The sequence below is a fragment of the Schistocerca americana genome, chromosome 4, assembly GCF_021461395.2.
Source record: "Schistocerca americana isolate TAMUIC-IGC-003095 chromosome 4, iqSchAmer2.1, whole genome shotgun sequence".
In the NCBI taxonomy this organism is placed as follows: domain Eukaryota; kingdom Metazoa; phylum Arthropoda; class Insecta; order Orthoptera; family Acrididae; genus Schistocerca; species Schistocerca americana.
In genome coordinates this window covers 71755484-72043841 of record NC_060122.1, presented here as the reverse complement: position 1 = coordinate 72043841, position 288358 = coordinate 71755484, and the positions used below count along the sequence as shown (strand labels likewise).

The following is a 288358-nucleotide window of genomic DNA, read 5'->3' as shown; positions in this document are numbered from 1 at the left end:
AGCCTCTTGAACAAGGCCGGCCACCAGAGGTTGTCGAAGGCACCTGAGATGTCTATCATAATTGCAAGTGTGTATTTGGAGGGTGTGTCGTGTACTATTTGGAGTGCTCTGTTAATTGCGTCGTCTATAGATTTCCCTTCCCTGAAGCCGTATTGGTGTGGTGTCAGTCCCCGTAGTGTTCGGTGTGCTTGTAGTCTTTTGCAGAGTAGTTTTTCTTGTACTTTACCGAGTGTATTGATAAGGCAAATTGGTCTGTATGACTTGGGGTCTGATGGGTCTTTGTCTGGAGCCTTTTTGATGATAACCGCCTTCGAGGTCTTCCACACTGCAGGCACACGGCCCAGCCTTAATGCATCGTTTAACAACGTTGTGAGAAACGGGGTGATCTGCGGTGCAATTTGTTTCAGTACCTCAGAGTGGATACCATCCGGTCCAGGCGCCTTTTTGTTTTTGAGTTCTGAGATCGCTGTCGCCACTTCTTCCTGCGCAAATGGACAGGTGACGGTTGGTGTGGTGTATACTGTGTCTACTTCGCGTCTCAGTGCTGCGTGTTGTGGTGTGTCTGTGTCTGCGATGTCGTCGGGCAGGAGTTTGCTCAGCAGGAACTCCGCTGTGCGTCTCCAGCCCTTAGTCATCTCACCATCCTCCTGTCGCAGCGTTCCCAGAACCAGTGGGCTCTTAATTTTCTCTGTCACGATTTTGTATGGTTCCCCCCAAATGTTTAGTTGTGTTTGTGCTGCTACATGGCTGTTCCAATGGTCTTTCCTGGTCTTATTCAGCTCAAGTTTATATTTATCCTTGGCAAGCCGGTAGTCGTGTAGTCGTAATTGTCTTTCTCTATCTGAAATTGCTCGTTGGTAAAGCTTACGTTTACGTTTTGAGTCTTGTTTGAGTCGTGTTAATTGTGTAGTCCAGGGAATATTTTGGTGTTTTGTCATTCTTTGCGTGGGTATGCAGGTGTTCTGTGTGTGTATAATGATATCTGTCAGCATGTGTGCTCTGTAATCAACACTGCCGGTGATGTCTTGCGGTATGTGCTCATGTATTTTTTGTCTGACCCTGTCCCAGTCTGTTTTGTCAAATAATAGTCTTTTTGGTAGTGTTTCTGTGTTGACGTTTGGTGTGCCACTTAAGGTTAGTGTGATGATGTTGTGGTCGCTAGCAGTGATCTGGTCATGTACGGTCCAGTCTCGTACGTGGTTGATGGCGGCATTATTAACGAGGGTGATGTCTATGTTTGATGAATGACCGTTGTGTCCGATGTGAGTCGGGTGATGTCCTTCCTTGTTGAGTACGTGTAGTCTGTTTTCTTGGATGATGTCATTTATTATTCTACCTCTGTCGTCAGTTCTGTCTGAATGCCACAGGGTTGATCTGGCATTTATGTCTGCACAGATGAGAAGTTTTTTGTTGCCAGCGTATTGCGCAACATCTCTGATGAGGTCTGCGTATGGTTTGATGCAATGACAGAATTGGGCGTACAGCGACGCGATGATCCAAGTATCCCCCTTGTGTGTGACTTCAACTGTAACTAGGTGCTCGGAACAGAGTTCTGTAATTTTGACTGGATGTATTTCTTTGTTTAGGATTATGACAGATGCCATGCAGCCTGTCCCCTCCGCAACTGTCACCGCACTTGGAGGAAAGTTGGGGATATGCCCTTGTCTAGTGTAGGGCTCCTGTATGCACAGAATGTCACTTTTTAGTTCACGTAGGACCCGTGGGAGCTCCGAATTTACAAGTATACTCCGCATAGCATTAAGCTGTGCTATTAGCAATTTGGGTGTTTAACTGTGGCGTAGACTGCGGTGGAGCTCCGTATGCCACGGCAAACTGGCTGACACTGACGGCGGCGGTGCACAAATGCTGCGCAGCTAGCGCCATTCGACGGCCAACACCGCGGTTCCTGGTGTGTCCGCTATGCCGTGCATGTGATCATTGCTTGTACAGCCCTCTCGCAGTGTCCGGAGCAAGTATGGTGGGTCTGACACACCGGTGTCAATGTGTTCTTTTTTCCATTTCCAGGAATGTACATTGCAGACACTTATTTCCGACGTCGTCCTTACTCTGACAGCCACAGCTTCAAGAGGGGTTTGAAGGCTCACATGTTCACTACAGACTAAGTTTAGGACATAAACGCAAACTCCACCTGACACTCGATTATAGTTGCTATGGTTCCTGTAACATTCCTTATAGACAAGGAGGGCAGGGGACTGCATTTCCCGGAAACAGGTTTCCTGGAGGGCTATGCAGATAGCATGTGTAAAGCTTAACAGTTGCCGTAGTTCAGCCAGGTGGTGGAAAAAACTGCAGCAATTCCACTGGGGACGCATAGAACATTCAATGAGGCAATTTACGCCTCAGGGTCACCTGCTGCCACCGAATTTTTGCCTAAGCAGCCTATATCCATTTTGTCTGAGGGTCTGGCGAGATCTAGGTCCTCAGCGAACGCCAGAATCTCCACCTCACCCACAGATGCAGAGCTTGGAAGCAGCGGTGTTGTCGGTGCAAACGCAGTTCTCTTGGCGGGAGACCTTCTGTTTGGATTTATCTCGCTGTTCCTTGGGTTTCTCTGGCTTGGAGGACTTTAATGATTGAGTCTCAAGGAATGAGGATGAGCATGAAGCCCTGCGACCAGCTGCTTTTGGGCTCTTCGCCGACTGGCGGGTGTCATCTTTCCCATTAGCAGAAAACTGCGAAGGGAGTGACCCAAGGGACCCCTTCCTAGTGAGAGAGCCGAAGAAATTGTATGCTTCTCTGGCTTAGAAGTGGGGACGGACGTCCCTAATGGTTGGGAGTGTGTTGCTCCTGAAGTAGGTTGTGCAGGAGCAATAGGGAGGGAAGTGCTCCCCACCATCAATGGGGCAGGTATAGTCTTCTGGCTCTGAGAGGTGACTGGGTTTGGCAGAGCTGATAGGGCTGGAACTGGTGTAGCAGTGGCGTAAGACGATGTCATGTGTACAGAATGAAAGTGATCAAATTTCCTCTCAGCCTCAGTGTACTCCATGATTTTCCTTTCTTTCTGTAGAATGCTGCAGTCTGGCAGAGGAGGGTGAATGGTGCTCTCCACAATTGACACAGATAGGAGGCGGGGCACATGGAGTATTGGGATGTGATGGGCGTCTGCAATCTCGACATGTGATGCTGGAAGTGCAGCAGGAAGACATATGACTGAACTTCCATCATTTAAGGCACCGCCTTGGCGGAGGGATATAGGGTTTTACATCACAGCAGTAGAGCATTACCTTGACCTTGTCGGGTAATGCATCACCGTCAAAGGCCAAGATGAAGGCACGAGTGGCAACCTGATTATCCCTCAGACCCTGGTGGGCACGCCAAACGAAATGTACACCTCGCCATTCTAAATTGGCACGCAGCTCATCAGTGGACTGCAAACGAAGGTCCCTGTGAAATATGATACCCTGAACCAAATTTAAACTCTTACGGGGCGTGATGGTTACAGAAACATCCCCCAACTTGTCTCTAGTGAGTGAAGCCCATGACTCGGCAGAGGATGCTGTTTTGACCAAGGCTGACCCAGATCACATTTTTGGCAAGCCCTCCACCTCCCCAAACTTGTCCTCTAAATGCTCAACAAAAAACTGAGGCTTCATCGTCATGAAAATTTCCCATCAGCTCTTGAACACACAAGTTACCAGGGCAAGTAATTGCCACTGCCATTCTTAGCCTGACGTTCCTTCCATGGTGTGGCCAGAGAGGGGAACGATTTGCATAGAATTGAGCCTGTGAACGCTTAGAGACTGTTGGTGTTTGACCACAAGCAAGAGATGATGTACTACCCTTCATGGCATGTCATCCACCCTGATTCCACCCACTCTGACCAGAGGCCCTCCCCACGGACGGCACCCAGCCGCAGCAAAGGCTAGCTGGCAGGATGGCCATTGCCGGGAGTCCCAATGCCCCAGGCGTACATGGGGAGTTAACGGCGCAGGTATCAGCGGAGCAATCCCTGTGTGGTCAGGGGGCTACAGCCAACAGGGTACATGGCGGCCGCACCACAAAGGACAGGCTACCGTACTGGATATGTGGTGCAAAGAAGTTCATGGTCATCGTCGATGCAGAACGCGACACAGCATAGAGCATGGTGGAAAACGCACCCAGGAAGGTGTCCTCGCCCAAGAGATGGATAATGAGCGGGACTGAAATGCGACGACGAGAAAGTGGGCTTAAGATCTCAATGCACGATGGACACGATGCACCATATAAGACGACCTTCCTGAATTGACTCGCTCTTAGGGAAAATTTTGAAGAATTGAAGTCAAACCCTACAGGGGACAACCACGTGAAGTGTGAAGCTCCTTTTAGTCCCCTCTTACGACAGGCAGGAATACATGGGGCCTCTTGTAATACCTGGAACCGCAGGGGGGGGGGGGGGGGGGGAGGGGGGCGTCAGTCACATGATTAATACAGTAGATGCGTATCCTATTCGTTGTTTCAGGCTTTATAAATACACTGCCGCGTCGTCTATGGCGCCTTTCCACGGTTCACGCTGCTTCCCCCGTCGGAGGTTCGAGTCCTTCCCCGGGCGTGCGTGTGAGTGTTGTCCTTTGCATAAGTTAGTTGAAGTTAGATTACATAGTGTGTAAGCTTAGGGACCGATGGCCTCAGCAATTTGGTCCCATAGCAACTTAACACAAATTAAAAAAAAAAATCACAAATACACTGGCGGAAGAGAAGTAGTAATTAATGAAACTTCGGGAACACAATTGTCTAAGCAACAGTGTGCTATATCGCAAAGAAATGTCCAATAACTCGTAGCCCTATCACACGACCTCGTTCAAATTCAGTGAGACGTTGATAATGACGTCTTTGTCGCCTCAAACACATTCTTGACTAGTTTCAACTCACCCCGTCCAATCTCAAAGGTAATTAACTGTCACGATCGTTACTGGTTGTATTTAATGCAAACATCGTTACTGGTTATCACTGTTAGCATTCAACCGCGATTCTTATACATATACTTTAACAAGGCGTTTCAAGAGACAATGCTCTCATCATCAGGTTGTAAAGGCTATGTCATGAAATTAAACGGACTAAAAAGACAAAATACCATCACAAATAGTTGGGAAGTCCATAGAGTAAAACAGAATTAAAAGTATATTGGACTGTGGGTCCTCGTCTTACATTGAAGTTGTTGACACAAGTCGATGGCCGTCCCACAGCTACCAAATATGCTGTCGCACTGTGCCGGCTCGGGAGCTGTTGTGGACTGACGTGCCGAGGTGTTGTGGCGTGGTTACAGCCGTGTGCTTGATGGTAACGCTAAGCTGTTGTGTGCCTTATTTCCTTTTTTAACCATATCTATTCTGTAACCGTTATTCATCGAATTCTATTAACGGTATTAATTTCATTCTCCCTATCTTACGGAATAGATATGGTTAAAAAACTGTTACGGAAAAGTAATAAGCGCAAAAAGAAAAAACCTGATGGAGAGAAAGTGAAAATTATCACGATGCCATACTACGGAACAGTCTCACAAAAAGATAGCAATTATTTTTAAGCCATACGACGTTAAAATAGCTTTTCAGACTAATAACCTAGTGAGGTATAGCCTTAAGCACTATATTGGCGAGAAGAGAAATAAGTTTGAAAGATCGGGAGCTTATAAGATTCAGTGCAGAACTTGTGATGCAAAATATATAGGGCAGACAGGGAGACCATTCGCGATCCGGTATAAAGAACATAAAGATGCGTTCAGGTTAGGAAATTATGACAAATCAGCTGTTGCGAACCATATACACTCCTGGAAATGGAAAAAAGAACACATTGACACCGGTGTGTCAGACCCACCATACTTGCTCCGGACACTGCGAGAGGGCTGTACAAGCAATGATCACACGCACGGCACAGCGGACACCCCAGGAACCGCGGTGTTGGCCGTCGAATGGCGCTAGCTGCGCAGCATTTGTGCACCGCCGCCGTCAGTGTCAGCCAGTTTGCCGTGGCATACGGAGCTCCATCGCAGTCTTTAACACTGGTAGCATGCCGCGACAGCGTGGACGTGAACCGTGTGTGCAGTTGACGGACTTTGAGCGAGGGCGTATAGTGGGCATGCGGGAGGCCGGGTGGACGTACCGCCGAATTGCTCAACACGTGGGGCGTGAGGTCTCCACAGTACATCGATGTTGTCGCCAGTGGTCGGCGGAAGGTGCACGTGCCCGTCGACCTGGGACCGGACCGCAGCGACGCACGGATGCACGCCAAGACCGTAGGATCCTACGCAGTGCCGTAGGGGACCGCACCGCCACTTCCCAGCAAATTAGGGACACTGTTGCTCCTGGGGTATCGGCGAGGACCATTCGCAACAGTCTCCATGAAGCTGGGCTACGGTCCCGCACACCGTTAGGCCGTCTTCCGCTCACGCCCCAACATCGTGCAGCCCGCCTCCAGTGGTGTCGCGACAGGTGTGAATGGAGGGACGAATGGAGACGTGTCGTCTTCAGCGATGAGAGTCGCTTCTGCCTTGGTGCCAATGATGGTCGTACGCGTGTTTGGCGCCGTGCAGGTGAGCGCCACAATCAGGACTGCAAACGACCGAGGCACACAGGGCCAACACCCGGCATCATGGTGTGGGGAGCGATCTCCTACACTGGCCGTACACCACTGGTGATCGTCGTGGGGACACTGAATAGTGCACGGTACATCCAAACCGTCATCGAACCGATCGTTCTACCATTCCTAGACCGGCAAGCGAACTTGCTGTTCCAACAGGTCAATGCACGTCCGCATGTATCCCGTGCCACCCAACATGCTCTAGAAGGTGTAAGTCAACTACCCTGGCCAGCAAGATCTCCCGATTTGTCCCCCATTGAGCATGTTTGGGACTGGATGAAGCGTCGTCTCACGCGGTCTGCACGTCCAGCACGAACGCTGGTCCAACTGAGGCGCCAGGTGGAAATGGCATGGCAAGCCGTTCCACAGGACTACATCCAGCATCTCTACGATCGTCTCCATGGGAGAATAGCAGCCTGCATTGCTGCGAAAGGTGGATATACACTGTACTAGTGCCGACATTGTGCATGCTCTGTTGCCTGTGTCTATGTGCCTGTGGTTCTGTCAGTGTGATCATGTGATGTATCTGACCCCAGGAATGTGTCAATAAAGTTTCCCCTTCCTGGGACAATGAATTCACGGTGTTCTTATTTCAATTTCCAGGAGTGTATATGTATATAAAATCAAAAAAATGGTTCAAATGGCTCTGAGCACTATGGGACTTAACTACTGAGGTCATCAGTCCCCTAGAACTTAGAACTACTTAAACCTAACTAACCTAAGGACATCACACACATCCATGCCCGAGGCAGGATTCGAACCTGCGACCGTGGCTGTCGCGCGGTTCCAGACTGTAGCGCCTAGAACCGCTCGGCCACCTCATCCGGCGAAATACTGAACACCTTTTTCCAAACCTGTTTCACAGAGGAAGACCGCACTGCAGTTCCTTCTCTAAATCCTCGCACGAACGAAAAAATGACTGACATCGAAATAAATGTACAAGGAATAGAAAGGCAACTGAAATCACTCAACAAAGGAAAGTCCACTGGACCTGGCGGGATACCAATTCGATTTTACACAGAGTACGCGAAAGAACTTGCCCCCCTTCTAACAGCCGTGTACCGCAAGTCTCTAGAGGAACGGAAGGTTGCAAATGATTGGAAAAAGAGCACAGGTAGTTCCAGTTTTCAAGAAGGGTCGTCGAGCAGATGTGCTAAACTATAGGCCTATATCTCTGACATCGATCTGTTGTAGAAATTTAGAACATGTTATCTGCTCGCGTATCATGTCATTTCTGGAAACCCAGAATCTGCTCTGTAGGAATCAACATGGATTCCGGAAACAGCGATCGTGTGGGACCCAACTCGCGTTATTTGTTCATGAGACCCATAAAATATTAGAAACAGGCTCCCAGGTGGATGCTATTTTCCTTGACTTTCGGAAGGCGTTCGATACAGTTTCGCACTGTCGCCTGATAAACAAAGTAAGAGCCTACGGAATATCAGACCAGCTGTGTGGCTGGACTGCAGAGTTTTTAGCAAACGGAAAACCGCATGTTGTTCTCAATGCAGAGACGTCTATAACCGTTAAGTAACCTCTGGCGTTTCACAAGGGAGAGCTATGGAACCATTGCTTTTCACAACATATATAAATGACCTAGTAGATAGTGTCGGAAGTTCCATGCGGCTTTTCGCGGATGATGCGGTAGCATACAGAGATGTTGCAGCATTTGAAAACTGCAGCGAAATGCAGGAAGATCTGTAGCGGATAGGCACTAGGTGCAGGGAGTGGCAACTGACCCTTAACATTACACGTAATGTATTGCGAATACATAGAAAGAAAGATCGTTAATTGTATGATTATATGATAGCAGAACAAACACTGGTAGCAGTTACTTCTGTAAAATATCTGGGAGTGTGCTTACGGAACGATTTGAAGTGGAATGATCATATAAAATTCATTGTTGGTAAGGCGGGTGCCAGGTTGTGTTTCATTGGGAGAGTCCTTAGAAAATGTAGTCCATCAACAAAGGAGGTGGCTTACAAAACACTCGTTCGACCTATACTTGAGTATTGCTCGTCAGTGTGGGATCCATACCAAGTCGGGTTGATAGAGGAGATAGAGAGGATCCAAAGAAGAGCGGCGCGTTTCGTCACAGGGTTATTTGGTAAGCGTGATAGCGTTGCGGAGATATTTAGCAAACTCAAGTGGCAGACTCTGCAAGAGAGGCGCTCTGCATCCGGTGTAGCTTGCTGCCCAGGTTTCGAGAGGGTGAATTTCTGGATGAGGTATCGAATATATTGCTTCCCCCTATTTATACCTCCCGAGCAGATCACGAATGTAAAATTACAGTGTTTCGAGCACGCACGTAGGCTTTCCGGCAGTCGTTCTTCCCGCGAACCATACGCGACTGGAACAGGAAAGGGAGGTAATGACAGTGGCACATAAACTGCCCTCCACTACACACCGTTGGGTGGCTTGTGGAGTAGAAATTTAGATATAGACGTAGATGAAGACTCGTAAGAATCTGAGGATTCGAATAGCGAGACGTAGCTCTTTCCGAATCATGTCTTATGTCTGTGATATGTGAGCGAATGCAACCTGAAGAGCGCTCGTGTTTCTGAAAAGCTGCAGTCTCCGAGGAGGATGAGGTCTTTGTATTCTAGAAATCTCGTAGTATGAACAAAGAAACAGCTATTTTATATAGACAATCGTCGGGAAACTATGTATAGTATTACAAGTCATTTCCAATTTTCACTGTATTTATGTAAGATGTATGGCTTCTGAATATGACCAGTACGTCATCGAAACCATTACAATTAGAACAGTGTTACTGCGATTGTGCCTAATAGAAAGAGAAATAATTGTATATTATCTTTTTTATTTACTTCACACGGGTTAATATTTTAGAAACTTTTGTGATCACCGAGAATTTACCAGAGACACGCTTCTCGCTCTTAAATTCGTACAGTAGGTTGAAATTACGAACTTTTTTAGAACCTATAATCATCTCCGTGACACAAGAAATGCATAGCAGCATTCGCAGATTGCCTCCGAAACTTGAAACGAATTAGTGCCCTATTGTAGACCTGAATAAATAAAAGGGCCCCTACAGTCGCAACGCCGCACCTTTCCTACTTTTGTCCTCATGTTTATTAATGGTTCCAGTTTGGAAGACTGCCACAGTTTAGGACCTTCATGATACGGTCACTTAGTGTGACATGGTCAGAATGACACGGCATTCTCTCCATCATTATTGGCTGACTTCTTGGATGATATGCCACTGAATATTCGTGACGGAATATGGTTTTAGCCCTTAGCGTAATGGCACCATATTGTGACGTTTACATCGTAAATGACGCTTTCTTTTCCGGTAACTTTTATTGAAAGTTATAACACCAGGTCCAGTCGTCTTCAGCGTAAGCTGGCGAGTCATTTAAAAGTCGCTCAAAGACGAGCAACCGTTACAAGTGTAGCGGTGGGTCCAGAAACAGGTCCCAGTGAGAATGCACGCTGAGAGAAGGAAGCGCTGATAGTAATGTATGCAGCTGCCTCGGCCTCCGAACTGCTAACGACATCATTGTGTCTTCAGCCCGTGGTCGTGCGGTAGCGTTCTCGCTTCCCACGCCCGGCTGGCTCAGGGATTTTCTCTGCCTCGTCATGACTGGGTGTTGTGTGATGTCCTTAGGTTAGTTAGGTTTAAGTAGTCCTAAGTTCTAGGGGACTGATGACCTGAGATGTTAAGTCCCATAGTGCTCAGAGCCATTTGACATCAGTGTAACCATATCTGAAAAACGTCCACAGTTTAGGAACACAAAATTCAGGGTAAGTCCCAGTGACCAACAGATGCCAGCCAGAGTGATACATAAATTTATAATAACTACAATTTAATTATTATAAATGGGGATTTTATTGGGATCGCGACCCCTCACGAGAGCTAACGAAGACACGCGAAGTTCAATCCGAAGTCGATGGAGCGGTGACCTCTAGAGCTGTCTGACCTAGAACGCTATATAGTGGAGTTGGGGCCTTCGCAAGTACCGAAAGTGTTCTGTATGATTCACCTTCAGAGAATTCGGTCTTTAACACACCTGCAAGCAAAGTAAACTAAAGCGCATTTTATGTTATTTTGGTGTTATAATGGTGCTAGTTGCGATTTTTTGCGGTTGTTCGTTGATAAATGATGATGATGTTTGGTCTGTGAGGCGTTCAACTACGCGGTCATCAGCGCCCATACGATGTCCCAAATTTTACACAGTCCTATTTTTTACACAATCCAATGGAGCCACTGTTAAGAATGAGGATGATGATGAAATGATGATGACAATACAAACTTCCAGTCCGCGGGCAGAGAAAATCCGCAACCCAGCTGGGAATCGAACCCGGAACCCCAGATCCAGAGGCAGCAACCCTAGCCATTAGACCACGGGCGCTAGACTGAATGCTAAATAAGTGATATATAAAACTGTGTTTTACAAAAAGGTGCACTGTTATACGTATAGCTTTTTGAACCAAAGTCATTCTGACACTTAATTTGGAAGTCGCGGGAGGTCACGGAACCAACAGACAGATGAAGCACTGCATGTGACATAGAACAGTTCAGTGATGGAGCTTCAGCGGAAAATGTCAACCGATAAGTGAAATAATAAAGACAGACCTATTGCTCCGTACGTCGGTCGGTGGAGAATAACTAAATTATTGTCATCGGTAGCACTGTATTAATGACTGATAGAAGCAGGGAGTCATCTTGTTAACTGCTACGAACTTTCGATATTGCATACTATTAATAGGAACAAAATAGTACCTCTAGTTTTACAACCGCAATGCTACTTTCGAGGAAAGAGGTATATCGGTGCAGATGCTTTAAGAACATGCCCATAGGCGTTGTCTCATTTAGTTGTTCTTATAGGTATGCTTGAGAAATGTCGTTCGCGAGATCACTGTGAAGGCTGAAGAAAGACGTATGTATAGGAGTCAGAACTGAATCACCACACTCCTGTTACTTATTGATCGCATTTATCAAAATTTATTGCGTAGATACAATTTGTGTAAAGAAAGTGGTCCCCCCGATAACAAGCCATTTTTGTAGCCAACTACATAATAGACATGAATACTTACAGTCGAATTAGATGAGTATATTTTATATTACTTGCAACACTGAATCAAACGTCTGTAAGTTAAAACCAGTCTGTCTCGTATACGTATTCTGATCAAGAGTGGTCTACACACCTATTACTGGACTATGATGAGAGGTGTATCCATAGTTCGCCTGTATGACGGCTTAAACGTTCATTGTGGCATGTTGATGTCTGTAGATGAACAGCAACCCAGTCTTCCTCAAGAACCGAAACTAGAGAAGGCAGTGATATTGGACGCTGAGGCCTGGAGCAAAGTCTGAATTCAAACTCATCCCGAAAGTATTCCATTGGGTTTAACTGGCAACCCTCAGCAGGCATGTCCATTTCCTGAATCTGATATAACTAAATTTTCCTCGAGACATTTGGGTCTCGTCTTTATCCATGGTAATAATGGAAGCTGAAGAAATGAATTAAAATATGTGTTGTGGCCAGGACTTGAACCCAGATCTCCTTGCTTAGCCATTACGCTACCACAGCATTATAGCCAACACAGCTGAATGGACTACCATAGTATAGTGCCCTGTCAATGGCTAGTATACGTTTCTAGTAAACAAGGAGACCTGGGTTCAATTCCTGGTCATAGCACAAATTTTAATTCATTTCTTCAGCTTCCATCATTTCATGAATGTTAATGTCAACAAATTATTTTCTTGTAGGTGCTGCTTTATGATAGGGTGCACTGTCATGGTGGTACAAACAATCATTGTGCACTGCATCTGCCATGTACACAGTACACAGTGCTCTAAAATATCTTCATATCCATCCCCACTTAACATTTCCTTAAGGGTAGGAAAGAGACCACATCCTAAGCACTAAAATAATTCTCGTAAAATAACACTACCCCTTCCATATTTCACTGTTTGCACTTTGTATGTTGTGAAACAACTTTTCCTAGGCATTTGCCAAACCCATAGTCTTCTGTCGGATTGCCGTACGGTATACTGCCTTTTGGTATAGCTTGATTTATTAATCCAGGTCACTCGTTTTCAGTCATCCACTGTCGAGTGGCGCACCTCTTTACAGCATAATTTCATTGAGTACGCAAGTTTGGATTATGAGAAACCACTGGGCATTTATATCCCACTCTATGGAAATCCTTACGGACAGTAATTGTACTAGCCGGATTGCTGTTAGCATTTTGGAACTCGCGAGAGATTCCTTCCGCTGATTACATGCTTTTCGGCAACCATCCTCCATAGTGCTTGACGGTCGGTGTCCGCCAGTACATGATATCTGCATGGGTTTGGTTATATGTTCCTTGTTCCTTCGCACTTTCACTTCACAATCACATAACAACTACTGATTTCGGAAACTGTTCAAGGGTTGTAATGCCCTTAACGGATTTGTTATTCAGGTGACATCCAATGACAAGTCCACATCCAAAGGTACTGAGCTCCGAGCCTGTTTTTTGTTACTGTCTCTCTATTCACAACACAATACACCTCGCCTTCAGTTATATTGGCAGGTCTGCCTCTTCTGACATCTAGTGGTCTCTTCTCCGCCCAGAAACTTTCCCCTTTCGCTTTCGCTGTACTTTGAGCTGTTACATAATTCGAGATTTTCTTAAGGAAGATATGTTTGCACTTTTCTTACGCTTATGTGCACCCACATCTGTACTGCAGGTTTCAAACAACTTCATATAAAAGTAATGTATACTGCCTAGATCCATTTGAGAGATCAAGGACCACATTCGTTAGTAGATTACCTGTAGATGGCATACAATACAGTATATTTTAATTTAATGAGTAACAGCGTATCAACAAGTATATACTCTTTCCACAGAGACATTTATGTGAGATAACTTCCAGATGTACTAGCTGGCGACTCAGTATTGCCATCATCATTAGCACATATGACCTCCTGCAGCCTCTCGTATCCAAGTTTGTCTGCTTTTTTATATCATCAGTCTGTGATTCAACATGGCCGTCTTCTGGAGCTTTTTTCAACACAGAACATCCCCCTTACATCGTCCACTATTTCGTATCTCTGTATGGCCAAACCGACAAATGGTGACGTCTGCCACCTTGTTAGCAGAGAGCATCAGTTAGCACGTTACTCCCCGCAATGAAGTTTATTCCAGACAGGCTCAAGCTGTTTGGACTGACCAGGCGCTGTCACTAACTTATGAATACTTCTTTTCCGACGGCTGCGTCAGAACCATCCAGCACTCAGCACTGTTTGCTGCTCTGAATACGTTCTGACGCAGACGACGGACAAGAAGTATTCATGAGCTGCTCAGTCAAAACAGTTACAGCCATTAACTTGTTTGAGCATTTGACTGAAACAAATTTTATTTGCCGCCTTGGTGAACTTTCTTTCGCAGTCATTAGGCCGCGGTACAAAGCGGTCTCAAATAGGAGCTCAGCAGTCTGAGCTGTCGGGTTGTGCCTGTCAGCTGCCATACAATGTGGTGAATACAGTTTTGCCCTGTAGGACACCCCTTAACTTTAAAAGTAGCCCAATGACAGCGAGACCTTGACCTTTATTAGAAATAGGGGATACTAAGCTCACGCAAAGGCAACAGAAAAGGGAGAAGGTTACTTGAAAATAACGCAGGTGAGTTTTGAATACATACACGAGCAAGTGATCAAATACTGACAACAACAAAATTTGTTTCTATCAAAAGTGAGTCCATCTCGCGGTTGGAGGAAGCTTGCGATTGACTGACTCCATGGGATGAATAAGTGACTTGCACCGAACGAGGTACAATCCGGCGATGCATGAAAGGCGCTTGTTCGGAACCGGCCGCTTTTCAACCGATAATAATTATATGAAGTTATCTTTGGGAAGACAGAAAGCAGGCCAAATTCCAATTTTGGAAGTAAAGGTACATTAAAAAAACGGTACGTAACCCTACGAAACAAACTATACACAAAGCTTACTCACGCAGATATCATCATAATAATTCCAATAACCATCGGAAGAAGAAAAAGAGGAACGATTAAGACATTGGTGCACTGCGTTGGAACGATATGACACCCACAGGAACGACCCTATTGTTCAAGAAGTGCTTGCAGAAGAAATGGCTACTCCAATAGGTAAAGAGAGCATTACGTCGTGTATGCTCTGGATCCTCTAGTGAAAAAGAACCAATGGAAAGGAAAGTTTCCCTCCCATTCATAAAAAAACGGTTGCAGATCGCATGAACAGAGTAACAAGAAGACACAGTATCAGCACAGTGTTTAAACAAGAAGGAAGGTGAGCGAACATCTGAACACTGCAAAGGACCTAAGCTCATCGCTTGCCACAGCTATAGCATATCTTGCACTAACACCTGGCTTAAGGAACGTAACTGGAATTTTCGTCCGGGAGACATGGATAATTCTTCAGTAGTAGTTCATTCACTATCAGCAGGAAACCACCAAGATATTTTCTCTGTTACTAAAATTTTATCAACATCCAGTCATCGCTATGCTAGAATTTATTGAGAGGCCATAGAAATTTAAAAGCACAAAAATAACTTTAACAGGGAAGAATGAAATTAGACAAGCATAGGCGCTACTACCAAGTAAAGCAAACAGCGCCAACTCTTCTCCATAATAAACTCCATTAACACACGCCTTTTATTTATTTCCAACATCACTTGCAAGCGCTATATATTTTGGCCCCCTTAAACGTTCCAGCGGAGGTATCTCTGGAACAAAAATAGACACTGGAAAACGACTTTCACTGGTACGACTGTAAGTCAGGGGATCACGAAACTATGTACTATGAGAGAGTCTACTTTTTTTTTGTTTTGGTCATCAGTCTACTGACTGGTTTGATGCGGCCCGCCACGAATTCCTTTCCTGTGCTAACCTCTTCATCTCAGAGTAGCACTTGCAACCTACGTCCTCAATTATTTGCTTGACGTATTCCAATCTCTGTCTTCCTCTACAGTTTTTGCCCTCTACAGCTCCCTCTAGTACCATGGAAGTCATTCCTTCATGTCTTAGCAGATGTCCCATCATCCTGTCCCTTCACCTTATTAGTGTTTTCCACATACTCCTTTCCTCTCCGATTCTGCGTAGAACCTCCTCACTCCTTACCTTATCAGTCCACCTAATTTTCAACATTCGTCTATAGCACCACATCTCAGATGCTTCAATTCTATTCTGTTCCGGTTTTCCCACAGTCCATGTTTCACTACCATACAATGCTGTACTCCAGACGTACATCATCGGAAATTTCTTCCTCAAATTAAGGCCGGTATTTGATATTAGTAGACTTCTCTTGGCCAGAAATGCCTTTTTTGCCATAGCGAGTCTGCTTTTGATGTCCTCCTTGCTCCGTCCGTCATTGGTTATTTTACTGAGTAGGTAGCAGAATTCCTTAACTTCACTGACTTCGTGACCATCAATCCTGATGTTAAGTTTCTCGCTGTTCTCATTTCTACTACTTCTCATTACCATCGTCTTTCTCCGATTTATTCTCAAACCATACTGTGTACTCATTAGACTGTTCATTCCGTTCAGCAGATCATTTAATTCTTCTTCACTTTCACTCAGGATAGCAATGTCATCAGCGAATCTTATCATTGATATACTTTCACCTTGTATTTTAATTCCACTCCTGAACCTTTCTTTTATTTCCATCATTGCTTCCTCGATGTACAAATTGAAGAGTAGGGGCCAAAGGCTACAGCCTTGTCTTACACCCTTCTTAATACGAGCACTTCGTTCTTGATCGTGCACTCTTATTATTCCCTCTTGGTTGTTGTACATATTGTATATGACCCGTCTCTCCCTATAGCTTACCCCAACCTTTTTCAGAATCTCGAACAGCTTGCACCATTTTATATTGTCGAACGCTTTTTCCAGGTCGACAAATCCTATGAAAGTGTCTTGATTTTTCTTTAGCCTTGCTTTCATTATTAGCCGTAATGTCAGAATTGCCTCTCTCGTCCCTTTACTTTTCCTAAAGCCAAACTGATAGTCACCTAGAGCATTCTCAATTTTCTTTTCCATTCTTCTGTCTACTATTGTTGTAAGCAGCTTCGATGCATGAGCTGTTAAGCTTGTAATCTCCCCACGGAAAATTACCCTCTACCACGCAATAATTAATAATGGTCAATCAAATCATCCACATTTATTCACTTTTGAAAAGTATCTGATCGGATTTTCTGGTAATATATGCGCCGACAGCTCGTCGACGCCAAGGTATTTTTCTAGTACGTTTATTCTTTGGAATAACAGAGATACATATATGTGTTCTCCATGGTTATTATAGACGGGTAAGAAGGACAGCTTCGGAAATATCTGTTGGAAGATTGACGGGCTTCTAAAAGAGACATATTTGCTTTTCTTCTCGCTAAAGCGAGCTATTAACGTTTGTGCCACTAGCGGGTTATTTGAAGAGAGAGAAAGACTGTAAACGCAAATTAAGTAAGACTTGGAATCAACAGAAAACGGAACATGTAATGGAGATGGATTGAATATACAATTTTCCTCAGAAATAAGGTTTGTGACCCTTTTATTCTAGGGTGAATGACGAATGAGTTCTTTGTCTGAATCATTGACGATCGCCTTGGCCCTGTAATTAGTGGGGAAGTTTCAGTTGTGACGAAGAGAGCCTGCAGTCACCGAGTTTTTATAAAATCGTCCAAAAAGGCTTCGTCCACATCTGAAATTCTAAATCTGTCGTAAAATGAACGAATTGTTCAAACGATCGATTTTCCCAACTGAATGCAGCGCTTAACAATAATAACAAATGTAAAGATCTTTTCCAGCAAACCAGACGCTGAATATTAAGACGAAGGGCTCCACCAGAGATTCTATTGGGCTGATTTCACGTAAATGAAATATTATATTTAAAACTGTACATAGATAAAGGACAGAGAGAGAGAGAGAGAGAGAGAGAGAGAGAGAGAGAGAGCGAATGAAATTCGAGAAAATACTCAGAATCCTCCATTAGTATAATTGTTTGCCTGTCTTATCACGGATCAGCCTAAAGATAAAACAGGAGGCCCTAACTTTATTGTACCGATTTATGTGTGAGAGTGAAGGGGTAATAAAGGCGACAGATACACCTCTGTACAGACAAAACATTACACCAAGTTGGCGGCAAGCTGCATTCACATATATTCATCAGTCAGTAATATAGATATAAAGATATTCTCCCAATAACATTATATAATTCATTACAATGGTTAATCCGTGACAGGACACGTTTTTGGACGTTGTTAAAATAATTTTGTTCTCTGTTTCATGTGAACTACGACGAGCCTACTTAACTGACGCTTGGAAAAGAGAGGAAATACTCGCAGTCAAATTAAGTGGATCTACAAATAAGAAAATAAGACAACACGCTGGGCGCAGAGAATAGGCCGAATCTATAATTTTATTATTAAAGCTAGCTAGTATAGATGAAGTATACACTTTTCTGTTTAGTATTATTGGATGTTAGTACATGGATTAATTGTGTTCATGCTAGATGTAGTTTGATTGACCTGCCCCAGTTGCATTTATCTGTATATGTACAGTAAGAAAGTAGCCACAGAAGTACTCTTGTGTGAAGGGAGATATACATATAGTGACAGTAGAACATCTATATGGTTTTAACTAGGGCAATGTTTAAGATGAGTCAAGCAGAGCAGAGCAGCACGCAACAGCCTTCAGCTGTTAGCACTGATAATAATGATGTAGTCAGAAGTGTTGTAGAACCGATCGCTACAGATTGCGCAATAGAACGCCCGGTAGACACGGCTGGAGATGTAACAGCAAGTACGCAACATGGATTAAATCCATTGGTAATTATCATGAGACAGATGCAGATGATAACCGAGAGCATGAATAATATGAAAACCGACATTAATGCGAAATTCGCCTCAGTTACTGAAGGGCAAAATGATTTGAATACGAAATTAGCCTCAGTTACTGAAGGGCAGGAAAATTTGAAAATCGACATTAACGCGAAGTTAGCCTCAGTTACGGAAGGGCAGGAAAATCTGAAAGCTGAGATTAAGCACCAGTTACAAGACAGTTTTTCCGAATTAGAGCAGCGGATAGAGACGAAGACCAAGGAACTCAAAGATCAGGCCGAAGAGACGGAATGAAAATTAACTGCACAAATAGAATTGGTGAAAGCTCAATGTGAGGAATCTACTCACCGCGTACGTGTAGAAATGAAGGAGTATGTGGCTATTAAGATAGATACCGTACGGGAACAGGTGGAAATGGTTCCGCAATTAGTACAAAAGCAAGATGCCATGTCATGTGCAATTGCGCAACTTCCTGAATTGGCACGTACGCAGACTAACCTAAAGGAAAGTGTTGAACATCTGACAGAACGTCAAGACGTTATAGACCACCAAATTAATGTATTAACGGGTAAATTATCCGAAATCACTTTAGAAAACAAAAGGCTAATGTGTGAAAACGTTCGGCAAAATGCTAAAGCAGCATTCCAGAGTTTATCTGGCAAACAGGAAGAGAGTTTGTTTGCGAAAGGACTTGAGGTAGTGCGACAGCAGTTAGGTGCTGATTTAGAGCATTGGAAACAAACGATAGAAGAGTCGATGCGCGTTTCACAACAAGGCTCAGAACAAATGAATACAGGCCAGCAGCAGAAGTTGGCAGCGACTATAGAGCCAGTTACTGCACATTCGCATACGATACCGACTCGTGTAAGTAACTCAAACATTAAATTGCCACGAGCTAGTTGTTCGCGTGAAGTCTTATCTAATGGAGATTACGAAAGCCTTTGCCATGCCGAAGAAAAAATGATAAAGCATCGGCAATTCCAGATTTTTAACACTGACAAAAGGGGGGTCCATCCAATTGTTATTATTCGAAGTTTCAGAGGAGTGCTACCCAGAAATTGGTCGGAGTGGCAGAAGATCAGTTTCGTTACAGGATATATACAAGGTTCGGGGGCGATCTGGGCCTCGGACATGACTTCTGTTTGCTCGACATATGACGATTTTGAGAAGGCGTTTTTAGCAAAGTTCTGGTCAGAAGGGGTACAGGAACGCCTAAGGCAGGAGGTGCTCTACCCAGAGCCTTTCTCCTTTTCAAAAGGAAGCCTTAGGAAGTATTTTGAAAAATATATAAATAAAACTAGATACTGGGACAGACCTATGCACTTGCCAGACATAATAAACATACTTAAGGCAAGACTACCAACTAGCATCCGGAATCAATTAATTTACGGCAACGATAAAGACTTAGAGTCGTTCCTCACGACGTTAGACCATATAGATATTATCGAAGATAACAACCAGAAAGCCCGTAATAACAGATTCCAATATAGGGAGATAGAACTTCCGCCAAATGGTAGGCAAGGGAATGCACAGAGATCGTTAAATAGTGGAGAAACCCCTCAAAATCTCAATAGTAATACCGGCAATAGTCTTGCGAGGGACTATCCAATATAGATATTATCGAAGAGAACAACCAGAAAGCCCGTAATTACAGATTCCAATATAGGGAGATAGAACCTCCGCCAAATGGTAGGCAAGGGAATGCACAGAGATCGTTAAATAGTGGAGAAACCCCTCAAAATCTCAATAGTAATACCGGCAATAGTCTTGCGAGGGGCTATCCAAGGAACAACAGGAATGGGAAAAGATACAATCCCGTGTAGGGGAACGAAAGGAATTTCAGACCTCAAGCCTGGAACAATAACAGTAATAGAAAGTGGAATCAACCGGGGGGAATGAACTCAAATAACCAACATCAGTGGGGATGGACATCTGCGAATCAACCGGTAATTACCGAAGTGACGGACGATGTCAACCACCAGGCGAATCAAAATCCAACAAACTTGTAAGGACCCACTCGTGCCCCGGAGGAGCGGTCAACAATTGGTTGAGGGGCAACAGGATATGTGTACCCATGCTAACGTATAATGATGGACGATTACTGGCAGATGAATTGACCGAGGACTTAGAACCCCAAGATGAGGATAAGGAATAGGTGGCAGTAGCCGAAGTGCAAGTCATTTTGGAGACTGTACCTATAGTGGCGGTTTTAGACACAGCTGCAACCACAAATGTTATTTCGGAGGCTCTATTCAACAAGATCAGAAATATAAGACGAGTACCAATTTTTCCAGTTCAAAATTGCAGAATAATAGGCGCCGTTGGGGCTAGATCGGCTAATGTAAAAGTGCAGTCACTACTTAGTGTAGAAGTCGAAAATGTAGCAATATTAAGCACATTCCTTGTTGTGAAAAATTTGGTGGTAGACTGCATTATCGGAGTCGACAGCCTACGTCAATACGGATGCAGAATAGATTTTAAAACAGGAAAAATTTGGTTAATTGTAAATAAACAAGAAATTGAGTTGGACTTGTTGAAAAAAGAAAGCCTTATCAGAAAATATAATAGTGGGATCAGTGTGCAAGTAATCAGGACGGCACAAAATTCTAAACAGCATGTAATTAATGAGTTCCAAGTCAAAGGAGATTTCGGTCAATTAGTGTATGAGAAGTTAAATGAATCCGACTGCATTACTGAAAATCAGAAGAAGCAGCTCAAAGAATTATTATTAGCGTATGAAAACGTGTTTGATGAAAGGCCAGGAGTTATTAAGGGATACATATGCCATCTCTACGTTAAGCCGCACGAAACGTATTGTAGAACTTTCTATCCTGTTCCCTGGAGGTTAAAGGCTCAAGTTCAAAAAGAAATAGATCGCATGTTGAAATGGGGTTTGATCGAACCCTCTACAAGCCCATACTGCTCCCCATTGTTGGTCGTGCCAAAAGCAAATGGGACTGTGAGACTGGTACTCGACGCCAGAGAAATAAATAAAATCATAATTCCAGTGAGAACACATCCGGAAAACATAGACGAACTTATACAACGGTTCCAGGATGTCCAATATTTGACGAGCATTGATTTGCGGAGTTCTTATTGGCAAGTCAAGCTGGATGAGTTATCAAGGAAATATACGGCTTTCATTTATTCCGGAAGAAGTTACCAATTTATAGCAGCTCTAGATTATGCACTAGGCCCAGAACTAAGAAGCAGGATAACAGTGTTTGTTGATGATTTGCTTATAGCATCGAAGACTTGGGAGGAGCATATTACCTTACTGAGTCGGGTGTTGGACGTGTTCAAAACCATAGGAATAACTGCTAACCTACAGAAATCCCATTTTGCACTAAACAGAATCAAGTTCCTGGGGCATATAATTGACGCAAAGGGAATTTTACCAACCAAGGAGAAGCTAATTGCGATTAGTAAGTTTCCAACACCCAGAAATAGGAGGCAATTAAAAGGGTTTATGGGTCTTGCCTCATTTTTTAGAAGATTTATAACAAATCAGGCCATGAACGCAGCAGCTCTAAATAGTTTGCTGAAGAAGGATGTGCCCTGGCTCTGGACATTAGAGTGTCAAGAAGCATTCGAAGAGATAAAGAAGCAATTAGTAAATGCACCGCTTTTGTACCATCCGGACATGCAAGAAGAATTTTACTTGTCAACAGATTCGTCGAATGTGGGTCTTGGAGCGTGCCTTTTCCAAGTACGCAAGATAAATGGACAACTTACCTTCTGTCCTATTGCGTTTGCTAGTCGTGTTTTGTCCAACTGTGAACGAACTTACACGACGACAGAATTAGAGGCTCTTGCGGTCGTCTGGGGATTTAAAAAATTTCATTATTATCTATATGGGTCAAAGACTATCGTATATTGCGATCATCAATCATTAACGCTTTTACAAACGTGTAAACTGTTACACCCCAGACTGGCAAGATGGACTCTCACTCTGCAACAATACCAATTTAAGATCGTACATGTCTCAGGGCAGCAAAACATTATTGCTGACGCTCTATCAAGGTCACCGCAGGGTTTAACCAAAGAGAATGAAGTAAATAATAACTCAGAATTCCCTGTATTGCTGCTGCAGGAAAATCCATTTAAGACGTACTACGTCAATTTGTGTGCGCATATGGCCCAGTTACAGAAAAGAGATGCTCAATGGGGAAGTGTCATTCAGAGGTTACAACAGCAACCTTCGGATCAGATGGCAAATTATTACAAGCTCGTAAATGGCGTATTATTTTTCCGCTGTGGAAGGCCAAACAAAGTCCGTTGGTGTGTTTGTATACCTGAGGCGCAAATAGAGAAACTTGTATGGTTCACTCATTTAACCTGGGGACATTTCGGTGCGACAAAATGTGCAGACAAGATAAGTGGCTACTGTTATTTTCCCAACATAAAGCGCAGAGTGCATGAGGTCTTAAAGAGATGCATAATCTGTCAAAAAACAAAGCCGGATTCAAAAGGGACTAAGCACCCATTATGCTCTATATTAGTCCAAGAACCAAAAGAATTAATTTCGTGCGATCTGTGTGGACCGTTACCCACTTCAAGAGGTGGTGTTAAATATGTGTTGGCATTTCTCGATGTGTGTACGAAATACGTAAAGCTATACCCGATAAAGGCGGCTACAGCCAAAGTAATTGTATTAAGATTGATAAGGGATTATCTTCCACATGTTGGTACACCTAAGGCGATCATAACAGACAATGCTAAAATATTCACGGGACTCCAATGGAAACAGACTTTGTCTCAAGTCGGTGTGAAACACATACTAACATCATGTTACCACCCACAAGGCAATTTGGTTGAGAGAATTTTTAGAGAATTCAATCGATTTTTGAGGACGTATTGCCATAATAAGCAGACTGCGTGGGCAAATTATGTGGTAGAGTTTGAGCAGATATACAATAACATGCCCCACTCCTCAACTGGATATACACCTCGTGAACTGATGTTCGAAGCAAAAGAGGAAAACTTCTGGACTGACCATATGCCCAAAACTCAGGAAACTGAGATGCCTTGGGAAGAAAAAATAATACAAGCCATCATAAATATGACGAAAAAGGCTGATCAGAGAAAACAACAATATGACAAATTAATCAAGAGGGTACAGACATACCATGTCGGAGAGAAGGTACTAGTCAAAAGACATACCAAATCATCCTTAATAAAGAAAAGTATAAAGAAATGAGAGTTACTATATACTGGCCCATACATTATCCTACAAATTCCGAATCCTGGGGCTTATCTGTTAGCATACCCGGGATCGAACAAAATAAAAGGGTTATTTTCCGATAACGACTTGAAAAAATTTAATGAAGATTAGAAGATAGGGAGGAATGGTGTTGCGAGTGACAGAGATGAACGCTCGTAAAAAACATAACAATAAACTGTGTGTGTAGTGTTAGAAAACTTTAAATTGAAATAGTTAATCAGTGACATAGATTATGGAAATAGTGACTAACTATTACAATCGAGTTTTGTAAAGAAGATAGTGGAGATAGGCTTCACCTGTGGTTTGGGTGAACATGAAACTTTAGCATTGCTAATGTCATCAAGATTTATAAAGGATCTAACTGAATGAAATGTTTCCCGCAAATGACGCTGAATAATCAAAAGAGGTTCCGAGTGAATGTTCATATATAATCTCAAGTGCACGCTTAGATGTGTAAACGTGTGAAGGGATGTGTTGTGGCAGTGAATCATGAGTGACGGTTAACGCCGCAAAGATAATTTCCCACGCAAAACAATTGACGTCGGCGCGAGCGTTAAAATCGATATAGACGACACAGATATGCTTTGTAAGAGACTCGCATCAAACGCGAGGGTAAACTGATTCATGTTGAACTTTAAAAAGAAAAGGTGTTATAATTAGAAGTTAAGAGTTTTTAATTTATTAATGAATGATTAAAGAAAGTAATATTCATAGAATTAGTAGTTATTTAATGGTTCGTGTTCGTTTGGGAATTTTGTTTGAAAAATCCATTTCCATATATGTGCATGTATGAACGCCGTATGAATCAGAGAATAAATGAAAGAAGTGAATCCGCATTCCTCAATGCTAATAACTTTTACATTACAGCAATCAAGCGGAGAAATATATGTATTTAGAATAAAAGTTTTTGAGTATAGATAAATTATATGACTTTTCAAGGAAATGATGGATTATGTCTTTGTATAAAATGAACTACACTTTCCATTATTCGATGATTTGAATCCAAAATCTATTGTAAGTTGCATGAATCCTTTAAATTACGAAGAACAAATCAGTGATAGAAAATGTGTCAGAACTTTTGGACTTATAAGCACAAGTGGGGATGCAAAGTCAAAAAGAGTATTCAAACGAGAGTAAATATGATGATGCTTTTGGCAACATCATTAGTTAATGGCTAAATTCCTTGAAGTACGTCGTAACAAAAAGGATGCATGAAGCCATAAGGATTTTGCTTTCAAAAAGGAGAATCTTGGACGGTGCAACCTAACCAGTTCTCTTACAGGAAGAGTTTCCCTTTTGGTCATTGCTATTCTTTTGGAATGAATGTTGCATGTGAATTCGAGTATCCCTGTCCCTTCTACTCTTCCCATTGCGGGCCGCGTAGAAGACCGACTACAAATGTGGACGTCGGGGACATGCAATACCCGAGGGAGTTTTAGCACCGCAAGATATTGTCCTAGGAACAAGATTGTAAAACGAAAATTCACGTTATTTATTGTAAAATGTTTTTTTTTTCCTAGAGGCACAAATCACTCTTCTCCAAATCGTGATATAAATTGATCCCTGTCTTTCCTTTAGAGATCTATTTTAAAATTATTATTTTTTCTTCTATAGGCTTTCCTATCTTCTGTGTACCGTAGGCTGGGGGTCTAGGCTTAAGAGGTTTTCCAAGGTTTCCCTGCTTAAGAAAGTTCCCGAATGGGTAGACCCTGATAACAGTTTCATGAAAGATCATCTTCCTTGGTTGTGCTCAGCAAACATAACACCTAGATGCACGTAAAAGCAATACAGCCGCGGTACCTGTCTCTTCATTTCTTCTGCTTTCAACATTTCTTTTCTTCGTCTGTCTTAAACATAATATTCTTTTTCAGTCGGAGGACTGACAATCATCACTTCCGGGTTATCCACACTAATAGATAGCTCGCGAAGTGTGTTCGGTAAATTAAAATTGAGCTCACAAACTTCGCTCGCTGCGAGGGGCATTGTAATCTCCCCACGGAAAATTACCCTCTACCACGCAATAATTAATAATGGTCAATCAAATCATCCACATTTATTCACTTCTGAAAAGTATCTGATCGGATTTTCTGGTAATATATGCGCCGACAGCTCGTCGACGCCAAGGTATTTTTCTAGTACGTTTATTCTTTGGAATAACAGAGATACATATATGTGTTCTCCATGGTTATTATAGACGGGTAAGAAGGACAGCTTCGGAAATATCTGTTGGAAGATTGACGGGCTTCTAAAAGAGACATATTTGCTTTTCTTCTCGCTAAAGCGAGCTATTAACGTTTGTGCCACTAGCGGGTTATTTGAAGAGAGAGAAAGACTGTAAATGCAAATCAAGTAAGACTTGGAATCAACAGAAAACGGAACATGTAATGGAGATGGATTGAATATACAATTTTCCTCAGAAATAAGGTTTGTGACCCTTTTATTCTCTAGTGAATGACGAATGAGTTCTTTGTCTGAATCATTGACGATCGCCTTGGCCCTGTAATTAGTGGGGAAGTTTCAGTTGTGACGAAGAGAGCCTGCAGTCACCGAGTTTTTATAAAATCGTCCAAAAAGGCTTCGTCCACATCTGAAATTCTAAATCTGTCGTAAAATGAACGAATTGTTCAAACGATCGATTTTCCCACCTGAATGCAGCGCTTAACAATAATAACAGATGTAAAGATCTTTTCCAGCAAACCAGACGCTGAATATTAAGACTAAGGGCTCCACCAGAGATCCTATTGGGCTGATTTCACGTAAATGAAATATTATATTTAAAACTGTACATAGATAAAGAACAGAGAGAGAGAGAGAGAGAGAGAGAGAGAGCGAGAGAGAGAGAGCGAATGAAATTCGAGAAAATACTCAGAATCCTCCATTAGTATAATTGTTTGCCTGTCTTATCACGGATCAGCCTAAAGATAAAACAGGAGGCCCTAACTTTATTGTACCGATTTATGTGTGAGAGTGAAGGGGTAATAAAGGCGACAGATACACCTCTGTACAGACAAAACATTACACCAAGTTAGCGGCAAGCTGCATTCACATATATTCATCAGTCAGTAATATAGATATAAAGGTATTCTCCCAATAACATTATATAATTCATTACAAGCTGATTGTGCGATAATTCTCGCACTTGTCAGCTCTTGCCGTCTTCGGAATTGCGTGGATGATGCTTTTCCGAAAGTCAGATATTATATCGCCAGACTCATACATTTTACACACCAACGTGAATAGTCGTTTTGTTGCCACTTCCCCAAATGATTTTAGAAATTCTGTTATCTATCCCTTCTGCCTTATTTGACGGTAAGTCCTCCAAAGCTCTTAAATTCCGATTCTAATACTGGATCCCCTATCTCTTCTAAATCGACTCCTTTTTCTTCTTCCATCACATCAGACAAATCTTCACCCTCATAGAGGCTTTCAATGTATTCTTTCCACCTATCTGCTCTCTCCTCTGCATTTAACAGTGGAATTCCCGTTGCACTCTTAATGTTACCACCGTTGCTTTTAATGTCACCAAAGGTTGTTTTGACTTTCCTGTATGCTGAGTCTGTCCTTCCGACAATCATATCTTTTTCGACGTCTTCACATTTTTCCTGCAGCCATTTCGTCTTAGCTTCCCTGCACTTCCTATTTACTTCATTCCTCAGCGACTTGTATTTCTGTATTCCTGATTTTTGCGGAACATGTTTGTACTTCCTCCTTTAATCAATCAACTGAAGTATTTCTTCTGTTACCCATGGTTTCTTCGCAGCTACCTTCTTTGTACCTATGTTTTCCTTCCCAACTTCTGTGATGGCCCTTTTTAGAGATGTCCATTCCTCTTCAACTGTACTGCCTACTGCGCTATTCCTTATTGCTGTATCTATAGCGTTCGAGAACTTCAAACGTATCTCGTCATTCCTTAGTACTTCCGTATCCCACTTCTTTGCGTATTGATACTTCCTGACTAATGTCTTGAACTTCAGCCTACTCTTCATCACTACTATATTGTGATCTGAGTCTATATCTGCTCCTGGGTACGCCTTACAATCCAGTATCTCATTTCGGAATCTCTGTCTGACCATGATGAAATCTAATTGAAATCTTCTCGTATCTCCCGGCCTTTTCCAAGTATACCTCCTCCTCTTGTGATTCTTGAACAGGGTATTCGCTATTACTAGCTGAAACTTGTTACAGAACTCAATTAGTCTTTCTCCTCTTTCATTCCTTGTCCCAAGCCCATATTCTCCTGTAACCCTTTCTTCTATTCCTTCCCCTACAACTGCATTCCAGTCGCCCATGACTATTAGATTTTCGTCCCCCTTTACATACTGCATTACCCTTTCAATATCCTCATACACTTTCTCTATCTGTTCATCTTCAGCTTGCGACGTCGCCCTGTATACCTGAACTATCGTTGTCGGTGTTGGTCTGCTGTCGATTCTGATTAGAACAACCCGGTCACTGAACTGTTCACAGTAACACACCCTCTGCCCTACCTTCCTATTCATAACGAATCCTACACCTGTTATACCATTTTCTGCTGCTGTTGATATTACCCGATACTCATCTGACCAGAAATCCTTGTCTTCCTTCCACTTCACTTCACTGACCCCTACTATATCTAGATTGAGCCTTTGCATTTCCCTTTTCAGATTTTCTAGTTTCCCTACCACGTTCAAGCTTCTGACATTCCACGCCCCAACTCGTAGAACGTTATCCTTTCGTTGATTATTCAATCTTTTTCTCATGGTAACCTCCCCCTTGGCAGTCCCCTCCCAGAGATCCGAATGGGGGACTATTCCGGAATCTTTTGCCAATGGAGAGATCATCATGACACTTGTTCAATTACAGGCCACATGTCCTGTGGATACACGTTACGTATCTTTAATGCAGTGGTTTCCATTGCCTTCTGCATCCTCATGTCGTTGATCATTGCTGATTCTTCCGCCTTTAGGGGCAATTTCCCACCCCTAGGACAAGAGAGTGCCCTGAAACTCTATCTGCTCCTCCGCCCTCTTTGACAAGGCCGTTGGCAGAATGAGACTGACTTCTTGTGCAGGAAGTCTTCGGCCGCCAATGCTGATTACTTATCAAAATTTAGGCAGTGGCGGGGATCGAACCCGGGACCGAAGACGTTTTGATTATGAATCAAAGACGCTACCACCTTTTTTTTTTTTTTAGACGCTACCCCTTTTTATTTTGTTCTGCTACAAAAAAATTAAAAATCTTGCATTCACCGAGTCTTCGTTTTTTTTTAATTTTTGCAGACGCTCTATCCATCTCTCTCTCTCTCTCTTTTTTTTTTTTTTTTTTTTTTTTTAGAGTATTCAGTTATGAGTAGGTGGAGACAAGGCGGGCAGGGGTCGAAACCCGAGGCCTGGCCGCGATGTCTCCCCCCTCCCATCCTTGAATCACTCCCTCAAAGTAGCTTTTTGATTTATTTTTGTTTTATTTTTATTTTTATTTTTTTTTTTACCAGGAAAAGGGTAAATGAAAAAAAGGCTCTTTATTGGTACAAACTTAAATACAACAGAAATGCCATCCTACCGGCGAAAATAACACAAGACAATATACTCGTACAAGGCGAGGAATTTTGTTTTTTTTTTATGAACAATGTATAGGGAAAAAAAGAATAATAATTCCGATGTAATCTAAGAGGTGTGAAGCAATATACAGTGGAGTGAGGGAAAGACCAGTGTTGTCTGGGGTAGTGCATTAAAGAAAGGAGGCGCGTGTCCATGCGCCTACTCCACTGTGGGTTACAATGTAGAAAGTAGCGCAGGGAGTTTCAGATGTCAGCAGGGGGGGCGGGAGTGCTGTCGGCGTGTGGCACCATCCAACTGAGCGGGGGTGAAGTAAAGATCGCATGTAGGTAATTGGCGAAGAAAGCGCGGTAGCGCGGTCGCTGTTCGACTTCACTGTGGGCGGTTTGTAAGTACTGCCAGAAATCAAGGCGTGATTTGTCGCCACCATTATACATGTAGTTGATCGTCCATCCCTTGACCCATACAATCGCATGATGTTTGGAGGTGGGGAAATAAGTATTCTCAGGATGGATAAAAGTCCGTGGGTCAATCGAGTCCGGCGGAACGCGGAGGTAACAGGCAACGAACTGTCGGGCAAGTTTCCAGACGTCACTGGTGGCAGTACAAGTCACTTGATGGACATCGTCATCCACGAGGTGGCAAATGGAACAAAGTGGAGAGTCCTGTAGTCCGATGGCGTGAAGGCGATGGTTTGTGGCGAATTTTTCATTTGCGACTTGGTACCATGTTGCCCGGACGTTGGAGGGAAGAAAAGGCTGGTGGATATGACGCCATACCGTGGGCCACAGCTTGGACGGATGTCTGAGTTCGATATTGTTGCTGGATATGGAACGAAGGAGTGGGGTGTAAAAATCTTTAGGTCGAGGAGAACGCGTGGTCGGTAAGTGTGTGTGAGCATAACTGAAGTCGACAATGAAATCAGAAATGTGCGTCAAATGATGCTTGATGTGTCCGACTGGTACTGGTGGTGTTATGGTCGCGGGCACAAGAATTTCGAGCAAGCTGCGCGTAAGGGAGGTGCCCCCGTGCCACTGCTTGTGCATGGTGGACATGTACAAGGACGCCGCTCGGAGTCGCACATTTACAAGGCCGAGGCCTCCTGCTCGCGGGGGAAGGGTGAGCGTGTCGCAGCGGACCTTAAAGATCGTACCGGTCGTAAGGAAGTATCCGAGGGCAGCCTGGAGGCTGCGTCCAATAGTTGATGGCAGCGGGAGGACCTGTGCGATGTGGACCATTCTGGCCGCCACATGTTGATTGAGGTATTGGACACGTTGTAAAGAATCGAGTCGTCGGAGAAGATTTTGTCGCACCGTCGTGCGGATAGTTTGGAGTGCACGCCGAAAATTGATGGCAGCGGAGCGGCGCACGGTGGAGGTGAAAATGATACCAAGATATCGTAGTTGTTGTACACACGGGAGAGGTGCTAGGTCTTCGTGTGAGAGGCCGCGTCCAATGGGCATCGCTGCGGATTTAGCCACATTCATGTTACTGCCCGCTGCAATGCCGTACGTTGATATCAAATCAAGTACCGTGTGTGTTTCACTCCGTGAGCGGATCAAGAGGAGGAGGTCGTCCGCATACGCACGACATCGAAAACTGTGCTGTCGCAAAGTGAGACCAGAAAGGTGGCTCGTCAGACTCCCGATGAGTGGCTCCAGGCTTATGGCATACAGTAGGGTCGAAAGTGGGCAGCCTTGCCGTACGGAACGCCGGATCGCCACTGGTCCCGCCACACGGCCGTTAACCTGAATCAGAGATTCGGCGGTGCCGTACAGGCGCCGGATCACGTCGATAAAGGCTGGTGGAAAACCCATGCGGTTCATCACTGAGAACAGAAAAAGATGCCGCAATTTGTCGAATGCGCTGTCAAAATCGATGGCAACCACTGCGGCGCGGAGTCTGCACGCCGCTGCCAGTGCAATTAAATCGCGACATTCTCCTGTGGCCGTTTGTATATTAACTGAGCCGCCCGGAGTTTTCTGTTCCGGGGATAGAATGCTAGGCAGGATCTTGCGGCATCGCGTTGCCAGTAGGCGTGTAAAAATTTTACAGTCTGCGTTAAGCAGAGTCAGGGGACGGTAATGTGCTGTCGTCACACCTGGTGTCGGTTTGCGGATGGGTATAATAATTCCCGTGACGAAGGACGGCGGTACGGCGTTCCCCATCGTCAGCAGTTCATTAAACATCGTTGTCCACCGTGACGCCATTAGTGTGAAGAAAGCGCGATAAAATTCTATCGGCAATCCGTCGACACCAGGTGACTTATTCAGAGCACCTTTTTTGATTGCATCGTGGGTTTCGTCACGCGTAATGGGCTCCATCAGCTCGTCCGCTTCGTCGCTGGTGAGGGTGCGAGTTACGTGTGGTAACACAGACTCCTCAGCGTGGTTGTTGGTAGTCTCCTCCTGGTACATTGTGCGGTAGTGGTCGACAAAGGCACTGACGATTTCGGCCTGGCAAGTGACGTGCTGGCCGCGACAGGTGGTGATCTCGGTGATGAGTTGTCGTCGTCGATGTTTCCTATCGGAGGCGATATAATGCATGGTCGGATGGTCTTGTTCCACCGAATCTTGACGTCGGGTTCGCACCATAGCCCCCTGCAGTCTACGGCGTGTCAAAGTTACAATTTGCGCCTTAATCCTGCTGCGTTCCCTCTGGGTGTCGGGGGTGGGCGGTTGGGCGTCCAGGTCGCGGAGAACGGCGTAGAAATAGTCGGTAGTGTGCCGGCGCCACATAGCAACTTCCTTTCCATACTGAATCAAAGTACGTCGAATGGCAGATTTGGCACAGTCTAGCCACCAGGTCAAGGTCGTGCAGTATTGAGGTAAGCGACGTTCACAGGTGGCCCATGTCTCGGTAACACGTTGAAGACATTCGGGATCATGAAGATGGGAGGTGTTTAGCTTCCAGGGCGCACGACTACGCCAGACCACTTGCTTGGGGAAGAGAATGTTGCAGATGTAGGCACAGTGGTCCGAAAAGGCCACGGGCCAAAGTTCTGCACCTTGGACTGCAGGTGTGAGTTCCCGAGAGACGTAAATTCTATCAAGGTGGCTCGCGGAGTGACTCGTCTGGTAAGTATGTCCAGGCGCGTCGCCGTGCCGAACTTCCCAAGTGTCGCGGAGCAACAGATCTCGGACGACAAGACTCAGTTCTTGACAGGTGTTGTAGTGGGGCACTTGATCTTTAGGGTGCAAGACACAATTAAAATCACCCCCAAGCAAGTAATGGTCGCAGCGTCCAAGAAACAAAGGAGCGATGTCTTCTGAATAGAAGAGTGCCCTGTCGCGTCTGCGGGTGGAGCCTGACGGAGCGTAAATGTTGACGATACGCGTCCCCACGACGGTGACGGCCATGCCTCTGGCAGATGGAAGGTATGTGATATCGGCCACTGGAATACCTTCTCTGGCGTAGATGGCTACGCCGCGTCCCAGGTGATCACCAGGAGAAGGATAAGTGTTATATCCCGCGACGTCTGGAAGTGTGGCCAGGTGTACTTCCTGTAGTAGTGCGATATCGACGTCTGACGCCCATATCATCTCTCGCAGCAGTTGAAGTTTCACGGGTGAGCTAATGGTGTTAGTGTTGATCGTCGCTATTCGGTAGGTTTGGAGCCGTACCCCGCCGTGGAGGGGAACTCCACCGGCGGAGGATGGAGAGGGACGAGGCAACGGTGAGTCGTGCCGTACGCCACCCGACGGCATTATCAGCGGCGTAACGATGCTTCCGTCTGGGGTAACTCTGTCCCCAGCGTGTGGTCCGGGTCCTCATCGACGTCCTCACTCCACACCATTGAAGGCGTTGTCGTTGTGATGGTCGTACGTTCCACTTCGGTCGTAGGGGCGGAGGACGTCTCGGCGGCAGTCGCATCTGTGGAGTCCATTGGTTCAGGAGCACCTGAGCGAGCCAGTAGAGTAGGCATCGACGTATTCACAGTCGGCGTCATGTTGTCGTCATTCGTATCGTCGTGCAGGTTCTCCGAGGCCTCGTCGTGTCGGACGGCCTCTGGAGCATCGGGGGGTGGTGATCCGTCTCGTTCCGAGACCGTACGGCGCCTCCTCTTGCGCCTCTTAGGTGAACGTTGTTTGCGGGTTCGTCCCTCCGTGTCGGAAGACGGGAGGGAGTCGCGTCGCTCTGAGAGGAAGGCCGTCGCGGGAACGTCCAATGAAGGGGCGTCCATATGTTCAGGCGGGGGGGTGCCGGAAGTCGTCGCTGTTGGTAGTGGCGCCGGAGTAGCGTCAGGCTTTGAGCGCGACGCGTCGGCCCCAGCGGTAGCCGTAGCAGCTGGAAGGGTCACCGGTGCATGGTCCGATGGGCGGCGGCCGGTGGGAGGAGAAGAGAGCGCCGATGCGTAGGTGATCGGTAAAACCGTCGTCGGTGCCGGAGGTGCCACGGTAGCGGCTGGCAGTTGGGTGATTCGTCTCTGAAGACACTCAGATCTGAGGTGGACTTCTTTGCCGCACCCGGAACAGGTCTTGGGTTGGCCGTCGTATATTACAACCGCGCGGCACCCGCTAATTTGCAGGTAAGATGGCACGTGACGATGGAGGTCGATGGTGATCTGCCGTACACCGTTAAGAACAGGGTACGTTTGGAATTGCGCCCAACGTTCGGCAGTGTGGCCATGTACAGTGCCATAGGGACGGAAAGCCGCGATAACGTCTTCCGCTGGGAGCTCGAACGGGAGTTCGAAAACTCGTATGGTGCACATTCCTAAGCCGGCATGGTCGACAGTGACCGCTCCGACATTGCCGTCGGCGTGGCAGAAGCGTAGTCCATGGTTGGTATCACGAAGTATTCTTTCACATACCGCGTCATTGACGACTTTGACGTACACAGTACTGCTTAATATGGACAAATGGATGCCCAAGATGTCAGAAGCTGGGATCTTAGCAACGTCGCGTAGGAAGCGTTCCACTTCCAAGGCCTTTGGTCGTGCGTAGTCGTTGCAGAAGTTGAAACGTAAAGTTGATTTTCGAAAACGGTTGGCCATGATTCTAGCGCACGTAAGCGACACGTAAGTGACGGCCGCTGAAATGTAAACAACAGCGAGCGCGCGCGCTCCGCAGGCGGAAATAACAACACGTCCGCACTGCACGGCGGCGAAAGCCGGACTGTCCCTAGGACAAGAGAGTGCCCTGAAACTCTATCTCCTCCTTCGCCCTCTTTGACAAGGCCGTTGGCAGAATGAGACTGACTTCTTGTGCAGGAAGTCTTCGGCCGCCAATGCTGATTACTTATCAAAATTTAGGCAGTGGCGGGGATCGAACCCGGGACCGAAGACGTTTTGATTATGAATCAAAGACGCTACCCCTAGACCACGGATTCCCCACTATGTAAGAAAAAACTAGTTTCCACACAAAATTCTGTTTTCTAAACGGAAACACCGTATCGTTTCTTAGCCCTCAATCAATCTGACAATGAAAAATCACATAATAATGGGGTAGGTTGCATCGCAATACGTCAATTATATCCAGAGAAATTGCAAAGCAAAATTGACGCTTGAAATAAACGGAACGCGCCGCTACTGCACAACTCGAGATGCAAGCATGAACTCCACCTCACTCATAATCGCGATGTGATTGACGTACGCAGTATGACTTTCACTTTTGTCAGCAGGGTCGATAGTAATAATAGGGTTTCCTGCCAAAAACCATGATATTTTGGGTTCACGCTTGTATCTCGGGATCTGCCATAGCGACGCGTTTCAAGTGTCAACATTCCTTTGGAATTTCTCGAAATGTAATTGACGTACTGCGATGCAACGAAGGCCTTTGTGTTTGTGATTTGACATGTTCTGATTGCATAAGAAAGAATACGGGATGTCCATCAAAAAAAATAAGAAACGCAAGTTTATGTTGAAACCAATATTTGACTACTTTTAGAATGTTTCAGAATACTTATTGTCATGAGCCGCTGTTTCACAGTCATACCAGGGTAAGTCATTTCGCGATATCTATTTTTATTTCAGAGATATTTGCGCTGAAAGGTTTGAGTTTAATTGTGAAAATATGGGTACTGAAATACGAACAGCTTGTCACAATCACACAACACACCTCACGACAGAAACCATAGCGAACCCAAACAGTATGTGCAGTAAATCCAGTTTCTGGACCAATGACTTCTAACGTATATTCTTCAACTCCACAAGAGACTAAAATAATAGTCTTATGTATCGTCAGTTCACTTATATCGAATATTGCAGTTTTCCTGATCGAAGTTCTTTGCTAACATTTCTTACAATATAACTGGAACGGGAAATCAACGTCGGTCGTTTTATTACTGACTTTCACATATGCCTCCCACGACAATCCGCGTAATTCGTAAAATCGCGAGTGGGGAATAAAAAGTACTCCTAACAAAAGTCTGAACTATTTTCCATAGTACACAGTCTCGGAATTAACTCCCGCCGGGTAAGAATAGTGCACAAACACTTTTTCTAGATGTTCTGTTCTCAACGCTGTGAAAAAAAGCAATAACTAATCGATATCTGCTGCCATGCCATTCGCGCGCTCGATATAAACTGAAGAGCCAAAGAAATTAGTGCACCTGCCTCATATCGTGTAGGGCCCCCCGAGAGCACTCAGAAGTGACGCTACACGACATGTTATAGACTCGACTAATGTCTGAAGCAGTGTTAGCAGTGTTTGTGCGACACCGTGAATCCTGCAGGGCTGTCCATATATCCGCAAGCGTACAAGGGGGGGGGGGGGGGGGTGGAGACAACATCTGAACAGAACAACGTTGTAAGGCAACCCAGATATGCTCAATAATGTTCACGTCTGGAGAGTTTAGTGGACAGCGAAAGTGTCCTGGAGGCACACTGTATCAATTCTGGGCATGTAGGATGTCACATTGCCATGCTGGAATTGCCGAAGTCCGTCGGAATGCTCAATGGAAATGTATGGATGCAGGTGATCAGACAGGATGCTTATGTACTTGTCACCTGTCAGAATCGTATCCAGAGGTATCAGGGATTTCATATCACTCCAACTACACATGCGCCACACCATTACAGAGCCTCCACCAGTTTGAATAGTCCCCTGCTGACATGCATGTTCCGTGGATTCATAAGGTAGTCTTCATACCTTTATATGTCGACCCGCTCGATACAATTTGAAACGTGATTCTTCCGACCAGACAACATGTTCCGAGTGATCAACAGTCCAATGTCGATGTTGATGAGCCCAGGCGAGGAGCAAATCTTTGTGTCGTGCAGTCATCAAGGGTGCACGTGTGGGTGTTGGGCTCCGAAAGCTCATATCGATTATGTTTCGCACGCTGTCACTTGTTGCTGGCCAAGCATTAAAATCTGCAGCAATTTTCGGATGGGTTGCACTTCTATCATGGTCAACAATTCTCCTCAGTCGTCGTTGGTTCCGTTCTGGCATGATATTTTTACGACAGCAGCGATGTCGGAGTTTTGATGTTTGATTCCTGATATTCACGGTACACCTGTAAGATGGTCGTACGGGAAAATCCCGACTTAATCGCTACTCCGGAGATGCTGTGTCCCATCGATCGTGCACCGGCTATAAGACCCGGTTTAACCTCACTTAAATCTTCAAAAGTTGGCATTCTAGGAGCAATAACCGATCTAACAACTGCACCAGGCACTTGTTATCTTGCAAGGGCGTTGCCGATCGAAGCGCCGTATTCTGTCGCTTTACATATCTCTGTGTTTGAATACACATGCCTATACCAATTTCTTTGGTGCATCAGCGTATATCGCTTGCAAGTAATCCTGGAAATTACCTCTTCTTTTTAAGCAAATTTTAATGCAATAGCACATATTGTCTAATTCTGAATATTCGATGCAACTAATTCTTTCTCGCCATCTACTTCAGTGAAGATGGTGTATCCGACCTATGTAAACCTGCTAAAAGAACAAAGTAGAGAAGATTAGAAACTGTATGTAGATGGCTGCTTGGGTAGAGACCTAAATGCCGATAAATAGATAAGAAAAATATATACAAATCGGCAAGAACCGAGATCTTAGGTGGCAGTCTCATGACGTCAAGACCCTGCTGTTGCGTGGATACTTACAGAAAGATAGTTTTGCTGAACTTATTTAAGTCTGAGACTTTATAGCAGCTCATGATGGCCTCATGACATTTCCAACATTAGGGGACGGAGCGTTGCGGACAAAAACATGCTCTGGTGCTCGTCACGCACGTCGCAAGTATCTTCGATGAGTGCTAGCAGTGTTCAGCGAATATTATTGTTCCTGTCCATTTCCATTCAGCTTCCACTTTTCGAATATAGCTATCAGAAACGTCCTTTGAAGCAAAAGTGTAACCGGAAAAACTATAATTTCACTATGTACAGGCAGTATCATGCATTTTCCGAAAAATGTAGTGAAAGGAAACGTTGGACACGTACGATTTATCCCGCTAGGCGGGAGAGAGCAGCCGGCGCTTTCAGAGTTTCAGCCGCGCGGCTGCTCTGCCGGTGAGGTCCGCTGGAAAAGCGAGAGCGGCGCTCAGTCAGCCAATCAGAGGGGGCGCCGCGTACCATTGAGCGCGCCCGAGGTGTCACACGAGAGTGGCGAGCCAGCTTTAATTATCGGCACACTCACTCGATTGCGTTCCAGTCGGCCGTGAAATTGTCCCTCTCGGCCGCGTGTGTGGTGTGGGCTCACGTGGCAGGCCGGCCCCGAAGCCACGTGACGCTGCCCGAGCGCGGCCGCCGGCGCTGGAGCGTCCAGGAGGCCGCTGCAGTCGTCCGCCCACTCGCAGCCTGCGTCACTCGTCACCGGCAGCAACGGTGTCTGGAGTACACCAACTGCCCCATCAGACTTCCAGAACTTCTGCAAGGACGTTTGCAGAGCGCTTTTAAACACACTGTCAAAAGTATCCAGAAACCTATAGCCGGACATCAGTAGGTTATCGGTGAACCGGGATTTATTTTCAAAAAATATTTGTAAGAATTTATTTTATTTACTAGCAATTCATCAAGAACATTAACACATTTAATCACACTATGTAAGCTTGGAAGTAGTTGCCAGGGAGTAACTGATGAAATCATAAGCAAATTCCTTTTAACAAATGGTAATTTATTCACTTTAATGGTGCCTAAAGCTTTTTTCAGAAAGAAACACATTTAAAATTATAATCAGAAAGCACCCTCTAAATATCAAGTTACTATTTATTCAGAGGAAGAAAGAAACAAATTTTTGACTGTATGAGCTTTCGGGCAGAGAACCTTGCAGCTCCCTTTTGACACGGCCGTAGTTACGACCGCTGACAACAACCTCTGAAAGACTACACTCGTGCAAATCTGCAACACACCAGATTACTTTAAACTAAAAGTTTGAACAATTCACACAAGCACACAAACTATGCACCCCGTTGTAGGGATTGAAATGGTACAAAACACTAAAATTAAGATATTAATTTTGCCACCGAAGGTGCAATTTGATTTTAACTTCTGAGAAAAGTCTTACGGTGAAAGGGTGGCAACTTTATATACTAAAATGACCATTTAAATAAAAGCCCATGAAATGCATTCTTATATAAAATTATACAACACTGGCCAAACAAGTTCAGATCCTCTACAGTACACAGTTACCGCCTCTCAAGATGATAGGCAAGATCAAAACATAATTCAGGAATTAGGCCGTTACGCTCCAAGAAATAAATTCGTTAACACCAAATCAGACAAACATGACAGAGGCAGCTACTAACGTACGGTATATTGATAGGGAGATTACCTTAGAAACCGAACCGCAGGTTGCTCTAACCCGCCCCTACTCCACAAAGGAAAAAACAGACCACCCAATTCATAAACAACCACCATCCCGTGGGTGAGCAAATGGAGAAGATTGGTGGGACGACCGCAAAACAAAACTTGGTGACCTCACCAAGGAAGCAAGTAGAATTTAACAATTAAATGAAACTGTGGTGTCACCGCCAGACACCACACTTGCTAGGTGGTAGCTTAAATCGGCCGCGGTCCATGTAGTACATGTCGGACCCGCGTGTCGCCACTGTGATCGCAGACCTAGCGCCACCACCAAGGCAGGTCTCGTGATACGAGAGAGGACTCGACCCCAGTTGTACGAGAACCAAGCTACCGCCCAGTTGTACGCGAACCTAGCTATCGCCCAGTTGTACGAAGCCTTCTCTCTCATTAGCCGAGAGACTTAATAGCCATCAGCTAAGTTAATGGCTACGAACTAGCAAGGAGCCATTTGTATCAGTGCCTATAGCTTACGAGTAATCAAGAGAGATGTATTCCAAGGAATTATTAAAAGTTAAGTAAAAAGCATCTACATACTTTTCTTCTTATTCATTCATAAGTTTTTATGTTCCAGACTTCACGCCCGTATGCTTATTGCTGTGCGTGCACTATCGGCTACAGCTTTAGTCTAGCATTCCTTTTCAGCAATCCACATCACGGTGTCGGTCCAGCTACCGACACTACAATTATTGGCGACGAGGGAAAAGTGACCTTTTTCTGGTTGCTTACATTTATTTCTGATTGCTTACATTTAATTGTGTCATGGCTTCGCCACATTCTCCAGATGTACTGTCCGAATTTTATCGCTTGCAGACTCAGCAGACGCAGGCGTTACTGGATGCCCTTGGACAGCTCGTCCAGGGTCAACGTACCATTCAAACCGATGCGGCCGCAGCCGCTTCACCGCTACCGCAGCCACAACCTGCCGTTGCACCGCCTTTTAGGCACTACGACCCGAACCACGAGACCTGGCAAGAGTGGTCTCGTCAGTTCGCCTTCCACCTTGCTGCCTACAGAATTCAAGGTAATGAGCGGCAGCCGTTTTTGCTTTCTTGTGTCGGTGTGTCCACATACCGTGTGATAGTGAAATTGTTTCCCCGCCGCGACGTAGCAACTTTGTCATACGAGGAAATTTTGTCTGCCTTAGATGCCTATTTCAAAGAAACAGTTAATGTGGTTGCAAACCGGTATACGTTCTTTCGTACAAAACGTACGGCCGGTCAAACTAATAGGGAGTGGGTAGCAACATTGCAAGGACTTACTAGGGACTGTGCCTTTGAATGTGACTGTGGTCTTTCTTATTCAGATACAATGGTGCGTGATGCAATTGCACAGAACGTTTCTGATGTTCGCATACGGGAGCAAATTTTGAAATTAGTTAATCCCTCCCTTCAACAAGTGATAGACATATTGGATAGACAGGACACACTGGACTGTGCTCAGGAATCTTTTGAAACTTCGCCAGCTGTGTGTAACATTAACCGGCCCGCCGGGCGCGCTCGCGCAACGCGGCCCGGTCAACTGCCCTCGCGGCCGTCCGCACAGCTGCCGCCGCGTGCTAAGCCAGGTGTGCCGCGCCAGCACACAAATGCAGTGAAATCATGCCCGCGGTGTGCTACTAGACATTCGCGTGAACATTGCCCGTCACGCCAAGCTATTTGCTTTTTCTGCAATAAGAAAGGACATGTTCAAAGTGTTTGCCAGAAAAAGCTCAGATCAGACAATCACAATCATTCCAGGCCCTTTGCTTCGCGCCGGAATCGAACCAAGGACACTCAGGCTCGTGGACCTTCGCCTATGGACATTCATGTCGTTAATTCCGCTTCGTCCAGTGACACTTTCTCTAACAGTGACTGTGATCGTCCCACAAAAACTGTGCGTCGACGTCGCCGGAAATCACGTCAATTAGCAAGTGATTCTGTACCAGTGTCTGTTCCAATTGCACAAAACAGTCGCTCTTGTCGTCAGCAGGACAATAAACTTTTTGTGGACTTAGACTTTGACGGCCATGTGATACCATTCCAGCTCGATACCGGAGCTGCAGTTTCATTGCTCAATCATGACACATACAAACAACTGGGCAAACCTCCGTTGCGTTCCGCAAATGTTAAGCTAACTACATATTCCGGACAGAAAATTCCTGTGTTAGGACAGTGCAGCCTTCTTGCAACATACAAGGGACAAACAAAACTTGTGTCATTTTACGTTCTTCGTTCTTCTTCTGCAGTGAACTTATTTGGTCTAGATTTATTTAAGTTGTTTAACATGTCTATTGTAAATCAGGTCCTATCTGTGAATCAGACTGTGCCTCCAGACAGTGTTTCCCGGCTGTGTGACGAATTTGCAGACATTTTTGCACCGGGCTTAGGTTGCGCTAAAAACTATGAAGCACATTTAGAACTGAAGGTAAACGCGCAACCGAAATTTTTCAGAGCGCGCAATGTTCCCCACGCATTGCGTGATGAGGTCGCAAGAACGTTACACGATCTCGAATCACAGGGTGTCATTGAACGTGTGCAAGCTTCTCTCTGGGCCTCACCCTTAGTAATTTTGCCAAAACCTTCCGGAAAATTGAGACTTTGCGTGGACTTCAAGGCCACAGTGAATCCACAGCTAGTGACTGCTACTTTTCCTTTGCCCCGCCCGGAAGATCTTTTTGCTAAACTGTGCCCGGGAAAATATTTTTCAAAGTTGGACCTAGCCGATGCGTACTTGCAAATACCGGTGGACGACGAATCCCAGCGCGTATTGGTGGTTAACACGCATCTTGGATTGTACCGCTTCAAAAGACTGCCATTCGGGTGTGCATCCGCCCCTGCCTTGTTTCAGCAATATTTACAAACTATTTGTGCGTCGGTCCCTACTGCAGCAAACTATCTGGACGATATAGTGATCTCCGGACAGACAGAAGAAGATCATCTTGCGAATTTACGAACATTATTTCAGGTCTTGCGGCAAAATGGTCTTCGCTTGAGGAAGGACAAATGTGTGTTTTTTGCTCGTGACTTACCATACCTGGGACATGTCATTAATGCCCAAGGCATACATCCAAGTCCAGAGCACCTCCGTGCCATACACGATTTGCCTTCCCCTCAAAATCTGAAACAGCTACAGAGTGTGTTGGGTAAAATTAATTATTACAATAAATATGTGCGCAATGCCTCTTCCATTTCAGCTCCGCTTCATCGCCTCCGCCGTAAAGGTGTTCCGTTCGTCTGGACGACGGAATGTGAACGCGCCTTTCGCCAGTTGAAATCGGCGTTGCTTTCTAATACGTGCCTTACGCCATTCGATCCCCAGAAACCCCTTTTGTTGATGGTAGATGCATCAGATTTCGGGATCGGTGCTGTGCTTGCGCACAAAGTTGGCTCCCATGATCGCCCTATTGCCTTTGCGTCCAAATTGCTCTCGTCTGCGCAAAGAAATTATTCACAGATAGAGAAAGAAGCTTTGGCTCTCGTGTTTGGTGTTACTAAGTTCCATGATTTCTTGTATGGTCGTCACTTTACCATCATCACAGACCACAAACCTTTGACATCGCTTTTTCATCCGACCAAGCCTGTACCTCCACGTACAGCGCAGAAATTCATTCGCTGGTCTATTTTCCTCTCGCAGTACCGCTACGATATCTTGTATCGGTCCACTGCTAAGCACGGAAACGCCGATGCGTTGTCCCGTTTGCCTGTTGCTGAGGATAAAGCATTCGATTCTTCCGAACTTGCTTGCATGTTCATTGATTCGGAAACCGATGAAGTGGTCGAATCGTTTCCGATTGATTTTCGTCGTGTCGCTACAGCCACAGCTGCTGACCCTGTCCTTGCTACTGTTTTACGTTTTGTTGCTACGCAATGGCCTTTGTCAAAGTCTCGGATCGAGGATCCGTTGGTTCGCCGATTTTTTGCTCACAAGGAGAGACTTTTTGTTCGACGTGGTGTTTTGTTGTTGCGTTCTGATAATGATCAGTCCCGAGTCGTGGTCCCACGTTCGTTACAGTCCTCTGTTTTACGGCTTCTTCATCAAGGACATTGGGGTATAGTGCGAACGAAACAACTTGCTCGTCAGCACTGTACTTGGTTCGGAATCGATGCTGCGATTACGAATATGTGTTCTTCGTGCCCGGCGTGTGCCGAACAACAGTCCGCACCGCCGCGGAAAGTCTTTGCGTGGCCAAAAGCCACTTCCCCTTGGCAACGCTTGCACATTGATTTTGCTGGTCCATTCTGGAATGCTCGATGGTTGGTTCTGGTCGACGCCTTCAGTAATTTTCCTTTTGTTGTTCGGATGTCTTCCACGACGTCCTCCGCCACCATCCAAGCGTTGTCTGCTATCTTTTGCATTGAAGGTCTTCCGCAGACTATTGTTTCCGACAATGGCCCACAATTCATGTCCGCAGAATTCCAGTCTTTCTGCCAGGCCAATGGTATTCAACATCTGACGTCCGCGCCGTTTTCGCCTCAGTCCAACGGTGCCGCTGAACGATTGGTCCGGACTTTCAAGTCACAGATGTTGAAATTGAAAGAGTCGCATTCTCGGGAGGACGCATTGTTGCTCTTTTTGTCTTCGTATCGCTCTCAGCCCCGAGATGGTCGCTCGCCGGCTGAGATGCTCCACGGTCGTCCTCATCGCACCTTGATGTCTTTGCTGCATCCGCCGCATCAGGTTCCTGCGCAGCGGCAGACTCCTGCTTTTGCTCCAGGCGACGTTGTATTTTATCGCAACTATCGAGGTTCACGGCGTTGGCTCGCAGGGCGCATTCTTCGCTGCCTCGGCCGCGCGATGTATTTGGTTTTGGGGGCCTCTGGTGAGGTGCGTCGGCATCTCAATCAGCTGCGCCTCTGTCGTCGCTCGGGTTCTGCCGCTCCCCGTCTGCTTTCAGCGACGGTGCCGTCCGGTCAGCGCCCTGGGGACCCATCTACTGGCTCGCCTCATCCCCAGGTGTTACCGACGATGCCTTCCATTTTGCCCCATGGCGACGCGCCGCCGCCGCAGCAGCAGCAGCCGCCGCCGCCGCTTGTTCTCCCGCCGGCGCCGCCCGCATTCGACGCTTCGCTGCAGCCGCCAAGCGCCTCCCAGGGTCACGCGCCGCCGATCGCTTCCCGTGACCAGCTGTCCTCCGCCATGGAACTCCCGCCCGCTCCGGACCACATGACGTCATCGCGCGTCGGCTACCCCGACGCAATGGAAATTGATCCTTCGCTCCCTCCTGTCTCTTTACGGGCGCATACACCGCATGTTGACGTGCACCCTGGACTAGTTTTGCAGGCGTTTCCTAGCTCCCCTCGGACCGAATGGCCGGGTGCGGGTGGCACAGCCTCGCCTGTTGTTAGGCTCCCCACCTCATCGCATACGTCAACATGTGGTCCTCCCCACGGCGGGCGGAAGCCTTATCTCACGACCGTTCGCCGATTTGCGGGGGAGGAATGTGGTGTCACCGCCAGACACCACACTTGCTAGGTGGTAGCTTAAATCGGCCGCGGTCCATGTAGTACATGTCGGACCCGCGTGTCGCCACTGTGATCGCAGACCTAGCGCCACCACCAAGGCAGGTCTCGTGATACGAGAGAGGACTCGACCCCAGTTGTACGAGAACCAAGCTACCGCCCAGTTGTACGCGAACCTAGCTATCGCCCAGTTGTACGAAGCCTTCTCTCTCATTAGCCGAGAGACTTAATAGCCATCAGCTAAGTTAATGGCTACGAACTAGCAAGGAGCCATTTGTATCAGTGCCTATAGCTTACGAGTAATCAAGAGAGATGTATTCCAAGGAATTATTAAAAGTTAAGTAAAAAGCATCTACATACTTTTCTTCTTATTCATTCATAAGTTTTTATGTTCCAGACTTCACGCCCGTATGCTTATTGCTGTGCGTGCACTATCGGCTACAGCTTTAGTCTAGCATTCCTTTTCAGCAATCCACATCACGGTGTCGGTCCAGCTACCGACACTACAGAAACAACATATCACCAATCACTTAACTTCTAATAAACTGCGATTTGTGGAGAAGGCCTGGCGCAGCACGCCCAAATCGCTCTCCCGAACCGTCCGCTGCCAGCCGCTTCAATGGACGCAGGAAGGCGCGCCGATCTCCCGTCTCACGGCGTCGCAGCTCGCACCGGCCAGACTGATGTCGTGGGTTTACTCCTGTTGCTCTCGTGTCGGCTGCGAAGTCACTACCCCTCGCTATACGCCGCGGCCCACTGGACTCACATGGCGACCTCACATGCGCCGACGTTCAAGACGGACAAGTCATCTTGTGTCTCAGTGCGCGACCGACCGACCGGTCGATCCAACCGCCAATGACCATTGCCTGAGCAAACGAGCAGACTGGCGGCCTAACGCGCAGAGTCAAATGCAGGAACTAAACCCCGACCGAGCGACCACTCGCTGAGTTCTCTTACTGGCGGAGTGGTAAGACTCTCATTTTGCCGGCCTTAAAGGTTGATCCGAACGAAAGACATACTAGCACTCCGGACGAAAGACAGACACTAGCTCCCTCACAACTGCTGACGAGAGACAGACTGGGAAGCTGGGGACGAGAGACTGACTCATACTGACCCCAGACTAACCCCTGCCCGAGCTCATAGCATGTGAAGAGGCAACCTTTCCCATTTCCCACCAGAGGGAGACACCAAAGCTGCGACTGCCACAGCGGCGCCACCGCCAGAAACGTAGGGCGACTGCTTCACACTACGCGCTGTGGAGCGCTCTTCAAAACAGCAATTTCCACCAAGGCTCAATCGAGTGTACCGACCCTTCGCCTTAATTGGAATCTACATCTTCTTCTGCACTGATACTCTGCACGTCACCGTACGGCACGTGGCGCTGGGTACGACTACTAATCATTTCCTCTCCTGCAAACAGAGCGAGGGAAAAACAACTGTATGTATGCCTCCGTATGAGCTCTAATTACTCGTATGTTACCCTTCGTGGTCCTTAACCGCGATGTATGTTAGCGGTTGTAGAATCGCTCGGCAGTCAGCTTCAAATGCCGGTTCTCTAAATTTTCTCAATAGTGTTCCTCAAAGATAACGTCGCCTTCCCTTCAGGGATTTCCATTTTAGTTCCTGAAGCATCTCCGTAACACTATGTGTTGTTCTGACCTGCCGGTAACAGGTCTAGCATCCAGCCTCTGAATTGCTTCGATGTCTTCCTTATATACGACCTGGTACGGATTCCGAACGATCGAGGAGAAGTGAAGAATAGGTTTCACCAGAGCCCTATATGCTGTCTCCTTTACAGGTGAACCACACTTTTCTAAAATTTTCCGAATGAACCGAACTCGACCATTCGCGTTCCCTGCCACAGTTTTCACATACTCGTTCCACCTCATATCGCTTTACAATGTTATGCCCAGATATTTAAACGACTTGACTGTGTCAAGCAGGACACAACTCATACTGTATCCGAACATTACAGATTTGATATTCATACTCATCCGCATTAACTTACATTTTTCTACATGTATGGCTAGCACACCAACTGGAAAATTTGTCTAAGTCGTTTTGTATCTTCCTAGGGTCATCAACTTCGATACTTTACCATACACCATGGCATCATCAACACGCAACCGCAGATTGTTGCCCACCCTGTCCGCCATATCATTTATGTATATGGAAACAGGTGTCGTATTACTCTTCCATGGTACAACTCCGGACGACACCCTTGTCTCTGGTGAACAAAATGGTTCTGAGCACTATGGGACTTAACATCTGAGGTCATCAGTCCCCTAGACTTAGAGCTACTTAAAACTAACTAACCTAAGGACATCACATACATCCATGCCCGAGGCAGGATTCTAACCTGCTCCTAGAACCGCTCGGCCACCCTGGCCGGCTCTGGTGAACACTTGCCATTGAGGACAACATACTGAGTTCTATTATTTAAGAAATCTTCGATCCACTCACCTATCTGTGAACTTGTTTCGTAAGCTTAATGACAAACTCTGCTGGGGACATTTTCAACGAGGTGTCTGAATATCTGTTGACAAATGGGAGCTCATCTTTCCACAAGAGATCAAACCGAAAAAGATAGTGATCTTGGATGCTAATCTTGGATGCTAGAGTATGGAGCGATTCGATGTTCTAGTCCAGAGCAAGGGTGCTACGTTATTTTCTGGTCGGGTCTCTGGGCAGGCCAATCTGTTTTACGGAAGTCTTTGTCCACAATCCATTGCCTTACAGATGATGCTTTAAACAGGGTGAATTCTGACGCAGTCACCTTCTCAGAACTCTTCCTCTACTCAGCAAAACACGCAGTGCTGTAAGATCTGTACATATCTCTCCGCCCTTTGCACTTTATCAACCTTAGTAAGGCGACAACTCATTAAACAAAGGAAACACCCCCATATCGTAACACTACTGCCTCCGTGACTCATCTTGCGCACTGCATTCGAGGGCAGGTAATTTTTTTCTGGTACCCACTGAACCAAATCCTTCTATAGGACTGGCGCAGGGTTAGCGTGATTCACCATTCCAAATCACTCGTTTCCACTCGTCCACTGTCCACTGGCGTTGCTTTTTACACGACATCATGCGTCACGTGGCACCGACCACAAAAATGTGTAGCTTATGAGGGGCTGTTCGAACTGTTTTTGCCTTACATATTAGTTACGGTGCTACTAGAACTTTCTAAGCCACGAGTGATTCCTGCCGCTGATTTCATACTGTTTTGTACAACCAACCTCCACAATTTATGGCCACTGCTGTCCGTTCGTACATGCGTTCTGCATTCGGGAGGATGACGGTTCAAATCCGCGTTCGGCCATCCTAATTTTGGATTCCCGTGATTTCCCTAAATCGCTTCAGGGAAATGCCTGGAACGTTCCTTTGAAAGGGTATGACCGACTTCCTTCCCCATCCTTCCCTAATCCAATAAAGTGTAGTTCTTCCGCAAATTGCTACAGACTTTAGTGAGGGGCCTTCAACAAGTGTCCGCGTGCGAATCATTCAACGAAACATAATCGATATCGGCTTTCGGAACCGAAGGCTCACCCATTTACCCTTGATGACTGCACGACACAAAGTTTTACGCCTCACCTGGTCCCGTCAACACCGATAATGGGCTGCTGATGACTGAAAACACGTTGCCTGGTCGGACGAGTCTCGTTTAAAATTGTATTGAGCGGATGGACGTTTACGGATACGGAGACAGCCTCATGAATCCATGGACCCTGTGTGTCAGCAGGAGACTGTTCAAGCTGGAGGAGGTTCTGCAGTGGTATGGGGCATGTGCAGTTGGAGTGATATGAGACCCCTGATACATATAACAACTCTGACAGGTGACACGTGCGTAAGCATCCTGTCTGATCACCTTCATCCATTCATGTCCATTGTGCATTCCGAACGACTTGCGACATCCCACGCGTCCAGAATTGCTAGAGAGTGGCTCCAGTAACACTCTTCTGAGTTTAAACAATCCGTGCTTGAGTAGCAGAACGTCTGAGGGTCTTAGTTGTAATTTACTACATCAGGAAAGGATATGAAATTATAACGGTTCCATCTCACTGGCCTCGTCATGCAGTGGCACTTTTTCCAAGCACCAGATCCGACACAAGAGTCCACTTGCTGCGCCGAGCTGATAGGGGCACAGGAAACGCCCGAGTACAAATTCTGTGTAGGGATCATAATTACTCGCGAAACAAACACAGCTGAAAGTTTAGGGTAATTGAAGCAGAAAAGTTCTAGTTAACGTCCATAAAAAAGACGTTGGCTCTGAGCACTATGCGACTGAACTTCTGAGGTCATCAGTCACCTAGAACTTAGAACTAATTAATCCTAACTAACCTAAGGACACCACACACATCCATGCCCGAGGCAGGATTCGAACCTGCGACAGTAGTGGTCGCTCGGTTCCAGACTGTAGTGCCTAGAACTGCACGGCCCCTCCGGCCGGCCCTTAACTTTCGCAAGTTTGCCAACGTAGTAGGCCTGTGTGCATAATGGGGCAGAGACATATTTTGCTCCTGACGCAAGACGATAACTAACGTGCCAAATGTTGCAATATGGATACGTCAGCGTAAAGCTGATGATACTGCTTGAATTTTTGTCCCAGTTTTTCAGTGCAAACTAAAATAATGCTTTAATTGTAGAATTGGCATTTTCCATTACTAAATGAGAATAATAACAGATAGTTTCCTTTTATTTCATTTTTTCCACTTAATTTAATACATAGTACATTTTAACTGGGACTTGAGCAGTACATTAGGTCTAGCATTTTCTGCTTTCAGAAAAATACTTTAAAGATATCAGGAATCACGTTAAATGTAGATGAATTGTTTCTTCTTTTATCATTTAGCACGGGAATAAGAACAAATAATTATTTATGTTACAGCTGAATATATATTTAGTAGCCAGATAAAAGAAGAAACAACCATTTCCCCGTTCACTAGCTTTAGTTTTAATTTTGAATGTCTCACGAAGACCCTAAGGATAAACAACCAATATCTGTGAGCGGGGGAGGAGCGGGTAGTGCTAAATAATATGTCACTTGTGTGGAAAAATGTTCTAGAAGCGGCCATGTCCATCACACAATTAGCATGTTGACCTTGAGTTAGTCACTTTGATGTAAGGCTTTATGGAATTACATGGAAGTGGCTAGGCTTTTTCTCATTAACAATGAAGTCGCTAGTTTATAGAGATTCCAGCTACTTCTCTTATAAACGTATGTTGCCAGAGAAGATAGGAAACTGACTTATGCTATCTTGCCTAATCCTGTATACACCTGTCATGTAAACACGATAATTGACCTATCAGTCTCATCAGTCGTAATTCAATCCTTCATCTCTTTCTAACTGAACAATACTTGTTATTAACATATCACAAGGTATATTTAGGCTTTCCTAAACTCTTAACTTAATATACTTTGTTGACAGACGACCGACCTCTTTTACTCACGCCCTAATGCAGTGCCATTATAATTATCATTGTGTGCTTGACGCGAACAACTTCGCTGGGAAGTTATTCCTTTACACTGATGATGACACAGGAAACGATTTGTGTCTCCTTAATGTATCAGTCGTGTATTACTGTAAAATGATGGTCTGTATACGTGATAGTAGTGCAGTACTGAGAGGGTCTCTCATGCTATTTTGGAGTATACCTGATGATAAATTTAGCTACTGTTAGTAAATGAATGTAAGCGGTTTGGCGCCCAGGCAAGAGATTAGCCCCCTCTAGCTTTCACTGGAGCGCCCAGTCAGGGTTCTAACATTTTCTTTTAGCTCAACTTTCCACGAGTGCCTCATCACGGTTGTAGCGTCTTCCTAGTTGCCTCATCACAGTTTGAGAGTCATAAATCAGCTGTTATTGCTGTTCTCAGCACAGTTGTAATCTGTAGAAAGTATAGTAATGCTTCTAAGAAAGGGCCCAGAAGTGCTACAGGTGCTATGCCAATGCCCAGAAGCCGTCAACGCTTTTTGTACACGAATACACACTGTCGACTCATATTAATGTGCCCATGTGTGAAAACCATTAATAACCTCGTTTTGCAGCGAGGAACACTGCGAGACGTGCAGGAAGAGAGTCAGTCACATTCTGAAAGGTGCCCACACAGGTGTGGAGCCACGCAGAGTCCAGGGTCATGGCCAACTGAGATAGGTTTCTCGGTTGAGGATCGTTGGCGCAGACAGCCCTATCGAGGAGATCCTACAGATACACGTTTGGGTTTAAATCCGGAGACTTTGCGGCCAGGGGAGTACGGTACACGCATTGTGGTGCTCTTCGTACACTGGGGGCTGTGTGTTACGTACCGACCCTGTATCAGGCAGCTGGGGCCAAAATTTCATAATTGCGAGACCTCGTTCACTTTGTATTCCTTGCGGGAGTGTCAACAACCGCGAAACGAAACGGCAGCGTTTCATCACGTTAACAGATCAGGCGGAAAGCAGGACATCAGCGCTTTGCGCCAACTGTGCACCTAGCATCAGCAGAAGCTTAGTGAAGCAATACGACTGAGAAGTATCAGGTCACCTTGTTACGTGATGTAAGAAGCAGCATCAAATGGTTCAAATGGCTCGGAGCACTATGCGACTTAACTTCTGAGGTCATTAGTCGCCTAGAACTTAGAACTAGTTAAACCTAACCAACCTAAGGACATCACACACATCCATGCCCGAGGCAGGATTCGAACCTGCGACCGTAGCGGTCGCTCAGTTCCAGACTGTAGCGCCTAAAACCGCACGGCCACTGCAGCAGGCGAAGCTGCATCGCTAGCGCAAGAAGGCGTACTGAATATTGTTACGGACCAGAATGTTGGTATAACAAATGTGTTAAGCAAATTGGGCGCCATATGAATCGCTGATACATTCGTATTCGGAAATCCTATGCTGTCATTACAAGTGACGCTGGGTCAACACCAGCCGATATTTCACGCTATAAATACTCCAGCATTTGAGTTCAGAAAGGATCGATGACGTACAGGACGCGCGCACTCGATTCCCTGACATGGTATTGACGCTGGGTATAAGTCTGTTGTAGAGTTCCTGCTCACACTCAACACCGCCAATAGCCGCCAGAGAGATGTCTTCCTGTTCGTAAGCACCATGAGCCGTCGTGGCTCGTGTTCGTGCCATTTCTTACTTTACAACTTGTTTTTACCGTACTGTCACCTTGTTATGTTAATTTTCAGTTACTGATGTCACTGAGTTGCTGCCTTGCCTGCCCGTGAGCGGCAGCAGCAGCGCTTATCGATACAGGCCCTGCCCTATTATCTTTGCTGGACTACTATTACTTCCCGGTCGCCGTGCGTTGTGAGTTAGTTCGGACCTGGCAGTGTTGGAGTTAGGTTTAAGTAGTTATACGTCTAGGGGACTCATGATCTCAGATGTTATGTCTCATATTGCTCAGAGCCACTTGAACCATTTCATTCGGTCGGTTGGTGTGGATCAGACAGGAAATCTCCGCGCGGCGCTGTGGCCCGGGCCCGCTGACGGTCTCTACGCAGTGTCGGAGTGTGTTGGAGCTGTTCCTATTGCTACGGGGTTCGTGGCTCACCGGCCCAGGACATGAAAGTTGAGTAGTGGTTTAATTACCGAAGCCAGTCTGTTCAGAGTGTGCCGTTGGTTTTCATGGAGTGCGCAGCGGAGTTTCCTGGCTTGTGGCCGTTAGCGTTCCGGTTACCACTCCTGGCCGCTGACATAAAATTCAGACAGTGTCCATTCCTCACCATGTTATCGCGGTCCAACTCGTGTGTGTAGTTTTGACAGCTTATGCATACTTGGTTGTGGGCGGCTACGCGTTTTAAGTTTTGGATTTGGAGTTCCTTATGTACTGGTCGGGTGGAAAGCAAGTCGTCCTGCCGGTGGGTCCGTTGACTGTCTCTTGGTTGGGTTGCCGGTGGATCAGATATAGGTGGGCCGACTACCTGTCTCCCCTAAGCGAACGTTAATACTTCAAGTGCAGTCCGACCCCCGGCAACTTCTGAGCGCCAATGGCTGTATTGCCTTTTCTTATTGGAGTTTGATTGTGTATTTTAATGGCTCATAGCCGGTGGTTTGAATTTGTGTGGTTTTAGTTGGGTTTCAAATAATGGGCCTCCAGCCGTTTTAAAACTGAAAGTTCCTTTCTTGTCAAGTCTTACATTGTTTGGGCCTTCAGCCTCATTTAAAATATTTTTCTTTGATAAAGCTTTGATCCTTCTGCCTTTTGAAAATTCATTGTAGTTGTGTTTTTCAATCTTGGGCCTTCAGCCATCTTAAAATTAAAATTCCTCGCTTCCTAAGTCTTAGATTGTTTGGGCCTTCAGCTTCATTTATCATTGGGCTTTCTGCCTTTTGAAAATTTATTGTGGTTGTATTTTTCAATCATGGGCCTTCACCCTCTTAAAATTAAAATTCCTTACTTGTTAAATGTTAGATTTTTTGGGCCTTCAGCCTCAAAAAAAATTATTGTAAGGATAAAGCCTTGGACTTTCTGCCTTGTAAAAATTTATTGTAGTTGTGTTCTGTATCATGGGCCTTCAGCTGATTTAAGGTAAAATTCCTTATTGTTAAGTCTTAGATTGTTTGGGTCTTCAGCCTCATCTGAAATATTATTTAAGTATAAAATCTTGCGCTTTCTGCCTTTTGAAAATTTATTGTAGTTGTGTTTTAAATCATGGACCTTCAGCAGGTTAAAAAATTAAAGAGGATGTGCCCTTAAGCCATAAGGTTGTGTGACATATTCAGTCGATAGTTAAGCTTGGAAATGTGCGCTGTAATGTCTGGGCAACTAAATAAAGTTATATGTGTTCGAGTGTAACTGACAGCCGTTCCTTTTTGGCCCCTTTCCACAATTCCAACTAGCTGTTCTGTCCTACGGCTTTTAGCAGGGCGTCTCACAGCAGTCGCGAGTTGTGCGCCGCTGACAGCTTCCAACGCAGATGCGAAGGACTGCGCGACTTGGGCCAGGACACCAGTGATCCTGACACCTCAGCGGAGCCACGGCGTCTAGCTGCACGGCAGTCCGGGGTCGGCGCACTTCTCGACCACACGATAACCGGCATCGCGGTTCAGAGGGCAGTTAAGGGAGGGGGTCGAGAACCTCCTAGGCCGACGTGTGTATGCCACATATGCATGCCCCACCTTCATCGAGTGCGGAGGGTGGAGACGCAGCATCCATTCCAGAGTAGCTGCCAGGCGCTCGCGGCGCACCCGGACAAGCAGCGGCAGAGGACCGCCTTACCATCACTAAGGGGTGATGTATTTGCAGAAATAAATGGTTAAAACTCACTCTTCTTTTACTGCGCCCACCGGCGTACACAGGTTACAAACACATCCTCTTCCCTGAGGAACCAGCAAGTGGCTAACTGGGAGAGTGCCTCCTGACACACCATCCTTAAGTCACGCTTCCCAATAGGCATGTGTGACAAGTTGCATTGTTCTGCTGGTAGACGCCATCGTGCCGAGGAAAAACAAACTGCATGTAGGGGTGGACATGGTTGCAGGGATGGATGCGTACTTGTGTTGATCCACTGTGTTCACTCAGAGAACGCCTCAGAAACATTCCCCAGACCATAACGCTCCCACATCCGGCCTGGGCCCTTCCGACGACTCTTGCAGGGTGATTGGTTTCAGACGATTTACGTTGCGCACGCCAACTGCCATCTGTCCGGTGGAGCATAAATGGTGGTTGCGACTCAGTGGACGTGCAGATGAAGTACTGTCGTGCAAATTCGTCGCAGATGGGCAGCAGTCAACACAGTTGCAAGAACCACGCGCCTGCTGCAGAGGACCATAGCATGCAACGTTCCCCAAACGATCGGTGAGGAGACTCGGTCGGTAGCCCTGTGGTTCATATCGTCGGTCAGTTACTCAACAGGTGCCCATCTGTTCGCCCCTAGACATCTCCGCAACCGTCGTTCACTTCTGTCAGTGCCATTTTGCCATGCATGATATACACTACCGCCCATTAAAATTGCTACACCAAACAGAAATGCAGATGATAAACGGGTATTCATTGGACAAATATATTATACTAGAACTGACATGTGATTACATTTTCACGCAGTTTGTGTGCATAGATCCTGAGAAATCAGTACGCAGAACAACCACCTCTGGCCGTAATAATGGCCTTGATACGCCTGGGCATTGAGTCAAACAGAGCTGGGATGACGTCTGAGGTACAGCTGCCCATGCAACTTCAACACGATACCACAGTTCATCAGGAGTAGTGACTGGAGTATTGTGACGAGCCAGTTGCTCGGCCACCATTGAGCAGACGTTTTCAATTGGTGAGAGATCTGGAGAATGTGCTGGCCAAGGCAGCAGTCGAACATTTTCTGTATGCCGAAAGGCCCGTACAGAACCTGCAACATGCGGTCGTGCCTTATACTGCTGAAATGTAGGGTTTCGCAGGGATCGAATGTAGGGTAGAGCCACGGGTCGTAACAACACTGTAATGTAACGTGCACTGTTCAAAGTGCCGTCAATGCGAACTAGAGGTGACCGAGACGTGTAACCAATGGCACCCCATACCATCACGCCGGGTAATACGCCAGTATGGAGATGACGAATACACGCTTTCAACGTTCGTTGACCCCGATGTCGCCAAACACGGATGCGACCATCACGATGCTGTAAACAGAACCTGGATTCATTCGAAAAAATGTTTTGCCATTCGTGCATCCGGGTTCGTCGTTGAGTACACCGTCGCAGGCGCTCCTGTCTGTGATGCAGCGTCAGGGTAACCGCAGCCATGGTCTCCTAGCTGATAGTCCAAGCTGCTGCAAACGTCGTCGAACTGTTCGTGCAGATGGTTGTCGTCTTGCAAACGTCCCCATCTGTTGACTCAGGGATCGAGACGTGTCTGCACGATCCGTTACAGCCATGTGGATGAGTTGCCTGTCATCTCGACTGCTAGTGATACGAGGCCGTTGGGATCCAGCAAGGCGTTCCGTATTACCCTCCTGAACCCACCGATTCCATATTCTGCTAACAGTCATTGGATACCGACCAACGCGAGCAGTAATGTCGCGATCCGATAAACCTCAATCACGATAGGCTACAATCCGACCTTTATCAAAGCTGGAAACGTGATGGTACGCATTTCTCCTCCTTACACGAGGCATCACAACAACGTTTCACCAGGCAACGCCGGTCAACTGCTGTTTCTGTATGAGAAATCGGTTGGTAACTTTGCTCTGAAAAGCTAATCATTTACATATCACAGCATCTTCTTCCGGTCGGTTAAATTTCGCGTCTGTAGCACGTCATCTTCGTGGTGTAGCAATTTTAAAGGCCAGTAGTTTATATCCACCACGAGGTACGTGTACAGTTCACAAAGTTAGCCATTTCGAAATGTTTCCTCTCGGGGACCAAAAACACAATGGACTTCAGACAAACAAATCGCCTCGTTTCCGCCTACACAACGACTGCGCTGTTGTCCGCCCCCCCCCCACCCCTTCTCCCATCCGACACGCTTTATACACCTTCCATCGCTACTGCTGCCAACGGCCGTCTGTGAGTAGTTTTTGCACGTTGAGTCATAGGCGGTAATCACGTTAATGTGACTGGATATTGTATAACATGCGTGTAGAGTAATAGGGACGATGTAAGGTTATGTTTCTTTGCTGCCTAGGTAACATCTAATGAACTATAGGAAGAAAAAAGGTTCACATGTGAAGTGGAAGTAAGTAAGGATTTTGAACTACCGACTGGCGTCATTCATGAAATGAACAAAACGAGAATTTAAAGACAATTAATGGTAAACAACACAAGCACAAGGCACTGTCGCCATACGTTCACTACATGTAATTGTGGGTAAGCGTTATTCTTGTTTAAAAGTGTTCCTCACATAATTTTTGCTGTGTCAAGGGAATCTGTGTCAATACGTTATAACAAGTTCGAAGCAGCCTCTTTTTTAACTTACTGAGAAAGCTCAATATATCTGTAAATTAAGTTATTAAATTATACTCCTCCCAAGCCTCTTAACGAAGTTTTAAAAAGAGAAAGCTTACAACACAGCGACGATTTGTGGGTTTCTGTACCTCGCAGTCGAAACACTGCTCCTTTGCGCCAGGATTTTCTGGCTTACAGCAGCCGATCCGCTCGTAATCGCATTAAACTTGGGCTGCTGCAATGAAACCTACCAGGCGAATAAGGCTTTTTAAACACTCGCTTAACTTGTCCTGGACTAGCTGCAAGCAGATGTGATCAATGGGGATGAAAGCTCTAACTTCATACGTCTTCCATGCCAGTAGCTGATCTGTTGCTCCTTACAGATAAGAAATTAATGCAATCAACTCCGTTTTACTGGAAGGCTGGTATGAAGCAAGAATCGAACAGAATGTAAAATTATTTTTTCCTGCGATAAAAACAAACGGAGTGCGTCTTTTGAATTCGTAAACTCTCTTAGAAATTTAAATGTAGGCCTACGTCTAATGTTATTCACAGACATCCATTCTCGAGGCAGGATTCGAACCTGCGTCCGTAGCGGTTCCAGACTGTAGCGCCTAGAACCGCTCGGCCACCCCGGCCGTGTGTTCCCTCTCTAATGATCTAGATGTCGACAGGACATTAAACACAATCGTCCTTCCTTTAAATTACATTTCACAGTCCCAAATGTACTGTCACCAAAACATGAAGTCAATGTTCTGTGCAAAGTCCACAAACGTGTGCCCTTCAAGGCCGTTTGTCAAAAAGCAGTTGGTCGCCAACAGTTCCTGCCCAGACACTGATGTCCATCCGTTGCTGCTGCCACGTGCCTATAGCGTGTACTGGTTTCGGTCTTAATTCCATGTAGAACCTGTTATTCCAGACATGTTGCAAGAACATCACGAGATCCCCAAACGCATTCATCGTTACGAAAAGATCCACGCTGATACAGACACCGAAAACTGGTTGCTAAGGTTTTTTGAGCTGGGTGGAGCCATCTATCAGACAGCGCCGTAAATCTGTGCGACATCCCGACCTTTTACAAGTGCCTGACCGTAGATGAAAATCATCTAGGCCTGCTCGTGGAGTGAGAAAATACCTTAGCGCTTAACTGAGCTGAAATCATGCGAACTTCAACAAAGAAAATTATAATGGAACTCATCAGTGTCATCTACGTTGATAGATATACAATAATTAGTTTGTAAATTAATTTAAACAAAAAATTTTAAATAATGAATTAATACCTTGGCTTTATTGCAGAGTCATCGTTCGTTTATGGGCACGTATTCATACACACCTTTTCGTCACCTCTTCAAGTAAGTCTTCCAAATGAATGTTTACCCTAGATAAGCTGCACAGCTTAAACAATTTCGTACTTCCCTTCCCTAATCACACTCATTGTATCAAGGACCATCATTTCGAAAATTATTCTTTTCTTCTTTTTTCCATCCGGATGAATGTTAATTCCATAAAGCTGTCACGAACTTCAGTACGAAATTTTTGTATAGTTTATTGGATGTCAAGCTACCTCATCGAACAACCTACATATGTCCTAGACTTGAAGGGAATATATTATGATGATACACTATAAAGTGTCTGTATGTGGAAGAGTGGTTGTAGTTCTCGTAATATTTACCACAGTTCTGAGCACATGGGTGGAGGAGTTCTCTTTGGGCTACCAGAGTTGATGTTGTTACGGGGAGATGACATCACGTTATTGAGTTGCTTGCTTCCGTTCCGAAAAGCGTTTTTGACGTCAGCTTCTGCTGTTCACAGTGATAGTATGGGGCTTACGTTCATGATACTGCTTCCTCTATCTCTGGTTATGCAGAATGAGCTAATGCATTCGCTAATGCTTGCAGTGCAAATAATAGAGCTGCATCCTTATGGAAGATATTTCATTTCGCAAGTTACAACGTAGAAATTCAATCTATGGCTAGGAAAACATTGTTTGGGCAGTTACTTTACGGTTACCATGCAAGAAGTTGTCCCTTCAGACTTCATCCATTTCAGTGTTCCTAATGTTGGAATAAGGTTTTAGAAAACGGTTTGCCGTGTTAATACCTTCCTTTTTCCTGCTTATGTTCATGTGATTTTTACAGACAACGTATAAAACTGGCTCGCAGCCTTCATTCAGAATGTATCTGAATGTGTATTTTCTGAGCTACAAAGTACTTTAGACTGAAATAGCATCTTTACCTTGAAATGTCACATTACCATTTGACAACTAAAAACCTAATAGGGATTGTCCTAACTGTGCTTTTGGCAAAACAATCGCGATTCTTTGCAGATCAAGGAGCTACAAAGAAGGGTATTGTGGCAAAGCAGAGCAGATATTCATTATCATTGTTGAACATGTACGAGGTGATAATAGGGCTAATGCGACAAAAACATCTTTGGCATGTTTTGGGAACAGTGAACATACATGCATTTCTATACTCATTCAGAGTATAACGTACCCTCTCTCTGTTATTGTTTTTGTTTTTTTGTTATTGTAGTTGTAGAGATATGAAATTATTGTAGCGGTTTGCTTAGTCAGCCGTACTTCGGAATTTTTTGACATTAAATGTAGCCTGAAACTTGCGTAATAAATACTTCGCGTGAAGTGCGATTTGCGGCATAAACAAAAATTAACTGCGGAGATACAATCCACAGAATATTAACAGAAAAGCTTTAGAACAATGCGCACGACTGACTAGACACATTCAGAGGGTACGTACATTCTCGTACGAGTGGTTGCAATCTGATGAGAAAGATCTATCTTAAATTTTTTAGTGTAAAATAATTACGTCGTAATACACTCGGAGATTTCGAACGTACAATCAGGGTAGAGGCACGTACTTTCTATCATTCCCCGTGGCCTGGGTAAAAGAATTGCAATTATTTAAATTTAAGAATATTTCTTTTTCAATCGGACTCCTATTTTTATACGAAAAGGAAGATTGCAGGTTCTGAATGTCTCGGCAAAAACACATCGAAATTAATCTTAGCGGCCACCAAAGGAAAGTAGTGAGCACAATCACGTACCTCTATTGTTGGGCAGCGCCGTCGTAAAGATCGTCGCCTCCATCTAAAATTCGCCTTCTCGAATTAACAGAATAATTTGTACTCCATTGGTATGGGATTTAGGCTTGATCTTGACAGAAATTATAAAACACGTTTTACATCATTTAACACACACATAGACGTGAAACTATACAGTACGTCTTTACGCCAGCACATCAAAACAAAAAGTTAGTTAATACTAGAAGTAATAAAAGAATATGGAAATTAGTTCTTTGTCTCTCAATGATAAAAAAGTGTTTTAGAGTATTCCTGTGGTATGACAGTCGAACAAATTTTCTTCTTGTGTCTTTGAGATTAAATTACAACATTTTTTAGTTCCTTTTCATCGCCCCCTTGGACGAATTGTCCGAAGAAATGTCAATTTTCTGGGCAATGAGCCCAAACACTTAACACTATTTGTTATACACACGTAATGGGACTGTATTGTCAGTGTCTTTCTTCCCATATCTTCATTCTACAAACATGGTTTTGATGCCAGTTCTGACACAAGGCAATTAGGACAAAACATATACATTAGGATATACAGAACACACGTAAAACACACAAACTTACATACTATACACACAAAATCTTTACATTGTCTTTACATCGTATTTCACATAACATCATCACATCTGGATAGTTATACACAGAATTGTTACATACTCCTTTTATCTTCTTTCTCTTCTTTTCTTTCTTTTTTTATGTCGTACAGTATACACAAAATTATTTTTATTATCTCTTTGTACATTGTATTATTCAAGTGTATTACATTGTTTTATACATAGTATATTCCCGTATAAACAGCCTTCTCGTTCGCATGTTGACAATAAAATTCATTTTTCATAAGTCTTTGTCTCTTTAGTAAAAAAAAACATTTACAGGAAAGTCACATATTTATTGGAGTGTACGGATCTAGGGTGTGGGGCTAGCAGAGGTGTCTGGGGCATCAAGAGGCGTTAGTTCTTTCTTACAGTTGCTTGTGCTTTCCACTGCTTAGTGACATCCTTTTCGCATTTTATTATTGTCTCGTTGTGGGTAATATAAACATGTAACAAATAAAAATTAACATGGATTAGTACATAATACTAATATATAATGCACTCCTGGAAATTGAAATAAGAACACCGTGAATTCATTGTCCCAGGAAGGGGAAACTTTATTGACACATTCCTGGGGTCAGATACATCACATGATCACACTGACAGAACCACAGGCACATAGACACAGGCAACAGAGCATGCACAATGTCGGCACTAGTACAGTGTATATCCACCTTTCGCAGCAATGCAGGCTGCTATTCTCCCATGGAGACGATCGTAGAGATGCTGGATGTAGTTCTGTGGAACGGCTTGCCATGCCATTTCCACCTGGCGCCTCAGTTGGACCAGCGTTCGTGCTGGACGTGCAGACCGCGTGAGACGACGCTTCATCCAGTCCCAAACATGCTCAATGGGGGACAGATCCGGAGATCTTGCTGGCCAGGGTAGTTGACTTACACCTTCTAGAGCACGTTGGGTGGCACGGGATACATGCGGACGTGCATTGTCCTGTTGGAACAGCAAGTTCCCTTGCCGGTCTAGGAATGGTAGAACGATGGGTTCGATGACGGTTTGGATGTACCGTGCACTATTCAGTGTCCCCTCGACGATCACCAGTGGTGTACGGCCAGTGTAGGAGATCGCTCCCCACACCATGATGCCGGGTGTTGGCCCTGTGTGCCTCGGTCGTATGCAGTCCTGATTGTGGCGCTCACCTGCACGACGCCAAACACGCATACGACCATCATTGGCACCAAGGCAGAAGCGACTCTCATCTCTGAAGACGACACGTCTTCATTCGTCCCTCCATTCACGCCTGTCGCGACACCACTGGAGGCCGGCTGCACGATGTTGGGGCGTGAGCAGAAGACGGCCTAACGGTGTGCGGGACCGTAGCCCAGCTTCATGGAGAGGGTTGCGAATGGTCCTCGCCGATACCCCAGGAGCAACAGTGTCCCTAATTTGCTGGGAAGTGGCGGTGCGGTCCCCTACGGCACTGCGTAGGATCCTACGGTCTTGGCGTGCATCCGTGCGTCGCTGCGGTCCGGTCCCAGGTCGACGGCCACGTGCACCTTCCGCCGGCCACTGGCGACAACATCGATGTACTGTGGAGACCTCACGCCCCACGTGTTGAGCAATTCGGCGGTACGTCCTCCCGGCCTCCCGCATGCCCACTATACTCCCTCGCACAAAGTCCGTCAACTGCACATACGGTTCACGTCCACGCTGTCGCGGCATGCTACCAGTGTTAAAGACTGCGATGGAGCTCCGTATGCCACGGCAAACTGGCTGACACTGACGGCGGCGGTGCACAAATGCTGCGCAGCTAGCGCCATTCGACGGCCAACACCGCGGTTCCTGGTGTGTCCGCTGTGCCGTGAGTGTGATCATTGCTTGTACAGCCCTCTCGCAGTGTCCGGAGCAAGTATGGTGGGTCTGACACACCGGTGTCAATGTGTCCTTTTTCCATTTCTAGGAGTGTATATACACTAAATAAAGTCTGACTGACTACCACAGCTCATGATGCACGCCCCACGTTACCTTTGAACAACGCCTATATATATATATACAACCTAACGTTACCGCTGGATATATTTCGTAAACCACATCAAATACTGACGAACCGATTCCACAGACCGAACGTGAGGAGAGGGGCTAGTGTAATTGTTTAATACAAACCATAAAAAAAATGCACGGAAGTGTTTTTTTAATACAAACCTACGTTTTTTTAAATGGAACCACGTTATTTTTGTTAGCATGTGGGCGTAATGTGCTGTTCCAGTCTCTTCTGTACCTAAGGTCCATCATCGTTCCCTTTGGATCCCTACATAATTCGGTGCTCTCTGATACACACGATCGAACAGCGGAGGAGTGGTACTCAAGCGTCAACTTTAGGTTACAATATCTCCGGATGTAATTAACATTTTACAATGCAGCAAACGGCACTGATTACGTATTTGTTTATATGTTCAGATGTGCCAACAAAAGTAACGGGGTTCCATTTAAAAAAAACGTAGGTTTGTGTAAAAAAACATACTTCCGTACATTTTTTATGGTTTGTATTAACCAATTACACTAGCCGCTCTCCTCACGTTCGGTCGGTGGAATCGATTCGTCAGTATTTGATGTGGTTTACGAAATATATCCGGCGGTAATGTTAGGTGACTGACCCTATATATATATATATATATATATATATATATATATATATATATATATATATATATATATATATATATAGGGTCAGTCACCTAACATTACCGCCGGATATATATATATATATATATATATATATATATAGGGTCAGTCACCTAACATTACCGCCGGATATATTTCGTAAACCACATCAAATACTGACGAATCGATTCCACCGACCGAACGTGAGGAGAGCGGCTAGTGTAATTGGTTAATACAAACCATAAAAAATGTACGGAAGTATGTTTTTTTACACAAACCTACGTTTTTTTAAATGGAACCCCGTTACTTTTGTTGGCACATCTGATCATATAAACAAATACGTAATCAGTGCCGTTTGTTGCATTGTAAAATGTTAATTACATCCGGAGATATTGTAACCTAAAGTTGACGCTTGAGTACCACTCCTCCTATATATATATATATATATAGGGGTTGTTCAAAGGTAACGTGGGGCGTGCATCATGAGCTGTGGTAGTCAGACTTTATTTAGTGTGTCAGAAAAATGGTTTTCTACATGCCTTGGCACTATGTTGGGTGTCCATTTAAACGTAGATGTTGCTTTGCATTTAAATTCTCCTCCTATGTTACGCCGTTAGCCATTATTGGCTATGCTAACTATCGTCTCGGCACATGAGAGCGTATTTGTCAGGGTTGCATCGCTAGCAAAGTCGGCTGTACAACTGGGGCGATTGCTAGTAAGTCTCTCTAGACCTGCCGTGTGGCGGCGCTCGGTCTGCAATCACTGGCAGTGGCGACACGCGGCCGTTAGCCAATAATGCGTCAGATGCGCATAACTGCAGACGCAACAGTCAGATTGATGCCGCGCTGAGCGCCGTTTGGAGCCCAGCAGTTGCGTGGGCCCACCGCCGTAAAGCGGTGCTGCGCGTCCCGGTCCATACTTTTCAGTGTCTCGTGCAGTGTTCGCAGGGTTTGCGAAAAAAAAACCGCACTTGTTTCAACTTGCCGTACACCTTGGCTGTGGGAAGGGACCACTGGGTGACTGGGTGCCTTCTAAGTTTACTGCACAAAAGGCAAGTACTGCACTTCACTATTTGGCTTGCAACGGCACACTGGCCTATATAGTGCACAAACACTCGTACCGTAACAGGCTTCCTCGATTCACCTCGAAGAAAAAAGGTTTGTGATATGAAACGTATTTTTACTTGTCTATTTGCGTATAGCTCACAAGTCACTGACACTAAATAACTCATTGTCACTGGGCAAATATACACTGTCCTGTTCATTATTGTCGTGTGCGTACTGTAAGACCTTCGGTACACACACCATCAGATTATTTGACTTGTCGCTCTAGTGAAGTAGGCGAGTGTCAGCAATATATTTCGTGGTCTTATCGTTCTGCCGTTGGGTCAGACGATACAAATGCCGCTTCCACGCTTAGAGTAGCAGATTGACGGTGACCAACTTTAAACAGAACTTGATTAATTTTCACACACATTTATTAAAATAATAACAAGCATAAAAATAACTTAACTTGGTTCTGGATGCTATTTACAATTGACAATCTGAAGTTCCTTTGGTCTTGGTACATTAATCTTATTCTCACATATATCTGATAGTTGACAAAGTGTCTATATATTTCTCTTCATGGCTAAGTACAGGAATATGATAATCTTATTAGGCGCAGACTGAAACTTGACTACAAACTAATGCAGACTGACTAATCGGAAGTCTGTACACTCGTTATAATACCTTGCGCGTTGAGGTATCACTGCGCAAGTGTGATCCGCGAGGAGAAAAGGTTCTACGGTAGCAGCAATCTCATTGGCTGCGTTACATATTAATACACGGATCTGCGGAAGCAGAATTTGGTCCGTCTCTAAGACAGCGCCATCTCGTAGTGTGGAAACGAACGAGCGCTGCACCTGTGCTGTTGTGCTTAGCGGGGCGCGCTCTAGTGGGAAATTTATGTACGCACTGACTATGCAGAACTGTGTACACAACAATTACCCAGTTCGTTCAGAAACAAAACTGTAGCTCATGATGTGGTGTCACCGCCAGACACCACACTTGCTAGGTGGTAGCCTTTAAATAGGCCGTGGTCCATTAGTATACGCCGGACCCGCGTGTCGCCACTGCCAGTGATTGCAGACCGAGCGCCGCCACACGGCAGGTCTAGAGAGACTTACTAGCAATCGCCCCAGTTGTACAGCCGACTTTGCTAGCGATGCAACCCTGACAAATACGCTCTCATGTGCCGAGACGATAGTTAGCATAGCCTTCAGCTACGTCATTTGCTACGACCTAGCAAGGCGCCATTGCATTTGATATTATTTTATATTGTGGCTATAACATGTACCGTCAAGAGAGATGTTCTACAATTGTGGATTAAAGTTATGTATTACATCAACTACGTACTTTATTTGCTACTATTAATTCCTTTAACTGTTCCAGACCTCACGCCAATCTGAGTGAGCTTCACTCGTGCCTTTCGGCTTCCTCTCATTGTGACTTGGCTGTCTTGCCAAGTCACAACACATGATACCACTAGCTTGTCTTTTATGATAAATGTCCACGTTCGTTATTTTTTCCTGTGCATATATACGGAACTATGTTGGCGAACTTTTTTGCTCACAACATTTTATTACATAAATTGGTAGGTGATTGTGTTCTCAGAGAGTACGTGCCTCTAATACTACATTTCGCGGTCGCGACACTGCCTGACATCTCATAGAGCATAGGAGAACACGCTTGAGAAAAACAGCGCTATCTAAGTTTATGTCGCACTACTGAAGCAGTTATGTATTGAAGTGACAACACTAGGACATGGACGCATATAAGTGTTTTTTAGAAGTTGTCTCCAAATGTGGCAAAATCTGTTCATTTTCTACCCACGAGTTACTATTTGTGGGGGAGGGGGGGGGGAGGAGGTTTTTTTTTCATCCTTTCGTCACCCAAGTTTGTAACAACGCATGGTACACACATCATAAATAAACAAATAATAAAAAAATAAGAAAATACATACATAAATAAATCATTACATTTAAATTGCTAGGTAGTACAAACAACAGATTAATAACTAAGCTTGGCTGCTGTGCGCTACTGCCTCTATCATTCATTTCCTTTAGGCCTTTGTCCCACATCAGCCTTGTTACAATACATTTGGCGATGTTGATGTCAGGGGGTGGCCGGATGCCCTTCTTGTCACAGCCCTTATCTCCTGGGATGGAACATCATTCATTTCCTTTAGGCCTTTGTCCCACTTCAGCGCGGTATCAGCCTTGTTACAATACATTTGGCGATGGTTCCTGTCACAGCCCTTATCTCCTAGGATGGAACATCATTCATTTCCTTTAGGCCTTTGTCCCACTTCAGCGCGGTGTCAGCTTTGTTACATTACATTTGGCGAAAAGTCTGTGCTTGTGTATATGGTGTTTCTTTGTGTTCATGTTTGTGTTACTTTTTCCTTCCATCAAATATCTTCTGCTCAGATTGGACAAAATATTATAAACATAGCAAAAAAAAATAAGTGTACTGCATCCCTCTAAAGTCAGCATACATCCTTAGTGTTTTCATACTGAAAAAATAGATTATTAAAATCCTCTGGCGTTACTTTGTGTCAAGTAGTGTATTTCTTAGTGATCTTAGTAATGATTTATTACGTCAATCATTAGTCATAGTGACATTAATGGAACTTAGTGGCTTTTCTCCGCCGACTGAAGTCTCGCAGTATCTCGCCGAGCGCCACCTGTAAATAATTGTTTGTTTCGGCGTTACCTCATTTTTTTTGGCTAGTTGGTTTACTGTAACTTACCTTGTACATATTCCTTTATTTTGTTATAAGAGACGGTACTATGTTTGCCTCAGTGAACATTCACTAATCGTATCTCAAAATCGTACTTGCATTCAAACATGTATATAAAGTTGAAAAAAAAATAAATCTGTATGACAGTAAGATCACACAAGTTGTTATTCATGAATCCTATCTTTAGGTGCACTTTCCTTAGATTATGTTACTGTGCGTATGATATATAGTACGCTAAACTTTCATTAACAGCTACAAATCATTTTTATCGTTGTAGCATCCAAAAATGCGATACATTTATAGATAAAACCTCGTGGTGTGGATACGTCAAAAACACACAATACTTTCTCAGCAACCTATAGTGTACTTGCGTCGCACATTTATCCTTTGTACCTTAGGGAGTCCAATATATTTCTGTAACTTACCCTGTACCTTATTGCTTTGATACACAAATGGCATAAAAAATAACTTACATCTATATTGTTCCGAGGTCTATGCTAATTGTTCGCTCCAGATACCTCCGTATATAAACTTAAAACTAAAACACCACTGTGACCAAACAAAAACATTCCGTCAAAACTTACAAGTACACTTCGTGTTAAACATCGCTAGTCACCAACTGACGCCTATGTCCTAGCTTACCTGTGTCTTGCGCCCACGTTCACTGACAAATGTAAACAATAATAGTGAAAAGTTCTTATTCACTTAGCTGAATAAGATGTGCTTTCTTTATCCTAATCGTGTTCGTTCTGTTTTTCACAGTAACTTATTTTATACGTGTGCATTAATAGGTATGGCGTGTGATACTTAATTATAGTAGAATTTTCTTAAGTCTCTGTGTGCGTACAGTCCTTTGATCTTACCATTGTGAGGCTATGCAGGTAAATAACACCCGCCGTGCGGAATATGTGCAATTAGGTACGGACCAGTATATTTTATTTGCCACTCAGCGATTTTCTTAGCTAACAAGGAAGATTTCAAATGAGTTTTGAGTAACACCTTTTCTCTGATTGTAAATCTGGTAACACCATGTAGCTGTTTATCATAATGCTTCTTTCGGCGTTGGGCTTGTTGTGTGATAGAGAATAATACTTGCCTTATTTTTTTCATTTAGGTCTACAGGTTGTCTAGGAACAGACGGGATAGTGTTTACCCTTTCATTATTCTCTTTCTTACTGCATATCAGATCAGACGGTGTAACTGCAGTATCGTGTACTGGGAGATTGTTTACCACCTGTTCAAAAACGTTTAAATATTCAATCCACTTAGATTGCTTGTTGGCTACAAATGTCCTCATAAACCTGTTCAATCACGGAATATTCTTTCGATTGGATTGGATTGCGGGCTATAGCTGGATATCAATATTTGTTTAATCTGTTGTTCTTTCAGAAATTGTTTCCAAGTATGGCATGTAAAATTGGTTGCGTTATCTGATAAGATCGCCTGTGGTTTCCCAACAGACGGAAAGTAGTCGTTTAGCAAACGTCTGATAATAGGCTTAGCTGCAATTGTTTTCGTGGCATGCAATTTCACATACTTTGAAAATACATCATATACTCCAATGACATATTTTACACCTCCCCTGGCAGAGGGTAAAGGACCCATAGCATCTATGCATACTAGCTCTAGCGGGTTTTTTGGTAAAATAGGATGCAACTCTGTCTCGCAGTTCAGATTGACAGGCTTAAACTTCTGACAAATAATACAAGTTTTTAATATTTGCGTCGAAGCATATTGGGAAAGTAGCAGTACATATATAATTTCTTACAGCGCTTGCGGGCGCCGTAGTGCCCCCAAGCGTAGTGAGTATGCCAAATTAAACTTTTCTCGAATGCTTCGGGTACACAAACGCACCATGTATCGCTGTCCATGTTTCTCCTGTAGAATAATACATCCTTATGTAACCTGTAATGCTGTTTTATAGGCAAAGGGGGGTTATTGCTTAACTGGGATCTGACTTTCCTCCAGCGGTCATCTTCTTCCTGTAATTTGGCCATATTATTGCGCATATCCAAAAAATATTTCCTAAATTTAGTGTCCTTGATGAGCATAACTTTAAATTCTGTGTTCTCTTCTACCAATTCTTCGAACTCAGGTAATCCTTATAGTAATCTTGACAGTGCGTCGGCGATTACCTTATCTTTGCCATTCACATATATAATTTCAAAATCATAAGACTGCAAAAATAACGTCCACCGCGCAAGGCGATTGTGTAGCAACCTACAAGTGAGCAAAAAGCTTAATGCCTGATGGTCACTGTAGACTCGTACATGCTTGCCAAACAGATAATAGTTGAACTTCTTAAAGGCCCACACAATAGAAAGGGCTTCCAATTCTGTTGTAGAATACCTGCGCTCGCATTCTGATAGAGTACGGCTAGCAAAACTAATTATCTTAAAATTGTCGGAGCTAGCGCCTTCGTCCAGCTGAAGTAGACAGGCTCCTAGTCCCGAAAATGAAGCATCCGCCGCTATACAAAAATCTTTGCTCATGTCAGGATGTTATAGGATGTTAGAATTAACCAAAGCGTGTTTTATTTTATCAAAATTGGCCTGGCATTGAGGCGTCCAGATCCACTGTTTTTCCTTCTTTAATAGGCCCCGTAATGCGTGGCTATTGAGCAACTGGTTCGGTACGAACCGGCGAAAGAAAGAGCACAAACCCACAAATGCCTTTAGCTGTCGTTTTGTGCATGGAGCGGGAAAGTTTTTTATGGTTAACAGTTTTTCTGGATCGGGTCTTATCCCTGCAGGTGAAATTATGTGACCGAGAAATTTTATGTTTTTGCTCACAGATTTGGATTTCTTAAGGTTAGCTGTGACACCAGCCGCTGAAAACCTCTGTAGCATACTTTCCAAACGCTCTATATGTTCATCCCACGTAGGTGTTGCTATTAATACGTCATCTATATAAACTGTGAGTTTGTCGAGCGCAGTTATGAAAACGCCGGCACTCACGTTCAATCCGAACGGCAGAACACAATACTGATGGGACCTACCTGCAAATATGAATGCTGTATACATCCTAATATCAGGTGATAGTGCGATTTGCCAGTACGAACTACGAAGGTCCACACTAGTTAAATACTGCACCCCATGAAAACGCTGCAGCTGTTCTTTCAGGTTTTCAGGTCGGGTGGTTACTGGAACTATAATCTTATTAATCTCCCTGGCGCTGGCGTCGAGAACGAGTCTCACCGAATTGTCGGCTTTCTTGACCGCTAGTAGCGGACTGCAATAAGGCGATAATGAAGTCTCTATGATATTCCACAAGAGCATTCTCTTCATTTCTTGATCCACGGCCTCTCTTTGTGACCAAGGTATAGAATAGGTGTTCTTACAGAATGTGTCGTGGGGCCGGACATCCAAGCTGTACTGATACGTCCTAATGACTTGGGGCCTTTTATCAAACACACGAGCATAGCGTAACAATACACTTCTAAGATCACCCTTCTGTTGTTGTAAGATTTCCGAGCATTTAGTTATTTTCTGTTCAATCTCATGCTGCTCTACCTGCTGACACCACAGTTCAATTGAGTCGCTACATCCTGAAGTATTGACCTTTAGGATTTGGATGTGTATAGTTCGACAAGATTTGTCGTTCCTACTCTTCACTTTTATTAAATCCACACAACAATTCTTCCCGTTAATATACAAATGACACTTTCCAGATTCCAAGTCAATTTTAGCACACTTTTCCCTTAAGAAATCCATGCCGCGAATGCACCGTTCTCTCAACCCTTCTACTACTTGAAAAATTGACTGAAAAACCATGTCTTCAATCTGCACTTCGACCATGGTTTGCATTTTAATTAGCTTGGATTTACCGCCTATGGCTCCTAATATCCTACAATTTTGTATTGGATAGGTTGGTAAAGTTGTGTGAATGTTAATCTCTTTAAATAGTGCCTTGGACATCACACGAATTTTCGCACCAGTATCCACAAGGATATGCGTAGGTACTTTTCCTACTACGGCCTATAAACTAGCTTGTACTATACCATCACCTTCACATGGCTGTGGTTCTTCCTCCTTGGTCAACAAATCACGCATGTCCGTTTCATCTTGGTACCTGAGCAATTTACTATCATGACAGTATCGATCGCCTCCATGACTATCTATGGCCAACATTGCGAAGCATAATGAAGCCATGCTTAGTTTAACGCTCCGCGGTTCACATCTGTTTGTGTTTCGTTTGCGACTTCAATTATATTTACCCCTAACGTGTTGTTCCTTAGATGAGTGGTCCTGTCGTGGTTGGCTGTTAACTGGACATTGCCACTGCCTACTTTGGTGATCCCCGTGTGGTTGCGGCTAAATTCAGGTTGGAAATTATTGTAACTGTCTCCCCACTGGTTCCTATTGCCATTTCTGTTCCAGTTACGTTTTCGGTCATCGGAATAACCAGAAAAATTCCTATCACCGTTTTTTCTATTGTACTGTGGATGGTAGGTCTGGTCGTAGCTGTTGCCGTAATTTCCTCCCGAACTCGGGCCTGGCGTCTGTGCTGTCGGGGCGCGAGCGACAAAAGCCAGTCGCTACTCACAAGGGGAAGGCCTCAGGCACGGCCAACCGATTCGACTCAAATTTGGCAGGTCGCTTGTGTACGACCTAAAACTAAGGTATCTAAGATATTTTGGGCCAACACCCCCGCGATTTTGAGAAAATCACCCCTACAGGTTATGACGAGCAATCGACTCAAAATTGTAGGGATCGATAGATAATTGTAAACAGAGCATTTTTCATCATCAGGTATGGGGTCCGCAAACGCAAACTTTTCCAGAAATCGGGAAAAGATACTTTTACAACTGCCCCTTCTGTAAGCAACATGGTAAATGCTTTTCGCCGACAGCGCCGGTTGTGCCGGCACGGTAGCTCAGAGTATTCTGTCAGAGGGCTGTGTGCTCTCTGTAATAAAAAAAAACTGAGTCAAAGAATCATTGATCAACTTGAACAGATGTCTTGTGACGTCCGCCCAGACCAAACGCAACGAACTATATCGAACAACAACAAAAAAGAAAAAAAATAGCGCAACGGCCAAGGTAACTGGCTGGGAATCGGAAAACCCGGGTTCGAATCTCCCAGAAACGTAGCAGATGTTACTCTTTTCTTTTGTATTTTTCCATATCTCAATTGATAGGGATAGGAGGATTAATAAGGTAGGTAAATCAATAAGGAACAACTCCGAGTAAGAGTGCTGCGAATTCCTCACGAGGGATCACAGATAGCCAACGACGCGACGCTTGTTTACAGTGAGCCACGGGACAGAATACACGTGGGGAGAGTTATGTTGTCCCGGTGGTCTCTTCGCCATATCATGGTTGTGAACCTGGAAGAGTGAAGGTGTCCAGCACGAGCCTTATAGAAGCCAATCGGAAAGAGTTGTTTTCCGTCATTAGGCTGCCGCGAACCTCGCGGATACATGTAGTGATTTTACCATCGTTAATGAGCTGAATGAAACACGTTTTGTGAATGAATACAGTGTTCTTCCGTAAGTAACATATGACGAGTACTGTATGTAGTTTACAGTAATTAGCTCGCCTTTTTATGCCGTAGTAACTAGTTATTGTTGTGTCATATCTCATTTGAATGATGGAGGATGTATACCCTTTGACTAGCGCTGTAATATATAGTTGGGATCCTGTTAGCGACGCTATGTTTCGGTTTGTAAAAGTGTTGCCAGACAGATGCATTATCAATGCACTATCGGAAGCAGGCAGTTCTGTTTCTCGGCGTTCCAGTTTGATAGGAGCGGCTATCGTCGAGCGATCTTTGGAGCTGACGAACGAAATGACTTTTGTTGATACTGAAGTACTGTACCATGAAGACGAAGCAGAAGGTGATTCAGTGGAAGATATCCCGACTAGTGAATCGTAAAATGGTCATAACACTTCGGAAATCTCCACGTCACTGGGAATATGTGTTTCATCTGTTCCCGATGAGTGTTACGAACCGGTTACTAAACTATTGAACTACGGCGATATTGCATTCATTAGACCTTCTTGGTGCCGTGAGTATATTTGTTTTGAACGTTTATATGACAAGTACCATCCATCTAGTTGTTCGAAGAAAAGTGAGGACACATAACAGTGACTGGAAGAGACAGTGTAGAGTGACATGGAGTAACATTTTAGTTATTTACTATCATAAGAGATTTGAGAAATTTATTTGCCTACCTTACTGTTATCATTGCTTATTGATTTACTTACGTTATTAACCCTCCTATCCCTCTCAATGGAGATATGGAAAAATACAAACAAAAAGAAAAATATCCGCTTGGTTTCTACGAGATTCGATCCCGGGTTTTCCGATTCCCATCTAGTAATCTTGGCCATTTTTTTTTAAAATCTCATTTTGTTCCATATTGTTCGTTGAATTTGTTCGGGGCGGACGTCCGATGGCAGCCGTTCAGGTTCTTTATTGATTTGTGCACTCAGTTTTTCTTTTTTTTTTTTATTACAGAGGGTAGCTAACGCTCTGACCGAGCACGCTGAGCTGTCGTGCCAGCATCCATCCACTAATCTTGGCCATTCCGTTATCGGTGCTGTCGGCGAAACGCGTTTACCATGTGGGTACAGAAACGGCAGTTGCAAAAGTTCCTTACGTGGATTTATGGAAAAGTATGCGTTTGCGGACCAATACCTGATGATGAAAAATGCTCTATTTACAATTATCTATAGATCCCGCCAATTTTGAGTCGATTGCTCGTCACAACCGTTAGGGGTGATTTTCTCAAAAACGCGGAGGTGTTGACCCAAAATATCTTAGATTCCTTTGTTTTAGGTTGTACACAAGCGACCGGCCAAATTTGAGCCGAATCGGTTGGCCGTGTCTGAGGCCTTCCCTTTGTCAGCCGCGCACGCTACATTGCTGACGCCGAAATGCGGCTGGCGCTGCGCAGGCTGGTTGCCACCGCTGCCACGGAAATTGTTTTGGTGGGCTTCATTTTGCCTGGCATCCTCATTAATTAAATCGATAGAATCTAATACAGATAGGAAATATTCGAGATTGCTCTCTGGTACTTGTACTAATTGTTCTCGGATACTGAACGGTAATTTTGCCTTCAGGATGCGCAGTACGTCTGCGTGTGTGACGGGCTCGTCCCAGAACCGCGTTTTATTTAAGTATTTTTCAAAATACTTCAGGAGTGATCCAAATTTTGGATTGTATTGCTCCGGGTTGAACAAAGCTTTCCTTAATCTCTCTTGCACACCTTGTGACCAATACTTAGATAAAAATGCACCTTCAAATTGTTCTAAAGTCTGACAGTTTACCGACATTTCCATTGCCCATAGGGAACCATCGCCTTGTATATATCCAGTTACATACTGTATTTTTTGCTTTTCAGACCAGGTCTTAGGCAACACATTCTTAAATGAGTTTATAAAAATTACTGTGTGGACGGATTTTTTTTCTGGGATAAACACTTGGAACTGCCTGAGTTTTATAAGGCTTTCCTCTAATGGAAAAGGCGACAAAGTTGGTTCGGTTGTCTGGTGTCTCTCTCGTTCGTCGCGGTAATGTCGGTTACCGTTACGACCTTGGTTAGGTGAAAACACGGGTACATCGGGATAAAGATAACTGTTTGCCGCATCGTCACTCTTACCTGTGCGTCTGTCATCAAATTTCTCTTCTGGCTGTTGTTCTCTCTCATTCTGTGTGGGGTGTTTACTCTTTAGTAGCTCGTCTACATGTTTTTTCCAGTCAGGTAAGTCCTGTGTCAGAGTCTTTTGTAACTGAGCTAGGTCAGTTTGTAGTTTAGTTACGGAGGTGTTCTGGGTAGTGTAAACCTGTTCTACAGGATGAGTTATTGCTTTTTTTAGTTCTGCCTCTAAAGTATGGTTGATATGTTTGTCTTTTTCCTCTAAAAATTCGTCAAACTGCGGTTTTTGTTGTTTCGTCATGTCATCAACTAGGTCTACAGCCTCCTGCATTTTGACACTAAGCTCGGTCTGTTGTAAACTCATAGCTTCAAAATTTTCGGTTAAGGTACGGATCTGTTCTGGCATATCCTTAACTGTGGACTTTAAGTTGTCAATGTCTTGGCTCATGTAATTTAAATGTTCGCGTACCACCTCTATCACTTGATCCGCTACCTCTTTTCTTAACTGGGTCAGTTGAGTCGTCAGGGCCGGCCGCTGGTGGCCGAGCGGTTCTAGACGCTTCAGTCTGGAATCGCGCGACCGCTACGGTCGCAGGTTCGAATCCTGCCTCGGGCATTGATGTGTGTGATGTCCTTAGGTTGGTTAGGTTTAAGTAGTCCTAGTTCTAGGGGACTGATGACCTCAGATGTTGAGTCCCATAGAGCTCAGAGCCATTTGAACCATTTTTTATTGGTGCTGCAACATTATCTATCTGCGTGGTGACATTTTCTGTGTGAGAGTGCATTTGTGCTTTAACATTTTCTACGTGAGCGTGCATTTGCGCTGTAACATTTTCTGTGTGAGAGTGCATTTGTGCTGCAACATTTTCTACACGTGTGTTAACAGTACCTATCTGAGCTGTGACGTGAGCTGCAAACTGTGACATTAAATTCGTCTGCATCTCTCTAAACATGCGCATGAGGTCTGGTTCTACTGGGTCTTGTTTATTGTCAGTATCCGTGTCTGTTTCTGCAGTCGACATGTTGTCGCCCGTCGCTTGCGACTGAGCACTGACGGTCGCTGCGACTGTGTTTTCAGTATTCGCAGTACTTTCTGCCTCAAGGTTAAGTAAAGGTTGGACTATGGTTTCCTCATCTGACGAACTATCCATGGTTTTGGTTTGAGATCTGAATTTCACCATGCCGATTCACAACTCAGAACAGCGTGCAGCAGAACTTCACTATCACTACAGCTCACACTACACGCAAATAAACCACAGATGGCTTGGCGCTCGTCCGTGGAAATTCACGTAGTAAAATATGTCTCTGGCAAAAACAGAAGACTGATAAATGACTCTTTTCTTTTTCGCGCGCAATTAGTAAATTTTGTCCGCCATCTTGTGATCCATTTACATATAATACCAAATGAACTATTGCAATTTTTTGCGTAAAAAAATGGACAAGAATTTGAAAAAAAGGAACTGATGCGTTCTACACAGTGGGTGTCGAAAAAATGAAAAAAAAAACAATCCCACATTTACTTTCAACTAAAGAGTAGTATTGCTGCTGCTCTTACCTTACGTGTTTTTTTTCGGACCATTTTGTAGTCAGAAGAATTAACATTAAATACTCCAACGCTTTTCTCTCAAAAATTGGTAATTTCTATGGGTTTTTTCTATTTTGGTACGCAGCCCGCGTAACATGCAACAGAAACAATGAGTTGTAATAGCAATAATGGATGGCAAAAATGGCTTAAATATTTCAACTAAAATTTCTACTGATTTTTACTGAAATAATCGTCGTCGCACTCGGTGGCCATTGTAACGTACACTCTCTCTGTTATTGTTTTTGTTTTTTGTTATTGTTTTTTGTTATTGTAGTTGTAGAGATATGAAATTATTGTAGCGGTTTGCTTAGTCAGCCGTACTTCGGATTTTTTTGACATTAAATGTAGCCTGAACCTCGCGTAATAAATACTTTGCGTTAAGTGCGATTTGCGGCATAAACAAAAATTAATTGCGGAGATGCAATCCACAGAATATTAACAGAAAAGCTTTAGAACAATGCGCACGACTGACTAAACACATTCAGAGGGTACGTACATTCGCGTACGAGTGATTGCAATCTGATGAGAAAGATCTATATTAATTTTTTTGTGTAAAATAATTACGTCGTAACACACTCGGAGATTGGGAACGTACAATCAGGGTAGAGGCACGTAGTTTCTATCATTCCCCGTGGCCTGTGTAAAAGAATTGCAATTATTTAAATTTAAGAATATTTCCTTTTCAATCGGACTCCTATTTTTATACGAAAAGGAAGATTGCAGGTTCTGAATGTCTCGGCAAAAACACATCGAAATTAATCTTAGCGGCCACCAAAGGAAAGTAGTGAGCACAATCACGTACCTCTATCGTTGAGCAGCGCCATCGTAAAGATCCTCGCCTCCATCTAAAATTCGCCTTCTCGAATTAACAGAATAATTTGTACTCCATTGGTATGCAATTTAGGCTTGATCTTGACAGAAATCATTTAACACACACATAGACATGAAACTATACAGTACGTCTTTATGCCAGCACATCAGAACAAAAAGGTAGTTAATACTAGAAGTAATAAAAGAATATCGAAATTAGTCCTTTGTCTCTCAATGATAAAAAAAGTTTTTAGAGTATCCCTGTGGTATGACAGTCGAACAAATTTTCTTCTTGTATCTTTGATGTTAAATTACAACATTTTTTAGTTTCTTTTCAAGAGCAATATCAGTAACTCACACTGGCTGGCATACAGAACACCAACTTGCAAAGACTTGATCGTTGAGAGGTTATCAGTGGTAGATGCTAAGTCAAACTTCCCATTATATTCAGTATATTATTATTATTAGAATATGCTTATGATTCGACATTTACAATGTTGAGAAAGCACATTCCATATTCAGAAATTATCGCAAGCGTTACACGGGGACATTAAACAATTACACACGAAATTTATACATTGAGAAGAACATGCACAGACGTTACGCCATTGGAAGTCCCAACATCAGGCTTACGCAGATATAGTAAGTTATTCACAATAGCTTACATACGATTAGAAGTACTAGCATAGGGTTACACATCAAACATAAAGGCTACACATTAACATTACGTATGTGTCATGGTATAAGAGCCATAGAGCTATCACCTTCAGAAGCATAAATTTCGAAAGTTACAACATAACAGGTAAATGGCAATGTAGAGACAGAGGAAGTGGGAGTGAAAGCGACGGGCTATAATAATTTATGCCAAAAAAATAAAAAATACAAAAGAATTGAATTATTTGAGTAATCCGACGTTGGTGCTGGTCGTATAAAAACAATATAATTTTCACAAAATTATTGCTGTGAAGTGTAACAAAAAAATAAATGAAAATTAGAATGCCTACCTCAATAGACCTTGGAAGAATTTTTAAAAGGTGTATTATGCACCCATTTATAATAATCATATAGTCTGCGTCAACAGACTGGAAACGAGAACATTTCAGAAACACTCATAAACCCCCAAAGCAGACAAGACTTACAAAATTAGAAATATCAGGCTAGTATCTTGCAATGATTACAATAAAACATTTCAAGATTCTAAATAAACATTTATAAATCCATAAATCCATAAAATTGGTAATATTAAATAACGTTATGGACATGGCAGCAATCATAAAAAGGCAAACTTTAAATTTTATTCCACAGAAGAGGTGCTATAATAATTAATACAGGCACCAAAAACCAACATCACAATGGTGCATAAGCTGGTGTCCACTTACACGTGTACATACACTTTTATATACAGAGACACTTCTACAACCTAGTTAGCCGCGCGGTCCGGGGAATCTTGCTACGGTTCGCGCAGCTCCCCCCCTCGAAGGTTCGAGTCCTCCCTCGGGAATGCGTCTGTGTGTGTGTGTGTGTGTGTGTGTGTGGTGTGTTGTGCATAGCGCAAGTTAGTTTAAGTTAGATTAAGTAGTGTGTAAGCTTAGCGACCGATGACCTCAGCAGTTAGACAATGACAGATTAATTTGTGCACACAGTCCTCTCAAAACGGGTCATGAATCAGCACATAAAATTATGAATTATTCTCTATCAGACAAATCTCAACAAGAGGCAGACAGCACTCCAACGACACTGTTTCTCACAGGATTCCACGATTCTCCCCTCGGTGTACAGCGAACGAAAGAGACAACTGCTTTATGCGCAGCTGCCACAGGTTTGCCACTAGCGCGGACCTTCAGACCGTAGCACGTTTAGACTGCCGTCTCCTCAGATGCAGTGTACCAAGTGCGTCTCCCCCAGAGGGCCAGAGGGTGAAAGTGTCAAGCTGACCTAAGGCCAACAAGGATATCGGATTTTACAGCCAGCACAAAGAAATCATGACTTAGTCTCTACCAGTCCGTCCTGATAGCTGAGTGGTCAGTGTGACGGATTGCCGTCCTACGGGCCCTGGTTCGATTCCCGGCTGGGTGGGGGATTTTCTCCGCTCAGGGACTGGGTGTTGTGCTGTCTTCACCATCATTTCATACCCATTCGAGGTGCAGGCCGCCCAATGTGGCGTCGAATGTAATAAGATCTGCACCAAGGCTGCCGGACCTGCCCCGCAAGGGGCCTCCTGGCCAATGACGCCAAACGCTCATTTCCATTTCCAGTCTCCACCACAGCCCTAGAATCACGGCGGCTAGTTAGGAGTAAGGTCACTCAGAGGGGAGCAGACACTGAGAGAGAGAGAGACTGTGCAGGCAACGCTCTTCAGTCAAGTAGTCGGGACGGTTCAAGCCACACAGTCTAGCGTGAAGCAAGAGCATTCATTGCTAGGTGACGACGTGGAAACAAACGACAGAGCGAAAACAGTTATCAATAGAACGTTCTATAGGTCATAAACGGCTCAGAAATACGTAATTACAGTAGCTTGTTAATTAGTATCGGAATGTAATTAATGAGTTATCAGTCAGATTAAAACGTAAGGATTATTGCTTTTTATTTCATGAATATCTCTTATATCGTACGTCTTTTGCATCTATTACAAAGTTATATAACGTCCTACATATTAAAAGTTAAAATTCTCTTGATAGTAACAGTATAAGATCTGACGATGGTAACTGGTGTTTCAGATGGCTAATATTGCTTTGAAATAAGTTCCTTGTAATAGTTCAGGCGTGCGCTACTAGCAGGAAGTGCTAACTATGGTAGCGGAAAACGTTGGCGTGCACTTGAGGGTTTTTCTAGGTAAGAGGACCCCGCCTTGGAATCAGACATGAACTGCCTGTTGAAATCGAAGCTACATGAACAACATTGCCTTGAAAGTGCGCTGATCCCTGCAGATCGGAAACAGAAAAGGTTTGTATGATATTAGTAAACTCCGGGAGCGATCGCGGTACGGTCCCAGATTTAATATCGCTTATTGATGTTTATAATACTCACACAATATTAGGATAGGAAGATTGGCTGAAATTGGAAGAAAATATCAACGACGTCTTAAAATTACGTTTTAACATTTATCGTAGGGATGGGTTAGTCGCTAGTGGTGGCTGCTTACTTATAGTCCACTCAAAGAAGGAAAATTAGCGGAAAAAGTTCGCAAATTTTTGTACAGTGGTTAGGCGAAGTTTCATGAACAACACACTAAAAATCTTTACCTGTAGAGTGTGAGCGTTGGGATGGGGCTCAAAGTTCACCTTTTCACGTTTTCCATAAATAACCTGAATACCCTAGCTTCTAGAGAAACTGTTTCCCAGTACAAAATTAAAGTACATTGAATTTCTTACAAACAATTTCCTGTTATTTTTTTATCTTGGTGTTGTGACTTGGAAAGACAGCCAAGTCACTATGAGGTGAAGCCGAAAGGCACGCGTTTAAGCTCACGCAGGCTGGCGTGAGGTCTGGAACAGATAAGGGAATTTATAGCAGCAAAGAACGTAAGTAACTACTGGAATACTTAACTTTAATTCATAATTGGTGAACATCGGTCTGACGGTACATGCATCACAAGATAAATATCAAATACTATGGCGCCCTGCTAGGTCGTAGCAAATGACGTAGCTGAAGGCTAACTATCGTCTCGGCAAATGAGAGCGCAATTTGTCAGTGAATCATCGCTAGCAAAGTCGGCTGTACAACTGGGGCGAGTGCTAGGACGTCTCTCTAGACCTGCCGTGTGGCGGCGCTCGGTCTGCAATCACTGACAGTGGCGACACGCGGGTCCGACGTATACTAACGGATCGCGGCCGATTTAAAGGCTACCACCTAGCAAGTGTGGTGTCTGGCGGTGACACCACACTTGGACTAATAGTTTCCGCGTCACAAGGGGTGTAAAAGCTACGATTTTTAAAGAAACAGTGTTTTAATGGTGTAAAACTAATGTTTTACGCCCAATGAGTTTGGAAATAACAAAAAATACAGTGGTTATTATAAAACAATATCTTATCTTCAACTTTAACATTTCAAGAATCAGCAACTGTATCACCATGATCTTCCAGATCTAGCAACGGTGCACCATTTGAACACATTCCCCATGTGCTGCAAACCGTTGAACATATAATTCCTGCTTCCCACCATCCACATGTTCCCCCGCATCGAGTAGAAAATCGGCAAAAAATGTTGTTCAGTATAGCTTCAGGTACAACAGGGGTCTTTGGTAGTCAATGCAAGGAGCGATCCGTCCTCCCCTCGCTTCCGTCCCCTTTCAATCGGCAGTAGGGGTTATTGAGCCACTGTGGCATCTGTAAGTAAGTAACCAAACATCAGTAAGTAACAAGAAATGGTATTATAAAAGTAATTACATAAAAACAGACAATTAATAACATTAATTTATCCGTAAATAAACTCTAGAAGGGTGCTGAAGTGCAGCTCCTATGGTTGGCGGTGCTGAGGCGAGGTCTGGTTTTGGCTTCGTTGATGCCTTTAAGAATGAATCATATCGGAGCTTCTTAAATCTTGCTATATTCATTCGCTTGATGCATTTCTAGAAACATCTTCTCAGCAGGATGTGCGACCTCCTCTGGTGGCGTCGAGGGGTTATTGAAGATGTCGGATATTGTCTTCGTTTCCCTCGGTATCTTACTGAACAGCTTAACCGTTCCTCCTTTGTTTTTGTCGTAAATTGCGGAGTTGTGTCACACCTGCTAAAGGCGTGGAACAGGGGGATGGTTTCAGCAAAAGGATGTTGCTGGAGTTTATTTGTTGAAAACAATTTGGATTCAGCCTTTCTCTTACCTGGCTCTGAAAAAGCAACGAGTCAAACAGTTGTCGACACCTCCCCTTATTATCGAGGCAGTTTGGTGCACGGCAGCTTTACCTAATGTACATCTCACTAATGTACCGTCAGCATTGCCTGTAGTAACTACTGTTTCTGTTCTCTTTGCTATCATCTTGTTACTAAGGAGTGCGATAAGCCTGGTTTTGTTCTTTTCGTTTGCGAGAAAATGCTCTTGTTGAACAGTGACAGTCGTTCTTTCGTTAAAGTTGATGTCAACTGAAGTATTTGGAAGACCCTTCTCTTCTGCTCTGCTCGTTTTGTACTACTGACATCACCATAACTGTTATATCCTAGCCAGTAATGCCACCCGAGCCCGCTGCCAAAAGGTTGGCAGCATCAAAGTCCGGACGCCGTCCGCATAAGCAGCGCCAGCGAGACAGGAAATCGCCGCAAGTCTGCGCGCGCCACCGCTGGCTTCTGGCTTCTTAAACGCTGGAGTCGCGAGCGCTAGGACAGTTCTGTATTCGCCGCTCAGTTGTATACTCGCCACCGAATTGTGTACTTGCTAGTCAGTTGTGTGTTCATCGCAGCAGAGTTGTTGTTTGTCGTCAGCCGACGCTGACCTAGCCGCTCCGACTCGAACTAGACAGATCTCTGTAGACACGGAGTTCACTACTGTTTCTGTATCTTCGTTAATAAAGATAAGTACCGACTTTTATTTAATCAGAGTGTTTGGGTTTTCATCTTTCTGTTCACTGTTCCAGCGGACCGGTCGGCCCGCTATTAAAAGTGTGGCGGTGACTTCGTAAGCCGTTTCTACAGCGAATTGCTTGTCGCTACGAACGCCGCCACAAAACTGGCGACGAGGACTTCCGAACTCGTGTGCAGGGCTGGTTCAACTTGTTTCTGGTTATACTAATTATAGCGATAAAATTTTGGGGGCTGATTTAATTTGTGTTCACTATGTCTGCCGACTTACAACAGTTGATCCTGTTACAGAGTCAGCAAATACAAAGTCTGGTGGAAGCAATCACCAAACAAGCGGCTAATCCTCCAACACAAAAGGAACAAGCACAGGCAGCACCACCTTTCCGTGCTTTTGATGCATCAAGAGAAGAATGGCGAGAATATTTCGCGCAGTTGCAGGCGCACATGACAGTCTACAAAATCACAGGTACTGAGCGGCAGCTTTATTTAATTTCCACTGCAGGCGTGGAAGTCTATCGACTACTTTGTAAGTTGTTCCCGGAATCCAAGCCAGAAGCTTTAGACTATGACGTTGTTGTTAACAAGCTTGCTGAGTATTTCGAGTCGCGAGTTCATGTGGCAGCAGCCGGATTCAAGTTCTTCAGATTAAAGAAACTGCCACATCAATCTAATAAACAGTGGTTAACAGATTTACGGGGCCTCACCCGTCAGTGCCGATTTAATTGTGTGTGTGGAGCTTCCTACAGTGATGTCATGTTACGAGACGCTATTACTCAAAACATTGCAGATTCTCGTATTCGTGCTGCTATCTTAAAGGTGCCTGACCCGTCATTAGAGACTGTGATGAACATCATTGAAGCCCAAGATACTTTTGACTATGCTGAGTGTGAGTTAGATCAGCCATGTATTTCTCAAATTGCCTGTGCTAAGCAAGTTATGTCACGCCCGCGGCCCCACCGGCAGAGTCAGACTGTAAACACTAGCCGGCCGCGTCATGTTAAACACATTCGTCAGCCGCGTGTGCAAAATGATAGAGTTAAGTCTTGCCCTAAGTGTGTTCTTGCTCATCCTCGTGTGAACGTTGCCCGTTAAGAAACGCGGTTTGTCACTTTTGTCAAAGGAAAGGACACATCCAGACTGTTTGTTTGCGTAAAGGCAAGATCAATTCTAGTGCTGCCCAGCCCATGGATATTCATGTTCTTCAAAGCCAGCCCGCCCAGAAGGTCGCATTTAAAGACTCTTCCACGGTTCGTGTGGGTAATAAACTTGTTCGCAATAAGCCACCCACCCAGCCCTCTGCTATGCGACCCAAGCGTAATTCAAACGCTGTAAAACGTAATGTACAGACTGCAAGTGAAGCGGGAGTTGTTGTTCCACCCGCCCAACCCACGAGTTGTAAGCAGCGAACACGCGCTAAACGCGCTGATTTTGTGTCTTCCGCCTCCACTGCACCGATCCAGAGACAGTGTAATAAACTATTTGTGAAGCTACGCATCCAGGATAAGACCTTCAATTTTCAATTAGACACTGGTGCGTCTGTGACTCTCATAAATAGTGCTACGTATGCGGCTATCGGCCGCCCTAAACTTTCAGCGGCAAAACATTCTTTGGCTACTTATAGTGGCGAACAAATTCCTGTGTTAGGTGTATGTAGCGTGCCAGCCACATTCCGTGGCAATACAAAAACAGTTTCATTCAAAGTGCTCCGCGCTACAGACAGTGTAAACATTTTCGGATTAGACTGTTTTGACTTGTTTGGCCTGTCTATCCAAGACAATGTGTTGCAAATTAATTCTGTTGTTGTTCCTCCAGACAGCATAACCGATTTGTGTAAACGATACAGTGACATCTTTAAAGACGAACTAGGTTGTGCTGCGAACTTTGCCGCTCATATTACGTTAAAAGATAATGCTAAGCCTCGATTTTGTCGTGCTCGTCCAGTGCCTCACGCCCTCCGGGCACCTGTAGAAAATGAACTTCGTCGTTGGCAAAACAACGGTGTTATTCAACCCGTTTCAGCGAGCCAGTGGGCTTCTCCCTTAGTTATTATAAAGAAACCGTCTGGCAAGTTACGTTTGTGTGCTGATTTTAAGTCGACAGTTAATCCTCAGACTGTCATTGATTCTTTTCCTTTGCCTAGACCGGACGAGCTGATGGATAAGTTAGGGGAAGCTCGTTTCTTTTCCAAAATTGATCTCCGTGAAGCATATTTCCAATTGCCCCTCGACGAGCAATCACAACAGTATTTTGTCATAAACACGTCGTAGGGGTTGTTCCGTTTTCTGCGTTTGCCTTTTGGTTGCGCGTCAGCTCCAGCTGTTTTTCAGCGTTTTTTGTCACAACTTCTGGCTAATGTGCCATCGTGTTGCAACTATTTAGACGATATTGTTGTGTCCGGTCGGACGCCTGCTGAACATTTCCGTAATTTGGAGTGTTTGTTTAAAGTGTTGTCTCAGGCAGGCCTACGTTGCAACATCGATAAATGTTCATTTTTCCTTACGGAGCTGGAGTATCTGGGACATGTTAGTAATGCTCAAGGCATTCATCCCTCCCAGTCACATTTAGCAGCTATTCGTGATTTGCCCGCCCCTCGCAATCTGCGTGAATTACAAGCAGTTCTTGGCAAATTGACGTATTATATTAGGTTTATACCTAATGCATCACAGATTGCTGCACCGTTGCATCGTCTCCGCCGTAAGAATGTTCCGTTTGTGTGGTCAGCTGATTGCCAATCAGCCTTTCAGCAGCTTAAAGAGGCTTTATTGAATGATCGTTGTCTGGTCCATTACGACCCTAACAAGCCTCTGGTGTTAGCTTGTGATGCCTCTTCTTTCGGCCTCGGTGCTGTTTTGTCTCACCGAGTCGGGAACACCGAACGTCCTATTGCGTTCGCATCTAAATTGCTAAACAAAGCTCAGTGTAATTATAGCCAATTGGACAAGGAAGCGTTGGCTATTGTGTTCGGTGTCACAAAATTCCATCACTACCTCTATGATAGACCATTCTATTTAGTAACAGATCACAAGCCCCTGACGTCACTGCTTCATCCGTCTAAACCAGTTCCTCAGCGGACAGCTCAGAGACTACAACGTTGGGCTCTTTTGTTATCACAATACCAGTATGAGATACTGTATCGCCCTACAGCTCAGCATGCAAACGCTGACGCGCTTTCTAGATTGCCGATTGCTGTGGATGATGTCTTCGATTCCTCTGACGACTCTTGCCATCAGATTGACGCCGATGAGCATCAATCCCTCCGGGATTTTCCGATTGATTATCGTCAGGTGGCACGTGAGACAGCTACGGATCCTCATCTGAGTTTACTATTACATTTTGTTCAACGTGGTTGGCCGTCCAAGGCAAAGGACATATCGGATCCTGTGGTTCGTCGCTATTATCCGCAACGTCATCTGTTGTCTGTTTCGCACGGAGTTTTGCTGTTACGCACCGAGAATGACCAGCTTCGTGTAGTGGTTCCCCAAGTGCTCCAATCCAAGGTCCTCGACTTGTTGCATCAAGGTCATTGGGGAGTGGTCCGCACCAAGCAGCTTGCCCGCCGTCATTGTACATGGATCGGCATTGATAAGCAGATTACGCAGATGTCTACAGATTGTTCGACGTGTGCCGAACACCAAGCTGCTCCGCCTCAACGCTATTTTGAGTGGGCACGCCCTGCCGGTCCCTGGCAGCGAGTACATATTGATTTCGCTGGTCCATATTGGAATTCTCGTTGGCTCATCGTGATAGATGCATTTAGTAATTTTCCGTTTGTTGTGCCCATGCAGTCTACAACGTCTGCACAAACTATACAGGCGTTGACTTCAATTTTTTGTATTGAGGGTCTTCCAGAAGTTTTAGTGTCTGACAATGGTCCACAATTTACCTCTGCTGAATTTGAAAGTTTTTGTTCTGCCAATGGCATTCGCCATGTTCTTACTCCGCCGTTCCACCCTCAATCGAATGGTGCAGCGGAACGTTTTGTACGCACATTCAAGGATCATATGGACCGCCTTCGTGCTACGCACTCTCGTCAGCAGGCCCTCATCACGTTCCTGTCGTCGTACCGGACCACGTCACGCAACGGCCTTTCGCCTGCGGAGCTTCTCCACGGCCGTCGTCATCGCACCCTACTACGGTTGTTGCACCCCCCGGATCGACCCGCCGCTTCTGAGCATCGCACGCGTTTTCAGCGCAACGACGCCGTTTTTTTCAGAGTTTATCACGGTCGCCGTCGTTGGGAACGTGGTACCGTGATAAGTGTCCAGGGTCGCGGTTTTTATACTGTTCAAGGTGCTACTGGGGTGCACAGGAGGCATCAGAACCAGTTGCGCCGCGCTGGCCGCCCGGATTCTGCCGCTCGTTCTTTGTCCACAGATTTGGTCCGCGGCGGGTTCCAGCCGCGCCTTCCGACTTCGCTGCCGCCCCCAGGGCAGCAGCAGCAGCCGTCGCCGCTACCACGCCGACAGCCCGTCCCGTTGATGCCTCCCGCGCAGCTTCATCCGGGAGCGCCCCAGGTGGTCGCTCCGGCGCCTGCGGTCCCTCTTCAGTCGCCACCACATTCGGAGCTGATGGACGTCGACCCCTCAGCCGGGCCGCCTTCCCAAGCGGTGGCTGTGCAGCCTGTCCTGCAGCCGCTTTCCTTGGGCTCCCCCAAGGAGTCTGACACCGCAGCGCCTTGTCCGGCGCCCACTCAGCAGCCATCGACGCAGCGTCAGGAGACGCTGCCTCTCTTCGTGGGTCCCAACGCCCCGTCGCGTCCAGTACCAGAAGCTGCGCCCGTGGTCACAGGCGTGCACCCTGACCTCGGTTTTCAGTCGGTGTTTCCCGAGGCCCCGCGCAGCCAATGCTGGGGTGCGGACCGGGGACTGCCACCGACAACAGTCTCCGCCCCGGTCTCTTCTGCTACGCCTGCGGCCAGACCCCTCCCCCGCCGTCGACGCTCGCCACGTCATTATTCAACGACGGTGCGGCGATTTGGGGGGGAGGAGTGTTATATCCTAGCCAGTAATGCCACCCGAGCCCACTGCCAAAAGGTTGACAGCATCAAAGTCCGGACGCCGTCCGCATAAGCAGCGCCAGCGAGACAGGAAATCGCCGCAAGTCTGCGCGCGCCACCGCTGGCTTCTGGCTTCTTAAACGCTGAAGTCGCGAGCGCTAGGACAGTTCTGTATTCGCCGCTCAGTTGTATACTCGCCACCGAATTGTGTACTTGCTAGTCAGTTGTGTGTTCATCGCAGCAGAGTTGTTGTTTGTCGTCAGCCGACGCTGACCTAGCCGCTCCGACTCGAACTAGACAGATCTCTGTAGACACGGAGTTCACTACTGTTTCTGTATCTTCGTTAATAAAGATAAGTACCGACTTTTATTTAATCAGAGTGTTTGGGTTTTCATCTTTCTGTTCACTGTTCCAGCGGACCGGTCGGCCCGCTATTAAAAGTGTGGCGGTGACTTCGTAAGCCGTTTCTACAGCGAATTGCTTGTCGCTACGAACGCCGCCACAAAAATAACCATCAAATACCACAGTACAGTTTCTTCCATAATGTTTGGGCACATAGGCTATGTTCTGATTGCAAAGTGCAGGAATATTGCTGCACACATTCCATTTCACACGGTGTAGAAGGAAGCCTCCATCTATTATTTGCAACATCCTCATCACTCTTCTTGGCAGTGACTGTTCTTTGGAAAATTGTCAGAGGGTCCACTGTCACTGTTTCACCGTGCACCTTTATGGTATGGTTCATGCTAGCCAAAAACATCACCACACACTTCTTAGATTGTTGTATGTCACCAAAATTACAACCAATGTAACTCTGCATGGTTCTGGTACCAATTTCTAGGGCTTTTTAACTATTTATTTTTGAGTTTCCGCTTCCCGTGTAGAGAGAGACATTAGTGAATTCATTTTTCGAAAAGGAGGATGGTCGCTGAACCGCACACATATATTTGCCTGGTTTTCTCCATGCCTAATTTGGTGCAACACCCAGAGGTCAACATGCTACCCCCACTTGAAATGTCACTCCAGTGAACTCCTCTAATGGTGACCAGATGGTGGTTGCTCCAGGAGATCCACCAACCCACTTTGCTAGAACAGAGAGAGTTATGCCTCTTCCGTTTAAAACCACCTGAGGTTTTAATGAGGTTCAAAATCTATGAACTTCTTCATTAACGAAACCATGTTAAAATTTATTTAAAATTGATGCCATCAATCATTTCCCTCAATTTTTTGGACAGTAAGATCTTTATTGCTGAAGATGCTCTTCTTTTCTTCTTCTGAGTCACTAGTGTCCTCTAGAATGATCCGAGCTGAAACAGCTTGAACAAGTCAGTGTTCTCTAACTGCTCTGCCGTAAGCATTTCCAGTTAACTTCTTTTCAACAGAATTTACGGCATAAACTATCCTTAACACTTCTTTCAGCCCAGATCCTGCCATTGTGTGACCGATGCACCCCTGAACGACATGAGTGTATGAAATCCTCCCAATCTTACGGAAATTATGCCAGACAGGATTTCTCGAGCCTTTATGTACAGTGGCTGGTCGAAAGTAAAGAAACAAATTACGGCACCTTGCTGCTGGCTATCGTTAGCAGCATATTGTAAAGCTACATACATTGTATTGTAGTCATTTGGTAGTGAATTAATGAATGGTAGGAAATTTGCTGTGCTTCTTCAACATTAATTGTGTTGCTGAGAGACTGCATAAATCCCTTCCACACAGGAACTGCTAATACTGGTGGAATGGTCTGCACAGAATGAATCCATTTAACACACATTCACAGCATATCTGGCGTGGTAGGTCTTAATACGTCAGATGGAATGGCGTTTAAATGTCTAAAGCTCCATGGCATCCAGTTTGCATAGTTCTGTTGCAGAGGGAGCCGATTTAACCTCCTGGACCTCTTCAGATGGTGGGACAGCTAAGGCTAGGATGATGATCAAAGTTTTGGATCCAAACGTCCTATGAATGAAGAGTGCCACAGCATGTAGTATAGGTGATATGAATGATCGAGGGCGAATAGCAGCTATGAGGGCATGGGATATAGATGTCAGCTGTTATTTAATTTTCTGTTTTACCCCATTTTTCGCCGATATGCAGTCCATGAAGACATGGGGTTTACGAGGGCCACTTCCTCAGCTTTACTACAGAATTTGTCACAGGATTGAAAAACAGAAAAATCATACCCCATGGACTGTACATCTTCTAAGGTTATAGTGGAAACTTCCCTTGCAATTCTTTCCCTTTCTGCCTGTTCATATTTGCAGTTTGAAGATTACCATGCATCATTTAAAACTTTTTCACCTGAACTGCGAAAGTACATGACAGTTTTTCTGGTGCGCATTGAGCTGATAACAATACCCTCCCCGTCCTTTTCTCTCAGTCTGTCCATGACTGCTTTCATATGAGGAAATCTTCTGGAAGCTTGCCCCAAGAACTCGTCTAAGGTGAACTGGCAGTCATCAATCTCCTCTGTGTAGTAGAATATTGACGCATTCATTTTTCACCCTCAGGGCGTCCACTCTGTCTACATTTAGACAATGAACCTATGAAGAACCTATTGTAGCAATCCTCGTAAAACCCTGCATCTGCAGCGTGTAGGTTGCTAACGGAATAGATACGTGTTCGATGGTATCACCCCAGTCATCCTTCCTTTCACGTGCGTGAACTAAAATTGTATTATGTAGCTGAAGGACCGAACACTGTAAACTTCTTTTAGGTTGTTTCTTCCGTTTATCAAAAAATTCATCACCATTTGCTTCTGCGCAAAACCGACAGTTTTAAAATAAAATTTCGCTTCAGCTGATCTCAATCGTTAACTCCAGCTGATGAATCCTCTATAAGAGAGTCTCTTAAGAGTCTTTTAACTGAATGACCTCCAGTGTACTCTTTCCTGCAAGAAGCGTGAACAACACCGCCTGTCTTGTTTCTGAACCCTTCAGTTTGCCCATCTTTTCTCAAATAACTGGCATTTAGCATTTCCCATCAATATTGCATAGGTCACTGACAACATCACACTAACAGATCAAACACTTCTCCACCATTGTTTATAGCAACATATTTCATGTACAAACTCTCTTAATCACTTCAAATAACTAATAACTTAATAAAATGAATTCCAAATATAAGACAGTGTCTGCTGCAATATTTAATAATCAATAAGGCGTTTCGTACTCCTCGCACACCAACATATAAACTGCATCAAGTCATGACGTAATTGTTACACGAATCTTTCGATTCGTGAACCTGTCTAAACCATTAAACGGCACAACAAAAAAAATTCGACGTACAAACATACCGTATAATGATAGAGGGAACCACTGAACTCACTCAACAATTTTGTCCTCTCACGTAACTCAACTGGACGGAATATGCTGTGTGTAAATTGAAGAGCGTGCAGTTCTCGTCGTGGAGAAAGGGGCCTTTCCCAGAAAAAAGCCGCAACAAACGTACATTGTGCCCAACAATTAGTTTCCCACCTACCGGTGCAGGTTGATGTGCAGAGATCCACCGTACGTGTAATTCTATTGGTAAGTAATATCTGTATTCCATTTAGTGTAAATGCATTTTTGGAAAATAAACACTTCTAACAGGTGTCCTCGTGTAACGCATTTTGTGAAATATCAAAAATCCCCAGCTGCGTCTGCTCACTGAATCACCAGTGATTTACAGGGTGCTCTGTGGAAGGGTCGGTATAACTTGGTGAAACATCCTGTAGTTGCTTCTTGCGACGTAATGGGGTAGGTGGAATGAGAACTCAGTAACTAGCTCTTCGTATTGTAGACGCACAAATAAGGGAAGTGCTTGACATCATTCCGCGTCATGCATTTCATCATCTTATACACTCCACCGCCCCCCCCCCCCCCCCCAGAAACCCTACCCTCACACACTGCCACCTGTCACATACTCAGAACAAAATTTATCCCTCAGTACTATGCTACTGTAAATACATGAGTTACAGCCATTTAATATTTGGTCTTAATGAACTTCATTTAACAATAAATATAAATTTTATACCATTAAAACATTGTTCTCATAAATTCGCTATTTTTCTATTCGTTGCAACGGTCCTTATTGTCCTAGAGAAAAAAGGAATAGGACGTTTTTTGTAGGAAATTCAGCGCATTTAATTTTGTGCTGGGAAACATTTTCACTGGAAACCACAGTTTTCGAGTTTTTCAAGAAAAATGTAAAAAGGTGATCCTTAAACGTCCCCCCCCCCCCCCAACCCCAAAGCTCCCATCCTACAAGTAAGGATTTTAGTACGTTGCTCCCCTACCATTATACAAAAATTAGGAACTTCACGAAATTTTCGCCCAATCGCCATTTTTTGGTCTTCGTTGACTGGGTTATTATTGCAGTAAGGAATTCAGTGGGTATCTAGTGAGGTTATCAAGGATTGTGAATCTGGATGAAGTTAAGCGTCAGAGGTCCGTCAAAAATGGCAACCGGATCTTTTATATACCACCTGCGTAACATACACAGTAAATTAACATACACAGTAAACCTGCAAACACTTCATGGTCAAATCTCTTTTTAAATGTGTGCTACTGAGTTCCTGGGTCAGTTGACACTTTTTGGTGGCATTTTCGGGGCGCCACACTACAAAGCAAATGTGAGGCCGTCGACCTGAAGCGCCGCGATGATCGTCGACTCTAGCGATTAGTTTTTGACGTGGGAAATGTGTATCATTGCATTATTCTCCATGGTGAATGATGGTCCAGTATGGTAAGACACATGGCGTCTGTTTCGAACAGCTCAAACGCATCTGCGAATATCTCGCAGTGACCATGTGTCTTTGGCAGTGTGGGGCTGGCAGCAAACATCATGCTGTCACTTATCCTCACATTATTGGTGTGTGTCGCGCCATGTCCTCTTTTATTTGGCATGGTCGCGCTAACGAAAGACGTTACCGTTGGTTGAACATCAGGAAAGCACCACAAAAGGAGGCCCCAGCTAATTGGGAGAAGCTGTGGTTGGGGGGCTAACGCAGCAAGAATCGCCGCCCAGACCCTACAGTAAGCAAAGTTACCAGTCGTCGAAGCCCCATCGCCTCTGTGAGGGTTGTATAGTAACACAGCCGATGTATGGAACCCAGGCTGTAGTAAAAACGACCAGAGTTACCACACATCTTGTGCTGGTACGGGATTCCTCTCTGTACTAAGCGACAAGCATTGCTGGCCTGGAAAACCACCGTATCAGCCACCGGCTGCAGCGAGATATGACAAGTATTCCACGCTAGTCACAATCCTGACAGGGTCATCTAGCATCAAAGACGCCACCTCTGTTACCTGCGGAACTGTGCGTTCGTGTTGCTGTAGAGAGCCGAAATGGTGCGTTCCAGCTGGAGGGGTCAGCTAGTGGCTGCTGGTTGATGCTGAGGTTGGTTCTGGTCCACATAAGATATCTTTAAGGTCCTACGCTGAATATAAGAGAGAACTTCATCGCCTGCTAGCAGCAGTGTATCGTGGGTCGCTGGGGCTACGAAGAGAACTCAGCGACTCGAAAAAACCACAATGTTTACATTTTCCAGAAGGGCCGTAAGATAGACGCACATAATTTAAGCCTATGTCGCTGACGTCAGTCTGTCATAGAATTACGGGGCAAGTTTTGCGATCTCGTTTTATGAGGTGTTTGTAGAAGAAAAATCTCGTCCATAGAAATCCACATGGATTCTGCAGACCAAGAACTTCGGAAATTCTGCACACTCTGTTCCTCCATGAGATCACAGGGGTGTAGACAACGGCGTCCAGGTTGATGCCGTGATCCTCGACTACATGAAGGCATTTTATACAGCCCGCATTGTTAATTTAGTGAGAAATGTACGAGTTTACGAAGTACCGAATCAGATTTGCGACTGGATTCAAGACTGTCTTGCAGGTACGACTCGACACGTCGCTCTTAACGCAACAAATTTGATGTATATGATCGTAATTTCAGGGGTACTCCTAGGAAGTGCGAGAGAACCATTACTGTTTACAATGTTTTAGTTCGAGGTAATGTCCCATCGTCCAGAAAAGACAGAGTCGAAAATTAGAAGTGAAAACCGTTATGATACCTTTGAGCGTGGCATACGTGTGCCGGAATCGTTGTTGTTAAGATTCTAGAGTAGGCAACTTTCAGAGTTGATAGTATGAAACAAAACAATAAAAACACGTCCAGTAAACAAAAATGGTTCAAATGGCTCTGAGCACTATGGGACTTAACATCTATGGTCATCAATCCCCTAGAACTTGGAACTGCTTAAACCTAACTAACCTAAGGACATCACACAACACCCAGTCATCACGAGGCAGAGAAAATCCCTGACCCCGCCGGGAATCGAACCCGGGAACCCGGGCGCTGGAAGCGAGAACGCTACCGCACGACCACGAGCTGCGGACGTCAAGTAAACAAGGACCGTAAGAGGCATACTAAAGATGAGCACTTGTTCATCTTCATACTGTGAAAAACATATCTTGTACTGCAAGCTCTTGGTTTCCATAATTTTCGAGGAGGTAGTATGGAGCGAAACAAGAATAATGTGCTTTAAATGTGTGCCCTGAAATGCATAGCTTAATAACTACAGACATTTGTTCAGTAAACAAAACGTGTTCCACAGTAGCGAAGATGATCAAATGCTGGTAACTCTTACGGTATGCATTTTTCTCTACACTTCCTCTTGTTTGAGTCATATTACTAGCTCAGAAAGTTGTCTACCCTGCAGTTTTAGCAACAACAGTTGCTGTCGAAGTATCAGAAAGATTTTCGGTTATGACTTACGATTCTGTCGTTTCCTAGCACGGAATCTTAGCTCAAATTGATACATTTAACCTGAAAGTTTGTAAAATCATCCAGTATAAATGATATGGTAGATAACATCGGAAGCTCCATGAAGCTTTCTGCAGATGACACGGTCGTCGGGTGGGTTGCACCGTCAGGAAGAGCTGCAGACAATTGTTGAATTTAGGAGGAACTCGCGGCTGAACCTGAACGTAAATAAATGTAATATACTGTGCATTAATAGGAGAAGAATTCGTCTACCACACAATTACACTATTACTAACAAAACTGATAGAAACAGTTACTACCGAATATATATAATTTAATTTCTATAATAATATTTTTACATAGAAGATAATCTTTGATCCCTATACATGCTTCTACTTGCTCATTAATTTTACGATGTTTTGTGGTCGTTAATGACAATGGCATTGTAGATGTAAAGTAGGATGTACCCATACCTCTGTTATATACCTCTCCAATCTGAAAGGTACGATAGGCAAGGATATCCATACAATTAAAACTCTCAAGTCCTGGAACTGTTTTAACTTCTTCACCATTATACCACACTAGTGCAATAGTTAACCAATCATTACCACACTGCGCAGCGTCAGCTTTGGTAAAGATGAAATTCAGTGCACACACACAAAATATATCGGGGTCCTGCAATGTCACTTGCGGGCAACACCACTAGCTGTAGTAATCTCCAAAAAGTCTATAGCCTTGCAAACGTCTTCCAAATCTCCGGTAACGGGGCATCTTCTGTGTGAGCGTTCCAGTGCTGTTGCACGAGCGGCTGTACGAAGACTGACGCGTTCTTAATAAAGCGTTCTTAATAAAGCGTACATCGAAAAGCAGGGGCTCAAGGAGGCAACATTTTTGCCTATATAAGTAATGTTGATGCGGCGCAGTGTGGTAATGGTTGGTTAATTACTGCACTATTGCGGCACAATGGCAAAAATGTTAAAACAGTTCCAGGACTTTAGACTTTTAACAGTAAGGATGTCATTGTCTATCGTACCTTTCAGACTGGAGAGGTATATAACAGATATATGGGTAAATCCTACTTTACATCTACAATGCCACAGGTACTAGTGACCAGAAATAATCGTAAAATTAATGGGCAATAAGGAGCATGTATATGATCATAGGTGAAATTGTATGTAAATATATTAAACTTGTTGGCGATGTAACACATTATTACAGAAAGTAAATAAAATTTCCCTATTCCCAAGAAGTAACAATCTCGCACGACCTCAAGTGGAATGACCAAATAAAATAATCGGTATGGAAAGCAGATGCCAGGCTAAAATTCGCCGGAAAGATCTTAAGGAAATGTACCTCATCCACTAAAGAAGTGGATTACTAAACACCTGCTCTACCAATTCTTCAATATTGCTCATCAGTCTGTGATCCTTAACAGGTGGAGTTCATAGAAGTCATAGAGAGGATGCAACGAACGACAACGCCTTTCGTCACGCGATCGTTTAGTCGGCGCGAAACCGTTACGGAGGTGCTCAACGAACTCCAGTGGCAGACGATCCAAGACAGGCGTTTTTCATCACGTATACGTTTACTGAAGACACTCCGAGGGAGTACGATCCAGGAAGAGTCGGAGAACGTTTATGTTCCCACCACATACATCTCGTGAAATGACCACAATGAGAAAATTCGAGAAATTAGAACTAATACGAGGTCTGCCGACAATGATTCTTTGAATGCGCCATTCGCGAATGAAACTGGAAAGCGTGGATCAGACAGTGGTACCAAAAGTACCCTCCACCACAGACAGTACGGCGGCTTGCACAGTAAAGAAGTTGATGTAGATAATTACAGACGATGAGGGAAAAGAATTTTGTACGACTGCGGTACCAGCCCGAAGGAAAGTAATTTCGATAATGGAAAGACACACAAGTGATTACTGACAACTGAGCACTGGTTTATTGGTGAACGATGATTTCTTTGCTATTAAGGGAACGCCTCCCATCCACGCATTGCAGTGCGTGAGGAGGGGCGGAGCCATCGAGGGGGGAGAGAGGGGCAGCACGTGGAGAGGCTGACAGGCGCCAGGAGATGCGACCAGATAAGCTTCCTGCCGGAAATTAAAAAAAGCCGCGGTATCTGCCGGTGGTGGGGGCGGCTGTGGGCTGTGGGTAGTGACAAGAGGGCGTGGCGGCCGCGATAAGCGGACAGCCAGTTTGGCGGCCGAGGGGAGGGCGCCGGGGCCAGTGAGTGTGGGTGTGTACTGCAGTGTTGTGTTGTGATGTGGAGTGCTGTGTGCTCACCTCTCTTGCGCGATAGCACGGCACGGTTATTAGAGCGGTGCCCGCTAATGACTAGGCAGGTGAGCTACCGGGAGGGGCTGTCTGTACACTATGCACGCGAGAAGCGGGACCGCAAAGAAGAGGCGAAGTAACAGGACAGGTTTGTGTGTGTCTAGCAGCCTGCTGTTAGCAATTAATGTCTACACAGCTTATAAAACAAGAAAAAAGCCATCAGAATATTTAACAGAAATTACTAAAATTCACGTAAAAGACAAAGACTATGTTTCATAGCAGCATAACTGCAAACCATTAGAGACGAATTATAGTGATTTGCTGTAAAAACTTTAGATGTTTTTTCTCTTATGCCAGAATTTCAGTGTGTGGTTCACTCATCGCTGGTAGATGATCAAGGTGATAGTCGGGTTCCGCCACGGTAAGGGTAGGTATTGGAGCGTCCACAATTCTCATTGCTTCACTGATTCGTGCACGAACGATGGTAATGGTACTGACTGGTGTTATGCACACTCGGTCCTTGACGTAACCCCAAGGAAGGAAGTTTAATGGAGGTACATTGGGACAGCCTGATAGGACCATCATGAAAAATCCACCTGTCAGGAAATGCGTCATTTAGAACATCTCTCAGGTTCAGACTCCAATGCGAGGGGCATCGACACGCTGGGAGATGATGGAAGGCTGCAGCTCTTCGATCTGTGGTAGCAAGACCAGTTAGAGCATGTGTAACGGAACGTCCCCCTCTAGTATTACGTTTCCTCAACGGTAGTTCTCGATACCACTATTATTATTCGAGATTTGGACAGGTCACTATTATCTCAGACGCTTTTCTGAAAACTTAAATATAATTTTATACACAGTATGTTATATGTCGAGGTAAATTTTATGAAAAGGAATTAATGTATAAAATATTTTAGTTTCGATGCTGTAATCGGTAAGTACTAGTTCTGAATGTACAGTTAAAATTATATTAGGCACATTTGAAATTACGAATTATTTGCACACTTAAAATTTCTATTATTAATTACACAATCCTGTACTGATTACTATGTTTATTTCTGGATTTATTTATGAAATTATAATCTAAATTAATAATGTAACCAAAACTAGTAGGTATTCATTTCTTAAGAAAAATTGTAAACCCATCGGAATACTGTAAGAGAGTCAAAATCCGGCCTCTCGTGTGGTCGGACGTATTTTCGTATAATAGGTGCGAACAGTGTGATTTCGCGTTTGTTAATGCGAAAAAAACAAAATACTCTATGATCTACTAAAATGTGAGGAAAACGGTGGAACATATATTTACGTAAAAAAATTCTGCAACAACCATCTTCCTATTTATTTTTGGTTTCCAGAAAGGTTTTCCAACAGAAAATGCCATATATGCTTTCACCAGTCAAGTTTTCAATGATCTGAATAACCGAACACCTCCCATTGGGATTTTTTGTGATCTCTGAAAGGCTTTTGATTGTGTAAATCATGAAATTCTGCTAGACAAGCTCAAGTATTGTGGCATGAGTGGGACAGTGCACAAATGGTTTAATTCGTACCTAACTGGAAGAGTGCAGAAAGTTGAAGTAAGTAGTTCTCGTAACATGCAAAGATCAGCACATTCCTCAAACTGGGGAACTATCAAGAATGGGGTTCCACAAGGGTCAGTCTTGGGTCCTTTGTTGTTCTTATTATATATTAATGACTTGCCATTCTATATTCATGAAGAGGCAAAGTTAGTTCTCTTTGCTGATGATACAAGTATAGTAATCACACCTGAGAAACAAGAATTAACTGATGAAATTGTCAATACTGTCTTTCAGAAAATTACTAAGTGGTTCCTTGTAAACGGACTCTCACTGAATTTTGATAAGACACAGTACATACAGTTCCATACAGTGAGTAGTATGACGCCATTAACAAATATAGACCTTAATCAGAAGCGTATAGCTAAGGTAGAATATTGCAAATTTTTAGGTATGTCCATTGATGAGAGATTAAATTGGAAGAAACACATTGATGATCTGCTGAAACGTTTGAGTTCAGCTACTTATGCAATAAGGGTCATTGCAAATTTTGGTGATAAACATCTTAGTAAATTAGCTTACTACGCCTATTTTCACTCATTGCTTTCATATGGCATCATATTTTGGGGTAATTCATCACTGAGGAATAAAGTATTTATTGCACAGAAGCGTGTAATCAGAATACTAGCTGGAGTCCACCCAAGATCATCCTGCAGACATTTATTTAAGGATCTAGGGATATTCACAGTAGCTTCTCAGTATATATACTCTCTTATGAAATTTGTTATTAACAACTAAACCCAGTTCAAAAGTAATAGCAGTGTGCATAACTACAATACTAGGAGAAAGGACGATCTTCACTATTCAAGATTAAATCTAACTTTGGCACAGAAAGGGGTGAATTATACTGGCACTAAAGTCTTTGGTCACTTACCAAATAGTATCAAAAGTCTGACAGATAACCAACAAGTATTTAAGAAGAAATTAAAAGAATTTCTGAATGACAACTCCTTCTACTCCATAGAGGAATTTTCAGATATAAATTAAGAAAAAAAATTATTAAAAAAATAAAAAAATAAAAATAAAAAACACAAAAAAATAAAGTAGTTATATTAACTTAAATATGTTGTTAAATTAACCTAATTATGTCATGTATTGGAAAATTCGACTCGTTCCACATCATTACGAAATATCGTATTCATGATCCATGGAACTAATATTAATCTAATCTAATCTAATCTAATCTCAAACCAACCGCGAGAATCTGATGTTAGATTTTCAGCTTCAAGAATCAGACCCCACGACAAGAAGAACTAGATCTATCGCAACATGACAAGCTAATTAAATGGTTCAAATGGCTCTGAGCACTATGGGACTCAACTGCTGTGGTTATAAGTCCCCTAGAACTTAGAACTACCTAAACCTAACTAACCTAAGGACAGCACACAACACCCAACCATCACGAGGCAGAGAAAATCCCTGACCCCGCCGGGAATCGAACCCGGGAACCCGGGCGTGGGAAGCGAGAACGCTACCGCACGACCACGAGATGCGGGCAAGCTAATTAAACTTGAAAGTTTATTGTAATCTTCGCTCCTCTCAAATCTACATAAAAGACTTTGCTCATTAATTACTTGGAATGGGCATTGTTTCATGCGGACAATAGATGGATGAAGGAAGTGAGGTGGAGATTACACATGCCAAAGAAAATATTTCCTGTTATAGTTTTCTCTTTGAAAGCTAATGAGCCTATCAAACTATGGCGCACTACGCCAAACCAAACATTAAGGTTCAGACTATCGCTGATATATTCACGTATTTTGTATGGATTTCCTAATGTTGTGTTAATTCACATGTCCAGAGCCATGGGATGTTACTTCATGTGAAAAGAGGCAGTGTTTGAGATGGTAATCGTACCCAGCATCTACGCATAACGCAGAGGAGTCCGTTTCGTATGGGGCTTGGAGCATTTGCACTGTGTACTCAGAAATGCAAAATAGTTTAAGTAACTTTTATGGAGTGTTGATCTTAATTTCCGCAATTTGTCTTACTTTTGGGCTTGCGTTGAAATGCGGCTTACACTTTGGCAACACGTGCTTGAGACATAGCGTGACGTCCTGTTTATTTTAAGCTCTTGAATCACCTCATTATGGTCGTGTTTGCCGGTGTTGCTCCCCCACACTGGTACTGCGAATCCCGCAAACACCGCCGCAACAGAAGTGGACTCATCAACCAGGTGACAGAACTCGCCTTCTCCTGGCCTGTCGCAACTGGGTGCACCACAAGTCAGATCTGCAACAAATGGCAAAATGAAACGGCGAGAGAGCTGCTAAACGTTTTAAAATAGACCAGTATTCTTTTTCTCTAACAAAGTTATAATTTTTTGAAGTGATAGCAGTTATTTATGGGCATCGTGTACCAGTACACTTTTGCTCTGGTTGGATAGTTACATGCACTTTGCACACTTTATTGTGATAACATCGAATGGGCCCATTTACAGAATTTTAAATTAGATGTTATTTAAATATGACTGTATGTTTATCATTCACAACAGAAAATAATATTTAATTTGATAGGACAAGTGAACACGGTCACCCCCATTAGAACGTTGTAGATAGAGTGCAACTGGCCCCAGGCTGTTATATGAAATCCGTTGGTGACGTAAGTCATGGCAGTGCAGTGGTGTCAATGTGGTAGTTGGTTGAATGGAGTCAGAACTGCGAGTTGGATCTAATTGGAGACGTGGCAGAATAGAAGAAATGAACTATCGCGTTCGGACGCGCCCATCATCACACCATCAACGAAGTTCTCCGATCTGTTATTGGACTGTCTATCCTGTCTGAAGGCAATGGTGCCTCACTCACAGCCACGTAACACGGCGTAACAACAATGGCAGTAAAAGAATCCTGACAGACAGGGAGCGGAGACTACACACCTTGTAATGGCAATCGATAATCGAGATTGAAATCCAGTGGCAATTGCTGCTATCAATGAATGCAGGTCCTTGTCAGCCAGTTTTCTAGCGAACAGTGCCAAGGGAACTGCACAGACATTTCGAGAGGGGGCACCCCACAAAGGCAATTGCTGACAGCGCCACGTGCAGCAGCTCGCCTTCAGCCGGCACAGAAAGCGGACACTAAGCTCATTTCGCGTAAATAGTGACGTCCAGCGAGCTGCACAGTTTTGTCTCTTTTTCAAATGATGCAAGACAAGGGGTGCACCGACGGCGCAATGAGGTGTTTCACTCGCAAGTGTGTGAAGGGTGTGGTAGACGTGGGTGTGTTTCTGTGATGTTTTGGGGGTGTTTGTCGTACTATGGATTCAGGTCGCCGTGAACATTTAGAAAAAGGGGTTATTTCAGCACCCTCTGTGAACATTCGTTGTCCTTTCCTCTGTATTTTCATCATGAATAAGCTGTGGACACTGTCGACATCATCCACTGTCGCAAGCTCACGCTTGTACGTTCTTGTTTTGACGAACACCGTCAACGTATGCATCTCGACTAGTCTGCGACATCACACGATCCTACTCAGACATAATATTTATTTATTTACCAGACCATTAGGCCCTCTTACAAACAAACAGGCTTTCTACATATTGTACATTGCGTATGTTACAGTATGCATGTCATACTAAATTTCGAGGGTTAAAAATTACTATAGTACAGATAAGAAAAATAAACATGCAATTTATATCAGAAAGTAACGCACCACATTTTGTTTTTTCTCAGCCGAAAACAAACCTACGTTGCGAAACGTTGCGTATGTATTGTTTGAAGTCTCCTGAGTGAACGCGGCAAGTTTCCGTCGCTTCCGACAGATAGCCTAGCTGCTGGACAGTTTTAAAATGGTTTCTGTAGGTGATGTACGCTACAAGCACTCATTGAATTTCTCCCTGCAGAGAAATAAACTGTAGGGAATATCCCCAATCGCTTGTGCAACGTCTATGGAGCATCTGCTGTTGACAAAAATACAGTTAGTCGCTGGGCAGAGTGGGTGATGTCATCAGAAGGCGGTTCGGCGGAGCTCCACGATTTGCAGCGTTCTGGGAGACCGTCCACGGCTGCCACACCTGACATGCTGCAGCGAGCTGATGTTGTCATTCGCGAGGACAGACGCATTACGACTCGGCAGTTGGTGCTGCATCTGTCAATCAGCAAAGAAGTATGGATGCAATTATTCGCACTCTTGTATATTCAAAAGTGCGTGCAAGATGGATCGCACACAGAAAACATTTGTCTTGATTTGTTGCAACTGATGGGGAGACCTTCTTGTACCGGATTGTGACAGGTAATGAATCCTGGATTCACCATTTTGAGCCCGAACCAAAACGGCAGTCAATGGAATGGCGCCTTTCCCACTTAGAAGAAAAAATTCAAAGCAACTGCTTCATCCGGTAAGGTCATGATCACTGTGTTCTGGTACTATGAAGGTGTGATTCTCATTGATGTGATGCCAAGAGTCGGTACCATTAATTCAGAAACAAATGTCATTAACAAAACTCAAGACGCATTTCCGGCGACTTCAGAGCCACAGCATCCTAGGAGACGTTTTGCTGCAACACGATAGTGCTCGGTCTCACACATGTCGGTGGACTGCTGAACACATCGCAAAACATGGTTGGACAGTGTTACCTCATCCACCCTACAGCCCTGACCTAGCTCCCTCGGACTTCCACTTATTTGGGCCATTAAGGGATGGCATCCGTAGAAGACATTTTGAGGACGATGACGAGGTGATTGAAGCACTGGCTCCGCCACCAAGGCAAGGATTGGTAACGACAGGGTATATACGCTCTTCTGTCGCTCTGGAGGAAAGCCTTAGAACGGGATGGAGATTACGTGAAAAAAACGGGGTGTGTAGATAAAGCACCATTCTTTCGTGTGTGTAATTCTCATTACGTTCAATTAAAATGGTTCAAATGGCTCTAAGCACTATGGGACTTAACATCTAAGGTCATCAGTCCCCTAGGCTTAGAACTACTTAAACCTAACTAACCTAAGGACATCACACACATCCATGCCCGAGGCGGGATTCGAACCTGCGACCGTAGCAACAGCGCGGTTCCGGACTGAGACGCCTAGAACCGCTCGGCCACAGCGGCCGGCTGAATTACATCACAATAGTGGATTCTGGGTAGAACGAATAATTTCACGAGTTGGCGTTTCACTTTCTGTGGAAATACGTTCCGAAACTTTTTGAGGGAAAACAGGCAAGCGGAAATTTTCCGTCATATGGAGACAGTACTCTTCGTTCAATTTAAATGCTCATCCAAAATTACACCCAAGTTCATCACTGTTTTTTGGTATGGTTTTGCGGTCCAGTCAAGTTAAATGGTAGACAGTTGATAGAGGAATTCTTAATTTAATAATTTGTGATGGTATATTAAGATTACTTGCGGCATTTTTGCATTTAGTTTAAGCCCCTGGTTTTCGCCATTGTTACCACTGAAGACAGGTCATTATTCATTTGTGCAGTTGCATTATTCATATCTTTAGCTCTGGCTTTTAAGTACAGATGGATGTGGTCGGTATATAAATAATAATTACAGGAAGACAGAAGCGATGAAACACTACTGACATACAACGAAGTGGGGCTAATACCGATCCTAGGAGCCGTGCGGTAATCCCGAAAGAACGCGTTTCCAGGACTCTTTTTCATTCCCACAGGCAAAACTTTGCTGTCTGTTTTTCAAGTAGCTGTCAAACCACTTCATGGCACTATCTGGGAAATTTAGCTGTCGCATTTTTCTGAAAAGTATGTCAGTTGCCAGTATTAAAAGATTTTCTGGAATCCGGTAGAGTCAATATTGTGGTCTCACGATTGTCAATGCCCTATTTAAGGTCATCTGCTACTTTGATAAGGGCAGTGTTTGTGCTATGGTGGCCGGCCGGTGTGGCCGAGCGGATATAGACGCTACAGTCTGGAACCGCGCGACCTCTACGGTCGCAGGTGCAAATCCTGCCTCGGGCATGGATGTGTGTAATGTCCTAAGGTTAGTTATGTTTAAGTAGTTCTAAGATCTAAGGGACTGATGACCTCAGAAGTTAAGTCCCATAGTGCTCAGAGCCATTTGAATCATTTTTTGTGCTATGGTGTTTACGACACCCAGACTGATATTTGACAAACATGTCAAATTGGCACAGGTATCCAGTAATTTGATTTTGAAAAATATATTCCATGGCTTTGATAAAAGCTGTTAATATGCTCATTAGTCGGTAATCATAAGGCGAGTGCGGGTTTTCGATCTTAGGAGTAGATCCAACTTACATTCACGAGAGAAAAATTAAATATTAAAACATGTATTAAGCTATCGGCTACGTTCTTTTTTCATTGTTATGCTAGTACCGTCGTTGTATGAAACATTATTGTGAAAGTGTAGGGGTTAGTTAGGTTGTTAGAATGTGGTCGGTAGTTCCTTTCGGCAAGGGAGGTGGTTGGTGCACAGAAAAATTCGTTTATTTCATCGACCGAGACCTGAAAAGCAGTTTCTGATTTTGTCTTTCCAACACCCAAGCTACGGATTCTCCCACAGGGTAGCTGGGATCGTATTTGTGCATACAAAGGAATAGGCGTGTCTGATTTTGGCGTTGTGAGCGCATTGCTTTACCTTGTTTCGTAGCTTCCTGCATTCTCCATAACGCACGGGTTTCGGATTTGCCTAGAAATGTCTATTAGCAGAATCCATATCGTTCATGATTTGTCGTAATTCTGTTGTCAGCCATGTAGCAGGGGGCTTTCTTAAACGGATTATGCATACAGGAGCTTGTTTGCCGTCTACAGCAGTGATATTTTTAGCAAGTTCATGGATTTTACCGTCAATTGTGGGCTCTCGTGTTATTAAATGCCGTGAGTTTTCTGAGCAGTCGGCTGTTAAAGCGTCAGGATCCATATGTTTCATGTTCGAGACGTTATATAATGGTATTTCTTAAGTTAACCGAGGAGGGAGTGTATCTCAGGAAGTCTATGTTCATGCCTCCAATTGTGATGATGTGTTCGTATTGACACAGTAGTAAATGTACTTCCGACTGGAAGGAAGTTAATGATCTGTTTTTTTGCTGCTCGTAGACAACACCAGTTAGGCACTTGTGTCTCTGTACATTCATTTCAATGAACATAAATTCAGCCTGTCTTTCTTCGGTTGGTTTCGATGTGCTTGAGACTCTGGGTTTGAGATCAATTCGTGCATTTGGCCCGAGACCCCGACCGCGTTCGCTTCATATGCCAGTCCTAAGAAATGTGGAAGCTGGGAGATGAACTGATGCAGAGGCTATGTGTGGCATCAGTGAGTCAAGCTTAGTATCGAAAATACCCGAAATTTGGTTGTTCTATCGTAAGCAATCTTCTGTCAGAGGCTTCAGCAGGATCTTGCTGACTCTCTTTTTCGCCTTACTGAGGCAGTGTAATACGGTATTAGGTATGCTTATGTATCAGTTTCACATTAAACTGAGAGGTAACTGCTAGATCCTCTCATATCTTTTTGCTTTTCTAAACAGTTTATTGGCTCTGCCACTTTCTAAATGTTTGCAAATACGAGATAGCTCCCAGAAAGAAGTGTGCCACATTATTCTTTCGTCAGGTTGATTGATAAATGATAATCTGTGTCCAACTCTTCTGACTCCTCTCCTAATTCAGGTAATATGAAATCAAATTCGACAAGGGATGACAAAGAGGTAAATTAATAACAGGAACGTATCGAGACGCTAGGTGTGTCTCCCTAGTTGAACTTTGAGAGAGACATCCAGTTGTTGTGGTTAAAAGTCGTTTTAACATTGGTTTCTACCGATGATTTCAGTGTGAGCAAAAGTAGAGTAGAACTAATTTGAATCACTCTGGTATTTAGCTCCTTTTAATGAAATGTAGGTAGGTAATTCGATACTTCTCTTAACAGGGCAAGGAATAAGGAAGTTAGCTTTTATGGAAATAACATTTATTCTGCCGTAGTGTTTTTACAGGAACTAATTATCACTTCACTGGAGTGCCTCTAAGGGAAGAGCAGCTTCTTGGGTCCCTCAGAAAATCGAGACCCGTACGTAATGTATACAGAAAACCCTGACGAGCGGAACTTACGAGTTCTTTTCAAATACGCCAGACCGCGATGATTCCAGTCGACCGAATGTGCTGTGGTGGGCAGCCTTCTGATTGGGAGTGGAGTCACGCCTTCTGCAAACGCGCTGGCACCAGCTGCGACGAGACAGCTAAGAAACTGGCGTCGGTAGGCCTACATGCCCACAACCGGCTTGCTGGCGCCTACCGAGAGTTGACAGTCTGTTCACTGACTAGGAAGTTACGCGCTCGCCAGACTTACTGATGCCAAAGCTTCTTACAAGAACCATGAGAACTCCTGTGGTTTAGTTAAAATGCTTCTGAAAATAGTCTGAATGGTGCGAGAGGATTCCAGCATTTGCTCACGTCTCATAGGCTAACGTCATTACCAGAGCTCCCCTTGGCAGCTAATGGGTCTGTTTAGTGCTATTAAGATGTGGGGAGGTAATTCGAGTGGTAAACAAAGAATCGCCAGCCCTGGCTTTTTTTTATTTGCAATGGTCAGGGATTGATGGAGAAAGCACTGATGCAGAGAGCATTTGGTCTCGGAGATCAGTGGGGAGAATATGATGTTTCTGAGAGCAGTGAAGGACACCAGCTCTCAGGCTCCGTGACAGATGGAGAGCACTTCGTGCTAGTTCGAAATCCGAGGCTGCGTCTGAGTGAAAAGTGTTCTTAGGATATTTCTGAGATTACCGTACGTGAAGTTTAGGAACCTTGCGATCAACTTAAAGTCGTGTTACAGCCGCAGTAAAGATTCTTAATTTTACCATTTCAATTCTCTCGAGATTTTGGAATCAACATTTATGGCAGTGAATCGTGTGTTACTATGACTTGCTCGTTAACTTGCTAAATGCACGTACTAAGTGTGGTACATGTCTAACCATCCCTTAAACCCATGTGTAAAGTAATTATTTCTGTCACATCATTTAAATTTGATTTAGCTGCAATCTCTGAAAGTAACGCCTATTTTATACAATGTTTCCCATTACCTTACGGACCCACCATATGTGTATTACTTATAAAGACATTTTAATACATGTGTTTGTTCTTAAAGTCATCAAGGGCGTCATCATGTTTAGTTTTACGCATACATGCAGATCCTTGTGAAATAAATGTGCAGTAATCGAATGCCTCCTGACATCATTCCAGTGACTAGTTAAACCGGTATCACTTGACCATAGATTAACCAAGGCAATCAGCAATAACCTTACGTAAGGGGTATTGTTTCTTATGGCAATTCCGCGGTGAAAATCTTTTTCTAAACAATACATAGCATCCTAAGAGCCTACAGGCCATAGCATATATTTCTTTGTTTTGAGTTAATCATTGATGCTCCAGATGCTAAGGTATCTGGCGACTGTTGCACTGAATGCTTAGTAAACTGAAACAGATCCTTACATTGTTTCTTCTTGTTACGTACCTTTAATTTGTCTCATCCTGCTAGGAGATTTATTCCGACAGCATTCGATTTAGTTAGGTCACCCTGTCAGGATAGTTAGTTCACCCAGGACCGATACGTTTAACAATAAGCTATAAATCTCTAAATGTAAATTCATCTACGGAATGGAAGGAATTCTCCTGAAGGGACTTTTTCGGTTTTGTTTTCCATTATACTTCCCTATTTGTCAGGTATTTGTGGCCGTAGTAGTCGTGGGCAGAGCACTACGTCCGTATTTGAACCCAAACTGGGGGTAGCAATTAATCCTAGAGCAAATCCCTCTGGGACGATCCCAGGTCCAATCAATTTGCTGTAAAAATGGAAGCCGTGTGTCTTTACTGGACGTAAAAGGCAGCCGGAGCGGAAATTCCCGTCACACGTCCCCAATGTCGCCTTGGATAATGTGTTGCACTCTACCTGCTGTCAGGCTGATACTTCGTTCACAGATCTGCGCCGGAGACATCACTTTTACCTATTATGTATCTAATATTATTTCATAAGTGAATGACGTTAACAGAAATATTGTTTACCTGTTTCTAAACTGAAGCCAATCTTAATTAATGAAGGGATTTCTTCTTCTGATATTTTAAATTTTCTTTCTGACCTCTAATGAATTATTCACAATAAACTTTATTAGATAAATTGCGTACCGTGATGTCGCAGTTAAAATACCTAAGTCTGCAAGTTGATCGAGGGTCGAGGATGAGCACTACAGCGTAGAGTTGTGGCATATGTCTGTGCTACGACGAACATCCTTCCCAAAGAAGCCATACGCCAACAAAATTATATATGACATTATTGAATGAAATTAAAGAAATTTTGGTAAGTTACTGATTTGTCTCTCTCCAAGCCTGGTAATAAAATGTAGTGCAAAAATGGTTAAAAATTTTTTTTGTTTTCACGTTATATTCTCTTTAGTATTTACAATCAAATGTTTTGCTTACTAATTCGTGCTTTACATGGCTTGTAATGTATCCTCTGATATACAGAATCAAACATTCAGATTGTTCTTAAATGTAAGAGAGATTATTTCCGGAAATCGAATTAAAATTTTTAAACACATTTACAATTTCCTCCGTTGGGTAAGTCAAGTTAGATATAAACTATAAAGAGGATTTCTTTTGCTAGTTGAGTATCAAATAGAAGATCAGTAGCATATATTGGAAGCAACAAGGGACCCAATTATAAATTTTGTAGTACAACATTAATAACTCCCCCCCCCCCCCCCCCCCCCCCGCCCTCATGCTCCCCAATCTAAAAAAGGATCATTGTTTGTAGATGTTGAATTATGAAGTACAACTTCCTGCAGTTTTTTAAATAAGAAATATGGCGTAAGCATTTTGTAAGCTAAACCTTGAATTCAATGACTCCTCCTTTTTGTAACAAAATGTTCAGATTTCCACAATCATTTGCTTTGGATATGTTACAGCAAGTACCCATTGTTGCTGGTATTGTAAATGCGAAAATAAAATGTCGCATCAGTTTTTTTTTACAGCAGAAGTGTATATGTTTCGCAGATCATTGAATTAACCAAGACACTGAGCGCATACGCTCAAGGCCTCACCACAGCATCTAAACAAGAGATGGAGAATTAAATACAATAAAGAAAAGCTTTCGGTAATAATAAACGTCGTTTATCGCAGTTTACCTCCCTACTAGAAATATTTTAGGTTTTTCGTATTAAACCGATTATCAGATACGATTTGTGTTTATTTTAGAACATGATATTCGTAATTAAATGTTGACAAATGGACCGTTTATACATATTATATATGAATTCTCCCAATAATTTTCAGTATATCACTGGATTCATACACAGAGCTAACACCTCATGTATGTTGCGATACGACAATCGTTCTCTTTCACTGCAGTAGATGTACTCTACTATCTGTCGAACATACATAAATATCGTCAAGAAAAATTGCGAATTACAGAACATCAACAAAAACATACAAAAATCAGAGATTAAGTTCCATAGTCTTATTTACCATTCCACAAAAAGAAAGATTTGTAAATCGAAATAACATTTTCTGCATAACAATACTAAATCGTACTGTTTTAAGAGATACTCCGTGCCCTGAAAAGCGCTCATAAGCAGTTGAATTGGAGAGAACTATCTAGCGACAAGTTGTATTGAGTTTCAAAATGATGATGCCGGCGATTTGTCGCAAAATGCTATCCACGACACAATAAGCGCAGAGGCGGGGGAATTACGGTAAAGCGCGCACTGCAATTACGGCTCATCGTAGAAGTTTTAGGCCATCAGTCTGCTGTTACAATAAGTGATATTCGAAGACATTCCCTCGCCCTATGACCCAAAGCACAAGACTCCGGCGTCGGTGATTCTTGAAGAAATGAGGAAATAACGACACACTTGTGACACGACCGGCCACAACCCCGACGTTCTCGGAGTTGAAGTGTCCCACGCGTCAGGCAACTGAGACATGATCGCAGTCAAGTGGTCTATTAAAGCATCTGTGGTTATTTCTGCAGCTACTGAATGTCTAAGCAGTAACTATCTCGTACATACTGAATTACGAAACGATAATAGCAAATATATTAAGGCTGTACTTTCAAACTAAAGGGTCACATTACCAATCCAAAGAAATGGGAATCGCTCCTTCAGCGGCCCTATGACTTTTTCCTGCTCGCTTTCTACGTCTATATCAGTAATTTGTTAATGTGAAAAATGATATCTTGGGGTAATGTTCCGTGTTAACCTTGTAGGTCCCAGGGTAATTAGCTGGTAAGTCTTTTCAAACGTAGTGCCATGTAAATCGTTAGTACTTAGACCGGCTACTAGACCAAGGACAGTTCTGCTTTCGCTTACACGCTAAATGAATTCTTCTGCTGACAGTAGATCAACAAAAGCGTCCTTACCTTCGGCAGCTTTGAGCAATCTGCCACAACAGAGGTTGCGAGCTTGAAGATAAAGGCTATTGTGAAACGTGCTGGAAAATGTCACTTCTTAGTTGGTTGGTTGGTTTTGCGGAAGGAGACCAGACAGCGTGGTCATCGGTCTCATCGGAATAGGGAAGGATGGGGAAGGAAGTCGGCCGTGCCCTTTCAGAGGAACCATCCCGGCATTTGCCTGGAGTGAAATCACGGAAAACCTAAATCAGGGTGGCCGGACGCGGGATTGAACCGTCGTCCTTCCGAATGCGAGTCCAGTGTCTAACCACTGCGCCACCTCGCTCGGTCACTTCTTAGTGAGTTATCGGTGTAGGATATTTATGTATGTTACGCTTCAGTCCCGGACACATCTGTTATCTGTAACCTGAGTTTGTGTGTAAGGAATCTCGAGGTGCTTTAATTCAGATTTTAGAAACATAATTAATAATTAATAAAACTAATTGATTATATATTTATCCTGGAGAAGAGTTTTACATTAAGAATTATAACAATAGTTTCCCACTAGATGAAAATATGAAGCCTTTTAACTATCTAAACACGTTCTGACCGGTCAATTTGGCATTCTGTGTGTTGACAGATTCACATCTGTTATACATTTCTCGTACCATTACATAGAAGCAATAAGAGAATGCAGTCTTGCTCCCTAAGACACAGGTCTTCATTGTGTAGTATATGATCTTAATTGTCATACCTCGATTTCGCTAGAAAGCACTCACTTAGAATTGTGGGATAATTCAACTACTCAGACAACAGTGACGTTATATAGTAGCTACTAGATAATCACAGTGTAAAGAGATATGTTAAAAATATAACCGATTCGATGATCAGCTATTTGCCAAGACGTATACCATTTTCTTAACGTTTCCAATGAATCGCTGTTCTCACTTGCCTGGCAGTGTGTGCACTAAAGTGTTGTGACGGTGAATTGATGTTGTAAGATAGCTGGCATAGCTGGCTCCTGCACTAGACGCACACAGTCACATTTTACACGGGTGTTCGTAGGAGATAACGCCTGAAAACATGGGAGGTGTGGTAAGCGAGAGGCGCTGATAAGGGACGCAATTTATTTCCCCATATATTTACCATGCAGCTTGAGACACATCGTCGGAGCAGCACCTGTTCGGGGAAAATAAATTGCCGCCATTGCGTGCTTATGAAGGCGATGACATTATAAACGATACCGTTAATAATGTCTTCTTTGGGTTAGAGACGAACAACAATGTTCGTGTTATAAAAAAAATTCTTCAAATGGCTCTGAGCACTATGGGACTTAACACTTTAGGTCATAAGTCCCTTAGAACTTAGAACTACTTAAACCTAACTGACCTAAGGACATCACACACATCCATGCCCGAGACAGGATTCGAACCTGCGACCGTAGCAGTCCCGCGGATCCGGACTGCAGCGCCTAGAACCGCACGGCCACCGCGGCCGGCGTTCGTGTTATACACTGCACTATAATAGCCAGGTAAACGCTACTGTTTCAGATACGAAGCATATTCAGAGATACTGTCATTATAATTTCCTACACGATGAAGCTCTTTCAACCTAATATACACTCTCTGATAGAAAACGTAAGGCACCCAGAAGGACAGGAGGAAATGATGTGAAACTTTACAGATTGAGAGGCTACGTGACGTTACTTCATCAGCTATAATATCGCGCACCTTATCAGTATGACCTTGCAACTCTTCCAGCATGGAAGCACGATCACTGATATTCTGGACGTTGGCACTGGGACCAAGTTGACGTCAGACCTCAACTTTTGGGGACAGATCGGGGGATCTTGCTGACCACGACAATAGCTCAGCGTAAACCCAGACACGTCATAGAGACACGCCCCTCTGTGGGCGAGCATTGTGCAGTTGAAAAGTGGCACTGTGGTGCTGCTGCATGACCCGACATGTGACGTATGAGGACACAGGATACCCGCGTCGTAGCGCTCTGCTGTCGAAGTTCCCTCAATCACTACCTGCCCTGACCTGAAGTCATATCCGATGGCTCTCCACACCATGACGCGAGTATTAACACCAGTGTGTCTACAGAACCGCGATCCATCGCTGAACACAATACAATGTCATTATTGAGCAGTCCCGTGCTCTTCGGTCACGCCAAGTGCAGCAGATGGTGTTGTAGTGTTAACAGGAGCCTAAGCATGGGACTGTAACTCCCTAGTCTAGCTGATACTAATCTCGAACCGATGGTGTGGGATGACAATCCTGCTGGGAGTTCGTTACTTGTTCTCGGCTGGCAGGTCTAGACGTGGATGGCTTACTGTGTGCTTGGTGCATAGTTCTGTCATCCGCGCTCACGTTGCCATGCCGTCGAACACTCGGCCTCTGTCACATTCAGCTGCCCCAGAAATCTATATATTGCACGATTCCATCAGCCGCGGACTTACTAGTTGTTTTGAATGTATTCCAGTGCTTTCCATAATTCCCGGATAGTGTCTGCTAATACTGTTCTTTTAAAAGTCAAGCGTTTTAGACTTTTTATTTATTTCGTATCTTTTACTAGCTACGTTCAACGAATGCCTGTAATGCTACTTTGTCTGCAGACACCTGGAAGTTATTTCCAGGGCTCGATGAAAGATACGCTTTCACCAATTGTTACTTTACTACAGTTAAAGGTTGTTGTAGTGCTTTTTAGTTTACTGTAATAGTAGCGTCATTTGTGTCGTAGGTTAAGTGCTGTGGTAGCAACGTGTCAGGACTGTGGGACAGTGTTTCACTGGGAAGAATGCCGCGAGGAAGCCAAGAATGTGTGAAATGAGGCTCTTTCATCGACTTTTAGGTGATATTTTTGAGAATAGGAAGAAAGATTTCTGCCCTCCGGGCACAATTGTAAATGGTATACTTTCAATAAAATTTTCTCGGTTTTCAGGCCGCGTCAGTTCGAATAAAATTCTCGAGCTTTCCGTGGCTATCGCGACGACGCGTTTCGGCCTTCTCTGATTGAAGCCAGAGGCAGGAATAGTGGCTATATAAACGAAAAACCGTGCCAGTCCCAGCTATCAGTGGTCTTACTCCTACGACGGTGGTGGAGGTGGCCACAGAAAGCTCGATAATTTTATTCGAATTGACGTGGCCAGAAAACCGAGAAGATTCTATTTTTATTTTCATTCACTTATGTCGTATGGTATTATATTTTGGGGTAACTCTTCCCAATTTCAAAGGATACTTTATCTCAGAAATGGGCAGTTGGGGCAATAAGCTGGCGAACCTCTTGTCGACCACTGTTCACTGGTCTGGGTATTCTGACATTGTGTATCTAATATATATATATTCTTTACTGTCGTTTCTTGTTAACAGTATCAGCTTATTCCCAAGAATTAGCAGCTTTCACTCAGTTAATACTAGGCAGATATCCAATTTGCATTCATATAGCACTTCCTCAACTCTTCTGCAGAAAGGTCTGCAGTATATTGCTGCATCCATTATCAATATACTGCCATAATAATTCAAAAATATTAGGAGTAATCTACGCGCTTTCAAATCGAAAGTGAAGAGTTAGCTCATTGGTCACTCCTTGTATTCTGTCGAGGAGTATCCTGAAAAATTAAGCTGATTCCCATGTTACGGCATATTGTTGATTGTGTTTACTTCAACTTATGGCTTGTCATTTTATGGTTTCATAAACATTTTATTTTATCTGTTATTACTTGTTTGTCGTAATTTCATGTACTGATGTGTTCAGTTACCTTGGAGGTTGGCTCCTCAATTTGGCCCTTTCAGACAGAGTTGAGGTCCGAGCTGCTGCCATTCATGTTTAATAGGAGACAGATCTGGCGATCTCACTGACCATGGGAGTGCCTCACGTAGACAGTTCCTAGACGTGCCATATGGGGGTGAGCATTGTCCTGTTGAAAACAAAACCACCCTGCCATTGCATGAGAGGTATCACAAGAGGAATCTGGACGTCCATGACATACAGCTGCACCGTCGTTCCCTCAGTCACTAGCAGCCGTGACCTAAAGTCATACTTGATGGCTCCCCGTACCACAACGCCAGGAGTAACACCGCTGTGGGTCTCCAAAACAATGGAAGAAGACACCACTCCGTACGTCCACGTCATATTCGGCGACGAATGTGATCCTAGGTAGTTCAGTACGACGACTGATTACGGAACGCAGTACCACGACAGTTATTAACAGCCCGTGCTTCCCAGTTGTAACACCACTCCAAACGCAGCAGTTTGTGTTGTGTTAATGTCAGCTTAAGCATGAGATGGTAATTCCCAAGTCTGTCTTCTGCCAGTTTCCGACCACTGGTGCAGGATGGCACAGGACATTGCAGGGAGTCCGTTACTATTGAGGGAGAGCAAGTGTTTGACCAAGCGAAACTACCTTATTCTGGCAACAACTGTGGGTTATTTGACTGCTCAGCGAGTTGGGACATAAAACTAGAAGACATGAAATATTAGTTCACATTATTACATAAATGAATAAAAGATTTACTTATCTTTGACAGACCCTTTTGGCGCAGGAGTAATGGATATATTACAACTGCCATGTACTAGCAAAGCATCACCTGAACCACTAATTAACACACTGTTCTGTTGAGGTACAGTAGTCAACAATAATAATACCACAAATTCAACTCGCTGCGGTCGCGGGTTCGAATCCTACATCGGGCATTGGTGTGTGTGATCTCCTTAGGTTAGTTAGGTTTAATTAGTTCTAAGTTCTAGGCGACTGATGACCTCAGAAGTTAAGTCGCATAGTGCTCAGAGCCATCTGAACAAGTTCAACTGGTCCTTTAACAACTCGTTGGTTCTGTACTATGAGACTGAATGCTGTAGCTGAGATCTCTAACAGGGCAGAGCAATTCCTGGCTCGACACTATACTGGCCTCTGTGTAAGGTGTTGCGATGCTGAGGGGGGAAGGTGTAGTCTCCAGGAGGGCCTCTCATACGTCGTTGCAAATTGCAGTGGGCTCTCGCTTACGTCTGTGGTATCGATTTCCATTGTTATGTATGGTGTGGCAACACGATGTCTGTACCATACCACAGAATCTATTACAATATGAGCTGCTCAGTCGCCGTCGACCGGAACCTGCCGCTTCCAAACTCTGCAAGGTGTTGATAAAGCTGTCTCTCACGTGCAAATGTCATGTCTGAGTCAGTCACAATGATCAATCAATTTATGATGCTGTTGATTACTCTTATATACCTACAAGGCTTGGTAAAAGCCTAAACACAAGGAACATTAATGCACTATGTGTGCTGCTCAGGTTGTAGTGGAGAATAGCATCTGTTCATGAGGCCCAGAAAATATCAGATACAGGATCCCAGGTAGATGCCATTTTCCTTGACTTCCGGAAGGCGTTCGATATAGTTCCGCACTGTCGCCTGATAAACAAAGTAAGAGCCTACGCAATATCAGAAGAGCTGTGTGGCTGGATTGAAGAGTTTTTAACAAACAGAACACAGCATGTTGTTCTCAATGGAGAGACGTCTACAGACATTAAAATAACCTCTGGCGTGCCACAGGGGAGTGTTATGGGACCACTGCTTTTCACAATATATATAAATGACCTAATAGATAGTGTCGGAAGTTCTATGCGGCTTTTCACGGATGATGCTGTAGTATAAAGAGAAGTTGCAGCATTTGAAAATTGCAGCGAAATGCAGGAAGATCTGCAGCGGATAGGCACTAGGTGCAGGGAGTGGAAACTGACTCTTAACATAGATAAATGTAATGTATTACGAATACGTAGGAAGAAGGATCCTTTATTGTATGATTGGATGATAGCGGCACAAACACTGATAGCAGTTACTTCTGTAAAATATCTGGGAGTATGCGTACGGAACGATCTGAAGTGGAATGACCATATAAAATTAATTGTTGGTAAGGCGGGTGCCAGGTTGAGATTCACTGGGAGAGTCCTTAGAAAATGTAGTACATCAACAAAGGAGGTGGCTTACAAAACACTCGTTCGACCTATACTTGAGTGTGTTCATCAGTGTGGGATCCGTACCAGGTCGGGATGACAGAGGAGATAGAGAAGATCCAAAGAAGAGCGGCGCGTTTCGTCACAGGGTTATTTGGTAACCGTGATAGCGTTACTGAGATGTTTAGCAAACTCAAGTGGCAGACTCTGCAAGAGAGGCGCTCTGCATCGCGGTGTAGCTTGCTGTCCAGGATTGGAGACGGCACATTTCTGGATGAGGTATCGAATATATTGCTTCCCCCTACTTATACCTCCAGAGGAGATCACGAATGTAAGATTAGAGAGATTCGAGCGCACACGGAGGCTTTCCGGCAGTCGTTCTTTCCGCGAACCATACGCGACTGGAACAGGAAAGGGAGGTAATGATGTTGTTGTTGTTGTGGCCTTCAGTCCTGAGACTGGTTTGATGCAGCTCTCCATGCTACTCTATCCTGTGCAAGCTTCTTCATCTCCCAGTACCTACTGCAGCCTAAATCCCTCTGAATCTGCTTAGCGTATTCATCTCTTGGTCTCCCTCTACGACTTTTACCTTCCACGCTGCCTCCAATTCTAAATTGGTGATCCCTCGATGTCTCAGAACATGTCCTACCAACCGATCCATTCTTCTAGTCAAGTTGCGCCACAAGCTCCTCTTCTCCCCAATTCTATTCAATACCTCCTCATTAGTTATGTTATCTACCCATCTAATCTTCAGCATTCTTCTGTAGCACCACATTTCAAAAGCTTCTATTCTCTTTTTGTCTAAACTATTTATCGTCCACGTTTCACTTCCATACAAATACTTTCAGAAACGACTTCCTGACGTGTAAATCTATACTAGATGTTAACAAATTTTTCTTCTTCAGAAACGCTTTCCTTGCCATTGCCGGTCTACATTTTATATCCTCTCTACTTCGACCATCATCATTTATTTTGCTCTCTAAATAGCAAAACTCCTTTACTACTTTAAGTGTCTCATTTCCTAATCTAATTGCCTCAGCATCCCCCGACTTAATTCGACTACATTACATTATCCTCGTTTTGCTTTTGTTGATGTTCATCTTATATCCTCCCTTCAGGTAATGATAGTGGCACGTAAAGTGCCCTCCGCCACACAGCGTTGAGTGACTTGCGGAGTATAAATGTAGATGTAGATGTAGAAATAATTTACGTACGCGCCGATGTTGTGTACATGTACAAAGTTATTTTCACATCCGGTCATGAGTTCGGGATGCGTCCCTATTATTCTAAAGCAGTGCACACCCATGTTCAGAATAAAAGGAACACGTAGAACCAGCAGAGACAGGACGTTCATATTAACAGATCTTGCACATTAGTATGTTCTGCAGAAATGATTAGAATTTCAGTCACCTCGGTTCTGCATGTGTCCAGATGCCTGGTAGGCATAGGGTCCACCATGGGCATGACAACATTGACACGTATCATGTGCGAATGGCGTCCTGTGGCACAGTCATCCGTGCTGCATTCACTTGGTTCCAAAGTTCATCTGTGGTGATTGGCACTAGGTCACCTGTCGTTTCACTATATCCCACACATTTTCGTTTAGCGGCTAGTCTGGTGATCTGGTGGGCCAAAGCAAGAGGCTGACATCCTGTGACACAAAGAAGTCACGTGTCCGTGCAGCAGCATGTGTTCGTGCAATGTCTTGCCGAAAAATGACGTTAGAGGTGTTGTGCGGAAAGGGTATGGCTACAGATCACAGGACGTCATTGACGTAGGTCACACTGGTTACCCTGCCCTGGACACGCACCAGCTGTGATTTGTGGTTGTACCCAATAGCACGCCCCACCATAAGGCCTTGAGATGGTGATGTATGTCTCGTTCGAATGCAGTCACTGTGATGCTGGTTCCTGTCTGCGGCGAACCAATATGCGGCCATAATTTTCAAACAAACAGAACATGGATTCATCCGAAAACACTATCTGATGCCATTGATGCCATTCCCGTCGCCAGTGACGGCGTTCTATACACGATTGCCGTCTAGCACGTATCTGCACGTTCGTCAATGGCTGGCAGAAAAGTAGACGACAAGCATGTAACACATGTCGTAATAAATGGGGATGGGCTGTCACCCCTGATAGTGCACGATGTGTTCCGCTGTTGCGTCAGGGCCGTGAAGGACCCAGATCTGTCCTGCAGTGCCATTAGGATGAGGCGTCGATTTTCTGTGAACCATTCTGCGCGCACCCGTCGTACTGCCAAAACACTTCGTCTCCCATGAGCAGCTATTTCCTTCATGGATGCATCACGTCCTGTCATGCCAGTAACGAAGCCTCTTTCGAACTTGACGGTACTGTTCGCGCATATGTCTGCGAGGCATCCTGCACGTCCGCTCATATGACACTGATCTATTACCTTCGGTTTGTAGCCGCAGGCGTATGTTACCCGTAGGTGGTGGTGCACCGCGATGTCTATGTTAACGATGGATCCGTTGACCGACGTGGTTCAAATGTGAATCATTTCTGAAGAACATTCTAATGTACATGTCGTGTGAATAAGTCCCAACACTAGTCGTTCAAGGTGTTCTGTTTTTTTCTTTCCTCTTTTTTTTCTAAAGAGGAGTGTAGTTACACAGACAATACTGAATACCACAATGGAAACCCTTCGGAAAGTTCGTTTTTCCCACTGATACATTGTGGATGAGGCGAGAGGTGAATAAGAAAGAATCGCCTCTGAGAACCTCAGCACCTGCTCGAGATGGTGCAGATCGCGCGGACGCCGTGTGCGAGACAAGCAGGAAGCGAGGCAGTGTCCAGCCAGCAGTCATTTGTCACGGCCGCAGGAAGACCGGGGACAGCTCCTGGCGTCGGGACAAGATTAACACCGGGCCGCCGCCGGGCTGAGCTGGGCTGGGCCGGCTCGCCCTGCTGATGGATGGACGGACGGCCGGCAGCCAGCGCCGAGGAATCCGGGCGGGAGCTCATCAGCGGCGCTGCATCCTCCCCTCCACTACCCCTCCCACGTGTGCGGGTGAGCTGCTGAATGGACCAGTTCACGTTCACGGTTTAGAAGAAATCAGAAACGTTCTCTTCCTTCCAACTTCCGTTGCGATTCTCGAAGTCACTCTCGGGCCCCCGTCCAGAATCCACTTATTCTTAAGCCGCCCTCTTACGTGACGTGAAAAGGCAGGTATTTGAGGATGTGGTGACATCATAACGCGGAATTCCGCGTTCCGCTATACTGCGGATGATCTTTGCCACTTGGAGAGGAACGTGGCCACTGAAATGCGACATTGTTCTACGTTACACGCAGAAGACGGGAGCAGCAAACTGTATAGCGTTAAACATCGTATTTGGTGTGTTTTATTTGTCCTAAAGTACTTGGTATGAGTGTAAGATGTTTCATAGCATCAGAAAATTGGGGCTCACTCGAAAACGCGTCGTTTTAGCAATGATTTTTATGATAAAACAGCGGGAAACTACATGTCGTTAGGTAAAGACTTCCTGCAGTTAATGTCTTTACTGTTATAACTTGTGTGCCACAGAAGTACACCGTTTCAGTGCTACAGTACAATGATGATCTATCAAAAGCGCGTCTTTCTGGAAAAACTTACATATTAAATGTTAAACAATGACTTTAGTAGATGTGCTGGCATAAGCTGTCGCCAGCACTCTGGTCGTCAAATTTATAGCGTGAAGATCAATAGCTGGCACTCTGTGAAGTGCCCCTATCACGAGAGAGGCCAGAGACACACCGACAAGCAACACGCTGCCAACGCCCTCTCAACAGCAGGTATTTAGGCTGTAATAACATCTTTTCCTCTGCTTTTTACGGTACAGGACTCTACAGTGGCAACAAGGGTACTACAATAGATACAGTCTCTGTTACCATAAAAGTAGATGCGATTATTATGTCGAAGTATTATCGCAGTGGGTAGCGTCGTCGGCTGTGATTTGAGGAAAGCAATTTAGAAAGTTGACGTCCACCCTCTTACAATTCTTTCCACCATTTCTTTTCTAAGAAATTTGTCTTTCTTATTCTTTTAATGCAAGTATTATGTCAAAAAGCGATGTTTGATTGCCAGTCTAAGTCTGAAAGTAAACGCAAACTACAAACCGGCAGTTTTTGCCTTTATGAAACTTCCCATTAAGCATATGTACTTGCAGTGAAGCGCCAAAGAAACTGGTACATGCATCCGTATTCAAACACAGAGACATATAAACATGCGGAATAAGGCGTTGCGGTCGGCAAAGCCTATACAACTGTCCGACGCAGTTGATAGATAGGCTACTGCTGCTGCAGGTTATCAAGATTTAAGTGTGTCTGAACATGGTGTTACAGTCAGCGCACGAACGATGGGACGCAGCATCTCTGAGGGAGCGATGAAGTGGCGATTCTCCCATATGACCATTTTTTTTTTTTTTACTTTATTGTTATTTTGAAACCTGTACAACAGGCAGGCTGTCAGCAGCATTCTACGTTGCTCTTCAGCCATAGAATACACAATGAGAGAAAAACAGTAAGAATACACATAAGTTCCAGAATGGTGGGCAATAAAACAGTAGACACATAAAGACAAACACGGAGCCATTCACACTCGACGATAATCCACACGGCAAACTTTTGAAACGACGCACAAACACTGAAGATGGCGATGGCACAGGTGAACGATGGAGTGCTACGGTGAACACTGAACACTAAACACGACGGCACACACGAGACACTGATGACGATGATCTCCGGCGCGCGAAAGCCCACGTAGCGTGTGCAAGTCCGGGGACCTGCCAAGAAAGGAGGAGGGGGGGTGGGAGAGAAGAGGGGAGAGCAGAGATGCCATGGGCAGAGGAGAGAAGAGGAAAGTAGGAAGGGGGAGGGGAAGCCCGGGGGAAGAAGGATGGAGGAAGAGGGATGGGGGGAAAAGGAGAGAGGAGGGAGGGAGGGTGCCTAAAGGAAAGGACACAGGAATTGGGAGGGGGGGGGCAGGATCAAAGTTGATAGGAGGGGTAGATGGAGGGAAGGATTACATCATCAGGGAGGGGGAGCTGGCGGAAGCCACCTTGGGAGAGGGTAAGGAGAGATGGAGGCCGGGTGGGACGTGGGAATACAGGCGCGGCAGCGGGTGGGGGTGGGAGAGGATGGGCGAGACAAGCAGGTGAGGGGGATCGAGTTTGTGGGAGGTGTACAGGATCTGTATCCTTTCAAGGAAAAGGAGGAGGTGGGGGAACGGAATGAGATCGTACAGGATCCGCGTGGGGGAGGGGAGACGGATGCGATAGGCGAGGCGGAGAGCATGGCATTCAAGGATTTGAAGGGATATATAAAAGGTAGGGGGGGCGGAGATCCAGGCCGGATTGGCATAACAAAGGATAGGGAGGATGAGGGATTTATAGGTGCGAAGGATGGTGGAGGGGTCCAGACCCCACGTATGGCAGGAAAAGAGCTTGAGGAGACGGAGTCGGGAGCGTGCCTTGGCTTGGATTGTCCGGAGATGGGGAGTCCAGGAGAGGCGACGGTAGAGGGTGACGCCAAAGTACTTAAGGGTGGGAGTGAGGGCGATAGTAAGGCCATATATGGTGAGATAGAAATCAAGGAGGCGGAAGGAAGGGGTGGTTTTGCCTACAATGATCTCCTGGGTTTTGGAGGGATTGACCTTGAGCAACCCTTGGTTGCACCAAGCGGTGAACTGGTCAGGATGTGATTAGAGAAGGTGTTGGGAGCGCTGCAGGGTGGGGGCAATGGCAAGGGAGGCGGTGTCATCGGCAAACTTGAGAAGGTGGACGGGGGGAGACGGCGGCGGCACGTCCGCCGTATACAAAGGGTACAGAAGGGGGGAGAGGACGGAGCCTTGGGGCACACCGGCGGAGGGGAAAAAGGTGTAGGAATCCGTGTTATGGATGGTGACGTAGGATATGACCATTTCACGGTTGTACCGTGAATATCAGGAATCTGCTAAAACATTAAATCTTCGGCATCGCTGCGGCCGAAGAAAGATCCTGCGACAATTGGACTAAGGACGACTGAAGAGAACTGTTCATCGTGACAGAAGTGCGACCCTTTAACAGATTGCTGCAGATTTCAGTTCTGGGTTGTCACCAAGTGTCAGTGTACCAACCATATGTTGTGTGCATAGTTCCGCGTAGTCAACGCATACACAACTTTCCCACTAGAGCGCGCCACTAAGCACAACAGCGCAGGCGCAGCGCTCGTCCGTCTCCACACTACGATATGGCGCTGTCTTAGACACGGACCAAATTCTGCTTCCGCCGATCCGCGTATTAATATGTAACGCTGCCAATGAGATTGCTGCTAATGTAGAACCTTTTCTCCTCGCGGATCACACTCGCGCAGAGATACCTGAACGCGCGAGGTATTATAACGAGTGTACTGACCACCGATTAGTCAGTCTGCATTTGTCTGCACCAGTCTGTATCAGTCCGCATTAGTCTGTACCAGTCTACAGTCAAGTTTCAGTCTGCACCTAATAAGATTACCATATTTCTGTACATAGGCATGAACATAAATGTATAGACACTTTGTCCAGTATCAGAGATATGTGAGAATAATATTAACGTGCCAAGACCAAAGGAACTTCAGATTGTCAATTGTAAACAGCATCTAGAATCAAGTTACGTAATGTCTATTCTTTTTATTATTTTAATACATGTGTGTGAAAATTAATCAATTTCTGTTTAAAGTTGGTCACCGTCAATCTGCTACTCTAAGCGTGCAAGTGGCATTTCTATCGTCTGACCTAACACGCCACGATCAGACCACGAGACATATAGCTGACACTCGCCTACTTCGTTAGTCAAATAATGTGATGGTGTGTGTACCGAAGGTCTTACAGTATACGCACCACACCATGAAACGAAACATCATCTATATGGGCTTTCGGAGCCGAAGGTCCACTCGTATACCTTTGATTATTGCCCGTCAGCGCCGAGATTGGACTGTTGATGACGGGAAACAAGTATCCTGATCGGATGAGTATGGTTTCAAATTGTATCGAGTATATGGACGTGTATGGGTATGGAGACAACTTCATGAGTCCACGCCTTTGGACGGGAACGCAATTGAACATTCTTGAGGCTTTCTGCACCGAACAGGAAAAATAGTAATCAAGGACACGAAGGGTCACTAACTATGGACAACCACAGTGTTAAACACTTTTAATCATCTCCTCTGCCCTAAAGGACAAGCCCCTTGATTCTTTCTTTCTTTTTTTTTTTTTTTTTTTTTTTTTTTTTTTTTTTTTTTTTTTTTGGTCATCAGTCTACTGACTGGTTTGATGCAGCCCGCAACAAATTCCTTTCCTGTGCTAACCTCTTCATCTCTGAGTAGCACTTGCAACCTACGTCCTCAATTATTTGCTTGACGTATTCCAATCTCTGTCTTTCTCTACAGTTTTTGCGCTCTACAGCTCCCTCTAGCACCATGGAAGTCATTCCATCATGTCTTAGCAGATGTCCTATCATCCTGTCCATTCTCCTTATCAGTGTTTTCCACATACTCCTTTCCTCTCCGATTCTGCGTAGAACCTCCTCATTCCTTACCTTATCAGTCCACCTAATTTTCAACATTCGTCTATAGCGCCACATTTCAAATGCTTCGATTCTCTTCTGTTCCGGTTTTCCCACAGTCCATGTTTCACTACCATACAATGCTGTACTCCAGACGTACATCCTCAGAAATTTCTTCCTCAAATTAAGGCCGGTATTTGATATTAGTAGACTTCTCTTGGCCAGAAATGCCTTTTTTGCCATAGCGAGTCTGCTTTTGATGTCCTCCTTGCTCCGTCCGTCATTGGTTATTTTACTGCCTAGGTAGCAGAATTCCTTAACTTTATTGACTTCGTGACCATCAATCCTGATGTTAAGTTTCTCGCTGTTCTCATTTCTACTACTTCTCATTACCTTCGTCTTTCTCCGATTTACTCTCAAACCATACTGCGTACTCATTAGACTGTTCATTCCGTTCAGCAGATCATTTAATTCTTCTTCACTTTCACTCAGGATAGCAATGTCATCAGCGAAGCGTATCATTGATGTGGTGTCACCGCCAGACACCACACCTGCTAGGTCCGCTAGTATACGTCGGACCCGCGTGTCGCCACTATCAGTGATTGCAGACCGAGCGCCGCCACACGGCAGATCTAGAGAGACTCCTAGAACTCGCCCCAGTTGTACTGCCGACTTTGCTAGCGATGGGTCACTGACAAATTACGCTCTCATTTGCCGAGACGATAGTTAGCATAGCCTTCAGCTACGTCATTTGCTAGGACCTAGCAAGGCGCCATTATCAATTGCTATTTATCTTGTGATGCATGTACCGTCAAAACGATGATCACCAATTATGGATTAAAGTTAAGTATTCCAGTAGTTACTTACGTTCTTTGCTACTATAAATTCCCTTAACTGTTCCAGACCTCACGCCAGCCTGCGTGAGCTTAAACGCGTGCCTTTCGGCTACCCGTCCTTGTGGATTGGTTGTCTTGCCAGTCCCCAACAATTAACATCCTTTCACCTTGTATTTTAATTCCACTCCTGAACCTTTCTTTGATTTCCATCATTGCTTCCTCGATGTACAGATTGAAGAGTAGGGGCGAAAGGCTACAGCCTTGTCTTACACCCTTCTTAATACGAGCACTTCGTTCTTGATCGTCCACTCTTATTATTCCCTCTTGGTTGTTGTACATATTGTACATGACCCGTCTCTCCCTATAGCTTACCTCTACTTTTTTCAAAATCTCGAACAGCTTGCACCATTTTATATTGTCGAACGCTTTTTCCAGGTCGACAAATTCTATGAAAATGTCTTGATTTTTCTTTAGCCTTGCTTCCATTATTAGCCGTCAGAATTGCCTCTCTTGTCCCTTTACTTTTTCTAAAGCCAAACTGATCTTCACCTAGCGCATTCTCAATTTTCTTTTCCATTCTTCTGTATATTATTCTCGTAAGCACCTTCGATGCATAAGCTGTTAAGCTGATTGTGCGATAATTATCGCACTTGTCAGCTCTTGCCGTCTTCGGAATTGTGTGGATGATGCTTTTCCGAAAGTCAGATGGTATATCGCCAGACTCATATATTCTACACACCAACGTGAATAGTCGTTTTGTTGCCACTTCCCCCAATGATTTTAGAAATTCTGATAGAATGTTATCTATCCCTTCTGCCTTATTTGACCGTAAGTCCTCCAAAGCTCTTTTAAATTCCTATTCTAATACTGGATCCCCTATCTCTTATAAATTGACACCTGTTTCTTCTTCTATCACATCAGACAAATCTTCACCCTCATAGAGGATTTCTATGTATTCTTTCCACCTATCTGCTCTCTCCTCTGCATTTAACAGTGGAATTCCCGTTGCACTCTTAATGTTACCACCGTTGCCTTTAAAAATGGTTCAAATGGCTCTGAGCACTATGGGACTCAACATCTTAGGTCATAAGTCCCCTAGAACTTAGAACTACTTAAACCTAACTAACCTAAGGATATCACACACACCCATGCCCGAGGCAGGATTCGAAACGGCGACCGTAGCAGTCCCCCGGTTCCGGACCGCAGCGCCAGAACCGCACGGCCACAGCGGCCGGCGTTGCTTTTAATGTCACCAAAGGTTGCTTTGACTTTCCTGTATGCTGAGTCTGTCCTTCCGACAATCATATTCCTGATTTTCTCCGAACATGTTTTTACTTCCTCCTTTCATCAATCAACTGAAGTATTTCTTCTGTTACCCATGGTTTCATCGCAGCTACCTTCTTTGTACCTATGTTTTCCTTCCCAACTTCTGTGATGGCCCTTTTTAGAGATGTCCATTCCTCTTCAACTGTACTGCCTACTGCGCTATTCCATATTGCTGTATCCATAGCGTTAGAGAACTTCAAATGTATCTCGTCATTCCTTAGTACTTCCGCATCCCACTTCTTTGCGTATTGATTCTTCCTGACTAGTGTCTTGAACTTCAGCCTACTCTTCATCACTACTATATTGTGATCTGAGTCTATATCTGCTCCTGGGTATGCCTTACAGTCCAGTATGTGATTTCGGAATCTCTGTCTGACCATGATGTAATCTAATTGAAACCTTCCCGTATCTCCCGGCCTTTTCCAAGTATACCTCCTCCTCTTGTGGTTCTTGAACAGAGTATTCGCTATTACTACCTGAAACTTGTTACAGAACTCAATTAGTCTTTCTCCTCTTTCATTCTTTGTCCCAAGCCCATATTCTCCTGTAACCTTTTCTTCTACTCCTTCCCCTGGATTCCAGTCGCCCATGACTATTACATTTTCGTCCCCCTTTACATACTGCATTACCCTTTCAATATCCTCATACACTTTCTCTGTCTGTTCATCTTCAGCTTGCGACGTCGGCATGTATACGTGAACTATCGTTGTCGGTGTTGGTCTGCTGTCGATTCTGATTAGAACAACCCGGTCACTGAACTGTTCACAGTAACACACCCTCTGCCCTACCTTCCTATTCATAACGAATCCTACACCTGTTATACGATTTTCTGCTGCAGTTGGTATTACCCGATACTCATCTGACCAGAATTCCTTGTCATTCTTCCACTTCACTTCACTGACCCCTACTATATCTAGATTGAGCCTTTGCATTTCCGTTTTCAGATTTTCTAGTTTCCCTACCACGTTCAAGCTTCTGACATTCCACGCCCCGACTTGTAGAACGTTATCCTTTAGTAGATTATTCAATCTTTTTCTCATGGTAACCTCCCCCTTGGCAATCCCTTCCCGGAGATCCGAATGGGGGACTATTCCGGAATCTTTTGCCAATGGAGAGATCATCATGACACTTCTTCAATTACAGGCCACATGTCCTGTGGATACACGTTACGTGTCATTAATGCAGTTGTTTCCATTGCCTTCTGCATCCTCATGTTGTTGATCATTGCTGATTCTTCCGCGTTTAGGGGCAATTTCCCACCCCTAGGACAAGAGAGTGCCCTGAACCTCTATCTGCTCCTCCGCCCTCTTTGACATGGCTGTTGGCAGAATGAGGCTGACTTCTTATGCCAGAAGTCTTCGGCCGCCAATGCTGATTATTTATCAAAATGTAGGCAGTGGCGGGGATCGAACCCTGGACCGAAGACGTTTTGATTATGAATCAAAGACGCTACCCCTAGAAAATGATTCATCTACAGCCGTCCTTATGGCGTTATTTATTTTGTGGCTACGAATTTCGATGCTTCAGTGCACCTTTTTCGGGCTTTAGCTGATACTAAAGGGGTTAAATCTCGTGCAGTCATCTGAATATACGAATTCGCGAGCTTGAGGAATAATGCTTCAATGCGAAAAACAGTGCAACATGTTCAGTCGTGGACAAACATCTGCGATGAGTCTCTCGCCAAGTATGTGGATCTGGGCAGAGATTTCGCCTGAAGCTATGCAACCCACGTTACATGAGTGTCATTCGTTTCTATCTTCAAGACAATTTTCAGCCGCAATCTGCAGGGGCAATGAAGACGTTCCTGCAGCGTTTTCGATTGGAAGTGTTTGATCACTCACAATACAGCTCTTAATGGACTCCCTCCGTTGTTTATCTTTGCTCACATGAACCGCTGGCTACAAATATAAGATTTTGGCACAGGCAACGAAAGGCGGACCAGCGTAGAGAATTGGCGGAAAGCACAGGCGGCTGCTTTCTGTGATGAGGGCACTGGAATGTTCGTACAACGCAACAACAAATGTCTAAGTCGGGGCGACGACTATTTAGAGAGGTACCTGGAAGGTGTGGATAATTAATGCGAATAAAAAATTTTTGATTGTCACTGTTGTTCTCATTTCGCGACCGATCGGACCTCACTTCCCGAACAGGTCGCTTATTTGTATATTTTATATGTTTTCCTGTTATTTGAAGTTAAATTTTAAACATTTGTTATAGCGCGGCACAATCTTTCCTATGCCTTCAGCATAGTCAGTCGTATCTAAGTTGCTGAATCGGACACTGACGTCCTATTTCAGTTCATTGTCATCTCATTAGTGCTTTCAGCCCAAAAAAATCCTCCATTATGCGAAAAAGACTCGGCACCAAGTTCTATCTATACGCCGGATGTCCAAAAGCTTTCCACAGTAACTTCCAAAGTATAACCTACGCCAACGTAGCAAAATACGAGGGTCCACTATGGTGAAGAAGCTTGCCATCCCAAAACACTGTGCCCATAACCGATTTGGTTCTCAGAACTTGCTTGGCTTCATGATTTTGATGTGGGCCGTGAAAGGCCATTCCATTGAATGACATTTTTTTCTGGGCTTTCGTGTTGACATTAATAAAAATGTTGTTCAGAAACCCCCTGGCCACCTTCGCCGTACCGGGTGAGAAAAGTCAACGCAGCAACTATTCGATGTTTGTTGTGTTCATCAGTCTGAAATCGAGGAGTCCATCTGACACGCAATTTCTAGAGGCCATATCACAGCAACGAATTACCACTAACAATCTGATAAAGAACTGGTGGCGAAATTTCAAGAAAGCACAAGCTCCGTCCGACAGCAATGAACTGTGGTTCGATCATTTTTACTATGTCACTTCGGTGAGCACCAGAGAATTCAACGCCAAATTTCAAATTTTTTCCTGTTTATGTTTCTCCGTATTTGAATACGCATGCATACAGCAGTTTCTTTGCTGCATCAGTGTATAATGGTCACATGTCTCCTTGCATGACTTCATGTCACATTTATATTATTGCAATAAGTCTTGGAAGCCCTGGGTTCGATATCTTGCCAGTATCACTATCGACAACAGGGAAAAATGGCCGAGATTGTCGATTCCCGCAATGGTTGAACTGTCTATATACGTAAATAAGTTTGTACGGAACCTTCAGTGTGCGAGAGCTGGTCGCACATGGCCAGTTTTTTTTTTTTTTTAGTAACTCGAAAACTGCGTATCGATTTAAATACATTCAAATCTTACAAAAAAACGGTTCTGTTAATTTTACTATAGCATTAATAGTCTTCGTGTAGCGAGCGGAAGAAGATGAATCTCGCACATGGTTTTTACAGGCAAGATAAAAATTTGGGGTTGCATAAAACGACATCAACAGAGGCAGATTAATTACCCAATACAATTTTTCTTCCATTATCTTGAATAAAAATGAGAACGAAATGTTCTTTAGTCGTAGGGGGGCCTTCGTACTAGATAAAAAGACCGAGCTACAGCATCTCCAAGTCAGTCACCAGGAAACGGAGTGGTGGTGTGGTAGCTGCGTACGTCTTAACGGCAGACGCCGTTCAGGAACTGAATGGCGCCACAGAGCCGTCGCTGGAGCTGGAGCTGACGCGCGGGCCGTGGCCCGGCGCTGGCCGCGCTAATGATGAGAGATGAGCGCCAGCCACGGTGTCTGGAGTCTGCTGGCTGGCTGGCCGGATGGCTGGATGGCTGGCGTCGCCTCGCGCCTCCAGGACGGCCTTCGTTAGTTCCGCGCTATTACGCGCCGCCGCGCCACTTATGACGACCTATTTGCGGCCTTCGAACGTAAATATAGACCCGGGCGGCCGGACGGGGCGTCGCGCACGGTTGGCCCCTGATCAGCTCGGACATCGCCTCCAGAAAGTAATTTTAGCCGTGTCTCCGCATGCGTGAAAGCGAGGAAAGTAGGACTCTGAGAATCTTTGTTACCTCTGATATGGCCATCTGAGATTAAACAGATATCATACAGCAGCCGGCCGCAGTGGCGGAGCGGTTGTAGGCACTTCAGTCTGGAGCCGCGCTACTGCTACGGTCGCAGGTTCGACTGCTGCCTCGGGCATGGATGTAGGTGATGTTCCTAGGTTTGTTAGGTTTAAGTAGTTCTAAGTTCTAGGGGACTGATGACCTCAGATGTTAAGTCCCGTGGTGCTCAGAGACATTTGAACCAATTTTTCATACAGAAATCCTGTCGTCTCCCTCTAATTTTGAAGGAATCTAAGTGCACTGCGAAACCATGGGCAGGACAATTTTTCTTTCTTGTTGTTTAAGAATTTTGTTGTTATTCATTTGTTTCTTATTTTTATCTGTAAGACGCAGTCCCCTGTCAAGAATTGCCTGTTGTTGCTTTCTTTTTGGACGTGATTTCGAAGCGCCCGTGAGACACGCTAGCCCACTTTGGATCATGGGCCTATTTCTTTCAGGGCTCCCACTACATTAGTTTTTATGGAAATATGGGAGAGTTTATCAAGACGCTATCCACTGTGCATCATCTAGACGTGTGTGAAACACTCGTTGAAAACATACTCCGGGTGGCCGGGACGTAGATTGAATTACACTTCGGCTCACTTTTGTGGCATCATTACAATTTAATGTGTAAGCTTATTATATTGCATGTTGCTGATTCCCGAAAAATGATACCTGCAACAAGCCTTTGTTCATTATTTTCCTTTCTGTTTCACTGCATCATCTCGCTATATACATCGCTACGCTCATCGATTCGTTTCTAACTATTTCTCCGGTTATCCTGTCACTGAATCTCAAATACACGGTTAGTGTACGAGAAGGTATCGTTAGTGTACATATTCTGAACGAAAAGCTGTATCATTAGGATCTTTCTTCACATGCTTGCACCAGGATGACACTCGTTTTGACAAGAATTAAAATATTTTAAAGGAGTGATCATTTTTCTTACATAATTCTAGAAATTTATCCGGCCTTTGATAAGTGCATATCGTGATATTCGGAATATCGGAGATTTCATTCTGCGTGGATCTCCTCAAACGCGTCTCACAACTACAATTTGGGTAAGTTCATAATGGTAGTAAAATGATTTTTTTCATTTTTGGACAAGAATTTTATTGAGTAGTGAAACGCCCTGCTAAAGCCGCAGGACAGGACAGGTAGTTGGAATTGTGGAAAGGGGCCAAAATGAGCGGCTGTCAGTTACACTCGAACACATATAACTTTATTTATTTGACCAAGCATTACAGTACAAGTTCTGGAACATAGTTATCTGCTGAATACGCCATACTATCTTACGCCACTTTAATTTAAAAAAACGGCTGAAAGCCATTAACTCAAAATTCAGAGGCCAAAAAGAATATTTAGAAGGCAGAAGACCTCACGTTAAGTAAGTTCTATAATTTGGCTGAATGCTCAAAAATCTAACACTTGAAAAGCAACATCCTTAACTTAAAGACGGCTGAAGGCCGACGATTTTAAGACTCAAGGTAAAATAAATTTAAACAACAAAGCCTTATCTTAAATTGGGTTGAATGCCCCAAACAAACTAACACTTGACAAGCAAGGAACTTTAATTTTAAAACGGCTGAAGGCCCACGACTTAAAACGCAACTAAAATCATTTTTATGAGGCAGAAGGCCAAAGGCGTTATCTTTAAACAATATGTTAATCAGGTTGAAGGCCCAAACAATCTAACACTTAAAAAGCAAGGAACTTCAATTGTTAAGCGGCTGAACGCCCATGACTTAAAACACCACTAAAAATAATTCAACTTTTATTCAAAACCATCGGCTATGAAACATACAAATACACACAACAGAAAATAAGAAAAGGCAGTGCAGCTAACGGCGTTCAGAAGTTTCTGGGGTCGGCCAGCACTTGAAATATTAACGATCACTTAGGTGAGACAGGCAGTCGGCCCAGCCATTCTCGATCCGACGACAACCCAACCAACAGACAGTCAACGGACCCACCGACAAGTTAACTTGCGCTCCACTCGACAAGCACACAACTAGGAGTTCAATGCAAAACGTAAGAGGCATGGACGCCCACAGCCAAGCATACATTAAGATGTCAAACTACACACCGTGCTGGACAGCGACAACACGGTGAGGAAAGGACACTGCCTGAATTTACGTCAACTGCCAGGGCAGGTAACCGGAACGTTAACGTCCACAAGGCAGAAAATTCTGCTGGTGCAGTTCAACTGCAAATAACCAAATACAGTTAGACTCCACCGGACAGTGGCTAAGCCTTCGCCAACTCGAACACACACGTTCTTGCTCATGGGAATGTCCCAACAGCCAACAACGAGAACCAGACGGCACAATGTGAACAATCTTGACTTGCTGATAAATAAAATCCAAACTCAACTCTCATGTCCAGGATCGATAAACCACGGACCTCGTAGCTATGGGAACAGCCCCACACACTTCCGACACTGCACAGGGAACGCCAGCGGGCCCGGCCAAACAACGCCCTGCGGAGATATCCTCGCTGCTCCACACCAACCGACGGACTGCTCGCACACAGCACAGCCGGAAACTATAAGCACCAGACCAAAGATAGTACGAGGTGTGAATATCGATACACACCGCTGCTGCCTCTCACGGAGAGAGCTAACAACAGCATAATCGCAATAACCACGGTAAACCAAACACAGAAGAGGAACCACGGTTCAAGCCAACGCATAACATGAGCCCAACACGGCTCAAATAGTCCCGTATAGGTTCCCATTTTCCAAACTGTTATCTCCAAGACGTTTTTATGAATCGATTCACCACGACATCTAAAATTTACCATTTTATCTACTGTTTGATATTTTGTAGTTATGTGGAAAATTTTTCAAAGCTTATCTACAAATTTGTTCATTGGACTACTTACCTCATTATAATGATTTGTCATACTTTAGTTTCAAAATAGTCTGTCATAGTGATCTGTAAATACTAAGTAGTCTATTTTCACTAACAGAAACCGCGTTGAATATCGCTTTGGACTTTGCAGTAAGAAGAGTTTTTTTGTTAATACTATCGAAATTATGAAGTGTGTTTAAACAAAACTATTGTTCGCATAAAGCGATTTGTGCAATCTATGAGTTAGGAACATCGATTGAAACGCATAAAGATGAATGTAGACCAGTTTCTTTTCGATCTTAAGTTCGTATCATGCCTTCCGAAATTTATAAAATACTGACTAATATTCACGCCAAAAGTGTCTTTTGTTAGTCACTTTGGCTTTCGTAAGGATGATATTGACAATGGTAGCTCAGTGGACCGAACTCAAACCACGGAATTATTATGAGGAATGTTACATAGGCCAGACAGTTCGTTCGTGCAGGAAAGATGTGTGTGTGTGTGTGTGTGTGCGTGTGTGTGTGTGTATGAAATATTATAGCCACACAAGGTTAAAACAAGCTAAAATTTCACAGTGGTGTATCTTTACTTAACTGAGGAATGTGGAACGAAATGTGTGACGAGACACAGGGAGGCGCTGCCGATGCTAGTAATCTTACTGTCTATAACGAGACTATCGCAATTAGCAATGGACTTGGAAGAGCAGTTGAACGGAATGGACAGTGTCTTGGTAGGAGGATATAAGATGAACATCAACAAAAGCAAAACGAGGATAATGGAATGTAGTCGAATTAAATCGGGTGATGCTGAGGGAATTAGATTAGGAAATGAGACGCTTAATGTAGTACATAAGTTTTGCTATTTGGGGAGCAAAATAAGTGATGATGGTCGAAGTAGAGAGGATATAAAATGTAGACTGACAATGGCAAGGAAAGCGTTTCTGAAGAGGAGAAATTTGGTAACATCGAGTATAGATTTAAGTGTCAGGAAGTCGTTTTTGAAAGTATTTGTATGGAGTGTAGCCATGTATGGAAGTGAAACATGGACAATAAATAGTTCGGACAAGAAGAGAACAGAAGCTTTTCAGATGTGGTGCTACAGAAGAATGCTGAAGATTAGATGGGTATATCACGTAACTAATGAGGAGGTATTGAATAGAATTGGGGAGAAGAGGAGTTTGTGGCACAACTTGACAAGAAGAAGGGACCGGTTGGTAGGACATGTTCTGAGGCATCATGGGATCACAAATTTAGCATTGGAGGGAAGCGTGGAGGGTAAAAATCATAGAGGCAGACCAAGAGATGAATACACTAAGCAGATTCAGAAGGATGTAGGTTGCAGTAAGTACTGGGAGATGAAGAAGCTTGCAGAGGATAGAGTAGGACTGAAGACAACAACAACAACAACATACATTATGCGATCAACACCTGGCTGAAAATGACAAGTTCGTGGCGCCCTCCATCGGTAACGCTGAAATTAAGTATGGTGTTGGCGCACCCTTACCCTTGATGATTGCTTCCACTCTCGCAGGCATACGTTCAATCAGGTGCTGGAAGGTTTCTTGGGCCATGGCAGCCCATTCTTCACGGAGTGCTGCACTGAGGAGAGGTATCGATGTCGATCGTTGAGGCCTGGCGCGAAGTCGGCGTTCCAGAACAAAGGTGTGCTGTGGGATTCAGGTCAAGATTCTGTGCAGGCCAGTCCATTAGAGGGATGTTATTGTCGTGTAACCACTCTGCCACAGACTGCATTATGAACAGGTGCTCGATCATGTTGAAAGTTGCAGTCATGATTTCCGAAATTCACTTAAACAATGGGAAGCAAGAAGGTTCTTAAAACATCAATATCGGCCAGTGGTATGATTTTTTTTTGGTCATCAGTCTGCTGACTGGTTTGATGCGGCCCGCCACGAATTCCTTTCCTGTGCTAACCTCTTCATCTCAGAGTTGCACTTGCAACCTACGTCCTCAATTATTTGCTTGACGTATTCCAATCTCTGTCATCCTCTACAATTTTTGCCCTCTACAGCTCCCTCTAGTACCATAGAAGTCATTCCCTCATGTCTTAGCAGATGTCCTATCATCCTGTCCCTTCTCCTTATCAGTGTTTTCCACATATTCCTTTCCTCTCCGATTCTGCATAGAACCTCCTCATTCCTTACCTTATCAGTCCACCTAATTTTCAACATTCGTCTATAGCACCACATCTCAAATGCTTCGATTCTCTTCTGTTCCGGTTTTCCCACAATCCATGTTTCACTACCATACAATGCTGTACTCCAGACGTACATCCTCAGAAATTTCTTCCTCAAATTAAGGCCGGTATTTGATATTAGTATATTTCTCTTGGCCAGAAATGCCTTCTTTGCCATAGCGAGACTGCTTTTGATGTCCTCCTTGCTCCGTCCGTCATTGGTTATTTTACTGCCTAGGAAGCAGAATTCCTTAACTTCATTGACTTCGTGACCATCAATCCTGATGTTAAGTTTCTCGCTGTTCTCATTTCTACTACTTCTCATTACCTTCGTCTTTCTCCGATTTACTCTCAAACCATACTGTGTACTCATAAGACTGTTAATTCCGTTCATCAGATATATTAATTCTTCTTCACTTTCACTCAGGATAGCAATGTCATCAGCGAATCGTATCATTGATATCCTTTCACCTTGTATTTTAATTCCACTCCTGAACCTTTCTTTTATTTCCATCATTGCTTCCTCGATGTACAGATTGAAAAGTAGGGACGAAAGGCTACAGCCTTGTCTTACATCCTTCTTAATACGAGCACTTCGTTCTTGACCGTCCACTCTTATTAATCCCTCTTGGTTGTTGTACATATGTATATGACCGGTCTCTCCCTATAGCTTACCCCTACTTTTTTCAGAATCTCGAGCAGCTTGCACCATTTTATATTGTCGAACGCTTTTTCCACGTCGACAAATCCTATGAAAGTGAAAGTGTCTTGATTTTTCTTTAGCCCTGCTTCCATTATTAGCAGTAACGTCAGAATTGCCTCTCTCGTCCCTTTACTTTTCCTAAAGCCAAACTGATCTTCACCTAGCGAATTCTCAATTTTCTTTTCCATTCTTCTGTATATTGTTCTTGTAAGCAGCTTCGATGCATGAGCTGTTAAGCTGATTGTGCGATAATTCTCGCACTTGTCAGCTCTTGCCGTCTTCGGAATTGTGTGGATGATGCTTTTCCGAAAGTCAGATGGTACGTCGCCAGACTCATATATTCTACACACCAACGTGAATAGTCGTTTTGTTGCCACTTCCCCCAATGATTTTAGAAATTCTCATCGAATCTTATCTGTCCCTTCTGTCTTATTTGACCGTAAGTCCTCCAAAGCTCTTTTAATTTCCGATTCTAATACTGGATCCCCTATCTCTTCTAAATCGACTCCTGTTTCTTCTTCTATCACATCAGACAAATCTTCACCCTCATAGAGGCTTTCAATGTATTGTTTCCACCTATCTGCTCTCTCCTCTGCATTTAACAGTGGAATTCCGGTTGCACTCTTAATGTTACCACCGTTGCTTTTAATGTCACCAAAGGTTGTTTTGACTTTCCTGTATGCTGAGTCTGTCCTTCCGACAATCATATCCTTTTCGATGTCTTCACATTTTTCCTGCAGCCATTTCGTCTTAGTTTCCCTGCACTTCCGATTTATTTCATTCCTCAGCGACACATTGACACCGGTGTGTCAGACCCACCATACTTGCTCCGGACACTGCGAGAGGGCTGTACAAGCAATGATCACACGCACGGCACAGCGGACACACCAGGAACCGCGGTGTTGGCCGTCGAATGGCGCTAGCTGCGCAGCATTTGTGCACCGCCGCCGTCAGTGTCAGCCAGTTTGCCGTGGCATACGGAGCTCCATCGCAGTCTTTAACACTGGTAGCATGCCGCGACAGCGTGGACGTGAACCGTATGTGCAGTTGACGGACTTTGAGCGAGGGCGTATAGTGGGCATGCGGGAGGCCGGGTGGACGTACCGCCGAATTGCTCAACACGTGGGGCGTGAGGTCTCCACAGTACATCGATGTTGTCGCCAGTGGTCGGCGGAAGGTGCACGTGCCCGTCGACCTGGGACCGGACCGCAGCGACGCACGGATGCACGCCAAGACTGTAGGATCCTACGCAGTGCCGTAGGGGACCGCACCGCCACTTCCCAGCAAATTAGGGACACTGTTGCTCCTGGGGTATCGGCGAGGACCATTCGCAACCGTCTCCATGAAGCTGGGCTACGGTCCCGCACACCGTTAGGCCGTCTTCCGCTCACGCCCAAACTTCGTGCAGCCCGCCTCCAGTGGTGTCGCGACAGGCGTGAATGGAATGACGAATGGAGACGTGTCGTCTTCAGTGATGAGAGTCGCTTCTGCCTTGGTGCCATTGATGGTCGTATGCGTGTTTGGCGCCGTGCAGGTGAGCGCCACAATCAGGACTGCATACGACCGAGGCACACAGGGCCAACACCCGGCATCATGGTGTGGGGAGCGATCTCCTACACTGGCCGTACACCACTGGTGATCGTCGAGGGGACACTGAATAGTGCACGGTACATCCAAACCGTCATCGAACACATCGTTCTACCATTCCTAGACCGGCAATGGAACTTGCTGTTCCAACAGGACAATGTACGTCCGCATGTATCCCGTGCCACCCAACGTGCTCTAGAAGGTGTAAGTCAACTACCCTGGCCAGCAAGATCTCCGGATCTGTCCCCCATTGAGCATGTTTGGGACTGGATGAAGCGTCGTCTCACGCGGTCTGCACGTCCAGCACGAACGCTGGTCCAACTGAGGCGCCAGGTGGAAATGGCATAGCAAGCCGTTCCACAGGACTGCATCCAGCATCTCTACGATCGTCTCCATGGGAGAATAGCAGCCTGCATTGCTGCGAAAGGTGGATATACACTGTACTAGTGCCGACATTGTGCATGCTCTGTTGCCTGTGTCTATGTGCCTGTGGTTCTGTCAGTGTGATCATGTAATGTATCTGACCCCAGGAATGTGTCAATAAAGTTTCCCCTTCCTGGGACAATGAATTCACGGTGTTCTTATTTCAATTTCCAGGAGTGTATTTCTGTATTCCTGATTTTCCCGGAACATGTTTGTACTTCCTCCTTTCATCAGTCAACTGAAGTATTTCTTCTGTTACCCATGGTTTCTTCGCAGCTACCTTCTTTGTACCTATGTTTTCCTTCCCAACTTCTGTGATGGCCCTTTTTAGAGATGTCCATTCCTCTTCAACTGTACTGCCTACTGCGCTATTCCTTATTGCTGTATCTATAGCGTTAGAGAACTTCAAACGTATCTCGTCATTCCTTAGTACTTCCGTATCCCACTTCTTTGCGTATTGATTCTTCCTGACTAATGTCTTGAACTTCAGCCTACTCTTCATCACTACTATATTGTGATCTGAGTCTATGTCTGCTCCTGGGTACGCCTTACAGTCCAGTATCTTATTTCAGAATCTCTGTCTGACCACGATGTAATCTAATTGAAATCTTCCCGTATCTCCCGGCCTTTTCCAAGTATACCTCCTCCTCTTGTGATTCTCGAACAGGGTATTCGCTATTACTAGCTGAAACTTGTTACAGAATTCGATTAGTCTTTCTCCTCTTTCATTGCTTGTCCCAAGCCCATATTCTCCTGTAACCTTTTCTTCTACTCCCTCCCCCAGAACTGCATTCCAGTCGCCCATGACTATTAGATTTTCGTCCCCCTTTACATACTGCATTACCCTTTCAATATCCTCATACACTTTCTCTATCTGTTCATCTTCAGCTTGCGACGTCGGCATGTATACCTGAACTATCGTTGTCGGTGTTGGTCTGCTGTCGATTCTGATTAGAACAACCCGGTCACTGAACTGTTCACAGTAACACACCCTCTGCCCCAGCTTCCTATTCATAACGAATTCTACACCTGTTATACCATTTTCTGCTGCTGTTGATATTAGCCGATACTCATCTGACCAGAAATCCTTGTCTTCCTTCCGCTTCACTTCACTGACCCCTACTATATCTAGATTGAGCCTTCGCATTTCCATTTTCAGATTTTCTGGTTTCCCTACCACGTTCAAGCTTCTGACATTCCACGCCCCGACTCGTAGAACGTTATCCTTTCGTTGATTATTCAATCTTTTTCTCATGGTAACCTCCCCCTTGGCAGTCCCCTCCCGGAGATCCGAATGGGGGACCATTCCGGAATCTTTTGCCAATGGAGAGATCATCGTGACACTTCTTCATTTACAGGCCACATGTCCTGTGGATACACGTTACGTGTCTTTAATGCAGTGGTTTCCATTGCCTTCTGCATCCTCATGTCGTTGATCATTGCTGATTCTTCCGCCTTTAGGGGCAATTTCCCACCCCTAGGACAAGAGAGTGCCCTGAACCTCTATCCGCTCCTCCGCCCTCTTTGACAAGGCCATTGGCAGAATGAGGCTGACTTCTTATGCCGGAAGTCTTCGGCCGCCAATGCTGATTATTTATAAAAATGTAGGCACTGGCGGGGATCGAACCCGGGACCGAAGACGTTTTGATTATGAATCAATGACGCTACCCCTAGACCACGGATGTGAGAGCGCCTCAGAAAACAACAACGGTACAGGCCCTCCATGAAAAACACGACCACACCGTAACACCACCGCCTCCGACGTTTACTGCTGGCACTACACTCGCTGGCAGATGACGTTCACCGGGCATTCGCTATACCCACACCCTGCCATAGGGTCGTCACATTGTGTATGGTGATTCGTCACTCCACACTAAGTTTTCCACTGTTCAATCGTCAAATGATTACGCTCCTTACGCCAAGCGAAGCGTTGTTTGGCATTTACCGGCGTGATGTGTGGCTTATGAGTAGCCGCTCGACCGTGAAATCCAAGTTTCTCACCTCCCGCCTAACTGTCATAGTACTTGCAGTGGAACCTCATGCAGTTTGCATTTCCTCTGTGAAGGTCCGGAAAGATGTTTGCCTATTACACATTACGACCCTCTTCACAGTCGGCGGTCTCTGTCAGTCAACGGACAAGATCGGCCTTTACGCTTTTGTGCTGCACGTGTCCATTCACGTTTTCACTTCACTATCACATCGGAAACAGTGGACCTAGGGATATTTAGCAATGTGGAAATTTCGCGTACAGACCTATTACACAAGTGATACTAAAATGTAGACTTTCAAGGCCGGAAATATCATGTCCATTATAATTATCCGGGCTGTTATGCCGTGGTCGGTTGATGAATTCTGTGTCAATTCCCAACGTTTCGTCTCCGACTGCGAGAGACATCTTCAAGGGGGTCCGTAGCTCGATGGAAGGTCCAACTCACCCACTGGCTCGCTACTGACTGTCAATGGGTGTGTTAGACCTTCCATCGACCAAACGTTGGGAATTGACACAGAATTCATCAACCGACCACGGCATAACATCCCGGATAATTATAATGGACATTATACAAGTGACACCCAATCACGTGACCACGTTCAAAGATGGTGAGTTCCGCGGAGCGCCCCATTCTGCTCTCTCACGATGTCTAATGACTACTGAGGTCGCTGATATGGAGTACCTGTCAGCAGGTGGCAGCACAATGCACCTAATATGAAAACGTGTATTTTTGGGGTCCGGCTACTTTTGATCACACAGTGTATTACATATAGGAGCGGGCAGGGGTGGCCGAGCGGTTCTAGGCGCTACAGTCTGCAACCGCGTGACTGCTACGGTCGAATGTTCGAATCGTGCCTCGGGTACGGATGTGTGTGTTGTCCTTAGGTCACTACAAGGACCCTTTCTTCCAGGAGTGCTAGTTTTGCTGGGTTCTCAGGAGAGCTTCTGTGAGGTTTGGAAGGTAGGAGACGAGGTACTGGCGGAATTAAAGCTGTGAGGACGAGGCGTGAGTCTTGCTTGTGTAGCTCAGTCGGTACAGCACTTGCCCGCGAAAGGCAAAGGTCCCGTGCTCGAGTCTCGGTCCGGCACAGAGTTTTAATCTGCCAGGAAGGTCCTTAGGTTAGTTAGGTTTGAGTAGTTCTGAGTCTAGGGGACTGATGACCTCAGAACGTAAGTCCAATAGTGCCCAGAGCCATTTGAACCATTTTTGAACATATAGGAGTGTGCGACTTGTAGAGTGGCAAGTGAATCTGACCGTGTATGTCAGGGCGTGTCTGCACAGGAGTGGTGGCAGATATTATACAGTGACCTGCCGTGAAGACATTTCCAGCTGGTAATGTTATCCCTTCCTTGGCAATTGCAGAGGTGGGGTCGGAGCTGTAGAATTGTTCATTGGCCTTTGTGTTGGAGGCAGCCGCGGTTGGCGATGCGTGCAGGCGTCAGTAACAGTTCGTCTGGAGGACGGGGTGTGGCGTGCGCCCGTGGGCGAGGGTGGCTGAGAGCTCGTGCTGCAGTCAGCTGCAGTCAGCAGCGCTGACGCGAGGAGGAGGCGGCTGCCAGCGGTGTGCGGCGGAGAGCGGCCGTGGCTGTTGGCACACGAGGGCAAGCGGGAGCAGACCGTGGCCTCTGGCATGTGTGATGACGAACAATGTGCGCCCGCACTGGGCGATGGGCGGCAACATTGATACTGACTGCACAGTCTCAATGGCAGCTTTCTGGTTCACAACAGACTTTGAGTGGATGTGGCGTTCTTCTCGTGGTTAGCGGCTCACTCGAATGCGTAACTGATAATACTGTGCACAAATGAGCACGACTGGAAGTCTAGTTGACGTTGTATAGTGGGCATATGTTTCAATTTGAGGCAACTAAAAATGTCGAAAATGACTCATCGCAAGAAAAAAATATTCTAGGGTGAAAAGATAACACTAGTAAAGGGGTATATCTTTCCGGACTGGGAGGTAGCGCTTCGTTCCCGGCATGAATCCGCCCGAGTTCCGGTGAGCCGGTCAGCCTGTGAAAGGCTTTTAGGCGGTTTTCCATCTGCCTCGGCGAATGCGGGCCTCAGGTACACTATGTCGGCGATTGCTGTGCAAACAGAGGGTTACACACTCGTTTGGTGTGAAACGTTCTCTGAGGAGGGGGGTTCCACTGGGGGCCGAACTGCACAGTAACCCTGAAAGAGTGGTTCGATATGGGGCGGCGGTGGGGTGAAGTGGACCGCGGTAGTCGTCGTGGGGTTGTGGACCACTGCAGCTGTGGCGGGGACGGAGCCTCTCCGTCGTTTCTAGGCCCCCGGTTAACACACAATACGAAAGGGTATTTCTGCCTCACCTCCTAACCACTGCTCCTGCGTGGGCGGAGTCAACTTTGAATTTTCAAACAGAAACCCCTCATTTTTACGGCACATTCAGATTCTACACTGGAAATATTATTGTTTCCCATTCGTGGTACATGACGCTGCAATCGACCAATATCAAGTGAGTCTGTTTTTTAAAAAAATAAAGAATCGACACATTTGTTTCTACATTTCATTTACAGAGTACGGCTGATACTGATGTTCAGACATTACTTGAGGGCTGCAGATTTGATTGAATAGCACAAATAATATGGCTACTCATCGACATATCTGGCAAATAAGCTTCTTGTATGGTAAGATAGTTTTCTCTTCCCTACGGAGTTGATTGTAGTGAGTCCCAAGACCGTCAGAATGCTTGAATTCGGAGGCCGCCCTCGAACCCCCAATCACTGTGACTGATTTTGGTGTGTGATCCATGCAACGGTCGTAAATTTCGCGCCGGCAGAATACAAACCACAACCGTTGTAATTAGGTGAAACGCCCATTAAGTGATGATGACAAGCGCACTCGCCATGGATACTCACTCAAATCCAACGTTCCAATGGTGAGAGGCAAGGGGCTCACCGAAAGTAAATTTCGAACGTAAATATAAACCGTTAGAAAACAAAGATTTATATTTACATCGTACATGAAATGTAGAAGCAAATGCGTCAGTTCTCGATTGCCAAAACAGACATACATTATACTTGTCAATCACAACACCATCTACCATGAATGTAAAAAACAATGGTTACAGTAGGCCATGCGTTTTGTTTGGTATAGAATCCGAATATGAAATGAAAATGTGGTGTTCCCATTTGAAAGTATAAAATAGACCCGAACACACAGAAGGGGTTGTCAGGAGGTGGCCAGCTGTAGCGCAGACAGATGTGCCCTTTACTAATAATATCTTTTCGCCTGGAACATTTTTTTTCGTGCTTTGTGTCGTTTTCGAGATATTTAGCTACCTCAAGTTAAAACAACTACGATGTATAATGTGGCCGGGCTGGCTAGTCTTACCAAACGGTAACACAGCTGACTTCTAAGTCATAACAGGCTGGAGCTCCTGGGAGTGGCTTCTGGTAAACCATGACATCATTTGCTTTGGCTTTCCTCTCCTGTCAGCTTCTAGAGAAGACCTGTCAGTTCTGAGTTTCAGAAGTTCTTCGTGGTATCTCCTGCAATGTCAGCAAACTGAATGCGTCTTGTAGCACACGGGATATGTGTTCTTGTGCAACAGCATCTAGCTGCCAAGTTGGCTTGCGATATCCTCTTTAGTACGTCGTTGTGTTCAATAATTGCTCAAAGCATGCACTTTTTCAGGCGAAAGTGTGACGCGACAGTATCATATGGCTAACGCAATCAACAACTAATCTCCACAAAGGACGTAGAGCCTAGGCTGAACATACATCAGCACACAACGTTCTTTGATTCAGTCGGAAGAACTATTTATGTGGAATCTTTCAGCAGTTTTTAGTGATCAATAAACTACTAATACTTATGTTGAATTTCTACAACTCTGTAGCTGTTCTGGAGGTACTGACTGCTATCATTTCTGGTTATTGTTGGCAAAAACAGGAAATAGTGTCAACTGACTTACATGTCATGTGAATATCAGAGGCATGTGTTTTCTTTGATGGAGCTGTAAAGTCGTGAAGCATATTTGAAATCCTCAGCGCGAACGTCTGTTCTTTATTGCAGATTACGATTCTACGGCAAAATCTATATACCGTTTTGTCTGAAAAATTTTCTTCGTATATTCACAGATGGCGCTGTAATCAGAAGAATAGAGATGATTACACAATCGTAATCTACGACACGCTACTCAATAGGTCTTGAATATCCAATGGCACGTGCGACACCCACATCTATGCTGCGAGGGTAGGACAGGCCGGTATTTCATGATTTATTACTGGAAACCCTATTGACAACGTTGTACTCCTGCGACATATCGAAATGGGGACTAGTCGACGCGCCAGTGTGGCCATAGCTCGAGACCAACTCTACTCTTTTGTTTCAGTTAAAGTAAGTTTTCAAACGTAGCACCGTCAACTTCAGTATAATTACAGATCTGCTTATCAAATGACAGAATTATTTCGGCCGGAATGTCAGCACCATTTCTTCACAACCTGTTGGCACATGCTGGTACACATTACCTTTTAAATATCCCCACAGAAAGAAATCCAGCGACGTCAAATCCGGCGACCTAGTGGTCCAATTTATAAAGCCACCTCTGCCAACCCATCGACCACTATAAACACGGTCTAACACCTTCCGTGCTTCACTTGCGTAATGCGCTGGGCATGCTGTTGTCAAACGTCCAGAGCAACATCCAGCAGTAGTAACGTTAGCTCCATTTTCTAAAACGGTTGACATTTGCGTTCATTCAACGATTTGTCAAAAAAATAGGGCCAATGAATTTGTTCCCCTTGTTGCCACACCATAAATTAGCCGACCAAGAACGTTGATTGTAAACTTGCCGTAACTAGTGGAGACTGTTTACACTCCAGTAATGAGTGATATGCCGGTTAACACTACAATGGTTTGTGAATGTAGACTCATCGGAAAATAGTACCTCGGGAAAGAAAGTAGGGGTCGTCTGGATTTGTTGACGTGGCCATTCACAAAACACTACCCCGCTATGGAAATCGGCGCAATGAAGTTATTTATGCAGTGAACGTGATATGAAAGTTACTTATGACGTTGCAGTACTGGGACAATACTACCTACGGACATTCCGGAATGGTGGTGTAATTGCCGGACGTTTATCCGTGGGTTGTGGTGCACTGCCGTTAGTACAGCTACTTCATTAGCTTCCCCGTAACACATTTTCTTTCATTTCCTTTGCCTGTACGCTGTTTTTCTTTCCATTGATTGAATTTCGATCCCCCCGAAGGGAGCGTGCTTAAATTGTAAAACGGTGAAAAACTGAGGGAAGTTAAAGCACAAAACAAAGGGTTGGCGATGCTAATAAAATACACAGGAAGCAGTCAGGTAAAATAGTAGACAGACAATTAAAAATCACGGCGAGAGTCTGGTTTCTGTTCGCAAGAAATATAAAAATCACACCCAGCGAGTATGATTTCCGTTCGCAACACTTCGGAAAACATGCACAACACTGAACACCCACTGGAAACACAGCACTAAAAACCAGCACGAAGACGACACACCACAGCCAAGGGCAGATTGAGGGGGGGGGGGGGGAGAACCTGGGTCTTGGAAGAATTGATTTTCAGAAGCCACTGATTCTGGGGAAGGCGTTGGGACTGTTGGAGAGTATGAGCGAGGGCAAGGAACGCTTTGTCATTGGCATACTGCAGGAGGTGTACTGGAGGGGAGGGAGGGGGTTGGTGCATATCTGCCACGTACAGAAGGTAGAGGAGTGGACAGAGCCCTGGAACACACCTGCAGAGGGGTAGAAGGTGCAGGAATCGGCGTTATGTATGGTAACATAGGAGGGGTGGCGGCAGAGGAAGGAGACAATCAGATAGACGTAGTTGACAGGTAGGTGTAGGTCTGGAGTTTAAACAGGAGACTTGAATTCCAGATACGGTTGTAGGCCTTTTTGAGGTCGAGGGAGACTGGAGTTATGCGTGAAGGAGAGGAGATGCGTGAGGCGTAGGAGTTGGTCAACGGCAGAGAGGGAAGGTAGAAAGCCACATTAGGTGTTGGGGAGGAGGTGGTGTCGGTGAAGGTGCTGATGGATGCGCCTGGTAAGGATGGATTCCAAGAGCTTGCTGAACACCAAGGTGAGACATATAGGGCAATAGGAAGAGGCATCAGGTGGAGGCTCTGTACGCTGCCATCAGACTTAAAGGCATTCACGACCTTGTGAAAGAACGAACGAGAGCGAGGTTTCTCTCGAAAACTCTCGGTCTACAAGGCAACAGCAGCCTCAACTTTCCCCTACATTCTTCCTAAATCAGGATCATTTCGATTTTTTCTTCTGTGGTTGCAATATTCATCGTACACTTGCACTCCTGTTTTCCATATGATAGGTAAGTCTGCAGGCAATAAATACTGTGAAAGTATTGTAACGCTTAGGGCGCTACCTGTTTTACGTCTATATGATACATGAGTTCCGGTCACTGTGTACCGTTATGATACGTTGTAGTTCGCTACATGGCCACGGTGGTGCGCCGAGTAGTACCCTGTTCGACATGTCGTAGGAAAACAACGTTACGAATGGGGTTTTCAATGTGAAGTTATAAAACATTGGACTGTGCCGCCCTCGTAGCATAGATGTGGGGTCCCACGTGCCACTGGATATTCAAGGGCAATTGAGTAGCATGTTCTAAATTGTGTACCCATTTCTATTCCTCCTATTACAGCACCGTTTATAGTGAAACGAAGAAAATGTTTCGACAAGACGTATGTAGATTTTGTCGTAAAATGGGAATCTGCAATCAAGAAGAACAGGGGTTGCTATTGAAGATTTTAAAGTCTCTCTCTCTCTCTCTTTCTCTGTCTCTCTCTCCTCTCTCTCTCTCTCTCTCTCTCTCTTCCCCCCCCCCCCCCCCCCCACCCACGAACCAAGTCGGGTGGTGGAGTGTCGAATACGGTCCCTTCGAGACGAACAAATTGGAGTTATAAGTTTTTTTGATCCGATGTACAGTTTTCGAGACATTCGAATCTCTTTAGTTAAAATGGACACTCCGTTCTGTTTCCTGCTACTGAGCCTGGAATAGAAAAGTTGTGACCTCTTAGTGGTATTGGAAGTACCCTTCCCCACCCACCATCAGTTGTTTTGGAAAGTGTAGATGTAGATGTTGTTCATACACATATTTACTACATGGAGAATGGCCATTTATGAACAGTTTGCCTTGAGATAATTTTTCGTCATTGCATCTTCGCTGATTTCATCTCCGTCAGTTCGATGCACTGCGTTTAATTAATTTCGGATGCATCCCGTGTGGCGGAGTAAAAAGTGGCTGTGAGCACTATGGGACTTAATATCTGAGGTCATCAGTCCCCTAGAACTTAGAATTACTTAAATATAACTAACCTAAGGACATCACACACATCCATGCCCGAGGCAGGAATCGAATCTGCGACCGTTGCGGGCTCGCCGTTCCAAACTGAAGCGCCTAGAATCGCTCGGCCACATCATCCGGCGGCGGAGTAAAATTCAGTCCTCCACGGTTCCCTAGCATGGCAGAACTTGTAGCATTAGTTTTCGGAAGACTTAGGTGGCAACATCAGTGACAACGAACGAAATCGGCTTTGGCGGGAGGTGGAGGTTAAGAAGGAGAGAGGATAATGCGATTGCTCGCGAACATGAAATACAGGTATGAGCCCCAGTTTAACTAATTTTTCAAAGGTCACCACACATTCACTATCTTTCACTGTTTTGAGCACATTGATGTCCCAGATTAACTATCGATACTTTCTTACATTTCTGAAGGTATAATGTGGCTATGTTTAGAATTCTTGATTTCTGAACGTTGTGGCTTGACTTCGGTTATATGTAAACGAGTTATTCACTCGGTTAAAGTTTTACTTTTTGTTTTTCAGTAACTTCTCAGGTGCATCCACTTAGTTTACCTTGCGGCGGATACACACGTTTATTAACCTATACCAAATTACCTGTCGTCCCATTGACCTGCCTCTTGCGTTCGAAGCAAGTACAGTGTTCCCATCAGTGGCTTATCTTCTCGCCGCACGCCCGGACACGTGCAGTCGCCGCCGTTTTCTGATTCATAACTGCGATAAGATGCGCGGTGCGCTGCAGTTAGCGTAAATGTTGCCAAACGCAATTTGATTTCACGTTAAACGCAAAACTCATCTGCAGTAAATTGGTGGCTATTAGCCGTAAGGACTGCGCGCCCTCTTCGCGGCCTATTAAGCCGAGGAGAGGAAAGGCGGCGCAGCCCGTGCACCGGCATAATGAGGCCTGTCCTCCTTCCCCCTGCACCCTCCTCACCGCTCCACGGCTCCATCCTCACCTACGCCCACTGGCGGGGCACAACACTGCTCGGCACAGCTCACCGCTTCTGCGACCTGGCACAGTCTTAGCAAGCGCTTCAGAAAGGAAACGCAGACTCCACCACTTTCGCTGCTCTGTGCAACGTGCTCAGTTTTCAAAAATTTCTCGAACAGCATGGAGAAGTCCATGTCTTACAATCACTAAATCTAAGCTATCCTTACCGGAAGAGATGTACTCAACAAAATTTTCCGGGCTACCCTGCTGCGGGTGAATGGATATTGTACAGTGTAGGAAAAATGAAATTGGCTCGGAAAGTATTTCATGTACCTTAAGATAGGCAGACCTTTTTACATCACCCACACAAGAGGCCGCTGACCTCACTTGGCTGCCTGCCGAAAAATACAGGAAATATTAGCGGAGACAGTTCATTTTAAACGAAGAAGGGAAAACCGAAAGGTGGAAGGAGTATATAGCGCGTCTATACAAAGGTGATGTATTTGAGGGCGATATTACGAAAATGGAAGAGGACTTAGATGAACGTGAGATGGGAGATACAATACTGCGTGAAGAATTTGACAGAGCACTGAAAGATCTAAGTCGAAACAAGACCCCAGAAGTAGACAACATTCCGTTAGAACTACTGATAGCCTTGGGAGAGCCAGCCATGACCCAGCTCTTCCATGAGGTGGGCAAATGTATGAGAAAGGTGAAATACCCTCAGACTTCAAGTAGAATATAATAAAGCCAGCAAGTACTGGCAGGTGTGAGACTCACGGAACTATCAGTTTAATAAGTCACGGTCGCACAATACTAACACGAATTGTTTACAGACGAATTGGAAAACTGGTAGTGGCCGACCTAGGGAGAAATCAGTTTGGATTCCGTAGAAATGTAGGAACACGCGAGGCAATACTGACCCTACGACTTATCTTAGAAGCTAGGTTAAGGAAAGGCAAACCTACGTTTCTATCATTTGTAGACTTATAGATAGATTTTGACAATGTTGACTGGAATACTCTCTTTAAATTCTGAAGGTGGCAGTGGTCAAATACAGGGAGTGGAAGTCTGTTTACAGTTCGTACAGAAACCAGATGGCAGTTATAAGATTCGAGGGGCATGAAAGGAAAGCAGTGGTTTGGAAGGGAGTGATACAGGTTTTTAGGCTATCACCGATGTTACGCAATCTGTTCACTAAACAAGCAATAAAGAAAATCAAAGAAAAGTTTCGAATCGGAATGAAAAGCCAGTGAGATGAAATAAAAAGTTTGAGCTTTGCCAATGACTTTGTAGTTCTGTCAGAGACATCAAAGAACTTAGAAGAACAGTTGAACGGAGTGGACAGTGACTTGAAAGGATGATATAAGATGATCATCAACAAAAGCAAAACGAGAATACCGGAATGTAGTTGAATAAAATCAGATGATGCTGAGGGAATTAGATTAGGAAATGAGACAACTGAAGGTAGTAGATGATTTTTGCTATTTGGGCAGCAAAATGACTGAGAACGGTAAAAGTAGAGAGGATATCAAGTGTAGACTAGCGATGGCAAGGAAAGCGTTTCTGAAGAAGAGAAATTTGTTAACATCGAGTGTAGATTTAAGTGTCAGGATGTTTTTGCTGAAGTATTTGGATGGAATGTAGCCATGTATGAATGTGAAATATGGACCATTAACAGTTGTAAGCATATAGTCATATCGCTGGTTTTGGTTGAGGAGTATTGTAAGTAGGCTGTTTAGGTTTTTATATTGGTAACGCCACGTAGCGCTCTGTATGAAAATCACTGGCTGTGCTGTGTGCATTCTGTGGCTGAGTGGCATTGTTGTAATATTCGATATTGTAGTGTTGGTCTGTTGGCTGTTAAAAGCGCGTAGCATTGCGCAGTTGGAGGTGAGCCGCCAGCAGTGGTGGATGAGGGGAAGTGAGATGGCGGAATTTTGAGAACGGAGGTGTGTCCATCAGAAACAGTACATTTGTAAGAATGGATGTTATGAACTGCTATATATATTATGACTATTAAGGTAAATAAATTGTTTGTTCTCTATTAAAATCTTTCATTTGCTATGCCTATCAGTAGTTAGTGCCTTCCGTAGTTTGAATCTTTTATTTAGCTGGCAGTAGTGGCTCTTGCTGTATTGCAGAAGTTCGAGTAATGAAGATTTTTGTGAGGTAAGTGATTTGTGAATGGTATAGGTTAATGTTAGTCAGGGCCATTCTTTTGTAGGGATTACTGAAAGTCAGATTGCATTGCGCCAAAAAAAATATTGTGTGTCAGTTCAAGCACAGTCATGTACAATTTTTCTAAGGGGACATTTCATATGGCGACCCTGCCAGGATACCTCATTGGAATCTTAGGAGTTTTTTCTTGCAGTTTGTGTAATTAGTGTAACTATTGTTTATTGCTAGTGTGTAATTGTAGAGAGAATCTCCTTTGTATTTGCAGTCTTTTATTGTTGTACAGTAGATTTGCACCAAGTATTTCGCAGCTGCGCTTGCAATTAACTAGATATTATTTTCAGTGCTATGTTAATGTGTTCGCTTATTTTTGCTCTTGAAATTGTGCTTTTCTGTGTTATCATGTGAAATATTGTGACAATAATGACGTGTGAAAGACGTAACACTAGGCTCCAAAGTAAACTGAGAAATAATAGTGTCGATGAGCGTAGCTTATCAGCACCACTATGTAATGAATTAACAGACATTAAAAGTAGTAATTTGGTAATTGTGCATAGGGAAATGGAGCGGGCGGCAAATAATGGTGTACACAGTGGAACAAGTAGTGAACAGGGAAGCATTATCTATCGATCGGTCGGCAACAGCTCCCCCCAGGAATCGGGAATGACAGAACACAATATTGCAAATACTGTAGACTCAGGTTTTGGGTCCTCACCGTTTTCTCAAATGAGTCAAGACACATTTTCTGCTTGTCAAAATGTGAATGTTGCCGGTGAAAATGCACTGCCAAAAAGCATAGAGAAACAGATTCCAGACACTAATACATTATTATTGCAATTAATGCAACAAATGGAACAAAATCAGAGACAAACACAGCAAAAACTTCAAAAGTTAGACACAATGGAACAAAATCAGAGACAAACACAGCAAAACCTTCAAAAGTTAGACACGATGGAACAAAATCAGACACAAACACAGGAAAAGCTTCAAAAGTTAGACACCACGCTTGAACAAACACGTGAAGATTTAACTACTGAGTTACATAAAATCGAATCGAAATGTCAAAAAGTCTGTGATGACGTAAAAACACAAATTTGTGAGCATTTCTAACCTATTTTTTCGCGGCATGAAAATGCATTACAGAATCACGAAGAAGCCATAAAAGAACTGCAAACTATTGTTCATGAAAATCATGAGACCTTGCAAGCTAAAATTGACTCAGTTGCATCTACTGATTCGATTACGTAACTTGCAAAAACTCAGGAAAACTTAAAGGACACAGTAGATACGATTTCAACACAAATGGACACTCTGAAACTTGGTTCAGAAAAACACACTGAGGAAATAAGTACACTATCGGAGAAAGTAGCCGAACTTTCAGATCAGTTCACTAACTTATCTACAAAGGTAGATGATGATGTGAATGACACAAGGCCTGTAGCCATCACTGACACAGAAGAGTATGAACAAATTAAGAAATTCAAACAAAATCAGAATCAAATTAATATGCAACATCAAAGAGAAATCAGGGCAGTACAACATCATTTGGCACAAGGGACTTAGAAATACGGAAAAGCCGCGAAATAATAACACAGGGCATTTCGGAAATTATGAAAGAATTTGGCAAGGTGCACCGAATATTGAGATCGAACCGCCGACACGACGTAACAATAACCGATATGCGATTCGCCGACACAATGATTTTGCTATAAGCTGTTCATTACTACACGTAAATTCAAAACATTTATGAATTCCAGCAACGACATTCATCCACATGCGTGGCTTCATCAATTCTCTCATTGTTTTCCTCCCAACTGCTCATTAGAGCACAGATTAGAATTTATGTGTGGCTACTTAGAGAATGAACCAGCTGAAAGAATGTGATCGGTCATTCATGATTGCCACAGTAAAGCAGAATTTTATCATGCCTTCCTCTCAGCATATTGGTGTCAAGCTACACAAGACCGAGTAAAACATAGCATCATAATTATGAAACGTTTCGAACAATCTGCATTTTCTAGTGTTGTGCAATATTTTGAAGACATGTTGCACAAGAATCAGTACCTCTCAAACAGATACAGCCCCTCAGAACTCATCCGCATTTGCTTAATCAAATTATCTGAACATTTACGACATATTATTTTAGCAGGACGTTGCAAAGACGACATTGAAGCTTTTCAGGGACTCTTACAAGAATTAGAAATTGACACTGACAATCGCGGAATGCGAAAACAGGAACACAACAATTACAGGTCACATCCGTCGCAATTCCGCGATGAAAGAAATAATAACTGGACACGACAAGGCTATTCTCACAACACAGATCGTGACCAAAACAGACACCACCCGCATTACAACCGTTGGCAGAGTAGTAATAATTACAGGGAAAGATCACCTCTCCGTGGTAGTGACTATCACAGAGACAATCAGAGGAACAGACAATATGGGAACCAAAACAATTATTATCAAGGGAGACAGAAAAACTTTAGACACAGTTACGATTCAGGGAGAAATTCTCCACCACGTGACCCACAAGAAAGAAACTATGGAATCTACAGACATGACGACAGACGATATGATCGTAACGACAGAGCAGAATTGCATCAGAACTGGCGGGATTCAAACAGGGCAGGGCCCTCTCGACAAGGTGAATTTGTAGAAGTTAGTTCTCCAAATCCCAATAACGACGCGCGCCAACAAAGACACAATAGGCAATGACTCATACCGCTGGCAGCCACAAAACGTACTTACGAAACTGACGACGCAGCTGCCATAGCTAGTAATTACGTAAAAATGGAAGACATTAGGGACATCTTACTCCAGGAACACGACGTAAAACATAACAGCATTGCATATCCTGTGATTCACATTACGGTAAATGACGTAAAATTTACGGCAGTACTTGACTCTAGCAGTCCCATTTCAGTAATTAGTGAAACAGCCTTTAGCAAATGCAACAAATCGAACGATTGCCCCACACTTCCGTTACGTAAGATTAAATTACAAGATGCAATCTTTGGAAAAAGTGTAGATGTACGCCAACAAACCAGCTTAGAATTCTTTTGTCAAAGCCACAGTTTCTCTATGAACTTTCTTATTGTTCCATTATTGTCGACGGAAATTTTATTGGGAGTAGACTTTTTTAATGAATACAAAGCAATCTTAAACTTTCACGATGCTGAAATAAGTTTAGAGAAGGAAGGTAAGTCAATAGCTTTGAAATTTGAAGATTGGCTCTCAAACCATGACGAAGACATTAATCGGCTTTACCTCCTGTTAGACAACAGTTCGGAATTTTCGACGGAACTTGACACTAACAATCACTCTGCAAGTACTGACAGGGATGATATCGATGGCGCATTTGATACTAATGAGTTAATTCAGAATAAAATTCAAACAATTGAAAATTGTAATGACACTGATAGGCAAGACCTTTTTGAGATTTTACAAGCACATTCCACAGTTTTTACTCACAAAACAGGAACAATCAAGGGATTTCAGTACCAATTTCGTGTTCCTGAGCATACTAAATTTTGTGTTAGACCATACGTAATTCCGGCACATTATAGGGACCGTGTTAGAACAGAAATACAATCTACGCTTAACGAGGGCATTATTGAGCCTGCCATGTTGTTGAGAAGAAAAATGGATCGATCAGGCTTGTCTTAGATTCGAGACAAATCAATACTATCATCATTCCTGAAACAGACAGGCCGCAAACGTTGGAAGAACTTCTTCAAAATTTTAATGGTGTAAGAGTTTTGTCTTCTATTGATCTCAGATCCAGCTTTTATCAGATCGAACTTCACCTAGAATGTAGAAAATACACAGTTTTCCTTTGTTTCGGCGTTTGTTATCAGTTTCAGAAACTTCCTTTTGGTTTGAACATTTCTTCGGCAGCATTCATTTGCGGGCTAAATTCCATATTACCTGAGTTCTTAAAACGTCACATCACCTTATATGTGGACGATATTCTGATAGCAGAAGCCTCATGGGAACAACATAATCGCATCCTCAGGGGGGTACACGCTTACTTTGTGTAACATGTGTGTGGCAAGCATAAGGAGCCCTAGCAAATATGGTATTTGCTTATACAACTTCACACATTGGTACCATATTTCTCTAACACAGAATTACACAGAGACAATTTTACTACATCAGTGACAGATGTTTACGTAATTTCACAGTTGGATGACTTCACACTTATGAAATTGTATTTTGTCTGTATTTTGTGAAATGTTCATATTTTTTCGGAACCATTGTGATACTATGAGAGCTTTGAAGGATGTATTTGGTATGGGATCATGATTTTTAAAGTACGTTTGAGGTAGATGACTCTTTTGACATGAGCAGAGAATATTTTTTAGGTTTTGAAATTATTGGAGGAAGTTACGACGATTTTGAGAGTTGCTGAGGTTTTATGACGTTATTATTACGATGACAATGTGTAATATGCTGCTGAGGTATGTTTATGATCAATGAGCTGATGCTATATGAGGAATATGATTATGCTACATATCTGTTATGATGAAATATTGAAGAAGTGTCGACGAATATGTATATGTGTAATAAGGTAAGGTATAATGAGTAGTGGTTAGGCATGCTAATTTGTGAAAAAGGATGTTGGAAACCAAGAATCGTACTTTAAGAGTTATGAAATGTGTGTACATGCATGAATGCTTCACAATGCCGACGAAAATGTTTTGGACACTGTTATATTTATAAGATTTTGTTTCTGCAGATTTGTAACGCAAATTCTGGACCTGTGAAATTTTTTTATATGAGACTGTCACTGTAGCGGAAACTGCTGTCGTAAATATTTCGGAAAGAAAGATAAGTGATCTTGACGTAATGAGTTTTGGGCGCCCAGCTAAGAGATAGTCGTCTGACAAAAGAGAGCCATTAGGTGGAGAAAAACTGTTTTTGAAAGAGGATGTGAACAGAATACAGAAAGCAGGCTTGGATAGGATTTTTTTTGGCTGGAGCAAATGTTGAAATAAGAGGGACGATCTATGGAATGAAGTTTTGAGTTAGACTGCAGTACCAAATGTTACACTGAAAACAAACCCTGCCTTTTCCTCTTGTGTTATTCTGCTATGTGTTTGTGTACTCTTGTATATTTGTGTTTTTCCTGTCTTAATGTGTTTAGCTGATATGAGTTATGTTGTGGAATTTTTCTAATAATATGTTATTTACTTTGTAAAGATGTTTAGACATTATTTGTTCTGTTTTGTTTTAATGCTCACGTGTGAAGTTGATGTTTCGAAAGTTATTCAGACCTTTTATGTATTTACTATGTCATAATTCCTGTAACACTGATGTATATGTTTATTTCTATTCTTTTCTAAAGCCCCTATTACTACAAATGTTATCTGTATTGTTATGTTCTTTAATAATGTATTTTGTACCTTTGTAATTGTATTCTTATGTTGTAAATTTATAATTGTATATACACCAGTTCTTCAAATTAAGTATCATTTCACTGCACACGTTTCTGTTGGTCATAATATATGCACAGTATGTGAGCAGTTGGGACTGTTAGTATTTGGACGTGTGTTAATAATTCAGCAAGGGACTAGTTAACAGCATTGCTGGTTCTAAGGACAATTAGAAAAAAACTTTGTGAGTGCACAAGTGGTGGTTTATGGACTTGCTATATTCTCCGCAAGATTCTTCGATGGTGATTGTGCACCTGCACAGTCGCAACGGATGGCTGCTAGCCATCTCTACAAGGACTACAGTGGGGCTGCATCTTTGATGGCCCACCAATACCATTATTTCTACAAGGACTACAGTGGGTCTGCACCTTTGATGACCCACCAATACCATTATTTCTACCAGGACTGCAGTGGGTCTGCACCTTTGATGACCCATCAATACCATTATTTCTACAAGGACTACAGTGGGTCTGCACCTCTGGTGCCCCACCAATACCTTAATCTCTACCACGACTATAGTGGGTCTGCTCTGTGATGACCTTCCTACCAATATTCTTCAAAACTTCGACTGACTCTGTGGTGGGTTTGCTCTGTTGTGGACCATTACCTGTCTGCATGTCAAGAGTCAGCACTTTCTTTCCGTTGGAAGGACAACACTTCTTCTTCAAGACTACATGGAAATCCACTACTTCTATGTGCAATTTCTTTTACTAATGAGACTTTGTGAAAAAAACTGTTACTTTACGGACTGTGAGAAAATTTTGGCTTTTAACCAACATTGTATCAATAAGTGTGTGCATTTTATTTCTTTGTTATTGTAATTATGATTATGAAAATTTTTTTCAAATCTGTATTGGCCAGTGCCCAAAACAATCTGTAAATTTTTTTGTGGGGAGCATGGGGGCTATGTAAGCAGGCTGTTTAGGTTTTTATATTGGTAACGCCACGTAGCGCTCTGTATGAAAATCACTGGCTGTGCTGTGTGCATTCTGTGGCTGAGTGGCATTGTTAAGTGATTTGTGAAACGTATAGGTTAATGTTAGTCAGGGCCATTCTTTTGTAGGGATTATTGAAAGTCAGATTGTGTTGCGCTAAAAAAATATTGTGTGTCAGTTTAAGCACAGTCATGTATAATTTTTCTAAGGGGACGTTTCAGTATCTTTGCGAGCGGTCGCGTTTTGCAGTATCGAGCATGGGACTCGGAGCTGTTATGTAGTGTTGTGGATAGTTCTATATGGGAAAAGCATTACATGGAAGTTCAAGTGTGGCTCAGGAGAGCACGAAGTAGTCTACCACCACTGCTACCCAGTACACCTCAGCGATAAAATAACCTGACATTGAGCATTTGGCACAAGTCTATAATGATCTATTGTACACACAATTTTAAGTTTTCAGAATAATCCATTTCTGGCAGCCGTATCTTAAGAAATCACTATATCTCCATGATCTTCATTGCCTGTAGAATCACTTTCAACACAGATCTTAAAATATTCCAATCTATAATTATATTTACTCCACTGCCTTCATGCGTGAGTAATGTATCTCGTATACACTAAGCTTCGAGTTTTTTTTCCAATGCAGTGAGACGAGTGTAAACAATCTTCTAATCACAACAACTATTATTTTGCACTACTTTACTACTATCCACAACTGGTGAAGTCCTATAGACCCATTGCCTTTGTTCTGGCGTCTCTTGGAGATACCTTTTGGTTCAGTCATTTGAAATGAGAGCAACAGCACACAACACTATAAACGCATCGAGCTAACAAATATCGAAATATGTGTTTTGTTTACAAAGAGTAACAAGAATATGAGCAAAAAATATTTAATAACAAGTGCAGCCAGGCTGTGGTAATCAAATCCAAAGAGAAAACAGAAAAGTCACACCCTTCTAGATCATGTTGTTTCTATAAGTTGCATACAAATCTTGAACGATGTCGCTATCAACGCAGAAAGCGTGATGTGTGAAGTAAAAGGTAAAAAACAGCATACATTTACACAGAATTTTTTCAAAACAAATTCATCAGTTTCTTCACGACAATCCAGATATTTATATAGTAGAAAAAAAGAATTTCATTTTTTTCGAAAAATTTGTTGTTTGATCTCAGCAACTGCTAGGTAAGCCTAGCTGGGTGTCGTAATAATATTGGGGAGGCCACAAAATAATGACTGAGGAAAAAAGAAGAGTAAGGTTCTATTAGTCATTTACAAACAATCACTGTACTTCTGTTTATCATATTCCTTGGCATCAATTAAGTTTTCCAATCAATTGGGTCTTCCAGTACGAATCTGCATATATTACATGACTGTTTCCGGAAAAACGATCACGAAACCTCATCTGAATTGAAATACTCTTTTGTAGCACCACATTTAAAAGCTTTCATTTTCTTCTTGTCTGAACTGCTTTTTGCGCACGTTTCATTTCCATACAAGAGTGCAATCCAGACAAGTACATTCAGAAAAGAATTCCTACCACTGAAATTTTTATAGGATGTTAATAGATTTTTCTTCTTCAGGAATGCTTTTTTTGCTGTTACCGGTCTGCATTTAATATACTGTCAATTGGGACGCTCCGTTACTTTATTTACCAAATGACCAAAGTCAGTTATTACTTTAAATCTCTTATTTTCTGCTGTAATTCTCACAGTATCACCTGATTTAATTGCACTACTTTCCATAATCCTTAATTAACATTTGTTGTTACTCATTTCATAATCACCTATCAAGACACTGTTCGCTTGTTCGACTACCATTCCATCTTCTTTGATGTCACTTCCACAATTACATCATCATTGGCAAACAGCAACCGCAAACCTTGATTCCATATCGAAATTTCTTCTTGGCTGCTTCTGCTGATTGTCAAAGTACAGATTGAACCACAACCGTGTCCCACTCCCTTCTCAACTACTGCTTCTCATTCATGCCCATTAACGCTTACAGCCGCAGTCTGGTTCCTGTGAAATTAGTACTTAATTTTTCTTTTCCTGTAATTTACCCCTTGGCACCTTGAGAATTTCAAAGTCAACATTGTTAAACGCTTTCACTAAATGTACGAATTCTATAAACGTATATTTCATTAAGTTAATCTGTTTTGTATGTTAAATTGTAGTGTTAATGTAACTTTTCCTTTTCTTACATTTCTCCAGAACCCAAACTGATCTTCCCGAAATCAGCATATACACATGTTTCGATTCTTCTGTAAGTAATCCTTCCTTGCCATCATTTTGTAATCATTATTTCTTAAACTTATAGTAATTACACCTCGATTATTCCCATATGAATATTTTGATAAATGCAAAAGAAGGCTTTCAGGCATAACAAGTGATGATACTTAGTCGAAATCTCGAAAGGCGGCTACTGAATGAGCAATTCAATTTTCAGTACTTTTAAGATATAATGAAACAGTTCTAGCCTCCGCTGCATAGTAGGCCTGCCGAAAAACGCTTCTGCTCTTTATTTCTGGTCCAGGTTACCACAGTGGTTGAAAACGTTTTTCCTGCCCACAGTCTAGACTGGTAGCCTAGGAACTGAAATAGGAATAAACTTCAATAGGACATTCATGTAGCTACTGTCAATTCTCCTGGTTCGTGACCATCTATCAAATTAAATTACTCTCCAGTAAGTAGGATTCCCGATGCCAACTCAAGGAGTTTGGATGTGGAAACTAGTGTACAATGTAACTGACAATATTACAGGAAACGTTTTGCAATCACTGTGATCCAACTATGATCCATCTACATTCAGTTGACGCTTTCTTGATACCCTACAGAAACATTGTGGACATTACCCACTTAAGAAGTGATTTGAGAATGACTTTGTATGTCTTCCCAAATACGTCTCCTCAGTGTTACCACAGATTACGTGTCACTAACCAACATCTGTACTGAGAACTCAGTACACGTTAGGAGCCTGGTTGCTAGCACTGCTCTGAGTGAAATGCATGGGTATTTCTGATCAATTTCATTAACCTGATGTCTTCTACATGTGTTCCTTGCACAGCAAACAGCGTGCAGGTCGTATATTCGCTGCCTTGTGGCAGTAATGAACTGTAAGCGATAAAATGAGACTACTTAAATAGGTGATAATTTCGCTTTTTTCGGATGCTACTAGTATTCATTTTTGCAGAAGACGAAAACCTGAGAATCAAAATCTTTATCCACCGTCTGATGAACAACTGACACATCTTTAGTATTCCACAATTTCTCTCTTTACGCCGGTAACTGATCACACATTTACTTGTTGCTTGGTCTGTTTTAGACTCAACACTTCATTAAATAATTGAAATAAAGGCGGTAGGACCAGACAACGCGTCTGTTTCTCATGACCGCTGGTTGCAGAGTAATTACATGGCATAATTTATATACTTCTCCTATCGGTGAACTGCCGTCTTCTGAGGTTTCGTTTAAAAAAAAAATTGCATCATTCAGATGTCTTTACGCATTTATCACAACATTTCTCGGCCCACTACCTTCCTTTGTTCTTCTTAGCTCTTTGTATTGCTTGCTACAGACCTTCTACTTAACATAGCAACAATAATATATAACTATATACTCCTTCGCACGGACGTAGAAACACAGGATCATTTTGCACTCACACACCTACAGGAAACAGACGCAGGCGAAACGCCCTCCCGTCTCCATCGGTAGCACATGGGACCGAAAAAATCTCATGTAACAACACAAAATAGCTTAATTTAGTTTCTTAATAAATCCAAACTATCAGAAATACACATATGATTGTATTACGTATTAATCGAAATAATGGTTTACTATTGTTTTGCCTAAGCTTGACTGTTTCAAATCCAAACAGTACTACTGCTAGTTTATTACGACGTCATTGCTCATGACGTTTCCGTCGTCACTAGACAGTAACCATCTGCCGTTAAAGACCCGCTAAGGTGATGATGCACGCTACTACTCGGCTTATACTCTCTTGTATTTTCAACTTGACAGACGGAAAGTCGCTGCATCACCTGTTTTTTCATGCAGCCTTACTTGTTGGCTTTGATAATCATTTCTAAATTACATTATATCCTATTTTAAAGTCACGTTTCGGACTTTTCTAAAGCATTGATTAATTGTCTACAGTATGTACTTCTGATTTTCTTAGACATATAATTGCTGTTTAGTTATAGTTGAAAGAACTCTTCTGATGCTTTTCTCCCCTTAAATATAATCTAATATGGGGTTATAAACACATTGCTTCATTCGACAGTAAGATTTTTCATTACTTTTCTATTCGAGTGTAACAGTTGTTGCTACAAGTATTGTTATAGACCTATATTTTTGTGCATGTTGTGTTTATCTCTACCAACGTTTTTAGAACATTGTAATCTCAGTTGCCATAAATGAGTACCATATCAGCCTTGTAATCATCTCGGCCTGATTATATTTTCCATGTTTAGACCTTTATTTTGTTTTCCTATTATTTCAGTCACTTGCATAACATTCTCTTGTATACTTCAGTTAACATAGCCTCATACTTAAATATTACATTTATTTTGTTTATGTCCCTTGTGAGATCTTCAAACTTTGGAGTTGTGCCTCATATATGTCAATAACCTATCTACGTAATTGTATTCTATAAACAACTGGCGGAAACCATTTCGCCTCTAAACACAATCTCTCGTATCTCATAAATAATTTGCCAACTAACATGTCACCTTATAAATCTTTTTCATAACCCTCCATATTAGCTCACTTATCTGTTGCCTAGTAATTACCCTAACTAATCTCTACAAACCATCCCTTGCCAACCAATACATAACAACCACTTGACCTAATCAGTTCATATATGTCTATCACGTTTGACATAACACTCACTTATTTCTTATCTGGAGTCAACATACAAGCTGTTATTTTGTTTTGTCGTCCGTCCCATCGTAATTCGTCATGTGACTTACCTCGTTTAGCGCTCCTTCTTGTGCTGCTGCTTGCTTATATTATTATAAAACTTACTTTATACGTTGTATTTCATTATAACATCCTTCATCTTATTCTCTATCTCAGTTATATTGAACAAAATGTTTTCAGAAATGATTAACAGTCCACAGTATTTCTAGTATTTAAAAAATCCACTGTAAGATGTGAAGTAAATGCTCGAGATTTCGCTCAAATACAATATGATTGTTTCTTAATGCAGCCAATAGTTTTCTCATTCATTTGTGGCTGTGATTCTATGTTTTTCACGTTTTATGGCCTATTCAAGTATATTGTCAAATCTCTATTTTCACCCACGCGTAGCATATGTTTGTCCTGCTGAGATATCGATCATCATTTGTGTGCTCATTAAAATTTCCAGTTAATACTCTCGTCGTAGCTCCTGGAGTGAAGAATATTAAAGGTGACAGGTTTAGTCCAAAATGATAGCAAGGGAAGAATTAACAATATGGAAGGAAACTGAAATAGTGCCTTCACTTGACTTGGGCACCTGGAAATCGTCAATAACCCATGCAGTGCAAAGGATGCTATTGCCTCCTTAGGTTACAACACATTCATACAAATTTTGATGTCAGTAATACTATGTACTTATTTGTTTGCTGCTATTCTTGTATTGGCTACCTTCACTGTATTGGGGTGTGCTATTATAACTTTTTTATGGTCCTTCATATGTCTCAGAAAGCTTATTTTTAGTCTCCAAGTTTATCTTGGAGGATCTGCATCTTGACCGTATTAGTAGTAAAATGATTTGTCTTGTTCACAGTATTCGTTCCTTGTCTTAGTTGCCTTCTTTGATCCTACTTAATGATAAATCCCTCTTCCCATTGACGACTCTTCGTCTTTCATTAGAAAAGTTACCAGCTGCTCAGTAACGCTTTGTATTCTTTCTCCTGTAAATAATTCTTATGGAGTTATTTCCAGAGTAAAATTAGGTGATTCACTCATGACTCAAATTCTTCCACAAAATCTACCCATGTATGGTGCTTCTTGGAACAGTATGTTTTACACAGTCGAATTAGCTCCCTTATAATCTACGCACTCTTATTCGATTGCGAGTGATATTTTGATTTGTAAATAGGCTTTGTGTATAGATCACGCAGCATGCTTCCCAACACTCTGAGGTATCATTGTCACTAATAATACTACCTGGTTTACCTATCCTCATTACATAATTCTTTTTGTTTTTACTGAGACTGGCTTCCCTGTCGCCATTTCTCAATGAAAACAGTTTTACATGCTTCGGCAATACAACCAATGAATATTTATATCCACTTTGAGATGTTGGGAGGAGGCCACAAAGGTCAACGCATATGTTTTCCTTTATTTTTGTTGGGATTATGGTACACATATCCGCTTCATTACTAGATACTTTCGCGTTCTGACAGACACTACGCCAGATTTTAAAATATAGTGTATTCTCCTCTCTAATTCATGAGAGTAGCAACTTTCTTTAACCTTGACTGCATATTTCTTTGCACCAAAATTAGCGTACATAAAAAGTATAAACCATAAAAGAATTTCGATATTGTGGCCAACACACCTTCCACTGTTGCTTTTCAGTAACTGTCCTACCATAAAATATCCTTTTATCTATGACATGATATTTCTTTCTTTGACATTTGCTTCCCCATTCCCTTCTACTTGGGTCATTTTATGGTATCATCCCTACTTTGTCCTCAAATTTTTCATTATGGTCATGATATTGTCTTCAACTTTTTCCCTTGTTGAGTACAGTATGGCCCTTCTTTTTGCCCTGTGTCATTAAAGTCTGCCTTGTCCACGCCCAATGTCAATCTGCGTAATGAATTCACATTTTGAAATCATACACCAGCCTGGTATTTGCCTAGTGAGTTGTGGGAAACTGACTAGAAAGCACGTTCAGGTTAGCCTGCTCACCACCTTTCGTCGTTACTACGCTCCGGATAAGGCTCGTCTCTCCTAGGCACCGAAAGCGGGATATTAACGCGCTCGGATATCCAGGGGTTTCCAAAAACCAAAAGATTAATTTCGGGGGAACGAGTTGACCAACGTACTGGACTTCCCAGACCAATGCCTTGCCCATTAAATGTCTGTGTGAGGTGTTACCGGACACATCGGAGAAAATGAGCTGGTGCTCTATCATGCATCTGCAGCCGTTGTTGAAATGGTACCTCCTCTACCAGAACGGGCAAATCGTTTCATAGGAACTGACGGTAGCTTGCCCAGACTTATCAAAACACAAATGGGTTCCATTACAACTAATGTGTGCCCCACACTGACCATGAACAGTGAATAAGGTTTACAGCAACAGCCCTAATAGGTTTTAACTGCATGCAGTATCCGTAGGGAGGAACAGGAATTTCTCTCAATTTTTCTGTGTTCTGTAGACAGATATTTTCTAATATCAAAGAACTTACAGCGGAAAAGATGTTTGTCACAGAAGAGGTGCACATGCCTCTTAAAGTATGCATTTTAGAGCCCATGCATGTTCACTGGATATTTTTGTGTTGCTTTGATGCACAAATGCCCCCTATCAAAACTTCGAGTACCATTTTTTAACAGTCTGTGTAAATAAATCGTTATGTGCAATGATTCACAAGTTCCTACGATTTCTCTCAGGTTGAGATTAATTTAACAGCACCCAAAATTAAAATATAATAAGAACTGGATCATAATTGACATTTATGGTTTGCCAGAAATAACTTGATCGAAGATTGACTTTGAAAGACAGCAGGTCCTTTCGGCCCACCTTTCTTTCCCTTTCTTACAATTTTGTTTGATGCTTGGCATACTATTTGAGATTCAGTAGATGCAGTAACTGACATCTGCTGTCAGCTTATCTCACCTTTTGGCATTAAAATATTATTTGAGTTTCAGTAGCTGACACCAACTACTAGCATATAATTTCTCTTAACTGTCGAATAACACTGTGTATCTAGGGCATTCGCCATCATTTCTCCAGACAGTACTGTCTGTGGTAATTGTGATCATCCTCTCAACTATTCATCGCTCCTTACACTTGCATCCAGGGCAACAGTAGTCATCATGATTGAAGGTTAATAGCAGTGATCAACTAACTGGCCATCATTGCTCATCAATAATATTTTGGAAGTAATGGTAAACACTGCTATTGGAATAATTTTACTTTGGACCATATTTTTTTTCTTTTGTTTTTTGAGATTCTGAACCTTCCTCCCTGTGTGGAATGTTTGTCTAATCTTTTGTGTTTATTGTTATTTAGTATTCCATGCATTATGAAATTAGAGTTACGAAACCATGCTTGAGTCATAAAATTCGTTGAAAATATCATCAAAACACATAATTTTTAGTACAGTTTGTTGTGCTAGTTCGTTGAAAATGTAATGTTGGTGAAAAAATATGGCACCATAGTTCTCTGATTAAATTTAATAACACAAAAATACATTAGTCATCCAATAACTTTCTCACATACAACTGATGCGTTATCTTCTTACCCCCAAAAACAGTGTTTTGTCAACTTTTTATACTGTTGGTAACATGACCTTAAGTGGGCCTAAGATTAAATGTTTTAAATAGTTTATTTGCTAATCAAAATATGAGTTACATTTCCCTAGTGGAGAACATGATTCATTACCTTCTTTGTCCCTTAACTGGTGCTTGGTCAGGTGGAGCATTACTAAAATACTTATAAAAATGCATGTTGATGAAAGTTCGATCTATCTATTTCCTCTGACCTTGTCTCAAATAGGCTTAACACAAAAATGACAGATCTTCATGTATTTCGTAAATATTATGGAGAGTTCAAGTGTGCTAATTTTATTGTGGCAATTAATATGGGAGCTGACATTCATCTCTGAATCGTCAAATGTAAGTTATACAAGAACAGCACACTTCCAGTAGTTAATATCTATAGAGCAGTGATTCAGACTACCCATCTGTATGTGCCAATTGTCACTACTTGTCTACTTAATGTAGTATTTCACCCAAAATGTGTTTTGTAGATTTATGGCCTTAATCAGCTTTGATTTCGTACATAGCCTCATTTAAATCTAAATGAAGTTTAAACTAGTTGATCTTATTTTGGTCAAAAGTAGAAACATTTTTCCATGGAAATATCATTGATACACTTAATTTGCAACTCCACGGTCATGTTTTCGGAACCAGTTTTGATGGATACTATGTAGACAAGGAAATAAAATGTGACACGAAATATAAAAATATCAAGGATGTGTGTCTCATCTTTAATACTATATTACTACTTCAGACATCTTAGTTGTGGAAATAACATTCTGAAACATAACAAGCATCAGCCTTTTATAGAACAATAATAAAGACAATTTAGATGTGTAAATATTTTATTCGTGGGTTCTTTGTGCCTTACAAGAATTGTGGCACAATAATCCAGCTATGCTCATTGACAAATGCACCTAAACTTTAAGTTCGATCTACAGTAGCGTCACATGTATTATGATAAGTAATACAGACATTTTGGGTATGGAAACATCGTAAGTTACAGCTATATTGCTATATCTTTACAAATTCTTGATAAATAATATGGGTTGTTCACACTCTTTTCAGCAAAACATACGTGCTGGATTGTTTATATCTCTCTGAACATGGCGTCATAACGTTCGCTAGCACAGATGAGCTCGTTCCAAAATCTCGGATTTCTGAAATTTATATTATTTTGATTTTCTATCAGCACAATTTTATTAGCTGCGCCACTGCCATAAGGAGATTTTCAAACTCTTGCCAGTGCCATTTGGAAGTTTGTGAGTGCAGTGCCACAACTGCAACGCCGGGACTTCAGCGTCGTGAGTGCTATGGGGTGATCAGTGGCAGCTACTGCCTGTAGCCGCTCTACTGTTATTCCTTATGTTCTCCATTATTTTAAATGGGGAATTTTGTGTGTGAGTCTGCACTGATACATGTGGAAATAACGATACTGGAGCAATATTTCGTTGCTTTCACTTTATTTATTTATATCTATTTCTATGTTAAGGCTTTCGTGCCTGCAACCCCATATACAGTTGCTCTTGGAGAACGACATTATATGAAGTGTCTCACCCTAAAATAAAATATTTTCTAATTAAATTCTAGCAGCATTATACTCTTTCATTTATGTAACACACAGTAGTAAAAGAACCCTTGCAAAGCATAAAACCCGGCTAATTCTTCACACGCAAATCAAATACTTGTAATTGTTCAGTAATACACATGTACATGATGGAAGTAAAAGTCCCAAGACCGAATGACTATACGATAAGCATTTTATATACTGGTGCTTCCTTCATTTCTTCGACATTGAGTCCAAATATATATCTAACAAACATTTACGGTCAGAGCAGAACTTATTCAAAAAATGGTTCAAATGGCTCTGAGCACTATGGGACTCAACTGCTGAGGTTATTAGTCCCCTAGAACTTAGAACTAGTTAAACCTAACTAACCTAAGGACATCACAAACATCCATGCCCGAGGCAGGATTCGAACCTGCGACCGTAGCGGTCTTGCGGTTCCAGACTGCAGCGCCTTTAACCGCACGGCCACTTCGGCCGGCGCAGAACTTATTCCCTGGACGTCTACTTCATGCAACTATAAAAATCTCATAAGGTGTCTTGTACCCATACTTTTCGGTAAATATGAGGCGGGATAGTGTGGAAAGGGACGTAGTCAGTACATTAGGAGGAATCTCAAACTGGCACATCTAGCACCAAGAATGAGATATTTACACGGAAGAAAATTACGAAACGTTGAAGTTCATGCAAACTTCTCTTCTGTATCACTTGATCAAGCAGAAAGAAATAGGGACCTTCTAAGGGTAAGGATATCGATCCTGTACTTGAAGGATCGAATCTGCTGTAGCGCAGAGTAACCGCTGACGGGAATGCCTCAGCGTTCTAGAAGAGAGAGACAGGCGCCTGGGGATCTCTTGGCATGAAGGGGTGAGTCAGTCGTGCCTGACCAAGCCCGCAGGGCAGGTACACGGAGCTTGTATGCCGCGCGTCGTGTGTAAAAAAGTGAATTAGTTTTATGATATTGCGAAATATTGCCGGATATTGCTAGAGTCCAGATCTCAAGTGTATAAAAGTAAAATACTTTGTGGAAAGAATATTGATAGTCGCATCAAAGTTAAACCGGAAGTAGATCGGATATACCTATGCGCAAAGTTACAATGTTGAAGTTCAGAATTGTGTTTCGTATCCGGAGGAGGTATTATGTAATGAAAGAGGTTTGTACAGTAATGAAACTCGCACAAGCTAGTGATAAATTAGTGAGTGAAACTGTAGTGCGAATGCAATCCGAACCTGTCGAGAAGCGTTACTTGAATTTAAAGTGCAATAAGGTAATTGCATCGTACAAAAGTGTTCACATATTAAAATCTCTCCGTTATTAGTAGAATATTCTCGAAGGAACAGTATTATATAATAGTGTGGGAGATTAGGTAGGGTATGTGTCAGAGGCTCACAGTAACAACAGTAGTTATCGGAGCATAAACCTTGGCAGTAAGTTCGCACTCTATAACTGGCTTCTTATTAATGTCCGATGGGTAATTTTTCTAACCAGCCACACTACTGCACGTATTATTTAACTATATTCGCTAATAAAAGCAATAAAATAGTAGGGGTGGCTCACAGCCCCGACGTAAGGCGCATTCTGTCATTTACACAGATCAATCAAGTAGGTGTCTTAAAGACAAGCGTATTACATTAGAATGACAAATGTCATGAGACACCCGCAAATATCGTTTCGGACCTCCTTTTGCCCTGCGTAGCACGGCAGCTCGACATGGCATGGACTCAACAAATCTTTGGATGTCCCTTGCAGAAATACTGAGCCGTTCTTCCTCCATTTACCTTTATTTTTTAGTTTTTGGTTTGATGCTGCTCGCCACGAATTCCTCTATAGCCGTCCATAATCGCGAAAGCGTTGCTGGGCAGGAAATTAAACCCGAAGTGAACTGTCAATTACGTCCCGAAAATGTTAGATGGGATTCAGGCTTGGCGATCGGGTGGCCAAACCATTCGCTCGAATTGTGCGGAATGTTCTTCAAACTAACCGCAAGCAATAGTAGCCTGGTTACATAGCGCACTGTAGTCTATAAAATTTCCTTCATTGTTTGGGAATGTGATGGCCATGTATGGTTGCAAATGAAGTAGCCGAATATAAACACTTTCAGTCAATGAGTGGTTAATTTGGACCAGAGGACCCAGTCCATTCCACGTAAGCACAGCCCACACCATTATGGAGCCACCATCGGCTTCCACTGTACCTTGTTGACAACTTGGGTCCACGGTTTCGTAAAGTCTGCCCCAGCTTTTACGAACTGAAATCGGGACTCATATAACCAGGTCACGGGTTTCAGCCTTCTAGGGCCCACATGCTATGGTCATGAGCCCAGGAGAGGAGCTGCAGACGATTTTTGTAGTGGTAGTTAGGGCACTCACGTCGGTAGTTTGCTTTGTCATAACACATGTTAACACCAAATTTCGCCGCGCTTTCCTAACGGATACTTCAGTCGTATCAGATGAATTCGCAATTGCAAACAATGACTACCATAATCTGTAGAATGGAATGACGACAGCGAAAATTTGTGGTGGACCGGAACTGGAACTCGGATTTCTCGGTTATCGCGAGCGGTCGCCTTACCATTTGGCTATCCGTGCACAGCTCACGGCCAGAACCAAACTTCCATATGTCATCATCAGCACATCAGATGAATCCGGCAGGCACAAATTTTCATCGTCGTTATCCCATTCTACAGCTGATGGTAGTCATTATTCGCCACTGCGAATTCAACTGATGCGTTTCGTAACGGCTGTGGTCGCCGCAGTGCATCGTCAGTAGAATAACACCGTCACTGCAATATCGTATTTACCTGCCGATACCGGCAATGCGATTTTCAAACACAACGTCTGATCTGTACGGGAACACACATAATGGATGTGCGAGTACAGATCATAGAATAATGGTTGACGACATATGGAAGTGTGGGTGTGGTTGTGAGTCGTGCACGGATAGCCGAATGGTGAGGTGACCGCTCGTGATGGTCAGGAAATCCGGGTTTCGGGTCCCGATACGGCATAAATTTTCACTGTCGTCATTCCATTCTACAGCTCATGGTAGTCATTATGTGCAATTGCGAATTCATCTATTGTGTTTAGTAACGGCTGTGGTCGTACATCGTCACCAGTATAAAACCGGCACTGCGGTGTCGTACTTCAGTCGAGTGTCCCACATCGACTTTTTTAGTTATTTCGCGCAGTGTTGTTTGTCTGTTAGGACTGCTGTCAGTCGTTGAGGGAAGGCGTCGGCCACTGCGTTGCCGTGGTGAGAAATAATGCCTGGAATTGTGTCTCTCGGCACTCTCTCGACACTGTGAATCACGGTATAATGTGAGAGGCACCCACATGCCTTGCTCATACTGTGGCATCAAACAGTCAGGCCTGCAAGATGAGTGGTCTGCCAAGCGAGTGGATTCATTCTTATTTATCGAATAGCATGAACTCTAGTACTCACACTTAAGTTATAAGTTATCCTCCTATATGATTAACACGCAACGGAAACACGCATCTGACTATCAGTAATTTACAGAACTCTGACTGTACACTACGCACTGGCAATACCACATTTCCTTTTTGTCTTTTATTTAACGGCTTTTATCAACACGTGGCCACTGCACTGAATATGAATGGCGCACACATTATAAAGTCGGGACATCATGACAACATACTCGAAGGAAAAGTCCACCAATCTTTTTCTTTTCACTATCTTATTTATTCCGATAAATTCTCTAACCTAAACACACAAATTCTACAACTTACAACAATAACACATGAGAAATTCCGCCCAGTGGGCATGGCTTTACAATGGTGAATCTCTATATTATGGTCTCGTAATTATTTTTAACGCTACAGTGCACTTTCTGGATAGGATGGTGGATCTTTTATTATACCTCACACTTCGACTCTCACAATCATCATCACTAAACTTTCCTCCAGACCGAGCGGTACCGAAGGAACAAGCATAACCCACTAATCTTTTGAAACTACCTTGCTACTCTCCCATGCAAACCACACATACCCAAATTACATGACATACATCACACTGTAACAAGAAATATGAAACACTAAATAGTCACAACACTATCACTTTCAGCTTTCCCACTTCAATTAATACTTATCCCAGTTTCACACGACACTGCCCCACTTCGTAATTCTACTTTCCTACTATGAACTCTGGAGATACATGCACGTCTTCCTGTGCAATGCAAGCCAAGTGGCGTTGCTGGATAGACGGCCGACTCACCTTGCTTCTCTCTCAGAGTTTGAATCTAGCGTCACACGGAATTATATCATGCAAGGTAATATTAAGAACGTATTCATCACACACGCGAGCCCTCAACTGATACCATGGACGAGTACTTCTCTTTATCCTTTGTCTCATACAGAGATTGAGACTCACACAGTACTCACCACGTGGAAGTACTCGTCTCTAATTTCAAGTCCAGCACACGCTATTTCTTAAATATTTCAACTTATGGTACACACGCTATTTTTTAAATATTTCAACTTATTGTACACACGCTAGTAGTTCAGCTTAACTTAAGCACACAGAAGTATTTCAACTTATTGCTACACGTGGTTTCATTGTGACCGTTGGTCACTTCCGAAGATTACTACAATCCCTTTAATATTACCTGCCTGACATTTAATTCTCCCTACAAAAGTTCCTGAAATAGAGAAATTATTATTTCAAACTACTCTTAAATATTCCACATGCATACCATGTCTCCACTCTTTCATCATTACGGAGCAAAACTAAAAGAGGCCTTAACAGCACAAGATCCAGCGGCAGAGTGCTGAAACATAGCCGTTCTCCAGGTCATCTCCCATCTCTGTCGAGGTGGGGGAAGCACCTTTCTACCGCATTGGTCAGCCACATTTCAGGCGCTCAAAGCTCAGGCAAATTTCATCTCTTTGGTCCCACCAAAGGTAGCCAAAGGATCGACTCAAAGATGATCATATATTCACATTCACTATCTGCGGTTAGCAGACGACCATACATTCATTCACTTCACAGATCTCACCAAACTGGATGTAGGGATTTACTTTGTGGGAGTGCACATGTGATCAATTAAATAAATAAATTGTCATTCTTTCCCACACTGGTATCCGGCTTTACTGTATTAATTGAAATTGAGTTGGTTTTACAAAAAAAAATGTGTTGTTCTGACAAAAATAATGAAGTATGTTGTACCTATTTTCAATGTCGGGCGGTACTGTACCCTTTCAAATGAATTCTCCAACGATTTCCGGAATGGAGTGCTACATGTGTCTAACTTCAGCTACCATTCCACATTCAAAATCTGTTAATTACCGTCGTCCCGTAATCACGTCGGAAACAGTTTTTTACGTGAATCACCTGAAAACGAATGAGAGGTCCGCCAATGCACTGCTCTTTCACACCTTGTGTTTGCGATACTACTGCCATTTGTATATGTACATACCGCTGTCCTATGACTTTTGAGGGCTCACTGTACATTCATGTACGATCGGAAGCACGTGCCTTAGCTGGCGACTTTTTACATCACTGAGGAGTGTGGGCTAGTCAATATGCAGGTGGATATAAGGTGTGGTTCAACCGCGATTCGATCCCATGACTAATTGGTTTCCGGGCACACTCTCACTGCTATCTGCATCCATAGTGGCTAAAAGAGCTTTTATGTATTTCGCTGTTTCTTGGCAGTGTTCTGCATAAACTTCTCATTCTTAATGCAGTGTAGGCCTGGATCTGACATCTCGTGAAATGTTAACCACACTGCTTTCAGTACTGTCCCTTCTTATACTTCATGTCAAGTGTGAATACGAGATGCACTATATTATTTTTATGCTTACAAGTACATTCTCATGGGATAAATTCTACTCTGAACAACAAATGTCCGTTACATGTTTCATTATATTTTATGGTGTATAAGTAAAGATTAATTTTCTCAGTTTCACTACCTCCACATCGTGATTGCTTAGAAGATGAGGTAGCTATCTGCAACTAAAGAAAATTTAATGCTTTTTTTGGGTTAATTGTTCTACTGTGTATTACATATGTCAGTATAATGCTGGTACGTTACAGTTTACCAAATTTGTGTCTTTAGTTTGAGATTCACTCTGCATTTAGTAGTTTTACACATGAGCTCTTGAGAATGGGACTGCAACCACTAAACTAGTCTCAAGGAAAGAAAATTAAACTAGTTGTGCACATAGAAATACTATTTCCAGAAAAACACAAATTGTGCTCAAAGTATTGGCTATCGGTAGTGACAACCTTGTACTACTTCCATCAGAGTAGGATACACAAAAAAAGTGTGTTAACGACAGAACTCTGAAGTCAGAGGAAAATGTGTAGCACGGAGTTGAAATGGCCTGGTCTTTCTCAAAGGGTCGGAGAGAAGTGGAGAAAAAGCGTTATCTGGTGCCGTCTGCGAATTAGCTGCATCGCCGTTTCAGTCTGCAGGCAGCGCAGCCAAGGGACAAAGGAGCTGTCTGCTAGGAGCGGCTGGAAAGGGGCGGGGGTGTGGGGGTAGGAACAGGCGCTGCCGCCAGTTGCAGCTCACAGAGGAGCCGCCTAACCAGGGGCTGCCTTTGCTCCCATCCCGCATCTCCATCTCGTCTGCGGCGGTCGAGCGTGTTCTGTCTATCCTGTTCTCCCTCTGCCCCCACTGCGCATGCATTGCGTCAGCGACTGTTTCACACAAAAATCGACATTTTGCTGTCTCCTTTTTAATGCGTTTCCTAGAAGTGTCAAAATTATTCACGAATAAGTTTTCCTGCAAACTACAAACAAAAAACCGTGCCCAAACAATCTCAAGTGCTCCAATGCAAAACAACACCCACTGAGTGAACCTTCAAAAGAATTATTAAGGCACCCAAAGTTCGTGAATACATGGTAAATGAACAACACCGCATTACTGGCTTAAAATAACAATTTTTTCACTGCTCCCTGCAGTGGTGCGGGATCATCATACTTCTTCTGGGGCCTACTTAGTTAGCTCAGTAAACTCCATAGAATCGCTATGAGCTGAAGTGACGAATAGTGCGGTCCAGCTTTTCTGTAGATACTAGATCGTGTTTAGGAAACGACGATTAAAATTTTCAAGGCACTGAGCGTAAATTTTAGCAGGCGCCATTTTCATCCGAAATGGTGGCGCAAGGGTAGCACACGGCTTCACGGTTCTGCACCTCGTGTTCGAAATCCGATTAACGTTTTTTCTTTTTTTATTATTATTACTTTTTTTATCTGCCCATACCCGTTTAAGGCTACGACGCAAATGCTTCTTATTAAGTTAGGGGACACAAGAGCATCATGCTAACAATAAGTGTCACATTTATTACATAACATAGCCGCGCGGGATTAGCCGAGCGGTCTCAGACGCTGCAGTCATGGACTGTGCCGCTGATCCCGGCGGAGATTCGAGTCCTCCCTCGGGCATGGGTATGTGTGTTTGTCCTTAGGATAATTTAGGTTAAGTAGTGTGTAAGCTTAGGGACTGATGACCTTCGCAGTTAAGTCCCATAAGATTTCACACACTTTTGAACATTTTTAAATTACATAACATAAATATGTGCGTATCGTTATTTCAGGGTCTGGGTCTTTTTTAAATTCTCATATCCTTATTCTCATTCTTCTATCAACACTCATATTAATTCTTATATTTTTTTCTCTTGTTTAATCTTCTGGAAGATTTGGTATATTCTGTTGGATAATACCGATAGTAGAAACATTTTAAACGTAGAAATTCCGAAAACCACGAGCATCGTGCGAAGGCAGGCTTGCTATAGCGACCTTTCTTCACCGGGAAAAGGAACTTCTTCAACTATGCCGATGACTTCATGACTGTGCAATAATTTCGCTTCAAACCACGCATAACTTCGTTATGAATCAAGATAAACTACCGGCATTTCACGGAAAAAAATTGAAACAATTTTCTCATTCATTTATTGTTTCGTATCCCGCCTGGATAGGCGGCACATGGATCTGATCCTGTGAACTGCTTCTGCAAAATAGGGCGAGAGTGAAGGACGCGAGTAGGAGCTGGAGAAGGTGAAGTACTTCGGTACTGCGTATAAGCTAAAGCTCTTTTACTGGCGTATGAACATATACAAACTAAAATATTACTTAACTTTGCGTACACATGAGCACGTAGGTGCGAAGCCGTTCATGTATCAAGGCTAACAGCTACTAGAAGTTACAAAGGCAAATATGTAGTGGCTCGCCCACTATGAAAATGAAACAATGTTGGTCAGTCGTCTGCTCCTGATCAAATGGGCAGAAGCTGGAGCGCCGGTGGTAGAGCTGCACAGCGCCGGCTAGAGGGCGCTGTCGTCGCTGTGGGTGTCGTAGTGCCAGCCTAAGAACTTGTACCTACACTGTGGCATCGTAGCTATCGATAGCACATTTATTATTACTTTTTATTAAATTAATTATTATACAGCGATGCTTCATTCCCAGTCGGGATGTAATGCTGCACTAATAGTGTTACTTTTTCTTAAATTAATTCACCAGACATAAGTTAGTAGAAGAATAAGGACAACATTATTCGGTAACATTCGGGAACCTTCATGAGGTAAAGTTCTACCGACATGGGTAAACAAATGGAAAACAAAAATGAAAATAATAATTGGCTTTCGAGCACGGGGCGTACAACTACGAAGTCGCGACGAATGTAACTGTAAAGCCATAGCTTCAGATGAACAACTTACTCGCCGAAATGCACGTAAACATCATTGAAAGATATTTTCTCGATGGAGTATCTACGGATAAGACCAGGCACGTGTCCGCTTTTTTTTTTTTTTTTTTTTTTTTTTTCGTCGCACTGTTTGTGGTAAATCGGGTAACGGCACTTATCGTGTTCACCTTGTAAGTGAAACTACTAAATAAAACAGTTTCTTATCCAAAGTACGTCTGATGTATTGTGACTTTAACAATACACCCGCTACTACTAAGTCCGTCCTAGCGCGCAGTTCCTCACATAAAAGCGCATACTGACTCATAGTCAGCGCAATTCTGTTTACTCACACAGGAATTTCTTTACCTAGTAGCCAACTGAAGTACAAAACTCGACACGTGTTATGCAAAGACCGACAGTTTTACAGTAAAAAAGTGGTCACAGTGGGAGAATACAATACCAGGAGTCCCAGAAGGATCAGTATTGGGCCATCATGTTTCTTATTTTATGTTAATGATGTGTCGACTATTATTTTTAATTACAAATATCATTTATACCTGACGATCTTCAGTTATACCTAAGTACAAGCCCAACAAATCTGCGCAAAACCACCCGGAACATAAATGCCGACTTACTTGGTTTAGCAGAATGAGCACAGAACATATTTTCGAAATTTAACCCACCTAAGCAATCTCAGTCGCTCACAAAAGACATTATTCCTTAGTTCAGAGAATCTCTTCCACCCTTAATCATAAACATCACAGGAATAACGTTTTTTCTCTGCAAAGAATTTGGTTATAATACTGGACTATCACTTAGACTGAACTGAACACACAGCTGCAGTCGTTCTCAACAAAGTAAAATCCTCTCTGTACCACGACACAACGCTTCCATGTCTTCTAAATAGTTTTCTATTTCAGGAATCCGACTTTTGAATAAACTTCCTCCAATATTAGAGAAATTAAAATCTTTTCAAATTTCTAAAGACAACTAATGACCCGCCTTCTATCACTATAGCTATTTTTTGTGCAGCTAACTCTAGTGAACTCTCCCTTCCCCACCACTTTGCCCTTCCCTTGTCTACAAAGTTCTCTGTTGAAATTATCGTCTTTTCTAGCACCTATTGTCACTTGCATTTCAATCCTCTCCTGTTTCATTATCTCTTCCAATTCCTCTAATATCAAACAAGGCTTCAAGGGTGCTGAACTAATCAATATCATTCTTCATGCTTCCATTATTACTTTATTTTTAGTCTTACTATTATTTATTAATATTGCCAATTATTGTTTTATTGGTCATAATGATGCTAATTATCATTGTTGTTGTTGTTACATAATAATTATACTGTGTTTTGTTCCTGGTCAGATGTAAGGCAAGGCCAAATGAGGCTCAATACGGTCAAGCTAAACAATAAATAAGTAAAATAAATACTTAAATAAAATAAAAGCCCACACGATGGTTTTCAGCTTAGTACGCTCTCTCGGCAGTCCACACTCCACAACTACTCAGCAATCTGAAGTTTTTGAACTGGTACTCCATGGTACGCCATAAGCAGTTTTTAGCCAACCGGACGAAAATAATTCCTTTAGAGACATCCAAAACATGAGAAAACGTCATTTGCAATTAACTGCATTGCTTTCTGAATTACTGTTTGGCAGCAAAAGAAAATTAATACATTTTTACAAAATCACTAGGACACACGAAAATACATCCTCATTCTACTAATGCTGAATCATTTCTCCTCTAGAGGAAGTTGGAGAAGTTTCGTCCACTCCCTGAACGCACACCCATCCTCCTCTCTGACTGACTTAATGATTTTCCGTGGAAAAATTGGTAATTTCCTCCCATGACAAATATAACTGAGTCCTATCTCAAACTTTACATTTCCTGAAAATCATATCATCTCGAAACAGCCCCGACTTTGCTCTTTTTATTATGTCATTTCTCGAATACTTAAACTGTCTGCTTAACAATAAGCATTTCACTGCTTGTGAATTAGCACACGAATATAAAATGCGATTCACACGTTAATTTATCATTAATTATTAAAAAATTGGTGTGTTGATACATCACACCCACACTAACTCTGACAGCATAATGGACGAAATTAAGAATACCAAACAACTAAAGTAATTACTAATTATTCATTAAAAGCATTACGAACATATTTTTACGAACCAAATACTGTTTAATTGAGTTAAGTGACAAAGTATTTACTTAAGTCATTGAGGTGTCAGGATAGTAGCTGCACAAGAAAAATATTAATCGTAGGAACTCTTATAGCAACTCGCTGTCGTTGCTGTGAAAGCTTACTTAAAATTTCATAGCAAGCGTTGGGCAGAAAGTGACAGTATTAATTCACAGGTTGGTGAGTCGTTTATACGCTGTGCAAAGCGTACACGAGCGTGACTAGGCCTGCAACAGGTGACACAGAGACGACAGGTGGAAACTTCCCAGTGTTAGAAGGCAGTCTGCAGGGCAACATACAATTGGGAGTGACAAGCAGAAACTTACAGTTTCCTAATCATCATTGCGCATCACTGCGACACAATCTTGAAGCTCACAATAACTTCTATATGTTAAGTTGTCGACCTGACCGTTGTTCAGATCGTAAGTATACATCAGATACAAAGTCATAAACATCGCTGTGCTGCAGGCTATAGTTCATCAATAGCTGTTCCAGGGTTAGAGCTAGGATCACATTTTGACAAAAAGGGAAGGAAAATGTGGCTTTTACAAACTGTCGATGACTTTCTCTATAGATGGCCGAGTTTCCTGTACATTAGTTACGTGATATCGTGTCGCCTTTTCCGGATATTTAGCTTTCGGAAATGTCTTCTTTTTTTTTCTTTGCCATCAGTTTTCCGACTGTTTTATTACCGCCCTCCACGATTTCCTCTACTTGTCCTGTTATCCTATCTGTTCTTCCAATTACCGTTTTTCATATACCATTCTCCGTGCCGGGTTTTCGGAGCGCCTCTTCATTTGTTACCTCACAATCGCACTCAATTTTCAGCCTTCTTTTATGACATACTTCAAACGCTCATAGTCGATTCTTTTCCATTTTCCCATGGCCTATGAGTCACTTACATACAGCATACATCATCTGAATTTTCGTCCCCAATTTAAGGTCTATGCTTCATACTAATAGATTTCTTTCATGAAAATATGTTTACCTCCTCTAGCCTGTTTGTTACATCCTTCTAGCTTAGTCCGTTATGCAACATTTTTGTTGCATGATAGTAGAACTCCTTCACTTAGACTACTACTTGGGCCTCATGTCTAATCCTCACACTGTGCTAGCCTCATATGATCAACAAACAGGCGTACTTAATTTTATATTGCATTCTTTTTGAAATGGTGAGATGTTAATACTTTGCATACTACCGTAAGAAGTGTTCACAAAAGAAAACGCTCATTCGTTAGCAGTGATACTGTTGAATAGCCTCGAACATCATCCGATCTTTCGGTACAAAAACATTCCGTACGTGCTTGTTTAAGGACATTTATCTTCATGAAAAAGTCTCAAACCACAAAGGATTTTAAATGTCTGCTCGCTTGTTACTGATTTTTAGTCTGTCAAGTATGGAAAAATATTTAACACTATGGTGGCACAAAAAATGAAATACAGCGAGCAACGACCCCATTCTTAACAGCTGCGTATTTATGTATCTCGGTAGCATTTCCAAACTCACTGTACCACCACCTATTGTACCTGCCTCTGTATCCGAAATAGCTCATGCACGACTTTGGTATCACTCTTGTCTTAGACGAAGCTAATTCAAATCTTGGCGTTGAAGAATTTTCACCACCTGTATTTGCCTGGTGGGCTGATTTTCCTGTTCATCACTTTGTCACTGTGTCTTGTATTAAGTACCGAGCCTCCCTTCAGTGCCTAATCGAGTGACAACATAAATAGGGGCCCATCCATCAGACGCGGACGATAGGGTCGGCAGAACACTTGGTGTCACGTGGAGGCACCGGATTTCATCCTATTCCTCCACTCTTTGTCATAAACGACACAGATTGACAGAAACTGTACAGCCACTTGCTACAGTAATCTACACGATATAATTACAAGTGAAACACTTGCCGTTCATGCCGTCCAAGTGACTCAGCTGGTAAGAAACGCTTTCATCAAGCAATAAGCCACATAAATTAATTTCATCTCACAAAGACAGATCTTCCTGAAAATGTCACAAAGACGGACACTAATCATAAAGTGATTTCCATGGCGGTACATGCAGCGTGGTAGTATTGGTGTGTACTAGTTTGATTTTTCTGGTTTCATAAATATTTTTAACGTGGGTTATGAAGAGTTGTTGCATTTTATATCATCTGCTCTGTTTTCCCAGCGTTTATCCGACCTCTATTGATAATTCTACCAGTATTCTCTTTCATTCATAATGAATGTAGTAATTCCTTCTGTGCATATACTGAGCTGGCCGCGGTGGTCTAGCGGTTCTAGGCGCGCAGTCCGGAACCGCGCGACTGCTACGTCGCAGGTTCGAATCCTGCCTCGGGCATGGATGTGTGTGATGTCCTTAGGTTAGTTAGGGGACTGATGACCACAGATGTTAAGTCCCATAGTGCTCAGAACCATTTTAACCACGTTTTTGCATATACTGTATAATCTTAGTTCAACAATTATCACAATTTAACAGGAAGAGTTGTGTTATAACCTGTTTTCTTCTAGTGAACTGAGATGTCATCTATTAACCAACATGTATCAAAGTGTAAAAATTACAAAAACACAAAAATATAAAATAGCACGTAAATGCTAGTACCTAATCTCTACTGGAAACGGGTCCATACAAAGCGAAATGAATACTTACATACTCTCTCTTTCTCTCTCTCTCTCTCTCTCTCTCTCTCTCTCTCTCTCTCACACACACACACACACACACACACACACATAGCCACGCGCAGGAATATGAGTTTGGTAGAATCATAACCACGATGTCCAAGAGAGAAACAAGATCTGTTTTTCTTTTTCAATGAATGGTACCAATGTCAGAAGAATAGTACTACATTTCGAAACAATGAAATGCAAAAGCCACGAAAGTTGCATAAAGTAACTATTACCCATTAAAATACCTGCACAGTTTCAAAGTACCATATGCATGAATGAAGAACATGGTGATAATAATATTAATACATAACAAGTCCACCTGCTTAGCTGCGTGATAACCTGCTCGCTTCCCATGCAAGCGTGCCCTGTTTCGATTCCCGGCAGGGTTGGAGATTTTCTCCGCTCGTGGACTGGGTGTTGTGTTGTCCTCATTACCATTTCATACTCATCACCGGCGCGCAAGTCGCCCACTGTGGCGTCGACTGAAATAAGACTTGCCTTGGCGCCCGAACTTCCCCGGATGGGGCCTCCCTGCCAACAATGCCATTCGGTCATTTCCATTTCAGTACTTAGCATGTAGTTGTCACTACGTTAGTAGCCGCGTGAATAGAATGATCACTTTATATGACGTTGTAGGTAGTGGAAAATTAAAGAAATACCTTCACGCGCATTAAAAGTCAAACGAATGTTTTAAGCATAAGAACTGTAGCAAGGTCCCGACTTCCAATCCCGGTCCGGCAGACAGATCCAATCTGATAGGAAGTATCAAGGTTTATAATGTTTAATGGTTTCACAAAATTACGATCTCTGTGTCTCGGTCACAGGTAGTACCTTTAACAAAAGGAGGCCACAAATGTACGTCGTACATGATAGTGGACCGAGCGAGGTAGAGCAGTGGTTACCAAACTGGTCTCGCATTCGGGAGGACGACGGTTCAAACCCGCGTCCGACCATCCTGATTTAGGTTTTCCATGATTTTCCTAAATCGCTTCAGGCAAATACCGTCATAATTCCCATGAAAGATTTCCTTCCCCACCCTTCCCTAATTCCATGGAACCGATGACCTCGCTGTTTGGTACCCTCTACCAAACCAACCAATCAATCATTGTAGTTGCATAGCGGAAAGTTCTGATTATATAATTCTATGATGAGTTAAACATCGGGTACCATGCTTTCATGTAGTTATTGTTCTTACAGATTTCGCTGAAGGTCTTTCACGAAGAGGTTGTGCTTGTCACCTGAGATTTTATTTGTCCATCACCGCTAAAGCGGCGAATATTCTCTGCCAAAGATTTGTTTCGTATTGGTTGTATGGGCTTATAACAGAAAATAGACCTATTTCATTGTAGATGATCCTCGTAGTTTTGTGTGCACTATGTCTGCCTATAGTGGGGACTCCCTTGGGCACAGCTTCGTGACGCATCACTGTCCACTCAGGATCGCAGTTTCTCCAGAGCTAACAACAATATGGGATTCGCCTCAATGCAAAACACTTTCATTTTTACTTACTTTATTTTCCACTGCAGTTTCAGTGAAAATATCCCTACCACAAGTGGGTTTTTCGTTTATTCTAAAACATGCAAAAACAGCATCGTTATAAACAGTATAAAACATTATTCTGCAAATAGTTTCATAATAAATCATTTATTTTAAGCCACAGCATGGTTTTTTCACTGTCGTCGTTATTTACAGAATGTTTTCCGTGTTTCTGTTGCCGATTGTTCGGTGTACAGCATGGCGTCTACACTGAAGCGCCAATGAAACTTGTGTACCTGCCTAATATCGTGTAGGACAGCACGTATAAGTGTCTCAACAGGATGCCGCATAGATTCGACTAATGTTTGGAGTAGTGCTGGATGAAATTGACCCCATGAATTCTGCAGAGCCGATCATAAATCCGTAAGAATTCGACGGGGTGGAGATCTCTTCTAAACAGCACGTTGTAAGCCATCCTAGATTTCCGGAGCCACTCTGTATCAATTCTGGACGCTTGGGGTGTCCCATTGCCGTACTGTAATTGCCTAAGTCCGTCGGAATGCACAATGTATATGAGTGGATGCAGGTGCTCAGACAGGATGCTTATGTACGTGTCACCTATTCGTATCAGGGGTCCCATATCACTCCAACTGCGCATGTCCCACAACATTACGGAGCCTGCATCAACTTGGACAGTCCCCTGCTGACATGCAGGAACCACGGATTATGAGGTAGTTTCCATACCCATACACGTCCATTCTCTCGATACAGTTTGAAACGAGACTCGTCCCGCCAGCCAACATGCTTCCAGTCATGAACAGTCCGATGCCGGTGTTGACGGGGCCAGGCGAGGCATAAAGCTGTGTGACGTGCAGTCATCAAGGGTACACAAGTAAGCCTTCGGCTCCGACACTTGTTGATGACCCAGAATTGAAATTTGCAGCAATTTGCGGAAGGATTGCACTTCTGTCGCGTTATACGATTCCCTTCAGTCGTCGTTGCTCCCGTTCTTGCAGAATATTTTTCCTGCCTCAGCGATGTCGGAGATTTGATGTTTTATCTGATTCACGATATTCATGGTATTGTCGTGAAATGGTCGTACGGGAAAATGCCCACTTCATCGCTTCCTCGGAGATGCTGTGTCCCATAGCTCATGCCCCCATTACCAACTATAGCACCACGTTCAAACTCAATTAAATCTTGATAACCTGCCATTGTAGCAGCTGTAGCTGCAGTCCCAACTGCGCCTGACGTTTGTTGTCTGTCGACCGCAGCGCCAAATTTTGTCTGTTTACGTATCTCCGCATTTGAATACGCACACCTAAAAAGTTTCTTTGGCGCTTCAACGTAGAACTGTATGAATGGCTGTTATTAAAAATATAAAAAGTGAACTTTCACTCGTCAGCTTTATACTAGTGGGACCTGCGGTAATGTTGTGGATGCAGTTTCGGTGTGCGCGAGGGTGTTACGTATTTTATCATGTATTCACGTTCGTTCGTCGCCTTGCTGTTGCTTTTAAACACAGAAAAACATAACTCTTACACCTTTGTCGTAACTGAAAATTTTTTGTCATCTTCCTGTTATCGTGAGTTACGAGAATGCATCAAATATTATGAGAATGCATCAAAATTGTGGCGGGATTTCTGACGACTTCTGTTCTTAATTTATGTCTGTGTGATGCGAGAGTGATCATGTGTTTTTGTATTGTTCCTGTTCCTTGTCCTGCGCCAGTTCTCAGTTTTCTGTAGATGTAAAATTAGTGTTGGTTGTTGTTCCTTGTAAAACACAAATCGACAGGCATTTTTATTCACAGAACTCATTGGTACGCTAGTTTCACACACATTCACCGCAAGATAAACAGAACATCTGTTAAAAGAGAAAACTACGAAACTGGTTCAAATGGCTCTGAGCACTATGGGACTTAACAGCTGAGGTCATCAGTCCCCTAGAACTTAGAACTACTTAAACCTAACTAACCTAAGGACATCACAGACATCCATGCCCTAGGCAGGATTCGAATTCGAACCTGCGACCGTAGCAGTCGCGCGGTTCCGGACTGAAGCGCCTAGAACCTCTCGGCCACCACGGTCGGCAAAAAACTACGCACTGGAACTAAGTGTATTCAAATAAATTTCCTTTGAACATGAATACAAAGCGGACACTATAAATAAGCTGAACAACAAGGTAAAAATGAAAGGTAATCAGAGTGTCGACCCACTCACGAGTACACATAGAACATGAGAACTCTGAATAGTGACATCACACATTCTACTTTCCAAAAACACATAATAAATAAAAACGACTACGCCACTAGTATCTAATCTGGTCCACACATCTTGAAGCACAGAAACAGTTTACACCGAAAGCAAGCAACATAAGAAAATTATTACATGTAAAAGGCAGTAGTGGGAAGGAAAAACGTAATAAATGAAACCACAATAATTTGCAACGCATTCTCGCTACAAACGCGAACGGCAAGACGACGTAATGTTTTAAATTACGACTAGTGTGTAAAAGTTACGTTTTTCTGTGTATAAAAGCTACAGAAAGCCGGCCAACGAATGTGACCTCATGATAAATTGCATAACAACTTAATGCTCACTAAAACTGTATCCATAACACTGCGGCAAATTGCGTCAGTATGAGGCTGACGTATGTACGTTCACTTTTCATATTTTTATAATAACAGTCGCTTATACTGTTGCAGATGACATAGTGTATACCGAGCAAACGGCACCAAAATGCAGAAAATTTGCTGGAAATAACGGCAAAAACTGTGGAAACCTCGCTGTCACTTTAAGTAAGGTCTTATGAAACAATTTACAGAATACAATATTTGGAACCAAACAGTACACGTAACAGCGTTTCATAATGTTTACAAAGAGGATACTTTTGCATGTTTTAGAATAAAGAAAAAACTGATGGCGATATTGTCGCTGAAACTAGTTTGTGAAACAAAATAAAATAAATGAAAACAAAATTATTTTGCATCAAGGTTTGTAAGTAGGCTTTTTAGGTTTTTATGTTGGTAACGCCAGGTAGCGTTCTATATGAAAATCATTGACTGTGCTGTGTGAAGTCTGTGACTGGTTTGCATTGTTGGAATATTCGCTTGTGTAGTGTTGGGCAGTTGGATGTCAACAGCGCGTAGCGTTGCGCAATTGGAGGTAAGCCGCCAGCAGTGGTGGATGTGGGGAGAGAGATGGCAGAATTTTGAGAGCAGACGATCTGGACGTGTGTCCATCAGAAGTAGTAAATTTGTAAGAATGAATGTCATGAAATATATATATATATATATATATATATATATATATATATTGGCTTTTGAACACTATTAAGGTAAATACATTGTTGTTTGTTCTCTATCAAAATCTTTCATTTGCTGACTATGCCTATCAGTAGTTAGTGCCTTCAGTAGATAGAATCTTTTATTTAGCTGGCAGTATTGGCGCTCGCTGTATTGCAGTAGTTCGGGTAACGAAGATTTTTGTGAGGTAAGTGACTCATGAAAGGTATAGGTTATTGTTAGTCAGGGCCATTCATTTGCAGGAATTATTGAAAGTCAGATTGCGGTGCGCTAAAAAAAGTGTGTTAGTTCAGTGTTGATCAGAATAAGTAAAGAGCGAAATCTCTGAGTACTTTCAGTTCTGCTCAGCTGTTTGAAAATCAAATAACGTAAGGGTCTTACCAGCACTGTCATTCATAATTTTTCTAAGGGAACGTTTCAGGTTGATGCACGATCCCATATTGCTGTTTTTTGTCAAACAGGGACCAATGGAAGAAAAAAAATGGTTCAAATGGCTCTGAGCACTATGGGACATAACTGCTGAGGTCATCAGTCCCCTAGAACGTAGAACTACTTAAACCTAACTAACCTAAGGACATCACACACATCCATGCCCAAGACAGGATTCGAACCTGCGACCGTAGCGATCGCGCGGTTCCAGCTGTAGCGCCTAGAACCGCTCGGTCACTCCGGCCGGCACCAATGGAAGAGTTTCAAGGTAAAATGATTGATCTCCAAAGATTTACTTGACTGATGTGCTCAGAATAAGAATGTCAGATTCTTTTTTCACGTTCTATTCGTGCGTTTCCGACTCGGTACCCTAAAGAGGTGCACAGTATGAGGTTCCTCAAGTCTACAGCGAATATTCATCACCGAGACGACACACCTGTTGCGGAAGTGTTGTGTTGGCGCAGCCAGCAGCCGGCAGGCCTTTCACAAAAACGGCGCCCCGGCCTGGCCGTTGTGTTTACCCTGAAGACGGGACGTCGCGGCTCGTAACTCTGGACGCCCAGAGCCGGAGGCGCTTTGAGACGCAGCAGGAGGCCGGCAACCCAATACTCTTGGCGGCGGCGGCGGCGGCGGCGGCGGCGGCGGCGGCATCCGCTGTGGCCAACACGCTGCCGACGTATTTATTGCGGGCTCTTGGCGCTCATTCCCAATTTTATTCAAACGAGGCTCAAAAATATTGCAAAAGTGGGCGGAAAATAAGAGAATCACTACGTAGCAGACGACTCGTACAGGGTTTGCCTCTGAGCTTGGTGTAGATATAAAAGTTCGTGATAAAAGAAAAAGCAGAATCTGTGAAGCTATCGGATAGTTAGTCAATTTTGTGACAGATGGAAGACAACATTTCCAAGAAAGTGTTGCTGTCACGGGGGCCACTCTTCACGTAAAACTTCGTAACATCTCACCAATTGTAACTGTGCATGCGTTTCAAACACCGTCTAATGAATCGGAAACATACTTTACCAACAGTCTCTCAAGGTATTCGTTAAGTATCTGTAAGGGACAAGAACTATAGCAGACCTCTGAGTAGAAATTGGAGACAGAGCGTTAATTAAGCCACAGCCAGAGTTGGCTGACGCTGGTCATCTCAGAAATGATCGCACCCCTTTCGTCAGACCAAGCATACCGCCTCCACGAAGTTCTACAAACCGCCCCATGGCCACTCACGACAGCCGGGTACTGCCTCTGTTCCAGATAATTCGGCGTGACATGAAAATTCAGCGATTGCCGCGAAATCAGGAGCCATTTCCATCATTCTATAGAGGCAGCTTTCCAAATCGGGAAGGGGATGGATGGAAGACACAGTGCTGAAGAATCATAAAGAACACCAAGATATGTAGGTAGCAGGCTGCATTTTAACATTCACTCTTAGGATTCCCTAGGCTCTTGCGTCTGACCTTTTCTCTACGGTTTCTAAAAGGTCAGGCTTAGATGGCGCTGTGGTATTCGGTAGGGGACCCAGAACCGAACAGTTAACTGCTGTAACATTCACCCAGTGCAATTTTCTTAGGCACTCCACACTGTGCACTGAGTCACATCCATTATTTAGTTATGTCGATGGGAAGGGCATTATGCCAGCCAGTGCTGAGAGACTGCCTCACTCAGGCGTGGGAAATAGTTTTCGTATCCCGAGAACATCGTTAATTTGTTACAGACAGCCCAGAATAGGAATAAGATTTTCATTCTAGGTAGGTCTTCTATATAGAAAATGCTTTGGGATGAGCTGGGACGATATATATTAACGATTAAAGACATAATGCAGGATTTAAGGTCATGGCTAAATCAAAAATACTGTTGTTGTTGTCATGGTTTTCGATCCGAAGATCGACATTCAGCTCTCCATGTTACTCTATCGTGTGTAATCCTCATCTCTGAATAACTACTACAACTCACATCCTTCTATTTGCTATATTCATCTCTTTCTCTCCCTCTGGAATTATTAGCCCCCATCTTCCCTCCAGTAACAGATTGGTGGTTCCCCGATGTCTCAGAGTGTGCCCTGTCAACCGACCTCTTCTTCCAGCCAGGCTGTGCCACAGATTCCTTCTTCCCCTAATTCTACTCGGTACATGCTGTTTAGCTAGGTGATCTACCCGTCTAATATTCAAGATTCTTCTGTGGCACCACATTTAAGCCTCTATTCTCTCCTTATCTAAACTGTTAACGTCCATGTCTCACTTCCTACGCTACGCTACGCTCCATACAAATACTTTCATAAAAGACGTCCTAACACTTAAGTCTATATTCAATATTAACACATTTAGCTTCTTCAGAAACGCTTTTCTTGCCATTGACATTTTACATTTTATATGCTCCCTACATGGCCATTATCAGTTATTTTTCTACACTAATAACAACACTCAGCTACTGCGTCAAGTGTCTAGTTTCCCAATCCAAAACCCACAGCATCACATGATTTATTTCGACGACATTCCAGCATCGTTGTTTTGCTTTTGTTGATGTTCACCTTATATCCGACATACAAGATACTGACGATACCGTTCAGGTGCTGTTCCAAGTTCTTTGCTGTCTCTGACAAAACTGCAATGTAATCGGCAATCCTAAACATTTTTATTTCTTCTTCCTGTACCTTAATTCCTTCTCATATTTCCTTTACTACTTGCTCAATGTACAGATTGAATAACATCGGGGATAGACTGCAACACTGTCTCACTCCCTCCTCAAGCACTGACTCCTTTCTGTCCCTTTGACTCCTATAACTACAATCTGGTCCCTGTAGAAGTTGTAAATAGCCTTTCACTTTCTGTATTTTACCCCTGCTACCTACAGGCCCTCAAAGAGAGTGTTTCAGTCATTCAACAGTGTCAAAAGCCTTCTCTATAAATGCTATAAACATAGGTTGGCCTTTCTTTAACATATCGCCTAAGATAAGTCGAAGAATCAGTATCGCCACGAATCTGTCCACATTTCCTTTACACCCAAACTGATCTTCCCCGACGTCGGTTTCTGACAGTTTTTCCGAGAGGTAATCTATGAAAATACGACCCCCAGAGAAAATAGTGAGGAGGTACTACTTTAGTTCGTTAAGATAGATTTAAGACGCGGTACAGTGCCGACAAATTAGAACAAGAATAAGGAGCGTCAATGGCATTGCTTGGTGAGGTTTCACTGTTTCCACATAGTGCGACACTGTTACAAAACAGCAAAAGTGCCGAGACACCACACGGATGCAAGGTAGTCGATAGACGTGACACCAAACAATTACAATGCTTCAGGTGCCTCGAGAGGCACTGCTCATGATAATGGTAGCTCCAATAACAGTAGCTAACCAAGCGAGAGAAGTAAGTTAGTGGGAAAGTCTATGAGGTGTTGGAAGACATGTGGAAGTAAAGCAATTAAAGCTACTGGCTTTTATATACGTCACAGGTGGGGTTGACGTAGTGCCCGTAGGCAGGGAAGAATTAAGGACAGTGGCTGATATACCGCCTGCAGCTGGGAAAATTATACTGTACGATAATTGAATGGTAAACGTAAGGCGGTGTAACGTTTGTAGCTGGGTCAGTTTTATGGCTGGACAGGTCTCTTAGAGGAACTGTTAACGAAGGGGGAAAAGAGTAACAGGTTGTGGGAGCTCAGATACTTTCTCAGATCACGATGACCTGAGAACGTGACCTAAGGAAATGTTACAATGGATCTACTACTGTTGTAAATAATTTTTTTCCAGAATTTCTAATCTATGAGAATATGGAGGCAAAGGACAGTTCACAAACCGCAAAGTCCGCCCTGGCCAGTATCTCGAAATGGGGCAGAGCATGAAACATTGTGTGCCTATTAGCACACTGGACTCGCATTCGGGAGGACGTCGGTTCAATCCTGCGTCCGGCCATCCTGATTTATGTTTTCCGTGATTTCCCTAAATCGCTCCAGGCAAATGTCGGGATGGTTCCTTTGAAAGGGCACGGCCGGCTTCTTTCCCCGTCCTTCCCTAATCGGATGAGACCGATGACCTAGCTGTTTGGTCTCTTCCCCCAAACAATCCAATTGTTTGCCTAGGTCAGTTTTGTTCTCCACGGATTAACACAGGGTTTAGTCCACAGTACATGTTTCCATGTTTCCTGCCTGTGAGTCGTTAACGACAGCCACTAATTATTAGCGCGAACTTCTATAAAATGATAGGGCAAGGGCAAGTCATATCGTAATGCAAGAAAGCTACCGTGATACATGTCCAATTCCAAGGAGTGGAGCTGAAAGCTGCTCAACAATGAGAAACAATATGTCGAAGGTATGAATGGACACTCGGTACGTGAGGCAAGGGCTAGTGTCACGCGACCGTTTTTCCCAACTGTACAGTAACAGAAATCAACCACTATGAACCATGGACCTTTGCGTTGGTAGGGTGGCCTGTGTGGCTGAGCGATACAGATAGCCGTACCGTAGGTGCAACCACAACGGAGGGGTATCTGTTGGGAGATCAGACAAACGTGTGATTCCTGAAGACGGGAAGTAGCATTTTCAGTAGTTTCAGGGGCAACAGTCTGGTTGACTGCCTGATCTGGCTCTACATCAACCAAAATGACTTTGTTGTGCTGGTATTGCGAACTGCTGAAAGCAAGGGAAAACTACAGCTGTAACTTTTCGCGAAGGTATGCAGCTCTACTGTACGTTTAAATGATGGTGACATCTTCTTGGATGAAATTTTACAAAGTACTCTCCCATTCCCACCACTGGGTCGAGGCTACTCAGTATGATGTTATCATCAGTAGATAAAAATGGCATTCTACGGGTCAGAGCTTGGGATGCTCGATTTCTTAATGGGGCAAGTACGTTAGCAAATTTAAAAAAGGGAGAGAGATAGGCTGAATTTAAGTGCGGGGTCTATAGGAATTACTGAAGTGATCGCTTCATTGTAGCCAGGATGAACAATACGACCACACCATCATAGTAGTACAAGTTTATAAGCCAAGTAGCTCCGCACACGATGAAGAGCCGCGCGGAGTGGCCGCGTGGTTCGAGACGCCATATCACGAATTGCGCAGACCCTCCCGCAGCAGATTCGAGTCCTCCCTTGGGCATGGGTGTGTGTTGTCTTTTGGGTAAGTTAGTTTAAGTAGTCTAGGGACCGATGACCTCAGCAGTTTGGTCCCTTGGGAATTCCACACACATTATGAAGAAATTGAAGGTATGTGTAATAAGGTAAAAGAAATTTGTTAACATTATTCTCTTTTACTGAGAGAATTATCAGAATAGGACTGGTAACCATTAATCCAGATGTGCTAAGATAACAGTTTCATATTGTCAACGTTCAAAAATGGTTCAAATGGCTCTGAGCACTATGTCCCGTAGAACTTAGAACTACTTAAACCTAACTAACCTAAGGACATCACACACATCCATGCCCGAGCCAGGATTCGAACCTGCGACCATACTGGTCACGCGGTTCCAGACTGTAGCACCTAGAACCGCTCGGCCACTCTGGCCGGTCTTTCAATGTCTGTCAAGCATTTCAATGTGCTTTTGAATGTAATAAACTGAATTAATGGTAATTCATATTTAATTTTGCAGCTAACAGATTCCCTATTAATTATTTTGGAGTGACTATTATTATTTGCTTGTGTCAGATAACAGAGCAACCAGTGATGTTGAAGAAGCGGAAATAGTAAAAAAGGATCAGGTGTCACCGTGAGTGAAGTTAAATATGATGGGATGTATCTGGGGTGCAGTGCACTTTCTGAACAGCTGTTCACCTGGATTGTTGTTTTCCAGCACAAATACAATCGCCAACTTGGACGAAAGTGTAGCCTATGCTGTCTAAAGGAGCCACGACATCGATGACACTATTGGCGGAGGTCTACTAGGTCACCTTTAATGGAGTGAGAGGGTGAAATTCTGCTAGGATGCTTAGGATTGGTGATTTTGGGAATGGAGAAGAGATGGTTTGACTCGTCGGAGGTGATTAACAGAACAAATACAGTAATTCAATTTACAAACAGTATTTTCCATATACTTTAACCTTATTCAGAAAGATGTATTACAGTGGCTGTATATCTTTGCAAATCAAGCAGTACACCATACCACTCAGTATTTTGGCCTTTCTTGCAACTCCCCTTGGCCTTTCTTGCAACTCCCCGTCTCTGAGTTCCATCTTCCGCTTTCAGAGATGAGTCCTTTGTTTGCAACTCGTTCTTACAACACACAGTAAGACATCTACTGCAATTTCACGTCTTGACTTTATCACACATGCAATAACATCTGTTGTATGACTATGTGTATGTAATGGAACAAAGAGTGCACCATCCCACTCTGCATTGTCGCCAGATTTACTCAAGATGGCGGATCCAACATGGCGGCCATAGATGTGGGAACATCACACCGACATCATGGCTGGAAATTCAAATTTTGGCGGGAAATAGCTCCACTCGGCTACCTCTACTAACCCAGTTCCTCCCATCCCCCATCCCTCCCCTCAGCGAAATGAAAACTGGTGGAAAAGGACTAAGTCTGTGCTGGGCATAAAACTGATGTGTCATTATTTTCTGTGCATTTTGATTAACTGTTAATTTAAACAATTCGAGTCATCATATACAGTAGTTCTATCCAATGTGTTCATCTTGAGGTTTGGAGTGCAACTGCCCTAGTTCACAACACCACTGCTAGAGGGCGCTGTTGGCCCTCCCCCTCCCCTCCCACGATGTAATCCAAGATGGCAGTCTGGGGAAAAGTATCGGGAAATCGCTCAGTCTGCACAGACCTTCCCAAGGGGATGGACGTAATTGTTTACTGTGTACTATGTGTTTTTTAAGCCACACTTCGAAATTCATGCTGATAAATGTGTGTGCGAAACTTGTAGATCATTCGGTATGAGATCAGACTTCTAAAGCACAAGAGGCAAAACGTTCAACCATTCCAACACAAGCATCCATGTGTACTACATGTAAGTGCGCAGCTGATGATTATATCCGTAGCCACCTAAACAATGAGTGGAAGGAAAGGATTAGATGAGCATGTGGTGAATACTTTTCGACAAATAACGGCAAAGTTGCGGGATAGCGTGACGATGCACCTCAGAATTCACGCAAATAGATGTTTGTGCTGGATCTGTCAACCTTTTTTGAATAACCTAGCACACCACATCAACTTGGCCATATTGCACAATGGACCATAGGTGTTTACCATGAAGTTCAGTTGCCTAGTTCACAACACCGCCACCACGGGGTGCTGTCAGCTCTCCACATTCCCCACCCATGATGAAATCGAAGGTGGTGGTCCAGAAGAAAAGCGCAGGAACCAGAGGGAACGCTGAATCTAGTCACATGATAGGCTTCAGCCATTAGGATGGCAGTATATGGTGAGAGGAGGTATAGGGTCGGTTCAGCAGCTTCGTCATCTCGGTCTCTCTGTCAGACAACAGCACCAGCAGCAGCAGCAGCAGCAGAAGAAGAAGAAGAAGAAGAACCATGAAGAGTCAGCAGCAGCCGTAGAGATCCAGTAAAGTCCTGCAGAACAGGAAGAAACGTAAAAGTAAGTATACCATGACACATCATTGTCTGCTGTTGACATTATTATTATTATTTGTTGTTTTGGTCTGTATTTTACGCTTCTTCCACCTTGTTCACCAAAGGCCTTTGGTACATTGAGGCCTGGAGGGGCGTGCACCAACATGTCGACCTCTGGTGTGTCCAGATCCACAGCAACATCAGCTGCCAACTTGTCGACACCTGCACCAACCTCTGAATCTGCAGCAGCAAAACCTACAGCATGTCCGAACCTGTAGCGATCATGTGGTATCCTGTAGTGCACATAGTCTATTTGCTGGAGCTGGACAAGAAGCTGTTATTGTCTATCCCACTCATCTATTTGGATGACATTTGGTCTGTTCCCAACGTTTCTAATGCTGCTGGTGGTTCTAAACAATAGGTCACTGACATACAACACATACGACCCATCCCATCAGAACATCCCTGTGGTAGTGCAGGGACAGAGTGCAGATGCTGTGGATAAGAAGGTTCCACTGGTGCTGGAGCAGGACATGGAGCTGTTGTTGTCGGTCCCACTCACTGATTTCTGTGATGAGGATGCACGATGTGCTTCCAACGCCCCGAATGCTGCTAATGGTCCTAAACAATAGCAGTATGGAGGATAGTACATCGACATATGCCTCATACCAGCAGAGCATCGTGGTAGAGAGTGGCAGATGCTGTGGATAAAAATGTATCAAGTGTCCTCTTCCATTTCAGTTCGACATACAATTTATCTCCTGATGAAACGATACGTTTGAATGGGGGGTTTAGAATAACATCATGACTGGTGCATTTGAGGACTGAAATTGCGTCACAGTATTTAGAATGCCTATTTCTGAGTTCAGCTGGGACGAAATATGTCGTCCAAAGTGCTACAACATTCAGCATATGACCACAGAGTATTCTCCAACTTATAGCCCCTGCCAGGCGTAAATTGCGCATCCAATGACTTTGCAAACTTTCTACGTGTACATAGCTTATCTGTTGATGATTTGGAGCATCTTTGTTTGTGCATGAGCGCAGAGCCAAAACAGATACACTGTGAATGAGCATGTGAAAAATCAAAGTATTGTGAGGTATCTATAGCTTTGAAGGAGATAACCGCGGAATTGAAACTTCCTGGCAGATTAAAACTGTGTGCCCGACGAGACGAGATCTCGGGACCTTTGCCTTTCGCGGGCAAGTGCTCTACCATCTGAGCTACCGATGCACCACTTACGCCCGGTTCTCACAGCCTTACTTCTCCCAGTATCTCGTCTCCTACCTTCTAAACTTTACAGAAGCTCTACTCCCAACCAGGCGAGCTTCTCTAAAGTTTGGAAGGTAGGAGACGAGATACTGGCAGAAGTAAGGCTGTGAGTACCGGGGGTGAGTCGTGCTTCGGTAGCTCAGATTGATAATCACTTGCCCGCAAAAGGCAAAAGTCCCGAGTTCGAGTCTCAGGTCGGGCACACAGTCTTAATCTGCCAGGAAGTTTCATATCAGCGCATACTCCGCTGCAGAGTGAATATCTCATTCTGGAAACAGCCCCCAGGTTGTGGCTAAGCCATGTCTCCTTTACATCCTTTCTTTCAGGAGTGCCAGTTCAGCAGGTTCGCAGGAGAGCTTCTGTAAAGTGTGGAAGGCAGGCGACGAGATACTGGCAGAAGGAAGGCTGTGAGTACCGGGCGTGGGTCGTGCTTCGGTAGCTCAGATGGTAGAGCACTTGCCCGCAAAAGGCAAAGGTCCCGAATTCGAGCCTCGGCCGGGCACACAGTTTTCATCTGCCAGGAAGTTTCATATCGGCGCACACTCCGCTACAGCATAAATACCTCATTCTGGAAACATCCCCCAAGATGTAGCTAAGCCAAGTCTCCGCTATATCCTTTCTTTCAGGAGTGCTAGTTCTGCAGGTTCGCAGGAGAGCTTCTGTAAAGTTTGGAACGTATTAGACGAGTCACTAACAGAATTAACGCTGTGAGTACCGGGCGTGATTTGTGCTTCGGTGGCTCGGATGGTAGAGCACTTGCCCGCCAAAAGCAAAAGTCCCGATTTCGAGTCTCGGTCGGGCGCACAGTTTTGATCTGCCAGGAAGTTTCATATCAGCGCACACTCCGCTGCAGAGTGAATACCTCTATCAGGAAACACCCCGCAGGCTGTGGCTAAGCCCCTGTCTCCGCTTTATCCATTCTTTCAGGAGTGCTAGTTCTGCAGGTTCGCAGGAGAGCTTCTGTAAAGTTTGGTAGGTGGAAGACGAGATACTGACAGAAGTAAGGCCGTGAGTGCCAGGCGTGAGTCGTGCTTCGGTAGCTCAGATGGTAGAGAACGTGCCTGCAAAAGGCAAAGATCCCGAGTTCAAGTCTCGGTCGGGCACACAGTTTTAATCTGCCAGGAAGTTTCATATCAGCGCACACTCCGCTACAGAGTGAATACCTCATTCTGGAAAAGTCCCCCAGGCTTCGGCTAAGCCATGTCTCCGCTATATCCTTTCTTTCAGGACTGTTAGATCTGCAGGTTCACAGGAGAGCTTCTGTAAAATTTGGAAGGTAGGAGACGAGATACTGGCAGAAGTAAGGCTGTGAGTACCGGGCGTGAGTCGTGTTTCCGTTGCTCAGACAGTAGATAACTCGCCCGCAAAATGCAAAGGTACCGAGTTCGAGTCTCGGTCGGTCACACAGTTTTAATCTGCCAGGAATTTTCATTACAGCGCACACTTCGCTGCAGAGTGAATGCCACATTCTTGAAACATCTCCCAGGCTGTTGCTAAGCCACGTGTCCGCTATATCCTTTCTTTCAGGTGTGCCAGATCAGCAGGTTCGCAGGGGAGCTTCTGTAAAGTTTGGAAGGTAGGCGACGATATACTGACACAAGTAAGGCTGTGAGTACCGGGCGTGAGTCGTACTTCGGTAGCTCAGATGGTAGGGCACTTCCCCGCAAAAGGCAAAGTTTCCGGATTCGTGTCTCGGTCGAGCACACAGTTTTAATCTGCCAGGAAGTTTCATATCCTCACACACTCTGCTGAAGAGGGAATACCTCTTTCTGGAAACATCATCCAGACTGTGGCTAACCCATGTCTTCGCTATATCGTTTCTTTCAGGAGTGCTAGCTCTGCAGGTTCGCAGGAGAGAATCTGCGAAGTTTGGAAGGTACGAGACCAGATACTTGTAGAATTATGGCTGTGAGAACAGGGCGTGAGCCGTCCTTCGGTAGCTCAGATGATAGAGCAATTGCCCGCGAAATGCAAAGTTCCCGAATTCGAGTCTCGGTTGGGCACACAGTTTTAATCTGCCAGGAAGTTTCACATCAGCGCACACTCCGCTACAGCATGAATACCTCATTCTGGAAACATCCCCCAGGCTGTAGCTAAGCCAAGTCTCCGCTATCTCCTTCCTTTCAGGAGTGTCAGTTCTGCAGAATCGCAGGACAGCTTCTGTAAAGTTTGGAACGTAGGAGACGAGTAACTAACAGAATTAACGCTGTGAGTACCGGGAGTGATTCGTGCTTCGGTGGCTCAGACGGTAGAGCACTTGCCCGCGAAAAGCAATAGTCCCGATTTCGAGTCTCGGTCGGACACACAGTTTTCATCTGCCAGGAAGTTTCATATCAGCGCACACTCCGCTGCAGAGTGAATACCTCATTCAGGAAACACCCCCCAGGCTGTGGCTAAGGCCCTGTCTTCGCTTTATCCTTTCTTTCAGGAGTGCTAGTTCTGCAAGTTCGCAGTAGAGCTTCTGTAAATTTTGGAAGGTGGAAGACGAGATACTGGCAGAAGTAAGGCCGTGAGTGCCGGCCGTGAGTCGTGCTTCGGTAGCTCAGATGGTAGAGAACTTGCCCGCAAAACGCAAAGGACCCGAGTTCAGGTCTCGGTCGGGCACACAGTTTTAATCTGCCAGGAAGTTTCATCTCAGCGCACACTCCGCTGCAGCGTGAATACCTCATTCTGGAAAAGTCCCCCAGGCTGTGGCTAAGCCATGTCTCCACTATATAATTTCTCTCAGGAGTGCTAGTTCTGCAGGTTCACAGGAGAACTTCTGTAAAATTTGGAAGGTAGGAGACGAGATACTGGCAGAAGTAAGGCTGTGAATACGGGGCGTGAGTCGTGCAACGGTTGCTCAGTTGGTAGAGCACTTGCCCGCGAAAGGCATAGGTCCCGAATTCGAATCTTGGTTGGGCACACAGTTTTAATGTGCCAGGAAGTTTCATATCAGCGCACACTCTGCTGCAGAGTGAATACCTCAATCTGGAAACATTCACCAGGCTGTGGCTAAACCGTCTCCGCTATATACTTTCCTTGAGGAGTGCTATTTCCTCAGGTTGGCAGGGGAGCTTCTGTTAAGTTTGGAAGGTAGGAGACGAGATACTGGCACAAATAAATCTGTGACTACCGGGCGTGAGTAATGCTTCGGTAGCTCAGATGTTAGAGCAATTTCCAGAGAAATGCAAAGGTCCCGAGTTCAAGACTCTGGCGGGCACACACTTTTAATATGCCAGGATGTTTCATATCAGCGCACACTCCGCTACAGAGGGAATACCTCATTCTGGAAGCATTCCCCAAGATGTGGCTAAGACATGTCTCCGCTATATCTTTTCTTTCAGGAGTGCCAGTTCTGCAGGTTCGCAGGAGTGCTTCTGTAAAGTTTGGTAGGTAGGAGACGAGATTCTGGCAGAAGTAAGGCTGTGAGAGCCGGGCGTGAGTCGTGCTTCGGTAGGTCAGATAGTAGAGCACTTGCCCGAAAAAGGCAAAGGTCCCGAGTTCGAGTCTCTGTAGGGCACACAGTTTTAATCTACCAGGAAGTTTCATATCAGCGCACACTCCGCTGCAGAGTGAATACCTCATTCTGGAAACAGCCCCCAAGCTGTGGCTAAGCCATGTCTCCGCTATATCCTTTCTTTCAGGAGTGCCAGTTCTGCAGGTTCGCAGGAGTGCTTCTATAAAGTTTGGAAGGTAGTAGACGAGTTACTGGTAGAAGTAAGGCTGTGAGTACCGTGAGTTAGTCGTGCTTCGGTAGCTCAGATGGTAGAGCACTTGCCCGCGAAAGGCAAAGGCCCCGAGTTACAGTCTCGACAGCGCACACAGTTTTAATCTGCCAGGAAGTTTCATATCAGCGCACACTTCGCTGCAGAGTGAATACCTCATTCTGGAAACATCCCCCAGACTGTGGCTAAGCCATGTCTCCGCTATATGCTTTCTTTCAGAACTGCTAGTTCTGCAGGTTCGCAGGAGAGCCTCTGGAAAGATTAGAATGTGGGAGACAAGATACTGGCAGAAGTAAGGCTGTGAGAACCGGGCGTAAGTCGTGCTTCCGTAGCACAGATGGAAGAGTACTTGCCCGCGAAGTGCAAAGGTCCCGAGTTTAAGACTCTGGCGGGCACACAGTTTTAATCTCCCAGGAAGTTTCATATCAGCGAACACTCCGCTGCAGATTGAAAAACTAATTCTGGAAACATCCCCCAGGCTGTGGCTAAGCCATGTCCCCGTAATATCCTTTCCTCCAGGAGTGCCAGATCTGCACGGTTCGCAGGATAGCTTCTGTGAAGCATGGATGGTACGAGACGAGATACTGGTAAAACTAAGGCTGTGAGTACCGAGGGTGAGGCATGCTTCGGTAGCTCAGATGATAGAGCAATTGCCTGCGAAATGCAAATGTCCCGAGTACGAGTCTCTGGCGGGCACACAGTTTTTATCTGCCAGGATGTTTCATATCAGCGCACACTCCGCTGCAGAGTGAATACCTCATTCTGGAAATGGCCCCCCAGGCTGCGGCTAAGCCATGTCTCCGCTATATCCTTTCATTCAGGATTGCTAGTTCTGCAGGTTCGCAGGAGAACTTCTGTAAAGTTTGGAAGGTAGGAGACGAGACACTGGCAGAAGTAAGGCTGTGAGGACCGGGCGCTAGTCGTGCTTCGGTAGCTCAGATGGTAGGGCACTTGCCCGCGAAAGGCAAATGTCTCGCGTTCGAGTCTCCGTCGGGCACACAGTTTTAATCTTTCAGGAAGTTACATATCAGTGCACACTCCGGTGCAGTGTTAATACTTTACTCTGGAAGAATCCCCCAGACTGTGGCAAAGCCATGTCTCCGCTATATCCTTTCTTTCAGGAGTGCTAGTTCTGCAGGTTCGCAGGAGAGCTTCTGTAAAGTTGGTAAGGTAGGAGACGAGATACTGGCAGAAGTAAGGCTGTGAGTACCGGGCGAGAGTCGTGCTTCCGTAGCTCAGATGGTTGAGCACTTGCCTGCGAAAGGCAAAGGTCCAGAGTCCGAGTCTTGGTCGGGCACACAGTTTTAATCTGCCAGGAAGATTCATATCAGCGCACACTCCGCTGCAGAGTGAATACCTCATTCTGGAAACACCCTCCAGGCTGTGGCTAAGCTATGTCTCCGCTACATCCTTTCTTTCAGGAGTCCTAGTTCTGCAGGTTCGCGGTAGAGCTTCTGTAAAGTTTGGAATGTGGGAGGCGAGATACTGGCACAAGTAAGGCTGTGAGTACCGGGCGTGAGTCGTGCTTCGGTAGCTCAGATGGTAGAGCAGTTTCCTGCGAAAGGCAAAGGTCCCAAATTCGAGTCTCGGTCGGGCACACAGTTTTAGTCTGCCAGGAAGTTTCATATCAGCGCACACTCCGCTGCAGAGTGAATACCACATTCTGGGAACATCCCTAAGGCTGTGGCTAAGCCATGTCTCTGCTATATCCTTTGTTTCAGGAGTGCTAGTTCTGCAGGTTCGCAGGAGAGCTTCTGTGAAGTTTGGAAGGTAGGAGACGAGATACTGGCAGAAGTAAGGCTGTGAGTACCGGGCGTGAGTCGTTCTTCGGTAGCTCAGATGGTAGAGCACTTGCCCGCGAAACGCAAAATTCCCGAGTTCGAGTTTCGGTCGGGCACACAATTTTTATCTTCCAGGATGTTTCATATCAGCGCACACTCCGCTGCAGAGTGAATACCTCATTCTGGAAAAGTCCCCCAGGCTGTGGCTAAGCCATGTCTCCGCTATATCCTTTCTTTCAGGAGTGCTAGTTCTGCAGGCTCGCAGGAGAGCTTCTGTGAAGTTTGGAAGGTACGAGACGAGATACTGGTAGAAGTAAGGCTGTGAGAACCGGGCATGAGTCGTGCTTCGGTAGCTCAGATTATAAAGCAATTGCCCGCGAAATGCAAAGGTCCCGAGTTCGAGTCTCTGGCGGGCACACAGTTTAAATCTGCCATGATGTTTCATTTCAGGGCACACTCCGCTGTAGAGGGAATACCCCAATCTGGAAGCATCCCCCAGGCTGTGGCTAAGCCATGTCTCCGCTTTATCCTTTATATCAGGAAAGCTAGTTCTGTAGATTCGCAGGTGAGCTTCTGTAAAGTTTGGAAGGTAGGAGACGAGATACTGGCAGAAGTAAGGCTGTGAGTACCGGGCGTTAGTCGTGCTTCGGTAGCTCAGGTGGTAGGGCAATTGCCCGCGAAAGGCATAGGTCCCGAGTACAAGTCTCGGGCGGGCACACAGTTTTAATCTGCCGGGAAGTTTCATATCAGCGCACACTCCGCTGCAGAGTGAATACCTCATTCTGGAAACATTCCCCAGGCTGTGGCTAAGCCATGTCTCCGCTATATCCTTTCTTTCAGGACTGCTAGTTCTGCAGGTTCGCAGGAGAGCTTTTGTGAAGTTTGGAAGGTAGGAGACGAGATACTGGTAGAAGTAAGGCTGTGAGTAGCGGGGGTGAGTTGTGCTTCGGTAGCTCAGATGGTAGAGCACTTGCCCGCAAAAGGCAAAGGTCCCGAGTTCGAGTCTCTGTAGGGCACACAGTTTTATTCTGCCAGGATGTTTCATATCAGCGCACACTCCGCTGCAGAGTGAAAATCTCATTCTGGAACCGCGGAATACATTGTATATCAAAATGATTTATTTGGGAAATATTGTGCAGGTTCAAATAAGAAATAGTCTGATGATTTTTTTAAAAATACTGCATCCAATATATGACATTTATATAAATAATGTATACATCTAATCTCAAACTGCGTTTGTGTTCTATTTAATAACTCTCTCATTAGAGTGCATGTACTGGTTGGTTATAATTACACTTTTCCTATTTATCACGTTAGAACACAGGATCTAATTACTGCATGAGTACCAATCTTGGTATAATTAATGTCCAGAGTGTAGGATGCATGATTTCCATGCGTAACAGCACCACAGTCCTATTTCAACTATGGCCACCAGGTCCTGTGATCAGTAATCGTGATTCGTAGCATCACACACCAGACCAGTTCCACTGCACTTCTTGATGTGTCAACATGAGCTTGGACAAAAGAAGCAGAGCATTATTGGTAAAGCACTATTATCAAAACAACTGTAATGCTGCAGTTGCACAGCAGTTCATCACCGGCTGAAAGAATTACGGAAAGTTATTCTTTCTCCATCTGCTTTGCGGAGCATGATGAAGAAATTGGTATCAATTTGAGAACTGGGCGTCACTCCAGGAAGACGCTGATAACCGATTGAACTACAGGTGGTTGATGAAATCGCTGGTGCTGTGGCAGATAACGTTGTGCGCAATTCCCAATCGTCAGGCAGTGCGTGTGCAGTGTCACGACAGTTGAACATCCAGTGGTCCACTGTACAGAAGGTGCTTCGACTCATTCTCAAATGGTATACGTACAAGATCCATATCGTACAGCAGCTTGCACCGCAAGACACACAACGACGTATTGACTTCGCTCTCCACTTTCTCGAAAGGACTGAAGCTGACGAGGACTGGCCCTGGACCATACTATGGACAGACGAAGCTCATTTTTCTCTGATGGGCGAGGTGAACATACGGAATTGCCAAGTGTGAGGATCAACACCTCCAGTCACTGTGCATGAAGTTCCTCTGTATGGTGAACGTGTCACCATATGGTGTGGCTTCAGTGCTACGGTCATCTTTGACCCTTTCTTTTTTGAACAGGTTGGTGCTCAGTGACCAAAGATGTGCATTGCGACTGGCCAGCGATACTGCGATATGTTTCACCAGCAAGTCATACTCGTCATACAGGAGAGACACATCGCTAGTGAAGTTCACCTGCTTCTCTAAAACACATTTGATAACGATCGAATTATTAGTCGATCGTTTCCAAACGCTTAGCCGGCACGATCACCTGATCGCACTCCCCATGATTTCTGTTATTGGGGCTACCAGAAGGACAGGATTTGCCAGGGGAACATTCACAAATGTGCTAATCTGAAGCACGGCATTTCAAGAGAGATAGCTAGCATACCTATGGAAATGCTTCGTTCTGCTGTGTAGAATGCAATCCAGCGCTTTCAGACTCTTCTGGACACTGATGGGCACTATTTGTAGCAGTAATGGAACCTGTATGTAATGGTATGATGTAATATAGCAGCACATTAAAAGTGATTCAATTGCATTGATTCTGCATTATTTCTCTTCCCCATGTTCTTGACTTTAATCCTACCAAGTATGGTACTCATACGGTAAATAGTTTCTTTGTTATAACGTATTAAATTGGGGATGTTTAATTCTAACCGCCCAGTATTAAACTTATTAATATCGTTATTTTCAATGCTGTACCTATAATCATGCAGGAGCAGATATATAGCTGAATTTTCTGTGACAGCGGCTACACATACTATTACGATCCTTACAAATGTGTCTTTCTGTATATGACCACTACTTGTCAGTACCTGATGTTGTCGATATTGTGGCAGTGTGGGTGAAACATCTTCGCCACAAGTACTTTGTTGTTGGTGATTGGTGCTGTGAAGGTGTAAAAGAATACCTGAAGAAGGAGAAGAAGAAGAAGAAGAAGAAGAAGAAGAAGAATAAACACTTTCCCAACCCAAGTATAAGACATTACAGGAGAAAATGTGGAGTGTAAAAGGTGTTACATACACGACGTTCAGTGAAAGCAGTTATATCCCTTCACCCGAAAAAGTAAAGCCAAACACTGTGTTCATATTTGATGACGCTGCTATGGAAAACCAAGACCGAATTTGAAAATATTTCTATTTCGGTCGTCATATGGACGCTAATGTATTTTATCTAAGTAGACATACTCCAGAATGCTGAAGAAGTTGGTTAGGTATAATACAAACCTCATTATAGCATTCAAACAAGACAATCTGAATATAAAACACATTTACCAAGCACATGTAGGAACTGACATGTCGTTCAATGATTTTGTACAGATACATGCCTATTGCTGGCATCATTCACGGTATGAGTTTCTTGTTATTGATAAAACTAGAAAACTGATTGATGGTAGGTATATACGAAACTCTCAAAAGTTTCTGTATATAGGTATAGCCTGGTAAGTGTAGCTTGGTAAGAGAGGTGAGTACATCAGTATATCCTGCACCATGGACATACCCGAGAGAATGGTTGCAGATAGACAGCACATTCGATTTTACATGGGTGCGAAAATTACGACTATTGTGTATAATGTTCGAGGTATGGGCAGGGAGCTAGAAACGTATTACCAGACTCTTCTGAAGATTATAAACGCATTAAATGAGTTAGTTACTGAAACCGGTAAGAAAGTAACCAACGTAACTGAAAAGGCAGGACTATCGAGGGGAAAATAGATGTAGAGGCCTTTGTTATTGAGGAGGCAGCAGTTACATAATAAGAGGAAGAAGAGTGGACATATAAAGACCCACGTTGCAGAGACATCCGATTAGTACATACCGAGGTGACAACGAAGCAGAAAGTCATTCAGGCGCTGAAAGGCTTTCGAGACAAATTACTGTTGCTAAAGTGGGAGCATATGGGTCGAGAGCAAACACTGAGAGAGATCCTTAAACCGGTTTCTGAATCTCTCAGGCAACTCTCAGCAGAAACAAAGCCACAGGAAATGACGGTGTTACCATTTACGAATTCATTATCCGTCATACCCCTGGCCAGGTAAAATTGAATATTCGGCGCCAGCAGGTGAAGGCAGTACATGCTGGGTACGCAGCCTACAAATGTAATTGATGACACAATACAGATTGGTGATACGCAGTTTGACAGGATGCCTGGGTTAATGAATCTTATTCTCTTTAGACCCGCGAAAAAAAATGTAAATTGTTTATTTAATGATAAGGAAATGTTCTGTGAAATAATGAATTTGATTGATTTACAAAATATTTCAAAAAGCCAGAGCAACAAGAAATATAGAAGCATTAGAAAACCAATACTTGATGGTGAAAACAACAACAAAAACAGCAGCAGCAGTGATGGTATTGACGATAAGCATAAAGCAGTGAACAATTGAATTCCACACAATATATATTACGATGACCCCAACGAGCTGCTCATTTCATCGGCTGCTGCGGGTAATACAGCTCATTCGAATGAGGCTAGGGGGCCAGCACATCAGTTGGAAATCATCACGGTATTTCTCTAACCACTCTATCACACTCCTCGCCTTGTGAGATGGCGTGTTATCTTTCTGGAAAATACCACTGCATCTGGGAAACATGATCATCCTGAAGAGGTGTACGTGGTCTGCTACCAGTGTACGATTCTCCTTGGCTGTGATGGTGCCTTGTATCAGCTGCACTGGACAAGTGGATTGTCGGGGTGAATATTGTGCTGAGCATAACGGAGCCGCCGCGTTTGTCTCTGTCCCGTCGTACAGGCCTCAATGAGCCGCTCCCCTATAGGACGACGGATTCGCGCCCTCCCATCGGCCTGACGAAGAAGGGATCTGGGTTCATCAGACCACGTAACGCTCTGCCACTGCGTAAATGTCCAGTGTCGGTGGTCACTTTTCATTTCAGTTGCAGTTGCCGATGTCACGATGGTAACGTTGGCACGTGTATGGGTTGTCGACTGCAGAGACCCATCGTTAGGAGTGTTCGGTGCACTGTGTGTTCACACACACTTGTAATACTTCCAGCATTAAAATCTGATGTTAGTTCCGCCACAGTCCGCCGCTTGTCCTGTTTTACGACGTCTGTAACGAGCGGTGGCCGTCTAATAACATGACATCTGGACTTGGTTTGACTTTGGTTTCGCCCTGTGTTGAAGACAATCACCACACCACTCCTCGAACACCCAACTAGTCGTGCAGTTTCCGAAATGCTCGACCCTAGCCTCCGGGCCATCACAATCTGCCCTCGTTCAAACTCAGATCGCGCGTCTTCCCCCTTCCACAAACGGAGAGCACGGTCACTGATACTACATGCATTGTGCGTATGTCTGACTAGCTGTCAGGTGACGCTGCTATCGCCAGGACGGGTCTATATCGATAGCAATTCGGTGGTCATAATGTTCTGGCTCATCAGTGTAAATCTATTCAAAACCCTTCCAAAATAACACGCAATATATAAATAAACCTCCGTAATAATCCCCCCCCCCCCCAAGAAAAAAAAACTAAGTTTATGCTTTGCACGTGACCCCATATTTTACTCCCACAAGCAATTAAAATTTTAATGAGGTCCGATGACGTCCAAGCACCATTTTTCTCTCCGAGCAACAATTACAAATAAAATACCCATATTACACAAGAAATCCATCGAAAACACTACAAGTGACACATTGTCACAACCCCTTGAAATTTGCCCCAACATTTCTGTACAGTGTAATTTATTAATCTCTTTCGCAAATAACGGAAGTAATTATGTCCTGCCGACCTCGGCGCGCCAAGGGTCATGTGGCCAATGTCGATTCACTCTTTGCACTAAGTTGCGCCTACATACATCTTCCATACATTTTAAATTCACAAAGCTTAACCTTCACACCAATTCGAAGTAGCCCCCAAAATGTTTATAAACCAGACATGAAATTCACATCTACATACACACTTATACACAACCCGTTCCTCAGTCTCAAGGTGCAACTCTGCCACCGTTGTCTCTTGTAACATCTTGCTTGCCTACGTGAGTATCTTTCGAATCTCACTTTTTTCCGCTTTTCAACTACTCAAATTCGAGCCCTCTTTCCTCGTTCACCAACGGACTCTTACGTTTACAGACAAAATTTGTGACTTCTGTTGTAACACCATTTTTAGTTTTGAGAGACACGCACTTTTCTTTCTTCATCAAGATCGTTCATTTCATTCACAGTCGGCACATCTTTAATTTTATCCGTCTCTAGACATTGTGCCCTGAAATTGTCATTTGAAACAGCCCTTCCTTTCCTCTCTATACCTATTGTACACAGTATAACATCAGACCAACTCTCAATCAGATTATCACTATCAAACAATTTCTTAAACACTTCCTTCGCCCGATTTCGTTTTTCCTTCCGTCGAGACCTCTTGCTACTTTATACTTTTCCCATGTCCGCCAGTGAGGCAGTAGTCACTTCAATATTTTACCACACCATCTACAATCATTTATAGAGAAGTCACATTCTTCCTTGCCGTTCCATTCTATAATAACATAATCTGATAAGCAAATACTTTCCAGATTATCCACTGTTATATTCTCCTGACCCACTTCTGAATCATCTGTTAGCTTTAAATTGCAGTACAAATCCTTCATTTCACATTCTCGTAAGCATGAAACGTACTGTTCTTTTTAAGCATGATGTATACTGTTCTCTTCCTCTGAAGTAACGATATCAGCAACTGTAACATTCTTACAATTAACCACACAACTTAAAACTTCGTCTCCCTTACACAAAATGTCACCTATTTCCGCCGAATCACTACAAACGTCACATGTCCGCCGATAACTCATTCGTTTCATTACTTAAAACAGTCATTACATAGAAATCACCACCAATAACAGCGTCAACCTCCTCCAATGCGCCACTTAAATTGCCTTTACTGCGTCGCATCACATCAGAATTCACAGTACATTCGAATTCCGCTAAATTCGGAACTACATCTGTCTCCGTAACATTTTTTCTCCTCTCAGATTTCTCTGACACTTTCCCTTCTGTTCACTACGTAACTCATTACTTTCACTTTCATCTACTCATAATCCATACTTTCATTAAGAGCCACAGGTCCACTTCCACCAACAAAAATAAATGCACAAACTCCTTCCACCGAGGTATATAAATCAGTAGTCTCAACTTTCTCAACTTCAGCCTCTAAGACGTCACCTTTACTCCCATTTAACAATAAATTACTCACTTACGCACATACATAATAAAATTCATCACCAGCTGATGAAACTTTCTACGCTGCGTTCGCAAATACCACCACATACTTCCGTCGATACACCACAAAATTCAGCTGTGAGTACAGCTTCACCGTCTTCACATAAAGTTTCACCTAATTTCTCCGATACAAAATCATCTTCATTACTTTCACCTACATCACAATAATTGTTGCTACAGACAAGTGCCTTATTAGGATTCGTCATGCATTTCACCTCCATCAAATTTAGATCCACCTCAGCCTCTCTTCTGATCACAGAATTTTCCTGCAAACATATGTTTATTCCATCATTCACTTCACTTTCACGAAATAAATTTTTGAGTCCCATACATTACCAACTTTCTTTGCAATTCTTACAGTTTTCCTTGCGCCTACTTTATGGTTACGCTGCATAAAAGTATTCCCCATTTATTGTTACTTATTTTAACTTTTATCTCCAATATTTGCTGCTATTTTGCCGAATTTTCGACACGTCAATGCCTGTCTCTCCCACCACCAACAAGTTGAAGTATTCTTTACTCGGAATAGTTTCGCAAAATCACAAGCGGTTTCAATTAACCTTTTTTTAACAAGTAAAATTCGAACAAAAAACTGTTTGCTGTTTCTGACGTAGTACAACAAAAGAACATAAATGTTCCCTAGAAGTTGTTCTTACTAATATGAAAGAGAGGTTCGTCACAAACAAATGATCTTCAACGAAACGAAAATAGGTTCTTGAGGGCGTAGGTTACGGTCTCTTCACCAATGAAAAGTTTATGTCCAAAACAAAGTACGTATTCAGAGTTGTATCTCACGAGCGGCACGACTTCGGGCGGCGCAGAAGACTAAGGCTCGGAGCACAGGTCGCGAGAGCGCAGCAGTCCGTGTGGCGAAGGCAACTACCGAGGCTGGTGAAGACGGGACTGGGTCTAGCCAGTTCTGTGCTAAATACTCGCATGGAGGATGGTTACATTTTTCCTGTTGGCTATCGAAGTTGTGGCGGATGCAGCAAAAGGTGTATGTCTGGGGCGATCCCTGCTGCTGCCATCTGCGCCTTCTTCCTGGTTACCAGGAGGCCCCCTGGAGGATGGGCCGGATACCAGCTTGAACGCAGGGGTTGAGCTGACAGTAACCCGCTAAGTACAGATGCGTTGCGGGTTGCGGGCGTCGCAGGTGAAGCCGAGATACACGCCATGGTTCCACCTAGAATGTCAAGATGTATCGGTTTTCATTAGCTGTTGCACCTAAGGACCTACAATATCTATGTTATTTTTATCGAGTCTGTCGTCACTATCTCTCTAATTACATCCTAATTCGCGTGACCTCTTTCATTTGGCATTTATCGCACTTCTTAATGCGTTCTCCTACGTCTCTTCCCGTGTCTTTACGTCGCCTGTAACTGTTTATTCAGTATAATGTTCCGTGCATCCCTTGATGTCGCCCTAACGGATTATCGTGGATATCCATCATAGATTCAATTTATTCCTGTGTGTTAAGTTCCTCTGTGTCTTCGTCCTGTTCTTCATGTTCCCTACACACTGTATCATGTCCCATCACTCATAGCCTGTACCGCCAACTTCCGTCTGTATGCATGTCCATTTGAATTGAGCCTTCTCGGTTTATAGATAGTTACCGCCTCCAATTTAGTAACCTTGACGGGGGATCCTTGAAACTGAAAATCTATGCCAGTGGCTTCTAATTTGTTTCTATGGTGAAATGTGGTTCATATACATATAGCCTGAATTGCTTTGTGGCCCATACGATATTAAACACTCTGATTCAGTTGCAGGACACTTTCTTTCAGCCATATTCAATGACCATGCAGCTTAGGCGATAGATGCGCCTGTCTTCTCCGGTGTTGGAACTCGTCACAACGCCTTCCCGCTGACGTACATCGCAACTGTAAACCGTTTCTCAAAATTTTTATAATTCAGTTCGGGAGCATTAACTGAGCTCTCTTTCATTTCTTCTAAAGGTTGCTGCCGCGCGTGCTAGTTGAACCGTCTGAGGCGCCTTTTCATGGTCGGCGCGGCTCCCCCCGTCGGAGGTTCGAGTCCTCCCTCGGGCATGGGTGTGTGTGTTGCCGTTATAGTAAGTCAGTTTAAATTAGATTAAGTAGCAAGTTTAGGGACCAATGACCTCAGCAGTTCGGTCCTATAAGCCCTTACCACAAATTTTCAAATTCCAAAAGGTTTCTTGTTGTTGATCTCTCAATTCGTATAGCACTTCGGTCTTCAACTGTTTGTGTAAAGGAGTCGCAATTTTACCGAACTTTGCAATAACGTGACAGTAATACAAAGCAAGCGGTATACATATTTTCAGTTCTTTCACAGATTTTGGAGGCGGAGAATTTTACATTCCGACATTACTCTTGTCTGACTCTTTATCCAGTATTTTGTGTACAAAAATTGTTATATGTGCTCTCAGTAATTCCAACTTCTCTGCTTGTAACATTCACCAATGTGCCCTTAATGTGTCCAAGACTTACTGTTTCTCATTACATTGCTTTAAAGAATTTCCGTACCAAATTATGTCATTTACTTCACTAAACGCTTCGTACCTTGCAATTATGCCAAAACAAAATTCGTTCTTCTCTAAAATGTATTTGGTGCGCTCATTCGCCCAGTTGGCATTCTTTGATACTCATAGCGGGTATAATATGCACTAAATGCTGTATTTTCTCTTTAAGATGGTACCAATAAAATCTGATAGTATTTAATGGTCAAATCTCAAATGGAGAAATACTTGGCTTCGCCAGTTGGTCCAATATTTGATTTATGTCGGGAATGGGGAATGCTTCTCCCTCTGATATTTCTTTCTGTTTTCTATGGTCTGTTTTGAATTTATATTTCACTATATCACTGGCCTGCTGTTTTTTCGGTACGAGCAATACAGGTGTGTTCCATCGGCAGTGACCTTCACCGACTGTGTCCTTGTCAAGTATGTATTCAATTTTCGCTAGTAATACAGCCTTCGGTGACAGGCATATTACGCGTATGTACACTCCTGGAAATTGAAATAAGAACACCGTGAATTCATTGTCCCAGGAAGGGGAAACTTTATTCACACATTCCTGGGGTCAGATACATCACATGATCACACTGACAGAACCACAGGCACATAGACACAGGCAACAGAGCATGCACAATGTCGGCACTAGTACAGTGTATATCCACCTTTCGCAGCAATGCAGCCTGCTATTCTCCCATGGAGACGATCGTAGAGATGCTGGATGTAGTCCTGTGGAACGGCTTGCCATGCCATTTCCACCTGGCGCCTCAGTTGGACCAGCGTTCGTGCTGGACGTGCAGACCGCGTGAGACGACGCTTCATCCAGTCCCAAACATGCTCAATGGGGGACTGATCCGGAGATCTTGCTGGCCAGGGTAGTTGACTTACACCTTCTAGAGCACGTTGGGTGGCACGGGATACATGCGGACGTGCATTGTCCTGTTGGAACAGCAAGTTCCCTTGCCGGTCAAGGAATGGTAGAACGATGGGTTCGATGACGGTATGGATGTACCGTGCACTATTCAGTGTCCCCTCGACGATCACCAGTGGTGTACGGCCAGTGTAGGAGATCGCTCCCCACACCATGATGCCGGGTGTTGGCCCTGTGTGCCTCGGTCGTATGCAGTCCTGATTGTGGCGCTCACCTGCACGGCGCCAAACACGCATACGACCATCATTGGCACCAAGGCAGAAGCGACTCTCATCGCTGAAGACGACACGTCTCCATTCGTCCCTCCATTCACGCCTGTCGCGACACCACTGGAGGCGGTCTGCACGATGTTGGGGCGTGAGTGGAAAATGGCCTAACGGTGTGCGGGACCGTAGCCCAGCTTCATGGAGACGGTTGCGAATGGTCCTCGCCGATACCTCAGGAGCAACAGTGTCCCTAATTTGCTGGGAAGTGGCGGTGCGGTCCCCTACGGCACTGCGTAGGATCCTACGGTCTTGGCGTGCATCCGTGCGTCGCTGCGGTCCGGTCCCAGGTCGACGGGCACGTGCACCTTCCGCCGACCACTGGCGACAACATCGATGTACTGTGGAGACCTCACGCCCCACGTGTTGAGCAATTCGGCGGTACGTCCACCCGGCCTCCCGCATGCCCACTATACGCCCTCGCTCAAAGTCCGTCAACTGCACATACGGTTCACGTCCACGCTGTCGCGGCATGCTACCAGTGTTAAAGACTGCGATGGAGCTCCGTATGCCACGGCAAACTGGCTGACACTGACGGCGGCGGTGCACAAATGCTGCGCAGCTAGCGCCATTCGACGGCCAACACCGCGGTTCCTGGTGTGTCCGCTGTGCCGTGCGTGTGATCATTGCTTGTACAGCCCTCTCGCAGTGTCCGGAGCAAGTATGGTGAGTCTGACACACCGGTGTCAATGTGTTCTTTTTTCCATTACCAGGAGTGTATTTTCACAATGTACATTCTGCCAGTATTGAGAGTTCATGCTTTACAAGTGCTAAAAAGTTTTTTTAATTAAATATGGCTCGTCACTTTTCGTCCCACGACTATCCTTTGATCTGCGTATCTAACTTTATCGTTCGCCATGCTGTGCCGTATATCGTTTCACTTTATTTTTGCCGGATTTGGGACTGACTTTGTTATTCTAAGATTCTTTTTGCAATCTGCTGTTCCCATTCATTCCCACTTTCTTTGCAGTCTGACTCTGTAACTGCCCCAAAACGTGAATTCTTTCATTAAGTAACACTTTTTCCGGTTATCTATTAAATCCTTTTCGATTAACAGCTACCAGATCCATGAGTTTCCTAGAAACTTGCTATTTTTGTACTGTTTCAGGTACTATCAGGAGCGACATGCTTCGACCCTACATTCTAATCACTTTCTCACCAACCTTTAGCTTTCTCAGGAAGTCACCTCCTACTAGATCGCAGGATGTAGGTATGGCAAATGCCCAATGGACGTCATCTGCCAGCGTGTGTAGTGGCAACAGTAAAATTCCGAGGCGGTGGTGTTATGGTGTGGTCTTGTTTTTCATGGAGGGGGCTTTCACCCCTTGTTGTTTTGTGTGCCACTATCAACAGCACACGCCTATATTGATGTTTTAAGCAACTTCGTGCTTCCCACTGTTGAAGAGCAATTCGGGAATGCGGCTGCATCTTTGAACACGATCGAGCATCGGTTCATAATGCATGGCCCGTAGCGGCGTGGTTACACGACAATAACATCCCTGTAATGGAGTGGCCTGCGCAGAGTCCCGACCAGAATCCTACAGAACACCTTTGAGATGCTTTGGAACGCCGAATTCATGGCAGGCCTCACCGACCGTCACCTATACCTCTCCTCAGTGCAGCACTCCGTGAAGAATGGGCTGGCATTACCCAAGAAACCTTCCAGCACTTCATTGAACGTATGCCTGCAAGAGTGGAAGCTGTCATCAAGGCTAAGGGTGGACCAACACCATATTGAATTCCAGCATTACCGATGGAGGGAGCAAGGAACTTATAAATCATTTTCAGCCAGGACTCCGGGTACTTCTGATCAGATAGTGTATTATAGTAGCAATTATAGCTATGTGAACGTTCGAAGAAGCGCCGCTGCTTCTGTATTATCGCGAGAGAGGGACAGAGTCCCTAGGTACATTAAACTTATTTTAGCTAGTTGTTGCAGTTTTGTTCAACAAAACTACGGCTATCTGGCAGATGTCTTTATGAAAATTTTGCTTCTCATCGCCGAAAATAGCTGGCGACTTCACATCTCTTGATCGAGTTGTTATTTATATACTACAGTTTGTTATAAGCATACCCACACCACCTGCATCACCAAATACTTTTTCATGGCGTGCTAGCCTTATGTGCTCTAATGGCTAACTGCTTGAAAAATTGGCCATAATGCCTGTGTTCGAACGTTTCATTGGAATCTTACAAAGCGTGCACAGCAACGAGAGCTCACTGACTAGCAGAAACACTACATATTTGAAGGGACATGGCTGCCTGGAAAAAATCGAGACCCTCCGGCGACGTTTGTGGCCTGGGCAGTGCGGAAACCGTGTACTGGGGCGCAATAGCTCGTTAACGTAAGTTACAGCGGCCAACCCCGGAAACATTCCGCGCCAACAGCCAGCACCGAGAGCGGGGGCGGGACTAGGGAGGCGGCGGGGGCGGAGAGAGAGAGGCGGCGAAACGGCGCGCAGGAAGTCGCCGCCGAGATAGGGCCCGCCGCCATTATCACAGCTCCCCCCACCACCGCCTCCAGCAGTTCTCACGGCACCGGCTAAACGTTTTAAATGTTCGCTGCAAATTTCGCGCGACAGCGTGCAATTTAGATAAGGGCTACTCCTCTCGACAGGCCGTAAACACTTTGCAGGCAGGAACTGGGTAGATTACGAGCCAGTGATAGCAGACTCGGGGGCTGCGGCTATCGTTAACTCTGCCGGACGGGGTTGCTCAGAGGGGTAGAAACTGCAGGCGCACTACCAGCCTCCCTCTGGCGAGGACCGCCGCTCCAAGCAACGGTCTATGGACACACAGACCTGACGAAGTCCAAACGCGGCATCCACGCACCTCTCTAGGACGTCCTCAATATGTGAACATTTAACGAACTGGCTGCCTTCATCATTATTATGGGCTTAATTGACGTGGGCACTCCGGGCAGTTTCGTGCAACGGATGAGGTGTGACCAAACTTTTGTATGTAACGTTGATGGACAAATATAAATAGTTCCTACAAAAGTAAGTTAGGAACACTGTAGATAGTCTAGAAGTAAAGAAACCCTCCACCGCTGACCGAAGGCACGGCTCTGTAGTGGTGTGGAAGTACCAGACGGTCACTTAGAAGCAGGACAGAACTACGTGTCGACCTGGAGGAATGACCGAGCTATTGTGTTTGGGCGGGCCAAAGACCACGTGATGAAGTAAGTTTCTTGGTTTATTGGTTTATCACTGCAAAGCAACGTGTCTGCAAGATATGTTGTATCACGTGGAGTCGTGCAGCACGACGTCAGGACAATGGTAGTAGAAAGATCCTAACCGAGCGGAGACACATGTCACTAAGTGTCAATAATCACTGGTTCCAAACCCGACAGGAAATGCTGCTTTTATTGAATGGAGTGGGATTGGCCAGGCACTAGTGGGACCTCTACAGCAAGTTCAGATGATTTCTCATTGGTGGTGCTGCAGCTGCTCGCAAGTACACCGATTTCGAGGAGGCCTTACTGCCGTCCAAGATGGCACATGCAAGAAATTTAAAAATGCAAGATGGAGGTGGTGAGAAATTCAAAAATGGGATGTGGCACAATGTTAAAAAAATATTTTTTTTAAAATTCAGAAGAAAAGGCACAAAAGTTTTTAAATGGTCCAAGACAGTGAAGCTACCCATTTGTGCTTTGTAACCACACCCTTCTCCCCTTCTCTACTCATTTACCACCCCTCCCCACTCATATTTTCACATCCCAGCACTTTACAGTCCATTAAATTGAAACAGCCTATCACGGTGTTATTCCAGAGACGCCATCTTGGCTCTGCTCAGAAGTATCAGAACGTTCTCAATTTTTATGGCATGTTCAAAAATATTTGTCAAAACATTACGTAAAGGGTGTAGCTTGCAGTACTTCAAAGACTGAAATACATCAGCACCAAATACACACACACACACACACACACACACACATACACATGTGCGCTGTAGCATACGTATTGTAAGGCACAATGAACCTTCAAAGAAATTGTTTTTCCCATTTCAATTGTTCTATGATGTCACAAGTCGAAAATGAACAGATAGAGAAAGTATATGAGGCTACTCAAAAGGTAATACAATGCGTAAAAGGACATGAAAACCTAATAGTCATGGGGGACTGGTATGCAGTTCTAGGGGAAGGAGTAGTAGAAAAGGTTACAGGAGACTATGGGCTCAGGACGAGGAGTGAGAGAGGAGAGAGATTAATTGTGTTCTGTAATAAATTTCTGTTAGTAATAGAGAATAATCCATTCAAGAATCACAAGATGAGGAGGTATACTTGGAAGGGGCAGGTTGATACAGGACAATTTAGATCGGATCACATCATGGTCAGGCAGAGATTCCGAAAGCGGATACTGGATTATAAGGCTTACCCAGAAGCACAGTTCAGTTGTCATGAAGAGTAGGCTGAAGTTTAATAAATTAGTGAGGGATGACGAGACACGTTTGATGTTCTCTAAGGCTGTAATTACAGCAATGAGGAATGGCTCGGTAGGCAATACAATTGAAGAGGAATGCACATCTCTAAAAAGGACAGTCAGTCGGAAAGAAAAACGTAGGTACGAGGAAGGTAACTGCAGAGAAACCATGGGTGACAGAAGAAATACTTCAGTTGGTCGATGAAAGAACGAAGTTCAAAAATGTTCGGGGGAATGAGGTTTTTCTCTGCCCTGGGACCTGGTGTTTGTGTTGTCCTCAACATTTCATCATCATTATTTTTCGTGATAGTGGTTAGACTCGACTGCGTACAGAAATTAGGTTGTATAAAGAGTGGGACACTGTACAGGCGCTGATGACCCCGCATTTGAGAGCCCCACAAAACAAACATCATCATGTTCCGGGAAATTCAGCAACACAGAAATACAAGTCGCTGAAAAGTGAAATAAACAGGAAGTGCAGGGAAGTTAAGACGAAATGGCTGCGTGAAAAATGTGAAGAAATCGACAGAGAAATTATTGTCGGAAGGACCGACTCAGCATATAGGAAAGTCACAACGATCTCCGGTTAAATTAAGAGCAATAGTCGTAAGATTAAGAGTGCAACGGGAATTCCACTGTAAAATGCTGAGGAGAAAGCGGATAGGTGGAAAGAGTACACTGAAGGCCTCTATGGGGAGGGAACTTGTCTGATGAGACGGAACTCGAAACGAGTGGATTCAGGAGAGACAGGGGATCCAGTATTAGAATTAGAATGTAAGAGAGCTTTGAAGGACTTAAGATCAAATAAGGCAGAAAGGTTAGATAATATTCTATAAAAAAATTTAAAATCATTGGGGTAAGTGGTAACAAAACGACTATTGACAATGGTATGTAGAATGTATGAGTCTGGTGACACACCTTCTGACTTTCAGAAAGTATCATCCACACAATTCCAAAGACTGAAGAGCTGACAGATTCGACAATTATCGCACAATCAGCTTAACAGCTCATGAATCCAAGATGTTGACAAGAATAATATACAGAAGAATGGAAAAGAAAATTGAGGATGTGTTGGATGACGATCAGGTTAGCTTCAGGAAAGGTAAAAGCAACAGAGGGGCAATTCTGACGATGCGGCTGAAAATGGTAGATACACTAAACAAAATTTAATACACGCTTATAGGATTTGTCAACTTAGAAAACGATAAGATATTAGAAATCCTGAGAAATATATGGGTAAACTAAAGGGAGAGACGGTAACATACCGGGTGGTTATAATTAAGCTTTCCCTTCAGTGGACCACGGTATCTTCAACTGTCGTGAGATAGCAAGCCACTGCCTGACGATGGGGAATTGCGCGCAGCGTTGTCTGCTACAGTAACAGCGATTTCATCAACCACCTGTGGTGCAACCGGTCGTCGGCCTCTTCCCGGAGCGACGTCCAGTTCTCCACTGGATTCGAGATTCCTCATCATGCTCCGCACAGCAAGTGGAGAAAGAAGACCCTTCCGTAATGCTTTCAGCCGGCGATATTCTCAAAGTGCAGCTGCAGCATTACTATTGTCTTTATAGTAGAGGTTCGGCAATAATGCTCTGCTGCTTTTGTCGCAGCTCGTGTTGACATGTCAACAATTGCACTGCGATTGGTCTGGTGTGGGAGACTTCGAATAACGACGACTGATCACGGCACCTGGTGGCTATAGTTGAAACTGGACGGTGGCGCTATGACGCATGGAAATCATGCACCCCGTTCTCTGGACATTAATGCTACTAAGTTTAGTACTCGTACGGTAATTATTTTCCATGTTATAACGTGTGACTTGGGAAAGTTTAATTATAACCACCCGGTACGACCAAGAACAAAGGGTGTAAGATTGGAATGTAGTCTTTCGCCCCTACTGTTCAGTCTGCACATCTAAGAAGCTACGATGGAACTAAGAGGAAGGTTCAGGAGTGCAATCAAAATTCAAGGTGAAAGAATACCAATGATAAGATTCGCTGATGACATCGATGTCCTGAGTGTAAGTGAAGAAGATTTACATGATCTGCTGAACGGAATGAACAGCCTAATGAGTACAGAATATGGATTGAGAGTAAATCGAAGAAAGACGAAAGTAGTTGGAAGTAGCAGAAATGAGAACAGAGAGAAACTTATCGTTAGACGTGATGGTCACGAAATAGATGAAGTTAAGAAATTCTACTACTTAGGCAGCAAAATAGCCAATGACAGAGGGAGTAAGGAGGACATCAAAAGCACACTAGCAGTGGCAAAAATGACGTTCCTGGTCAAGAGAAGTCTACTACCGCCTTGCATATTCCTTAATCTGAAGGAGACATTTCTGAGAATGTACCTTTGGAACACAGCATTATGTGGTAGTGAAACATGGCCTGCAGGAAAACCGGAACAGAAGAGAATCGAAGCATTTGAGATGTGGTGCTTCAGACGAATGTTTAAAATTAGGTGGACTGGTAAGGTAAGGAATGAGGAGAGGGAAGAAATATGTGGAAAAAACTGACAAGGAGAAGGCACAGGATGATAGGACATCTGTTAAGACATCAAGGAATGGCCTCCAAGGTACTTGAGGGAGCTGTAGATGGCAAAAACTGTAGAGGAAAACAGAAACTAGAATGCATCCAGAAAATAATTGAGGACGTAGGTTGCAAGTGCTATTCTGAGATAAAGAGGTTGGCAGAGCAGATTAATTCGCGGTGGGTCGCATCAAATCACTCAGAAGACTGATGACTAAAAAAAAAAAGTCTTTCAAGTCACAGTGTTAGTTCAAGATCTAAAAAGTCCGCAGAAATTCATCTGCAGTACGTAAAATGCTACTTTTGTGTCAAGTGGCACGATGCTGTTTTCTACCACACACACATATACGTCAATTCTTTACCTAAAAAGTAATTGTGAACTCTCAAATTAGATGACCTAATTATTTTTACGCCTAATCCAATGTTTCAAGACAGTTAACATTTCAAGACATGCCTAAATGAGACGATGCGGCAGAACCAGCCTGACCCTGCATATAACACAGAATAAATATGTTGGTTACAATATAATGCTGAGTAGGTATGCAGACATATAAACAAACAGTCAGTCTCAGTTGTTGCCACCCAGTGAAACGATGTAATTCATTGTAGTTTCTAGGTCTGCACTCGGTGTAAGGCACAATGAAAGCTGCATTTAAATATTTCCACATCTTTGTTGTTCTATAGTGCTTGTCCAGTGTTACAACTATATTTCTACTACTGAAGTATGAAAAGGCTGTTGGAATTTCAATATGAGGATTTGTCATTGGTGGTTTACAAGTTTTCAGTAATGTTTCACCTCAGTAAACACCAATTTACTAAAGACAAAGATAATGCATCATGTTCTACAGTAGAAAAGAGAATCCATGTTGTTAACATCCTAATATCCATTTTGGCTGCAACGCTCACTGAAACTGTATTTCAAATAATCAGCTCCTAAGTAACACCAAATATCTATTCAAAATAAATGATTTGAAAACACACATTCAAACAATAGCCAAAAGACAAACATACTGACTGAATACCGTTTTAGGAAGGCAGGAAGAATGTTTTATGACGATATCTATGACGTAAACTTCATATTTTGGTAGTATGCAAATATAACTTTGTAATTCTCCGAATACAGGGTACACGTCACAAACAAGACATGTATGAAACATGAGCAAAGATAATTCAGGAATTAGACGGCGGCAAAAGGCCTATGTCTCAATAACATAATCTTTTTACTGAATTAAATTATTTTCCATTATAAGGAAACGCACACACACATGCACACACACACACACACACACACACACACACACACACACACACACAAGTGTTACTTCTTACAATATGCAGGTATAAATACAGAATTTTCGTCGCAAGCAACAACTCAAACTTTGCACGAAAAGGAAACTGTAATGCTTCTCAAAATATGTAAGATTTCGAGCACAGAACTTACACGGCACTACTGTAGTAAATTAACTGTTCTGTAAGATTTAAAATAAATCAATGTGCTAGCACATTGGCACTACTGATAAAACTTACAGGTTAAGCAATACTTGTTAAAAATCAATGTTCGATTCGGATACCACAATTTGGAAGCACAATGGACTCTTAGATTTAATATTTTCCCATCTAAAACGTCCGTGTAACTTATTTTATCACAGGCGTCTTGCTTATTTTGACTACTGATATAAATTACTTGTTAGTAAAAACACACATTAAAGAAACCAGAATACATAAAAAAATTGGTTCTATGTTTAGCTTTGCAAAAGACACATGGGCGCTAGTTCTGATCTAACTTACAGCTTAAAGTGCGCTTCTCAACGAGAATTACCAAAGGAAACAAAGTTAATTCCAAAGCCAATTCATGGAAAGTTTATCTTTAAAACCGATATGAAAGTCGGTCGAACATTATAGTGAAGCCTTGCTAGGATATGAACCTAATCTCGCAGTTCCAAGCATTGTAATTTTTTCTTGTCATAGAGTGAAAATTACATGATGATGTAATGTACTAACCAATAGTAATACACGTATGTATAGGTAAGAAACTAAGATAGCTATGCTTTCAATAATCCATTTCGAAAGTCAGTCAGACATAGCAGAGACCCTATGGTAGGGTATTCAGTTTAATTTGCGACATCTTCTGCTGTCACAGGCATAGATCATTCTTCACTAACCAGTCTGAGGAACTGTACGTATCACATTATGTGTTTCCACGCAACTCGATCTAGAAGTGACAACATGGACATGCTCTTTTTAATGATACACGGTCGTAGATTGTAGTTAACAGTGACGGCATATGGAAATGTATGCATTCGTTCATCAAAACACTCGAAGCTCCCTGTAGCATCTTATTAAAGGAGGACAGAGACACTATTCTCTCTGGGTTTCACAAAAGACGTATATTTTCTCTGAGTGACAACTGCAGTGCATTCCCGCTTTTTATTTTCTGTCAACAACAAAATAAAACAAACGACAGTGTTCATAGAGTTATCACAGTATTTTTATTTCAGTTACAGTTTAAAGCATTTGATGTAATTATACGTAGAGAATTAGTAGAAAGACGAGAGAAGTTGGGTGCATACTCCGTCCGCTCTGAAAGCTCACTAAGGCAAAATAAGCAGATGAAGGAGATACAATATACAGGTTCTCATATATGTGAGTGACTCGAAAACATTTTGAGTATTTGAACCACGTATGTTGTTTGGGACAAGGAATGTTCTCTAGAAACGAAGACAACAGTAATGTTTCTATGGGGCTTGAAGTACCGAGTATAAGTACTTGCGACGTCACTTGAACAGGTTAGCTACACGCATAGGCTGGTCTACATCCACATCTACGTCTGTCTGACTACTCTTCAGCTCACACTGAAGTGCCTGGCAGAGGGTTCTTCGAATCATCTTCAGACTACTTCTCTGCTGTACCAATCTCTGTTTGAGCTCTGATTTCTCTTATTTTATTATGATTCTTATTTCTCCCTATGTCGGTTGGCAACAATAGAATATTTTCACATTCAGAGGAGAATGTCGGTGATTTAAATTTCGTGAAAAGATATCGCCGCATCGAAAACTGTCTTTGTTTTAAACATTGCTCCTCCAACTTGATTATCATATGCGTGATACTCTGTCGTCTATTGTACGATGATACGAAACGATGTCTCCTTCTTTGAAGTTTCCAGTGCCCTCCGTCAATAATATCTTTCAAGGATGTCGTACAACACAGCAATGCTCCAGTAGAGGACGAACTAGCTTAACAGACCTGTTGCATCTTGTAAGTGTTCTGCCATTAAATATCAGTCTCTGGTTTGCCTTCCCTCAAAATGAACTATGTTGTTCGTAATTGTAGTTTTTTAGAATTTAGTCGAATTGACAGCGTTTAAATTTTTGTGATTTATCGTGTTTATTGGAACTTAAACGGATCTCTTTATTACTCATGTGGATGATCTCACCCTTTTCATTGTTGAGAAACAGTTGCTACTTTTCGCATTATTCACATATTGCGTCAAAGTCATTTAGCAATTGGTTTCGATCTTCTCACGACATTACTAGATGTCTAAATGACAGCGTCATCTGCAATCAATCTAAGAGATCTGACTGCTCAGATTACCTCCTAAATCGTTGATGTAGAATAAGAGCAGCAGTAGAGTACGGCACTTCGTTGGGGAACGCCGGATGTCATTCTGTTTTACTCGATGATTTTCCTTTGATTATGACTTATTGTGACCTTTCCAAGAACATATCTCAGTTGCAGTCACACAAATGAAGCGATACTCCATCGGCACACCACTCTTGTGAGGAACGGTTTCGAAAGACTTCTTGAAATCCAGAAATATGGAATCAATTTTTAGATCCACTGTCGATAACACTCATTACTCCGTGGGAATGAATAAATACTTTTTTCTGAATCCGTACGGCGTACAGCGTAATTCATAACGTCCGAACACGGTTTATGTCCGAAAAGTCTAATGTACATCGACGTTAGTGCTATGTGAACTTAATGCAATGGATTACTCCCATTTTCTTTCTTGAATATTGGTGCGACCTGTTCAACTTTCCAGTAGTCAGTTACGGACCTTCCGCCGATTGAACGGTTGTATGTGACTGATTAGTATGGGGCTGTTGTATCAGAATACTTTGAAAGGAAATCTATTGGTACGCAAATGGACCTGAGGACTTTCATTTATTAAGTGTTTAAGCTGCTTCGCTACACCGCAGATATCTAATTCTAATTCACTCATGTTGAGAGTTGTTCTCGATTCGAATTCTGCAATATTTACTTCGTCTTCTTTCGTACAGGAATTTCGGAAAACTGTGTTAAATAACTCCAATTCAGTGGCGTTGTCACCGCTAATATTGCCATTGATATCATGCAGTGAAAATACTGATTATGGCATGCCGCTGGTATTCTTTACATTCAACCATAATCTCTACGGATATTCTGTCAAATTTCTAGACAGAGTCTAATTGTGCAAGCTACTAGAAGCATCTTGCATTGAAATCTGCCCTAAATGTCGAGCTTCTCTAAAACATCGTCAGTCGTACGTAAATTTATAGTGCTCTCCCAAACAAAGATCGGTATTTTATCAGTCTTTAAGTATGAAACAGACAGTCAGTCTGTACACCCTAAAGCTGGCCATCGTGTTCTGTGTACACCCACCTGACTCCCAAACATGACTATACTTCGCAGTGCAAGGCATACTGGGCCCTCAGATTAAGCATCACAAAGACTGAAGAGGCAAAGAAACTGATACACCTGTCTAATATCGTGTAGGGCCCACGCGAGCAAGCAGAAGTGCCACAGCCGGCCGGGGTGGCCGAGCGGTTCTAGGGGCTTGAGTCTGGAAAAGCGAGACCGCTACGGTCGCAGGTTCGAATCCTGCCTCGGGCATGGATGTGTGTGATGTCCTTAGGTTAGTTATGTTTAAGTAGTTCTAAGTTCTAGGGGAGTGATGACCTCAGAAGTTAAGTCCCATAGTGCTCAGAGCCATTTAAACCATTTTTGAGAAGTGCCACAACACGGCATGGCGTGGATTCGACTAATGTCTGAAGTAGTGCTGGATGGAACTGGCACCATGAATCCTGCAGGACTGTCCACAAATCCGTAAGAGTACGACGGGATGAGATCTCTTCTGAGCACCACGTTGCAAGACATCCCAGATATGCTCAATAATGTTTATGTTTGGGGAGATTGATGGCCAGCGGAAGTGTTTAAACGTAGAAAAGTGTTCCTGGAGCCACTCTGCGGCAATTCTGGACGTGTTGGTTGTCGCATTATCCTGGTGGAATTGACCAAGAACGTCGCAACGCTTGAATGGATGCAGGTGATCAGACAGGATCCTTACGTACGTGTCACCTGCCAGCGTTGTATCTAGACCTATCAGGGCTCCCATATCACTCCAATTGCACACGCCCCACACCATTATAGAGCCTCCACTAGCTTGAAGGGTCCCCTAGTGGCATGCAGGGTCCGTGGATGTATGAGGTTGTCTCCATACCCGTACACGTCCATCCGCTCGATACAACTTGAAACGAGACTCGTCCGGCCAGGCAACGTGCTTCCAGCCATCAAGAGTCCAATGTCGGTGTTGACGGTCCCAGGTGAGGCGTTATGTTTTGTGTCATGCACTTATCAAGGATACACGAGTGGCTACTCAGCCCCGAAAGCCAATATCGACGATGTTTCGTTGAATGGTTCGGATGCTGACACTTGTTGATGGCCCAACATTGAAATCTGCAGCAATTTTCGGAAGGGAGGGTTGCACTTCTGTTAAGCTGAACGATTCTTTTTATTCGTCATTCATCTCGTTCTTGCAACTGTATCGAAGTTCAGATGTTTTACCGGATCCCTGATATTCACGGTACCCTTGTGAAATGGTCGTGCAGGACTAGCCCCACTTTATCACCACCTCGGAGATTTTGTGTCCCATCGCTCGTGCGCCACGTTCAGACTCACTTAAATTTTGATAAACTGCCATTGTAGCAGCAGTAACCGATCTGACAACTGCGCCAGACGCTTTTTGTCTTACATATGAGTTGCCAACCGCAGCTCCGGAAGTTGCCTGTTTTATATCTTACACCTCCGTATTTGAATACGCATGCCTATACCAGTATCTTTGACGCTTCAGTGTATCTCCATTCTATGTTGTCTGTACTGTCTTCCTATAACATTTAAGAAACACATTTGTGTCATTTTATTGTCAGCACTGGTGTAACATAGAGTTTAGAGTACGACTGTGGTTCGATCCCTATAACCAAAAAACTCAGAGACCTTCTAAGTCAACACAGGCATCAGCAATACAGGTTACACAGAAAATAGAAAGCACTTTAGCAAAACATTATGTGTGCCTACACTGACTACTGATCATTTTTGTGGCAACATTATGATACTTACAATATGTAAATAAGTGAACTGCATACAACAGTTAGTGAAGACACGTTCTGTAATGTTAATGAAGGGAATATGTTGTGTATTTGAGAATCATGTACGTGGTAATTTTGAATATGTCACTGTAGGAGAATTATCAGTAGACTTCTATATTGATGTAATTGTGTTCAGATGAAGGAAGAGTGCCAGTGTCTATGGTCTATTCTGACAGCAGATAGGGGATGTGAATACGTCGAAAGAGTTTTTCCTTGGCTGAGGGAGCAATGTGTCACAGTACTCTGGTATGGTATTACAAGCTCAAAAATAACACAAATGTTTGATAAATTACGAATAGAATTGAAAACATGACATAGGAGGGGGAATCTGTGATTTGAAGATAGAGTAGGAAGTTGGCATCATATCACAAGCAAACCCATAAGGGGAAGACCGACACGAAGAGCACCGTAGTCGACAGGACTAGGAACCGAGACTTGATTTGGTACTACCGTCGAAAATGAGTGACGAAAAATAGTCCGCAAAGATATTGGTGTACCGTACAGAAAGAATTAATAAAAACATGACAAGGACAATGGATATGCAGAAGGGCAACTTCCAGGAATGCAAGTGTCAACACAGACGACTGTGGCGTTCCTGTATAATTCGTGCTCACAAAAGACAGAAGAGTAGTTATTCCTCCGTCGGAGCTTTGATACGATTGAGCTAATCAAAATTGAGACGTCGTGCTGCAGGAGAGCTGATTCTTGATGGTATTCCATTTTGGTGAAACCTGGAGTGGTGCCTCATTGTCTACATAGAAAGACAATCTAATAATCCATCTTGATCTCTATTCTACTCTATAAACTTCAACATTTTATGCGTTGTAGCTATGCAGCTATCTTGAGATTCATACTGAGAAAACAAGGGGAAACGTTATCTCGTGAGCCGGCCGGTATGGCCGTGCGGTTCTAGGCGCTTCAGTCTGGAACCGCGTGACCACTACGGTCGCAGGTTCGAATCCTGCCTCGGGCATGGATGTGTGTGATGTCCTTAGGTTTAAGTAGTTCTAAGTTCTAGGGGACTGATGACCACAGATGTTAAGTCCCATAGTGCTCAGAGCCATTTGAACCATTTCGTTATCTCGTGAAAAAATTCGAGTGACACGATCAAGACGGACTTTTGGACTTTCTTGTGCAGTTGTGATCGTGGATTATTTCAATGGTTTTATGTCGTTTATTATATGCAGGAAAGGCTTGAGTGGATTTTGATTATTTGTGGAGAGAAGGCTTGAAATCTCTATCCACCCACTCTGATTTAGATATCATGTGATCCTCCTAGTTCATCAATCCAGTACTGAAATGCTGTTCATGTAAGACCGATGAAAGCCGTCTTAATATCGATACAGTAGGCTACCAAAGGAAAAAAAGGCTACTTTCATCATATATACCTACAATTCAATTCTGCAAAATATGGTACGGTAAGAGGTAAGTGGTAGATAGTGTACTGGAGTAATTACATTTCGTTTCTGCAGCATTCGCGAGTGATGATGGGTCTTAGCGACTGTAGTGCAGCCTCCACAAATGCTGAGTGGCCAAAGCTCATCACATGATGTCGGTCGACGATGCTGAAGCCTGTGCAGCATACCTGTCTCCTTTCAGCCTTGGTCGAAACTGGACTATCCCACATTCCAAAAGACGGCTACCTGACCCACAGTGAGACAGAAATAGCTCCGAACCTCTCTGCGAGGCGACGTGCCTTCCACAAGTCACACACTTGTGATATTCCTGAGTGGTGGTTTACAAGTATTGTTTCGTGTTAGCAGAAGAGCCAACAACGTGTTACGAGTGGAGGCCGAAATGCACGTGTTTTAGCTCACGCAGGCTGGCGTGAGGAGGGAAGGACTATACCGACGTGAGGTCTGGAACATGACAAGGAATGAGAATTCAGAAGGCGGACATAATTAGTTTGATACTTAATTTTAAGAACGTCGCTCTTGACGGTACATGAGTCACAATATTATCTGTTCAGAATACATTCTTGAAGATAGTACTTATAGTAACTGAATATGGCGCCTTGCTAGGTCGTAGCAAATGACGTAGCTGAAGGCTATGCTAAACTGTCGTCTCTGCAAATGAGAGCGTATGTAGACAGTGAACCAACGCTACCAAAGTCGGCTGTAAACTGGGGCGAGTGCTAGGGAGTCTCTGTAGACTAGATCTGCCGTGTGGCGGCGCTCGGTCTGCAATCACTGATAGTGGCGACACGCCGTTCCGATGTATACTAACGGACGGCGGCCGATTTAAAGGCTACCACCTAGCAAGTGTGGTGTCTGGAGCTGACACCACATATTGAAACGTTGTTTCTACGATACTGACGACACCCTACCGACTGCTGAGCTTGGAAAACCAGAATCCCAGTGAAATTTCCCCTATGTTAAAAGTTATGTCATGCACCAATTATCATCCCACGTTAAAACTTGGTTAACTAACGACATGTTTCTATTTTCACTACGTACCTCTCTGTAACAGATTATTCATTCATAGTGAGGTGACAAAAGTCATAGGATACCACCTAATATCGTTTCGAACCTCCTTTTCCCCACCGTAATATACACTACTGGCCATTAAAATTGTTATGCCACGTAGATGACGTGCTACAGACGCCAAATTTAACCGACAGGAAGAAGATGCTGTGATTTGCAAATGATTAGCTTTTCAGAGCATTCACACAAGGTTGGCGCCGGTGGCGACACCTACAACGTGCTGACATGAGGAAAGTTTCATTAGTTGGCCGGCGTTGTCTGGTGAAACGTTGTTGTGATGCCTCGTGTACTATCACGTTTCCGACTTTGATAAAGGTCGGATTGTAGCCCATCGCGATTGCGGTTTATCGTATCGCGACATTCCTGCTTGCGTTGGTTGTAACGGCTGTAACGGATCGTGCAGCCCCGTCTCGATCCCTGAATCAACAGCTGGGGACGTTTGCAACATAACAACCATCTGCACGAACATTTCGACGATGTTTGCAACACCATGGACTATCAGCTCGGAGACCATGGCTGCGGTTACCCTTGACGCTGCATCACAGACAGGAGCGCCTGCGATGGTGTACTCAACGACGAACCTGGTTGCACGAATGGCAAATCGTCATTTTTTCGGATGAACCCAGTTTCTGTTTACAGCATCATTATGGTCGCATCCGTGTTTGGCGACATCACGGTGAACGCACATTCGAAGCGTGTATTCGTCATCGCCATACTGGCGTATCACCCGGCGTGATGGTACGGGGTGCCATTCGTTACACGTCTCGGTCACCTCTTGTTCGCATTGACGGCACTCTGAACAGTGGACGTTACATTTCAGATGAGTTGCGACCCGTGGCTCTACCATTCACTCGATCCCTGCTAATCCCTACATTTCAGCACGATAATGCACGACCGTGTGTAGCAGATCCTGTACGGGCCTTTCTGGATACAGAAAAAGTTCGACTGCTGTCCTGACCAGCACATTCTCCACATCTCTCACCAATTGAAAACGTCTGGTCAATGGTGGCCGAGCAACTGGCTCGTCACAATACGCCAGTCACTTCTCTTGACGAGCTGTGGTATCGCGTTGAAGGTGCTTGGGCAGCTGTACCTGTACACGCCATCCAAGCTCTGTTTGACTCAATGCCAGGCGTATCAACGCCGTTATTACGGCCAGAGGTGGTTGTTCTGGGTACTGATTTCTCAGGATCTATGCACCAAAATTGCGTGAAAATGTAATCACATGTCTATAATAGGTATATTTGTCCAATGAATACCCGTTTATCATCTGAATTTCTTCTTCGTGTAGCAATTTTAATGGCCAGTAGTGTAATAACACGACGTGTCGTGGACTCAACATGTCACTGGAAGTCCCCTCCAGAAATATTCTGCCGTGCTGCCTCTATAGCCGTCTGCAGTTGCGAAGGTGTTAATGGTGCAGGATTTCGTACACGAACTGACCCCTCTGTGGTATGTTCCATAAATGTTCGATAAGACTAATTTTTGGCGATCTGGATGGCCAAATAGTTATCTCGAAAGGTGCAAAATATTCTTCAAAATAATGGCAAACATTGGGCCCTGTGACGTGGCGCATTGCCATCCATAAAAATTCCTTCATTGTTTGTGAACGTGAAATCCACGAATGGTCGGAAATGGTGACGTACTTGATCGTAACCAGGACCATGGAACACAGGCTACGCCATTGTGGTACTACCACCAGCTTGCACAGTGTCTCGTTGAAAACTTGGTTCCGTGACTTCGTGGTGTCTGCGCCGCACTCGAAACTTACCATCAGCTCTTACCATTTGAAGTCGATATCCATCAAACCAGGCCAAGGTTTTGCAATCGCCTAGGATTCGACTGATGTGGTCACGAATCCAGGTGAGGCGCTGCCGGCTGTGTCACGCTGTTACCAAGCGCACTCGCGTCTGTCGTCTGCTGCCGTAGCCCATTAACGCCAGATTACGCCACACTAATGGATGCGTTCGTCGTGCGACCCACATAGATTTCTGAGGTTATTAAAGCAGTGATGCTTGTATGTTATCACTGACAACTCTACCCATACGCCGCTGATCTCGGTCGTTAAGTAAAGGCCATCGGCCACTGCGTTGTCATGATGAGAGGTAATGTCGGAAATTTCGGCACACTCTTGACACTGTGTATCTCGGAATATCGAATTCCCTAACTATTTTCGAAATTCAATATTCCATGCGTATAGTTCCGGGTTCAAAATCGTATAATCCCCGTCGCTGGGCCATAATCACTTTCGAAAGGTTTTCACGTGCATCACCTGGATATAAATGACGGCTCCGCCGATGCACTGCGTTTTTATACATTGTGTCTGCGATACTACCGTCATCTGTACATCTGTAGGCCGATATCCTATAATTTCTGTCACTTCAGTGTGTACTGCCAGTACTCACGTCATGCGCTGAATCTAGTGGGAACGTTCGGTCTTCGTACAGGGTATATATTCATATCGGGTAAACTTCTTCGTGGAGTTTAGCCACTCAGTTCAAAAGCAAATTCCTAGCCTCTTGTCCTCTTTGCGCGAGATTTACGAAGCAGATCATTCTCTGAACTTGTGCTTTGTTGAGTTTCAGAGTACTAATTTCTGTGGTCGTTGGTGCTTCACTCGTTACTCTGTTTGCCTGAGATCCTATCGTAACGAGGAAATAAAATATAAATGACGTTCGAAGAAAGGAATGAAGATGGAGGGGTAAGTTTAGGTCGAACACAGTGTAGGAATGAAGAAATATAGCGAGGGTAATCGATCGTGACGTATTGAGGCCTTAAGCGAAATTATGAAATCACAGAAGATATGAATCTTGATGGCTGGATCAGGATCTGAACCCCGCCATCTTTCCTTGAAGACTGGACGTTATACCCTAAATTTTGTTTGTCAAGGAATATAAATATAATATTCGATTTTTTTTTTATGTTGGGCGATCGACTAATGTTATATTTTGAACAGTTCATAAGGATAAAGGGGGCCGTTAGTTCGCATCACACTTCCATGAACGACCAGTTCTCATCATCTCATATTTGCACTGTGCTGCAAACTGTGCACAGGCGTGTGCGTGTATATTGACTCCGAACAGCCAGGTGAATTTGACGTAGAGTACTTAATTCGGTAAAGAATGTGCTAATCATTAACATCGCCCTATTACGACGCTTGGATACGTTTCTACTTGCATAGAACCCTACTAAAGATAAGCTGCTTGTTGGCTATAAACCCAGGGACGTATCCAAATTTGTACGGTTTTCGCGCTCGACAGCAGAGTGTAAATATTTTTCACCTGATACGAACTGGAATTATTTAAGGGCATTTCGTTTTCGTTATATCGATACATCCTGGACAACAGCGTAAATGGAGTGTACAATTGACCCATGGAACAGTTACATTTTTTGAAGTAATCACGCTTGACTCTTTTCTTCTTTAACCAGAATATCACATCGTTCTCAAATTGTTTTGGGTTGTTTACCACGATTCGAAACCCGTCAATTATTGCCACCAAGCGAGGTGGCGCAGTGGTTAGCATACTGGACTCGCATTTAGGACGAAGGCGTTTCAAACCCGAGTCCGGCCATCCTGATTTAGGTTGTACGTGATTTCCCTAAAACGCTTCAGACAAATGCCGGGATTGTTCCTTTGAAAGGGTACGGCCGACTTCACAGCCCCACGGTTCCGTAATACGAAGGGGCCGATGAATCGCTATTTGGCCCCCCTCTCACCCAAATCAACCAACCAACCAAAAGTTGGTGAAGGTCTGTTCGAAGTCACCTCCTTGACTTCTAAGCAGGGCGTACTTCACCCGAAGACGATCGGCGTGGAGGGCAGCCAAAGATCTTACCAACTGACACAAACACTGATAAAGTACTGATTGCAACATCGATTTTCAGATGCGCTTTCTAAACTTTCAGCCTAGGAAATAGAAACAAATGTTCATAGACACTGCCAATTGCAGTTGTCTTCTCTTATGTATGTTCCTCATGATAGCATGTTGTGTTACTGTGGTCGGCCGGAGTGGCCGAGCAGTTCTAGGCTCTTCAGACTAGAACCGCGCGACCGCTACGGTCGCAGGTTCGAATCCTGCCTCGGGCATGGATGTCTGTGATGTCCTTAGGTTAGTTAGGTTTAAGTAGTTCTAAATTCTAGGGGACTAATGACCTCAGATGTTAAGTCCCATAGTGCTCAGAGTCATTTGAACCATTTTTGTGTTACTGTGTGCCTTGATGGTGTGTTTTTCTTTGAGAACTGGTACAAGTACACTGACCAGTCAAAAATTTGCGGCCACTTGCGTACCAGCGTGTCTGTCCACTTGTGGAACATATAATAGCAGTGATTCTGCGTGACATGCTTTCCACATGTCCCTGGTAGGATCCTGGAGGGATTTGACACCAGACGTCTACACACGGGTTACTTAATTATCATAGCTTACGGGCCACTGGTTTGTCCACGCGAAGCTTCCAATCTAGTCCAAGACGTTTCCCATCGCGTTCAGACAAGGCGATTTTGGGGATCAAGACATCAAGATAAGCTGACTACCGTACACCCGAATCACTGCAACGTGATTTTTGCCTTGTTACACTGACGATTATTCAATTGCTAGAAGTTGTCGCCGTTGGCGAAGACTTCAACTGTGAGGAGATGCATTTGGTTTGCAATAGTATACACGTACACGCCAGGTGTCATAATGCCCTTGAGTACTTTCAGAGGTTCCTACAAAGTCGATACGAATGTCCCCGATTCCATAATGCTGCCTTTCCGGCATGCGTTCGTGGTGTGCTGCAGATTCGTGCAGCTGTTCGCTTGGATGGTGGCCTGTCCGGCTACGACCATCGCCGTGGTGTAACAAGAAATGTGACTGATCCGAACAGAAGACACGTTTCCACTGATTTACGGTCCAGTGTTGGTCATTCAGTGCACACTGCATTCTCAATTCCGTAAATATGATGACAGGAGGGTTCGTTCTCTGTGGAGCCCCACGTTCAACAATGTACGCTGATGTCCTGCCAACCAATTGTGTCTGCATCAGCACTGTACTCTGCACTCATATCTGTGACAGATTGCTGTGTTCCCCGCTTCACACACCGGACAAGCCTCCGACCTCCACGTTCTATGATGACGCTGGAACTCCAACACCTTGTGGCCTAATGGTGGTTTCACTGTCTTTCAGTTACCTTCCATAAATGCGCACGACACCAGCAAGTGAACACCTGAACAGCTTCGTCGGTTTCGATGTGCTCAATTGCAGACGGCAGGCCATGACAATCCTTGTCAAAGTCCCTCATTCCTCTAATTTCTCCATTTTCGGCTCATTTCATCGCAGAAATGATTTTCAATTCGCCTTTGCTCCTTTTATATACATCGCTTACCGCCCGCTACGCCACCATGCAGCATTACATCTCGTGGTTATACTACCGTGGCTCATCTTTTATTGTCATAAATTTAGAGGATGCAACAAAAAAGTTTGCCGAACTGTTTAGGACACACTCTGCACACAGAGGAGAAGAAAATGTGTTATAACGGTATGGGTCTAGAAAGATTTGATTCCTGTGGCAGAATTGATTTTATGAAAGTAAGTCCATCTTCTGGTGGAGTATGGGACTACGGCTGATCAATGCTCAATAAAAACAATACCTATCGCCGTTATATAGGTTTATTTCTAGGCTATCTCCATTATAAAGGTTTATTTCTAGCCTAGAAATAAACCTATATAACGGCGTTAGGTATTGTTTTTATTGAGAAATGATTTTAAATCACGGGCATTCAATAAGTAATACATCACATTATTTTTTTCTGAGCGCAAGTTGGTTATATTGAGGATTACAATACACAATGTTTTCGCCCACCATTTCGACTACAGAATTTTCGACTTTAGAATCCTGTTTTCCAACATAACCGACTTTTAATGCGGTGGTATTACGCCGCCGTAATCGAACGACCGGTATGCCCGTATAGCACCACTCTATTGGTCGACGTCCAAGCCAGCATTTGCTGCATCAATAACCTCCCCATCATCCACGTACTGCTTCCCGCGGAATGTCCTTACTGGGTCAAACAGTGAGATCTGGGCTATAGGGTGAATGAAGGAGAAGAGACAAATGATGTTATGTGAGGCACTCTTGGGTGCGCGTACATGTGTGAGTCCTTGTAGTGTCAGGCAAAAGCTTATAACACTTCTTCTCTGCTACTGCTATACCATAACCTCGAAGCTGGAGGAAGGTTGTGATATAAAACTATCTTATTAAAGCAATTATGGTATAACGCAACGGAACAGTGTTACCCTCTGAGAGGAATTTTGCTAGGTTGACCGTGTTGTACCTAACGGAAATGGCTTATCGGAAATAAAAGTCAGAATTACGTAAATATTCGAACAGTAACAAACAATACTTTTGCCTAGCTATTCTGTTTAAAGAATAAGGAAAACGGTCGCCAGCCTAATTAGGCAAGAGAAAGATTAACGTTCTCGTTTAAGAAAGTAGGTATGAGTAACTTTAACGGATAAACACAACCTATACTTGGCCACACGCGAGTGCAATGAACTCTGACATATACATATGTTTACGGTAAGATTGAAGCTAACAGCTAGAGCAGCACAAACTATTGGCTAAAATATAACAGATACCGAAACACACTATTAGTTTCAGGGTTTGTTCAAACTGAATGGTCTTTATAACATTACTATTAACATTCACTGCAGGATCATAAATTGGACATAGGTTAAGTTTCTCTCAGTTAAATACTTTACTATTTAAAATGAAAGTTAACTGGAATGCACTAACAGGTTGCTTCTCACTATCTTTTGAATAAGGAAATTATGGCTTTCATAAATAGTGGTCTTCCGATTACTTGCTATCTCGCATTAGGACAATAGACAAATTGTGGATCCTGTTATACTATTAATATGTACTTCCAATACGCAAGAGAGACAAACACTTAGCAACCATGAACATATAATTTTCTACTATTGCAGTTTTCCACTTTTACTACAGTGGAACACAATGTTGACGTCGAGATACCGGGACAGCGTTGTTAGAGAGGCCATCGAAATTCGCACCAACGACGACCTCATAAACCGTGACTGTGGCTATAATCTCAGCAAGGCTTGGGAACCAGCGATCGGGTTAATAAAGAGTAAATCGAGCAAACGTATAGTTGTGACGACCACGGCGGACAGAGCCATCACTCCGACGTCATCTCAGACGCCGTCGCAATCTGTTCCACCGCGCGACCGTGGCGCGGGGCGCGGACGGAGGAGGGAGCGCGCCGCGGGCGGAGGGTATTTAAATCGGCCGCCGCCGCGACCGAACCCAGTTCCCTCTGAGCAGCCATAGCGTACGGATCTCCGTGCCGGCACGTTCACAGGAGCTCAGTCCGTCAGTTCACCTTATGATGGCGACATGTATGATCGCCGAAATATTGTGCCCGTTGGACACTATAGACCGGCAGCACACCCGTGGATATTTTGACTATCAAATACGCCGGGAGAAACTCAAGAATCACACAATGTTGACAAATTTGCAAGAAACTGACTCACCTTTTAGATTTTACTACAGGTATCACTATGATCACTAACCAAGCAAAACTTTATAAGCCTCAATTTTAAGAACTTTAATTTATAAATTAAACAGCAAATTGTTTTTATTACCACAGTCTGCTACTTTCAAGTAAATGATTAAATAGGTGACTTTGAAACTTCACAAAACTACATTTACTGCTTCCCACAATTTCACTAAATCCACAGTAAACCTGAATATTTCCTTTTCATCAAACATCAAACAACGTTGTGTAATTAACAGTCTAACTTTGAGGCTTTCATTTTTTCCACAAAATAGGACACTCGGTAATCATAGTTCAGATGGAGAGGAACCTGAGAGGTGTTGTGATAGGGAAAAAATCAAGGTAAGTACATAAATTCAGTTCTAAGTTACCTTATATTTGTGCACAATAAAACATCCAGTAAGCTGATCCTTCACTGTACATCATTATAGTATTCCGTTACAGTGATTGCGCAATGTGGTGGCAACTGCACGTTAGTAGGTGGATTCACAGGCGGAATTGCTGGATTCTGGCCCTTCTTGGTGGCGATGATGAATACCAATTCCAGAATCGTTCCATCTATATATGCATCCATACGAGGCATTAGAAAGTAGCAGAAAAAGCCTCTCTCGGAAGCAGCACAGTATGCAATTTTCACATGGCAGTGCACAGTTTGGTAGCTCGTCCCCGACTGACTCTTGTTCCACCTTTTCTACCTAGGCCAACCACAATTTGCGCGCGCTACACAGTTCCGTTCCCGAGGGGAACCACAACACCTTTTACATACAAAATAACTAAGAACCCTAAGTGTAGATCAGCGGTTTGCATAACAGCAACCAAACACAATAAATAAAAAAGACCATTTACAAATATTGACATTTCTACCAAAAATTATTCACACAAAATTACAATTATATACAGTAAGTTTTGTTCCCTCCAAATGAGACAAAGAATTTAAATGACAGATACACTACTGTGCATAGTATCAAATCATGACATCAAAGTTTTTACAAAGGAAGGAGTACACAGTTTTGTGTTATCGATTCAATCAAACAATATTTACAGAAGCTCATCGATGTAACATTAAATAAAACAAAAGCAAAATAAATCCATACAGCATTAGAGCTGTGGTGTTGCACTTGCCCCATGTTTCGTTGTAGTTTCCTGTCAGTGATACTTCAAAGAAACATCCATAACACCTATGTTGTGTTGGCTACAGAAACAATTTATTCCATCCAACTTTAGTTGGGGAAAAAACACATATTACAGACATACAGTACATACACTAAGAAATTTCATTCATTTCTTCCAAAACATTTTAAAAAGTAAGACATTTACAGTAATTTTCATTTTCACACTAGTTTAAGGAAACTAATTTTGCATCGTTACACAAGATATCTTTAAGCATATTCATTTCATACACATACAGTTCAAGTTACAGACAAACAGCATACAAACTAATCTACATATTAGTAGAATAGGCATAGCCTTCGAACAAACAAAAATTAATAATAATACACATATACAATAACACAGAACATTTTAACATAACAAAACACAAATTTGTCTTTCAATATTTTCAAAAAAAGTAAATATTCACAGACACCCAAGCATACTCATGATCACAGTGTATTTTGCAAAGTTCAGCAATTAATGAAATATCGAAAACTTCAGTTTACGTCCACATATGTAGAATATTTAAAGAAACAGCTGTGAGAACTTTTTCCAAATGACTCTTTAAATACCAAAGTAATTTTGCAAGGTTTTTTGTTTTTTTTTCAGTTAAAATTGTTAACTTTAAAGCTGCTCTTCATTAATGGCAGTCCAAAATGTTGGTTGCACGTAAACACACTAACATATTGAGAACCTATCTTTAATTATCACTGCTGTGTTTTAAAACAAGGCAGTCCACAACTTTAAGTTACACCAGAAAACTTCATCTCAAAACATCTACAACTATTTGAATAAGATTCCTTGTACATTTTATAATAACTTTTCACTGACTCCAACAATAATAGTCAGTCTATAATACATTGAACAAAAAACCTAATTTACTTCAATGCTTGCCTCAGCATAAGCAGTCCATGTTACACATTCTGCCCCTCATTGGTTTGGCAGTCTTTGTAAGTAACCATTTAGACATATAAACACATTTTAGACTAAGAACACTAAAAAACACCTTTTTAAGTTGACATGCTGCCCCATCCTCTAGGTTTGGCAGTTCGTGACCACTTATCAACTCCTTGCCCCCACAATGGCAAGTGCTTTGGCTACTGCTCACATAGCATATTTGGTTGTCCTGACTTCAGGACCACAGCATTCTTATTCTTTTGTCTTGTTTTGCTGCCCAACAACATATTTTTGAGCAATTTATTGTCTTCATCTCCAGGTTTTTTCATCATTATGTCACATCTTTGGTACAAATTGCATTAACGGTGTGGAACATAAAACCTGCAACTTTGAAACAGTAATTAGACACTGGTAATATTAAATTTTTCTTTACACCATGACAAAATCAGGCAATATACACATCATTAATCAAGTAAATTTTAAATGACTTTTGGTATAAAGACAATGTTCATGAGGTATTTGAGAGTCCCAGATTTGTAGTTTTTCGCTCCACTTTCTTACTCAGTAATATTTCTTTTAAAGTCAGTATTCAGTTTAATAATGTTTACACACATTTATGTCATCACACATATATCAGGACAATACATTTACATCCTACTGCAAGTGACTTCTGCCTACTTTTTGTGTTACTAGACACATGCATTTCATATCAACTTTACAGATATTAGTCAAGTTTATCTCCTCAGTTTTGAGACAGAATATTTTTCATCACTGTTCTTACCCATTTCTATACAACCATGTTTAGACATTAATCATATTAGAATATTCACTTTAAACATTATTCCCTCTTGCATCTTTCTGCATAAAACCATTTACTCGTTTATTTTCTCTGCATGTTCCTATTCCATTTTCTGTACCCATTTTACATATAACATGTTTGATTATTTTCTAGTACCCATTTTACTTATTCATTTACTTGTCCAAAAACAATACACAGTATCTTACGTTATTTCCACACTTTTCAGTTTACTCTGATAGAGAAGAAGGGCAGAAGATAGTAAAAGATCTGAATGATGAAGAGTAAGGTTGGCAGCACGAAAAGAAACGGAAGTAGTGCTGGCAACAACTCGGATCCCTGGTGCTCGTCGGGCACCTGACAATGCAAAGAGTGCATGTCCCCTGAGGCTTAACAACCCTTATCTGAGGACATGTGCCTTTAAATACACAACATGGTAGAAACATAAGCCCTTTCTGGTATTTAAGTATATTAGGAATTAATTATGATCTTGTGGAGTTCTTTGCACTTTCATTAAGTTGCCATAATCATCATTATTCAGAAAGTTTTCAGGTTTGTCAGACTATGCCCCTATCCTCATAATTAGACTGGCAACAATAAGTATTCAATTGTAAATAAACAGTTCTGAAGCAATGTCATACAGTAAACTACAATAAATAAGCAACAACCTGCCACAGGTCTCAAGGTCAACAAAACAATAATTCACTTTCAGGTAACACTCAGATACAATAAAACTATGTCATGCTTTATACCAACAATATATATACATATACAGCATCCTGCCCCCAGTCTGTTTATTAACAAGGCAGTGTTTTATGGTTCATAAAACAGTTACATAAGTCTGGTGGCTTTTTAGGCCTCCTATCTTCTACATCTTTCACAATGCTATTCACATCTTGCCAACGTTTTGTTTCATCAGGTGGCTTTTTAGGTTATGGAATTTCAAAGTCTTTAGCAAGGTACAACATCTCCTGTTCTGCCATTATTTTATCAGGTGATTCTTTTTGTTCCTGTAATTCACACCCCTTCAAAAATTGGATAAGGCTTGCCCCAGTATAGTATCATCTGGAGGTTCCTGCAAATTATGCCCCTGTGTTGCATTACTGAATAATTCCTTCGGTTGTGGCCCAGTTTCACTTTCTGTAACTTGCTTTCGAAAAATGTCACTAATTTTCTCATACCCTCTTTCAGTAAAAGTATATTCACTTTCGTTTACACCTGAAAATTCATCTTCACTGGAGTCATCACTACTCTCTTCCTCACCACCCGATTCACTTAAGTATGCGACTTTTGAACAATAGAGAAGGTTAGTATATTCATTCTTATCTGTATTCATATGCCTTTCATCATCTGAAGTGTCACAGATTTCATTTTCGTCATCAGATTCGAGCAGGAAAGCTACTTTTAAACAGTGAGGCAGATTATCTCTGGATGTTTCAGCTACTTTATTTTTTTGAATTATTTTCTACACAATGCACATTGTTTGGACACTCAGGTACTTCTGTTGTATCATTTTGAACGATTTCAGCCTTAACTTCATACTTAGTATAGTCGTCATATACTTCGATAACCTTCATTTCATTTTCTTCCATGCTACCATCCTCAGACAATCGTGCGAAATTCTTACTAGACCCTTCTGCATCAGAACCACAAAACACCTTACCATCAACAATAATTTCGTCTGCACTGCTTATAATGCAATGTTAACTAACGTCCTTCCCTACATCATTTTCACCTATTATCAATTGTGCACACGTCTTTTGCGTGGCGTATTCCACCTTCCTTTCTTCTTTATTCATCATAACCTCCCCCACGTCTACGTCTTTTACCTCATACACATCTTTAACAGTACAAATATTCCCCTTTTCACTCTCCTTTTCTGTATCCCTTTCTTTCTTTAATAACGTTTTTTCGCACGATTCCGATATTGAGTTATCTTTATCATATGACATACTAACTTTATTTTAATTTTTACATTCATCTATTACTGAAACCGGCCAACGGAAATGTCCGATCCCGCCTCTTCTGTTTCTCTCTACGGCAGCCATCTTTTTCTGACGCCTGCCATTTTTGTGTGCTGCCAAGGGCAATGTACGGTGCTCTGGCAAGCGCTGCCCCGAGCACAAACGGTCACGTGACTTCGCACTGGGCGTGCCACTACGTATCACTCCACAACTTTCACACCAGTACTCGTCAATAAATTTTTGTTTAAAGTTTTCAAAAGACCTGGTTAGTATCCAGATTCAACCCCCATCTTTTTGCTTCTCCTGTTAATGCACTGATTACAACATTAACTTTTTCCTGGTCAGATAAATATTCAGAAAAGTTCCTCTCGCAAATCTTTACAAAATCAAGGGGGTGCCATCTGTTATGTCTCTCTGCAGGGTCGAATTTTTCCTCGCCGTCTAAGATTTTACTGAAAGGCATTCTTTCACTAAAATGTGTAGGTCCTGTTTGTATTTTTCTTTCCAAGTCATACATTTTGCCTTGGATTTGTGAAGTGTTATGTTTACACTTCTTTTCGCAAGTAACAATTTGTTTGGTTAGTTCTCTACTAGTTTCTGTTACATCTGTTTAATCTGTGGAAATTCCACGTTACATTCTGTTTGTATTTCGGATTTTCATCCACTTTAGTACAAACTAAGGGCTCTATTTGATCCTCAATTTTAATTACTTCAGTGTCAAATCTTTCTTTAATGTCATCAGTCTGTCCTTGTATGCTGGCAATATTGCCATTGTTGACACTAATTTCACTTTTAAAATTTTTAATTTCATTACTCACCATGGCTACTTTCACATCAACCTTCTCGATTTATTAACTAAGATTCTTGCTTTGTGCTTGCATTTGTCGGTTGATATCACTACCCTGCCCTGCGATTTGTGCCTTAATATTCTCATTTTGTGCAGACAGTATTCTAAGCATGTCAGTCAGGTCTAGTGTCTTTTCGCTTTACACCTCTTTCTGTTTTTGATGATTCAAACATATCCCTCGATTCATTTCCATAGCCACTGTCATCGATAACATTGCCCATATCGTCTTGCTTAGTACGCGCGACGTACATAGCTTCTATCTGTTTATTGACATCGGCGTGGTATCGTACGTAATTTAACTCGCGCATAGTGCCAACTTTTGGTGGGCTGCCTGAACTACTCTCGATTGCATCCTGCTCTCGCGGATCTAGATTCATTTCTAGTTTCCTGTCCATTTTAGTTGCTATTAAGTATTGATATCTTTAACTTTCAATTTAAGTTGACTTTCACTACCAGTTCTGTCAAATAAGTTACAGGTTCGTGCCGCTGGACGTTTTATGTTCACACTATGTTTGTAAAAATGCCAACTACTTATAATTTTTTTTCGCCTGTAGGTGGAATTTAAACAACGTCCTGTCACGCGGGGCCACGTATAACACTTCTTATCTGCTATTGCTATACCATAACCTCGAAGCTGGAGGAAGTTTGTGAAATAAAACTATCTTATTAAAGCAATTATGATATAACGCAACGGAACAGTGTTACCCTCTGAGAGGAATTTTGCTAGGTTGACCGTGTTGTACCTAACGGAAATGGCTTATCGGAAATAAAAGTCAGAATTACGTAAATATTCGAACAGTAACAAACAATATTTTTGCCTAGCTATTCTGTTTAAAGAATAAGGAAAACGGTCGCCAGCCTAATTAGGCAAGAGAAAGATTAACGTTCTCGTTTAAGAAAGTAGGCATGAGTAACTTTAACGGATAAACACAACCTATACTTGGCCACACGCGAGTGCAATGAACTCTGACATATACATATGTTTACGGTAAGATTGAAGCTAACAGCTAGAGCAGCACAAACTATTGGCTAAAATATAACAGATACCGAAACACACTATTAGTTTCAGGGTTTGTTCAAACTGAATGGTCTTTATAACATTACTATTAACATTCACTGCAGGATCATAAATTGGACATAGGTTAAGTCTCTCTCAGTTAAATACTTTACTATTTAAAATGAAAGTTAACTGGAATGCACTAACAGGTTGCTTCTCACTATCTTTTGAATAAGAAAATTATGGTTTTCATAAATAGTGGTCTTCCCATTACTTGTTATCTCGCATTAGCACAATAGACAAACTGTGGATCCTGTTAAACTATTAATATGTACTTCCAATACGCAAGAGAGACAAACACTTAGCAACCATGAACATATAATTTTCTACTATTGCAGTTTTCCACTTTTACTACAGTGGAACACAATGTTGACAAATTTGCAAGAAACGTTAGTTTACGTTAGTAGGTGGATTCACAGGCGGAATTGCTGGATTCTGGCTCTTCTTGGTGGCGATGATGAATACCAATTCCAGAATCGTTCCATCTATTTATGCATCCATCCGAGGCATTAGAAAGTAGCAGAAAAAGCCTCTCTCGGAACCAGCACAGTATGCAATTTTTACATGGCAGTGCACAGTTCGGTAGCTCGTCCCCGACTGACTGTTGTTCGACCTTTTCTACCTAGGCGAACCACAATTTGCGCGCGCTACACAGTTCCGTTCCCGAGGGGAACCACAACACCTTTTACATACAAAATAACTAAGAACTCTAAGTGAAGATCAGCGGTTTACATAACAGCAACCTAACACATTAAATAAAAAAGACCATTTACACATATTGACATTGCTACCAAAAATTATTCACACAAAATTACAATTATATACAGTAAGTTTTGTTCCCTCCAAATGGGACAAAGAATTTAAATGACAAATATACTACTTTGCATAGAATCAAATCATGACATCAAAGTTTTTACAAAGGAAGGAGTACACAGTTTTGTGTTATCGATTCAATCAAACAATATTTACAGAAGCTCATCGATGTAACATTAAAACAAAAGCAAAATAAATCCGTACAGCATTAGAGCTATGGTGTTACAAGTTCGGTTGCACTTTTGAGGCCACTGACACCCTGAAGTCGTTTCTTCAATTTCCTGAGGATAGTGCAAAAACCTTCAGAGTTGATCGTTGCACTATGAGGGAGGACATCAGAGTAACCCCTCCAGTGTCCTAGAAGCCATTGCCGTTACTTGAACAGCTGAGGGTGCGGCTCTAAACTTTTTCTTCCGAGGGGAGATGGCGTGATGCCACTCCACGGATTGCCGCTTTGTTTCCGGGACGAAGTGATAAACGCTTGTTTCATCGCGTCTGACGATTTTCAACAAAAATTGTCACGATAAATCTCGTAACGATGCTCCTTCGTTCCTCTTTATGGTCTTCTGCTAGGTGAAGAGGAACCCAGCAGGCACAGACCTTTGGGTACCCAACTGGTGGACGAGTGCGTGAGAACTACCAACAGAGAGGTCGAAGGGAGCAGCGAGATGTTTGACTGTGATCCACGAATCACATCGACTGAGAGTGTCCGCACGTTCGAGCACTGCAGGAATCACAGTTGTGAGTGGCCGGCCAGCCTGCGGGAGATCAGACAGATTCCACTGGCCTTGTTGTAATGACGACATACGCCTTGCCCAACGACCCATGGTGCTTTTGCTCACCGTCAGGTCTCCGCAGACGTTCTTCATACGCCTGTAGTTATATGCGATACTTTGGATTCCCAGAAAAAAAAAAAAGATATAGCTCCTTGCTTGGAGCACACCTCAGTTACAGACGCAATTTTAGAAAGTCACGTACAGCCCGTCACCTGTCGGGACTTCGTGAAGCTATAGGACCCAAAGCGATAATAGTCTGCATTTTTTCCGACGGAAACTTGGCGAAAAAAGACGTGTTTCTTTACATACTGAACGACCCTTGTACAACTGTTCATGATACATCAGTCATTTGAAACCTACATGAACAGAAGATAGCCATATAATACATCAAGTTCTTTCTAACTGGATTGTTAAAATGGATTATTACATCAAAAATTCTGTTGCGACAGGATGATACTATATTGGTCCAGTCATAGCTGTAGGTTCTTTGATGGGTCTGCGAGAGGGCTCATCTTAGATACAACATCTAAAGTATTAGTTCACTTTATTACAGCAATGATAAAAAGATATACTTAACTTGGCACAGTCCTTTGCCACAGAGTACTTGATAATTTACAACTGCCATTAACTATTAAGGCATCACTTGATGCAGTAATTCACGACCTGTTCTCTTGAAGGATAATATTCAACATTTAGTTAAGTACATTTCCTTCTGAGAATTGAATAACTCTTTAGTCCTTCTCGATGATGTTGACTTCTTTAGCTGAGGTCATGCACTCGGGTAGAGCACTCCCCTGCTCAGCTGTATACTGGCCTCAATGTGATGACGCTGCTGTGTTGAGAGAGGCAGCGTGTCTTCTTCAGCCTCTGCCACTTGTCGTTCCGGACACCAGCAAGACCTCACTAACGTCTGCGGCATCGATGCGTCTTGGCGACTGTGATGTGACCACCGCAATCTTTGGACGTTACCACAAATCACTCTGTCGCAGCGAATCTCCGATATTCTGAAGTATCACAGTAATACTGATCGAGATTTCTAAGCATTACACATATTATAGCAGGATTCGGTATGCAAGATCATGACTTTCATCGTACTTCCGGTACATTGGAAAGTGTATTTTATTGGTCACCCACCATTAAAACTCTACCAGGCGAAAGGAAGAGGGTGTTTTGAATATTTCATTTTGAAGAGTTTAATAGTTTTGCTGGTTGGTTCTGTTCCTGTATGTTTCTTGTGTTTAATGCACTATGAAGAGGTCTATAAAATGAGTTAAAACACGGAAATGGAATAATTATGCCCTCTGTCCATGTAACGTGTTTCCATTTTCTGTCACTGATATGGCCTCAAAAATCTGACAGTACCTTATTTTTATACCCCCTCAGTTTTATGAGCCAGCAGCAATACCTTACTAAATTTATGAGACTTGCAGATCAAGAAAGGAGTATTTATTTTAACTTCTATGTAGTAAGAGACGTGTCATAGTTTCTGACACTGTATGACAAACTATGTAGCGAGCGGGGTCTGAAGTGAGGTGAAATGTAAAGCGTGTTCAGAATAAGGTTTCATCATTTATAGAGGCTGTAGCATTCATCAAAGTTCCTACAAACAATGCTCGTAGGTCTCATATCTTTGTTGTTATGGCCTGCATGTGTTCGAGGAGCGTATCTTGTACACTAAGCACTTTGGTACGAGACAAAAGAGGATATAGGTACGTACTACACTTTTTTGCATTGGTGTCAAGCACGCACCCAACACAAGAACACGTACAGTATTCCACAGCATACTACAGTACGTAGCGTATCGATCGTGTACATAATTTTCTTCTGGTACATCGATAGTGTCACAAATGGTGCATTGTTTATTCTAATGTACTCGTATATAACTTTAATCTGTTGCGTCCGTCACTGGCCGTACTGCTCCTATGGAAGGCGTACTACTAAACACAAGACATGGCAGATGTGGTTTTCTGCTACGGATAAGCAGATGGCAGCAGCCTATAGGCATCTAATCTGTACGTTGGCAAATGTTGTTTAGTATCCTCTTCGAGAGAGATTTAGAAACGGGGTCCTTTGCAGCTCGAGCACGGGATCGTCACCGACTCGAACAATTCGCACACCTGCTATGGAGCAATGGATATTAGAACATGTGGAGGATAATTCTGGGACGAGCGTCCGAAGAACAGCTGCAGCGGATGGTGTTGCTAAGTGCGTTGTCTTCACATTCATCCACTATCCGTTGCATTATCCTTCCATCTGAGTCAATGCTGTTTACTGATGAAGTGTGTTTCACAAGAGACAATATCGTAAATTACCATAATACACTCCTATGGGCCGATGCCAATCCGCATGAACTTCAGGAGGGAAGACACCAGCACACTTTTAGAATCAAGGTTTGGGCAGGCGTTCATTGGGACACACTGCCAAGCCCTTCCTTCTGAACTAATTACCTGTGCTGCTGGAGACAGTGCCATTACATGAACGACTGTAGGCCTGGAGCACGCATGATGGGGCAGCGGCCCATTTTCAGCTTCGGATAAAATGACACCTAACAGGAGTCTTCCACGACTAATGGATTAGTCGGGGACGGCCAATACCTCAGCCTGCCACTTCTCTCGATCTTACCTCTGTGGATTTTTGACGTTGCGAACGGGTAAGGATCTTGTTGTATGCGGTCCCCACAAATGGTGTGGTTACACTGCATAATACGCGATCCGGCAACAACCAGGGGCGTTGCAACGAATGTGTGAATCCATGAGACGCGTGGCGGAATGCTACATGGCAATAGATGGCTGTCACATCGGCCACACGTGGTGACGAGTAGACAGCGACATGGTGATATTTGGCAGTAGTCTTAGTAGAAGGCCACATACGTGCGGATATGAGTTTTACAACCAATGTTCGTTGGAACTTTTTTTCTTCCCTTGTTGCATACTACAGGCTCTGTCAATATTGGAACCTTTTTTATGGAGACCCTATATATTACTTACACTGATTCATTCGTGGGTAGCATTCGATATTTTACAAAAACTGTCGTTCGGGAAGCGCATAGAAAAAAACATTTACTGTGGCCCGGATATCAATTACAAAAATCTGAAATGACGGATACTGTAACATGTAGGTATAATCAAACTTTGGGCCGTGTCTGATGGTTACCGCCAACAGTCGTGGCATGCTAAAGGGGCTACGAAAGGACGCCACGTACTTGGCAGTGAAACCCTCCTCTGTCGTCAGCTGGCACCCGCGACGGCAGGCCAGGCATGCATAGTTATCACCACATAGGCTGAATGACAGATTAATGCCCTGCCGTGGCGATTCGTATGCCCTTTGTCGGTGCAATGCTTCCTGCCACCTGCGCTAAATGGAATACCGTATTAGGTTCACTGCCACCGCTGCATATCGAATGGAATGCACGTAAAGTTAGCGGCAACGCCTAATCAACTGTATGAGATTTACAGGACTCTAATAAATATTACATAAAACATTATTTGTCTGTATATTTTTGGGTACGTTCTGATTTACGATACCTCTGATACACTCAAGAACGAATATTTGTTCCTGTTCCCTGTACGACACCACACATGTTATAAACTAGCTGCGGTACCTGGCTTTAGTCAGGGAGTGAATATGAGATTGTGTGGTAGTTAGAATAAAACGATAAGCTTCAATCTGTAACACGTAAAAATTATTGAAAGAATATTATAACTATTTACAATATTGCTAAAATACAAAACGTAAATTTTTTTTATTGAAAACATAACTACCATTTACAACACTTGTTTATGGTAACAATCTTCATTTTTTTGTCCGGGACGCATATGTGAAAATTTTTGAATTTCTTACTCGAGCTATGTATAGTTGACCGTGAGAGAAGCAGGAGTCTTTGAGGTTGATGCGACAATATTTTAAAGTTTGTCTACATCTACATCTACATCCACACCCATACTCCGATAGCCACCTGATGGCGTGTGGCGGTGGGTACGTTGAGTATCTCTATCGGTACTCCCCTCCATCCCAGTCTCGTATGGTTCGCGGAAAGAAAGGCTGTCGGTATGCCTCTGTGTGGGCTCTAATCTCTCTGATTTTATCTTCATGGTCTCTTTTTCGAGATATGTGAAGGTATGTTCTCGAAACTTTAACAAAAGCCCGTACCGAGCTACTGAGCGTGTCTCGTGCAGAGTCTTCCACTGGAGTTTATCTATCATCTCTGTAACACTTTCGCGATTACTAAACGATCCTGTAACGAAGCGCGGTGCTCTCCGTTAGATCTCCTCTATTTCTTCTATCAACCCTATCTAGTACGGATCCCACACTGCTGAGCAATATTCAATCAGTGGTCGAACAAGTGTACTGTAACCTACTTCCTTTGTTTTCGGATTGCATTTCCTTAGGATTCTTCCAATGAATCTCAGTCTGGCATCTGCTTTACCAAGGATTAATTTTATATGGTTATTCCATTTTAAATCACTCCTAATGCGTACTTCCAGATAATTTATCGCAATAACTGCTTCCAGTTGCTGACCTGCTGTATTGTAGCTAAATGGTAAAGGGTCTTTCTTTCTATGTATTCGCAGCACATTACACTTGTCTGCATTGAGATTCAATTGCCATTCCCTGCACCAGGCGTCAATCCGTTGCAGATCCTCCCGTATTTCAGTAAAATTTTCCACTGTTACAACCTCTCGATGTACTATAGAATCATCCGCAAAAAGCCTCAGTGAACTTCCGATGTTATCCACAAGGTCATTTATGTATATTGTGAATAGCAACGGTCCTACGACACTCCCCTGTTCACAACTGAAATCACTCTTCCTTCGGAAGACTTCTCTCCATTGAGAATAACATGCTGCATTCTGTTATCTAGGAACCCTTCAATCCAATCACACAATTGGTCTGATAGTCCATATGCTCGTACTTTGTTCATTAAACGACTGTGTTGATTTGTATCGAACGCCTTGCGGAAGTCAAAAAACACGGCATCTACCTGGGAACCCGTGTCTATGGCCCTCTAAGTCTCGTGGACGAATAGTGCGCGCTGGGTTTCACACGATCGTCTTTTTCGAAACCCATGCTGATTCCTACAGAGTAGATTTCTAGTCCCCAGAATTGTCATTATACTCGAACACAATACGTGCTCCAAAATTCTACAACTGATGGACGTTAGAGATATAGGTCTATAGTTCTGCACATCTGTTCGACGTCCCTTCTTGAAAACGGGGATGACCTGTGCCCTTTTCCAATCCTTTGGAACGCTACGCTCTTCCAGAGACCTACGGTACACCGCTGCAAGAAGGGGGGCAAGTTCCTTTGCGTACTCTGTGTAAAATCGAACTGGTATCCCATCAGGTCCAACGGCCTTCCCTCTTTTCGATTTTAATTGTTTCTCTATCCTTCTGTCATCTATTTCGATATCTACCATGTTGTCATCTGTGCGACAATCTAGAGAAGGAACTACAGTGCAATCTTCTTCTGTGAAACACCTTTGGCAAAAGACAATTAGTATTTCGGCCTATAGTCTGTCATCCTCTGTTTCAGTACCATTTTGGTCACAGAGTGTCTGGACATTTTGTTTTGATCCACCTACCGCTTTGACATAACACCAAAATTTCTTAGCATTTTCTGCCAAGTTAGTTCATAAAGCTTTACTTTCTAATTCACTGAACGCCTCTCGCATAGTCTTCCTCACACTATATTTCGCTTCGTGTAAGTTTTGTTTGTCTGCAAGGCTTTGGCTATGTTTATGTTTGCTGTGAAGTTCCCTTTGCTTCCGCAGCAGTTTTCTAACTCGGTTGTTGTACCACGGTGGCACTTTTCAATCTATTACGATCTTGCTTGGCAAATACTCATCTAATGCATATTCCATGATGGTTGAGCTTTGTTAATTGTAAAACTCTTGGCTAATCTGATTGCTGTCTTTTAAACTGGATGGCAGTTCAGAAGAGATCAGTGGTACTCTGGGGATTATACCTCCCGGTTATAAACTCAGCTTAGATGATGTTATTCAACAGCCGTTTGACGATCTCCTTGTTCCACTACATAGATTTGATGAGTTGAGATTTCCGAGTAGTGTGATCGGAGATCCAGCTATAAACCGCAAGTAGGATAGTGGCATTCCTGTTACTTTTAAAGAGTTTAGAAATTCTGTAGGGAAGTTCACACTTTCTCCAACGTTTACCATCGTGTCGATCGATTTGAATATTCTCTCTTCACCGGGAATTTTCTTTTGGATATTACAGTTTATATCGTTCATAGTATTAACTTTAGTTGCAAAAATGGTCTTTTGAAATAGCCAGTCCGGATTTCTATATTTGTGCAGAATGTTTGGATAAATTTGATTGGTGAGTTTGTTTTCAGCAGTGGTTACGTTGCAGAAATCTCTATTTAGCTTAATGAGGCCGATCGTCTGGTCTGTATTATACATGCCTCCCTGCCGCCGTTGGATAAGCAGCTGCCAGCAGTAAGTCGTATACACTTAGCTCACTTATTTGTTACATAGTTTAATGCTTAATTTCTTTACGTGCTTTTGGGTACTTGCATTGTTTAATACACAAATTTCGGGCGTATTATTGTATTTGAGAGTTGTAGCATTGCATTTTAGTACCTGAATAGTGTAAAATCGCGTAGTCTCCTTCCGCCGCCGAGCAGTGTGTCAGCAGTGCGCAAGTAGCAGCATTAGTGAATTTACTAGGCAATCTTGTATTTTAATAACCGTTTAAATTTTGTGTCGAATTTTTGTGCTCTCTGTAGATTAGTTCAGACGTTCTTTGCACAGCAGTATTTAGCATGGATAGGGACAGCAACTGCTGTGTTCGGATGCGGGCTGAGTTGGCATCCCTTCGCTCCCAGCTTCAGGCTGCTTGGCTTCAGTCACACAGCTTGAGGCTGTTGCCAATGGGCATCACTGTGGGGGTTTGTCGGGGACGCCAAGCTCGTCCCACACATACCTCGTTCGGACTACCACTGTGGCTGCCCGGGATACTGCCCACATTGAGGCTGACCCCTCACCCGTGGTAGAGTGGGAGGTCGTCTCGAGGTGTGGCAGTGGGCGAAAAACATTCCGGGGGGCTGAGCGGAAAGCTTCTCCAGTTTTTCTGACGAACCGGTTTCAGGCTCTGTCTTTGGCTGATATTGATCTTCGGCTGGACATGGCTGCTTATCCTGTTCCAGAGGTTGCCCCTCAGCCTACAACATCCAGGCGGTCGCAGAGGGTGGGCTTACTGGTAGTTGGGAGCTCCAACGTCAGGGGCGTAATGGGGCCCCTTAGGGATATGGCTGCAAGGGAGAGGAAGAAAACCAATGTGCACTCCGTGTGCATACCGGGGGGAGTCATTCCAGATGGCCGGCCGGAGTGTCCGAGCGGTTCTAGGTGCTACAGTATGGAACCGCGCGACCGCTACGGTCGCAGGTTCGAATCCTACCTCGGGCTTGGATGTGTGTGATGTCCTTAGGTCAGTTAGGTTCTAGGGGACTGATGACCTCAGAAGTTAAGTCCCATAGTGCTCAGAGCCATTTTTGAGCCATTCCAGATGTGGAAAGGGTCCTTCCGGATGCCATGAAGGGTACAGGGTGCACCCATCTGCAGGTGGTCGCTCATGTCGGCACCAATGATGTGTGTCGCTATGGATCGGAGGAAATCCTCTCTGGCTTCCGGCGGCTATCTTATTTGGTGAAGACAGCCAGTCTCACTAGCGGGATGAAAGTAGAGCTCACCATCTGCAGCATAGTCGACAGGACTGACTGTGGACCTTTGGTACAGAGCCTCTGATTCAGAGGCTGAGACGGTTCTGCGACCGTGTGGGCTGCAGATTCCTCGACTTGCGCCGTAGGGTGGTGGCGTTTCGGGTTCCGCTGGATAGGTCAGGAGTCCACTACACCCAACAGGCAGCTATACGGGTAGCAGGGGTTGTGTGGCGTGGACTTGGCGGTTTTTTAGGTTAGATGGCCTCGGGCAAGTACAGAAAGCGCAACAGCCTCAAAGGATGTGGGGTGAAGTCAAGACATGTGGGGACCAAGCAACAGACGGTATTGTAATTGTAAACTGTGGAAGTTGCTTTGGTAAAGTACCGGAACTTCAAGCGCTGATAGAAAGCACCGAAGCTGAAATCGTTATAGGTACGGAAACCTGGCTGAAGCCAAGGACAAATTCTGCCGAAATTTTTACAAAGGCACAGACGGTGTTTAGAAAGGATAGATTACATGCAACCGGTGGTGGCGTGTTTGTCGCTGTTAGTAGTAGTTTATCCTGTAGTGAAATAGAAGTGGATAGTTCCTGTGAATTATTTTGGGTAGTGGTTATATTCAACAACCGAGCTAGGTTAATAATTGGCTCATTTCACCGACCTCCCGACTCAGCAGCGTTAGTGGCAGAACAACTGAGAGAAAATCTGGAATACATTTCACATAAATTTCCTCAGCATTTGATAGTCTTAGGTGGAGATTTCAATTTATCAGATATGGACTGGGACACTCAGATGTTTAGGACGGGTGGTAGGGACAGAGCATCGAGTGACATTATACTGAGTGCACTATCCGAAAATTACCTGGAGCAATTAAACAGAGAACCGACTCGTGGAGATAACATCTGGGACCTACTGATAACAAACAGATCCGAACTTTTCGACTTTGCAAGCGCAGAGCATGGAATCAGTGATCATAAGCCCGTTGCAGCATCCCTGAATATGGAAGTAAATAGGATTTTTTAAAAAAAGGGAGGAAGGTTTATCTGTTTAGCAAGAGTAATAAGAGGCAAATATCAGACTACATAACAGATCAAAACGAAAATTTCTCTTCCGACACTGACAATGTTGAGTGTTTATGGAAAAAGTTCAAGGCAATCGTAAAATGCGTTTTAGACATGTACGTGCCGAGTAAAACTGTGAGGGACGGAAAAAACCCACCGTGATTCAACAACAAAGTTAGGAAACTACTGCGAAAGCAAAGAGAGCCTCACTGCAAGTTTAAACGCAGTCAAAACCTCTCAGACAATCAGAAGCTAAACGATGTCAAAGTTAGCGTAAGGAGGGCTATGCGTTAAGCGTTCAGTGAATTCTAAAGTAAAATTCTTTGTACCGACTTGACAGAAAATCCTAGTATGTTCTGGTCTTACGTTAAATCAGTAAGTGGATCGAAACAGCATATCGAGACACTCTAGGATGATGGTGGCATTGAAACAGAGGATGACACTCGTAAAGCTGAAATACTAAACACCTTTTTATCATACGTTCCACAAAGGACGACCGCACTGCAGTTCCTTTTCTAAATCACTGCACGAACGATAAAATGGCTGACATCGAAATAAGTGTCCAAGGAATAGAAAAGCAACTGAAGTCACTCAACAGAGGAAAGTCCACTGGACCTGACGGGATACCAATTCGATTCTACACAGAGTACGTGAAAGAACTTGCCCCCTTCTAACAGCCGTGTACCGCAAGTCTTTAGAGGAACGGAAGGTTCCAAATGACTGTAAAAGAGCACAGGTAGTCCCAGTTTTCAAGAATGGTCGTCGAGCAGATGCGCAAAACTGTAGGCCCATATCTCTGACATCGATCTGTTGTAGAATTTTAGAACATGTTTTTTGCTCGCGTATCATGTCATTTCTGGAAACTCAGAATCTACTGTGTAGGAATCAACATGGGAACCGGAAACAGCGATCGTGTGAGACCCAACTTGGTTTATTTGTTCATGAGACCCAGAAAATATTAGATACAGGCTCCCAGGTAGATTCAATTTTCCTTGACAACCGGAAGTCGTTCGATACAGTTCCGCACTGTCGCCTGATAAACAAAGTAAGAGCCTACGGAATATCAGGCCAGCTGTGTGGCTGGATTGAAGAGTTTTTAGCAAACAGAACACAGCATGTTGTTCTCAACGCAGAGACGTTTACAGACGTTAAAGTAACCTCTGGCGTGCCACAGGGGAGTGTTATGGGATCATTGCTTTTCACAATACATATAAATGATCTAGTAGATAGTGTCGGAAGTTCCATGCGGCTATTCGCGGATGATGCTGTAGTATACAGAGAAGCTGAGCATTAGAAAATTGCAGCGAAATGCAGGAAGATCTTCAGTGGATAGGCACTTGGTGCAGGGAGTGGCAACTGATCCTTAACATAGACAAATGTAATGTATTGTGAATACATAGAAAGAAGGATCCTTTATTGTATGATTATATGATAGCGGAACAAACAGTGGTAGCAGTTACTTCTGTAAAATATCTGGGAGTATGCGTACGGAACGATTTGAAGTGAACTGATCATATAAAATTAATTGTTGGTAAGGTGGGTGCCAGGTTGAGATTCATTGGGAGAGGCCTTAGAAAATGAAGTCCATCAACAAAGGAGGTGGCTTACAAAACACTCGTTCGACCTATTCTTGAGTATTGCTCATCAGGGTGAGATCCGTACCAGGTCGGATTGACGGAGGAGATAGAGAAAATCCAAAGAAGAGCGGTGCGTTTCGTCACAGGGTTATTTGGTAAGCTGATAGCGTTTCGGAGATGTTTAGCAAACTCAAGTGGCAGACTCTGCAAGAGAGGCGCTCTGCATCGCGGTGTAGCTTGCTGGCCAGGTTTCGAGAGTGTGTGTTTCTGGCTGAGGTGTCGAATATATTGCTCTCCCCTACTTATGCCTCCTGAGGAGATCACGAATGTAAAATTAGAGAGATTCGAGCGCGCACGGAGGCTTTCCGGCAGTCGTTCTTCCCGCGAACGATACGCGACTGGAACAGGAAAGGGAGGTAATGATAGTGGCACGTAAAGTGCCCTCCGCCACACACCGTTGGGTGGCTTGCGGAGTTTAAATGTAGATTTAGATGTAGATGTAGATGTAAGGTATTTGCAAAAGTTGTTCTGCTATGTGTACTGTTGTTCCGTTTTTCAATAGCTCAATTCCAATTCTTTTTGTTAGTTGCAGTATTTGTCCATTTGCCACAGATGTGATGTTTTTAACCAAACATTGATCTTGTCTGCTGGTGTTGACAAGGGGATAACTGAAACTGTTTGTCGAAAATCTCCTGAGAGTGTAGGTAGAGCTCCTTCCATGAGTTCAGAGTTTCTTCCCAACTCTTGTAATGCTCTGTCCGTGGCTTCGAGCGATGTTTTAGGTGGCATTGTGCATTCGTCCCAGAAGAAAATTTTAGCTTGCTTTAGAAGTTCACCCCGTTCAGATGCTCTTGAGGTTTTACATGCCAGAAATTGTTCTTCGGCTTTATTCAACGGTAGCTGTAGGGCGAAACGGGCAGTTCGTCCTCCTTCCACAAGTGTGGCTGTAATGCCGATGATGCCAGTGCAAGTGCGATGTGTTTTTTAGGTCGAATATTCGCCAGCAATAGATTTGTTAGTAACATTTTTCCGGCGCCACCCGGTGCGTCCAAGTAGATAATTCCTCCAGTGTTGTTGTCGATCCGCTCCATGATAGCGTTTTAAATTTCTCTTTGATTGTCATTGAGGAGTGGTTTGTTGTGAGCGATGTACTGCAATAGTTCGTCGATGTTGTAGCTTTTTTCCTTCGTAATTTCAAAGTTTAGCATACTGATAGCATCTCTTCGTGTTGTTTGCATCCAAAATTGTACCAAGGTCTGGCTGTTTATTGCTCCTAGGTGATTGAATGCTTCAATGAAGATATCGTCGGCGAATTCGATGATCAGTTCAGGATGAGCTTGTCGGATCTGATACTGTATGCCATTACTGAGGCTGTGAGTGAGATTTCTTGTAGTATTGATTCCCAGTTTTTGTCGTTTCCCAGTAGTCCTAAGCGCTCGCATGCTTCTCTCTGCTATAGATAACCGTCAACCATCTTGAGATATGTGGAACTTGTAGGTCCCCGTACTTCGTTTAGCGACATCCGGAGATAGAAGAATTTGGCGTTTTTCGGATGCACGGTATACACACGGCCTAGTGCGCCAGTTGTCATGATACCTGGATAGTCTTCTAACGGAGTCCTTGTTTTAGTCGTTGAAAGATTTTTTGCTGTACTCCACGTATAAAAGTTAGGGACGTCGACTTATGGCAATGTTTCCCCGATTGGATTTGCTTGGGTCAGAAGGTAAAAAGCTGCTGATGTCATGTTCTGAGGTGATTCACTTGTAGTTTTTCTGGCGGTGTCTTATGTGAAGTAAACTCTCTGTCCATTCCTCAAATGTACTGCAAGATGTCACACAGTTGGTTCGCGTTCGTGAAAAGCAAATCCGCCACGTTATTTCGTTACTGTTGATGTATCGTCCCATTTGGTGCGTGAGGATCTGATCGTTTCAGTTTTACTGTTCGCAGTCTTTGGCTGTTTGAAATACTGCCATGCTACTGCCTTTGTTCATGTACTTAGAGACAAATTTTATGGATTTCACTGAAATGGAATATTTTACGTTTATGTGTCCTTGTAACGTTTCGGAAAGTAGTTTATTATATTATGGTACTACCTACTGATTATTTATTTTCTGTTAGTCGCTGCCTCGCATTCGTTTGTTTGTTTTCTTTTTTTTTTTGTACCATCACTCATCCTTGGCGAACTGGGGTTTAGTGCTGATCCGTGAATCATGTTCTTCACTACTACGTCGTACAGTTCCGGATCATCCTGTAGACGCGGAATTTCAGCCTCGATATCGGTGGGATGTATTCTGTCTTGTAGCCATATGAGCTTGTGTGAGAGAGCCAGTCCTCGTTTTTGCCATTCGATGGTGTACATCCAGCGTCTAACGGTTACAAAGATGTATTGTTTTGTGACGACGCCAATAAATATCATTGGTTTTTGTCGGAAAACGAGGGCTATTACCTCGTTCGGTGCATGGGGCTTCGTTCAAAAATGGCTCTGAGCACTATGGGACTCAACTGCTGAGGTCATTAGTCCCCTAGAACTAGTTAAACCTAACTAACCTAAGGACATCACAAACATCCATGCCCGAGGCAGGATTCGAACCTGCGACCGTAGAGGTCTTACGGTTCCAGACTGCAGCGCCTTTAACCGCACGGCCACTTCGGCCGGCGCATGGGGCTTGTCCATATCTTAGTTGCTCTTTGATTTCTAGCCACGACGAGTCACCCGTGAATGGCATGAAGAGGTCAGGTGGTACAAATTTTCTTATGTAGATCATGGCACCTTAAGTCCATTCTTGAACGTGTCTCGGAATTCGTATGTATGATGAGATTAAGATTACCATTTCTCAGTGTCGTCAACGTTTCCGTCACTTATGTTTCCACCTCGAATGTAAACGTATTCTAACGAGCGTAGATCTTACTTTTTCAGTCTTATGTAAGGTAGCCGTTATGCTTATATTTTTGTATACATATTTACCAGGAATTGTTGGAATAAAGTGCAAGTGTTCAGAATGTGATTGTGTTACATTGTCTTTGAGCTTTAAGCCATAAGCATAGACCTCCTTGGACGGGGCTCTTTTGTTTGTTTCTATCTCTGTTTCAGGTTGGATTTGTTTAACAATAAAATGATATCCAGCCCCTTCGTGCAGAGGATCGATATCATTTTAATGTGAAACAAATCCAACCTGAAAAACCGGTAGAAACAAACAAAAAAGTCACATCCGCGGAATTCTATGTTTATCGCTTAGTGATCAAAGACAATAAAACATACAACCACATTATGAATACGGGTATTGGAGGGCATCATATGAACGGTGTGTCTCTGCAACACGTTGTAGTCCTCTTCTTCGTTGTACAAAGAATGGTTGAAATGGCTCTGAGCACTATGGGACTTAACATCTATGGTCATCAGTCCCCTAGAACTTAGAACTACTTTAACCTAACTAACATAAGGACATCACACAACACCCAGTCATCACGGGACAGAGAAAATCCCTGACCCCGCTGGGAATCGAACCCGGGAACCCGGGCGTGGGAAGCGAGAACGCTACCGCACGACCACGAGCTGCGGACTTCGTTGTACAATTATGTCACGGCTACGATAACGATTTCGTCGATCTGAGGACCATTAAATCGATGTTTGTTTTCTCCATGTGGTCTCTTGTCGGCTGGAGTTAAAAGTTTATAGTCATCAGAAATACTTCGGTCTAGTGCTGTTTTGAATATGTGGATTAGTTGATTGTATTCGTGTAAGAACATCTCCATCTTTTCTCTCAAACTGAAGTAATTACAGATTTCAAGAGCAAGTAGCGTAAGGAACCAAGTCGTGATATTTTGGTTTTAAAACCAGCTTAAAGCATGTTAAAAACGTGTTTAAACATTTGTCTTCCTTACAAGATCGGTCAGCGTTAAACTATTTTATTGATACAAGTGGCCAGCTCCATCTGGCATCGATCACAGTGCTATACTCTGTCACGTGACCTCGCAGTCTTCGAACGTTTATTAGAATCGTATCGACGGGCAGTATTTTCTGCATCATTATTGTTTGTTACTAAAGAGCTGATTAACGGTGATAAGACAAAGACACTGTGGCGCGTCAAGTGGGACGGTTGTTTCCGCGCCTCCAGAGTTTACTGGAGTGTCACGGTGGAGCCGCTGATGGCAAACAGCACAGGCACGTGCTGGCAGCGAGCGACGCCGTGGCCGAGCTGGCTGCAGGCATCGATGATCGTCTAGTCGGTCAGCTGCTGCAAGTGGAACATCCTCCAGAGGCCAGGGCTCTCCCTGTGATGAGAGCAGGGGACTGGCCTCTAGTGTGTCACCAGGGGCCACATTGGTGCAGCGGCCAAGGTGTCCATAATAGTGGACTAGGCCTGAAGCTGTTGGAGTGAAGAGTCATTTGGTGCTCGGAGAAGGAGAAAGTTCTGGGCAGAGCCAAAAGCAAACGCCCCAAGAAACTAGATCGAGAAGCCAGTGCAATATGGTATTGTCAATTGGACATCACTTTGGCCTTCACAGGGCAAAATCTGTGTAAGACACAACGACACAGCAGCCTCAGTGGTGGATATGTGGTGGCACTTGGGGATCAAGAGCAAGAGCAATTCAAATTGTTAAACGACACGTTATGATCATGATTTATTGTATTGACCTGAAAGTGATTTTTTTTAAGTACACCGTGAGCATAACTAAGTTTTGATACAATTTGTACTAAGCAATCTCCTTTCTAGTTGCATGAGAATCATCAGTTGTATGTGTTACTGTGTAACAATTTATGAAGATATGCGTGTTGGTAGTTTTGTAGACCACTGTGTATAAGTCTTGTTGCGATAGCTATCTGGTGATAGCAGTAGTAGTAGGTCTATGTGCAGTTATGTGTTATGTAACTCATTCTAGCAAAGTCTGAAACTTGTTTTGGCATTTGATTTTTCATTGCAGAAGTCTCCATTATTATTGCTGGTTATGGCTGAGCGCCTTGCATTATAAAATATTAATAATTATTTCCAGTTATATATCTTAGGCTACAGGTTGGATTTTAATCCTATTTCTCGTGTGAAAATTATTTTGACAGTTTGAATGCTTTGAGCCCTGCTTAAGAATCATTAAGAGCTACAAAAGAATTATTTTACTGAAATGAGATTACGTTTCTTCTGAGCCTGAACTGCACTCAGCTAATTGCTATGCAACATTTGGTAGCAGAGTGTGGTTGTGCTTTATTACAGTGTAGATTTAGCTTGATAGTATTAGAATATAGATAAGAGATTGTGTCGTACTTTCCTGTGTGTTCTTTCAGCCACTGCTGAGAAGACCATGCCGGCCAATGCATGACTTAGGAAGGAGAAGCTCGCTTATGAGGTGATGGTGCACTGCCAGGCTCTGGAAACTATGGTGATGCAGGTATCCCAGCAGATTCGTCAGGTTATGTTTGAGATGGTGCAGTCGACGGAGGTGCAACACAAGGATGAGAGTAGTACTATCAGTGTTATTAGGTCGGGCCTTTAAGAGTCCAAACTAGTGGTGAAATTTTTGCAGTGTGAATCAACTTGGCAGAGCCAGGTACTAGGTTACAAGCCAGAACCACACATTATTAAAACAGAATTAATGATCTTTTAGGAGTACATGAGATAGAGAATAGTTCTCTGTTAGGTAAGTTATGCACAGGACTGGTAAAGATAGACATACTAACTACTGATTTGTTGACAGAGATCTCATTGCAAGGTGAGGCTATGCAACAGGATGAGGCTGCTGCCAGTAAGGGAAGCTAAAGTGTCTGAGGTAAATTTTGCTAGACTAGCTACAATGTAACAGTTTTATAATAATAAGGTATCTATTCGTATAATACCTTACACTGCATGTACTTGTATATGATACGGTTGACAGAGCAGAAGGGCATGCTTGTGTTATGGAATGAGATGCTTTTGCCATTAATATTCTCATGTGCTAAGTGGAGTATGGCAAGTAGGGTAGCAAGGGCCAATGTGGAAAGAGATACTGCTGTGAGATTTCACCAATGGCAATGAGTAGTTCTGGCATAGGGAATGCATGGGAAATTAACTAAACGTGAGGTGCAAACAAAGGATAAACATGCCGTTTTGAGAATGAGTGAGCCAAACTCGCAGAGCTGTGATTCATGTCTTGGCCACTGGGCCCATAGTAATATAGTAGAAGGCCTTAAATCAGACGACTGGTCAGTGGTGGTGTTTGCACAGCTCCCTCATACATTCATTGTTTTAGAAGATCTAGCATAATCAGAGTAAAGGTTTTGGGTGTGTGGATCAAAGTAGTGTAAACCTCGAGTACGTGTGGTGGATGAAAAAGGTTTGCAAGAAGAGAATTCGCAATGTAAAATTTGTAATTTATTTCCTATTTAGAGAATTTGAGGGTAGATTGTCAGCAGAAAAAGCAAAAGTGTGCCAATTCTAGTTGACAGTGTCCCAAGGGTGCAATGAAGCAGCTCATTTTCATCATTACTGTGGGGGGTATCAAGGCCATCTTTGGAAATCAGTGTCATAGAACATTTTTTGTCTGCTATGAAATTAATAACGAACCAATATGTGGGCTATTAAATACAGGTACCTCAGTCAGTCGCATAAGTGATGAGTGGTAGCGCGTTCACCAGGTAGTGTGTGTGTGGTTGAGTTTGAATTCGGGTGACCAACAGTATGTAACGGCCAATTCCAGTAAACTGCAGATATTGGGGTGGATTCTATTTAAGTTGCGAACATGAGAATTCACATGGAAAACAAAGTTAATGGTAGCAAGAAGCTCTAACTTAAGGTACTTCGAAGTTCAGATGCGTTCAGGAAAACTGTACTGATCTCTAATTGGGCTGAATATCAGTTCCCCTTCCAGTTCAACAAAAATAGAACGATCTTGTTTTGCCTCATTGGAAACGCGTATAGTGAAAGTAGAGTAGAGGGAAGTGAGAGATGTTGTGATACAATTGGATCAAATGGTTCAAATGGCTCTGAGCACTATGGGACTTAACAGCGATGGTCATCAGTCCCCTAGCACTTAGAACTACTTAAACCTAACTAACCTAAGGACAGCACACAACACCCAGCCATCACGAGGCAGAGAAAATCCCTGACCCCGCCGGGAATCGAACCCGGGAACCCGGGCGTGGGAAGCGAGAACGCCACCGCACGACCACGAGATGCGGGCAATTGGATCATCTACTATCGAGTCAAAGGGAGCAAGTACAGAAACTGTGCTATCAGCTGATTTAGGTAACTTAACTAAGCGAAAAATTAACTGATACGTTGCAAGTGAGCTGTCCCCTAAACACTTGAATAGGCTGAAAGGTCTACTTCAAGACACATTGCAGCAAGATGTTATCCACTCTTCAAAGTCAGCTTGCTTGGTTCTCAGTTTACTTATTTCCCACACTCCTCCTGCCTAAATTATCTCTGAGTGGCAGTTAATCACAGAGAATTTAATAAGAAGTTATTCCTCCAAGCTATGCCTGATTTGCATACCTGTTTTTGTTGGTTGTCCAAGCTCCTGATTTTTACCATTTTTTACTTTAATCAGGTATACTGTCAAATTCCGTCAGACAAGGAAACGAAACATGTCACAGCATTTCAAAGAGATTGAAATTTGTTTGAATTAAACAATGTGTCTTTTGGAATAGTCACTGGGGTGGCGGTGTTTTCACAGGTCGTGAATTTGTTGTTTTTTTTTCTTTTCTTTGTAATATTAAGTTCAGATGTGTATATCATTACACGGATGATACGGTGATTTTTAGCAAAAACTGGATAGAGCATGTAGAATACTTAAGGCAAGTATCCAAGTGACTTTGGAAGGCGTGACTGACCGTTGTGCCTATATAGGTTAGGGTCAGGATCCCTGACAGAACTTTTCTTGGGCATATTGTGTGACGAGAGGAAACTAAGATTTATCCTCAATATACTAAGCCCATTCGAGAACGAACTCCCAGAAATTCCTAGGAGATAGTGGGATTTGTGGAAATGGTTATGTTCTTTAGGAAATTTGTACTTAATTTGAACAATAGGCCAGGCCACTGAATGAGCTACACAAAAACAGTTGCAAATTCAAGTGGAATGAATCAAAATAAGCTGCATTCAAGTGCTTCAAGGAAGCTTTGGTTGGTGCCTGTCTGTTGCGAATACCAGACTTTGATCTGCCATTCATTCTACAAACTGATGCATATATGGTGAGGAGACCTCTGGAGCGCCCAAAAAGTAAAGGCCATTATCAGGTGCTCCTAGAGGATTAACACAGGTAGCAATGAAGTATTCGTGTAGAAATATGAGGCTTTAGTGGTTACGTTCACGTAGGGAAATTGAAGTATTATCTTGCATATGGGCCTTCTTGTTAAAGACTGGCTCTAAGTTGGACACTGGCATAGCAGGGGCACTGTGGCCAAATTCCAGGTTACGATGTATATTTTGGACTTTTAATTTGAGGACAGGAATGTTATGGAGACTGATGATGTGGCTGTAGACAAGTTGATTCACATTTATCAAAGAGATCTCTAGAAAACTGACGTTTTGGGTGACAAGAGACAAGCTGATATAGTGTAGGAAGTGCATTACAATTTGCGGGATTTTCCTGCATTGTTTGAGGGTATTGCTAAATAGCAACATGAAGAATAAGTCCTCGAGGGTAATTAAAGAATAAGGACTTGTGATTAGGCAGTATTCTCTATGGAAGGGAATTCTGATTTGTAATACTAATCGTAATAGTAAGCCCAGGATAATGCTATCTACAGAAGTTGAGAACTGTTGTTATTTTCTTACTATCACCAGTCTTCAGTACAGGGGTACTTGAGGGTCCTTAAAACAGTTGTAAAGATCTGTGAAGTGCTGTTATGGAAGGGTATGGATTGGGATATTCGGACTATCATACGGACGTGTAAAATCCTAGTAATGCCAACATCTTCATTTTTCGTTAAAAAGCTCAGTTTGTTAAAGAACACGTATCTTACCTAATTTACTAGCAAGTGCATGTTAGTGTAATACACTCAGAATGCTATTAATAACCTAGGATTAACGTAGCTGAGATTATTAGTACTTTCTCAGCTGCTTCTGAACTTAATATGCTAATGAAACTTAAACACAGTGCAGCATATAGGTTTCATGCAATAGCGTTAAATACACTACCATTTGTGCAGTAGTTAATGCTCGATTTGAGTTGATAATAGATTTCATCAACATTATTCACAGATTACTGTTTCGTCTTCTCAAAGATCGAAAAGATCGTCGGTTCAAAGTCCATTTCTGGCTAGTAATCTTCAGATACGCTACATACAGGATAAGAGATTTTAGTCTGATTGCATTTTTGCATTTGAAGCACATTCATGGTAAAAATAATACTGTAAAATAGGGATATTATTAACTGAATCTTTGTTGGCAAGGCCCCACAGGATATTTAACACAGTGGACTAGTTGCGAACCATGTTGATCACCTGATGGACAAGTTACATATTGAGTTTGTGGGTCTATTCCCGAGAACACAGACAGGAAGCACATGTGCTCGCCTTCTAGAGGTTATCTTGGTTGTTTTCTATTAGATCTGTGACTACACAGTCTGCGATACCATTCTTGAAGAGTTCTCGGTCCTTTGGTCGTGGTGGAATGTTATACCAGTGCATTCTATTACTAAAGCCCATCATTTGCGGAGAAGGAAGGAACAAAGGAAAATTGGGTCGAGGTCATTAGACGGGGAATTATCTCAGATGGTGTCAAGGACAGGGAAGGAAATCGGCCACGCCATTTGAAAGAAACGAAACGAGCCTCGTCAGACTTGGCAACATGTGTCAATTCATCAACAATCCAATTTCGGAGCTGATGGGACCAATCGAGTCGTAAAGCTTTGTGTCGTCCAGTCGTCAAGGGTACACGAGTGAGCCTTCGGCTCCGAAAGCCCATATCGACGCTGATTCGCTGAATGGTTTGCACACTGACGCTTGTTGATGACCCAGTATTGAAGTCTGCAGCAATCTGCGGAAGGACTGCGCTTCTGTCTTGCGATTCTCTTCAGTTGTCGTTGGTCCCGTTCTTTCAGGATCTTTTTCCGGCCGCAGATATATCGGACATTTCATGTTTTACCGGATTCCTGGTATTCACTGTATACGCGTGAAATGACCTATGGGAAAATCCCCACTTCATCACTATCTCGAAAAGGCTGTGTCCCATCGCTCGTGCGGCGACTCTAACACCACGTTCAAACTCATTTAAATCTTGATAACCTGCCGTTGCAGCAGCAGTAACCTATCTAACAACAGCACTAGACTTTTTTGTCTTATATAGGAGTAGCCGACCGCAATGCCGTATTCCCCCTGTTCACATATATCTGTATTTTAATACCCATACCTATACCAGTTTCTTTGGCGCTTCAGTGTGTTTAACAACTGTAAATGTATTTCTCTGTGAATTTCAAGAGACTTATGTTCCTGTACAAATGTTCCACGAATCACGGAGCCTCAGCTCTGATAACTGTATGTCAGCTTCCACTATGGTAAGAACCGGAAGTCAACACTGTGTATGTACTCAGTGAGCGTTCCACGGAGATCATACAAGCCGGCGTGACGCCGCCCGGGGATGTCAAGCAACCGCGCCTGACGCCATAACACGCGTCTGACCTCACCATCCGCGACTAATGTCACTTCTCCATTAGACTTGCAGCAAAGTTTGCCCCGCGTGCTCAAGCCGACAAGTATTTGGAACCGACGCTCACCTCTGTGGTTAGTGTTGCTCATATGTAACGTGGAAAGAGGACGAATCTGTGCCAAGCACTTCACCATAATTGAACAGAACCCTTACTGAAACTGTTTTATTTTTTTTTTTTTTAAAGAAAGAAATGTGTACATATTATTTTTCCGACGTGTAAAAGCTGTATGACTATTCACAATGAAGCAACGAATTGCATAGTTGCCATTACGGGGAACTGTAATACGCCTTCTCTAAAACGAATATTTTATATTAAAATTTATCCAAACATTTTCGACCAAAGAGGAGATGTTCAAGTGTGTAATAACTGTGTAACAAAAGAAGGCGTAGCCATCACGTTTCCTGATACCAATCCGGAGAATCACTTGTCTTCTTGGTGTCTGCCTCCATAATGCAAACATTATGGGCTGTAATTGTAGTTATTTCACGACATAATAGCTTATCTTGAGTTAGTTAAGTCCTGTTTTATTATAAATCCTCCCGTCCACATGTTTAATTTCTTTATCTCTTGTGTCATGAGTTTTATTTTTCAGCGTTCCTAGCAGGGAAGATGAAACATTTCAATTAGGTACCGATCCGCCATTATCATTGTATTTTATTACTAATTTACAATGTCCATTCTGATTTATTATATGTACGAAACCTGCAGTCATTCACAGAATATTCCGTGTTTCTCATATCAATCATACAGCATAGGGCGACTATCAAATAGCGATTTTCAAATTACATCTACTAAAATAGAAATGGTCCATATCCTCTGTTCCACCGCTGCCAACACCAGTCTGGGACCACAGTCTCGACTGAGGTAAGGAAGTTCTACAGTATTTGAGTTGGCGAATGTGGAAGCCAACTTACACGCCACTTGTTAGCTAGTCCCTTGTTATATTACTGTTATGATTCTCCCTTTTGTCCGCTGTCGGATGAGGAGGCGTGAATTTTTGGGTGGTGGTGGGAGGAGTATGTGGCTGAGTTGCTGACAAGCATGGACAGCGGTGTAGGCACTTGCTACACGGAGAGGAGTGAGCGAGTTTTGGGCAAAGCCAATAGCAAGGACATCGAGGGGCTGGTGCATTGCAATATTGCCAGTTGGACCTCAGTATGGTCAGTCTGGGCCATGACTGCTGTGTGCTTGTGTCTTTTCTCAGCTAGACAGACAACCGTCCCGATGGGGGCAGGGAAAGAAACTTCTGCATATCAAGAGGAACACTAACAGAGTGCTTTTGGAGATCACAGTGTCACCCATGTGATTTTGTGGTGAATACAGAGCACTGGGTTGTGTATGAGCAGTGCACTGGGCATTTTGCTAGCAACGACATCCTGCTCAGAGGATCGTGGTTGTTGTGTGACGATTTTGGTGGTTATTCGGTGGCTTAGAGGACGTCTGGGTGTGTGCACTGTGAGTGAAAGCAGGCCTAACTCATGTTAATTTAGGCAAGTATTTGACCCATTTCTGAAAAGACTACTTGATGCAGGACGTTAATATTTTTACTGTATGTTACATGATTCTAATAGAGTCAACCGTACTAATATCTACTTTATCCATTTTATAGTTTTTAAGAAATACTTTTTTAAATTTATTAACAAAAAGTATTAAGTTTTTTCTGTAGAAAATATTTTTTTGTGAAGTTCCTAATGGGAGAATATTAATGCATGTAGTACCAGAGGTGGCTTTTTATGTTATGCAGAGACTCTGAAAATTTCATTCATGTGTCTATGATAGTTTCTGATATAATGGGGCATATATACTGAAAATTTTAGTTTGTGGGAAATTGACTTTAAAGAAAATACATTCGAAATTTGTTACTTACAGTTAATTAAAACTGTCCTGCTGCATATGGCCTCTAGCTGGTCTTCCAGCTTCTTTTTCACCTTCCTGGATGTTTGTCTTGCTTTCTTGGCCATATTAGATGCAGACCTGTCTGCATCGGCTGTCCACATTTTATCGCAATGTTGCAGCCCAGGGTTAATTCCCAGCTTTTTCAGAACCCAACACTTTCCAGTATTACCACAATTGAATGTATAACAGCATCATGAACTCCTAGTTTCATTGTATGCATGCCTACAGATACAGTTTTATGAAGGCGGTTCCAAATTATGCTGTTGAAACATTCATTTGGGTTCTGTGCCTGCCCATGCAGACTTTTCCTTAGTAGGTCAGGATGACCCAAGTCTCTGAAAATAGGTTTAATTGCTGTAATAACTTCAGCAGGAAGAGAATTCTGGTGAGAATAAGATTCTCCAGTTGCCTGGGCCCTATTGTATTTGCACCACGAATTTTCTCCTGATGGACACAATCCATGACATGGCTTATCCTCAGTAGAGGACTTATGGAAGAATATGGCCCAAACATCTCTCTTGATTGCCTCCAGATTTTCTTTATTTCACCTAATTGCCTGCCTAGAGTATACCTGCAAGTTTTCTATTTCAGTTTTAGTTAAGCAACCCTGTCCGGTCAACAATTTTCCATCTAATTTTTTTTCCTCTCATATCAACAGTTAGTCTTCTCAGCCTTGTTCCCAAACGTTTTGGAACATGGCCTACACATTCTATTTTGCTAATAATGGTATCTCCACATGGCTTAGAGTTGACAGTGGGTGACAGAAAAGTGGGTGTGGCGCATAAACACACGTGGTATAAAATGGTCTTTAAATGCAAGAAAAAATTTTTTTTTCAGAAAAATCCTTTTTAGAGTACTTAAATAAAACCTTTATCAACTGAAATATGATGAAAACCGAATATCGATTTTTTTCGACCTGAACGACAGTGTGGACCCCTTAAACTGTAAGTAGACTGTTTAGGTTTTTATATTGGTAACGCCACGTAGCACTCTGTATGAAAACCACTGGCTGTGCTGTGTACAGTCTGTGGCTGGTTGGCATTGTTGGAATATTCGCTATTGTAGTGTTGGGCAGTTGGATGTGAACAGCGGGTAGCGTTGCGCAGTTGGAGGTGAGCCGCCAGCAGTGGTGGATATGGGTAGTGAGATGGCGGAGTTTTGAGAGCGGATGATCTGGACGTGTGTCCATCAGAGAGAGTAAATCTGCAAGACTGGATGTCATGAACTGATATATATATATATATATATATATATATATATATATATATATATATATATTATGACTTTTGAACACTATTATGGTAAATACATTGTTTGTTCTCCATCAAAATCTTTCATTTGCTAACTATGCCTATCAGTAGTTAGTGCCTTCGGTAGTTGGAATCTTTTATTTAGCTGGCAGTGGTGGCGCTCGCTGTATTGCAGTAGTTCGAGTAACGAAGATTTTTGTGAGGTGAGTGATTCATGGAAGGTATAGGTTATTGTTAGTCAGGGCCATTCTGTTGTAGAGATCATTTAAAGACAGATTGCGTTAAGCTAAAAATATTGTATGTCAGTTTAGTGATGATCAGAATAAGTAAAGAGAGAAATGTCTCAGTACGTTCAGTTCTGCTCAGGTGTTTGAAAATCAAATAACGTAAGAGGTTTAGCAGCACAGTAATTCATTAATTTTTCTAAGGGGAAGTTTCAAAAGTACAAGTTCTGAGCATGACTGATTCTGTAAAACTGTAAGTGATTTTGTTTGAACTATACCATGAGTGTAAGTCAGTCTTTGACACATTTTTTACTAAGAATCCTTCTTGTTACTTGCTGTCTGTGATTGACCAATTGGAAGAATTAATTAAGATATACGTGTGGGTTCACTAATAGGGTGCCTAAGGGATACAGCGTTCTCAGATTGCTATATAACAATTCAAACAAATAACATTAATAGTTTTATTTCTATAAAGCAATTGACAATACTTAACTTGGACAACTGCAAATGTCGCTAGCGAGAGGCTACATGGGAACAGTAATGTTCTTGCTATACACAAGGTCCCAGTAAGCACGGACCACAACCATCTGATGGCGTAGCGCTAATGTCCGTTGCAGACCGGCTCGATCTGAGCGGCCGAGGCTGGCAGGAGCGGAGCTGGTATTCACTTCTTGCAGGGGGCGCTCCTGGCGCGGCGCTGACCAACCCCGCGCACCATTCGCCGGCTTTTCCTCGCCGCCTCCTCTGGTCTTGCGTACTGCACCTTCTTTCCCTGGCTTGTGGTTACGCCAGAACATTATGCATAGGTAATTCGGTAGAGAAGTGTATGGGTAGTTAGCTGTGGTAGCAGTCTGGTGATAGCTGTAGTAGTAGAGATGTGGATTATGCAACTGAGCCGGCCGCGGTGGCCGAGCGGTTCTAGGCGCTTCAGTCCGGATTCGCGCGACTGCTACGCTCGCAGGTTCGAATCCTGCCTCGGGCGTGGATGTGTGTGATGTCCTTAGGTTAGTTAGGTTTAAGTAGTTCTAAGTTCTAGGGGACTGATGACCTCAGATGTTAAGTCCCATAGTGATCAGAGCCGTTTGAACCATATGCAACTGAACCTATCAACGTCTGATAGTTGTTTTTGGCATGTTCTGTTTAATTGCAGAAGTTGTCTCCATTACTATTACTGCCTACGGCTAAGGGCATTGCAAACTGTTAATGCCATTGCCCGGTTATGTGTCTCAGGGTAATTGTTGGAATTTCATTCTCTTTATTATGTGGAAGATGTTTTGTTGTACTGATTGGTTTGAGTCCTGTTAAGGATCTTCAAGGGATACAGAAGGTTATATTCTTTTACTGAAATTATATTACTGTTTTGTTATCGAAATGTATTTTTGTGTATAATAACGTAATTTTAAACTGAGCCTCAAGTCTCCACAACTCCCAGTCTGTACCCCACTCCACCTAAATCCTATGAAACAAACAAGTTAGAAAATAACTGCCACATGTATTTTATGGCCAAAATCTTACATGTTTTGAAAAATAACAGCATATTATTTCGATACCAAGTTTGAATTTTCGTATGCAATCTGTAATTACACTTGTGTTTTAAGATAAGCAATCTGCCTGTATGCGTCTGTGTTGATGTGTGTTTTCGAATTGCTTATTATGAGATATAAGTTTTATTTTGGTGACGCTGGTAGTATTTTGAGACATAGACATTACACTCCATTTTGTTCCACCATTAACTCTGACCACGTTTCATCTCTGTTTTGCTAGACCACCTCCTTGTGTAATGGTTTGTAGTACCCCAATATTTAGTATACTGAAGTCCTGATTGAGCATTATGAAAACATGCAGTTGAAGTCTTACACCAGATTGAAAAGTTCAACCAACGACTTCTTCCCTAAAATGGAGTTCGCACAATTCGCTTGTCACTGACTATGCTGTGTGTTTTTAAATGACATATTTGGTGTTACTTAGTAGCTGATAATGGGAAATACAGTCTGTAAACGTTTTAGAGAGCCTAGCTACTAAACTGATGAATATTGCAGCCTTCTCTGAAAGAAGTTTTGCTAAATAACCTTGAGTAGCCCTAAATCATTTGTCGTAAACCCAGTAACTGCGAATCGATATCATCAATTATATTTTTTCTAGTGTATAACCTGATCCATAACCTTCTTCCCATCCAAACGGTGCCTGCGAAGGTGAAACGTCACTGAAAATCCCACAAACACAGCTGACGGAGCCAGTTAGTTCTTTGAACCATCAATAACACAATAACACAACCTCAGATTAAAATACCTAAACCATTTACATTTTCAGACATAGAGAACCCCTTGTAGCACTTGAGAAGCGTCATAGACCAATTTAGATGTTGAAATATTTAATTTGTGACTCGATTGCACTTTACTACGAGAATTAAGTACATAGCTCGCAGTAATTCAGACTGCTTATTTGTTTGTATACTTGCGTGCTTAGCCTAGCATTTTATGCAACGTGTTTTCTGCTATTATTAGCATTGTCAAGTTACGTCTGTTACATCGATTTGCAACTGTATCTTTAGCATATTATTGGTAACTATTTAGGCATGCAAATAGCATGAACAACTTGAGAATCTGCAATCACGTTTTAGGCAATTTTGACAGACACTGTGTATTTTGTGTGTGTGTGTGTGTGTGTGTGTGTGTGTGTGTGTGTGTGTGTGTATTTCATGGCTGGAAATACTGCAAGTTACACACTTACACATATTTTTGTATAAATCCTTTGAATACAATGCAGAAAAATCATATTATTTGGATTACAGTGAGCACAGACAATGTGGCTACTCTGCAGCTTCACTGTGGCTGGGTATTTCATTTTAATGACCTACAAAGTATGGTCAGTACTTTAGATCACTGTGTGGCTGTTTTGAGGTATACTACTGCACTGAGACTGGATGAGAGGGGTGTAGTTTACTGCCATATTAGTTTGTGACATCATCGGTAAAGGGTGTGTCTGGTCACAGGGTAGATAAGGATGGCGTGGCTTTCTGCCGTACTGCAGTTTTTGTTTCTCTCACAAGTGAACCTCTCCATCGCATCCCCCTCAGATTTAGTTATAAGTTGGCGCAGTGGATAGGCCTTGAAAAACTGAACGCAAATCAATCGAGAAAACAGGAAGACGTTGTGTGGAACCAAGGAAAAAATTTAGCAAAATGTACAAAGTGAGAAGTCCATGGGCGACATAGGCAACATCAGGACGTCTCTGTTCACTGTAATAAGTTTAGTGTCTGTGTTTTGCGACCGCACTGCAAAACGGTGCGATTAGTAGACGAAAGGACGTGCCTCTCCAATGGGAACCGAAAATATTTGATCGCAAGGTCACAGGTCAACCGATTCCTCCACAGGAAAACACGTCTGATACATTCTATACGACACTGGTGACAGATAATAATTGTCTGAAAATAAAAAATTAAACTGTTCACTCAAGGGAAGACTTAAACCCTGAATCTCTCGTTCCACAGCTGCTCACGCTAACTACGGGACCACGGCGTTCCTGAGCTCGCAGTTTCCTTGATGTTGCTTCTCTTGCACATGGACTACTAAGTTTGTATATTTTGCTTATTTTTTTCATAGTTCCATACAACGTCTTCCTGTTTTCTCGATAGATCTGTGTTCAGTTTTTCAAGGCCTATCCACTGTGCCAACTTATAACTAAATCTGAGGGGGGTGCGATGGGGAGGTTCCCTTGTCAGTACTGCTAGTGGTTGAAGTGCTGCCAAACAGAGGTCACTTCACGTCGGTGTTGTTGCGATTGACTGCAGCGCTGCCATGTGGAGACTGCAGGAACTCTGTATGATGCACAGTCCCATAAATTACTATTCCTGAATACCATCAAAACATGTCAGTTTGCTGCTACGAAGCTAACTTTAATCACATAATTGCGCACCGAGTCTCTTTCTCGCATATTTTCACCTTCTGTGGGATTTACGTTAGTTATCAACAGCTGTGAATATAGATACATCAGTAATTTCATGGATCTAAGGTAAATTGGGGTTGTGCAGCAATTTACAGGCAAATTAATTAAAGGGGAAGTGCACTGTCAGTCATCGAAAAAAACTAGTAACAACACTGCATTACAATGTTTCTCCAAACACAATGAAGTGACAAAATGGTTTAAGGTTAGAGAAGTGGAGAATAAAATAGGTATCTGTTAAAACAAGGGCAAGTTGACTACCTCAAAAATAAAAATAAAAATGTATTATCCGCCCTTAATATGATGTGGTGCTACATTTCTCTGTAGTAAGCTCTCGACTTACTTCCTTTTCCCCTTGCATATTTATATTAAAACAGGGGTCTGTTCCTCTTACTAGCCTCTTTCTCCCATACAGCGTTTGTGCAATGTGATATTGAGATTAAGCTAAGAATAAAAGTTTGCTTACCCCTCCCCCCCTCCCCACCCCCTTTATCCCCCGTGTCTGCAAATGTAAAGATGTATGTCGCATATCGGTCTTTCATATCGTGCTGTTTCTATGGTAATGCGCCTTGTAACATTTCTGGTTCTTATTGCCACGGTTGCTACTTGCCATGCATAGCAACCTAACTGTTAATAGTAGACAAATGAAGTAGGCAAGTGATGTCACACAAAAGTAGTGATGGTGTTTGCTACCAAGGATAGTTATCCCACATGGTTTTGGCACAGGGTACCTAGGTTCGGTAACCTCTTGCTTTTGGCTGACTTGGAACCAGATAATAATACTGCGTCACAGGCGTGCAAGTCTTGTATGTCAAAATCGGTAATGTTGGTACTATTTATTAATTAATAAAATGAAACGTCAAACAATTATTTCCAAAAAGGGAAAGAGTCTCTCTCCAATGAACTCATAGGGATGTACTTACTAAAATAACTATAATTTTTGTAACAATAAGAAAATATATTAACAGTCGAATAACTTCGTGTGCTCTCCACTTGTCGCGAACCATGATCAAAAAAGTGATCCGTGCTGGCAATAGGGTTTGGGGTGCGCGTCTATTTGCCAATCCTGTGGTTGCATGTTAGCGCGAAGCTGCCAGCAGTGCGGACCAATTACTAATTAGATAAGTTTATTATCGTTTATTTGTTTCGTTTATTTGTTATTGAAATGTATTCTGGTGTCAGATGTGAATTATCAATTGGGTGGGTTATAGATAGGTTATTGTGAGCACACCTCTTTGTTATCACGGCTTTATTATTTTAACCAACGCCAGAGTCGTGAATAAAATAACATGCAGGTCTCGTGAAATTTCAACTGCCTGACCCAGAGTATCTGAGTCACTTACGGTAGCGCCGGCCGAGGTGGCCGATCGGTTCTAGACGCTACAGTCTTGAACCGCGCGACCGCTACGGTAGCAGGTTCGAATCCTGCCTCGGGCATGGATGTGTGTGATGTCCTTAGGTTAGTTAGATTTAAGTAGTTCTAATTTATAGGGGACTGATGACCTCAGAAGTTAAGTCCCATAGTGCTCAGAGCCATTTTTGAACTTATGGTAGCCATTCTTTTCAGCCAGCGCTGCAGATCGAGAACCGACGCCGCTCCCATTAGTGGGCTGGTAGAAACAACTTGTAGTGATAACGACAGATTAGAAAAATTTTCAGAGCACTGCCTTATTTTCTAAAGTGTTAAGATAAAACAGCGAAACGCACGGCAGCCTCAATAGATATGAGATCAGTACCGTGGAAATAGTGGTGACATTTGCGAGGGAACGCTTTATATATGTAACTAATTTTAACCGCCATAGCCAATTTGAGTTAAGCCCGACGTATATTAGAAACAAATGGATCAATAAAAACTCAAACAAGTTACCTACACAGAGTGTCTCGCACTTTTAACAAAATTAACGCGGCCAAGCGTGTGTTGGCGTTACGCTGGTAAGTAGAGCGGACGCAGCTCTGCGCGTATTTTACGCAGATGTCGTCACTGCTGTGGTACGCGCAGGTAAACTGGTTACACGGTTGCGTGCAGCTGCTCCCCTGTGCGTGCAGGGCAGCCAACAACAGCCGTAGGCGCGGCTGTCAAATGATCTGCACATGCGATTACACTCATAATGGTGGCAGGCGCGGCCGCGTGACAAAGGTCACGTGATGTGCAGCGCATCGCAATGGCCCTCCACACGTGCTGGCCTCTATTAAAGATTCGCGAGCCTGCGCCATTAGCTGCGTGTATCACCGCTGCCTGCGCAGTCCCCCTCTGCCATTCAGTCTCTCTGGATGCAGTGTGTTACGTCAAACTGGACATAACGCACCTATAAAAACCCATAAGGGGCTATCACAGTAACGTATGGTGACGCGCCGTATGTCTTCCGGCCGCTTGGTTTCGCCGTTTAAAGCTTTTGGGATGCGGAGGTTTGCATATTATAACATGCAGATTTCCAACAACCTCTGAGCAGAATGGCTCGAAAATCTGCTAAAATATGCATAACACACAAAATGTAATATTTTCTCAAACTTTTCTAAAATAGAGAATAAAATATTTCGATTTGACCTTTTCACATCTTTCACTTCTGCCCACACAATGGTTTGCTCATCCAAGGAAAGACGATCAAGCGACTGGTGGTCACCTCACGAATATACTCGTGTGGGAGATAGTATAACTGTCCAAAGAGGCTCCATCAGTGACTGTGTCCCGCGGAAAGTGTGCTGTAGCCTCATCAACAAGCAAACCAATAGTAAAAATATCTTGGACGTCCTCCCATTACACGATGAGGAGATTCCGGTAGTGTGCTTATGTCGCATTTTGCCCCTCATGAGTATAATCTGTTAGCAGGGCACCATGACAATCCCGAAAACACTCTCCATCGCTTTTCACAACGATGGTTAGGTGTTCACCTTTCACGGCGACGGTGAATCTACACAGAAGCGCTAAAGAAACTTGTATAGCCATGCGTATTCAAATACACAGATACGTAAACAGGAAGTTTACGGCGCTGCTGTCACCAACGCCTAAATAAGACACGTGTCTGCTGCAGTTGTTAAATCGGTTACTGCTGCTACAATAGCGGGTTGTCAAAATTTAAGTGAGTTTGAAAGCGGTGTTATAATCGGCGCACGAGCAATGGGAAACAGCATCTCCGCGGTAGCTATGAAGTGGAGATTTTCCCGTGCGACCATTTCACGAGTGTGCTGTAAATATCAGGAATCCGACAAAACATCAAATCTCCGACATCGCTGCGGCCGGAAAAAGAAGACTGTGATAACGGGACAAACGATGACTGAAGAGAATCGTTCAACGTGACAGAAGCGCTACTCTTCCACAAATTGCTGCAGGTTTCAGTGCTGGGCCATCAACAAGTGTCCGCGTGCCCACCATTCTACGAAACGTCATCGATGTGGGCTTTCGGAACCGAAGACCCACTCGTGTACCCTTGATGACTGCACGACACAGAGCTTTACGCCTCGCCTGGGCCCGTCCGCACCGACATTGGACTGTTGATGACTGGAAACATGTTGCCTTGTCGGACGCGTCTCATTTTAGATTGTATCGAGGGGATGGACGTGTACGGGTATGGAGACAACCTTACGAATCCATGGACCCTGCATGTCACCAGGGTACTGTTCAAGCTGATGGAGGCTCAGTAATGATGTGGGGCGTGTGCAGTTGATGTAGTACCCCTGATGCATCTATACGACTCTGACAGGTGAGACGTACGCAACCATCTTGTTGATCACCTACATCCATTCATGTCCATTGTGCATTCCGACGGACTTGGGAAATTCCAGCAGGTCAATGCAGCAACCAATACGTCCAGAACTGCTCCAGGAACACTCTTCTGAGTTTAAACACCTCCGCTGGCCAGCAAACTCCACAGACATGAACATTATTGAGCATATCAGAGATGCCTTGCAACGTGCACTTCAGTTGAGGTTTCCATCCCGCAGTTCTCTTACGGATTTATAGACAGCCCTGCGGGATTCATGGTGTCAGTTACACCCAGCACTACGTCAGACGTTAGACGAGGCTGTGCCACGTCGTGTTGCGGCACTTCTGCGTGTTCGCAGGGGCCCTACGTGGTATTAGGCAGGGGCACGTTTCCTTGGCTCTTCAGAGTATATGTTCCCACAATTTGCTTTGCCTCTTTATCTCGAAGTCACTGTGTACTCCCAACCATCCTCCATAATGACTAGGCGGCTAAGAAAGTCACCTGGATTGGCATAACACAGTTGGAATGTTTCAACCCCTGCCTTGTTTTTGCCGGGCTTTTAACTGGCAGTGTGGTCACTCTCGGAACCGAGTGACGACTTGCACTGTGCTGAAAACCGATCCATAACTAATTTTCACGTGTATCACTATCGCCTTGACTGTGGTACGCCATTCTTCGAGCTCCAGGGCACCCATTCCTCTTGTAAGTAACCGGTCCTCAGCCAGAGACAGTCTCTCTCTTTGTTGTTTGTCGTTATTGCGCCAGTTGCAGTGTTTTTAAGTAACAGAACCCTCGTAAGTTCAGAGTACAACAGCTCCATTTAGCAATCAACATTTCTTAACTTGGCTTGGAGACTATCATAAATGAAGTATATTGACCACATGCACATGGAAGGCATGGAGAAATATCTGTAAAATATCGTTATATTAGAATATCAGAGCGTATGAGTCCATATGAATTCAAATTAACGGTAACTTAGTGTGCACGAATAAAAGTCAGCTATATTGCATGGATACCACCATTTAAGTTTGTCGCTTTATTTCAGACAATCCCTGAGATCATCAGCACGGTTAAAAACCGTGGGTATTTCGAGATCAGACGTTTGTTTACCTATATACTTTTCTCTATTACATATAGATACCCGTACAATGCACAGCTTCAGAGAGAATTCAATTTTGACCGCACCAACAGCTACTTTGGAAGTCGAGTGCGGTCCGTGTTAAGGACAGGGCAGATACCAAGACACGACGGGTTAGTATGTGATAGTTACCAACTCTAAAAGCGTACATTTCAATCATTTGCACACAGTCCTTTCATGGGCAATCTGACGTGTATGCACGACGCAAATGTCGATTTACCTGATCACATAACATGTTTTTAGTTCTTCAAAATCGTCGAAAAGTGGTTGCTATCCATTGATACTTCATGCCAATATAGAGCATATCGAACGAAAACGAGTAATCATAATATACTTATTATATCGAGGTTATGAATGCCCCTCCCATACATACCTTTCTGAACTATTGGTAGATACAAGCACGGCGATCGTCTGTCAGCTGCAATTCTATTCTGAATGCTTTATAGATCGGAATACTTTCACCAGCATCAAAACCGTAGAATGGCACAAGTGACTAACCTGTGAAATGCTGCGTGAGCTGTATGGTTCAGAGGACTATCGTTGATTCGCCAAGAAATAATGTAATTTTTGTTTTGGTTGGCAGGAGAGCCAACACCGTGTTACTAGAGGAGGCCGAAAGGCACGCGTTTTAGCTCACGCAGGCTGGCGTGAGGTCTGGAACAGGACAAGGAAATTAGAATTTAGAAAAACGGACGTAGCTGGTGGAATACTTAACTTTAATCCGTTAAAGAAGAACGTCGGTCTTGCCAGTAAATGATTCACATTATCAATGGTAATTGATAATGGCGCCTTGCTAGGCTGTAGCAAATGACGTAGCTGAAGGCTATGTTAAACTATCGTCTCGGCAAATGAGAGCATATTTTGTCAGTGAACCATCGCTAGCAAAGTCGGTTGTACAACTGGGCGAGTGCTAGGAAGTCTCTCTAGACCTGTCGTGTGGCGGCGCTCGGTCTGCAATCACTGATAGTGGCGACACGCAGGTCCGACGTATACCAACGGACCGTGGCCGATTTAAAGGCTACCACCTAGCAAGTGTGGTGTCTGGCGGTGACACCACAATTTTACCATTTTTTAAGATCGGCGTTGTGTTCTACTCTTTACAGAGCAAACGAGATAACCACTCTGTTGTACCAGCCCCGTTGGACATCCTGAACACCTCTCTACCCTTTACAAATAGTTGCCATCCGCTTGATGCAATTAATGCTACGTAAAGGTGCAACATTACACGTTTCATAGCAAGATGCAATATTTCCCGCTTTGCTTAATATACATTTATTAATTTCCATCTGTTAGATCTAATAAGTATTGCCCTTATTTTAATTACATTTTACATGACACTCATGTTGCAAGAGCTCTCAGATTTAGCGTGGAAATTAATACTTTGAAGTGTTTCCGACAGAATAAGTAGAAACTGTAATCGGTATATGAGAAGGGAATTACGTTAGTTTGTGAAGAGTAGGAAATAAAGACAGTTTACTTTGACACTTCGGGAGCTGTGGTAGCAGTGGACGTGACAGAAATGATGGAAGAAGCAGAGAAAGACAAACAAGGGAAATAAAGGAAAGAAACCGTGAAGATTGGTGACGGACTTCTATTGTTGACATGAAAACGAAATGGGAATCATGAAAATGAGTATGTGGAAATAATTTAGCTTATTTTTAAATTCACTAGGCTACTGAATTTTGCGTAAATGCAGGCCAGATTATTCAGAGGTTAACAGGAAAAGTTTAGAAGGAGTTAGAATGTTTTTTCCTAGATGGATAAACACTGAAGAGCCAAAGAAACTAATACAACTGCCTCATATCGTGTAGTGCCCACGCGAGCACGCAGAAGTGCCGCAACACGACGTAGCATGGACTCGACTAATGTCTGAAGTAGTGCTGGAGGGAAATGACACCATGAATCCTCCATAAATCCGTAAGAGTACGAGGAACCCCTATGAACCATGGACCTTGCCGTTGGTGGGGAGGCTTGCGTGCCTCAGCGATACACATGGCCGTACCGTAGGTGCAACCACAACGGAGGGGTATCTGTTGAGAGGCCAGACAAACGTGTTGTTCCTGAAGAGTGGCAGCAGCCTTTCCAGTAGTTGCAGGGGCAACAGTCTGGATGATTGACTGATCTGGTCTTGCAACACTAACCAAAACGGCCTTGCTGTGCTGGTACTGCGAACGGCTGAAAGCAAGGGAAAACTACAGCCGTAATTTTTCCCGAGGGCATGCAGCTTTACTGTATGGTTAAATGATGATGGCGTCCTCTTGGGTAAAATATTCGGGAGGTAAAATAGTCCCCCTTTCGGATCTCCTGGCGGGGACTACTCAAGAGGACGTCGATATCAGGAGAAAGAAAACTGGCGTTCTACGGATCGGAGCGTAGAATGTCAGATCCCTTAATCGGGCGGGTTGGTTAGAAAATTTAAAAAGGGAAATGGATAGGTTGAAGTTAGATATAGTGGGAATTAGTGAAGTTCGGTGGCAGGAGGAACAAGACTTTTGGTCAGATGAATACAGGGTTATAAATATAAAATCAAATAGGGGTAATGCAGGAGTAGGTTTAATAATGAATAAAAAATAGGAGTGCGGGTAAGCCACTACCAACAGCATAGTGAACGCATTGTTGTGGCCAAGATAGACACAAAGCCCATTCCTACTATAGTACAAGTAGTACAAGTTTATATGCCAACTAGCTCTGCAGATGATGAAGAAATTGATGAAATCTATGATGACATAAAATAAATTATTCAGGTAGTGAAAGGAGACGAAAATGTAATAGTCATGGGTGACTGGAACTCGGGAGTAGGAAAAGGACGAGAAGGAAACATAGTGGATGAATGTGGATTGGGGGACAGAAATCAAAGAGGAAGCCATCTGGTAGAATTTTTCACAGAGCATAACTTAATCTTAGCTAACACTTGGTTCAAGAATCATAAAAGAAGGTTGTATACATGGAAGAAGCCTGGAGATACTAGAAGGTATCAGATAGATTATATAATGGTAAGACAGAGATTTAGGAACCAGAATTTAAATTGTAAGACATTTCCAGGGGCAGATATGGACTCTGACCACAATCTATTGGTTATGAACTGTAGATTAAAATTGAAGAAACTGCAAAAAGGTGGGAATTTAAGGAGATGGGACCTGGTTAAACTGACTAAACCAGAGGTTGTACAGAGTTTCAGGGAGAGCATAAGGGAACAATTGACAGGAATGGGGGAAAGAAATGCAGTAGAAGAAGAATGGGTAGCTCTCAGGAATAAGGTAGTGAAGGCAGCAGAGGATCTAGTAGGTAAAAAGACGAGGGCTAGTAGAAATCCTTGGGTAACAGAAGAAATATTGAATTTAATTGATGGAAGGAGGAAATTTAAAAACGCAATAAATGAAGCAGGCAAAAAGGAATACAAACGTCTCAAAAATGAGATCGACAGGAAGTGCAAAATGGCTAAGCAGGGATGGCTAGAGGACAAATGTAAGGATGTAGAGGCTTATCTCACTAGGAGTAACATAGATACTGCCTACAGGAAAATTAAAGAGACCTTTGGAGAAAAGAGAGCCACTTGTATGAATATCAAGAGCTCAGATGGAAACCCAGTTCTAAGCAAAGAAGGGAAAGCAGAAAGGTGGAAGGAGTATATAGAGGGTCTATACATGGGCGATGTACTTGAAGACAAAATTATGGAAATGGAAGAGGATGTAGATGAAGATGGAATGGGAGATACGATACAGCGTGAAGTGTTTGACAGAGCACTGAAAGACCTGAGTCGAAACAAGGCCCTGGGAGTAGACAACATTCCATTGGAACTACTGACGGCCTTCGGAGAGCCAGTCCTGACAAAACTCTACCATCTGGTGAGGAAGACGTATGAGACAGGCGAAATACCCCCAGACTTCAAGAAGAATATAATAATTCCAATCCCAAAGAAAGCAGGTGTTGACAGATGTGAAAATTAACGAACTATCAGTTTAATAAGTCACATCAGCAAAATACTAACGCGAATTCTTTGCACACGAATGGAAAAACTGGTAGAAGCCGACCTCGGCTAAAATCAATTTGGATTCCGCAGAAATGTTGGAACACGTGAGGCAATACTGACCCTACGACTTGTCTTAGAAAATAGATTAAGGAAAGGCAAATCTACGTTTCTATCATTTGTGGACTTAGAGAAAGCTTTTGACAATGTTGACTGGAATACTCACTTTCAAATTCTAAAGGTGGCAGGGGTAAAATGCAGGGAGCGAAAGGCTATTTACAATTTGTACAGAAACCAGATGGCAGTAATAAGAGCCGAGGGGCATGAAAGTGAAGCAGCGGTTGGGAAGGGAGTGAGACAGGGTTGTAGCCTCTCCCCGATGTTATTCTATCTGTATATTGAGCAAGTAGTAAAGGAAACAAAAGAAAAATTCGGAGCAGGTATTAAAGTCCACGGAGAAGAAATAAAAACGTTGAGGTTCGTCGATGACATTATAATTCTGTCAGAGACAGCAAAGGACTTGGAAGAGCAGTTGAACGGAATGGACAGTGTCTTGAAAGGAGGATATAAGATGGACATCAACAAAAGCAAAACAAGCACAATGGAATGTAGTCGAATTAAGTCGTGTGATGCTGAGGGAATTAGATTAAGAACTGAGTCACTTAAAGTAGTGAAGAAGTTTTGCTATTTGGGGAGTAAAATAACTGATGATGGTCGAAGTAGAGAGGATATAAAATGTAGACTGGCAATGGCAAGGAAAGCGTTTCTGAAGAAGAGAAATTTGTTAACATCGAGTATAGATTTAAGTGTCAGGAAGTCGTTTCTGAAAGTATTTGTATGGAGTGTAGCCATGTATGGAAGTGAAACATGGACGATAAATCGTTTGGACAAGAAGACAATAGAAGCTTTCGAAATGTGGCGCTACAGAAGAATGCTGAAGATTAGATGGGTAGATCACATAACTAATGAGGAGGTATTGAATAGAATTGAGGAGAAGAGGACTTTGTGGCACAACTTGACAATAAGAAGGGACCGGTTTGTGGGACATGTTCTGAGGCATCAAGGGATCACAAATTTAGCATTGGAGGGCAGCGTGGAGGGTAAAAATCGTAGGGGGAGACCAAGAGATGAATACACTAAGCAGATTCAGAAGGATGTAGGTTGCAGTAAGTACTGGGAGATGAAGAAGCTTGCACAGGATAGAGTAGCATGGAGAGCTGCATCAAACCAGTTTCAGGACTGAAGACAACAACAACAACAACGAGGAGGTGGAGATCTCCTCTGAAGTGCACGTTGCAAGGCATCTCAGATATGCTCAATAATGTTCATGTCTGGATGGGTCTGGTGGGCAGCGGAGGTGTTTAAACTCAGAACAGTGTTCCTGGAGCCATTCCTTAGCAATTATGGAAATGTTGGGTGTCGCATTGTCCTACTGGAAAGGCCTGCGTACTTCGGAATCTTTTTCGGCCGCGGCGATGTCGGAGATTTGATGTTTCACCGCATTCCCGATATTCGCAGTACACTCGTGAAATAGTTGTACTAGAAAATCCCCACTTCATCGCTACCTCGGAGATGCTGTGTCCCATAGTACGGTTACGGATTATAACACCAGGTTCAAACTCACTTAAATCTTGATAACCTGACATTGTAGCAGCGGTAACCAATCTAACAACTGCACCAGTCACTTGTTGTCTTATATAGGCGTTGTCGACAGCAGTGTCGTATTTTGCCTGGTTACGAATCTCTGTATTTGAATACTTATGCCCATACCAGTTCCTTTGGCGCTTCAGTGTGTGATTAGTGAGACCTCCTGATTGTGTACTGAAAAGCCGATGAATTGAACAGTGTGACAGCCAGGCAACTCATCTGCAAGTAACGATCTCAAATTGAAGAGTGCGGCACTGATACCCTCAAACACGCGGATGGAGCGGACGTAAGGCACTGAAGAATCATTACTTAATTCAGACCGTCTAAATGCGCTCTGTTCGTGTCGTGTTGAATGACATTGGAACAGTGGAGTTTCAGCAGAAAGAGTGAGCGCACAACTTGAACTTTTTCATCCTGCGCAAAAAGAGTTTCGAAGATTCTGGATAGGTTAGCGATACGCTGATGTCTTCCTACTTGTTCCGTAAATATTTTCACTAATCTGAGGTGCTAGTCCAGCTCTCTGAAGCGAATCGCCAAGAAATGCTAATGGTTTTCGTTGTAGCACAGTAGGTCAGTTCAGTACTGGCAGTGTCGTGGAACAGACGAGTCGTACGGCTGTGTCTGAAAAAGGTTAATGCTGCCTAAGGAAACGACATAACAATATGTAGGTAAACTCTCCGTGTGTAGTAAACTTTCGTGTAATTATTCCTCTGATATCTTCGTTGCTCAACAGAATCCTGTGAACGCACTGTGCACTGAAATTCATTAAGAATGAAAGCAGGTTTTAACAGGCTTCTTGTGTTCATAAATTTTTAGCATAACCAGTCCAAATACGTAGTAGATTAAGTGTTGCTATCCCTATCCATCTTGCAGTTGTGGAGTAGACAAATCGTCATAATATTCCCGTTAAACAATGAAAATAGGCTCGAAATGATGCCATTTCATCCACAACAATTTTGCAAAGAATAGCGTTTTAATGTGAGAGTTACTTTCTTGGAGGAGTCTTTGAGTAACATCAGCTGACGCTCGCTATTTATTCATTCATTTCAAGTATCCATAGAGTCAGAGTTCGTCGGAATAATCTGAGAGCCGTTGACTGTTGGTTAACCTCGACCGAAGGAAGGGAGGAGGAGGGAGGGAGGTGGTACCACTACAGGTATGGAAGCCGTTCAAAAAATAATGCCGCACTATTTATCTTAAAACATATTTGTCCTTAAGGTTTAGATTTTGATGACAATCTCAGTCAACATTTCTTTTTTATGTGGTACTTTTCTATATTATATTCATCATGATATATGTCCTTATGCTAGCATCGTGTAAGGGCACGCATCTCCCACTGGTAGAAACTGTTGTCCTGCGCTTATAGCTTTGTTTTCACTGCATGAACTACGCCCTCATCACCTTCAAAGTATGTGCCACATATAGAAAAACAATGGGAGTCCGACGGCGCCACGTCCGAGCTACAGGATGGATGAAGAAACGATGCCCATTTCAAATTGGCGATGTGTTCTCGGGTGCTGAAACTAGTCTGTCAGCGTCTATTCTCCAGATGGAAGAAAATGTCTTTTAGATTCTTGTCAAACTGAAACAGTACTTCAGATTGTACAGTTTCGCCACATCTTCCACTGAATTGGTAGTTGACCGTTGACACTTTTATATCAACAGATTCACGAGAATGAAGCCGTCACAATCCTAATAGCCTGTCATCATGGTTTTACTGTCAGAGGGTACTGATGGAATTTCTTCTTCTTTTGCTAATAATATGGATTCTATCGTGTCAAAAACGAAAGTTTCATTTCAATCAAATGCGTCTCCCTCCATATCAAAGCATCTTCAGTGATCACTGTAAAAATTTGGTTTTTCTTACTAATCTGGTTGTCATAATCGTAAATAGTTTTCATGTTTCACCCTACTACTGTTTACCAGCAGTAAATTACAATGATGACTCACAGTCTCTCGGTTCGTACTACATTTCCAAAGCTCTTTCACACCTCGTACAGTCTGTTTTGATATTCCGGGACGTGTTCTCATTTGCTCGTTTTCTGTCGTTGTGGAAGCGTCTGATCACTCTATCTCTCTCTCTCTCTCTCTCTCTCTCTCTCTCTCTCTCTCTCTCTCTGTGCGTGCGTGCGTGTGTTTGTGTGTGTGTGTGTGTGTGTGTGTGTGTGTGTGTGTGTGTGCGTGTGTGTGTGTGTGTGTAGGAGAAATACACTTAAGCGCCAAAGAGACTGGCAATGCCATGCGTATTCAAATACAGAAATATGTAAACATGCAGCATACGGTGCTGCGCTCGGCAACGCCTATGCGAGACAGCAAGTGTCTGGCGCTTTGTTAAATCAGTTGCTGCTGCTACAGTGACTGGTTATCAAGATTTAAGTGAGTTCGAACGTGGTGTTACAGTCTGCGCACGGGCGATGGGACACAGCATCTCCGAGGTACCGATGAAATGGAGATTTTTCCGTACGATCATTTCAAGAGTGTACTGTGAATATCAGGCATCCGGTAAAACATCGAATCTCCGACATCGCTGCGGCCGGGAAAATATCCTGGAAGAACGAGACTAGCGATGACTGAAGAGAATCGTTCAACACGACAGCGGGGCAACGCTTTCACATATTGAGGCAGATACCAATGCTGGGCCATCAACAAATATCAGCGTGCGAACCATTCAACGAAACATCAGCGATATAGTTTTTTTTTATGTCCGCACGACACAAAGCTTTACACCTCGCGTGCGCTCGTCAACATCGTCGTTGGGCTGTGGATGACTGGAAACATGTTGCCCGGTCGGACGAATCTCAATTGTATCGAGAGGATGGACGTGTACGGGTATGGAAACAACCTCATGATCTATGAGCTCTGCATGTCAGTAGGGGACTGTTCAAGCTGGTGGAGGCTCCGTAATGGTGTGGGGCTTGTGCAGTTGGAGTGATTTGGGATCCCTGACACGTCTAGATTGACACATGACACGTACGTAAGGATCCTGTCTGATCACCTGCATCCATTGATGTTCGTAGTGCATTCTGGCGGACGTGGAAAATTACAGCATCAATGCGACACCTCACACATTCGTAATTGCCACTGAGTGTCTTCAGGAAGACTGCTCTGAGTTTAAACAGTTCTCCTGACTTCAAAACTCCCCAAACATGAACGTTATTGAAGATGTTTTTGATACCTTGCTACGTGCTGTTCAGAAGAGAACTCCACTCCCTCGTCCTCCTACGGACTTATGGACAGTCCTGCAGATTTCACGGTGGCAGTTCCCTCCAACACTACTTCAGACTTTAGTCGAGTCCATGCCACGTCGTGCTGCGGCACTTCTGCTTGTTCACGGAGGCCCTACACGATATTAGGCAGGTGTACCAGTTTCTTTGTCTCTTCAGTGTGTATGTCTTGTGTCTACACATTATTAGTTCTCGTAAGGTACTTTATTATTATTTTGTGGTGGGTAGTCTAGAGCAGATATGTTGGCTTTTTGTGTGATATTGTTTTGGTGGGGTGGCTAATTGGACTGATATTTATCTCGTACTTGTTTAAGTGATGTTTGACTGTTAAGGATTGTTTGGTTGTTTATTATGTGTTTCCTTTCAAATTTATTTCTAATACGTTATTTGTTGCTATGTCTGATTACTTTTATACCTGTTTCTATTGTGACTGGATGATGGTTTCCTTGTTGGACGTTTTCTGCAATCGTTGTGTGGCTAGTGTCATTCTTCCCTACTCTTTTGTGTTCTCTATATCTGTTTCAGATGTTCTACTGGTCTGCCCTAAGCACAGTGCTTTGTAGACATAGGAGCTGGTATGTGTCAGGCTTTTTTAGTATATTTCAATGATATCTTCCTCCTTGAAATCTTTCCACATTGAATTATTTCTTTGGTAACCTATTTTTATTCCTTGTCTCTTAAGATAATACCAATTGTCAGTCAGCTTGTTTCCATGAGTGAGTATGGACTATCTTGGCTCTTCAGCTTTAGTACTGTGTCCTTGTCGTTTTAGTGTTGTTAGTGAGCGGGTTTTTCGCGAGTGACGTGAGCCCCAGGATTGCTGTGGTGTTTTGTATTACTTGTCTGGGTTCTTTTATTTTTATGTATTTCTAGATTTCGTTACTTTAAATTTGGAACTGGAGGTTCTTTTTATTCAATGGGTTCTTCTGTTTGAATTGTTATGTCTAGCTCCTTTTTGTGGTTGTGTTTTGTCTATATGTCATGCGTTTGAGAGATGCTTGTTTATGGTTCGAAGATTGGTGTTATACTGCGCCTATTGTGGTGTTTTCCCTGCAGCTAATGAATATATACATATATATATCACAAAGAAAAATAGCTATTCATTAGCTGCCAGACGCAATATAACACCAATCTTGAGACCATAAACAAGCATCTCTCAAACGCGTGACATATAGACCAAACACAGTACCAGTAGACAACACAACCACAAAAAGGAGCTAGACATAACAACTTATATATATATATATATATATATATATATATATATATATATATATATATATATCCTGCTTTTTCCTTCTCTAAAGTCACTTTATGCTTTTGCATAGTGTTTGCATATGACTGCTCTGTTTCTGCTTCCCATTCATCTGTCAATTATAGGGTACCATCCATGTTTCTCTACCAGTATTTTTTGAAATATTTGTTCTCCAATTTTTCTCACCATTTGCCTGCTTTCCTCAAATGGGGATCCCATTGGCAATCCATCCTCTTGTAGATAGAATTCTTTAATAATTTGAAAACAGTTTTGTTCAGTAATAGCGTGTGGGAGTGTGCTTATCTCTGAGTTTTATTTCAGTACTAACTGGTTATAAGTACCTAGGTGTTGTTTTACTATCTCGATTGTGTCCTTGAATGGAATTTTGGAGTATATGTTTTCTACATCAAATGATATCAACATAGGTATATCTAGAATTATGTCTTCCATGCTGTTTATTAGTTCCTCTTGGGTTTTTACTATCCTGTCACTTTGTGTTTTGTGCAGTTGTGTGAGAGTATTTAACATATGTCTGACGTGGGTATATGTGGCAGCATGTCTGTAATGTATGGCCGGTAGCGCGAGTGTGACCATTTTATGTATATTTGGGTGTCACTGGAGTCTTGTAGCGTGACATACAAGCATTGTTTCTCTTCTGCAGTGTGTGTTCTATACTCTACATCGCTTTTTTTAGCCTTGTGTTGCACCTGCTTTTTTGATATGTGTTTAGTTTCGGTGTGGTATTCTTGCTTGTTCTTGAAAACCATCGTGTTCCTCTGATGTTACTTGGTTACGATTGTTTTCTCTGTGTATTTTCTCTGTTAGGGTTTCAGAACTTTACGTTTTGTGGCTAAGTATCTTGTTTTATGTGTGCATGTCTTGTATCTATGATGTTTGTGATTCATATTGTAACGCCATAGCTTAATACCTTTTTGTTGATTCATTTGGCTTTCTATTGTGTTCAACATCCCAACGTTGAACTTCTGTAATTAGTGTACTATTAATTCGATACTGTAATGAAGTGTAATCTCTGTAATACGCACAATATGAGCAAATGATCTTTTGTCTTCCTCATATAATCTCTTTGGTTATCTTTAAAATTGAATAATTTTATTTAAACAGTTTTTTGTAGAAATACCAATATGTGCAAATGTTCTGTTTTAATTAATATGTTTGGTAGTTATTATGTAATTGCTGTTGCTCACTTAGGGTTCATAGTTATTTTGTATATAAAAGGTGTTGTGGTTCCCCTCAGGAGCGGAACTGTGTAGCGCCCGCAAATTGTGGTTGGCATAGGAAGAAAAGGTGGAACCAAGAGTCAGACGGGGACGAGCTACCAAACTATCAGTTGCTGATGTAAAAGTTGTGTATTGTGCTGGTTCCGAGAGAGACTTTTCCTGACGCTTTCCAATGCCTCGGATGGATGGATAATGAGCTGGAACTATTCTGGAATTGGTCTCTACCGTCGCCACCAAGAAATGACAGAGTCTAGCAATTCTACCTGCAAATCCCCTACCAAAATGCAATCGCCACCACATTGCGGAATCACTGTAATGGAACACTATAGTAATGTACAGTGAAGGATCAGCTCATAGGATGTTATAGCGCACCCAAATATAAGGTAAAATTTGACTGAACTCTTGTACCTGCCGTGATTTATCCTCAGTCACATATCCACTTAGGGTTCCTCCCACGCTAAAGTGTTTACCGAGTGTCCTTTATTGAAGGCATATTAAAATTAATATGGCAATAGAGTGTGCTAAAATATTGTTTGTTGAAAGGATCTTACAAATATCTCAAATATGTGTTTTACTGCAGTAAAAGTTCAGAACTGCAACTGTTGAAAGTTATATGTTCATGCTTGCTAAGTGTTTCACTGATGTAATGAAAGTGTGTTTAGTTTGCTCTGCTAGAGTGGTCAAGATTAAGGCCCCCCCCTCCACTGAAAGCAGTTCAAAGGCACAAAGTTACTTAATTATAGAAAGTTTCAATTACTCTTGCTATTCAAGCAAATTCTGTACAATATTGAGTTCCTCTTGTGTATTAAAAGTTCATATTAATGTTATAACAGAACCCATAGTTTGTCCATTGGGCTCATGCTACATAACGATTAATAGAAAGACAACTATCTATGAAAACAGTGACTTCTTTATTCAAAAGACAGTGAGAAGTAATCTGTTAGTAAATGCCATTAAATTTTCATTCTAAATAAAAAGGTGTTTAGTAGTGAGAGACTTAATCCATGCACAATAACTAATTTTGCTGTACACCATATCTATATTTCATGTCAGATAGGAATATGTTTGAAAGTAATATTGAACCTACGTCCAATTTTTGATTCTAAGGAGCACTGATATGGTAATATTATTGAAACCACACAGTTTGACTAAGCCCTGAATATAGTAGTGTGTATCGTTATCTGTTATATTTATGCAAATAGTTTGTTCTGCTCTAGCTGTCAACTCCAAACTTAACGTTAACATATGTAGGTAACAGAGTTCATTGCACTCGCGTGTGGCAAAATATGGGTTGTGTTTGTGCGTTAAAGTTACTCATACCTACTTTCTTAAACAAGAATGTTAATCATTCTCATGCCTAGTTAGGCTGGCGACCGTTTTCTTTATTCTTTGAACAGTGTGGATAAGTAAATTATTGTTTGTTACTGTTTGAATATTTACGTAATTCTGACTTTCACTTCCGATAAGCCACCTCCGTTAGGTACAACACAGTAAACATAACAAAATTCCTTTCAGAGGGTAACACTGATCTGCTTCTTTATACTGTAATTGCTTTAGCAGAAATAATTTCATTACACGAACTGCCTTCACCTTTGAGGTTATAGTGTAACAGTAGCAGACGGTAGTGTTATAGTATGCCTAATAATTCCACAGTTATACCCACGTTCACGGCGCTTGTGTCCTTCCTCTGTTCATCAGGTAGTGTGCCTTTTGATTCGATGACCAAATTTTCTATGTAATTTACTTCTCCTTTTACATTACGTTTGCAACCTTTCTGTAGCAGTTGCGTTTCTTCATCGGTAGGTTTGGTGACTGTGAGTCTTAGGAGGCGTGTGTGAGGTTCATGAGGTCTGGTGTCTTGGTGGTTACAGGCGGTATGGTTCCAGTAACTGCCTTCTACTCTCCAGCTCAGTGTTATCCACCCAGATTTCGTCACCTGTAACGATCCGTGACAGGAAGGCCTCTCCACTGACCTTAAACTGCTACAATACGCAGCGCATTGGACGACCTATCATTTGTACTCAAGTGATTCATGTGTAACGGTTCCGACGTGATTATAGCCGGACGACGCGAATTAACATACTCCGAACACGGTGTAGCAACTGTACGCAAGGGACATTCAATTTAGGAAATGATTAAGGAATTCAATATTCCGAGATCCACAGTGTCAAGTGTTGTCGCTGCGGTTCCGGGTTGGATAAGGATAGGGTGGTGTGATAGGTGGGTGGCCTGTTTCCTGTCACTACAATACAAAATGCACACATAGTTAAAATACACTTTATTACAGGAACCAATTGAACAGTTAACTTCTGTCTTGTACTTGTCCGCCGGCCGGAGTGGCCGAGCGTTTCCAATCGCTTCAGTCTGGAACCGCTCGACCGCTACGGTCGCA

General features: G+C 43.3%; 1 protein-coding gene across 1 annotated transcript; it reads left to right on the top strand.

Annotated features, from left to right (window-relative positions):
- Positions 1–53440: 53440 nt before the first annotated feature.
- On the top strand, positions 53441–212408 carry LOC124613266 (predicted GPI-anchored protein 58). The gene is made up of 4 exons (XM_047141958.1): positions 53441–53585; positions 86167–86582; positions 185060–185271; positions 212255–212408. Exons 1-4 carry the CDS (start codon positions 53441–53443, stop codon positions 212406–212408), a joined length of 927 nt encoding a protein of 308 aa, XP_046997914.1.
- The last annotated feature ends 75950 nt before the right edge of the window (positions 212409–288358 follow it).

Coding starts and splice junctions, on each gene's coding strand:
- LOC124613266 (XM_047141958.1), top strand. CDS start 53,441: ATGCCCCACCTTCATCGAGTGCGGAGGGTGGAGACGCAGCATCCATTC. Junction 53,586..86,166: donor TGTATTTGCAGAAATAAATG/GTTAAAACTCAC, acceptor CTTTGTCCACAG/ATTTGGTCCGCGGCGGGTTC. Junction 86,583..185,059: donor CTGCGCCCGTGGTCACAGGC/GTGCACCCTGAC, acceptor GTGTTGGCGCAG/CCAGCAGCCGGCAGGCCTTT.